The sequence below is a fragment of the Cheilinus undulatus genome, linkage group 13 (genome assembly GCF_018320785.1).
Source record: "Cheilinus undulatus linkage group 13, ASM1832078v1, whole genome shotgun sequence".
Classification (NCBI taxonomy): domain Eukaryota; kingdom Metazoa; phylum Chordata; class Actinopteri; order Labriformes; family Labridae; genus Cheilinus; species Cheilinus undulatus.
Window position 1 is genome coordinate 23866983 of NC_054877.1, and position 219494 is coordinate 24086476.

Below are 219494 nucleotides of genomic sequence, written 5' to 3' on the forward strand. Positions count from 1 at the left end.
AAAAGCAGTTTGCACATTACTTTATCTTGTCAATCAGATTCCTGGAATGGAAGAGGTGACTGATAACTTGAATTAATTATTTTCTTATTGCATGCATGTGTTAATTCATGTTAATTTATGTCCCTTACAGGCCCAAGCCAGAATATCCAGAGTAAAGCGCCACCTCTGGCACCCAGATCACCACACCACTCTCTTTGCATATATTTATATCAAATGAAAGACTTTTTTTTAATCCTGTTGGAACAAGGACTGACTGCCAAATTTGATTTTTAAATGTACTTTTAAGCTGTTCATGGTTTACGTTTGCTTTTTTTCTTAACAACTGAACAGCATGGAGCAGTATTTACGGCTATGATGGGATTTGAAAGTTACAGATTATTTTTTGTAAGTAAATCCTTCCCCTTAAAACATACCCCCTTTCTTAAAACCCAAGTTAAATATTGTAGCATAAGGTCAAGGCACATTCTCTCAATCCTCATATTGCATGTGCCTTTTTCATTTTGTTGTTCATCATCCAAAAGCAAGGTTTGCATTCAGAGATATAGCTTTTTAATCTGTTTTTATCAAAAACAAGAACAGCAGCTTTTGTGTAGAATGCACAAAGCATACTTTAAACAATTGCATTTCTCTAAACATCTTTAAACATTTTGACAAATTTAACTTCCCCTGAACACAGAGGATAAGAGGAAAAACATTTCTCTGATGAGAACAGAAACAGCAAGAAGTTCTAACAAGGAAAAGCCTGCCAGGTGGCGAACTGGCTGCACCAACAGAACGCACAATCTGTCTGCTTCTCCTTCCAAACCATTGACAGCTGCCATCACCAGCCTTGCACACTCGCACTCAGTGGCTCCTCAGCTCCCTGCCCATCCCTCTTTAGTGTTTCCTGCTAACCTCAGAGACAGGGTCACCTGGCCCCCTAGTTCCCCGTCTGTGGGGCCCTGCTGGCCCCCTGGAGACCTGCCTGCATGGGGATGCATGGCTAACAGAGGTCTAGCAAATCCTCTTTAATATGCAAACCAAGGGGCTATTCCTTTGACCTGAGACCATAGCTTTTCTAACAGTGAAATCCAAAAATTTCAAGTGATGTAGCACGATGAGATTTGATGAGCAGTTTTTGATCTGCCGGGTATTTGATACTGAATATTATGAGAAACAGACAGTACCATATTCAAGGATTTTCTTCAAACACATTATGTCAGTTTAATTAAAGTAATATGAAGCATGAGTGAATCAGGTTATGTTCTCCTCAGCCTATCTGAAAAAATAGAGCCTAAAGTTTGAACATTTCAGTTAATTTGGAACAGCATTTTCTCCTCTGAGTAAAACCTAAGCACACAGATGCACAGAGGCTAAACTGAAAGAGTGCTCCACAAAGCTAGCATTGCAACTGGGCTAAAAATAAAACCTGGCAAAGTTATTCTGATCCCTTATTGGTCCCATAGTTTGATTTCACATTTAGCATTTGCATTCCCCTCCGCATAAACATTTCATTCTTCCCCTCCTGCAGTACAATGAGACTTGAGTGACTTTGGCAGCAGATTTTGGATCGGTGCTCCTGAATCCACCAGTGTATGTTATCAGCAGGTAAACAAGCTTTCGAACAAAGCCATAATGGAACTGCAAGCGGCATAAAGAGGCTCATCTCAAAAGCTATACAACCCATCAAAGCTGGTGTCATTTCCTCAATACTGCACTGCAGCTGGAAAATGCATGGCTGTTAGTTACAGTTTAAATCACCCGTCTATTTTCAGACACTTCAGAACTATTTGTATTGATTATTTACTTGTCAGTAAGCAGCCAGATTACTAAAATAAAACAACAGATTTTAATGTTTACTGGATTCTTCTTCGCTTTGTCTTGTGGTAGGAAATCAAAAACTGTGTCATGCACTAAATTAATGGGATTTGCACTATAGGGTGTTTGAATAATTATTTTTCTCCTGAAAATGAAATAGTTCTGTCTATATTTGGAAGGATTACTGACGGCATTGAACTTAATGTGAAAATAATTTGCCCTTTAAATACGGAGTTAAGTGATATCCTACACTTTCTGCTCGGCAGATGCAATCTTGTTAACCACACGCCTGGATGCTTGTCACCAAACTTTCCACATATTTGCCTTTTGGGAAAAGCTCAGATGCACAAGTAAACCTACGCACTCTCCTCCCAGAGAGTGGAGAAGCCTCAAAGCTTTCCTTTCATATGCTGCATTATCTCTATGGCGGTAATTATCCATAAAACTATGCCATCAGATCGTGATGATTTCCAATATGAACCCAATAAATGTGTTTAAATTTTGAATTATCATATTTATGTGGATATGTGTTACTAATAGTGATTATGTTCGTCATGTGGGTAGAAAATCAAGCATCCTTATATTGCGCATCCTCACATATTTCTCAGACATTTCATCACACATTTAATCTGCCCCTGTCTAAGATTTTCTACTGAACCTGTACTCAAGGCAGAGAGAGGACAATGCGGGATGAGATTATGAAGCATGTCTGTTAAAGCATGTCTGTTTGATCATCATTCTGTTTAGGTGAAGTTCTCTTCTTGGTGTCTTCAGTGCCTGACAGCAGATATATAACCTAATCTCTTTCCCTAACCCTTTTCTTAGGCATGAATAGGGTGGAAATGTGATGGCATTAAGTCGATTTACTCCTTGGTTTGCAGTTTCAGCCTTAATGCCTCTTGGCTCTTCTTCAACACACTCGTTCCATTTAGATTTCGAAAATATAACTGTTATGTTAAGGCTTTCCTATTTATTTTCATTTATCCATCATTTGAAGTTCATGCATATATTTACTCTACAAATAATGCTTGTTTATTTGCAGCTCCGTCTATCTAGCACAGTGTCAGAGATATTGGAAAACCAAACACAACTTGTGTATTATCTTCAAATACAGAGGATATCATTGACAAAGGGCGAGATCTGAGACTGTGTGACATTCTTTGTGAGTTGTCTCTGACATCATTTTGATTTTTCACATTTACTCATCTAAATCTTAATTTAGTGCCTGCAGCATATGTTGACATGCAAAGAAAGGCTGTTATAATGTGTCTTTGAATTTCAGCTGATAGCATTTGAAAGCTGCATTAATAAACCTGTCCTCATACAATCACTGTGGTACGTTTGTGATGAATTTATGCATTTATGCGAATAGTTCTGGTTTCTTTGGGACTTTTAGTTTGATAGTGATAAAAGTGATGACTTTGAATTAACCTGTCTATGTCTGATGTTATAAACCCAGATTTGCAAAATAAGTAACCTCTTTTAAAATCATTTTCACCTATAAGCTTTTAAAATAGCTTTAAAAATGTTACTGTGTGAGTTTATGAAGATATGTACAAATGCATGGGTTTTCAACCACCCAGTTTTGTATAAAATATTTTTCTGAATTCTTTTTAAAGCACTTATAATCTCCACCTTAAAAAATATGTAAAAACTCTGTGAGAGTTTGTAATGCATTTCCTTAAAACTTAGATTTATTTTCAATAAATTCATAATTTCTGCTTAAATACATACTGCAACACAAAAAGACTAACTACATTCAGTCCCAAAACAGCCAATTCAGTGAGACAGTGCTGAGGATAAGTAGTCGGGTGTTATAGAAAGAAGTTTGATGCAAGTCAAAGGCAGTTTTAATAGAGGAACTAGCAGGAGACTACACATGGCAATGTTAAATCCCATTCAGCCTGATGAGAGTGACTCCCAGCAGCACTGAGCTCAGTGGGGGGTTGTAAACATTTACACTAAGAGCCTGTCCAGTGCACATGGTTGGTGCTTGCCAGCCACCTCGGTATCGAATGTTGTGTTGCATATTTTGTCATTCAGGCCTGTCCCGAAATTGTAGGAATCACACCATCAATTTATGAAGGAGCCATCCAAATGTGACAACAGGCTTATGCTAAATGGAGAAAATAGAGCTAAACATTGTTAAAACACCCCTAGACCCACATGGTAGAGAGTGCTCGGCGGAGAGCTGCTATGCTCCCCGCTGTGAACTGGGAAAGTGATGTTGGTGGGCTTCCTTCTCCATGAGGGCCGCATCGTTCTTGGGCCCCGATTTGAAGCCTTTTTGAAGTCTGTTTCCTGCAGCAGTGTGCCAACATTAATGTTTCCACAAAAGCAAAAATGCTAAATCAAATGAATACACTATACTGTGCTATTCCACATTGACTCCTGAATCCCCCTGAAAATTTTAAAAGCATCATTAGAAAAGCTATATATGTCCTAAAGGTACTCCTATTTATTTTTCATTATTTCATAAGTAAGCTTTAAATAAATTGTATCTAATTAGCTAATAGGAAGCTCTCAGCAGGTGAGGGAGTCTTTATAAAATGAGCTCTCTGCTGTTGTAAAACATTATATTTTTGTCCATGTACTCAGTAAACTTACAATAAATATCCTATCCTCTAATCTTATGGAATCATAAAGCTCAACATATATTCACAGTTTTAGAGCAAAATTAATCAACCATCAGAAAAGGCAGAATACATCTGGGATCAATCCTTTATTGTTTCAAAACTCTCTTTTACAATACAGTCATTTATTGTTACATGTGTGATTTGATGGGTAATGTACAATGTCCTCTGATAATGAAACACAGTCACAAATATTCCTTTCTACATATCAATAATCTATGATAGTGAGAAGTTTGTGCTGATATATTTACTTAGTTCTGACAGCTCAATTAACTTCCCTTTTCAAATCAACAAAAGCATTGTTTTTCAAAGTGCATTTCAAGGATTGCAAAGATGACTGTTTTTTCATCAGTCAGCCATAATGTACATTTCAGTATTGACAGAGGGCCACACTGCTTTGTGAGTAACAAACAGCATTAACTACATTTCCAACTACAACATTTATCTGGATAAGTAAATCAAAGAAAATATATCAATATGCATGCCATGAACATTCCTCCATAAACATTTATAATAAATGTATATTTTTATTTTATTATGTTGATAATGACACAGTTTTTTTCACAAAAGGACAAATGCTGATAATGAGAACTAATATTCAACATCCAAATTTTGCTCAATTGTACACACAGGTCAAGTGGCATCATGCCACGGTGTATAGGGCAGTGCCCTAATAAAGTTAATAGCATTTGGTCCACAATAACAAATCCGGGTTTAAAAGAAAAGAAAGATGTGGTGGTAGCAGGTGGGAGTTTTGAATTGAAACTAAAAAGAGCATGATGATGATGATCATAATTCTTTCCATTTTTAAGGTCTTTCAATTTTCAAGTTATGAAATATGATGTGAAGTTTCTGTTCAAAAATTAAGTAGTATAAATACACATTTAGCTCATTGCTTGGCTATTATACTTTTCTGTTCCATGGAACAGCTTTCACTCTGTAGAACTTGGTTCCTAAAGGAACCTTGAACCTGTTCTGGGCCTAGGGAAGAAAAAGAGAGAGAAGCTTTAAACTGTGCATCTAAAATCATACCAGTAAAAGAGACACTGACCAAATGAAGACATGAAAACAGAAATATAAAATAAAGAATGTATTTCATCATTTCAGTAATTTTTGAGGGCTCATAAGCTTAATTATAATCAGAATTTAAAAACACTTTCTTTACTTTTTATTGCAAGTAGAAAAACTTTAAATTCAAATACTGCTGGTTAGCCAGATACCTTTTTTGCTTGGCAATACTCCTTCTCCATCACCTTTCCAAGTACCCACGGCCGTCTTGAGGTCCCTGATGCTAAACAACAACACAGATAAACTTGTTAAATAAAAAATATTCTGTACACTTTCAACCACAAACGAATGCCTAAATACATTAAGTGTGAAAATCAAATGAAAGCAAAAATTTAGCATAGCCCCCCAATGTTTCAACAACACATACAACTCAGTACCCTTATTTTAAATATATTCCTGTCTGACAAAGGGAATCTAATAAACAGTAATCAGAGAAAAGTTAATTTCATTACTAAATAAAAAAAAAAAAAAGTAAAAGTAGTACTGTGATCATGGTCAGAAAAGGTGTCTGTGTGGGGCTGACCTGGTTTGAGGTCCAGTGCAGTGAGAGACTCTGAGTGGAGGAAGTAGAGGGTGGGACCAACTGTGAACAGCACGTAGTTGTCATGCCTTTCATCCAGGATGATTAGGACCAAATCGCCTACCTGGAAACTGCAGCACACAAAGATGAACAAAGAGATAAAGGCATAATGACACACAGGACTGATAAGTAATAACAAAAAGAGACAACACATTAATGGTAATTATACAATGATGTGTGTAATTATACTGCATTAAACTGTGGTCAGAGTTTTAGCTAAAAGCAAAAAAATTTTTAAAAATCACATCAACAAGCACACCATAAAGCCGTGTGTTATTTTGTCTTTTACTTACTCTCTGATGGCGATTTTGTCTGAATGCCGTGAAGACACAGACGACATGCTTTGAGACATCTACAAAGGAGAGGATTAGGGCAACGTTACACATGTTACACAGAAGGGGTTTACAAGCCTGGCTGAAATAATAAGGCATACATTTTTCACATTTCTATTATTGGGTAATTTTAAGAAAAAGCTATGTACAAGGTACATGCACCTTTACTCTACTTTAAAAATTACACCCTAAAAATTATCAGATGTATCAGATTTTTTATGAATGTGTAAAGGCTTTTTAAAATACATTTTTCCTAACCTTTCCTGCTTTAAGTATAAATGTATAATACTATTGTATACCGTTTTTACAGAATACGATTCCACTTTAATGTGTCCCTTCACATATTCTCATTACCCTCTTTCAACAAAACAAAACATGTTTCTTCACTCAGGTCTTTGGCCCGCTAGGTCAGGATTTTACTCTTTGATGCTACTGCCACCTAGTGGAGCAGGTGCTACACAGCCCACAGAGACATAAAGAAACTGACCAGTCTTTGACTGAGGCGTTTGTTTTCTTCTTCCTTCATGTGTAAAGTCTGAAAAATACAGTACATTTATTAAACAGATGTAGCCACCAATAAACACATCAAGTCAAGTTCAATGTGATGGATACACTGTGTGTACATTTACCCTCTCAAGAAGGAGTATCCGCTGTTTCTCCTCTGACATCAGGACATTATCACTAGAAGACAAACATTTAGATCATTAGTACAAATGTTTATGTGGAACTTGAAAATGATTCTGATTTCAGTCGTGTGACATCCAATAGTCCCTATATAAAAAAGGAAAAACTTACACTCTTTGCTCCTAGCCTGCCTTCCTTCTTTCCTTCCACTGTAAAGTGTCTTTTCTATCCATCAAGTTTTGGTTAATATAGCGATGAATTTTGACATTTTTCTTCAATACGTCCTCTCTGTTGCTGTCTTGTAACCATTTCCATGTCCTCATAAAAAAGTCATTCTGTAATTAGTATAAATGCAGTGCTTTTCCAGGGTTTCATTAAAAATGCTATGTCTATATATGAAAATGTGTCATGAATATTGTGTGACATATTGTTGTGACTGATGAGGGGAAAAAGTTAAAAGTCATTAAAAAAACAAAACAAAAACACTTTTAAGCTTATTGACTTTCTGCACACAACACCAGTGTCTGTCCTGATGAGTTCAGCTCCAACAAGGACAGTAAAAGGGACATTACTTACTCGATGCTGGTGCTAAATAATTACTTCTCCACAAATTCCCATGTTTATCTTTATAGTGCACATTCTATAGAAGGAAAGTTTTAAATGTCAGTATAAGAGAACTGTTTATCATTTTATAAAGGGGAAAATTTAGAGCAACATCTCATTTGTGACATAGAGTTAAAGAGCGAATGCTAGCAAACACTGATGGTAAAGATTAAAGCATAACCATGCGGGGCACTCAGATGGCCTTGTGGTTAGGCTGCACCCAATTTACGCAGGTGGCCCAGGTTCAGGTCTGGCCTGTGGCTCCTTTCCTGCATGTCTTTCCCCTTCTTTCTCACCCCTATTTCTGATTCTATCCAGTGTCCTCCTCTATAAATAAAGGCATGAAAAGCCCCCAAAATACATCTTAAAAAAATAAATAAATAATAGAAAAAACATGACCTTGTTTACTGGTGACATTCAACTGAATAAGATATTGAAAACAGAGTTCCAGTAAAGGCCTCTTTGTGTAGTCAAATGGGTTAGGATTTGATATTTTAATAGAAGTATTTTCACATTTAATGAAACACTTAACAAAGAGGAATTTGCGTGGCCAGCTACAAAGGCATCAATGTTTTAGTCTGCTTTAAGATCACTACCTGTACACTGAGAAATACCTTTTACAAACAACCTTGAATAAACACATTATCTCTAAGTTTAAATTTTCAAATCAATTATGCTTTTACTTCATTAAACATGAACAAAGTGGACGACAAAAGCTACAACAGCTGTTTGCCTTTGGTTGTACTAGATATACATCAAGTTTATGTATACTCACCCCATTTACTTCATTAAGAATCTGAGGCATCTGCTATGCATAAGCTACGTCTTAATATAACAAACATCACTAAACCAAGGCAAGTTGCAACTTCAGTTGTGTCATTGTTTGGCTGCACCACAGAGACCCAACGTTCATCTCAAATAGTAGTGCGTAGCATGCAAAATACCCAAAACACTGCAGCAGAAATGCATTTTTACTTACTTTGACCAATCAGTGAAAAGCAACTTTCAAATGCTGTTTTTTTTTTTTTTTTTTTTTTTTTTTAACAATGCTCCCTCTCATCCGGATTGTCTGTGAACAAACATCTGAGATCATTTCTGATAACTGCCTTTTATTGAAAAACAGCGGAAAAATGTCTGCAAAGTATCTCAAAGCATAGTGATTAGGCAAGTCTATACCCTTTTATCTTACAGTTTTAAATTATCATAGAAGAATGCCTCTTTTTCAAGAGTGTCCTGGCCAAGGCAAGCAGCAAATGCTGAATCTGCAGCAGGTGTAAAATACCACAAGCAGAAGCAAGTTGTCAAACATAATAACATGAGGTAATTTAACATTACTTGATAGTTGGATAGTAGAAATGATCAAAATCACGAAAAGCTCGAGTCCAAAGAGTCATGAAACATGTCTGAGAAATGTAATCCATACTGCTGACACTAAAGCAACAGTAAAATCCTCAGCTCCTCTTCATCTTCCAAGTTAAAACCATCAAAACAACTATATTTTACCATAGACTTTACACCGACTAGGAGTAGGTGTAAGATTTAGGTTTTAACTTAATCTCACGGTGAAACTACCGCTACACCTTAAATGTGAGTAAAAAATTAACTCTGCCATAATAAGAACTTACATTCAAACTACACTACATTTGAATTTGCATATTACTGGTGCACATGTAGGAGATCTCTATAACAAATTCACAAGACAAGGTTTCCTGTAAAAAGGAAAGAGATCCTGGTTCACCAGAACTACACTGCTGCGAAGAGAACCCGATCTATTTACTAAACATACAGTATGTACTCAACATTGTCTTCTGCCATGTTCACATAAGCCTGAATCTGATTTTTTTTTTTTTTTGGTCCAATGTGACTCTGATCTGTTTTTTTTAATGACAGTTTGAACAGCAACTGTCATAAGGAATCTGATCTTACAGATTAGATTTAGGTCATGCACATACTGCATATGGATCCAGATCAGATATATGTTGAATCTTTTGCAAAGCAACCTCAGTTTGAACTGTTAGGCCTGAATGCATGCAACTTCGATGACACTCTTCACTGCTGCTTCTGATGTGTAAAGCAAAACTAATACATGTTTATTTTAAATGAAAACTAATAACCATAAAGTGTTTGTCAGTCTCCCCTCTCACCATAAGACTGCAAATTGCACTTGAGCTCTTTCTTTTAATATTGTACCAATTATAACCTGCTCCAGAGAGAGTCAGCAGTCCAGCATGGTAACCATGTGTAAACATGCTGAACTCCTACCACGGTAATCTACTTTGGGAAAAAATGGACCAGTTTTGTAGTCCTGAAAAACCCTTAAAGGTACCTTAAGGCTGGCACTTTGTATCTCTGCAGGGTGTTGTAGATCATCATTTCAGACTATTATGAAATAATCTCTCTTCACACAGTAGTGTTTCTTTTTTGTTGTTCTTAAGAACATACAGGCTATTGAGGATTGTGACCAGTCCAACTTGAACTAATGATTTTATCAAAAAAAAAAAAAAAAAAAAAAAACTCATCACATCATGTGTCCCAAAAATGCAAAGTAATACTGAGATTTTCTCAGTGTACTATAATGGAAAAAAAATGGCACTATGTATTTCAAAGTTTTCTGCATCTAATTTTAAGCCACTGTAATGTGTTAAGTTGACTGCAAAATGGTGTGGAGGTGTGAAGTAAGAACAAATAGGTCATCAAAGGCCTCCATCAGGTTAAGAAAAGACAAATATATTGCCTTGATCCATTTTTTCCCCAAAAGCTTGTTTTTTGTTTTGCATTTTAACTTTACTGCATGAAACCAATACCATTACAATTCCTCTCAAACTGCCAAAAATATGTTTATTGAAGGAAAGCTGCTTACTGCACTGTCACCATGCTGGCCTCCACCGCTGAATCAACATGTTCGTCATCCCGAATGGCTGCCACAGAGGCCAGTCTGTCAGTTTCAGCCATGGGCTCACAGGAGCAAGCCCCAGCAACAGGCAGAGCTCTCGCTGCTGCTGCTGCTCCTCCAGCTTCTATGCCCTCCTGAGACGAGGGGTTAGATGTAAAGAAGGTGGAGGAGATCAGGGCAGTGCTGCGCAGGCGGTTAAGCTCCTCTTCCAAGTGTTTCTTCTCCTGCATGACACTTGCTCTGTCCTCAGAGAGAGTCTCTATGAGAGCTGCAGGGTAAAAACAAACAAGTAAAAAAACTACTTACAGACTTTAAGCTTCAAAGAATGGCTTTTTGAGAAACAGCATGCAAAAGAAAAGGATATTTGTTTATATAATATCAACTATATTGCTTTGGCACTCTGTGCGGCCAACATTGTTTATTCGACAAAACAACTACGAGGTTTTAGAAATTCATTTAAAAAAAACACAATTTACACCAACCCTCTTAACAAGACAAAGTTTGTGATTTTGTCAAATGTTTGGCGATTTACTGCTCTCACCTTTGTCCTTCTCCTGCTGTTGGGTCACTTTCTGCAACTTCTCAGTGAGCTCACTGATAATCTGTTCCTTTTTCAGCTTCTCTCGGGTTAGAACAGTGTTGAAATTGGTCTACAGAGTAAAAGGAAATTAGAGTATTAATACTGAATCATGTAAACCAAAGCACAAATGATTTGAGGGGGAATTCTATCAGTGCAGATCAGCTTGCTGTCATTTGAGTTACAGCTGCTGTTTTGGTTAGTCCAGTGAGCTGTCATCTGTAAGATTTTTCTCTCATATGCCCCTCTTTTCTTATCTATTTTAAAACTTATAAAACCCAGTTACAATTTACAAAAGCAACAGGTAAATTTGAAGGCTCAGTTGTTATTCAACAAAACAGCAAGTGTCTTAATTGTGTCAAATTTTACAGAAAAGGTCTTGTTAGACCAAATAAGGAAGATATAAAGGAAGATACGAAAAAATATCTTCGGGGGCACAAATATCCCCCTTGAACTGCCAATATGTTAGCCCCATTTGTCAGTAACTACTTACAGTAATAACAACATGATTCTCATGCTGTTTTAACTGTTGAGCTGTTTTACAATGTATGGTATGACTCAGTTTAAGGTTGACAGGGAAGTGCTTGACTTTAATCAGGGAACATTCACACAAAATGACCTGAAATCAGCTTGAAGTTTTAAGAAATTGAATAACATAATGAAATGCCTTTTGAATATTTTGTTCTACTGTAATTACAAAAGGGACACATCAAGTATTACTACCTTTTGAAACAAATACCTGTATCTGTTAAACTTACTTAACGTTAGCCAATTGATTGTTAAATGTGTTGCAAATAAATAAAATAAATCAGGACAATGTTCAAGCATTAGACACAGTACTTGCCCCCCCGCCCCCGCTTCATAACCAGGCCAAACAAACAAACCTGTTGCTCTGCGATTAGTGACGTCTTGAGGTTCTGTATCTCCTCATTCTTCTTCTTCTCCAGGAGCTCTATCTGAGACTGCAGGGAGGCCCTCTCCTGCTGCAGACGCTCTTGCAGTGCTGAGTCTAGTGACAGAGGTGTTCCAGCATCTGCATGGCCCTCAGCATGCAGCGGCAACCCTTCATCACTAAAAAAACAAACACTAACATTAATTCTGAGAACAAAATCAGACTATTTAAATGTACCAGCCCACACAAGACAAAGAATGGTAAACAGTTTATTCCTAACAGCCAGCATAACTTATTATTTACTTATCTAACCGCAGACAGTGCCCTTTCAAATATTAGCAGATTAAATCTGCATCGACGTGCAGGTTTTTCTACAGTCAAATATTTACCTTTTGAAAGATTGTCTCTCCTGAAGCTCATTCTCAAGTTGTCTAATTTTTTCTGACAGTCTCTTCTCCATCTCCTCTTTCTGCTGCTCTAACTCTCTAAAAGCATTTGATGATGCAACCTTAGAGGCCTCTTCTTTCTTCACAACTTTCTCAGCTGCTTGTCTCTCTCTGTCCTGCTCTAGTTTGTTTGAGAGCAAGTCATTTTCAGCCTGCAAATTACTGATAACAGTCCTCAACTCTTGCTCCAGTTCTTGGAAACTCCTCTGCTGCTTTTCTTTTTCCTCGCCAAGAGCGGCCACATGCTGGTCGAACTCCTGCTTAAAACTTTGTTGCTGCTCAGCGTGGTTCCTCTTAGCGTCATGGACTTGCTGCTGCAGGGAGGAAAGCTCAGTACGCAATAAAATAGTCTCCTCCTCATGTCTTTCCACCAACTCTGAGATGCAGTGGTCCTTCTCAATGCGCATGAGAGTCCTCAGCTCAGCCAGGTCAACTTCATACTCCTCATTCTTCACCTGAAGCTGTTTTCTAAGGTCCTCAAGCTCCTCACTGAGGACTTTGGTCTCAGACTCTACCTGGGACTTCAATGTTTCAGCCTGCTGTGTCTTAGCCTCCTCCAATAAGAGCTTCACTTCCTCTGTCTCTGACTCTTTCAGGGCTAGCTCCACCTCCAGCTTGCAGCGGAGTTCTGCAAGCTCTGTAATACGAGCCTCCATGTCTTTAATTTGGTTGTCTTTCTCCCGAAGTGCAGAGGCGTGATGATCAGCTGCTTCACTTAACTTTGCACTATTTTCAGAAGCTAGATGTTCAAGAGCTTCCTGGTTGTTCTTGGTAAAAGTCTCCAGTTCTGCCTGGTGTTCCTGCTTCATTCTGTACTCAAGCTCCTTTAAGTGCAACTGCTCCGCAACCTCCAGTTCCTGCCTGATCTTCTGCTGGCTGCGTTCAATCTCAAAGTGCAGATTTTCAAGCTGGCTGGTCAGAGAGTCTTTACAGGCTGAGAGTGTCTTGATCTCATTGGCTTGGTCGCTGATCATCTGGTCTAGCTCCTTGATCCGGTCAGTCTGTTTATTCTCTGTCTCAGCCCATCGCTCTTTTTCATGCTCCAGCTGAGTGAGTTCTTTCTCTTTGCGCTCCATCAGCCCCTCCAGCTCAAGCATTGCACGCTGGACATCTCTGACAATGTTCTGGTTTACTTGGTTTTCTTCGGTTAGTGTTTGAACTTGCTTCTCTAGCTCTTGTTGAAGAGCAAGAAGTTCATTTTGATGCTTTTCTTTTAATTCTACTTCCTGCGTCAAGACAATCTTGTCCACAATGTTTCGCACGTCTGTGCTCATACTCCTCAGGACAAAGCCAAAGTCATGTTGTTCTTTTAACACCAGGACTCGTAAGTGACAGAGGTCATCCTTAACACTCCGTAAGTTTGAATGGGACTCCTCTGCAGCTGATCGGTACTTGTCAACCACTTGTTTTAGGACAGCGATCCGTGAGTTCTCCCTCTCTAGTATTGTGGTGTCCTGCATACGCTTGTTGTCAATGGCATTGATGACTGAAGAGTACAGAGACTCTACCATCATCTCAGGGCTGGTGGGGTCACTGATGGGGTTTGGAGAGGTCAGGTTCTCTTCAATCACAAACTCATTAACAGCAGACATGAAGTCAGACTCAGGGCTCTCCGCCAGAGAATCCAAGTCCAGAGAGCCCTGCTGCATGACTGGGTCCATGTTTGGATGGCCAATTGTTTCAAAGTCAAATGTCTGTGCATCGATGCTGTCTGGAGACAAGTCCTCCAGAGGAGCTGGGACGGGAACATTGATGGGCTGGCAGCTGGGTCCTTGAAGGCTGAGAGAGGAAGGGGTCTTAGAGGACATCTGTGTTGAGGTCCCAGGTATGCTCTCAGACTGTGGGGTCAACACAGTGGATCTTTGAGCGCTCTGACTGCAGGATAACTGCAAGGACAGGAAAGGGAAAGAAAAAATACTTAATTACATTAAAAATAAAAAAGCAAATTCATGAAGTAAAAGTCAATATTTCAGACTTGACCCTACTCAAAAAAATTCATCTTGTTATTGATGTTAGCATTACCCTTTGTTCGGTGAGCAGGTCAGTTATGGTTTGAGACATCTCGTCTATACTCTGTGCAGCTTGGACCAGCTGCTGCAGCGTCTCTACATGTCGATTTAAGGGCTCAAAGTCACACATTGTGGGTACCCTACAGTAAAATAAAGGGCATAAGATTAAAGACAGAAGGTTAAAAACAACATTTAGAAATATTTTAAATAACAACAGTCTGAGTTTCACAGCGCAAGTTAAGGTATGCTGTAGCCAGGTTCAGAACCATAGGATACAGCTTCATAAAATTAACTCATTTATTTTAACTGCTAGCAGCACTTCCTTTAAACAGACTGTAAATATGTCTTATTGATTGTTTTCTGCACTTTTGTCCTTCAACCTCCTCCCTTGAAATAAAAATGTGACACTCTTGGACATTCAAGTGTTACAACCTAAACCTTATATTGAGTTCTTTTTTCTTTTTCCTGATATCATGATAAAAACATGCTCATAAAAGCAGACATTTTTGGCATGAAGCTAATATTCCAAAGGCAGCTGAATGTGTCCCACCAGATATATCTCATAATATGCCCTCAAAGCCCTTCATATTTTCTTCAGAATTAGGGCCTGTGTCCATACATAGCTGGCTTTTTTAGCCCTGGCAAAGCTTATTTTTTGATCCAAAACCAGTAAAAAGCAGTGTTCTGAGCACTCAGTGCTCTGGGTGGAAAAGCGCCCTCAGCGTCAGCTGTTTTTGTTGCCACACTTAAAGCACTCTCAGTTGAAACTGTTCAACTTTTGGAACAGCACTGCACTCATCAATGTCACTTCTCCCTCACTTGCCAATCAAAATCAAGAAGGGGCAGGACTTCTGACAATCGTGGAAGAGAAACCGATCTGACTGGTCTTTCTTTGTCTTTTTTTTGAGGATAGATATCAGGTTTGCAGCTGCTGCCTGTGTCAGGATAGGGGTTTGTCACATTGTCTTCATCTCTCCTGTGTGATATTTCCTTGAAATACCAAAATATGAAGAACATAGAGCTTATTTAAAACAATGTTACAGATTCTATTGGGGAAAGAGGGATTCATTTTTTGTAACCTGCCAACAATAAGCGCTGGCAAGAAATGCTCTGGAATTGAGGTCCATGAATGCTGCCGGCACCAAAAAAGCCGGCTATGGACATGAAGCCTTACTTTTTAAGTAATTTTAAAAGCAATGAAATCCCCTCTTCCACATCCTCCTTGTACACACACCAAAAAAAACGTTGTATTTGGAAATTCATGAAATACAAAAGTTCAAGGGAATGTAGTGGTGTGACAGGATCTCGTGCCACAAGATCAAAACGTAACAGGATATCTCGTCAAGGTGAAAACCATCTCGCAAGATCAATATTGAACAGACACCAGGAATAGCAGCTCTCCTGACAGAAATCAATACCAAACTAGAGGTTAAAAAAGATCAAAAAGATGCCCTGAAAACTTTAAAATAGTTGGTTTGACAGCTAATGAAGAAACTGAGCTGATGACCCTTTCAGATCACTCCCCCGTGTGCGCTACTCGGGCCGCACATGATCCACAAATGCATATTAAGTTCACCATAACGGTGTGAAATGATTAAATGCTGCCACTGGAGACCTGTGCAGTCTCCATGGGGAAAATATAGAATTTATCCAGTTTGTGTATGTGCATGGATTTGCTTATACTGTTGCTATTTGTGACATTGAAACTTTGATTCAATTGCTGCTTTGTCATTTATCGTTCTCATCTCACGTCTGTCAGTCACACATTCATCAGCTGTTGGTTGTGCGTCTCATCAAACAGAAGTTTAACATGTAGCGCAATGGGCCACTATAAACTGCAGTGGTTAACTTATCAAAACAAACTCTGTTTGAGCGCCATAGACTCCATTGTTAGCCCTAGTTTGACGTGCCTTGTTTGTTGTCTGACAGCAGGCAGAGTAGAGACACACTATCTCACCAACACACACACATTAACGTACACACTCATCTGTGTATCGTGTCCAACACTGTCAACGCTCTTATCAGAAAAAAAGACCACAAAACGATGAAATAATCCATTTCTGTAAATAACAGTAAACGTGTCACTGAAAGAAAGATTTCTTTTGAGTGTTTTAAATATGGATGAGAAATAGTTTCATTTTACTGATGCAGCTCTTTATATTTCAGTCTGTGTAAACAGTTAAGTACTACCAAAATAATAGAAATGCTTTTATTATGGTTGTAATTGTAGCAATGAGAGCATAGTGTAGAAAAATAAAGATGTGGTAGACTATTAAAATTAAAGGTTTGTTTTGAAGAGCATTAAAATGTACAGTTTGAGTCAGAGTAAAGCCGGGTTTACACTGTGCGATTTTCCTGTGATCCAGCCGCAAATTTAGAGTCACACGACTCACTCTGAAGTTGGGCCGACTTTCAGTCATATCAGGCATCGTTTGTCGTGCTCTGTACACAGGGGTATGACGGCCGACCACAGCACGACCTTACGACCTGCTCTCGACTGGTCGGGGGGGATTTCTGGCATGTTTGATATTTTGGTCGTACAACTCCAGACGCTTCATAGTGAGAGTAGAAATAAGAGCAGAATAAACAACATTGGGGGTTTGTTTTCCTTTTTAAACCATCAGACAACGTACTAAATTACCATGACAACGGCTGGGATCACTTTCTGACGCGACCCTTGTTATGATAAAAGACATAAACGAGCAGGAAATATTTCTACCTGCGGACCTGCAGCTGACACAGAGGTGATGCTGTTTGTCTATTTGGGATAGAGAAAGATAGCAAGAGAGAGAGAGAGAGACAGAGAGAGAAAGCGGGAGAGATAGAGGGGACAGAGAGAGAGAATATGATTGGAAACACTTCACCCTCAGACCCTGAGACTTTTTAAAAAGGAAACTACACGGGTTTCTGTCACAGTCCTTCCTATTTCCATCGCACAGTATGAGCACACAACTCGTGAGCGATGGTCGTGCGTCAAAAACGATTCGGCCGTACAGTATGAGATGACATTCTGCCACGACTGTCATATGGATAGGCTTGAAATCGCACACTGTCCACCCTGCTTTAGGGTGTCTGAATAGACCTGAATTACTTTGCAATTTTGGCTTTCAGCTGTATAAAGGACATATTTTCCACTCGTGTATTTTTTTCCAAAAAAGAAAGAAAAAAAAAAGTGTAAAATTTCATCTCTTTTCTCTCTCGTGAGCGTGAGATAAGAGTGTCGTCACACCCCTAATGGGATGGGTAGATAGGCAAGAAATTAGAGAAATTTGTAGTTATCTGTAGAGTTCACTTATTGTAGTTGAGTTGCTGGCATAGCTGATATCTTTTAATATTTTTCCAGTCTTATGCCGGCCACTCACTAGATGATTTTTTAATCTGAAATGATTTTAAAAACGTGGGAGACCAAAGACTTCAGGACAATTTCCAAAGATTTTTCACCGTTTATACTCTGAACCCACACACTAGACGACTCAGCCAGATTGTCAGATCACTGGAGACCCCACACCTGCTGACCTGCCTACCACCTCGCATGATCACGTGACTTCAGAAAAAAAACACGGACGTCTGTCGACACCGTCTTGCTGTCACTCCACAACAGGCTGTCCTGGCATGTGTTACAGGTGCAGCAAAAATCATAAAACAAGGAAAAGAGTCAGGACGAAATCCTGGCTGGAATTAAGGTACAGTTGTGTTTATGGTTGTGAGCGGTGAAAGTACGTATGGTCCATCTGGTGACACTACCCGGTGTGCTTGCTCTCATTGGTTGTTGTGGGTACTCTGTCAGCGACACTACGACCTAGAATGGTAAATATCAAACAGGTTTGATATTTACGATTCAGGGTTTGGGAGGCTACTACGCGATTTGGAGCAGTAAATTAACTGTGTTGACACAACACACATGCAAACTACTCAGACAAATAGTTGTTTGCGACGAGGCTCCAGTCGCTACATGCCCCCACAATCATCAGGGGAGTCAAATCTTGCCTAAAATCGGGCTTAAAATCCTGTAGTGTGTGGCCGGCCCTAGTGAGACAGAAAGACAGCTACAGCAATTGCCCATCAAGAGTTTGAAGTAAGCAAGGATCCTTTTTCTATCTTACAACTTAAGACATCTATCAGCAGCTTTATGCTCTTCCACATGGCTTTAAAGACCCTGTAAAGTGAAATCCGAATTTTTTTTACTAACACAGATATGTTAGAATTCGGTTGCTGTACACATGTGAAAACACTGAGATTTACATGCGAGTGAATTCTGTTTTTAGACTGCTAGAAAGTTTTTCACTTCTTTCCTGGCTGGGTTAAATTTGGGCTGGGCAAATATGTGAACTGTTACGAGCCCACAGTGGTACATGACCCTGCCCCTCTAACACTTCAAAATAAAATCACAGCGCAGCTCAGTACAGTCTGTTGTTAGCTAATGTCACTGTCTTATTGAAAGTTAACAGTCAGTTAAATGTTGTTTTTTTTGTTCATTGTGAGGTAAATTTGCCAAATCTATCAGCTACAGTGGCTTATGGATGTTTTCAAGCAGGGGTCTCAAACTCAATCACAGCAGGGGCCGGATTCTGAATTCAGGACTGACCTGAGGGCCTAACAGGGTCACCTTTTTATAAACTGTTAACCTTGTTTCACCAGTAATAGAATATGAAGAAAAAAAAAAACTTAGCACTGATGATAAACCATTTTGACATTTAAAAAGTTAAAAAGATAAGTTTAAAGGCTCACAATCTGAGAAAAGTACATTTATTATTTTAAAAAGGTCAAAACATGAAATTGAAAACATTTTTTTTTTTAAAGTTAGAAGTCAAAATCATGAGTTTAAAAGGTCAAAATATGAAATAAAATGTGTAATCATTAAATCAAATGTCAAAATATGATTCAAAACTAAATTGTGAGTCTAAAAGGTCCAACTATGGGATTATGAAGTCGAAGTTTGGAGTTGAAAACATGAGGTCAAATACAAAATAATGGGTTAAAAGTTCAAAATATCACTTAAAAACTAGAATTTTGAATCTTAAAGCTCAAAATATTATATAAGAAGTCAAAATTATGAGTTGATAACTCAAAGTATGAAATTAAAAGTCAAAATCCAAAGTTTGAGTCCTAATTGTGAGATGCTAAATTGAAAATGTGACATTAAAATTAAAACACAAATTAATTTCTTTTTCCACAATCCTGACTTCTTATCTAAATATTTTTACTCCTTACCTTTTCAGATTTTGTGACTCAAAGATATCTTTAATCATCAAGGATAAGTTCACATTTTTATACTTGAGGAAGTCTGCTAACCTCATACTGATGGGCCTCAGGGCGGCGCTACAGAGTACCTGGGCTCAAGAGCTCCAGAGCTCAGCGCTCATACATTCCCAAGGCCATCGCGGCTCGAAATAAACAATTATAGGTTTGCGTCTCTCCCCTTGAACCTGTAGTTTCATCAGCACCTTACTCTGTGTCTCTGTTATGCATTATTATCTCTGTTTCCGTAAATTATGCCGCTGTGCACTATCTGATTACTGGTAGGTGGTTTGTACTTGTATAGTTAAACTGTTGCCTCTAGATTTGTATTTGTCTTAATCTGTATTTGTATTTGTGCACTTTGTCTAGTGTGTATGTTTGGCTATGCTGCATCCAAATTGCCCCTCGGGGACAATAAAGACTTACAAACAAACAAACGAAATGTGAGATAATCTTGCGGGCTGGATTTTGCCACTGGGCCTTGAGGTTGACACCTGTGATTTAAAGAATCATAACAGAGATTTGAGCCAAAAAACAGACTTTGTCTCTTTTCTGACACAGGGCCAGGCAGCTGCATTCTGATCATCAGGTTAAAGGTACAATGTGTAAGATTTGGCTGCATTTCGCCGAACAGAAACGGTGTACATGGGATATAATGTTTATATATCTATGTGAAGTATGTTAAAATAAGTGCACAATCATCCCCTTTAAACTTTGGTTTTCTTTTCACAAAATTAGAAAAAAGCTTTTTAAATTTACATTACCGCGGGTCGCCCTCACGGAGGCTGACTTAACGAACCGTCATGTTGTCTACGGCAACGTTTTGGGGACAGAAAGAGCGAAACACGATTTTTAAATACGAACCTGCCCGCCGGTCCTGAAAGCTACCTGGAAGGCAGGTGGAGAAGAAGACTGACCTATAATCTATAAAAATAATGGTTACAAAAATGAATGAATAAACCCTCACCTCGTCACTGCTGTAATTGATGTCTGGCTCATGATCGTGATGTGACGTTTTGGTAACAGATCGGCTCATTCTAAAATCTGAACGCTAGATGTCGCTAAAATGCCAAATTTTAGTCATTGTACCTTTAACATTCAGATTGTAACTTTTTTTCTAAATCTGAGAGGATCATATTCTCTCTGAGTGGGCTTGGCTTCAGCTCATTCAACGGACAACCCACATCATCAAGGAGCAGATTTTACTGCCTCATTTGTCATGATTTTGTAGCTTAATTTTAACAACTTAGAGTTGTTTTATTTGACTGAAATTTGATTTAGGGGTTCATAACACAGTGATGTGCCATACAACAAATCTAAATACAGATTCATTTTCACTTTACAGGGTCTTTTAATTTATTTCATATCAAAATGTAATTAAATGAATCAATTAAATTGCTTAAAACTGCAACCAACTCTCGACAGTATTTTTTTATTGCTCACATCTTTGAACAACTCTTGCCTTAACACAAAACTGGCAACTACCAATTTAGTACCCAAGGGCAGTGACTTACATGAGGAAAGGCTGCACCTCTACAGGACAACACGATTTCAAGTACTGCAGGTCTTCAACTGAGATGTCTGGAAGTTCATCATCAAATCTCCGGGGCTTTCGTGTCTATTTTCAATAGCAAACAGAAAAGAAAACAGATGGGTTCAAATACACTACAAATACAAGCCAAAATACCAATAGTTCTAATACAATGTGAAACTTTTGCTTACACAAAAAGATGTTGGAGGCCATGAATCAAGTCCTCTAAACAAACGATTTCTGAGGAAAGACTTTCCTGAAAGGAAATAAGGACATTAATAAAAAGTCTGAACTTCAATGGGTTTTGTGTGTATTTTTCAAAGGGACATTGTGCTCAACAGGGACTACTGTAATGTCAGGGCTGAACATTTTCAACAGACACTTACTAAAGAGTTTCCCAAAGGATTCCCTTTTGAACTTCTCTGCCTCGTACAGTAGTTTCCCATCCTTTACAAGTGCATAAGCCCACTGAAAAGATTAAGAGTAAAACCATTAACACAACAATGCCATAAATATGTTTCTTGCAATGTCTATTTTAAAAATGGAGGCATTTCTAAGCAGGTTTGTAGTATATCATGGAAAGACTATTGGATAGCAATCTTCACTTTAAATGTAACAAATAAAATCTTTAGGGATGTTCCGATACCATTTTTTCCTTCCCGATACAATTCAGATACCAAGGTGTTGGGTATCGGCCGATACCGAGTACTGATCCGATACCAGTCTGAACTTTCTGAAATGACTGTTCAGACTAGCAAATTATTTTAGACCTATATTTGACTCAAAACGGCTCAACAAATAGAAAAATAATGTACAGCATCTCTGTGGCCATATGTTGTTTTCCTGCTGATTATTGAGTTTTGCTGCTAAATATTAAAATAACAATAATATTGGGGGCTGCAACACAGCCTCTCTCTATCTCCTTCTTTTTTTTAAATACAAACTTTATTGCACTTTTCCAAATACAATATAACACTTACAACTCGAAATTTAACAACTGTAGTATACAGATACGTACTGAATGTATACAGTTGTATAAATCATCAAGTGCATTGAAATCTATCCCTACTTTCTGCTATTTTGTAAAGCATCACGTGGTTACAGAACAGCCTGCTATTGGCTGACAGATACTCACAGAGAGAAACAATATGGCAGTTAGCATTCGAGCTAGCAGTAATAAATGATAAGTAATTTGATTAAAATGAATAAAAAGATGTCCAATGTCAGGTTTACTGGTGTGGATTTAATCGTTTAAGTCCCCAGAAGACACATGCTTTCCAGGCTCTCTGAAAATGCTGCCGCAAAGATTCAAAGGCATCAATAGCGTTTATGGGAAAACATAACGGCTAACTTGAAGAGGAAAAAAAGTAAGATGCAGTGGTTTATGGTTCAAAAGTTATTTAACTTTTTATAAACTGTGTCACTTCTTTTCTTGTATGACAGCGCGGGTCTGGAAGGTGTTTAAACGATCATATTCTGAGAAAAACTGTTGCAGCGGGTCCCTTGGTTGTTCTTTGCTGCAACTGCGCCAAAAATGGAAGCCCGTTCATACAGTGGCAGCAAAGAAGAATTGAGTTCGGGTTTATAGCGCTAACAGTTAGCATGGCTAAATGAAGCAAAAAATAAAGTTAAACCAAACAGTATCAGATCGGTGCATAAACATGTGTACTCACCAATATCGATACTTGCATTTTGAGCAGTATCGGTATCGGAACAAGCCTAAAAATCTTATCTATATCCAAATAAAAACTCTTATTAATGTTGTTTTAGTCTTATTTAAAAGAGAAAGATCAAGCCTTCCAGAGCAAACATTTTTTTATACAGAATTGATATAGTAAAACAACATAACTGACTTTCTTCAGTATGAATGACAGTGAGAAACACTACATTAACTCACTAAAAGAGCAGTCATGTCTGAGTAAAATCATATACTCTTTAAACTTTTTCCCACATAAATAAAGAGAAAGGTCAGTCATTAAAGGTTAAACTAAATGTATAGACAGGCACACTTAGTGAAGAATACAGCACTAATTGTGTTCTGGCCTTATGCTTATGCAACAGCAACAACCTCACACAGAATCTGTCAAACCACAAAGAGGTACACCCTTTGTCCTTCTAACTAAACAAGATGCCCAACATGAAAGCCTCAAGACCCATTATGTTTTTGGTGAAGAGACAGGTCGACAATGCAAACTCAGGTCACCATAATGGGCCTGAGTCAGAGAGCAACAGCACAGTAAGAAACTAATATGTAAACAATATTATACAGTCAGTCTGATAAAGACAGTGTTTATCACTCAATAAGATGCATCAATATCACACAACAGACTATTATTCCACTGGTTACATGATGAACTAAAAAACATGAATAAATGTACATTATTCAAAGTAGCTGGTAGTTAGTAACCATGGAAACAATAAATGTACCTAGAGTACAAGAGAATGTTTGGGTTGCTTGGCATTAACCCAGTTTCAGTTATGTCGTGGGACCATTTGTGTTAGTGGAGCAAAAAATAATATCTCATCCTTTTTACAAGTGTTTTGCCCCCAGTTAAACTGTTGCACAGAAGCAATGTCACACTTCAGGTTTTGTACTGAATGTCACCATTGCTGTGATTAAGCAGGAGCCGTAAGGCAGCAACATCACAGCCTCATGTGTGATATTGCTCCATTCTCAGCTCGCCCAAAAAATATTGACTCTGTTAAGAAATCCCTTCTTTGTATCGTGTGCTGAAAGGTGTGATCATTGTCAAGTAATGATGCTCAGAACTGACCTCCCTGTAGTGGCGCATAAACATTTTTCTTCTGACAACTTCCACCACCGCCAAACAGTACATCTGGGGCACCGTGCTCAGGGCCTCAACCACTCGAACTCTTTCAATCAGCTCTGTCAGGAGTCTGAGAAGAGCCTGAAGCTTCTCTCCATCCTGGTCTGCATGGAGCATCACGTAGCAGCACCATCTAATGTTGAATCATGGGCACAGATTTGGTTAACTTTGGGATATTTTTCTTCCTTAAGCTTAGAATTAATAAAACGATAAAAAAACAGGCAGCAGAACAGGCAATAAATATTCGAAGAAATGTGGATGTCAGCATTACTTTAGTCGGACTTGCAGGTTGTTTGCAAGTTCTTGTTTGGCAGTGGTGCACTTCTTTTTGATGTCTAGCAGCTTCCTGTGGTTGTTCAGCATGATCATCAGCTGGTTTGTGTGACTTAGACATAAATCAGGCAGAACAGATGTATCCTTCAGGTTTTCAGCTCGCTTCTGATTGGCCAGAAATCCCTGCAGGAGACAACATGTATGCAAAATTCATTAAACACAGAATACAGAGGAAGTCATTGGGTAATGTATCTCTGTTAGACTGCTTACCTGAGCAAGTTCTTTCTGTTCATTCACCAACTTCTTACAGCTTGCAATCATTTGGTCAAGAGCATACAACCTGTCCTCAAGCCCCTTAATGGCTTTCATGTTTTGATTATCTAGCTTGGAAATTGTGTCACGACAATCTGCCAAGAAGGGCTGAATGATCCGTGGGTCAAGCTGAAAAAAAAAAAAAAAAAAAACAACAATTAGTAATACTTTCATGAACCTCACCACAGTGATGACACTAAACACTGTTGGACATGTGAACTCATGCATCTATGACTCACCCTGTTGATAGAGTCAAAGCACTTCCTAACAACAGACTCCACATCGTTTGGTCTGTCTTGCACATTGATCCAGTCTAATAGTGTTACATTGAAGGTGGACGGGTTGGCTAACTCTGGAGTGTCATCATCTAAGAGCGCAGCTCTCAGACCACCACTGTCAGTCATCTCATTTGTTTCCTGGTCTCCAGTCTGCTCACAAGTGGGTGTCCCAGAAGCAGAGAGGGAGGCTGATAACTTGGAGGGCTTCTGCGTGTTAGCTGTGCAGAGCACAGAGTCAGTGGACTTTTCTTCTTCTGTCTCATCCGAATCCTTTCCTGGAGTTGAGCTGGACTTTTCCATGCTCTCTTTGTAACTGTGTCGTGTCAAACACTCCAGCAGAGGTATCCTGGCCATTACAGCAACTGCTGTCCCTAGCCTGCAAACACAATTTAATTTGCATCAAGACCTCAATGATCCCTCTGTTGTGCTTTAGGCAGAATATGTTAGTGCTTTGATTCATTTGATTGATTAAATAACTTAAAGCAGTTACATTATCAGCTACAAGAGTATATGCTGATAAATGTCACTTATAACATGAGAGTCAAAAACTATGTTCATTTTTTTCCATTACTTACTTTGTAAGTTTCAGCTTAATTTCTTCCAAATCATGTTGATAATTTGTGTATGAAGTTTCAAATTTCACCAGCAGCTTCTGATATGACAGAGTGCAGTCGTCCAAATTTGCCATAATTGCAGCCCAGCCTTGATGTTGAAGGTGTTCATCATGAACCAAACGTTCACAGAAAGAACTAAGTTTGTTGGCAACTTCAAACATTTCCTGGAGGGGGAAAATATAACAATGTCAAGATAAGTTAGTTAACAGTTTAACTACAAAGATATGTGTTATATTGGGATAAACCTCATTAAAACAATCTAATACACACAATAAACAAGGACATGCAAACATCCTAAAGAATCCATCACAACAGGCAGATTTAATAAAAGAAAAACAGGTATCAACCAGAGCAAGTTGCGTCCGCGAGGCAACAGTGTGAAAGACGGCTGGCATCAGTAGAGACTCCTCCACCTTAACCTGAATCTCACTCTCTATCGAGAACGTGGTTTTGGGGATTGTTGGATCCCGATCACACAAGATCATCTCTTTGTTGAACAGAAATATGGGGTTCGTTTCCTACAGATCAGCAGTGAGACATTGCAAGTCAGCCAGTGAATCATGAAAATTCATTCATCGCTTGAGTATTTCATTTCTATGCCTTTAAGGCAAATAAAATTCTCACTGAAGAATTAATATCACTCACAGTGCCAGCACTGTAGCTGCAGACCCGCCTCTCTGCAGCCATACATTCCCCTCCATTGACAACAAGGACTTGATGTTGAATCGCAATCTTGTATTTGGCTTGGATGGCATGTTTTAGCTCCAGCACACTGAAACAAAGAAAAACTTAGGTTATGATAGACAAGATGTACTGAGAAATGTTTCTGAATGAAATTGGTTAAATGTCTTACGTTTGGACAGCAAGATCTGTGTCAAAAGTCAATGTGCTGCCATTGTTGACCTGGAACACATACAACTTCATGTTGAATCTCCCAGAGTCCTTCACTCTTGCTGATCTTGCTCATTTAGTCATTCAAATCCACCCTGCAAAAAACACAAACATAAACATTAGATATCCATGAGACTCTTTCTTTGTACAATCTATGGATGCACTTTATTGGATTTTTGCCAATACGGACATTTATAACAATATTTAAATTTTACAGACCTAATGTATTCAGCCCTTTCAACACATTTTAAGGTTTGAGGATGAACAGAGAAACAAACTTAAGTCCTTAAAACACACTTTAAAGTTAAACGAATGAAAAGAAATACAGAAAATGACCTCATCTGACATAGATATGTTGGTTCAGTCTAAACTTTATTAATTTCTTAATTTATATGGTCAAAATTTAAAGCCAAGATATGCTGAGATCCCCAGCCAAAATAAAGGCAGAGTTTGGATATCTGCTGAAACCAACATTTGACTTTTTAAGCAAATATCTGCCTATAGTAATATCAGGCCATTAATACTGTGCATGCCTTGTATAGTCAGTATCATTTTTCGAGTCAAAGAGAGAGATGATTGTCCCCTTTATTCAAACCATAGCCTCAAAAAGCAATTTGACGACTATCATTGCAAGATGTTCAAGATGTAATGCAGTATACGCATTTCCATTATACATTATTTGATTTCTTTGTCAGAAGCTTCAATAAAAGTCTAAACAATCGACCAACATCTTCTCCCTTCCCGCCTACACTTGTGAACCCCGTGGAATTACTTGACTGCCGAATAACTCGCATATTAGCTGAGTCACCATGTCTTTGTTATTAAGCTACTTTTAAGTGTTTAATATGTACGAGGTCACATAATATGTTCCTCAACTACTCAAAGTCGAACTTCAAAATGGTATGAGACACATAGTTAACATTTGTTGATGTTTATCTGGTGAACGGTAAATCTTAAGGATGGTGAAATACCAAAGTAAAGAGACTTCAGAACAAGATTTAGAGCAAACTGAACACTATTAACTCTTAGCTGTTAGCGTGACAATAAAAACACCTTACCAGCCTCATTGCCCTGACTGACAAACTTGTGTTTGTAATCAGAAACTGATTGCCGTTTCTAACTGCTCGCCTGTGGGCCAACAATTACTCAGGATACAAGTACGTTGCTTAACTTGTTTTTCCACGAAAAAAAACACTGACATTTAACCGTTGATATAAACCTCGAGGCCTTTAGTTAGTCATGGTTACAGTGCCATAGAAGGGGCCACCAGCAGCTGCTGGCAAGCTAGCTAGTCAATAATAACCCGCTGACTGCGCTAACTGGCTATTAGCTTACACAGCTGTCAGGCTAACGCAGGATAGCAACATTTAACGTCGATGAATTTGACAAATGTACTAAGCTTGTCCGAAATAAGCCCCAACGTCTCTTAAATGCCTTTTGGAATAAATGCCACAATCAACAATGGATTCATAACACAGAATATAGGGCTGGTCTTACCTCACTTTGCTCGCATCTCCCTGTTCTTGGTCTCCACCTCGTCTAGGCGAGTTTGCTAGCTAACAAGCTAGCAACTAAGCTAGCTAGCTAACCTGTTTTAGCTTGGCATACATAGAGCTAACTTAGCAAACCCGTTAGCTAGCGTTAGCTAAGCTAAACTAGAGAAGAACAAGTGTCAACCATGATTAGTTAATCCAACAGAACATACTGTTTTTAGAATAATTGTCTTATTTGGCAAACTACAGCTGAAACCGTGATACACACGGATAAAAACCACCAGTTGTTTATCTCAGGTAGCTAACTACGCTAACATCCTCTCAGTTGCTCTGTCTGTTTTGTTGTTGTCATCTACGAGTGTGCAGTCCGTGGACGAACCGCTCCAAAGTGATCAGTGTAGTAGCTAACTTCATTTTTTTGTAATACGTTCAGATATACATCTGTTTTTTGACTTTATATAATCTGTATACATTTTACGTTTTTCATCAATAAAAAAAGGTCATGTTGTGAATTATCTGAGAATAATTTAATTAAGTTACAAGCTGCGTAAAAGAATAAGTACATTTGTATTATGAATTTAATAGCTGTATTTTTTCATTGTCTTGTTTTGTAATTTGTACAATTTGGGGGAAGCTGTTACAATTTCATATCTGCTTCCATTTGGTCCACATTGAAACATTATTCCCCTAATGTTTATTATTATTATCGTCATCATCATCATCATCATCATCATAAGTAGTTGTAATAGTTGTATTATTATTATTATTATTATTTAGCTACCATAAAGTTTATTTTCCCATTTTATATTTGTAAAATATGTATTATATATATATATATAAACTTTTTCAGCATTTGTGTTTGATATTACCCATTTTTGCTTTCTGTGTTAATGTATACATAATCTTAACCTTTAACCCTTAATCCTTTTTTCCCCAATATAACTGTGTATTGCCTTTATTTAAAACTATTTGATTTGGGGGCAGATAAAAATGTGGATACAAGTTCATATAGACCCAAAAGATTCGGCTCTTTCAACTGCGCCGCATTTCCCATCAGTATGTGCGTTCGTCACTGTACTTCTCCAGGTGTATTCTGGGAAAATAACAGAAAAAAAAAAAACGTTGTGGAGTGTTTTGCTGCAACATGAGAAGGGGTGTGGTTAATGTGAGGCTGCAGTGTGTGGATGATGACTGCAGAAAGGAAGTTGTTATGGGATTATCTTCATCTTGAGTGGTATTCTACACTTTTCATGCACTATATTCTCCATAAAATTATTAAAGAAATGAAAGAAAGGGTCTTGTTGTAGAATAGAACACACTTGCAGTAGCAGCATCTGGTTTTGTGTAAGGAAATCAGACGGTACTTAAACGTAGTTAAAATCTTTGACATCAACACAAATTTACCGGGTAAATTTAACCCTTGAGTTTTCTTTGTTTGGATTATACACGTTGTTGTCCTTGCGGGGGAAAGTTTTACACTTTTTTCCCCCTCAAATTTATGGCCATTGCTCCTCATTGACATGAGATTATTCCTCATTTTTAAGTTCTAGAATAATAAAATAAAATTTAAAAAAAATCTGTGAAGAGGAACATTTGAGGATTAGAGACAGGTAAATGTTTAATTGTAGTCATACATATATATTTTTAAATCCTAAATATATTTTTATCGGCAACAAATAATCATACTTGTCCCTTCTTTGCTCTAAAATGTCCCAGTTTGGTTTGTGTCATTATCAAGAGTTAAATTGTTTAGACTGTTTAGCCAACTATATTCCCAGTCATTCAAACGAATTTTAAACTTATTTTCATAATTTATATTTTCAAGTGTAATTAAGGATAACTGAGCCTCTAATCTTTGCAATGTAGTATATGCCAAATTCCTCTAGAGGTCACTGTATCCAACTTATTGACTTCACCCAAACATATAATGGAAACAAGTGTTACTTTCAATTTTCCTTCTCAGCTAATCACCTTTCATAACAAAGTATATTACTTCGGTCAAAATTAAATGTAAGAGTCTTAAATTTACTACCTGCAATGATCTCTTGTACAGTACACAAAGTCCCTGTACAAAAAGACCCCACAGTCCTTTGAAAATGCACTCTGTCATGTGTCATCTTCAACAGCAGTGTACAAAAGGGCAAAACTTTTTAGCTAGAGGTCTAGGGTTCAATTGCCTGCCCAGGGCTACCTCACACATTTACTGAGTTTAACAACTTAAGAAACTGCTAACAGATGAGAGCCATTAAACTGTCACAAACTCAGCTAGCAAATTATTCACTTAGTATTTTATTCATTTAACCAGGAAAACCTCACTGAGATCAGTAATCTAATTTACAAGAGTGACCAGGCCAAGACAGGCAGAAGCACATTTAACAGAGTTAATTAACAGACATGAAATATAGCAGTTACAAATGTACATCAACCATTCCTTAGTCACAGAGTCATTGTAACGTCTGTAGCCTGAAGCATCATCCTCCAATGCCTTCCATCTATGTTTAAAATATTTAAAGGGACTAGCTCCCCAAGATATAGAGTCATGTGCATAAGTTTAAGGCTTGCAGGGCACCAAGGATTCAACACAGGGCCTGACATGCCACATCTGACATCTGGAGAGGAAGGAGGGCAGCCAGAGGCAAGTTCAACACATGTCGACACAAGTGTGTATCACTCTGCAGCCAAGGTCAAGGTTGACAGCATCTCTTTTCTCTAGGCCTTTTTAATTTGGTAATATGCCTGGAGACCACCAGCAATTTTTGGGCCCTTGAGACATCCAAAGCACGACCAGGGGCTTCTGTCAGCCCTACTACCCACCCAGACAGTACCCTAGGCCATGCTTATTCGCCACATCCTACCACACCCTTACTCTGCCCTAAAGGTGTGGACTTGTTTATTTTTACCTGGTAATATGTCAGAACATCCAGAGGACAACTGGGTTTGTGTCAACCCTTCCCACTTGAAGGTGCCCTCAGAAGACTTACTCATCTCATCTACACCTTACCTCAGCCTCATTTTTTGCCCAAACATGCCTAAAAGTCCTTCTCTTTATTGTATACTTATCAATGTATGTCATGTTTCCTGCCTGTTTTTTTTTTTTAAATTAACTTGTTTTGTTTGTTTTTATATTTTTTTCTACTATCATTACAGGAAATAAAGTTTGAATTATACATAAAAAAAAAGGGTTTAATGCAGGATTTAAACATGTCGTGTTTTTAGATTGTTGTCATCTCTCAATACATGTGTTTTATTTGTATTTCCTCAAAGTAAGGGTATATTTCATTTTCAATTGGTTATGCAATATAAAAGATGTACATTGCATTTCATTTCATTGTTATTTGCACATTTCTATGTAAGGTCAGCAAAGACGAGGCTTCTTTCAGCTGTTTTATAAGTCCAGGTGCAGAAAACCAACCTGGTAGCAGACCTGATGCAAAGTTGTCTGCAGTGTATTCTCAAAATCATGTTAAAAGCAGACAAGTAAAAACAAATAAATGTGGTCAAGAAAAAGCCCATCATTGTTGATCAGTATCAGTTCTCTAGCTAAATGTGTTCACATATAAAGAATTCAAATTTTTTTTTTAAATGCCTTTCAATGATTTTACACAGATATCAACGTACTACTGCAGAAACCCTTATCAGAACATACATCCGTAAATTTTATTTCATTTGTCTTTTCTTCTGATAATGGGTACATTTCAGCAGCTCTTAAGGTCTTAAGAAAACAGATGAAATTCAGTTGTTATCAAAGAAAAATGGAGGGAAAGTGCCTGGGCTTTCAGCTGGAACATGTATCAAAGAGTAAAATGTATCTGTAATATTGGACATAGTCCCTAGACAAATTAAATTAAAAGCAAATTCTCTATTGGATTGAGGTCTGGGCTTTGATTTGGCCATTTCAGAATATTACCCTCATTGTCTTTAAACCATTTCACTATATGCTTCGGGTCATTGTCTTGCTGGACAAGTTGTAATTCTCTCGCAGACTTAATAATATGATAATACATAATATTGTTAACATAATATTTTGCCACACTCATTTTACCCTTAACCTTTACAGACCTTCCAGGGCTGGCTCCAGAGAAGCATCCCTACAGCATGATGTTGCCACCACCATGCTTCACAGTGGGGATGGTGTGTTTGTGGTGATGTGTAGTGTTTGGTGTCCACCAAACAAAGTGTCTTGTCTGATGGCCAAAAAGCACCATTTTGGTCTCAACAGACCAAAGAACTTTCTTCCACATGCCTTTTGGCAAACTCTTGTTGAGATTTGATTTGAGTTTTCTTCACCAGTGACTTTCTCTTTGCCACTCTCCCTTAAATCTTTGACTGTTAAAGGACCCGTGCAACAGTTGTTGTATGCAGAGTCTCTCCTATCTCAGTTGCTGAAGCTTGTAACTCCTGCAGAGTAGTCATAGGTGTCTTGTTGGCATCTCACACTAGTCTCGTTGCAGTCACTCAGTTTTAAGGGCTGCCTGATCAAGGAAGATTTACATATGTGACATATTCCTTTCATTTCTTGATGATCAGAACCCTGGGGGATGTTCAGAGCCTTGGAATGTTTTTTTTTTCTTTTTTTATCCATCCATTGACTTATACTTTTCAAAAACCTTTTCTCTGAGTTGCTTGGAGTGTTCTTTTGTTTTCATGGTGTAATGGTAGCCAGGAATACTGATCAACCAGTGACTGGACCTTCCAGACACAGCTGTCTTTATACTACAATCACCTGAGACACATTCACTGCACTAAGGTGATCCTCATTTCACTAAGTGTGAGACCACTAGCAGTTGGCTGGACCTCTGCTGAGTTAGATCAATCAATTTAGAGGGGGCGAATGTCTATGCAGTCACTTATGTTACTAAAGAGGCCGCCTGCTTCAAGGACAACAGCTTCATCATCAGGCTAATGGACATAACTATTAACACCACCAGCACCTCAAAGCAGCTGATTTTAAATCAGAAAAAAGTATTATCTAAACTGGCTTGACTGTTTTCTACTTGTCTGTATGTCAATTTTGTCAAACTTTGGCTACAGTCTTTCACAAACCTGCAAATGTATGAAGTATTTTGTCCTTGTTAGGGATCTCCAACATGGACAGCTTTTACAAAGATGCCTCATTCTGGTTTGTTTAATCTGCTTTGTTTGTGAGGCTGTGGTTGCATACAAAAAAGCATTCTAACTTAAATGATACCCACACAATGTTGTAGAATACCTTTCTGAATGTCAAGGCTAAGCTTGGAGCTGGGTGAGATCACTTAAAATCTTTTTCTCTTCAATGAAGACATTGCTGCACACAGCAGTGACCATTAGTGACTCATACGCTGAACAAAAACAAATCAAGTGATCCCGGAGGTGAAAAAAATCCCCTCACAAACACAGATGAAATATGCAATGAGTAGCCCTTTTCGAGCTGCCTGTAACCTCCATTAAAGTGCTTTTTAAAAAGAGAGACCTTGTTTCATTGGACTTTTGGTATAAAATGCTTTAATAACTTTAACCTGAGTTATAGAAGAGGAGACAGGAGTACAGAGCGAGGTCACTGCTCTGATCCAGGAGCAGCTGTCTGCGCTCAGCAGCTCTTTGTACTGCACAGCTTATATCTTTACCACCCTTAGATAGTAGTTTAGGCTGATGTATTTAGATGGCATGCTTCAGTGAAAGAGCATAAATAAAAATGCTCTGACACTATAACTCTCTATAAACATAGAATGGTTCTTTATGTGCATGCAAGAAAATAAGACGTTATCTTTCAAAATCTATCAGTTTTTTCCCTTTAGGCAGCAAACGTCCTTATAAATAATAAAAATGTCAATTATGTATTCAGCTAACTATCTTTTCTTTATTGAAACTTTTTTTTGGGTTAATCATTAAAAATCCTGTGGGAGAGGTCTTAGCATGTCTAGACACAAGGTACAAAAAGCCTATTCAGTATTTAGCTTGTGCAGATTTTAATGCTCATGGGAAACAAACCTTTTCACTGTGTATAACCACATTTGACTGGAGGAAGTGCCTGCTGTTCATGCCTTCTGTTAAACAGAAATTTAAAAAAAGAAATGAGCTAAGGCCATAAACACTGGAGTAGAAGACGTACTTCTTTAAATTTCAAGACCAAATTAGTTTCTAATTTTTTTTTTCTTTTTTATCCTGTTATTGCTAAAGCTGCATACACAGAGACCAGAAATACATTAACATACCGTATATCCATTATCTATATTGCTTGTCCCATCGCAGGGCCCTGAAGCCAGTCCCAGTTGTGAGTGAACTAGGGGCGGAGTACATCCTGGACTAGTCAACCACAAGATTGACATGTAGATACAAACAACCAGGCACAAACCCTTCCTGGACACCTGCAACAGGTGAACATGCAAACCCCTGACAGAAAGGCCATGTCTGATTGGGATTCAAACCAGGAACATTCTTGCTGTGAGGTCACAGCTCTAACAATTTCATCACCCACGAACAAGGCTGCCCATAAGGGGGGATAAAGGGGAAATCTTTATGGGGCCCTTCCAAATGGAGTCCCCATGGAGGTCAGCAAAATCATGATCCATTATAAAGTTAAGCTATGATAACCATGTTTTATCTTTAATCTTAATAATAATCACTCTTATCAAAGCAAATAATCACTCAAAGTAAAAAAAAACAAAAAACAAAAAAAGAAAACTTATTAATGCTGTTGTAAAATAGAACCTTTTTCAAGACGGAAACATCTCTTTTCTTTAAACACAATTACCTTTGTTTGGCAATCATAATGATATGGATAGGCACATTGAACTAAACCATTTGGAAAGTAATGTCAGACATCAGGGTGCCAGAAAATAAAGAAGATGAAACTAAGCGCAACTTTAGTGGGAAAAAATGATTTAATAATTACTTTAACAATTAAACTAACAATTAATTAATGATGGATGACAAGTAGCCAAAAATGGGTTAAAAGTGGACAAAAAAAGAAAGCAAATTTGCTTTAAAGTATCAAAGAAAAGCTGTGAAAATAGTTTAAAAGTGGCAAAAAAAAGAAGCAAAATGGGCTAAAAGTTGGAAAACGATTGGCAAAAAGAGGTCAAAAGTAAATGGATGTGGGAAAAGGTGTAAGGAGTGGCAAAATGGGCAAAAGAAGGTTTGAAGTGGCAAAATAGTAGTGAAAATTTGTAAAAGTAGGTTTAAAATGAAAGAAAATGTTTAAAACAAGTTACAAGTGGAAAACAGAGGTTAAAGTGGCAAAAATGGGCTAAATTTTGCAAAATAAGTGTAAAGAAGAGGATAAATTGAAAAGATGCTGTAAAGACAGGTTTAAACTGGCAATCAAGTTGTGAAACTTTTTTCAAAGTGGCAACAAAAAGAACTACAAATAGGTCAAAATTGGTAAAAACTGGGCTAAATGTTGCAAAATCAGTGGCAACTAGAAAAGCACTCAGAGAGCACAGACCTCTGCCATCAGCCCTTTCTCTGAATTGTGAAGAATCCTTTAAAAACATTCCTGGATCCAGACGGTGATCTGGATCACTCCCAAAATCTAATTTGACGATTACTCCCTCCCTGGTGGGATGGAGACACGGTGAGGCAAAGCATTGGCTTCACTACGTGTGGAGGTCATGGCAGAGGGTGAATATTCCTCTATTCCTCCCAGCATTGTGAGTATTCTCGCTACAATTTGCTGTCTTTCTCTCTGTTATGCTCTGACTCATCTCCTCAACCGGACGTGTGTCTTTCAAACTCTATAAACTTCAAAACTTTGAATGAGTTACTCATGTCCGCCATCTCCTGGTGTAAAGTGGTAACAGGGCAGACCTCTGCCATTAGCCCTATCTCCCAATAGCACAGAATTCTTTAAAAAATTCCTGGATACAGACGGTGATCCAGATCAGTCCCAAAATCTAATCAGTTCTTCCTTATGCCATTTCTGACAATTCCTGAAAATTTCCTGAAAATTCGTCCATGTCTTTTTGAGTTATGTTGCTAACAAACAAACAAACAGACAAACTAACAAACAACCCACCTGATCATATAACCTCCTTGATGGAGGTAATAAGAGGTTAAAAGTGAAAAGAAGGGGCAAAAGGTGTCAAGAGTGGCAAAAAGGAGTGAAATTTTGTTAAAGGTGGCAACAAAAGATGTTAAAATGGGTTAAAATGGTGAAAATGGGGGAAAAACATTTAAAGTGGATAAAGTAGATGTTAAAAGTGGCAAATATATGGTGAAAATGGATAAAATGAGAAATCCCATAAACCCATATTTTATTCACAAACAACATAAATAACATTTCAGATGCTGAAACTGAGACATTTTACTGTTTCATTAAAAATATTAAGTCATTTTGAATTTGATGGCAGCAATGCATCTATAAAGTAAGCAGAGGGCATCAAAAGGCTGGAAAAGTAAGTGGTACTAATGAAAAACAGCTTGAGGAGCATTTTGAAACTAAACAGGTTTATTGTCAAGAGGTCAGTAACATGACTGGGTATAAAAGGACCAGTTTAGCAAGGCAGATTCTCTCAGATGTAAACATGGGCAGAGGTTCACCAGTCTGTGAAATACCATCAAAAAATTGTGTAGATTTTTTCGGGAAATGTTCCTCAATGTAAATTTGCAACAACTTTATCCCACCATCTACAGTACATAATGTCTTGAAAAGATTCAGAGAATCTGGAGAAATCTTTGCACAGAATGCAAGGCTAAAGGTCCGTTTTGGATGTTCGTGATACTCGGCCCCCAGGTGGACTGAAAGTAACTGTATGGGCTCACACAGTTCATTTCACTGTATCTCTGATGGTATGGGGTTGCATTGGTGCCTATGGTGTGAGCAGCTGACACATCTGGAAAGGCACTATCAAAGCTGAAAGTATATAGAGATTTGATGATCCCACCCAGACACTGTCTCTTCCAGGGAAGGCCTGGGAAAGCTGTTAGAATCCTACATGAGGCAAAAATGGGACAGCATTCCTCTCCCAAAACTCCAGCTACTGGCCTCCTCATTTCCCAGATGTTTACAGACAGTTGTTGAAAGAAGAGGAAATGCTACATGATGGTAAACACAATCCTGTCCCTACTTTTTTAACATGTGTTGCTGCGATTAGATTCAAAATAAGCTAATATTTTTCATGACATGGTAAAGTGTCTCAATTTGAACATCTGATTTGTTGTTTATGTTCTATTGTGAATAACATAAAGGTTTATAAGCATTGCCAATCATTGCATGGGTTTTGATTGACATTTTATACAGCATCCCAACTTTTTTGAAATTGGAGTGGCAAAACTAAAAATGACAATAAGAGGTACATACTGCAGATATACAAAGGAGTCAAATGAACTATACAGTTGCACCGGCCTCTTGTTGCTGCTTGCTTAGGTCACGACTCCGTGGCGCCCAAAAGTACTGCCCGTCAACACTGATTGGTCCTGTCACTTTCTAACCGGGCCCAAACGGTTCAGACGGGAGCTTTGCAAGATGGATACGCCAGTGAGAAACACGGAAACGGGCGAATCCATCTGCTTTGCAAGGCTGGTAAGGAATGGTAATGGGATATACTGTAATACAATATAAGGTGCCATAAAAGTGACAACAGAAAACTAAACGTGGTATAAGTAGCCTATAACATATCATTTGTGATGCTTCACTATGAATATAAAGTAATAAATGTGAGGAAATGATAACTCACTTGGAGGGCATAAATTAGTACAAGAAATAACACATAAAGTGTAAAAAAAAATAAATCAGAACTATGCAAAAATGCTCACAATCATTAAACACATTTTTGCCAAAACACCTCCTTAAAATTTTCCATTGCTATTGTAAATGATAAATGGTACATTATTTGAAGGAGGCGTTTGGTGTTAGGGTCCTGTAGAATGAAAATACAGAAACTAACAAGGACAGAAAACTTAATTCATAAGCAATAACAAGAGCCCAGTGTGATACATGCAACAGTACATCATTGTTTGACTCACATGTGACTGCTGTTAGTGATGACACCCCCGTAATTACATAATGGTGTCAACTTTCTAGACTTTCATACTCAAACTGCACATTTATAGGGCTGTAAATGCATTAACTGGTCATATGACATGATATCATCTCCTGTTTTTGTAGTATTAATACAATGTATTAGTTTATCAGTTGATCAAGCTTTATTTGAAAGTATATGAAAGTGTCACTGCTTGACTCTGAATGAATGTTTGCACAGACATCTCTGAAAAGACTCTAATTTTTTGGTCAAAAGACCTTATTAAGCTGGGAGAAAAAAAGATTTGTATTGAGTATCCATCCCTGCAGCTGTGAATGAGAATTAATAATTCAAACATATTCCATGAATATTGCTCTCCAGCTTTTTTTTCTCCGGCTGTAAGTGAATCTTTGCTGCTTGGTATTCATGGCGTCCTCCAGTGTCCCGGGGGCAGCTCTCAGGGGCTCCACAGATCATTGGGAGGGAGATAGCAGACGAGTAAATTGGGAGATAAAATGTTCAGTTTGGTGGGTTCATAATGTAGTTCTGTGCAATAGACTTAAACTTTATATTAACTCATTTTAGATAATGAAATTTATTCAAACTAACAAAGATGACAGCATGAGTTAATGAAAAGTTTCTCTCTTTTCCTCCTCTGTCTCTTTTTAAAATTTATTCTTTTTACTCTAGAATGAAACTAGACTTTGTTATAATGACTGGTGTTAAATGATGTCTGAGATTAGAAGACAACTAAAATCTGGGTGTAGTGAAACTGGGTGTGTATATGTTCATACGCCTAAAAATATGATTTGTTCCTTATTGTTTTGAACAATCATAAAAATGTCACATTCAAATACTCAAAGTATGATGGGTTGGTCCTGTCATATAAAAACAGGCTACAGCAGGGATATCAGTTAGGTTGTTTTTACTGGCCTGTCCCTGCTGTGGGACCGCCTTGATTTGAAGATCCTGAAACATACGTGAAAACATGAAAAACCACAGCACCACCTCTCCAACACAAAATAAACAACCTAAGCACAAAATCCAAAAAAGGCAGGTCATTTAATCAGTCCAAAGGGGAAATATAAAAAACAGAGGACAAGGCAAAAGGCTGTGACAAAAACAGGCAGTAACCAATCACAAGAGAGCAAGCAAAGAGTCCCCAAGAACGAGGACCTCTAGGGAATCACTAAGAACTGGCAACAAGGAAGGACACGCAGGGGTAAAATAGGAGAAAAATGAAACAAAGGTAAGGGTACTTAAAGACAGGACAGACACAGGGGATGGAAAAATTGAAGAGTAGGACCAGGAATACAGAGAAAGGGGTGAGAGACAACAAAATAAAGCAGGGAACAGAAATGAAATTGTGCAAGAAAAACAAAAATATGACCTCATCAACTTGACAGATTGTGTCACTTCCTCATGAATGAGCAGAGTAATAACCACTAATGTATCTTTGAAATAAAAACTGAAATATCACATTGATTCAGGTATTCAGAGCCTTTACTACGCACCTTTTGCAGCTTTTAGTCTTTTTCAATATGATGCAACAAGCTTTTCATACCTGGAATGGGGGATTTTCTGATATTCTTCTTTGTAATATCTCTCAGGCTACAGTCAGGTCGGATAGGGGGCATCAGTAGACAGTTGTTTTCAGGTTCCTAAGAAATATTCAAGTCTAGGTCTCTCTGGGACATTCACAGAGTTGAGACACTCCTGTGGTGTCTTGGCTGTGTGCTCAGGGTCATCGTCATTTTGGAAGGTGAACCTTCGGCCCAGTCTGAGGTCCTAAGTACTGCGGAACAGGTTTTCAGTGAGGATTTCTCTGTACCTTGCTCCATTCAGCTGCTAAAAAAACACCCCCTCTGCATGATGCTGCCACCACCATGCTTCACTGTTGGGATTGGGATGACATTGGGCAGATGATGAACAGTGCCTAGTTTCCTCCAGAGATAACATTTGGAGTTGAGGCCAAACTGTTCAATCTTGGTTTCAACAGATGAGACAATCTTGTTTCTCTTCTTTTTTGTGGGCTTTCATGTGTTTTGCAGTGAGGAGAGGCCAATAAAGCCCAGATCAAGGGAAGCTGCAGCTATACTCATCCTATTGGAACTTTGTCCTATCTAAACACAGGCTTTCAAGCGCTTAGTCAGCATGGCCATCAGGTTCTCACCTCTCTTACTAAGGCCCGTCTCCCCCATTTGCTCAGAGAACCTGGGAACCTCAAGCACAGCAATCCTGTCTCTGAGCTCTGCAGGCAGCTCCTTTGACCTCATGGCTTGTTTTTTTCTCTGATATGCATTGTCAGCTGTGAGGCCTTGTGTAGAGAGTTGTGTGCCTTACAAATCATGTCCCATAAATTTAATTTATCATGGGTGGACTCCAATCAAGGTGTAGAAACATCTCAGCAACAATCAAGAAAAATGGGAGGCACCTAAGCTCAATTTCAAGTGTTTTTCCACAGGGTCTGAATACTCATGTCAATGTGATATTTCAGTTGTTTGTTTTTAATTAATTTGTAAAAAAATCTAAAGTTCTGTTTTCACATTGCCATAATGAGGTACTGGGTGTAGATTAATGGGAATAAAAAGGTTTTTTTTAACCATCTCAGGCTGCAACATAAGAAAAACAAAACGTGAAGGTGGTCTGAATACTTTCTGAATGTACTGCATACAAGAGTTCACAGACAATTTTAGGCAATTACACATACTAATTTTTTTGGACTAAAACATACACCAGTCATAAAAAATTACTATTAAAATGTTTTTATTATTGATGCTGTAATGCGTTTGGTCTTTGCACTGGCAACTAATTTGTAAATCCTTCATGGCAGATATGCCTGGTTTTCTTCATATTTACAATTTATTGATATTTGAATGTGATTTAGAAAAAAAAACAGCTGTCATGCAAAACGCCAGTGTCTCTTGTGTTGATGAATTTGTCTTGTAAAATGTGTTCATCACTTCCATTTGCAGTTTATAAATGTTAGTCCAATTTTACATTAATGATATCCTGCCTGACTACTTCTAAATTACCTCTATGGCATAAACAACATGTTATCTGCTAAGTGATTATATTTTATTGATTATTCTCAGTGTTTTTAATATTTCCCCACACCAAGAGTAACTAGGAGGTTATCAAAAAACAGATTGTGCAGTAAAAATGTAGACTATCTCCCACTGTAATGTGGTGGAGTTGGAGAACAAAGTAGACATTTGAAAGAGTAATGTTACGTAATTTTACACACAGAGCCTGAGTGAGCGTAGTGAGTAACTTTCCACCACAGGCTGCTTGCCAAAAAAGAAAAGTGCTGCAGTTATATCCGATATTACACAGGCTGGCTGTATAAAAGATTATATTCATAGCACTGGCAACGTTAAGTTTCAATCTGTAATAAATGAGCTGATTATTAAACTGCATCATTCATGAGACTCCACAAAAAGGGAAACCATGACTTAGGCCTGAATCTTGCAGATTATCTAAACGTAAAGCTATAGCAACGATGAAGAGGACGTCAAGTTCAATTTTGACTATTTGATTCATTCTGCATCTTCCTGCTCCTGAGCTGACAAAGCAAATGATGCAGTATCTGTGTATATCGGTGATAAATTTGGGATTGCTTTAGAAATAAACAAAACTTTGACAAAATCTTCAAAGCAGGATTGAACAACCACTGCTGCTTGGAAATGCTGTCTATTCTAAAATGGAGAGCAACAGGAGTATGGTAATGTGCTTGGGATGAAAAGTTCTACATTTGGCCAACAGATGGAGGCAGAGGGCTGAAGATAAGCAGAACCTGCATTGTGTTGCACAACAAATTCATAAACATATCCAAATAAATGCCTTTATGATGTCTTAAAGCTACTGTGAAGACTTCTTAACTAGGTTGAAATAGACTAGAACTATTACTGGTGCCTTTAAATGACCTTCAAAGGAGACCATCCAAATAAAAAGGCCTGTCATTGCTGAACAGATACACTATGCAGACAAAAGCATTCGCCCACCTGACCATAACATCAACAGGGACTGTGACTACATTGTTTTCAAACACATGTACATTAATACAGAGCTGGACCCCTTTTTGCAGCTATAACACCCCTCCACATCTTCTTGGAAGGCTTTCCACAAGATTTTGGAGTGTTTCTGTGGGAATCTGTACCCACACATTCTGTAGAGCATCTATGAGGTGAGGCACTGATGTTGGACAAGAAGGCCTGGCTTGCAATCTCTGATCCAGTTCATCCCAAGGGTGCTTGATGGGGTTGAGGTCAGGGCTCTGTCCAGGTCAGTCAAGTTCTTCAGCACCAGACTTATCAGACCATGTCTTTATAGTCCTTGCTTTGGGGCACAGTCATGTTGGAATAGAAAAGGGTCTTCACCTAACTTTTGCCACAAGTTGGAAGCATAGCAATGCTCCAAATGTCTTGGTATGCAGAAGGATTAAGATTGTTCTTAACTGGAGAAAAACAGCCCCATACCATTATCCCTCCTCCACCAAACTTCACATTTGGCATAAATGCAGTCAGGCAGGTAACGTTCTCTTGGCATCCTAAAAATCCAGACCTGCCCATCTGACCGCTAAACAAAGAAGCGAGATTTGTCAACCCATGGCGCACGTCTCCACTGCTCCACAGTCCAGTGTCATGTGCTTTACCACTCTATCCAACACTTGCAACTGGACATGGTGATGTGAGGCTGCTCAGCCATGGAGCTCCTGGTGCTCAGTTTTTGTTCCTACATTAATGCCAGTGTTCAGAAGTTCAGAACTCTCCAGCTATGGAATCAGCAGAGCTTTGTTGACTTTTATGCACCATACACCTGAGCAGTCATTGACCCTCTGCTTTGTGTTTTATGTGGTCCCCTGCTGTGTGGCAGAGTTGCTGTTGTTCCAAAATGCTTCCACTTTTTTTATAACATCCCTTACAGTTGACTGTGGAATATCCAGCAGGGGTGACATTTTGCAAACCATCTTATTGCAAAGGTGGCACCTAACACAGTGCTGCGCTTGGAGTCACTGAGCTCCTCAGAATGGCCCAATTTGCATCACAAATGTTTGCAAATGAAGACTGCATGTCTAGGTGCTTAATTTCATTCACCCGGGGCAATGGGTCTGATGGAAACACCTGAATCCAATAATTAACAGGAGTGGACAAATACTTTTGTCCATACAGCTGAGTGTGTTTTATGTACAGTGCTTAACAAATTTATTAGACCACCCTAACCCTAACCAAAGTAAGGTGTATGCCACAGCTGCCCTAAATTAACAGCACTGGTAATTACCAAAATCATTTGTATGTTTCTGCAATGGTTAATACACCAATATGTAGAAGCTCTTTAACCCAAATGATATTTTTAATGCTAAAATATCATTATTATTGTTATCCATGAATTTTCAAATTCACTGATTACAAAAAACTGAAAAAATAGTAAAGTACATTATTATTTCTTGATTAATATGTCAAATTATAGTTATTTACTTGCATTCCTGAACAGAAAAATGAGTTTTAGTGGTTGAATGTTATGCTTGATTAATTTCTGACTTCTCAGAGAAGCCCAGTGAGCCGGCTCAAATTTGGGTGAATTCAGTTTGAAATCCCTCATTCCTGTTCGAAATGGTAAAACGTGGAGAGCTCACTGAAAATGAAAGTGTCCGCATTAAAGCACTTCATGATGCTGGATGGTCTTTGAGACAAATATGACAGGTGGTCTAATACATTTGTTAAGCACTGTACCTGACATTCCTGCAACTGGGTAGGAGTAAGATTTCCAGTTTTATCATAAGTTGTAAGTTAGACATTCGAAATCTGTGAAAAAATAAATACAGGAAAGATAACTTTCTTTGTCAGAAAACACATCTTGACATAAGCACAAGTACTCTTTGTCCACCAAAATCAACACAAACTTAAAGATTCCTGAATATAGTGGCCAGTCAAGGTTCAAGTGTTGCATAAAAAGCTTTCAATTAATGTAACTAGATCCTCTGGAACCAAAGAAGCACAAAATCAAGACTCTGTCTTGCTGCAATTTGTATAATAAGCACCACTTGGTCACTTTATTGTATGTGGGATAATGGTCATATCCTTTCAAACAGCAGCTTCAGCATCTTCGTCTTTCTTTCCAATTTCTCTGGCACAATGCTGTGGTACAGAAGAATCAAAAGTTATGTGTCATAATGCAGCTGCTCAGAGAATGCTCATCTCCACTGTCACAACAGGTTTGATTACATAAGGAATTAGATAAGAATTATTACATAAATAATCTAAACAACAACACGCTTTCAAGCGTTAGATCAAGTAAAGACTGTGGCGCCCTTTCAAATCGTACAAAACTACTGGAACTTTCAGACTTTTTTTTTCCTGAGTCATCTACATTCATGTCCCTTAGAAATCCTTTGTGCTAAAACTAATATTAATCTCCAGGCTGAAGCTATGATTCATGCTGGGAAGAATAATAAAAAATGGTTATTGCTCTCTATATTATTAATGTGTGAGAAAGAAGCTTCAGAGCCGCAGGCTGCCAGGGAGTTCAAGAACTGTAGTGCTTTCATTTTTCCCCCATTATACAGAAATTACTTTTTTTTATATATCAAACTTTATCAGCTTAGCACAGCTCTCTTTTTCCCCTCCTTGAATATAAAAACGTCAAATCATTTGAGCTGAAAATGTCTAAGTACATTCATACCGTTTGGGTGCTCGTCTGTGTTTCATTAGTCTTTATTTGCACACCCACAATGCCACAAAACAGCACAACCTTGACTGACTGTGGCAGTCATCTGGCTTTGAGCAGCTGTTGTTGTAGTGCGCATTCAAACCGGGAGGTGGCACTGTTCCCTCTAATCAATAAACGACGATGTAATGTATCACGAATGTATAATGCATTGTTTCATAAAAACAGTGAGGTATTTAGCTTAAGAAAGGTTGGGTTATTTAATATAGGTTACTGTTTGAATAATAACAGTAATTAATATATGTTCTCAATGGAATACTTTTCGGTGCGATATTTTTAATTTGTTTAAATCCAAATGGACCTCAGAAGCTTAAGCGGAAATTCATTAGTATGTAGCCACTTTAAATCTGGCTTAAAGTTTTACTGACGTACTTAACATGGATTCTTTTTAAGTTGCGGAGGGTAAACATTAGGTGCAAAAAAGCTCCCAAAAGCCCATCTGTGCGCGTAGAAGCGCATTCGTGTGCACGTGCACGCACGTGTGAAAGTGTGAATGTTTAGGGTTGTGCATGGGGATCCTCGGCGCTGGCTAAACTGCTTCTTAACTTGAGACAAGAGCCCCCAATCAACTTCAATGTAATCTCCGCATCTGCTTGTATGCCTTGCAGATTTTTCGCGGTTGCATAACTGTCAGGTAGGTTATTACAATGATGTGCACGTTGCGATTTTCTCTCTCCCCTCTCCTGGCTCCAACAAATCCAATCACACCCTCCCCCATCTCAAGTACAATTACGTGATGGGTGACGTTGGAGCATGCGGAGGAGGAGGAGGGCGCTGGGCAGGGACCACTTGGACCAAAGAGGACTAAACGCTGTTTGGTTTTCAGCGCAGAAACAAACGCATTGAAGGCAGCGGCGGACAGACAGGGCGCCGTGCTGAAGCCGAGCCCATTGTCTGCTTCAAAACAGCAACAAGGGAAGAAGACGAAGAAGAAGAAGAGGGGTCTGACCATAACAGCGCTGTAGCCCAGAGAGGAGTGTCCCAGTGGTAGGCATTGCGGGTTTGTAAGGCACAGAAACAAAAGGGCCCTGGATAGATCTGGCCAATAACGGAAAATGAATCACAGTCAAGTAGTAATAATATGAACAAGAGCCGCGTTTTGTTGCAATTGGCGACCAACTATTAATGCTTCTGCGCCGATCGTTTTCCACACAATCAGTTCGCGCGGACTTCTTTTGTTCGCATCTCCTCAGACCTTAAATCTAGTCTGCAGATCTGTTACCGTTTCAAAAAAAGAGTCAAAATCTCCCGAAAGACCAGAAGAAAAGATGAATTTCCAGTCGAGCGTCCCATTGTCCGGTATTTCGCAGCAGTCTCAGCCGGCCATGCCCACTCCAGGCACGGTCCCTGTGGCAGTCCCAGTCCCGGTACCCCAGTCCATCCCGTCCCAGTTCGGATCCGGATCGTCCGCCAGCTCAGGGGCCGGGCAGTTCGGCTCGGGGACTGTTTCAGGCCAGGCTGCCCAGCCCGGCCAGGCGGGCTCGCAGTTTGTTTTGTCTAACTCTGCGGCCATCAGGGCAGAGATCCACCGGTTCGAGTCCGTCCACCCCAACATTTACGCCATCTACGACCTGATCGAGCGCATAGACGACCTGGCCCTGCAGAACCAGATCCGAGAGCATGTAATCTCCATTGAAGGTGAGTATAAGGGGAGGCTTTTCATTCATTGAGGGCTGTGGGGTGGAGGAGGAGGAGGAGGGGGTCTCCTTTCCTCTCCTTTCCTTTCCCTTCCTTTTATGCACACTTGCTAACATTGTCACAGTGTCAACAATCGCACTTTGAGGCTGGGGGCGTAGTCGATCTCATGGACCTGCTAAAGGCATGAATTGGCCCTTAAAATGCACTGCAGTGTTACAAGTATCCTGTTTCATCCAGCATTTAATGGTATTTTCTAAAGGGAACACCTTTTCGCATCTTGCACCAAATCAGACTCCAAATCAGTGCTGACTTATTTATTCTTCAAGTTGAATCCACATCTGTGCAGCACAATGTGGACTTAATGAGAGTTATTCCAGAGCATGCAGAAGAAACAATAATGCACCACTTTGTTTGGCATGATGGATGCAGTAGTGTTTGTTATGATGCCACTCAGCAGCCTCATTCTTGGAAAACAAGTCTATTTGTAATAATCTGACCAGAGAAGGATGACAGCGCCTGTAAAGCAGACCTCCTTCTATGTGGGAAGACTCTGGCATTGTGTCAGATTTAAAGTGAGGGTGATGCACTGTCATGGGAACGACATAAATGATGGTAGCAGTTTCGTATGTGTCTTTCCCAGCCGCTCACCCGGCCTGTGTATCCAGTGACACAGCAGTCAGTGAGCTGTCCATCAAAGTCAGCTGTCAGAGAGACTCCAAGAATATCATAGCATCTGTCTGGAAGTACATGTTTGCAGCTTCAGTTATACTGCCTTCTTTCGCAGCATTATATGGATTCCAATCTCTTTTGTATGAAGACTTAGGATGCAGTTGTCTTGAAAATACACAACCATTAAAATCTATCTCTGTGGGAAGAGGCGACTGGAGGATTTTATATTAATGGAGAATGGATTAAGCCAGCTATGCTGTGCTTTTGGCGCACATTATGAGCTGACAGTGAAAGAGTGTGCTTGTAAATATCAGATCATCTCTTAACAGTGTTATTGTTGACTATATTTGCAACTCATCACCCAAAATGTTCACTGAGATACTGCATTTTGAGCCTTTTCTAAAAAATACAGCAATGTTTTGGTCTGTTTTTTTTTTGTCTGCACTTAACACCTACTCTTCCTGTGAGGCATTGCAGTATGCCAATGGCAAAGGCTCATGGGAAATGTTGTTGAATAATAAGAAATAAATTCTGATTGAGAGAACAGAATTTGATCCTTTTTATGTAAAATGCAGCAATATTTTGGTCTGTTGGTTGTCTGCATTAACACCTACATGTGCTGTGAGGCTTTGCAGTAGAAGCCGATGGTAAAGGCTCATGGGAAATGTTGTTGAATGCTAAGAAATTAGCACTACTTCCTACATTTAGAGGAAGGTGTTTTAGTGTAATTTGTTGATTGTCTTATACAAAAATATACTATATTGACTCAGATTTGTCAGAGAAGATGTTGACAGTGTATTGCATAAAAATCTAGTATGAATTGCTTCAGGAATCTCACATTAAACACATACAGTCCAAACTGTCAAGAAGCATTGCAATTTTGAACAAAGCAAAACAAGTTCTGGATCAAAAATCATTACATATTCTTTATTGTTCACTGGTTTCACCCTACATTAGCTACTGTACAGAGGTCTGGGGAAATAACTACAAAACTACAATGCATCCACTAATTATACATCAAAAAAGAGCAATACGGATTATTCACAATGCTGGTTATCGTGATCACACCAACTTATTATTCCTACAATCAAAAATATTAAAACTTTCTGATATTGTTGAATTTCAAACTGCACAAATTATGTTTAGGGCTAAAAATGAGAAATTACCAGAAAATATACAGAATATGTTCTCTGAAAGAAAATGTAATTACAACACAGGGGGACCATATAAATTTGAATTTGTTTGCGTGCCCATTGTAACAAAAAGTTTTTGTGTTTCTATTTGTGGGGTGAAACTGTGGAATAGTCTGAGTATGGATCTCAAGCAATGTCCAGTAAATATGATCCAGTTTTAAAAAAGGTAGAAAGAGGTGATTTTCACAAAGTACAAAGTCAACAGACACTGGGAGTCTAATATATTTACTTTTTTGTTCATTATGGTGATGATAATAGTGGTAATGATTGTTGTTACTATGATTATCATCATGTTGAATTTCCTTTTTTGTATGTTTATATTTAAATGTAAAGTTTATGATGATAATATTGCAAGGATTAAATATTTAATATTTTAGATTCAATATTAAGAAAAAGCAATTCAGTTTGTATAGGTATGTGTATACAAGCATTAATTCATATAAACATATTTTTGATAAAAGAAATCAAATCTGTAATGAATTTATAATTTTGAAAATAGCAAATTAGCAAATTATGGAGTAGGGTGGGATTAAATGATTATAAATTAATTCTTATTTGTTTTTATATTATTTTGTCATTTTGTATGAGCATTATTTTCTTTCTTTGTATGACCACTTTGCACTCTGTTTCACATATTCAAAATAAATTTCTATCCATCTATCTATCTATCTATCTATCTATCTATCTATCTATCTATCTATCTATCTAATTTTTTTATTGACACAGTAGAACAGTGCCGGTTTTGTTGTTATGGTTTATCTAAACTACACTTGTCAAAATATAGGGTTTTAAACATATAGCCTATATGATTTAAAAAGTCAAGCTATTGACTTAAAATTATATAGAGCAGCGATGGGCAACTTTGGTTACTCGAGGTCCTCATTGTTACAAATTAGGGGTCGACTGACACTGTTTTATCAGGGTCAATACTGCTGCAGAGTATTAGTAGTTCTTGAGACTGATAACCAATATTTGGAACCAATACTACGATATGCAAAATGTACTCCAGGTGGCATAAGTCAAATTACATGTTCAGAAAATAAAGGGAAATAAACATATGTTTACTGTGTCAGTGGCATCCTAGGCCTCAGTGTTGATTGGCTAGTTCTCATCTGACATCTAGCCAATCAGATTGGACATTTGTTGAGACTGTGAACTTAAAGAAAGAGAGGAAGACACACTTTGCAGTGGAACCAAAGTAGTGCACTTTTTGACTAATTTACTGCAGGGTCCCCCAATTACTTTTACCAGGGGCCGAGGGCCGGACATGGATTTTTTTTCTTTATTTACACATACATATGTGGGTTAAATAGCTACTATAGATAGAGGATTGATTTGCAAGTAATGTAAACAGGTTAGACATATATATACTGTCCTTGTATCAGGTGGCATTTTTTCACATTTTTAATGTTTTTAAGACCCACTGATGCTAAATTTACAAGACTGGAGTATTCATTATAAATATACATTCAGCATGACTGTTTATGGATTTGAAACGGCAACCTATTGTCCACAATATCTGATCTGACCCCCAGATTATTTCACCTGACCTAGGATGAGTGCAGTCCAGAAAGAGAGAGGAGGATCCTGTAGAGATGTTTCCGTCTGCTGTGCTGTTACTGCTCAAAGAGCTATAAACCCTCATCTACTGAGTGAAAACTTGACATATAAGTACATGTCTGAGCCACAACAGTTGTTCTTCTGCATGTCCGTTCTCTCTGAATCCCCCTGACATCCCTGCGTGCGTCATGAAGTTGCGCATCTCCATGTGTAATTATGTCTGTGAGCACTGCACCAGGACCAAAAATGCCAATCTCTCATGTCATAGGACAGCCTGTGTCCAGGTTAGGATTACATTTTCAGTTATAAAGAATTTGTTCTATCATTATTAGAGTAATTTTTACAATTTAATGCGACCTGGAGTCAAATATGCCATAGGATTTATAAATGATGTCCTGTTTAAACGTTGTTGATCAAGACCATAATTGCATGTCTTGTTGACATAAAATTAAATTGTATGTAAATTTAGTTGATATTAGTTTGGCATCACAGATTCTTTATAATGAGGGATTAAATCAGGTTGACATTGAACTGAGTCACTCACCAGAACAGATACCATGTCTGCATTTGTGGCTGAAGGACTATTACGCAGGGAAAGTATTTGCTAACCTGAGAGCAGCTGTTTTAATCCCCGAAAGAGATAGAAGTTTGGTTTTACAAAGCAAAAACCTCTGATATTCTTAAAGGTCTGAGATGTAGAAAACTAGTAAGAGGTGCGGGCAGGGCTAGACTCTATGAGAGTCCATGCAGCTGCGCACAGTGGTTAAATTCTTGTATCAGCTGCTTTTTGGACAGTATTTTTGCGGAGCTGAGGTGACGCAGTTGCGCTGCTGTGCGCTCTGCCATGTGTCTTTTTACGACGTTCCTCCCTGCTCTGAAGAGAGTTCAACATACCATATCTAACTTGTTTATTACATAGTATTATGACCTTTCTTGCTGTAATTACAGAAAGATCATGATAAATGAGTGAAAATGGGTATTTTAAACACCTAAGAGGGTAAATATTGAAAATTAATATATATATATATATTTTTTTTTAATTTCCACCTTTTTCCCAAATGTCTTGCGGGCCAGATGACACCTGATGGTGGGCCAGAAGTGGCCCGTGGGCTGCCATTTGGGGATGGCTGATCTAGTGTTTTAAGACTCAAAGTTTGTATTTCACTTTACAGGGACTTTAAATAGCTCTCACTTTTATTTTTTAGCTTGGGAACGTTTAGATAGCATTAATTATGAAAATGGGATTGCGTCATGCTTTAACACATAGTATTAAAAAGTATCAAAGTATTAAACATTTTGACAACCCTGAGTAGAGCAATATTTAAACACTGCTCCTCATTTACCTGGATATATATCAGTAAATCACATTATCTCCCAGCAACATGAAAACTTAATGCAGATTTCAAGCACCATAGAACTGAGTATAGCCTAACGCTGATGTTCATGTTTAAAATCAACTGGTGGCCCTGTGGTGTTCCAGCTCAACATTTTAGCAAAGGAGGATTTTCCTGTTTTTTTCCTTTTGCCTCATCTTTGTTACGTAACGCCTCAGTTAAGACATGTCTTTATTCTGTGTCTTGATAGGACAACAGCGGAGCCTTTTGAGCCTTCTTTTAGAAGTACCCCTTTAAAAATAAAAAGGTTATCGCTTGCTTTATTTACAAATCTGTGTTGAAAACACTGGTTTGAGCCGTTATTTTCCTGGAAGTTGAGCAAAATTAAGTCCAGTTTGATTTTGTAGTGTTTGGTCAGACATTGACAAAGGAATCTTGTGTTCATGTGCAGCACTCATGAAGCCACTTTTGTAGAAGGGGAATTGTCTTCTTTTCTCCCTGTAAAATGACGCTCAACATGGAGCTTTTATATGTAGGATAACATTAAAATCCCCCTCTAGTTTGAAAAAAGTACACAATGGATATTCTGCATGTTATTTGTTCCAAAACAATACATATGAATACATTATGTAAGTTCAATAGTTTGTGACTTTCTGATTGCTAAATATTTTCATAATATTTGAAACAAGCAACTACTCTCTGAGAATAGTGTGCAATTTCTTAATTTAAAGGTGTACTGCTGATTGTGCATATGAGAGTTACACCAACTTCCTGTGAAAGTGGCGAAATACTAAAATGCTCACCATTGTTAGTGAGATGTCCATTGATGAACATGTGAGTGTTACGGACACATATTGGGGGCTTTAGTTCAGAATCTGAACTTAATAGGTTCAGCACAGTAAGAGGAATAAACAAGACAAGAAATGTCTCAGTAGGATATCACAATGTGTGTATTTGACCAAGTATCCTTGGGAATAAGAACAGAACTGTGGTGTTTGTGTCCACACCTGCAGGCTTATACAAAATGTTAAAGTGGGAGATATTTATCCCAAAAGCATAACAAAACAGGAATACAAAACATGCTCCTGTTAATGGTCTGTTTATTTGTCTTTTTTAAGCTTATTTTTAACATGTTTGTGTAAAATTGCAAAATGATATTTGTAGGCATACACAGAATGCAGAGAAATGAACTCATATTTGTGTCTTTCTCTCACAAACACGTCCTAGCTTTGATGTGAGCTTTTTACACGTTTTTAAAATGAGAAGCAGTCACCTTGATAAGTGCAACTCCAAGATGCTTTGAAGAGCTGCAACAGGAGACGCTGGCCGACTTGTCTCCACCTGCACTGTGTGGCTGCAGAGCCGTTCCTCTTCAATCTTGCATCATTGCAGAGTCTGTTGCTAAGGAACCGGTGGCTCGTGCATTTAGCTGAAAAACACTGAAGAAAAGAGTGAATAGAAATTACAGCCTAAAACCCTTTCAAAATGAATTCCCATCCTCGCTAAGGTTCCCCTGTTGTTTTGTTGATTAATAAGATGTTTATATGATGATGACGCTCCATGCTGGCTTTTTGTGATGGTTTTCTGTGCCTCACAGCAGTCCTTCATGCTCTGATTGATATTCAAGGTGCTGCTTGGGTGCAATTCCAAATAATATATATTTTCTCTTTTTTCATTTGTAAATCATGTTTGTGAATACAGATGATTAAAAGCAGACGAGTATGTAATTTATGCTAAGCTGGGAGAATGGCCAGGTCAGGAAACATGCAGGTAAAACAGCAGAGGTAAATTATAGAGGGTGGTGAGCCTTGAAAAGGTTTTGTTAGCCACACTAGACAGGGTATGTGTGGGGTCGAAAACAATTTTCCATCTATTTCTGCCTCAATATATTTTCATTTTGTAGTATTTCCTCACAAAATATCAGAAATTCAACCCTTAAAAGACCTGATTAAAGACCTATTAAACAAAACGAGACACATTTTTACCAAGCTACTGCTGACTTATGACCTGAAACACAATTGACCTACTGCTCAAATGACTCCACAATCCTCTGGATTAGATGGTGAGTTGCTAGCATGGTGACCAGGCACTTTATCAATCAGGCTTAACTGAAAAGTGCCATCTCCTGGATAGTGATTTGACCCTTAAATGTTTTTAGTGGCTTCGTCTGTAACATGTCTAGTCCAAGTCTCCACGTGGAAACCCAACTCACAGTCACCCTTTGTGACTGCATCACATGATGGAACATAATCAGTAGTTTTTGCAAATTGTGGGACACACTGACCAACAGATTGACTCATACAAGCTGCATGCTACTAAACAGTAGAGAGGGCAAGATGTGATCTGTAAACTTTTGTGAAGAATTTATGATTTGTGTTGGTTTTTGGACCCCCATGGACAAAGTGGCACATGAGGAGGGGCTTTTTGACTTTATTAGATAAGCTGAAGAGAAAGTAGAGGAAGACATGCACCAAACCATGCCAAGAGCAGGATTGGAACCTGCAACCAGAACATTGAAGTAGGGGTAGACTAATTATTGGCCTGGCTGATTAAAACAGTCCCAAACACAAATGGTATTGGAACAGTTTTATCAGAAATGACTCACTGTTTGATAAGATTTACACAAATCCTATCAGCCATTATTAAAGTGATTCATGATTAACACAATTGAAGCAGCTCTTCTTGATTAAAGCTGCACCAACATTACATGTCAGGGTCTTTGAGAGAGCAATATCCAAGCATAAGGACCAACACCAAAGATCTGTTTCCTGCACAGATTTTCCAACTATCGAAACACAGCATGTTAGCAGCAAACCTAATGAAGGGCAACACACTAGCCCCCAACAAATTTGGTTTATACAAAAAATGTTTGCCTTAGTTCCATTGAAAGACCCCAAATTGTCTGTCAAGAAAAAAGCTGGCCTTTGTGCAAATATAGTTGATGACTATACCTGCTTTACACCTACCTGAAGTCCTGCCCACAGCACTATCTGACTGGTTTGATGTCACACAACCACCAGCCAATCAACAGTGAAGCCTTGCTGGCAATGACAAAGGCAGTGTATGGCTGTTTCTCATGTTGATAAGATGAATGCTAAATGATTAATTTTCCTTAGCTTTCAAACCTGCGGTTTTAATTTTGTCACATTAAGTATATTTGCAGGTCATAACAAATGCATATCCAATATCAGTTATAGGTCTCATGCACTATTAATAAACGTCAGTAATCAGTTTCAGCCCTGAGTAAACAATATTGGTAGACCCTCACATTGAAGACTGTAGCCTGTATATAGAGGCCAGCTCTACCAACTGCACCAAACCGGAGAAAAGTATGGAAGTATGGCAATAATCACAATTACTGATACCTACCCCCCTCAGCGTTCCAAGACACTGCAAATAACAAAGAAATATTCAGTCTTTCTGCTGACGGCCTAGTTTGCTTTTGAAGCTTATCAAGAGGCATGGGTACGCCTGTGTTGCAACCAGATAAAAACTCATTACAGGAGCTTTAATGTCAATAATGTAATTCAACACTACAGTTATTGATTTACTTTGTAAATTAGAGGACGTAATATGTCAATGGATGCACACAACCCTCAGTATCACCTTTCACTGACAGCTAGACAAGTCCTTATTTAAACCATCGTCAACCCTTTCCATTGTTTGTTAGAAAGACAAAATAACAGTGTTCTTTTAACAGAGGTGTAGTGCTTGAGTTGAAGAGGTAAAAAGGTTATAATTCAATTTGTTATATGTACCTTGTATTTCTGAATCAACAAACACATTCCCCAGCTTCATAACTGTATTTATTTTAACTCCTTTTCCTAAAACAGAATTAAAAGGGTTAAAAGTGGCAAAAATGGAAGGAAATGGTGATGAATGGGATTTCAATAGTGGCATGAATGGGTTTAAAGTGGCTAAAATGCAGAAAATAAAAGAGGAAAATTAGCTTAAAAAAACGAAATTTGGTTAATGTTGGTAAAAATGGGCATTAAAACAGCAAAAAATGGGAACGTTTGACAACTGGACAGAAATGGTGGCAGAAAGAGATGGTATAAGAGGTGAAACTGCATTATAAAGAGGTTATACTGTTGCAAAGAAATGGTATAAAGTAGAATAAATGGGCAACAACTGGCAAAATTTTTGCAAATTGATGTAATAATGTGGAAGTAATAGTTGCATAAATGGGTGGAAAAAGAGGTTTAAAGGTTCAGAAGTAGCATAAAGACATTATTTGAACATCACACCCCAGAACAGTCTGACATCAGAACAATTTGACACACTTTTCTGCTCCAAAATGAGGCAGCTGTTCGCAAGGATGCTGTCAGTAATGCTACTGAGCCAACACACATGCAATGGTCATTAAATCACAACTAGGATGGGCCCATTCTCTGGCTTTTTGGGGGGCCGAGCCAAATCTGTGGGCAGGTCTGCACCTACCCCATGTCAACAGGCATCTGCATTAAATATTATCATAGAGAAAAGTCTGTCTTGTTGCTGATGGTCTTGATTGCTTTTGTAGGTCATGTTGAAGCAGCACTGTTAATTTCAGTCTGTTTTATAACCAGTTTAAAACTCTCTACAGGAGCTTTAATCTTCATCTGACTGCATCAAATGGCATGAAATCATGGAACTGATACTCAGATCTCCATCAAATTGGTAAAATGTGTAAATACTGATGAAGATGGCATTTTCTGTTCACATGAATATCTTTGGTGATGTGTTTAGTGCAAATGCTCATATCAAAAACGATGAAGTTGAGATTAATTGCGCAGCCCTGCTGTGAGGCAACATCAATGATGCAGCAGGAAATTACAGTCTGGTGCAGTACAAAGTTTGGTTGCTGTCAGCCAAGAAAAGCAAATGCAAGAAGGATGATTGCACCAGAGCAGCGATCAACAGATAGAGGATTACATGCCCTCATAAGTCCAGATACACATTGTCATGGGTAGGAAAAACAAAATTAAATACAACACTGATCATCATTGCCAATGTTAAACAACATGCACTGTGCCTGGTTCTGCAGCACTTTAGCTGATCTTAACTGTAAACCAGCCTTAAGCAGGACAGAACAGGACAGAAACCAGCCAGTTGGCAGGACACTGGACACTGCGTCCTTGCTGCATAATTGATTGTCAGATTCATTTATTCAAAGGAACAGACTAATATGATCTGGAAATGTTATTGAACCACATCAAACCAGATTATTTGGTAGTTCTGCTTTCACCCTGAACTCTTGAACTACAGCAGGAGCCCGGGTTAGGTCAGAGATTTGATCTGGGGGAATGAATGCATGAGAGTTTGCAGGGAGAATAAAAGGTGGATCGCTGAGATCTAGAGACAGCTGCAAGGATGGTATCAGCGATGTGATTTCAGTTATATTTTTAGATTTTCATCTCAATGTGGAGGAGTGTTCTATTAACAAGAGAAAGCCCTGGGAATACTTTCCTCCCTATTTGCAAAGGGAGTTGTGATTGCTACCCTAATTTATGAGCTTGTCAAAGCTGCGTAGTGTACTTTTATTTTCCAAGGATGTTCTGTTGGTAGTTTTAAGGTTATTTAGGTTTGTTAATATTTGTATACTAGTACATAGAAAAGCTCTTTAGATTGTTACTGGAGTTTAAAAGGTAAGAAATATTCAGGCCACCAATGGAGAGGGAAAAATCTGCTTTTTTTTTAGCTTAAAGAAGGCTCTGCACTTTCACTTCAGCTGGTCTTGGACACACCTGCGTGTATTTTCAGGGGATTTCCTCCAGCCTCGCTTCAGTTTTGCATTTTTGTAAAGTCATCTTGTATCTTGAACAACTGTGTTTCATAAAGCTGCACAAGCCCCCGCTGACATTCATATTTTCCAATCGACAGTCCAATGTCAGAGCAAGGGCAGTCGCCTAAATCCACTGCTGCTCAAGAGGGGTGCTCGGGATTTCAAGAAAGGACTAATAAGCCTGCACAATAGGACATTGTGCACTCGGATAGCAATAGGGACGACACAGAGGGTTACAAAAAGCCCACAGACTGAAGCCTCACAGCTCTCTGTTGGCATTGTGTGGCACCTATAAGCAGCTCCCTGGTACACACTGCGTCTCTCCTCTAGTCAATTGCCAGGGAGAACATGAGCATGAGAGCTCATCTGTGAATCACACGCAAGATGATGATAATGCATCTTTCCATTGCTGCAGGAGCGCAATTAATTTCCTCCTCTGAGATGGAAAGCACTGGAATATCTTAATTAACGTTATTTTTATTGACCTCATGCTGCCATACTGTAGCAATTGTTGAGCATAATGTAGCTTTTGTACCTAAGCCAAAGCCATGGTTGTTGTTTTCGTAACATTTATTGATCAAACATAAAAAAAAGGTTTAACAGAGATTTTTCACAATTGAAAGCATGAGACTTGTGTTGGTGTGGCTGTGTGGTTAAAAAGTGATTTTAGGAACTGGGCTTACAGTTGTCACTGTGGGCCATCTGTGTCAGGAAAAATGCCGCAGCTACTTCTGGCAAGGGAGATCTCCACAATGTGCTCATTATATTTCAAAAGCGTATCTGTGAATATGGATTAGAAACTGTTATAGAGTTGGGGATGTCAGTCAATACCACCAGCTGTGTCTCTTACACGGTATATCAATGTAAATTGCTGTTAATGTGGAATGCCGGTGTTTATAGAGCGGCTCAGTAACTATTTACTAGTTGTAGATCTCATGCCTAAATAAAGCCTTACATAAATACATCTGTGAGGCATGGAGTAGGACCAAACCTGGCCTCTCTTTATTTTCCCCTCTTCTGTGTACTCTCATAAAAGCACAGACTACTCCCTGCTCAAATCTCTATCCCTTGTTTTAAGATGCCAGTTATTTCCCCTGTGATCTAAAGCATTCATCTGTTAACAGCTCAGATTACTATGTAAAGGTAAAATAGCATCTCTCTAATGTTACAACCTCAAAACTAAATACAACATCTAAAATGACATTTTAATTAATTTACACACGTAAAAGCCTGTTTAATTAGCATTTAACCAACTAGTCTTAAGAGGAAAAAACACTTAGGAAACAGTGGAATCATCACAGGGTCATTGTCTTAGCTGATATGCTTTGTAGAGCCTGGCTAACATTAGCAAGTAGCTCTGCCAGCCTTTGTTCCTCTTAGCAGATTAATATTGTGCTGTGGTATGTGGCCCTCTACAACTTCCATACAACTTTATTTCCATTTGCTACTTTAAGAAACTGTAATACTGTGCTGTTCTGCTAAGCTTCTCATGTTTAAGTATGGTGACGTGCCAGGTAAAGCTCTAACAGGAAGGCAGCAATCAATAACGGAGGCTATAGCGGCTACTAGTGGTGGGAGGCCTCACTACAGTCTTTAAAGACTATTTGATTGGGATTTCAGGCCTGTGTAATAAAAAATGACAAGTAATTGGTTCATTGGTTAACTGCACATCCCTATTTTAATTAATCAGTGACAAGATTTGTCTTAAAACTAGGATGTTAAAGGGATATATTTATAGCTTCAAAAACTAATAAACATGCTAGGAAATACATGCTCCCTTTATTAGTGAAAGACATTGATACCCTTTTCATGTTTGTTGTTTAATAGTCTCTAAAGCTGGAGCCAGGTAGCTACTTTCCTAATTCAAGCTAACAAAAGCACAAGCTACTTTGACTTAAAAAACAATGTTTAAATTTCAGCAAGTATTCTTCTGGTCTCAAAAAGGAAAATAGTTTTAATTTTCTGTCACCAGCTGTGTTCGCTTTGATAATGGTAGGCTAGATGCTAGCTAGCCTGCACATAGCCAAAACTGTGTCTTACAGGTTAAAATCTGAAATTAGCAATATAATTTTTGTCTTTATTGAGTCTTCTTTGTGTCACCTTTTTTTGGTCCTAAGGCACCTGTTACCTGCATTTTTTTCTGGAAGATCTGTTGTAGATTTGGGTGAAACTTCTGGGTGATATATTGAGGTAGAAAAAATGCTTCTCCCTACAGAAGCTAACCACTTTTGGTGGTTGTTCTCAAAGGAAATACTGCTGCTTCATATCAAACTCAAACATCTAACTAAATGTTGTTAGAAGTTCTAAGTTAAAATATTGATATTTAGCTACTAAGTTAAGCTAAATGTACTTGGCAGTTTCTTTGTATTGTCCTCTCATTCCTCGATAGGAGATGGCATAGGAATGAGTACATCATCTGTTGAGGTGTAACAGATGATTTTTTTTTAAATCTCTGAATTGCCCTAATAATCAGGATTAGTATCTTATTATAATGGAAAATGTCCCTGAAGGCATGGGAAGTTACACCTTTAATTTATGCAGAACATCATGGAGGTTAGGAGTAAGGTGGATGTATAAAGACAGGTTAATCCTCTCAGTCTAGTTATGACTCAATACACAATATGACACATGTATTGTGTACGATGTGAGTTAATGGCTTTTTTGTTGTCTTGAGGCTAATTTGAGATCTCACACTTGTCTCCTTTTTCTTCAAGCTCAGATCCATGAATGAGACAACATTGGGACAATTTAAACTTCACCTCACGCTCTTTTCTCCTCTTTTTTTTATGCAAGCTGAGATTTTTGAGTGATACATTCAAAGAATTTGGACTGTGGACTGAGCCTTCTTTTTAAGACAAATCGGAGAAGTCACAGTAGTTATTTTTCTTTGAGATATAATCTTGTGTGAGACAACTGTAAGATATATAAGAGATATCGCTTAGGGCTCACCATGAACCATTGTAATGTCTCAGAATCGTCTTTGAGAAGAATGATTAATGGGAAAAGTACCTTTGGTCTTTCATAGTGCTCATAAATATCTAGCAGACATAGATAATACATATATAAGATCTTATCTTAAAGTCAACCTTGCAACGCTGTCAGTCTGTTTCCAAATCTTAGCTTGCATAAACTTCCTTGCTGTTGCTTTCTACTTTCTGCCACTGTTTTTCTCTAACTATAACTTCACTCAAAACATCAAATGATAATTTTTATAAGCATATTCATGTCCTGGTTGGAGACATTTCTTGGTGATGTAAGATTTAACCGTTGTCTGGCTGTATCTTTGAACTACTGACATGCTAAGCTTTGCTAGCTAGCATGCTTCCATTGCTAATCTTAGCTAACATTCTTCCCACTGTCTTCAACTCCACACTTCATAAATCAGCATTAACGTGGTATCAATTTTCTTTAACTCTTGAAAAGAGGTATATAAGGATTTTTGTAGACATTTAATCATTTGTTAAAAGATTTAGAAAATACAGTAAGAGACGAGCTTCAGAAGTATCCTACAACCCTGGAACTGAGCCAAGCCCTGTTGACTGCTTGGCATCTAGAAAATCCATATTTTTGTGAGCAGTGAGTACTACAGAAGTTTACTACAGAAGTAAGAGAGACCAAGATCATCTTAAACATATTTCTAACATTTTTTCATGAGAATGACCCTGTATCTCAAGGAGGGAAAATCTCCTTCATTGTATCTGGAGTCTCTGAGGTCCTAGCACCACTTTCAAGCTCTCAGTCGAGCCTTTTGATGTGATGTAAGACGGATTAATCCAAACACCTGAAACGTGAAACACCAACATATGAAATCATCCAAGAAGGCACTGATAAAAGTACATGCTTTTGATTTTCCCATGCACTTGAAGATGCTGTCTGATCCTCTGCAGCATTTGTAGCATGGACTCTTTGCTGAGTTAAGAAGGTGTCAGGTTTCAGCCATGTTCAATCCTCAACAGCAGGGGTGAAGAAACACTGCTCATCACGCTGGCGTCACAGGTTTACTCTAGAGAGAAGAGTAGTAACAGACTTTACCCCCCGACAGATGCACAGCAGATAACAGGGTTTGCACAGGCCTCGCTCCAAAAGCTCCCTGTTTTGGTGCACTGTTTGTATCATGTGTAGCTTCTGAATGCTCATTACACTCACTCTGAAATGCTTTTTGACACTGCACTCTGACTCTTGACCGTGGGTCAGCGGTGATGAGCTGTAAACAGAGGCTCGGCCCGAAACGCCCGGGAGGTCTGTGGGGTCAGGGTGTCATTTCTGCCTCAGCCCTGCTGTCCTCTCTGTGTGCTGCAGCACCTTAGCATTAGCTTATTGAATGTGACGCTATCCTCCCCAGCAGAATGTCTCCCATTGTGCCATTGAACAAAGACTCCCTCTCTCCCATTGATGGACAGCTCTTTTTTTTCTTGTCTTCTGAATGTAAAGGGGAGGGGATGAGCTGGTAGGACTTTTTTCCCTTTTAAAGGAAAATTTAGAGCATACTCATCCCAAGCTCTTAAGAGCTGAAAGTAGAGGGTTGTTTTTTTTTAAAGTCTGCCATTTTCTGTATTAATGGGTGATGTGGAGTAGTTCTGATCTAATATTTTATTGAAGGGGAAGCCACTGAATTTCTGAAAGAGGTTCACTTTGAATCACAGGGTTTTTACTTCTGGATAAGAGAATAAGAGATCTATGCATGTCTCGGCCATATATGAATCAATGGATGTAGGGCATTAAGTAGCTGTACTGGCTTAAAATGAAATGAAGGGGAGTGTAATCGTTTAAAGGGATATGAAGGGATGTTATATGGTTGATATTCTTTGTAAGGACATTATGTGGTATCACACAAGGATGAGACAGGATGGCAAACTAATGTACTACATATTTCTAAATACAAGTTGTCTGTGATGCCATCTTATCAGAACTGAACTCAGTGTCCCTGTTAACTGACTGACAAATCAACTTATGAAGTCCTTTAAACTAATCATCTAGTTTTCTAACAAAATGGTTGTATTTGTGAGATAGTAGGCTACAGTTAACCTGGCACGCCAGGTGGATGTGTTTCACACATCCATCTGGGAAAGCTTCAATAGAAAACGTTTGAGAAAAGGCAGAGGCTTTGAAAAAAACTCAGAGTGTGATTGGATGAACGTTCTGTCTGTTACATCTCTACGGGCCAATCAGAGCAACAAAACACGTAACATAGCCGCTATTGAGCTGTACATGCATAGCTACCGAGGAATAACGCGAAGCATGGCGACTGTAGACATGTAAGTACTCTACTTTTGTCGTTTTTGAAAAGAAAACAACTCACTGCTGTTCTTTGTTCTTCTTTTAATGACAAAATGTTGTGAAGTTCTGATAAAACTTATGCTTTAGCAGCATCCATGCTTAGCTCTTCCGCCATAATTGCACTAGCCTCTTCCCGCTGCTTGTCTACGTCACGACTCTGTCGTGCCTGAAAGTACTGCCCCTCGTCACTGATTGGTTCTGTCACTTTCTAACCGGGCTCACACGGTTCAGATGGGAGCTTTGCAAGATGGATTCGCCAGTGAAAAACAAGGAAATGGGCATATCCATCTGCTTTGCAGGGTTAGGCTACAGTAGGACTTTGAGTTCAAGCTGCTTGCTCTGCAGACTGTAGCCTTCATTCATGGAACAATCAAGCTGCTCGGCCTACTCCTCTTATGTGTAGTACCACCCACTACTAGATAAATGTGCTAATTTTAGGCTCAATTCCTTGCTCCTGACCAAATTCAGCAAAAGCACAAATATCTGTTGGTTATAAAGATTAGGTGTTTGACTTGGTGCGTAGAGATGCCCTCTGAAGGATCCCAGAGCTCAGCAGGATCCCATATTTTCGCACATCCAGTTCATGTCCACCCTATATTCTGGTACAGAGAGTGCTGTGAGGTGTGCTGGCTTCACCTCTCACTTCTTCCCAGTTGATTCTGAGTTGAGGCAGGGTTGTGTCTTAACCCCTGTGCTCTTCAGTACCAGTATGGACCGAATAAGGATGCTGGGAACACGGGGCAGCAAATTATTTGTTGATGTTGAGATCACTGATCTGGACTTTGCTAATGATGATGTTTGATGTCCTTGAAGGAACTCTTAACTTGCTGAGTGAAGAGACTAAAGTGTTGGAATGCACGTCTCCTGGGCCAAAACAAAGATCCAGGCATTTGGGGACGCCTTGGATGCTGCCACCAAATGTCTGTGAATGGTGAGATTGGAAGTTGGAGAGCCATTCACCTACCTTGGCAGCGTAATTCATCAGTCCATTGACTGCGAGGCTGAGATCAACCACAGACTTGGACTCGTGCATGGGATGATGGGCTCATCTAGCAAGACTGTGGCATTCCTAGTATCTGAGGGTGTGGGTGAAAGTCATAGTCTTTCATTCCTTGGTCCTCCTCTTACTCTTTTGAGGCCTAGATGTTGACTGATGGCCTGAGGAGCCAACTGAACCCTATGTGACAGCTTGTCTTCTGCACATTTTTGGGTATCTCTGGTGAGACCATTTGTCTAATGCAGACATCCTCAGGAGAGCAGGGATGGGCTTTAATGGGCATGTGGGCATGTGGTGCACTTTCCTGGGCCTGATCCAGCTCACTGCATACTGGGTGCTCCGGATCCAGTGGGGTGGAACAGATTCTGGGAAACTGCTTGCACCATGGTGGGGTCAGGTGGAAGAATACCTGGAGAGATGGGGCATGGGCCTGGAACAGGCCTGGACAATGGCCATCAGGAGGCCAGAGCAGCACAGGACCAAGGTTGACACCAGTGCCGAACCGGCATATGCCCCCATACCTGACCTGAACCAGCTCAGACAGATGGTTGGGGCCTTTCCAATTTGAAATCATAAATCTTAAACATGTTTAATATATATGATGTGAAACTCAGAGGACAGCTGAGCATGCACACTTCCGATTGTTACATGGGAATGGGACAGTAGCTGACTAAATATGGGGGAGCAACAAACACAGCCATGGTGACAATTTGCATGACAAAAAAAAGCAAAAATAACTATTCAGCTCTGGCTTTGTTGGCCCCAGATATGGCACAAAGTAGCATCAGGAATGCAGGAAGTAATCCCATTTGCCAGAGGTGTGGACTCGAGTCACGCGACTTGGACTCAAGTCAGACTCGAGTCACAATTTTGATGACTTTGGACTCGACTTGACAATATCATCAAAGACTTGCAACTCGACTTGGACTTTGACATCAATGACTCTGGACTTGACTCGGGCTTTAGTCCGATGACTTGAAAATACTTGAGATTTTCAGTGAGTGTGTTGAGTAAAATGTGCCCTCCATTCAAAGTATTCAACCAACGCAGTGATACTCAACCCACGGCTCTCGAGCCGCATGTGACTCTTTAGTAACCAGTTGCGGCTCTTTTAAGGCTTACTTTAAAAAATCCTCCTGAAATCCTCTATACATATAAGACCACACAAAGAAGACAGGTTAGCTTCATCATTCAAATGAAAACTTGTATATTATTACCATTGGATGTGCACTGGACGGAGGAACGTGCATGAAAGAGCGCAGAGAAAGTCCACTGGTGGCGCGTCTCTTAGTAAGTTAATTCATAGAGGTGTGCTGTCTTGTGTTCAAGGTGAAGCTTCTAATGCCCTCGTTTTAACAAATTTCTTCAGTCACTCCCTGCCAATGCTCTTCCATACTCATATTTGATGATGACTTTTACGATGTGCATCATCATCAACGAGCCAAACACACACGGATCACATTTTGAAATAATGTAAAATTGAGTAAAACTTGTCCAAGCGTGGGTGTTTTTTTTTTTTTTATCTTAAACGTACTAATGATAAATACTGTCAAAGGGGCAGAAACAGAAAAATGAAAGCAACAAACTGGCAGGAATAGAACGATTTGTGAGGGGGACTTGCAGGTGTGAGGAAGGGTTGGTTTAAGCTATTTGGAAGCCCAGGGCAAAGACCAATATAGGGACCCTCCCCCTTTAACTAAAAGCAATAATAATGAGAGGAAAAAAAATAGAAAGCATAACTTTAACAGAGTCACAGAACTACAGTAGCTAAATGTCAACATATGAAATATAAATACCCTGACACCCATGATTCATCAGTTCTTTTTTTTGTTTATTCACTAGGAGGCAGTCATTGTGTTCACATAACTTTAGGTCTTATAACTTAACACATAGTTTGAGGTTAAGAACTGGTTATAACACCTTAAACCTAATGTTGACCAGTTAAACATGTTCACTTACAAACACACACAAACCCTGTAAATCCACTCACACACCTATACATATACCCACACTCACCACACAGACACACACACACTCACATTAGATGAGTTAAAATGACTGTACAACATCTTCAGAAGTTCATTTGTTGTTGCACCGCTTAGCACTGATTATATCCTGAATGCTATGTCAGCACTCTTTTTCTGTGTGATTAAGTTCAGTCACACTGGTCTTATTTTATTTAAAAAATAAAACAATTCAAAATGCATTCATTGTATTTGTCAAATTTAATAGATTGTTACATTGTTAAAATGGCATTTTATGTGGTAAACAGTGCTCATGACTTGTAAGGACTCGAAAATTTCAAGCCTTTGACTTCAGACTTGACTCAACTTGTCTTTACTTGAGACTTGACTTGGACTTGGGATTAAAGACTTGAGACTTGCAAAACAATGACTTTCTCCCACCTCTGCCATTTGCTCATTTGTAACATTGTCACCCAAGTCTCGATGCTGATTGGCAAGTACTTGTGTAACATGTAGCCAATCAGATAATAATGTGGGTTGGACATTAAGTGACATCCTAGAGTGGAGTTAAAGCAGTTCTTAACTGATACATTTTATAGGCGATCTGTAAAATTAAAAAACTGAAACAGCTTATTAGCCAAATGCCAAATACCAGCCCTGATAACTGGCCAGGTCAATGATTAATCAGCCCATAATGGTGATGTCAGTAAAAAATGAAGCATAATGTTAGATGGACATTAGGAATAGAGGTCCAATTTGTTGATTTGTTGCAACAACACAAGAGTTAATACAGCGTGTCCTGAATCACAGTGGAACTAAGGAGGAAAGGGGTTGGACCAAAATTGCTACTGCATTCAATGTAGCAGAGAGCTAATGGCTAGACACGTTTAACTTGTTAGCTCTAAAGTCATGTTTGACCACGTGAGATCTCAAGCTGTGAGCATGGGGTGCTGGTATTTTTTATATTTTTTTCTGCTGTTCAAAGCACCAGGGTTTCAGGCTATATTACAGCCAATACAATAATCTTCCAGTTACTTAATTTGTCAAGAAAATCCCCAGTTAGAAGCTCTTATAGTCGCTCAAATGCTAGTATTATTCTGAATTTAAGTTAAAAGCCCAAAGATAAGCTTTACATTGATCTAAATGAATACAATTATTTTTTGCTGTAAGGTGCCTAAAATTATTATTTCAGAAGTCAGTAGGTGAAGATATCATGTCAGCTCCTCAATTAACTTATTAATAGAGAAATTAGATCAGAACTAAAGTATATTTTTTAGGTATAAAAGTGTTTTTGTTTTATTGATAGTCCCTCTTTCAACACCATCTTATTTTGTTTTGAGGCTGAGACAGTGGTCAATTAAATTTGCCATAGGCCTTTCTTCTTCTCTTTTTTTTTTTTCAAAATGTGCATGATCCGTATCCTATGGTGGAAGTGCTTATGTTTCCTGCCAGCAGGGCTGGAAGCAGATGGCTGCTGACAGAGGAAGGGGTTTGGAAAGCAGCGAGTGTGCAACAGATGGAAAGACGCATATGCCTCCAAGTCCCCTCAGCCTGCCAGCAGTCCCGTGACTAACTGTGGGAAGATTGTGGCCTCATCCAGGTTGGGGATGGATGGAGGATCATGGTGGAGGATGAAGTGTCCTTAGAGTAGAAAATGGTTTTCTGAGACCCGTTTGTCTCTGGATATTCCAATTTAGGAGGATTCAGATCTCATTTGATTTGGGATAAATGGGAACTAGGCTAAAGAATGAACCTGAGCTGCTTATGTATTCTTTAAAAGCATGTTAATATTGTTTGAGTTATCCGGGTTTTTACATAATAATCTCAGTTTGCCTTTTTCCTTGGAAGAGGAATCTCAAATGGGGACTTGGCTGGCCTGCAGGGAGCAAATTTTCTGCACTGAAGGGGAAAAATGCTGGATAAAGGAAGTATGGCTTTCAGTATGAGAGGCTTTAATGCTGCAGAGTATGACAGCACACACAGGGCAACTTAGAAGTCAGCCGCTCCTGCTCTTGAAAGGCCATGTAATTGAGCACACACTATTTAGAGGCCTCACAACTGTGGAAATTCAATGTAATTTCCCTGGATAGTTCAGGGACATGTCACAGTTTCTCCGCTTCAATCAGCCTTCAAGGACATGTTGGAGTTTGTTTGTCTGTATGAAAACAGTAAACCAGCATTGAATCCTATTGATAAGAGACTCTAATAAAAATTATTTAAAGCTCCTGTAAGGAGTTTATAGTGCGTTTTTATTTTGGCTTCCAATGTAGAAAAATTTCGATTTTCCAATTTCATCTGTAAGCTAGAGTTTTTGCAATGACACAATTTTTTTTATTACATTATGGTTGATGAAATCAACACAAATAGACAGTACAACAGCTAGTAATGTCAGACCCAAACAGCTCATATCAGCACCAAGGTGGAAGAACATGTAGCCTATTAGTTGCATTACAAAATTATGCCAAACATGGAGGCTTTCAGGGAGAAACATAAAATGCCTCATCATTTTTGAGATTGCACGTGACCTAAAATTCACAAAATCTGGAACAGCAAGTGTTTTCTTCTGTATCATTGTGTAGCCTATAACTCCCTCGAGCGCTATCCCCTTAAAGGAACAATGCAGACTGAAATGTCCTATAACTACCAATAGCAACTACCTCATATAACCCAACTTTAATCAAACCTGTTGAATAGAGTCATTGACATCTATCAGTCTGGAAAGGGTTACAAAGCCATATCTAAGGCTTCAGGACTCCAGCAAATCACGGTTAGAGCCATTATCCACAAATGGAGAAAACTTAGAACAGAGGTGAACCATCCCAGGGGTGACTGGCCTTCCAAAAATACTCCAAGAGTGCATCAAATATTCATCCAGGAGGTCACAAGAGAACCCAGAACAACATCTAAACACCTTGCAGGCCTCACTTAACTTAGTTAAGGTCAGTGTTTATGATTCAACAATAAGAAAGAGAATGCGAAAAATGGCATCCATGGGAGAGTTCCAAGGCAAAAACCACTGCTGACCAAAAGAACACAAAGGCTCAACCCATATTATCTAAAAAATATTTTAAAGATCCCCAAGACTTTGGGGAAAATATTCTGTGAACTGACAAGACAAACGTTGAAGTTTGGAGGGTGGGCATACTGTTACATCTGACGTAAAACTAACACAGTATTTCATAAAAAGACTGGCATACCAGCAGTCAAACATGGTTGTGGTAGTGTGATGGTCTGGGACTGCTTTGCTTCAGGATTTGCTGTAAATGATGGATCCATGACTTCTGCTTTCTACCAGAAAATCCTGAAGGAGGATGTTCAGAGAATGTTATGCAGCAGGACCATGATCCAAAACACACCAACATGTCCACCTCTGAATGGCTTAAAAACCCCAAAATGATGGTTTTGGAATGACGTTGTAAAGTCTGGACTTAAACCTGATTGAAATGCTACAGCATGACCTTAAACAAGACGGTCATACTTAGAAACCCTCTAATGTGACTGAATTTAAACATTTCTGCAAAGAAGAATGAGCCAATATTCCTCCACAGTAATGTGAAAGAGTCATTGCCAGTTATTGCAAACACTTTCTTGCAGTTGTTGCCGCCAAGGGTGTCACAACCAGTTACCAAGTTTAGGGGGCAATTCTTTCTCACGTAGGGTCAGGTAGGGTTTGATGGCTTTTAAAATACAAAACTGCATTTCTTATTTACTTGGGCTATTTTTTTTTTGTCTAATATCAAAATTTGTTTGATGATCTGAAACATTTAAGACTGACACCTATGCAAAACGATTTGCAAATTCCTGCACACTGCCTGTCCTTTTTAAAGCTTCATGCCTTTTTACACCTTCCTTGAAATAAAGTTTAAAACATGACATTGAAAAGTGATAAAATTATGGATGTGTAAAAAAGTCATAACCATTTAGTGCAGGTAATACTTAAGGAGTTAACTGACTGACACCTACCCTGTGGCAGCACCATCAGACATCAGAAATGACTCCATAGGATTAACTAACCTTGTCTGTAATGGTCTTATGTGCCTTTGTAGGTCATATAGAGTATTTATTTCAGCTCATTTGATTGCCAACTAAACATTCCTCACAGGAGCTTTAAAGTGATATTTTGAGGATAATCCGTTTTATTCAACTAAGCTCTCCCTTTTGTTAGTCATTGTGGCATGTAATTGTCATAAGGCCGTCTGTGTGTTCAGGAGTATAACATTTGTTCTCACACTTGGCTTTAAATAGCATTGTCTTACTTTCAATATCACCCCACTTCTCTGTGTTTTTATTGGAAGGAGAATTGTGTCAGTATAACAGAACTACTTTTTCGAGGTCAGCCTCCCTTTGTTGGTACATCTTGTTCGACATGTGCCAGCTGAGCGTTATCACATAGGTCCTACATTCCTTTTGGAGATGTCATTGTTTTGATGCTGTCCTGACACGTCCTCTGGCCTCGACGCTTGCAGCCTTCAAAGCACTTGCTCAGGCAATGTGCCAGCTGCTTGTTTTTCCAGTTTGCTTATTATTGTGGGAAATGGTTGTCATTGCTGCAGCTTTTAGGAAAATAACACGTCAGACAGGGGACAGTTGGTTTCAATAAAGTTTTTGAAGAAAAAGTTTGAGCATCTGTTCCTCAGCTTAAGTCTGGATCAGCAGCTGAGATATTTTGGTCACTTGTTCTGTGAATCACATCCAAACTCTTCGAAGATGTTTTATTCTGTGGGAAACGCTGGAGAGGAAGTGTAACGTGACCCCCATTTTACTGTTTATACCCTCGTTTCCTGCCCCCCCCCCGGCTGACTGGAATAACCTAAAGCTGTTCCATGGCTGAATCCCCCTGTGGCCGTGATCCAGGACCCATGTCATGCGGCGGGGTATGTGAACTGCATGTACAACAACCCCTTTAGGAACACAATCGCCGTTTCCCAATTTGGACTCAACATCTGAGGGGAGAATGACCTCCTTTAGCACCGGCCATTGGCTCAAAGCTATAAGGAGCTTACTTGTGTCATCTATGTGATCTTTCAGCCATTGCTTCAACATTCAGGTTTAAATGGACCCTTTTATAAGAGGTGCGTAGTGAACCAGATACGACCCATAAGTGATAAGTGCATTATTAATGAGGTAATACTTTAAAATCATGGAACATTTTAAACTTTGGAAACATTTTCTTTTCCTTTGCAGGCTAATAATGGCCTGTGGTGAGAACTAATCATAAGCTTAATGCATCATGCCCATGTGGTTTTAGGGGTCTTGGCTTATTGCACATTAAGCTTTTATTTTTTACTATTCCAGAGGCACAATTGTTAATATCTCTTTGTATGCAGGAAGCCTAATGACTTTTAGCTGCAAAGTTTGAGATCATGAAAACTAGTGGTTGTTAGAGTATGTTACAAAAGGTGCGGCCTCTGGAAAAAAGCAAGCAGATTTATCTTAAGGCTGTGACACAGGAGGCCAAACATCAAATGGCAAAAGTGAATAAAATCCAAAGAAGTTAATCTTTAGAGTCACACTTGTCACAGCTTGCCAGATAGAAGTGATGTTACTATGGTGATCTGGAAGGAAAAACACCAGAATGCGACAGTTTTCACCAGGCACCATTTGGTCATTTATATTTAGTTAAAATGCAGTGTTTGGGATTTGAAGGAGTGCTGCAAACTGTAGCATCTTCAGTGTGAACACTCACTCTGCAGTGCCTGTAAGCCGTTCAGTCTTGCTCAGGGCTGTGTCAGTGCGGCTCCTCCACAGCTCCGGTTTGGATGATGAGATTTTCCTCATTGAGGTGTCTGGCGTGAAAAGTGCACCATTCAGCAAGCTGACACTGTTCTCAGAAGATGAGCTCTCCCTCCATTTGGTGCTCCTGCGACGGAACAAACTGCCGGAGCTTCAAATAAATCACTGTAAACTTAAAACGGTGGGAATTATGACACTTGTGTTGCCACACAGTGCATCTCGGACCCCACTGTGCTCTTGGGTTCGTTCTGTTGCGAAATTGGACCAACTGGTGACTGGAGATGCACCCTGCTGCTGTGTTAAAGCATAGTAAGCCATTTGTAACCATTTTGTGGGTCATTTGCAGGACATTTATCTCCACAAGAAGTGGTTTTGTGGCAGCTCCTTGCTTTCATCTTGCATTGCTCTGTGTTATTTCCCCAGATTTGAGTTATCTAACACAAAAACATGCAGGCAGAGAGGGAGAATTCACATTTCTAATGGTTGTGGAGGGCCTTTTTGAAGCTGTTTTCACACATGCACCCTTGAACATTTTTGAGAAGGGTCTGTATGCAGACTGTCCATCTTACACAGCAGACTGTTTGTTTGAGACGCTATCTGTGTCAGAACAGAAATAGATGCTAAAACTTTCAAAATAAAAGGGTTAAGGTTAGGGTTAGTATACCAAAAGTTAAAAACTTGACCTGCAAAACATAATTATGAAACATTTAATAAAGCATAGTAAATAACCTGCTTACAGGAAAAAGCTCATCCTCCATGATAACATTCTACTTAGCTTAGCAAACTTAAATGAAACTTTTGTAGCTCCATTACCCAGCCAGCACATCCATGTGGGCCCCATATGGATATTGAGGAAGGTGCAATATGGGTCCCATGTGGGCTTGTCTATTGGTTCTATGCTGGCCCGACCTGTGATTGCCCATGTGAACTCCAAGTAATATCCCTAGAAATGGGGCCTCTATGGGTCTCATATTGGCTGATCCCACTTGCAGTTCACATGGGCAATCACAGGTGGGGCCGCCATGGAACCTAAGGACCTGATAGCTGGCTAGCTGCATAAGCTACCTTGGTAAAATAGCTACATAGCTAATGCAGCTATGTAGCTAACGTGGCTAAAGTTGAGCTCTCAAAGCAGCTACATTTGCTAAAGATCACATTGTTGTAGCTAACTTAGCGACATTAGTTTATTTTATAATATTAATTAAGTAGCTAGCATAGCTATGTTAGCTTCAACTTAATCCCAAAAAGCTAAAACGAGCCACCATTAGTGTATCTACTCTGGATTAGAACTTTTTCTCTGATTTTTTTCATTAAATAATGCTGAATCTGTAATGTTGGCCATCTGGATATTTCATAACTTCATAACGGGTTCAAATTTGAGCGAAATTTCGTATCAGTCCAAGTCGTTTAAATGGGTGATTGATGATTCAGAACAGTTCCCTCTGCTTCCTCCTTACTTGCTCAGCCCTGCCCGACCCGCCCCTCTCTCTCTCTCTCTCTCTCGCACGAAAACCTAAACACCAATGTTTGCTCATTTATAATGTGGATATAAACCATGGAAATATAACAGAGAGATGGGTGAATGAGGATTCAGATCTCTCCTTCTTACTAACCCCTGCCCAACCACTCCCCATCCCTCCCCCTCTCTCACACTGAAACCTCACTTTAAACACCGTAGTTTGCCCGTGTACTGTGTGGATATCAACCAGGTAAATATAACAGATAATGGCATATGTTTGTCGCCGACTCACAAGTCATAACAGAGACAGAATTAAAAAGTTGTTCTCCATCTCTCCAACTTGTCTCAGCGCTATGACATATGAGCGTCTGCTGTATGAAGCTCTCTGTCAGGATGGATCCAGCGGGATTTTAAAGAAGTGACAGAGACACAGGCTTGCAGTACCAAACTATTTGCCACATTCTACAAATTTTCGCAGAGAAGGCAAATACAAACGCACCTGACTCAGTGTGCAAGATCCGAGTGTGTGATGTTTTTTCAGGTTACGCCTCCTGTGGAGCAGAGAAGGGCTGAAACAGAGGGGTTTTTTAGACATGAAAAATCCTATACTAGAGTGTTTTTTTTTTAGCAACAAACTTCACATGCATGTTTTGGGGACCTCTGAGACCAATATAAACTTGTCTTAAAAGGGTAAAATATATCCCCTTTAAATGGCGCAGTTCATAGTTGCTTGTTTGAAGACAGGTTGTGTTCCACCGTCACTGCGTAAAAATGAGGCGGAGTAAACGCTGTGCTACTGTGTTCATCTTTCTCTCAATGCCATTAAAATGCATAACCTAAAATATTGTTCTTTAAATATAAGTTGGGAAAGGGTGCTTCATTAATTAAACACTGTTAATAAAGTTATTACATATTTATATTTCATATACATAAATAACATTACAGATATTAAAGAGAAAATTATAATGACGTATTGTAAAAATGGTATGACGGAATCTTTACAACCCTTTCCGTCAAAATGACGGACAACAAAAAAGTCCAACGCAACCTCTGGGTGTGTCTTATGCCATTTTTTAGATAAGTTAAGCTAATAAGTGAAAAAGTAATGATTTTACAGTCATATTAGCACTTAAAGCTGTGTTATAGTGCTCTGCAATGTTCTTAAATTTTGGTCTTAGCTGAGAACTGATCACAGTTAGGAAAACTTTGGTCAGAATCTTCTTAAAAACTGTGCAAATGGGTTTTAAGAACAGATTTCTGAAAACTGTTGGTGAATGAGGCTTCATTGTTACAGAATAAAAGTGCCATCTTCCCCTCCCACTTGCTTGCTGTGAGTTTTCCTGTCTATTTTTTTTTGCTGCATGCATCAACTCAACCTGACCTAATGTGGAAAATTTCAAAAGGGACTGCCTTAAAGATTCTTGGTAATGTCTGGTGAAAAATGCAACTTACCCTGAAAATTTCAGGAAGTTTTCAGGACTTATGGTTGTCAAACTTTCTTGCACTTCCATAATTTATCCCCTTGCAGTGTGCATATTTGTGAATAGGGCTGGAACTATTCACACTATTAATTGTAGCTTTTCACACATTTGGCTTCAAGAGACCTTCAACTAGCAGAAAAAAGGTAGCTTTTGTTGTATCAGAATCTGGCATAAAACCTGACGCTGGCCAAAGAAAAACTGGCACCAAATTTAGGCCCAAGCTAATTCAAAGCTACATTTTGTCTGTTTAGACAATAAAACAAATCTTCCTGTGGTCTCTGCATGCCAAATAGGCTTTTCAGTGAATAGGAGCCTACATTTAGTGGGCTGGCGAGAGAGTTTGGACACGACTAGTAGTCCACTTTAGAAAACAGATCCACGCTCGTACTCATGGATATTTTTTTAGATGTCATGTTTGGGAAAAGTCCATCTGAGTGAAATCTGAGTTTACACCGTCAGCACAGACAAAGGTCGTTTAGCATCAGCAGCCCAGAGGAACTGTGCTCGTGTCTGAAATGAGAAACTGGGATGTAGACTGTCATACTTTTACAGTTTAGATGCTTCAGTGTTGGCTGAGTGTGGAGCAGATCTGCTGGTGGACGGGTAGGCAGTGTGCTTGTGTTATGTAACAAGAGTAGGTGGCTGGAGTAGCTTTTGCGTGAGTGTGTGTTTTGTTGTGTGCATGCAGTGCTCTCTGGATGTGTGAATTTCCCCACACACAGGCCTTTGCCTCCAGCGTGAATGGTGGAGTGAGCTACCCTCTGAGTAGGTGGATATAATGGGAGTTTTGGGGGGTGGGAGCAAGGTGCTGCAGCAGTGTCATGTTGTGATGCAGGGTGAGGAATCGAGGTAGTCTGCCCTCTAGGAAGCCTCTTAACTCTACTTGTCTGGCTGAATCAATCTAAACCATTTTCTAGGATTATAGCCAGCTTTATTTTTCACTCTGACCTCTTGATATCTCTATAGCCTCCATGCTGATAATTGGCCCTGTATATACCACCCTGACTGCTTCCTCAGACCCTTTTGTTTGCAGCTGCTCCAGCACTAGACATCCTTATTTTTGACAAAGAAGGGATCAGATCTCATTAGATAGAGTCCCTAGAGGACGGGTCGACCTGAGATTGTCTGAGCCAGAGTTGCTCCTCTGCTGTATTTGGATTAATGGGATATTTCAGCACGTTTGTTTCTCTCTTTAACATTTTCACTGATTTTTTTGCAGCAGTGAACTTTTTTGCAACCACACTGAGGAGAGATTTTAACCTCTATGTCATTCTTTAACATTTACCATTTGGTTCAGCTTAAGGTCACAGGGGGTTGGGACACATCCCAGCATGCTCAGCGGGAAATGCACTGAAAGGTAACCTATCATTTGAGGAACACATAATGTAGATAAACACTCTCAGCGTGACTGCAGGTAATTTCCACTCAGCCTGATCAGCATGTTCTCTGACTTGGAAGCAGGATTGAGCTTAAACATTTAGTTGATTAAATCATGAATCAGTCATCACAATGATTTATTAACAGCAGCCATGTGGAGGATTAACTTGTCATTTTTTCATGCAAATATACAGCACAGGTGTTCATCCAAACTTCATTGATATGGGTATTAGCTGCTTTCTGTTCTCTAGTCAAATGCACTGTCAATAATAAATTGTCTTAAGCTTGTAAAGTGCTTGTCTGACTACTCAAAGTGCTCTTAACACTGCAGATGGCATCAATGTAAAGTGACCATTCACACGCCATTGATGCAGCAGTAGCTAGTTAGGGTGTAAGTGTCTCAGCCAAAGATGCATCAGAATGTGGCTTCAGAACCACTAACCTTCCAGTTGAAAGACAGTCACCATTATGATCCACAGCTGCCCCATTGATAGACTTGGCACAAAAAGTAAGGATATTTGTGTTCGGTATATTATTTTCTCATTTTAACAATTTTTTTTTTGCAATAAATTTTATACAGTTTGAAAGCCTGGTTATTTCCCTTTTAAATGGTGCCACATTTGTAAGGAACACGCATTTGTGGGATGAGCAGCAGAGCTGAGTTTGTGGGTTGCGCCCATGAAAAATTTGTCAGATCATCTCTGCCAATGCCAAACAGCTGGACACTTCAATTAACTCTTTTCTTATTTGCATAACTGCTCAAGCTCTGTCAGGCTTCACAGGGATTGGGCATGAACAGTTCTTTTCAAGTCCAGCCACAAATGTTTTATGCTATGCTGTATGCTTCAGCTCATTGTCTTAATAGAACATTAATCCTCTCCCAAGCAGTGGGGATTTTGCCCTTTACCTCTACAAGCCTTCCAGCTAAAAAGCACCATTCTGGTCTCATCAGACTGAAGAACTTTCTTCCACTTGACCATGGAGTCTCCCACGTGTCTTTTTGTGAACTCTAGTTAATTTTTAATCTGAGTTTTCTTCAACAGTAGCTTTCCCTCTGCCTCTCTCCTATAACGCTTTGACTGGTGAAGATCCTGGTTGTTAAATTCAGAGTCTCTCTCATTTCAGCTGCTGAAGCTTGAATAGTAGGTGTCAGAATAGCCATAGGTGTCTTGATGGCCTCTCTCACTAGTCTCCTTCTTGCATGGTCACTCAGTTAGTGAGGATGGTCTGATCTAGGCAGATTTACATGCCATATTCCTTCCATTTCTTGATAATGGATATGACTGTTTTTTTTTTTTTTTGTATCCATCCATAAACCTTTCTCTGGGTTGCTTGGAGACAGTGTTCTTTTGTCTGCATGGTGTAATGGTTGCCAGGAACACTGATTAACAAGAGACTCGACCTTCCAGAAACAGGTGTTTTTACTTTACTTACTGCACTCAGGTGATTCCCATTTCACTAATTGCTAGACGACTTGCACCAACTGGCTGGACCTCTGTTGAATTAGGTCACTTTAAATGGGGTGAATATTTATGCAGTCACTATTTTACATGACATGCTGCCATTAAATTGCCATTACTTTGTAGAAATCTATTTTCACCTCGACATGAAGGATTTTTTTGTATTTCTTGGGGGGGTCAAAAAGCCAAATTTTATTGACCGTTAATAATTTATAAAATCATTAAAAGGGTACCAACATCCAAGGGGTGAACACTTTGTATAGGCACTGTATCCACTGCTTGCCAAAACTCTACCTTTAAAACATAGAGCTACATTATTGTAGCAATTGCATGTGTAGTTTATACTTTCAAAGATAGTGCACAGAATACCTGAGCTTGGCGTTGTATGTGTGAGATTTCTATACTATCAGCACATGAGTAGTTAAGTGAATCTGCATGGGAATGAACACTCTGTTTGTGTTTCCTTTACTTTTATTCCATGTGTTGTTACTTTAATTTTCCAGCACACGTGTCCAGTTGGTCACCATGTTTCAAACACAGCTATTTACTTGATTGCAGGGAGAACTGAGCAAGCTATAATATGATGCACTGTGTGAATTAAGTGGTATGCTGCTGATGACTCACTGCAAATTCTTCTGGTTGCATATGACCCGTGCTGAGCAATGCAACACCTCAGCCTGCACAGACTCAAGGACAGGGAAGATAGCTGCTGCAAAACCAAACATGGAGTGCTTTTTGATGACTCTGGCTTACTGGACATAGAGTCCTTCTCAGTAAAAGAACTACACACATAAATTTTTCCCTTACATGACAGCAGTTAGGTTTGTTTGGTCGTTTCTACAGAGCCTTACTAGGATAATTTGTCCTCCTGTGTCCATCTGGAGAAAATTACACCCACTCTATCTCTTACATTTTGTTGGAAGGCTTTCTTCTAAAGGCCTTTATGCAGAGATTTCAAATGTTCTGTGTTTAGAATCATAAGAAATTGGCAAAACAGTTACCAAACACCAACCATATTCTGCAATTTCATACAGCAGATGAAGCCTGTGTGAGAGAGCTGAGCTTCTGATGTGATTATTTAGATAAAGGTCACAATGAACTTGTGCTGCATTAGTCTGTCAGACCTTAATGGCTGTAGATGGATAGAAAATGACTGTAAATGCAGGGAAGTGACAGAAAAAAGTGCCTTTCAACATCAGTGTGATTTCTCTTTCTGTTTGGCCTTTTCCTACCAGGTCAGATAGAAGCAGAAGAGAGAGGAGCTTGGATAGATGGGATAAAAAGAGTCAACTAACTCAATTAAGCACTGGGACATTAGCAGGTTTTGTGGAGCAGCACAGCCCGAGATAATCTAAACTCAATAAGGATCACTCTGATACCTGTGATGACTTTGATGTGATGTCACAGAACAGGGATGCCATCTGCAATCTCGAGTTTTGTCAGAAAACGACATGTTGGTTTGCCATTTTCATTTAATGCTGCTGTTCAGATCCAACACACAAAGCCTCCGCCATGAAAAAGTTCAATCTGTCACCAAGCTTTGACATCTGACGCTTGATTTTGACATCGCACAGGAATGAGGAAATGTCAGCCTTATGGGGACTTGTAACTTGACAAAGCCAAACCTGACAAGTTGTGCTTCTTTGCCTTGACTTTATAAATTATTCATTCAATAGTTTGGGATACATTATTCAACTCCTTTATTGAGTTACCTCAGACAGATTGCAGTGTCATAAACAAGGATAAACAAAGTGTCAGAAACACAAGCAGGCAATTGTACTCTATGATTATAACACTAATGAAGCACAACTTATTTGAGAGATCGTAAAATTTATTCTGAAAGGTGTCAAATTTGGGAATGCATTAGCTTGAAGAAAAGCAAATGGCCGTGAATAAAAAAAGATGCAAATACAAATATTTGTCGACAGCATGCCCTTAAGAAGTAAATCTCTAAATCTTGCTGAAACAGGATATTCTTATAGCATGCGCATAAATAAACAGACTTTTTTTTACATCTTCTTAGATGTGTATACTTGCCATGTGTAGTCTCAAGGGTCATGTACGACAAGATTAGGTTATACATAAAGGCAAACAGATATAATGGATTCATAATAGAGGACAAGGCCTTATTGAGTAACCCTCTGAGATCTAACCAACTGATTTATTTTCAACTTAGCATCTATTGAACCTCTCATTGATTTCCTTTGTTTCCTCTTCCCCATGCCCTTGCTGCCTCGGCCCACCTTGATGGATTCCAAACATCATGCAACTCTGCAGGTAAGTCTTCAAATGCACACCATTATGCACACAACAAAGCACTGTTAAGATATCAGGAATTATGGTTTGTTTATCAAAGGCTCCTTCATAATTTGAGTGTGAACAAAACTGCTCTTCTTTGCCGACTCCCTCCGTCTGCTCAGATGATCCTTAAGGCCAGACAAAGCCTGACTCCTCACCCTCTGTAGATTTACAAGCCAGCTGTCAGGCTCAGTGTAACAGTACCTCTGTATCAGTGAGGCCGTGCTTTGTGGCCGTGGCCATCTGGATGTTGTGAGTAACAGCAGGTAAACTGAGGGTCAGCGGACTTAATAAGAAGCACCAAAACGCGCTCTTTTAATGAGCTTCAGTGCCCAGAGTTTCACTTTATGGGTAGACATGAGGCTTTTTTTTCTCTCTATGCGCAGGCAGCCAATTTAACCATAAGCCTCTTACAGCCCCCCCTCAAATGAAATTCAAGTTTTTAACCTTGTTAACATGACCATGTGGTGTTTTCATATGCTACAAGACATATCAAGAGTGGGACAGGCACTCAACAGTCATGGCTGAGGATTTCTGCTTTGAAACAAGTAATGGACTGAAAAAAATTAATTCAGTCAGGCATGGGGATGTACGCGAAGGATTCAGTTAGGTCATCTAACGGGGCAGAGCTACTGCATAAAAGAGTGTGAGTCCAATTTGCATTTTTGTCTCAAAAAGATGCTGACAATATGTATGGCCACCACCTGAAATGATAAAACCAGTTTCAAAGTACAGTTTTATTAGTTATTTTAAGACACTGATTAAATGTATGTTTAAACCTAATTTAACATCTGCTCCTGTTACAAGATTCCTAACACATACAGTTCCTTTAAAAGCATTCCCCCCTTGGATGTTTAACCATTTTTCTTGATTTTATAGCTCAGTTATGGTCTATATATATATATGTATATATATATATACATATATATATATATATACATATATATATATGTGTATATATATATATATATATTTTTTTTTTTTACATAAAAATAAAATAAAAACCTCTTTAATGTCAAAGTGAAATCAGGCGAAGAACCCAGACAGTAGTTGTATGCAGTGTCTCTCCTATCTCTGCTGCTAAAGCTTCAGTGTAGTCATAATTATCTTGGTGTCCTCTCTCTCACTAGTCTCCTTCTTGCACAATCACTCAGTTTGTGAGGACGGCCTGATCTAGGCCGATTTACTCAAGTGCCATGTCCCCTCCATTTCTTGGTGATGGATTTAACTGAACTTGGGGGGATGTTCAGTGCGTTGGAAATGAGTTACATCCATCCACTGACTTGTCCTTCCTCTTTTCTCAAAATTACCAGGAGTGTTCTTTTGTCTTCATAGTGTAATGGTAGCCAGGAATACTGGTAAACAAGAGACTGGACCTTCCATACACAGGTGTCTTTTTACTACAGTCACTTGAGACACATTCACTACACTTCACTTCACTAATTGTGAGACCACTTGCACCAATCAGTTGGACCTTTGTTGAATTAGGTCAGTCACTTTAAAGGGGGTGAATATTTATGCAGTTACTCTTTTACATGACATATTGCTATTAAGTTCCATTACTTGGCAGAAATCTGTTTTAAATTGACATTAAAGATGTTTTTAATCCGTTTTTATGTGAAAAAATATACTGAGCATAATTGATTGAATATTTAGTTGCATGTCCCATGTATTGCAGCTGAAATGATGGATTTCTGATCAGTTCATCACAGTCAAAAAAGAGAGGGAGAGCTGGAATCAATCTTACAATGCTGCATTTCAAGTATTGATCAATTACAGCAGCATTTAGGGGACTTTCTGCCTCAAAGTCCAAGCTTCAAAGCTAGAGTTCCTGTCTTATTTTCTTCTGCTTTTGAGGGAATTTGAGGAAACCTCTCCTTTTACAGTTTCGCTGAACCTTTGCTTTATCATTACACAGCCGAAATCACATCTTGTCATATATATGAAGCATAAAAGATGTTGAAATGCAGACATCTTCATCAAATTTGGGATGTCACTAACCACTGTTATAGCTTGCTAAATGAAACAATATATTTTCAATCTTCCTGTAACCCTTGAATGAACAAGTTATTAACATTTATAAAAAAAACTATGCTTTATGAGACACGTTCTTGCTGTAATTTTTTTTTGCTGGTTGAAAAATAGTTGGAAAGACTTCTTGGCTGGATTTCATCCGACAATTTTGCCCTGTTTTAATCCAGAGTTAGAGTCTGACTTAAAATGTTTGTCAATGCACTTTTTTGCATGAAACTTGACTTAAATTGGCTAAAAACTGATTTTTGATGAATAAAACTCTGACAAAAAGTGGGTTTAGTTTCTGGCAAGGAGACAAAAAGAAGACTAGATTTGATTTTGTTTTTTTTTTTGGACATTCAAAATTCATGATATTTCTCAACAGTGCGAAAATCTATAAAAGCACAACATATCTAACTTTCAACTCTGAAATCACAGTTAGTTAGTTAGTGCTCACTGGGAGGGGATAAGGTAGATGTTTGTATTAAAGTCTGTCTCTTTAATTTCTCAAGGCCGAGATTTATCTATCATTAGCATTATTTGCTTTTTTAAATTATCAAGAGGAAGGTGTTATTCAGAGCAATGCATAAAATACTTAAACATTCTGATATGTTAACCCACCACATCCAGCTCGCCTGCAGCTTTAGTCAAGTTAAGATTTTGAGGCAGGGGTTATTTGCATACTTAATGAAAGCAGAGTTGAAGAGGTACATCCAAGCTTTGGATGAAGGATTTTTGAAAAAGCTTTTGCATATGTAGTTTTGATAAGTGGATATGAGTTATTTAAGGGTTTTGTCAGGAATACGTTTGATAACTTGACTCATATTTGGTAGTTTTAAGTGCAGGAAAGGGGAACATTTTACCCTTTTTTCCTTACTGACTAGACATCCAGTGTTATTATATTTGACTGAAATGAAAAGAAAGGAGCAATATAGCCCAAGGCAGGTAATAAGCAGGACAGTGCTGATGATGTATTAAGAGGTCTAAGGACCACGAGGATGTCTTCTTCCTCTTAAGGAGTACAGGAATTGCACATAGAGATAACCACCAAGGATTTCAGATGGGGATGCCATCCTCAGATGGCCTACTTCCTTTCGACTCCTTAACACTTTGCAATTTGTCCAATCTGCTTGTGCCTCTTCTCTTGCTAAGCCAGTCATCTAATTATGGTGTGCATTTTGGCCTTGCTGAACTGGAAGACGCTCATCTCACACAGAGGTTTTTCCTACAGTCAGGAAACCCCACAATGCTCCGTGAGCTGCTGCGGTCAAAGGCTGGCATGGCAGGAGTGGCAGGAATGTGATGCTAATATCGACTCTGCTTACAGAGGAGCAAAAAGAAGCACTAAAGGCTGAGTAATGTGTGACTAAAAGTTGGAGAATTCTCTCTTTTCACCTGCATGACAACACATACTAACCATCAATTCAGCTCAATAACATCTTTTTTTGGCACAGCAGCTGTCTCAAGTAGGAATACAATGCTGAGGGCAAGCTTGGGTGTCCCCAGCTGTGATGATGCTACTGAGGTGCATGTGATCAAAGGCAGCATGGCGAGTTGAATCAAGCCTGTGAATGTGAAGCACAAGTCAGTAACAGTCACTTAAAACTTAAAAGGGAACCCCACTGTATCAGAAAAGTACTGCAAGCTAGAAATCTGACCTATCTTTGGAGTGGTTGAGTCATCCATCATACCTGATTCAACTTAAAACTCTCCAGAACATAGTCCATTCATATTTCTTTGTCTCTTTTGTTAGAGTGGCAATAATCTTAAGAAAATAAATACAAAGTAAACTTTGGAATAGTTTACTTTTTGTATTCATACTAATAAGGTTTGAGTGTCCACGCTTTGTTGATTGTTTGCGCTGGTCTAAGTATGAGTTTGATCATGCACACTGACTCATGTGATGTGTCAGTCGAGTACAACACCTACACCCCTTCAGCTTTGTGTTTTACACATTGATCATGTTGCAGTCAGAGGTGGCAGTTTGTGGTGTGGGCCTGTTTAAAGCTCTGTTTGGCACCTGCAGAATGATTTGGACTTTGTTTACATCTCTTAATTGCTTGCTGTCATCATATTGACATGGGCAGAGTGGACTTGGCAAAAGGTGGTCACACAAACAACATTCAAAAAGGTGTGAATGTAAAAAAACATCCGACACGATGCATGACTGGCAAATTGGCCTGTGCACACATCAAGTGATAATCAAAGCATAAAAGCGGATCTATGAAGAATGGCTGACTAATTTTCTAAAGAAACAGAAATGTACTGATGATTATTTTTTAAAAGTTGAATCTAGTTGCTTTAATCTTGTGCATTAGACTTTTGCAAACAGAATTAAAATCTAAAGCTTTCTGGTGTTTTTAGTATTTGTCATTTAGTTTTTCTTAATTCACCACTCATTTAACGATTCAGTCTGTAGATCTGCAAACAAGTCTCTGTTCAGTGGTTTTAATTGTGAATAGTTTTAGGAGGAAGCTACTAATAGAATGAAACTAAAGCACATGCACATTTGTGCGAAGTAATGTACCAACTGTAACAGAAATTTCTGTGGTGAAATGCCTCACCTCACATACACGTGTGCACTCATAGATTATACAAACTGTAATGTAAAGTACTGTGGTAAAATGCTGCATGTCATATGCATGTGTGCACCAAGTAACCTATTACCATACTAATCGGAAATGTAATGTATGTGCTGTACTGAGATGTTGAAGTAATGGATGTTATCATTGTAACTGAGATACTGTGAGAAGGCTCATATGCACATTTAGCAACAACAAAATGAATGAATGTTATGTCATGTAAAGCTGCGCACAGCCTTCCATATTATATACTTAGGGTCATGTATAGTCAGCAGTGGTGGACAAAGTATTCAACCCCAGTACTTTAGTCAGAGTATTGATACTTGTGGTCAAATCTTACTCAAGTACAAATAAAAGTTGCTCGGTGAAATTTTACTCAAGTTAAAGTACTAAAGTACTTTAAAAAGTACTTAAGTATTCAAAAGTACATGCATTTAAAAATACTTGAGTATTCAAATGTACATTTTCTAATATCAGTACACTGCTGTATTGTTTTCTCAGTGCTTTTACAGAACCTTGAAACTCTCTGAAACCATATGTACTGACTTACATGTAGAACCACTCTGCTACAAAAAGTCTATAAAAACACCTGTAAAAACTTCACCATAAAAATGCAATCAAACACAATAAGGACAACTATTGTCATTTAAAAAGTAATTTCAACAGCCAGCGGGAAAGACAATTTTTTACTTTTCCTGGGAGTTGCGTTAACAGCCACTGAATGTAAGTGAAGTACGTCTAGTTTAAGACTTGTCTATTGCTTTCTTTACTTGCCCAGTGCTTGATAAGCTAACGGTTGTCGCAAATTCTGATGTCAAAATAAAACTGCCTCTCACTGTAGCAAGCCGTTTTAACATTTAAAAGTTAAGTTTGAATATCCGGAATTAAAATTGTAGATATCTACAATGTCTTTCTGACTAGTCGGAATTACATTTCGACTAGTCGGAATTTTAATTCAAGATATCTGTAATTCAGTTTTGACTAGGCGAAATAACAGATAGAGATATCTGTAAATCAATTTTGGCTAGGCGAAATTGAAGTACAGATATCTGCAATGACGTCACCGAAAACGTCATTCAACTTGTCACACATCTCAAATGACAATTACAGATATCTGTAATTCAATTTTGGCCTAGGCAGAATGTGAATTAAAGATAACTCAAATGTCATTAATGACGTCATTAATGACGTTGCTCTATTCTGGATATCCAGAAATACTTCATTTCCCCTCCCCGCTATAATCAAACAAGATGTGGGTTTATTTCCTTATTTTTATGAATGGAAGAAGAAAGAAGCAGTCATGGCGTTGGCTTACACAGGTAGGTCTACAATGTGACATGTATGGCGAGCAGATTTCCATAGATTTGATGATTTGAACAACAACCTGCTCCGCTCCCACCTAAAGTGGGAGGTGGGCATAAATTTGTCATAATTACAGAAATCGCAATGTCATTTCGTCTAGTCAAAATTATAATTCAAGATATCTCTAATTACATTTTGACTAGACAGTTAAATTTACGGATATCTACAATTTAATTTCGCCTGGTCAAAATTCATTTACAGATATCCATAATTCAACTGTAGATAACTACAGTTCCATTTCGCCTAGTCAGAATTCCATTTACAGATATCTACAATTTAATTTCGCCTAGTCAAAATTTAATTTCAGATATCCAAAAAAGGGACATGTAGATATCTTGAATTTTATAGAATTGAGGTGAATTAAAGATATCTGTAATTCTAATTCTGCCTAGTCAAAATGTAATTAGAGATATCTTGAATTAGAATTACAGATATCTACAATTTATTTGCAGATATCTGTAATTCACATTTTGGATATCCGGAATGACAAACCCCATACACATGAATGGCAAAAGTGACGTCATTTCGCCTAGTCAAAATGACGTTGTAGATATCTGAAATGACAATTTTGGATAGGCAGAATGTATTTTTGGATATCTGAAATGGTTTTTTTTTTGACTAGGCGAAATTGAATTACAGATATCTACAATGTTAATTCTGGATTGTCAAACTTAACTTTTAAATGCTAAAACGGCTTGCCATATCTCACAGTCAGGTGAAAGTAATCAACGGTTGGTAAGTTAGTTGATTTAATCGCGTGAAAACGATACCTTATTTTGTTGTTGAAAGCAAGGATGCTAAATGGCACGGTTAATATGCATTAAAGTCTGAGGAGAAAATGAAAAACGTGTTTCTATGTTTATGCTAGCTACCCTGTACGGCCGTATTGATGTACGCTATGTGTAATGGCATGCTACGCCGACATGCTAACAACTCATTGCAATGCTAATATGCGTATATGTTCGTCACGTGCAAAAAACAGCTAAGCTTGTAAGCGATTTGACATTTGCTGATTAACAAAAAACACATTAAGCTGTGAAAAAGGACGAAAGTATCTCTGGAGCCTCCAAGGTATGCCCATGATTAAAGACTTTGGCCTGATTATGGTACAGTTAGTACAAATAAATCAATTCAAAGGGACCTTAATTTGTACCTAAAATGCAAAGTAGATCCATCCAGTTATTGGTTTGCTTATATAGATATGTTACAATGAAAATTATATATATGTTGTATGGTCACATCAGAAATAATAATTCTGAGGTGATTCTCATATTTTTAAGACCTTCCCCAGACAAATCACATTGAGCAAAAATAACATCTTAAGAATATAAAACATAAAATACATAAAAATAGTCCCACATTGGACAGTGAATGATTTAAATAATAATAATACTTAGAATTCATTTAAACTAACCTTTACATTTAACATAGGTAGTATAAAGTATGTGTTGGCTGCAAAATAGATTAAAATAAAATTAAATAGTGCAGTGACTTATCTTATTAGTGCAGCAGTGCATTTAAGTGTTTTAAAATCAGTTTTACAAGAGCTTTTGTATGTGAGAGGTTTCAAGTTCTTACTGGTTTGTTTCACAGGTGAGGGAAGTAGAAACTAAAAGCTGCATCACCCTGCTTGGCCCCAGTTTTAGGAACAGTGAGTTAATCTGCCTTAGAGGACCTGAGGGGTTCGAGGGTTTTTTTTTTATAATGGGCTAAAAATGTAATTGGTGTTTTCGGCCAAGCCCATTTAGTACTTTTTAAACCAGGTCCAGGATTTTGAAATCTATCCTGTAGAGATCTGTTGAGTGGTGTAATGTGCTGTACCGTTTTGGTGTTGGTGTTGACTCTGGTAGCAGCATGTTGGATGTGCTGCAGCTGTTTGATAGATTTTTTTGTCAAACCTGTGAAAACACTGTTACAATAATGTAGCCTTCTAGAAATAAAAGCATGAGCTTTTATATTGGAATGTGTTAAAAATACTATATCTGACCAAATCTGCTGACTTGTGCACAGTCACTCAGTCTTACCGTGCTGCATAAAAAGTAGCATATTTGTACTGTTTGATTCCAGATTTGGGAGACTTTTCTATAACCACATTTCTGTACCACATTGTTTATAATGTCAAGCCTCTTGTAATTGTGTTGTCAGTGCTCTAAGTACAATTTGTGAAAATGACCTAACTGAACATCATGGTACTTTGTTGTCTCAGATCAAAGGAGAAAATCCCTTTGGGTATGCATTTGTGTGATTTTTATGTCTTTGTAAAATCAGATGCTGTGGTGCTTTAATTGACTCGAGGGTAAACAGCAGCCTTTGGTGATGGGAGGCTTTTGTGGTCCGGGAGATTTTTACTTTTCTGCCCTGTTATTGCACTAACTATAAGATCAAGATGTGACAAAAGAACAGTGGCACAAGCAGTGCAAGAATCTTTCATTGCCACCCTGTGGAGTGGCTCATGGCTTCCCCAGTTGAATTGTGTTACGTAAGACCTGCAACCTCTCACTTAAACAGCCAGGAGAGTCATAAATCAACCTGCAGTCGCAACAACACAGCAACTTTTTCCCTGAGTTGTTCTGAGTGCTTCTCATCTTGTCTTTCTCTTTGTCCTCCACTTACCTCTCCCCAGTACTTTCCTTTATGTAACCTAAAGGAGATAGAAAAGACTGGGAGAGAGATGATGGAAGCATTTTTATAGCATGACCAGTTTTGATGATTTATAACTGCTCTATAGTTGGTACTCTGGGAGTATGAGTATGTTAATTATAGCAATTTGGCTGAAAATAACAAAGTATGCTTTGTCTTTTTCTTTGTCATATCCTTTCTTCTCTTGACATTTACTCACTGGTGGCAACTTTTGCCCATAATCTGTAGGCACAGAATCTTGTTTGCAAGTGTTACCACTTTTTCCTTGCCTTGTCAACTTTTCCGAACAAAGGGGAAAGTTTCCGATTCTTTGTTTCCACTGTTTTCTAGCATTCCTCCAGCGTCACATAGAGGAATTTTGGAGGGGGGCATCTCTTGAAAGTGTTTTCAAAAGTTTGAGACAAAAAAGCTGACACAACTCTTTCCACACTAGTTGGGTTTAGCTTTTTGTGCCCTGATGATTTGCTTCGCTATGCCTTTAAGTGTGAAATTTGCTGTGACGCTCTTGTTTTCTTATTGTCTTTCCCCTTCTGTGTGTAAAATTAATGGGTGACAGAAATTATACACCATCATTTATTATCATCTTTGTCTTTATTTTGCTCTTGTATGCACGGCTTTACTTGGCCTATTTAAAATTTCACTTTCCACTTTGGTTTCTATATGATTATCCACAATAAAGCTTAATTTAAATATGTTTCACCTTTTTTATGTGGGGATAGTTTTGAAAAAACACGATTTTCATGCCTTTAGCCACGACTGTTTATCTCCTGCTCTAATAGAATTAATTCTTAATTCAAGTTGTTCAAGTTCAACACCTTGTTTTCTTAGCATATAAACAAAACAGTGTCTGCACTTAAGTAAACAAATCTGAATTCTGCAGTACTACCTCCACAAGCTTTTTGCCTCTTGCTTGTAGTGCAATGATTCTGCAGCAGTATCAAAGCATCATGTCATGTTATGTTACTAATAAACAGCTTAACACATTGCTGAGGCACAGTGACAAGGGAGCATCCGGTCTCTCTGGCCATGCCTGGCATATGACAGGGGGAGGAAGAGCAGGAGAAGGAAGAGGAGGAGGTGAATGGGACTCAGCAGCCGGATGTGTAGTCAGGAACCAGTCATCGCACTCTTCCTAATCTCCCTGTTCACCCCCCTGTTCACCACCATCTGGAGAGGATGCCAGGGACTGGCCTGGTGGCAGAATTAGACTCACAGGCTGAGCACTCTGCCAGGCTCGAGAGGAAAATCCTGGAGGGAAAAGGCCCTTTTTGCAGTTCACGCTTGTCTGTCCTGCGTCCTCGCTCTGTGGTGTTGGACAGCAGCCTGTAGTGCTGACGTAGGCTGCCCTGCCTCTCAACAAGACAACATCTAGCTCATCTGGCATCCAAAAACATGCCAGTAAAGAGCAAATGCCAGGATTGTAAATTAGTCACAAGCCGTGGAGAGGCATCTCTTTAGGGCAGTCAAGCTGTACCCAAGATCAATGCAGCTATTCTGTGATCCATTCCTTTTAGATTCTTTCCTGTGCCGGTTTGAATTGATAGTTTAAATGACCTAAATAAAGCAGTTAGGGTCAAATTTGTGGGAAGGTTGCCTGGTCTCACTAAGCTTTATTCCCCCAGAGAGCACTGAACTGCAGAGAGCTATCTTTCTTCAAGTAATGAGAATGTTATCTACCTACAACAATAAAGGAGCAGAAGAAGCACTGGGCATGTGTTCATACTGTGTGTGGTACTTTATATTAACTGCCATGTGCTAGTCTCCTTTATTAATAATGCTGCACTTGCTGCTGCTAATGGAGAGTGCATCAGATATCTTTTAGTGCTGACCCCCTTATCATTTGATTTAATACAGGTTGACTAATTGGTGATGTGAGCAAAGGTGGAGAGTGAAGTAGAGTGAGGTAATCCCCTCTCCGTTAATAAACTAGTTCAATGCTTATAGCTAGATACAGTGAAAAACTTTTTTTCTCCCTCAGCATGGTTGGTAACCCAATTGGGATTCTGTTTGCATGGAGAAAATTCTCATTCATCCTCTGTAGAGCTGATTATTTTTTACACCTCTGTTTTTCATAACCACCTGTCAGGCTAGTTGTAATGAACTAGTGGCCACAGCTTCAATTTCACCTTTCATATTCTGACAGTTCATCGGTCTGCTGGGAAACGAGATGATGATAGGAAGTCATAATAGGCCGCCCAAGAGAGGGCGATGTTTGTGTACATGCACAAATGAACGTTTTTTTCAGTATGAGCCACAAGACTCATCTCAGCAAAGAAGCTCATCCCTACTGATTAACACTCCCCCCTTCTGTCGCAGTAATATGGGTCAGTCATGGGATCTTTAGATCCTAACATGCCAGACAAGTCCAACATGGTTACAATTCCTCTCTGATGCTATTTGGTTTTGAACTTCCAGACAGGAATTTAGAAAGCCTGCACAACTCCTCCAAATCCAGAAAAGGTCATTAAGAAATGTTTTTATGTTACTGTTTTTTTGGCTTTTTATTTTTTGTTAAACTTTTTTCATCATTCTGCTCTTTTTCTTATGGCTAACAGAATGATTTGTAATTTATATTACACACAATCAGGACACAAGATTATGCTAACTAAACATGCCAGATGTAAAGTTTCATATATCCATGGCATGGGATATATGTCAAATCTAGGGCTGAACGGTTCTGGAAAATAATCTAATTGTGATTTTTTTCCCCCAATATTGTGATTGCGATTTGATACACAATGATTCCTTAACTTTCTTTTAATCCTAAACTAGGGCAAAACAATTCTTTAAAAATATTGCATTCTGATGATTTTGACTCGCATTGCCAAATGGATATGAATTGTTGCATTTAGGGGTTTTGTCATTCTCATATTTAATAAGAAAAAATAAAAATTAAGAAGGTAGGATTTTTTTGTTGACAATTCTAAAAAATGGCACTTGAATGATTGCATGATATGTCATGCATAACGTCTCATCAGCAAAAAAAAGTTTAAAACTGGTATTTTAACACAAATTTCAGGTCAAAGAAATATTGCACCTTTTGAGATTTGTAAAATTGCAGCAGGCCATATTGCGATTTCACCTAATTTTCGATTAATTGCCCAGCCCTAGTCAAATCCATCAGGGCAACATCCCATACAGAGTGTGTGGATAGGGCAGAACCTTTCAAAGAAAAAACTTAGAGGTGTACTAACACTTCTGCACAGCTATGAAGTGAGATTTAGGTTTTTGTTGGACTGATGAAGACGTGCCTCTTTTTGACCGCTGCGTGCCTTTCTGCTTCACTCCCATCACAACCTCTAACCTGGCTGTTGAATTCACCAGTAGGCAGATATATTCTATTAAGTCTTTATAGCCTTAATCTTAAAGATGTACATGTTAATGTTTGAATATTTGTTTTTAGGTATGCCCTTTGTGTTTTGTTTGGTAAAATCTTTTCTTCTTTGCCTTTTATTACAATAAATAATGTGTACAATTTTGGCATGTGGCATGTTTGCTGTTTAGCACACATGTCTTTGGTGCAGGTTGGAAATTAAAAAGATAACCAACTTCAACAGTTTGGGTGTTCAGAACTAGTACTATATCAAAATTTAAGACTCAACTTGACTAGAGGCTACTGCACCCCCTTTCCTCAAATGACACTGACTAGTGTGGTCACTCTCTGACCCAGAACAAAGGTTTAAGATTAGAGCTTTGCAAGATGGATCTATCTTATGATAGGCATAAAGAACGAGTCATTAGCATTTTTAATGATTGTAAAGGAATTAAATTTGTTATAATTCCTACAAAAAGACTTATTTGTTAAATGTTGGGTCATGGCTTATAGGCATATATCCAGTCTTTGAGTTATGTGGCAATAAATGTTATACATGTGGGACGATGTCATGGGAACTTTATAAGCCGATCCCCACTGCAAGAGTAAAATTTCTGTTGGAAAAAGGCTAAAGCCTGCATTTTGTGGGCTGAAAAGTTGTTGCATTTTAATATTTTTCATGAGAACTTTTTTAAAAAGTAGTAATCAGTTCTCAAAATACGCCCCCCATGAATGTTTGTAATTAGGGCAGCTTCTCCAAAGCTGCAAACGCCTTTAACTTAACAAAGCTAGAGAGGACATGACCTCAGTGGTTGCTACAGTCCTGTTTAGTTTGCATCCACTTCTACCGTACCATTCTCATACCATTAGGTCTAAGAATTTATTTGTCTTACATAACAAGCCTGCATTTGTTGTCTTTGTTCAGCTTCTTAATTATGAGAGCTGTATTTCAGAAACAGAGGTTCCTATTTATGCTACAGTATTCAGGATTTCGATCTTGTCTAGACCGAAAAACCAGAGGATCCAGTTCGTCATACAGTTAGAAAAACATAAAAGGAGCCAGAGTAACATCTACCCATCAAAATCAATCTTGCTCTGACCTCAGGGATAAACAGTGCTTGAAACTTTGGAAAAGGCTTTACAAATAATACAAGGATTTTCTATTTGAATTAATGTACCAGGAAATTGCTGAAGTGTATGGAAGGTAAACATGTTTCCATTTATGTAAAGAACATAAACACAGGCTATTTGTGCACAGATCTAGATTTCCTTTCAGCTCTGTTTAGCCATGAATCCAGGGCTCTAGTGATCCAGGCCTTGGCATGCCGCCTTGGGTTTTCTACAATATGTGCGCTTATTGTTTGGTCATGTAGTGGTTTGTAAGAAAAACAGCATGGAGCAATATGGTTTGTCCTTCCATAAATGTATCGTCGGTCTCTTGCTGTGAAAGCAAGGTTTTTCTCTTCTACCTCCCTCCCACTCTCTCCCTCTCCGTCTCTTCCCCCTCTCTTTCTTTTCTCTCGCACTCTGCAAGGGTGAACGTGGGCGGCTGTGCAGAGCATGACAGCACTGCTCTGTTGAATGTAGACTAGAAATGAGGAATAAAGAAATACAACACCCATGGCTTAACTAAGCCAGTCTAGATAAAGGTGCTTGTTTGTATTTACGGCTGTGGATGTGAAATTGTTTGGTTTTTAGTTCTGCTGCACCTCCATTTTCGAGTTGTTTTTGTGCAAGACTTGATTGCGAGAGTTTTTTAATTGGAAGCGAAAGTCTTCTGCTGGATGATTTTGAATACTAATCTCTAGGTTTGCAGTGATTTCTAAAATTGTGTTTGTTTTCCTTTCTGTCTTTGTCTCCATTTTCTCAGTGTTTATGCTTGGAGACGCTTGCATCCTATCAAGGCTTTGTTGCTGTATTTTGCTTTATGTAATCAGCCTCTTCCATCCATCGTCTGCACTCCTGCTGTGATTTGTGCAGCAAGGGGCTTGGCAACAGTGACACTGATGAGCACAGCATCAGCCTCCAGCCGAGTATGCGCATGTGTGGCGTGTGTGTGAGTGAGTGGCTGCGTGCGCATGTGCCTTATAACCAATTTCCTTGTGTGTCACGCCCCTCTTGACAGAGCGTTGGCATCGATGAATGCAACAGCATCTGGGCTAAACTGAATGTAACTTGTTTCTTGCTTTCATATTTTGTCCTTACTTTTCTGTTTGCCACAAACCAAACAGCAGATAGACTTTTCCCAGTTTCTCAACCAGTGTTAGTCTCTGATAGAAGGGAAAAATGAGGTTGGGTAGCTAGATGAGTCTGCAGCAGTCAAAAAGGGTGGGGAGTGGATGCTACTGGGGTTTCTGGGTGATAGTTGACTGTGCAAAAATGTCTGTAGGCTGGAATAATAAACAATGAAGAAATCCTGCTAAAATGAGCTGTGACTACATCCTCCTCCCTTTATTCTCAGCAGGTCATTGCTTATAAAAACACTAAACTCAGTCAGTTTAGGTAATTCAAACTTCATATCCTCAGTCATTAAATGTGTGAGTTTAAGCTAAAGTGTTACAATCTACCCAGGGCACTTTATTTCAGTGTGTTTATTACCGTTACTTAACAGGTGGGTTGCACAACAGGACAGTTTCCTGATCCTGTTATGTAACTGAGATGATTTTCATTTTTTATTTGCGAGATGATGCTCACTTAGTTGTGTACATGTGATAATTATTTCTGTGATAATTTCGAACATAACAGTGGCTGTGTATAATTTGAGCTTTATTTCTACTCATAAATTGCTTTGGTGGAAATAGCACACAGTAGTTTGAAATTAAACATTCTCTTCTTTCGTAACTATTTGAAGATTGTCATTTTTTTTCTGCTCATGGCCTAATATATGAACATGGAGTCTGAGGCCGTTTTAACTGTTGGTGACATCTGTTTAACAAAAAAATATGTCTCTTTCTCTATTTTGCATGTGATAGTACAGTTTTTTTGGAGGCTTTAGAGTAAAAATTGAAGGGTTAGGTTTGCACACAGAAAGAGACAGGCAGATGTGGGGATAAATTCATGAATGGCTGGATGAATGAAAAACAAAAGTTTGTTGCAAGTAGAATGTAAAACAGAATTTGTTCTGACACTTTTAAACAGGCGCGAGAGCTTTGGGGTTGCCTAGGCAACTGGTTGCCTGTGCAATGGATGGGCAAGTGGGCGTGGAGTCAACAGGGGTTTGTGGGCCGGTGAGAGCGGAGGCAGGCGATTGGCACACAGCAGCACACGCCGCATGGACGGGGGCTCAATGCTGATGATCTGACAGCGGTGGTGTTGACCCACGTCCATCTGCTGGGAATTGAGGAGGGTCACAACAATGTGACATGTTGGGAGTACACACACACACCTGCTGCAGCTGGGAGCTGACAGCAGTCTGTGAAAATACCCCATTGAGGGCTTGAAGAGGATTTGTCCTTTGTTTAACTGCTGTTTATTTTGCAGATTACTCTCTTTTGTTTTTGAAATATAAAGATCATATGCCACATCAGGTTTGCCTGTCATGAGCTGAGATTTGCAACTGCAAAATAACATAACAATAATAATATCTCACTAAATAAGGAGAGATTACTGACAAATGTATGTCTAGTTCCTCCAAAATGAAAAGGCTTGCTGCATTTATTGTTCTTTTTTCATGGCAGAAACTGAGTACTTAATATTACTTATCTGAATAGATGTAGACTTAAATCTGCTAATTATTTAGTCAGTTATGCTTTTTATTTCTAAAAAATGAAGGAGAATTTCTGGTATGTTTCCGTAAGTCAAGAGGAAGGACATGAGATGCTATCTTTCTCTAACTGCGGTCAAAAAAATATTCAAATGTGACCAAAAACACTGTTTCATCACATCACCGTTTAGCTTTAAACACTAGTTGTGTTGTAATTATAATGAGCTCATCATCAAAATAGTTGCACATCATAACCTGTTGATCATGGGTAAAAATCGATTTACCCTACTGCAAATGGCATTTGCAAACAAGCTGCCAGTCTTTGAGTAAATAATCAACAGAATTGTTGGTTATGAAAACAATCACCAGTTGCAGCCCTGCTCATTTCCCTCTCAAAATGTTCTGCAGAATAATTCAGCAGAGGTATTATCTTCCAAGCAAATTTATCAGCTTTCCCTGGTCCTCATTGACTTGGTTCACAAGGTGTAAATGCTCTAACCCTTAAAAACACTGTATTCTCAGGCTTTTATTTAAGGTGGAAGATGATGTGGTTTGTACATTAGTACTTTGTCTAACCACAGTGAAAACCTCTCTGACCTGCTGTGCATGTTTACAGTTATATAGAGCAGTGAAATGACTTCCTTCACACAGTAGACTTTAGTAAACATTGAAAGACCAATTGTTTCCATAGGTGCTTATATTAATGCAATGCATGAATAATGTTTGTTATGCACTTTGAGTCTAATTAGCATTTGCATCATGTAGCTATTCATCTAGTGTGTAAATATGTTGAGCGGATGGGGACGTCTGTTGCCATTTCTACTAACTCAAATATTCGCCTGCGTCGTTTGCACTGAGTGGTGCCTCTTTAATGTCTAATTATTCACATAAATTTGCATCCTTTGTGCTGCATTTTCCCCCTCAGCCAGTCACCTCAGCCATTTTGTTCTTACTTTGAGTGAGAGGACGATCAACAGCAAGAGAGATTCCACAGAGGATGCGGAGTGCGTGGGCCACTACCCCACTGATGAGCCTCTTATGTAATATCCGTCTTCCAACCTCTCAGTGCATGCTGGTGCTGGATTGTCCACAGTGAGCACAAGCTGGCAGATTGTACTCTTGTTGTGCCTTTGGGTTTAATTTAGAATTCATCATTTTTATTCTCAAAGTTTTAATACTGCACATGAATCATAAATGTTGAATGTCTTTTTAAATTTTTTACAGAATTACTGAGAGAATAAGAAAGAGATATCTTTGGATGGCTTATCCTAAAATATGCATAAAACGAAGATGCTGTGTTGGTTCATCTTTGACAATTTCCAGATTGTCCTCCTAAAAGAAGCTTGAAGCTGCGAATGATTAAATGATCGATTATCTACATGTAGTTAGCATTTTCATACAGCAACAGTGACTCCCTGTGGTGATGCTCTGCAACTGCACACCCTCTAGGGGAGTTTTCTTCTTGACCTCGTATGAGAAACTGCAAGAGAAAACAAAGTAGCTGCGCCACATCAAATTGAAGCGAGACTCCAAGAGAGTGCCTGCAACAAATGCTATTACCCATGAGCACCCGGGGAAACAGAAATAGAGGGTGTCTGTTGTTTTATGCCCATCTCTGCACAGTACGTGGGCAGAGCTTATGTTGGGATTTGGACAGATCTCCTCCGTTTATTGTGTCAAGGCAGTGCTCAGTTGTCGGCTAAAGTCAGATTAGGTTTTTGTTTACTCTCTGCAGCTGTCCTTTCTCCAGGGCCTCCACACAGATGTTACTATGCTTGGTTATTACCTGTGACTATCTTTTAAAGGTCAGTGTGTCAAAGTTACTCTGTCCTTATCACTCCACTGACTTTATTTCTAAGTTATTTTGTGTCTTCGGTTGAATGTATTGGGACATTTGCGGCACTTTTCCTGACTGACCTGTATATGTAATTGAAGATGTCCTTTTCTTGCAGTCTTGCAGCTCAGTTTTTCTTTACGGCTGTGTTATTTCAGTCATTTTCTGGGAGGATGAGTTTGTGATCACTGGAGAAGTCGTGGCTTTATAGAGTATGACTTTGCCTTAAGCTGCTGCGTGCTTCATGACACTGATGCTCTTGTTGAGAAGTGGGAAAACCTTGCAGACCTTACATTTAAACTGTACCTCTAATGGCATTTGCATAAGCTATATTTGCTTTAAAATATGAAGTGTTGTTCCCTTCAACAAGAAGAAATTTTTGACTTCATAGTGCTAATATTAACGACAGCGTCTAGTGACTTTACTCGTGTGTAAGATTTGCCTCGTGAATACCTTGATGGATGGATTCATGCTTCACCCTGCCTTAGATCTCTCGCAGCATGAGTCATCATCAGATCATTAGGAGATATAGAGACACCAACTGCAATACAGCAAGCCGAGCAGCTATTTACATGTGAAGAGTATAATTAGCCATCCTTCTCCCACATATTTGTATTATTAGAATAGACATTAGAACAGTCTGGACAACCTATTCATGGTCAGCACCCTGCAGGATCCCTGCAAGCATGGCCTGGGTGTGAGCTACAATGCATTCTCAGTGTTGTTTGTTCCAAAGTGAATGTGCATGTGTCATGACTTTTCTCTGAGTGCTCTCAAAGCAAAGTATACTTAGCTCTGAGGAAGTCAAAGCCAGCGCAAATCAAGCAGAATCCCAAGAGCAGCTGCTTATCTGTCAAGTATTTCATGAGCAAACATGTATTTACATCCTTACACAGTTTACACAGAAAGTTAATTTGCTTTTGGATGAACAGGAAATTACCATAGAGATTGACACTGTATACAATCACTTGTTTCCTCTAGATATTTTCTCTGTTTATGCCTCTCTTGCAGACTCTCTCAGCTGGGGTTTTATATGTGATAACTCGTCTCAGCATAGTTTGAAACTTTAGAAGTTTGACACTCATTAACTGCTCGAATTGAATTGAATTACTTTTATATGCGACTGGTGTGGACTGTAAAAGAACATTTCCATTACTAACCGACTCCCCGGCTCCAGCATTATGAATTCATATCTGACAGTTTGAGAACTTTGAGCCCAGAAGCTCATCACTCTTTTAATTTATGCATTAGAATAAAATTTAGACCTAATCTGATCACCTCTGTGCTGTGATACATCAGGTGGAGCTGATGAGCTTTTAAGACAATCACTCATTGTGGCAGACACCTCCATGGGCTTTGCCTTCCAGCACACATCAGATGAGAGATTATCTCTTGATGTCAGTACAAGATTAAAGCCATGATGTCACTTGAATACATGCATGCAGCAGTTTCGGTGCTGCTTAGCTGATAATGAAACATGCTGTAGTCAGAATGAAAAGGCATCATGTAATCGAGAGATGGTATCAATTTTCTCCTTTACTTACCATAATTGTTTGGAAAAGACCTTGCTACGGCTCTTTCTTCATTTAAACTGCAGTGGTTATATTGGCTTTTAAGGCATTTCATCATGTGTTTGATTCTGTTCAGAGATACCTGCTCCATTAGGAAGTCTGCCGTGATTCAGAATGTAATATGGCATCAAAAGACAGGGACTTTCTTGTTACACAGTCCTTAGGAAATCTGTGTTGCCTCTGCTTATGACGATTTCAGTGGGGCCCATTCAGTTTTATATCATGTTTATTTCATATTGCATCATTTCTCCAAAATGTGCCAAAACCAAAGACGGCATGCTTTTTATTTTGAGCGATGGAATTTATAAAAATGGCCATTTGAATTAAATTAAATAAGACACATCAGACCTGCTTTGAGGTTATTTATCAGGGTCATTCGAGTTTGTTTATCCATTAAGAGTGTGCTTAATGTCCCAAAACAACTAAAGCAACAAGAGTTTCAAGGTAAATCTCAGGGGTCTGAATGCATAAACAAAGAAAAATGGTTAAGGCTTCATGAAAAGGAAAATTTCCTTTAATCTTAGGTGATTTTACTTGGGATTTGCTGGAGATTTTCAACTACATGGCCACCTTCAGGGATGAAAAATGCCAAAGTGCACGTGCACATCCTCTAATGACTTTTTGAGGCTTCAGATAACAGTAAGTCAAACATCTAAGGCCCTGTTTTTAAAATGCTCCCATAAAAAGCAAAAAAACAAACATGCAAGCATTGTTTTACAAAATGTTATTTGGTATCTGTGATATATTTCTCATTCAGACGGCTGTACAGCTATGTAGTTTTGATTAACTTAATCTTGAATATACTAAAGGTTATGGGGCGTGGGTGGCCTGGTGGTTTGGGGCACGTCGTGTGTGTGTGCTCGGCCTGGGTTCAGGTCTGGCCAGTGACACTTTCCTGCTTGTCTCTCCCCAGCTTTCTTCCCCCTGTTTCCGATTCTGTCCACTGCCAAACCCTTGAATAAAGTCCAAAAGGCTTTATTAGTCTTTGATTATGGAAGTCTGTTGGTTCCCCTTGAATTGTGCTCTTGTGATGAAACTCTCCCTTTGTGCCTCAAAATACAGCATCCCTGAGTGGGTAGGATCATGTCTCAAAACGTAGTGGTATTTATTTAGCAAGAGAAGATTTGATATGTGCTATATTAATGTTCAAAATATTGCTTTTACTTTTAATGCATAAACTGAAGCTGAGTTACCTGCTTTGTGGCCTTGAGTAACAGCTTACCGAAGTCCTGAACTCTTAGACATCCGATAATCAAGTAATATGGTCACAGCCACGTAGCTATGCCCATGTTTTTACAAGACTTATTACATTAAGAGTTCACAGCTACAATTGTTTCCATAATGAGTCCAAACATTAGGAATGAACCTCTCCAAAAACAACACAACTTGCTCACGTCCTCTTTTTCAAAATGTGTGTTTTCTTCAGAAACATTCTTATTTTATTCAGAGAGAGAGAGAGTGCAGCAGTGGGCAACCAAGAGAAAGAGGATGCTGGTTATGATGAAATGGGAATAAACTAAATGGTTTTTTTTCTTTTTTTTTTCATCCTCTAAAGAACCATGAAACAAAAGCACCAGAAAAAGTATCAGCATTTTTTAAAGAATCTGAAAATTTGAGGTGTTCTGTTGATTCATACATTTTGAGTAAAATATTGGTGTAGACAAAGAACACAGATTTTAGTATGCAGTAACAGCACCTACGAAGACATTATACATTATATAAGTATACATTTTGTCTGAAATATTTTGCTTGTCTTGTTTATTCTTGAGCTTCTTAACCTTTATTGTTAAGTTGTTTTATAATGGTTTTAATGTAGTATTCTGGTGTCAGAGTTGTTCTGAATAGTGTACTTGGTCAGTTATTTATTTCTGTGTGAGTCACTTTACTATGATATTGGTGGCTATAATCACGACTCCTCTAGTGTGTGTCATTAGTTGAAGTTTTGATTCTGTCTCTGTCTCATGCTTCGAAGTAACTATTACCTGGATAGAATTGATATGAGTGGAGTAGGTGATGAAAAGTACGGTACTTTCAGCACCACAGACAGGGCTGTTTTCATGAATTTATAAAGGCCTACAGAATTTTACAGCTCCAAATATATATGCTTGGATATGTCCAATCTCTTCTGTGAGAGCGTGTGCACTTGCATGAGTGTGAAGGGCCCTATGAAATCTTTTTTTTTTTTTTTTTTTTTTTTTTTTGCCAAATTCCGTTTTTTCTGTTTAAATCTTTTGGAACTCTGTTTTTTTTTTACCTTTCCACTAACTTTACCATGAAAAATGTGTCCTGTTTATGTAAATAAATAGAATGTTCACTGATTAAGTAGAAATAACCTTAAATTTATTGAAAAGGGGCCACAGTTGGCCAAGGAGCCATTTTTTGGATAACCCTGATATAAAATAATTCTAACCAGTGTAACAGTCAGATATTTCCAACATTTTAAGACACAAGCACATGTATAATCACATCCTAACTGGTGCTCATAATGTGAATGAAGAAATCATTCTGCTCTCTCAAACAGAGAGAGATAGTAACTTAATAAGAAAGTAACATTAAAGTTAAATGGTTAAAGTAAACCTGTTCCTAACCTGACATGCCAGTTGTATTTGTTTCACACATGCATCTGGAAAACCTTCAATACTAAGCGTTTGGGAAAGGGCAGAGGCTTTGAAAAAAACTGGGAGTGCGATTGGATGAATGTTCTGTCTGTTGCATCTTTACGGGGCCAATCAGAGCAACATAACACGTGACGTTTTTGCGACCAAGGTGCGCGTGCGCAGCTACCGAGGAATAACCATGGTGACGGACTTTTGTCGCTTTTGAAAAGAAAACAACTCACTGCTGTTCTCTGTTCTTCTTTTAACAAAGAAATGTCGTCAAGTTCTGATAAAACTGGCGCTTTAGCAGCATCCACGCTGAACTCTTCCGCCACAATCGCACTGGCCTCTTGTTGCTGCTCTCTTACGTCATGACTCCGCCGTGCTTGAAAGTACCGCCCCTTGTTGCTGATTGGTCCTGTCACTTTCTAACCGGGCCCAAACGGTCCAGACGGAAGCTTTGCAAGCAAGCGGCAACCTCCGGTCCTTAGGAGGGGGCAGGGTGAGTGTTTGTGAAGTGAGGCACAAGTTGTGTCACGGTGTAGTATTCCCCGGAACACATTCCTCAGCTATAAGGTCCTCTTTCTAAAAAAACACAGCATTTCAGTCAAATTCATTCAAGCTCCGCAATTTCCGTGTTAAATAGTAGATTCCGTTTTATTGGCCAATTCTGCATTTCCTGCCGTGATTCCCTTAACGCAGAAATCATAGGTCCCTCAGTGTGTTCATGTCAGTCACTGTTAAACTTGACTTTTTGAAATTGACGTGTTTCACTGCTTTACCAAAAAAAAACAAAAAGTCATATTAGGTATTGAGCTCCCACTAACATTAACATAAATTGTGCTTATGGGCAGTACAAAAGTTGATTTTGATCCCCCCATTTTTGCCAATCCCTTTGTCTTATTCACTTGAATTCCTCTAATCATTCTGGTTTAAAGCATCTTTGAAATAATCATGGAGCATTACGAGACGGAGATGCTTTAAAGCTAAATGCAAAGCCGGAACTAGACTCCAGACATGGCTGCTGCGCTGTCACTCCGCCCAGTGGTTTACTCAAGAAAAAGTTCTGAGTATTTGCTTCATGTGTCATAATGTTACATAATTATACGTTATTATTTAATAGCGTGGTGAATGTGCAGGTCACAACTTGTCCACGAGAGCGTTTTGGAGTTGTTGGATTGTGTATTTGATGAGTTTGATGAGGGAAAGCCGGAATACCATCTGCTTACATTGAGTTGGCCCAGCAGTTCCGAACTCGGCAGCGGCGATCTAAAAATAGCCTGCACCGACTATAGGAATTATGGCAATGGGCAAATTTGCCAAAATGTTGAAGTATCCCTTTAAACTGGTATGAACGCGGGCTGGTTCACCAGAGAGCACCAAGGTTCTGAGACATATAAACATGTTGCTGCATGTTTTTCGTTTTAACAGTAGAGGCTAAACCTTGTAGCTGTTTTGTTTGTATTTAAGATTTCTTGGCAACATGTCTTTTTGGTATCACAGTATCTTTGATATCTTTATCTGCAGGACAGTTACACATGATACTGGCCAAAGCTGGTAGGTAGTGGCTAACAACCTTTGTTTTGTACTGTTTTGGCTTTCAGTCAACAAAAGCTGAGACTCTACCTTTTTTGTTAAGCAAAAACACTAAAAGATGTCATTTTTGATATCCATCATCATAAAAGGTCTACCCAGATGCTCACTACTGTCTGGTTTCTTGAATTGTCATTCATAAAGTCCTCTCAGCCCTCTGAAGGTAGCAGTCCTATGTTTCAGTAGATAGCTTGTGTTATGAGAGGGGGAGACTGATGTCAACATAATGCTGACCATCCTGCAGCTGTCAAAATGATAAGGTGCAAAACCGACACTGCTTTGCTTGTCTCATTGGCATGCAGCAGCAGCAACCGTGCAGCCGGTTCAGACTCAATTCAGACAAAAGGGCCTGTCAGTCAAAAATAACAGCAGGCTGCAGCAGCTTTTACCTTCTGATCCTCGGAATCTGACCTTGACTCTTTGAACTGTTTGAACTGCCTCTGCCACACCAGAGGTAAAACAAGGAGAGGGGTGAGATCCTGGTTATTTTTGCACCTTGTGGTATCTTTCCACCTTCAGCCCTGAAGCAGGGGAGTGTTATAGCACCTTTCAGCAGGTTTCTCCTTCCACAAGAGCTCACACCTGCCTTCCTGCCAGGAGCCCAGAAATAGTGCACTGCAGCATTGTGCCTCCACGAGGGGCGGGCCACCATGTGACCTCAGAAACTAGTACCTGTGGAGAAGCCTGAGTAAAAATAGCAGCACTGTAGAGCACATCATGGTGGGGAGTGGGCTTCCCCTGAATTTCATTAATCCTGGAGTGTCTGCAGTTATTCATCATGCAGGATTACGTAACGGAGAATCATGTTATAGAAGTGCATCCTCCCCGAAGGTGTGGGTGCAAATACAGCTAGTGCATCTTGGCTGTTTTGGAAGTGCAAGTTATTTGTTATGGTCTAGTTAAAGAACAGGTCTCCCTTTTCCTGGGGCTAGTGCTGATGCAGTCTTCAGCAAGCACTGGGAGGGTGGAGAGTTGTGGGCGGATTATAGGATGGAGTTATAGATGAAGAGATGCAGAAGAAAGGAGGGGAAGAGAGGGAGGGAGGAGGAGACAAACCTGGAGGTTCTTATGTCATTTTTGCTGCTGAGAAGTGCTTTCATGTTGCCCAAACCAAATTTTCAGCTCATTAGGTGGCTTATTTCACTCTGGATTACACAAAGGAAGATATGGGATGCATAGTAAGACTGTGTGCAGGATTTGTGCTTCGTAGTCAAACAGTACCAACCTCAGAAGTAAAGGAAAAAAATCAATTGCTGAAAAGTTGGCATGGATTGGAAGTATAAAGGGTTGTTACACTTCAAAACTCAATAAGGCAGTAGTGCTGAATATTAATGCACTCTGTGCATGCTCTGCATACAAGATTCTTTTTGTAAATTGTGTTTAAGAGGCCTCAAGTGTTGCATATTTCACTCTTGCTCATTAAATGCTTATTTATTGCAATTGAGATGTAATTTTCTTTGCTGCTGAAGATTAATTTCAGGTGGAAAGGTGCTGAGATGTTTGGCATATTTCCCACTTATTGAAATTAGAGCACTAAAAGCTTAACATCAGCATTTTTTCTGCCTCTGTAATGCATAGAAAAATTACCCCTTACCACTTAAAATGCAGACATTATGACTGCATCATCCCCCTGTATGTTGGCATCAAGGTCTTAACTGCACTTGTTTGACAGCTTACAATTTGGACAGTTTCCATGGAGCTGCACAAGTTATTAAATACATCTCTTTGGTACAGCAGATATGTGCCTCCATTAAATCGACTCAGTTCTGACACTTCCCCAGAAGGAGAACTCCCTCTGGTGTAATAAAGATGGCTTGTCAGCATTTGGAAGAATTCAATCTCTAGGCTGCATGTAACTCTGAACAAGTAGAGTTTATCTTTTGTTGTTACTCTGAGCAAAAGTCAAGATAGATATCAGGTAATGTGAAATCCAAGTGTATTCCATACTTTCTGTTTTCCCTTTAGGCTGCTGTACAGATCAAACTTTTTTCCTCACAATATCTCTCAGACTTTTAGCCTCTCATCTCCCTTTTAACCAACTTCAATTGAGCAGTATATATTTTTCTACATCTTGCATTAAGGTGCAGCTATTTTAGCAAGGATTTGTTAAAATAGCTGCACTTATAGCTGCTAATTATTCTGTTTCATGCTTCAAATCTTACACTTTTCAGTGTCAAAACCTGCTAAACACTTTGGTAAAGCAAAGATGGCTTATTCAGCAAATTGTTGTGCCCTGTGGAAATTAAAAACGCTTGATCATCAAGTTTTAAATACTTTAAATTCACTGTAACCATGACAAAAAAGCAGAAAACTAAGAACCTTGGTGTACTTGTCTATTATTTGTGCGTATTTCAGTGTTTCCGAAATCCCAGCCATCTAAACGCTTCTATTTTTCAGTCTTTATTGACTTTCTATCAAAACAGCCCTCTGACAGTCCAAATTTCTCAACAGCCAGATTGCAGAAAATAATAGCAAAGAACTATCCATCCCTCAGTGTCTCCACATCCAGTTTAATCACTCACAGGTATTCAGGTTCACCTCGACCTGCTGCTCATGCCCACGAAAGACCGAGCCGAAGCAATAATGAAGTAGTTTCTCCCCTGATACACCTGGCAGAGACGGGATGATTTGTCATTATGTTAAGGGCACCTAAAAATGTCACAAGGAGCATAGTAATATAAATGCTCCATACTGACTTTGACAAATAGAGCTGTCTTGAAACCTAACCAATTAGGATACAGATGTTTGGCCTCTGCGGCTTCTACGTCTCTGTCATTCAGATGCTGCAGAGGGTTACTGAGCTGGAACTAAGCCTTTGTGTCTGGCTGTCTGTGAGGACTATTCTCATCCAGAATACTGATGACATGTCATTTCTGATAGTGATTCAAGGCGTTTAATATATATGAATTCAAAGTTATTCAATTTCATGCTAAATCCTAGGATTTGAAACAGCAGGGTGATTTGAGGTTTCATGGATGGAATCTGTATCTGCCAATTTGGTGTTTTTTGATATTGAGCTATTAAAAATATATCAATTTTCAGCACAGATATTTTGTTTACCTTCCTTTCTTTCTCTTTGTGCCCTTCATTCTCTATTCCAAAAGTTATTAACCAAGAGTTAGGACGATGCCCGTTTTACTAGGTGCCATTTACCTTGAAGCAGTGGAGTGATGGGTAATTTTCAGACACCTGTGGAACTAAATCTCCTCAAGCTATTTCCCTGCGGCTAAGGATTTGAGATTTTCATCAGTCACAGATAAGCTAGTTAAATGAACACAACAACAATTAATCCCACACTGAATACAGAATCGATGATGCGTCACTATCCTGGAGCCATTATCTGTTGCAAACTGATTGCATAACTGTTTGCAGAAGCAAATGGCTGTGTATCAAGGGAGGAACACTGCTTCTTCTCACACAGAGTTTTTGTAATATTGTAAACCTGTGGTTTGTGAACTGTAGCAGCTTGATAGAAACAAATAAATACTCCTGCGTTATATCAGTCAGCGGCTGCTTAATGTGTTTGCATGTAATTAGCACTTGTTGGTAGGAGGAGCATATGATGGGTTTCCTCCTGACTTCTTTGTAAAATGGTGTTGTCAGCCTCATAACGAAGCTCCCAGCTTATTGTCTCAGCATGCATGGGCGGCACAAGAACGGAGACAAAAGGCGTGGGAAATTACATGGGAGCTTGTGCCTAAATGTGCTGCTATTCTTGGCACTCCTTTTGGAACAGCACGAGAAGAGAAAGCCTTGACAGGAGTGAAAAGTAAAAGACTGAGCAGAATTAGACAATGCAAGGTCGATTTATTCCTTCTTAAGATGTACAGTAGGAAGATCATGTATGATTATGTCTCAGGTTATGGCTTGCATCTCAGGAGAGTCAAACACTGAATGATATTTACACATCAGAATGAAAAAGTGAGCTCCATAGTCTCAGAAATGTTATAAGATTGCGCCAGTATGCAGTCGACTGATGATGTGATTGGCAGTTCCATTTATTTTAACAACCGCAGGATTGTCAGGAGGATGGCGGTGACATACATAAAGCAGCTTGAAGGCCAGATGGTGCATGACAGATTACATGTTTCTATAAGAGGGAGGAAATTGGAGGAAGAGAAGGATGATCAAGGGAGGATGATTGCTTGAAGGATATAGATCTTAGTCCGCAGTGTCATATGTCAAGCTCCCACCCATAATACAAGCTTTAGTTGAAACTGCTTAAAGTATTTCTTTGGGTAAAATTTTGCCTTCACTCTGATCGCTCTGAAGTAAACAGTATTTTGATGCTTTCCAGAAATTTCAATAAATTCAGCGCATATTTATTATATGTATTGTATTTTTATTTAAATGTCATGTACCTCATCCCTGCTCCCAAATTGTGATCTTTTAGAGCATCTCTCTGTGTTCCTGTGTGATATTAGCACAAATAACTGATATTATTTCTACTACTACTACTCCTACATTATGATACGGATTACATAATACAACACCACATCAAAGCTATTGCATAAACGTGAGTTTGGAGGCAAGTTTTGAAAGATGACACCAGAAACAAGCGGGGGTTTGCAAACTAATGTGTAGAAGAGGAGGAGGAGGACTGGGAGCTTTCAGCCCACACAAATCTGCCAGTGAAAAACTGTGCATCCTCCTCTTACGCTTTCTTACCGGTCATTTTGTCATCTTTTGCAAACCAGGATATGCTGTACCTCTGTGTTTACCTGCAAATCTCCAGTTTGTACCAGAACTGCATTCTGATCTTTTTGTGTCAAGTTCTTGTAGCCCTCTGTCCAAAATAGCTAATTTCATCCACTTTTTTGTAAATTTCTAAATTTGTATTCTTACAGTGGTTGGCAGTGTTTTGATGGCTGCAGTAAAAAATAGTCAAAAAGTCAAGACTGCCGCCTATTCATCCACCCATGCATGTGCAGTACATTTGCAGGTACAAACACACAGAGCAGTCAGACACCAATTTTTGTCAATTTGATATTAGTTTCTGTCAAAAAAATGAGCAGGAAGCATCTTGGATGTCAAACATGTTAACAAAGAGGCTTCATACTGCTGATACATCCTAGGTTATGCAACTACAACACACTCTGTGCCTGTCTGTCTCCCATTCAGTCTCTTACATTCTCTGTCTCTCTTTCCATCGCACATGCTATACAACTGCACAAACTCTCTCTCTCTCAAAACCTGAATTTTTAGAGACAGAAGCGTCTGGAATTTTTTTTCACAGCCTCCCACAGACGTCCTCGAACCTATCATTTTCTCTGCAGTGGAGCAATGGTGACGTATGCTAGTCGCTAGTGCAGCTGAATTTTAAAAAGCTCTACACCCACGCTGAATACCACTACTGCAAGCATAATTATCATAAACTTTCCCTGCCGTCTGAAGCCCTTCTGTCTCTGTTTATGATTCTCCTGACTTATTTAGTTGCAGATATTAATTCAGTGCGGTGAAAAGGAGGAGGGAGAGAGGGGTCTGGTAAATTTATGTGCTCTGTAAATTGGTGGTTCATTGCCTAAGCTCTGCTGCTTTGTTAACACCTCTGTGTGGGAAACTAAGGTAACATAGTTAGAGATTTGCACTGTGTGTTTTTGCCTACATCTTCATGCACAGATTGGCAAATTTTGCACAAAATGTGCTACTTGTTTGCATTGTGTCCATCAAGTCTTCTCATATTGAATACAGATGTGCACATGGGATGCCCTGATCTAGTGTTTTGCTGATGCCACCCATCATTGATCACCTATGTATAAGTAACAGCAGCTGATATACCAGTTAGTTGTATTTTGATTTGGCAGCTGGTTTAGCCTTGTGCTGTACTGTGACATACCTGATAAAAAAGACCATCTAATACAACAGCGAGCCTTTACTTACTTGAAAAGAGAAAAATAGAAACCTCCCAAGTAGCAATGCAACAAGTATCCTGCATTAAGGACACTTTAAACAGAATTTAATAATGAATGATTGATTACATCTGTTAATCTAATAGTGTTAATTAATCAGCACCATTATAAACAGAAAGGAAAAAAACTGATAGGATAAACAGTACAAATAGTAAAATGAATAAGAGGCATCAAGTCTCAGAACATTTTCCTACTTGCATTATGCAGCTGAGGCAGTAATTGTATATTGTGAAAATGAAAACACATTTCCCCTACAAACTGCATTTATTAGTTATTCTCAACAAAATCGTTTTTTTCTCATCTTGAGGTTACATTTCAACACATGTTTATATTCAATTAACCATTATCTAATAAGTCACCTACTCAAACCAATTTAAAACATGCTATAATGTAGATTTTTGTGTAGATTTTGTCCTTCTGATTTCAACATGGATTGCAACACAGATCTAAACATAGGGTTATTTATAACTAACAGGACTAAAGACAATGTATGGATGATTTTTCCATACATTTAGGGAACAAACATCCTATTTCAGTTCCTGTCATTTTGCAATGCATGTTTTTTTATCAGTTTATAATTCAAGTCTTTCAAGGGAATAGCTCTGCTAGTTTGTTTTGAAGTGTTCCTCATCAATATTTAATTGTGTCACAGGGTGCTGAATAGCCACACCCAGGGAAAACAATAGAGGAACTCCCTTGACTACCAACACTTCATAATTAACAGCAATAATTTATTCCTCCTTTTTTATGTCTAGTGCATAGTGACAGGTTTCAATTGATGTCTCTATTTTTCTCATTTATTTACAAGGGAGTACCTGGTGGTTATCAATGTCTTCACAATGTAGCATCTATTTTAATAAACAACTGCAGCATACACCTAAGATACCCTACTATTACCAGTGTTTCCCCTACCATTATAGTAAGTATCCCAGCTGCATGTTTTTGGTGTCTTTCTATTCAAAGTTTTGGAGTTTATAGAGTTTGAAAGACGCACACTTGCACATTTAAGAGATGAGGGATTAATCGGTGAATTAGATTTTGGGAGTGATCCGGATCACCGTCTGGATCCAGGAATGTTTTTAAAGGATTCTTCACTATTGGGAGATGGAGCTAATGGTGGAGGTCTGCCCTCTCTGAGTGCTTTTCTAGTTTAGTTATTTGTTAAATCTTTTACATGTCAGACTCATTTGCATGTGGGGAGGCCTGTTTGACAGCATAGGCAAAGTTTACACTTAATGCTGGTATGAGATTTGGTCCAAAAGTTACTTCTCTCGGCAAAAAAGGAAATTTCCAACCCTGTCATACATGCACATGCCCTTTCAAGGCGAAGGCTCAAGGCCTGTCATTTTCACAAACATTTTCATTCAGAACAAAGTAACTTTCAGCATAAGTGGCTATGCTAGTACTTTTACCAGCATATTTGAAACTGAATTTAAATGTAGTTAAATTTAGCTAGCTTTGGTGCTAGTTAAAATGCAATATATTAGACTTTCTCATGTTAGATTTGCTTATCTTGATTTGAGGTCACATGGTTTTGATCTATGATTAAACTTTTTTTGAAACACTTCGGAAAAATCATCATCTCTCCTTCCCAGTATTTATTTCTGGTATTCTGATCACATCTAGTTGTGTCTTGTACTGGCATTAAGCTTAAAAGAAGATTCAAAACTTGGCATCAGGAGTAGTTTGCTGTGGTTGAAGCCTCGGGCAAAATCTGGTAAGGGCTTGATTAGCAATTCAGAGCTCATGTGTCTGCTCTGAGATGATGCTAATCACCGTTTCTGACTGTCCTTGGAGGTCAGATGTCTTTTTAGTCGAGGACTCTTTCAGATAGCCGTGAATGAGCTGTGAATGATCTCCTGTAATGTCTTCTCCATGTTGGGCTCCACGTGCAGTGTGTCTATTTACTTTCACATTTCCATGAGAGGCTTTATTTAACACATTTTGTGAACACATATAAAATGTCAAGTGTATTTTTGCTCTCATCAAACCTTGTGAGTCACTGTTGCAAGCTTTTACACTGATTCGTCATGCAAAACTGTCATCAAACACTTTTAAAAGGCGGACCCACGTGTGTGCTTTTAGGAGGTAGATAACACCAGAGTTCGTGTTTTTCTGCTGCTGTCTAAGTGTGAATGAGTTCAGCAATGCTTCATTGACAAAAAAAATGTGAGGCTGTGTTCCACTGCAACCACCTACCAGCTGTACGCTGCTTATCCTAAATCAAGGAGCCACCTTCACCGACTGTTCTTGTTCCCCTGTTTGCCAGAGGATGCAAACTATCTCCACAGAAAGAGTGCACATGTGCACACAACCGTCTTCCTAACACTGACTCATGGTCGAATATGGACGAGGGTTTAGTAGGCTTTGCTCATATGGCTGGGATGCATCACGCTATCTGCTAGACAACACCACTGTTTGTCGTGCATAGTGTCTGCATCCTTATATAAACACACCAGGCCTGCACATTTGTCAAGTCTGCAGAATCCAATTGTAGAATGCCAAATACCGTATGTCTTCTATGGTTTTGTGCTAATAGATATTCAGAAGGTATCACAACCTCTAAAATTGCTGAAGCCCTGTAGGTAATTGATGATGCAGTGAAAAAAATCACCCATTCAGCCTCTCTCTATCTCCAAACTCAGACTTAATAAGTGGGTCATGGAGACATTTGAGTTATTACATTTCAAAAGTTGGCTCAAACCTTGACTTCTAATTAGGCTGTTTTGCTTTGAATAATACTTTAAAACGCATTCTTAAGTAGTTTGCAGTTCCTTAGTAATGTGACTGCCCCCCACTGGAAGGAAGGCGTACCTTGGCTCAAAGTATCTTTTAGTGCAGTTAAATAACAAAATGCCTAATTTAATTTCAATGTGAAGATGAAGCAAAAATACAGACATTCTTAGGAGACACTTTAACAACTCTTTTCACTGAACTACATGATAAAAAAGCTGATTTGAATAGCATGTAAGTGATATTCCAGTTAGAGAATTAAAATTAAATTACTCTCTTTTATTTTAATTAACTGTAAATATGTATGGGTGCAGGGTTGTCTAAATGTATGATTCTGTGATACTTTAAGATACCAGGTGGATTATTTCAGTGGAGAGGAGGATGAATGAGCCCATCAGATATTACAGGTCATATCCTGCACACTGTTAGCAATACATTTTTGCAGTTTAGACAGCGTGATTACCAATATTTTTATGCAATATTTGTATAAACTACAAATGTGTTTGCATGCAATTTAGACAGTGTTTGCCTGCAATCAATTTAAAACAGTACATTACCCAATATTGGGTACTGGGACTTATATTTCTGTATTGGCAACATAATGATAAATGTCTGAAATGCAGAAAATTTTGAAAGAGCTTTATTTTTATTTATGAGCTATCTTGGTTATAAATGATACTGATTTTGGTTTTAAGGATTGGAAAACTTTATTTGTGTATGTAGGACTTTGATATAGATGGAGAATGAAGGAAAATGTCAAATCAGAGCCATGTTGGTATAAAAACAAGAGCACATTGTTTTTAAGAGTGACAAACACAGATGAGCTGATAAAGAGCCAACTATCACAGTTTGACATCTGTTCACAACCGGGCAGATGTGTACACACAAACAGAGAAAAATGGAGGCGGAGGGTAATCCAAGAACCTCAAAACATGCAAATCCAGTTTCTCTGAAAAACCCTCCCAGCTTCCATCAAGATACGGTTACAAGCGGGAGAAACATTTGTCTGTCGTACTGAGGAGGAAAGCGGGGAACACAAGAGAAGCTCTGTTACCTTGTCAGCACTTTGAAACCTAAGGGTTTTACCACACAGTGCAACGCAGGTTTCCTCTGGATCAGACCGCGACAAAGACAACGGGACAGTGGCTTGACTTTAATCCTATCAGTGTTTCTTATGTAAGAAGGACCCTATTAAACCAACACCTGGATTACGAATCACCGGCAGGAAATGACTCCAAGTGAACCATGACACCTCTCGAGGCTGGTAACCGCATTATCAGGTTGGCTGGGACAGAACATCATGACCACATCATGATACAAATGACAAAGGAGGATTTTGGGCTAATTCAATTTAGCACACATTTTCCAAGCCTAAAGACAGCATGAAGAGATTCACAACAATGTATAATAGAAGCAGATCAAGACTTTACACAAGAGAAGAGAAAATAAGAATAGCAGCGTCAGTTTGGACCAACCAGTGATATTTCCGGCAACTGGATGTTTTCTTCTGTATTTGTGAATTCACATATTAAGAGTCCTTCTGAGTGACAGGAAGACTATGTTGATGTGCTTTGGGGGTCGCAGGCGAACTCGACACCACCAAATCCAATGGAATGAAAAAGAATGTTTGCTCTGTGATGAACCTGAAATCATTCCAAACCCCTGCTTCCAAGATTCAGGTAAAGGGCGGCACAATGAGCTTTCAAGGCATGATATGAGACTAAGTGATATTTTGATGGTGATACTTTACACTGTACAAATGGCATGCCCTTTTGTGGTTGCGGTGCATGCCAAGAAGTCATGGTTTCCTGGAACCATACCTAAAATACTTAAGGTTGTTTTCATTCTAACACCACTTGATAAGAACACAAAAGAAATATGTGACAAGAGACGCCTCAAATATCGATGTTAACAAAACAGATGAATTAAGACAGAAAAGGCCTTACATTGAATAAGCCCAAGATAGCATCACACTGCAGCATATTTTTGTTTTAGTCAAGGTAATCATCTGAATTTCATCCATATGTACAGTATGTATTCTTCCTTATGAAAGACTTTGAGCTTTACACTGATATCCCGTAGTGTTGGATTCAGAGAAAAGGCATCAAGAGTTGCAATTTTCTTTTCTTTGCCACTAGACCTTTTTGGGCTGCATTGCTGAATTTGGATCACGCAGTTTATCATACAGGTCTTAATTGTATAAAAGGTTTAACTTTCCCAATTTTGAAACCAAACTTTTTGCATATTTTGACCACAAGGTGGCAGCGTTCTAGCTAATACACCACTACTACTGGAGTGCTGTGGAATTGGGCTGGTAAAATCTGCCTACTTAGATGATTATCTCTATAGTACATGGCCCCCATTTTTGAAGACTCCATGAAGGTTCACTAAAGCAAGGGAGTGCACCAAGCCTCTGAAACGAGGAAATGGAACAGGAAAATGTAAAAGCTGTTCGGCCCATTAAACTCATTCTCTCCCACTGTGTGTAGGCTGTGTTGTGGGTGCCTGGCAGCTACTGGAAGCATGTGTAGTTGTGTGGATACTACCAACACTGCTTGCATTTGCATTTCTCCTAACTCCTGTCTTTAAATGGCTGTAAGCCTACAACCTAAGCTGTGCAGGAATGTTTGATCCTTTAATAGAAGTTTGGGGAGTTTAAAATGTAAATTGATAACTGAAACACTGTTGAACGTTAGACTGTTTTCTCTTCTCATCCAATACTACAGAAAGGTAACCCCCACCCCCCTTTTGTGTTTGCCATCGGTCAGAGGAACACAAAGTGTCCATTCATAGCCATTAGTCATGTTTGATTACAGCCATGTGTAATCAGCTAAGTGTTCTATCTTGTGTTCACTTTTGTCTGTTTATGTCTGTGAGCTATGCACAGCTCTGCAGAAATCAGGAGGGTGTGTTTAATGCTTGTGGGATCCACTCCTTGTTTTCCATGTGTCCCGGGGGTTGGAAGGCAGCTGAAAGTTCAAACAGAGACTCACTCCCTCATGCTCTGCATGGTAAGAGCTCAGAGATTAAGGGGTTTGTCTGCACCGCCAACAACAGGGATTGCTCACAGTTCATAACTTGCCAAGGAGGAAGGATGATTCAGTGGTTTTTAAGTTGCAGTTTTGCAGCTATAACAGATATTGCTTTGTTTTCAAACAAGAAGTGGACAGCCTATTTTTCTTTTGTTCTTCTGCCTGTGCAGAACAGGTAAAACAGAGTTTGGAAAGAAGGCAGCTACCATCTAAATGCCTTTGTGAGCAAAGGAGCCAGAGGATGCAGGTGGCAGCGAGGCTTTGCTCTAACTTGTTTGAAGTTTTTTTCCCATGTCAAAGGTGAAGGATTATGCCTGGCATAGGAATTTAGTCCTCAAATGGCGGACTTTATTAGCTGGATCCTAACACCTCCTGGGCAGAATGTGAACTTTTGTTTGTGTTACAGACTTGTATTGGTGTTCAAGTGAAGTGCCATGCTTTTCCTAAGTAGTGGGACTGTGGATGCTACCTCAAGGAGTACATGTATTGGTGAACAGCAGCAGGGAAAAACGGTTTACCACATCTCTGTTATCCTGAAAGAAACACAGGGAGATGCACAGGTGTCAGGGCCAGGAGTGGGCCAGGTCACCCACACCCTGGTGGAAAATTGCCAGCCGGGAGTGAAGATGATTAGTATAGTGCCAATGGAGAAGAGCCCCAGGCTGGGCAGGGCACGGCAGGAGCTCAACAGGTGGCCTTCCCTGAGCCGCACAGGTAGAGCTGGGAGGCAAAGACAGGAGGTGGTTCTCGAGGAGAATGAGGAGGAGCTGGAGGAGGTGGAGGGAAAAATGAAGACAGACAGGTTTTGGAATCACCTCTGTAAGAACCCAGGTAACTCCTCACAGCAAGACAGAGACGTGGCAGAGTCAGTTGCTCAAAGAGACATCAGGGAGCAACACATTCAAAGCTCAACATTACCTTGTCTCAGCGCCCAAAGCAAAGGCCTTTTCTCCTGGGATCATGGCACTGTTGCTGGACACAGCTCTCTGCCCCGGGCTGTGTTGCGAAGGCCACGTCCCAGTGAAGCCCCACAGGGTAGGAAGACGGTGAGCATGTATGGAGACTCAATCAAGCAGCAAACAGATTCTCAGCCTGAACAAGAAAGACGGCTGCGGAGGCCCAGGAGTGTGTGCATGCTGGCAGGCCCAGGCTCAGTCCTGTCAGAACCACGGACCCAGCAACCCTTCAAGAGGGCTGGCATTTTAGAAAACCCGCAGTACAAGAGCAGGAAGGCAGAGTTGAGAGCTGTGGATGGCCTTAATCCTGTTGTGGCACAGCGACCTTGGGTCCCTGCAGAAGTGACCCTAAGAAATCACCAGAGGAGCCTGAAGCCCAGGCCTGTCAGTATGACAGTACTGGAGCTTAGAAAGAGAGGCTCTGATGATGAGATCGACAGCCAGAGAAGCAGCCACACTGGCTACGATGGAGGAGGCTTTCTCAAAGGGGGCTTCAGATGGAGGCTTTTTGGCAAAGCCACTCAAGATAAGAACAAGGACAGGGAAGGTGAAAAAGACACCAAATCTGCTCCAAAATCAAACAAATCTGATTCTCCAAAAAGTACACTGAGTTCACTAAAACGGAGTCTCAGTTTGCGCATCAGAAGGACTCGACCTCGGGAAAAAGTTACTTTGGCATCTGAGTTGGATTTAAAGGATTGCTCTCGGACTAAAAGTACTGTGGAGGAAACATCAGTGCAAACCCAGCCTTTCTCATACCTTACAGGAAGGACGCTTTCAACTTCCAGTGAGCATATTGAGGATGGGGGTGTGCAGTATATACAGTACCACAGCAGGGGGAAGTTAAAAGTTATGGAGGTACCCCTCTGCCCAACAAAACTGACAACTAAATCAGTTCAAGAAGAACCAAGCATATGGCAGCTTATAGCTAACCGTTTCAGGAGGAAAGAGCAGCCACACAGTGGCAAAAGTGAACCCCAGCAGCCCCAGAGCAAAGACACCAGCCAGTTTACTTTGGACAGGAATAATAAGTCACAGCCGGTCGCTATAGTGACTCTGGCAGGCACTGACTCCCACAAAGGTCAAGGTAAGACCTGCAAGATTGCTGAATTTATTTTTCGGCTCTGTTCTCCATTTGTAGCCTTTTCTGAACTGCACAAAAAGTTCCAGCTCAAGACAAATAAGGAAGTGATCTTTTTTTAGACCAACAAGCAAATGAAAAACACATGGGGAGCCATGAGTTTGGATGGCATTCAGAAAAGTCTAGTTTCGGAGAGTCTGTTTGGAATTTCTATTTCTGGTCCCCTATTTCTCCAGTGATTCCCATGCATGAACTGGCTGTGTGTACAGTATATGCTTTTTAACAAGCAGTAAGTTTGCCTTACATAATATTTTTAAAGTTTAGTAAATGAGTAGGTAAGTACCGTAAAAGGAAACCACAGGTCCCTGATAAGAACAGACCATAATAGCTTGTTTTACAGTGGTTTAACTGTGGTATAACAAAGTCCCAGTACTGTCTCTGTGTTACCTCACCACAGGACATGAGAGCCTTCATAATGCTTACTGTTGGCTGCACAGACACAGAGCTTAAAGTAGTTGCATTAGGAGCTGTTGGTGGCTGTAATGGGGATGTGTTTGGCAGCCTAGTGGGGCTAAATTAAGAGGGCTTACATTGTATAATGATTGAGAGAAAGGAAGGTGACTGAAGGTTAACTCTGACACTGGAGAGTGTTTTTCCTGTTGGAGGCAAGAGATGCAAATATTTTTAGCTTTAAGAATTCATAGCTGTGATTTCTCTCACTTTTGTTAAGCTCTGATCTCACACCTTTGCTTTAAGACCTGATAAGTTCTCCATGACAGCTTAATGACCACTTCTAATGCCAGGTCACACATTTTCTGAGTTTACTCTCATTAAGCTAACCTTTGAACAGAAAGGAAAGCAGAGATTTCTCTCTTAGGTTAGCATTACACTCATGGCCCTTGAGGCCAACTTTGTTTATTTGTATTGTCACAGCATGTTACCAAGGATACCTATCCCTGTGCTGGAGTGTCAAGTGCTGAATGTCCATTTACTCAACTGAAGAGTCAGTAAGTCAGGCATCAGGAATGTAGGTGTGCCGATCAGCCTGAGTAAAGTTAGGTGTTCAATGCCCTGGGCGGGACTCTGCGCCTGTAGCTACCTGCCTAAGTGTTTGCTTCTAAATTAGATCCACCAGATCAACACTCACGCACATTCACTCACTCTCCTCAAGTGTTTCCTGATGATAACCTCTGAATCTTGTGTGTGAGGGAGAATTTTGGGGGAAGGGGAAGTGCAGAGTGAGGTGTGTGAGGTGCGCAGACAGCATCCCCACCCCCACCTGTGGATGAACAAAGCCACTCTGTCATGCTAGCGGAGGCATGAGAGATCAGTGAACCATGCGTTAAGATGGGGGCTCTCTGGGGGGTTTTGGCTGGTGGAAGGGTGGCTGGTCATGAGGCCTAGGTGGTCTGCAGAGACTTGTCCTTTGAATGTTGAATACTTGGAAATAGAGCTATAGAAAGAACTCTGTGATAAGCTGTGGCATAAATCAGGGATCCAGTAGAGTGCTCAGTGATGCGTACTTATTCTCACCTGTCGTGGCTTGCCAAAACTCAGAAATAATGTCAGAAAATCCCCCGTGTGTGATCCATCTTGCCTCATCTTAAATCTGACATAAAATGTTTTTATGAGGATTGAGTTCCCTTTACTACTTTCCTTTGCTGTATCTTGTTTAGTGCAGCTTCTGGTGAATTCTTGCCAACTGTATTTCCTCTATCATGCTTACTCTTAGCTGGAAATAGTCAATCTGTGTGAAAGTCTGCAGATTGAAAATTGATCCAAAAGACACATTTTATACTAGCAGGGGTGGATGAGCGAAACGCCCAGCAGGTAATTACAACACGTTACTTCCAAGGAAATTGGTACGAACAGTAACACCGTGATAAGGCACTCTCACCTGCTGCAGGGGAAATAGGGAGACAGCAAGATGTCTGGATGCCTGAGTGATACAGTCTGTGTGTGAGCAGAGGGAAAGCTGTTAATAACTAAACATTACTCAAATTTAAGCATCTGCCACAGAAAATCTCAACCTGGGTACACATTCTTCTTCACATTTGTAGTTCAGTAGGCAAGCCTGCATCCTGCTGTTCTAGAAAAAGTAAATGTTTCAAGAGCAAGTCTGCAAACTCTTGTTAAAAATCTGCAAATTTTTAGATCTTCCATCATTAGAAACATTTCTATCTAACTCACAGTTGGTTGTTTCCATTTGTTTGTTCATTTTTACTTTTTTAGCATTAGCAAAACAGATCAACTCCATATGACCCACTTTTCTGTTAACTCTGCAAATTCATTCAGTTAGCCTTGGCAAATTATATGCAAGTAATCACAAACTTCACTTACAAATGGTCATGCCTAATGAGGATCCTCTTCTAATAAGGGTATCCAGTTCAGTTTCTTATATGTGATCAAGGGCTGCTACTATATCTGCAAGGTTTTAAAAGTCTTTAGCAAGGCAGATCATTTAAAAAGCTTCTCATTTGAATGTCATTAAGAGTGTAACCTTATTTCAACTGACGTTGCTGCTTTTTGGGTTGTCATGATACTAGAAACCTAAACTTTGTAAAAATCAAACAATATAGACTTAACCCAAAAAGTAAGGGAATTTGTGCTTTCTTTGTTGTAAAAATGCTTCTTTGCACTAAATCTTATACTGGTGGAAAGCCTGTTTATGTCTCTGTTTATTTTAAATGGTGCCACATTTGTAAGGAACATGAATTTGTGGGATGAGCAGCAGAGCTGAGTATGTGGGTTGTGCCCATGAAACATTTGTCAAATCTTCTCTGCCAATGCCAAACAGCTTAATCAGCAATTGACTGTTGTTTGGTGTTGTCTGGCGGATTGGATGATTGAACTCTGAAGAAACAAGGCATCTGGCAATTTAACAATGTATTTATTTATCAAATAGGCGCTCAGAGGCTGTGGAAGAACTATTCTCAGCCACAACAGCCTGGCACCTCCTTCTCATGCTGTCGGTCTTCTCACAACCTTCCAACTGTGAGACGACCAACTCTACCTACTGACCCACAGTCGCCCCAGTAGCTATGGAATAATTGACCAAACACAAATTTCTTTACTTTTTGTCTAAGTTTGTATACCTGCTGGTACTAAAATATAAGTCCTAGGCATTCAACTTTGGGAACTTTCTTGGTTATCATGACCAAAAAAAGCAGATAAAGTCTTGAAACCATCTGGGACCATCGCTGCTCTGTCTTTCTCTCACTCTACCAGCTTTGGGTTAAAGTATGCTGGAAGATCTGCGCTTTTTTAAAGGTTTCTTTACTTTTCAATATCATGAGTCATTATAAAACTGCAGGTTGGTTGTTCTAAAATGGTGTGTAGCATATGTAACAGTAGTAGCATTGAAAAGTATCAAAGTATAAATCATTTTGTGAAACTTTGACCTTGTATCTACTTTGATAGATGAAAGATTATTGTGTTTGAGAGCTCCACAGAATAGAAATAAGTACTAGCACTTGGCTGATGGATAAATAAATGGGTCTGCAGAGCTGGCAACAAACATGAGATTATAAGGAAACATTTTTTAAAGCATGATAAAAGTAGTCCAAGTAGGAGGGGTGGTTGGTCATGAGGTTGGCAAGTAGGGGAAGTAGAAATACTAATTGCTAGCTAAGATCTCACTCTGTAATTTATGACAGTGGGAAAGTATGGTGGGAGAGCCAGTTGGAGCTGGAGTGGAAATTTTGACCCCAAGGTTGTCCTCTCTCATTCTCAAAACCACTTCAGATTCACTGCACTTAGAACTGCTCACATGTATACATGTGCATGCACAAGCCAACCACTATATGAGCACGGTTTTTGCTCTGTTTGCATTTCCTTTTTCTCATGAAATGGAAGAAGTGGGGGAAGGATGATTGTGCCCTTCTACCCACAGTCTGAATGGTCATTTTTATTTGAGTAGACATGACCACTGAAGTGAAAAACCTAACAAACAAGCTGGCAGCACATTTTCCCCCTAGCAGAGACAAAGAAGCTGGTGTCCCACTAAGCAACAGAAACACCAGGGCTTCTCTGTTGTCCATAGGCATTCTGGGACACAGTAATGTGGGGATGCTCATTTTTAAACAGTGACGTCATACTGAGCACATGGACTCAATTATGGCTTTCTTTCTGGCAGGATACCACACTGTTTGAACTGTATTAGGTCAAAGGATGGCAATAGTAGGGCTTCATATATGTGTTACAGTTTTTAAGGGTGGGAAATGTACCAGATGACTCCCTCAAAAACTTTTTAACGTGATTGCTGTTGGGGAATGCATTTTTACCTGTCTTGTTTTCAGGATTTTTATGCCCCTTGAAAGTTTAAATTGTGTCTGGGTCAGTGATACAAGTGTGCTTTCCCAGTAATGACACTTGTCAGTAGCCAGATTGTCCATTTCTATATTGGCCTTTGATGACATGTAATTTTCCTGGTCTCTTATCTGTGGATTGGCCTCTGTTTGAAAAGTTCCACCTCTGAGCAAAGTGGGGAGATCCACATTTATTTAACCTACTTTTTCTGAATATTTCTTCAATTTTACACTCTGCTGTTTTGTTTTATTCCTCTCATCACTTGCTCCTTTTCAATTTTGGGGAAAACTGGCACCTTTCAGTTTGACTTTCTTATAACTGTGTCTGCACAGAATGACAGGAAATTAAAGAAAAACAGAGACAAAACAACATCTTTATCTGTTGTAACAGAGAGCTGTAACATGTGCTCAGTTTCTGACACAAAAAAAAAAAAAAACAACACCCTGAATCTGATGGGCGTCTTAGCTCATGTCCTGACTTGTCAAACCCACACGGAGAAGGGCTTAACATGAGGCGTGCTGTTTAAAGATTGGTCTGCTGCTCACACAATACTCAATGAAAGGCCCATTCTGTTAGGGATGCACTTTTCTCTTCTCCCACAACAAGCGAGACACCCAAAGCAGCACCAGGCTCTTTGTAAATGGAGGTCAAAAAATAAGCAAACATTTTAGTAGCGGGTTATTTTGAATCTAATTGTTGTGGGTAAAGGCATTTTTGGCTCCAGTCTCCTCGGCTATGAGTCATGAATGCTTTTAGAAAACATTTTGGAGAGAAAATAGAGTCACATCTTGTAGCGACAGTGGTTACCTTTCTGTTTATGCCATTATTTTATCATTTTAAAATTGCCCCTGGCACAAAGTAAAACATCTACTGATACTATAAACAGGCTAACTGTATTAATGGCTCCGTGTTTGCTGTGTGAACTCTTTAATTGTTAAGGTTTAGACATGGAGAATGAGTATAAGGGGGAGTGTTTGACATCTTGTTGCCTGGAGACAGGGAGTCCTCTATTAGAGATGGTATCTGCTTCTATGGGGGGTAATACTGTGAGGAAGCCATGATCCAAAGCAGGAAGGTGGTCTTTGTTGTAATTGCTGTTATGACACTCAGATGTGTACTCCATCTCTGTGGGAAACACACACAGCTTGCTGAATTATTTGTGTTTTTAGTTCCAAGAGTCTAAATCGTTCTTCAAAGTGCTCTTTCCCACTGCCATGTTTCAAAGCCTGATCATCACGTCAAAGACTCCAAATGTCATTGGAAAGATGGGCAAGTTGATTCAAGCCTGATAATGTCTGTCTCTCCAAATGGATTAGCTTAATCCTCATCGTGTATAGCACTGTGCTGAAACCATAGATTTAAAGCCTGCGAAGGAGTTCCTTAGAATAGGTGTGTTTTATAGTTCCACCCCTTTTAATGAGAAGTACACAAAGAAAAGTGGACATGATCATGAGCTAATTAGTCTGAAACTAATGGTTGGGTTCAAGTCTAAAACATTCATTTTCATTTTACCCACAGCTTACTTTCTGTATTGATTGTTTGATGGATAAAACTGAAAAATTGGGCTTAACCAAAGTTCAGGTTGGCTTACTTAAAGGGGTGTAACGGTTCACAGAGGTCAAGGTTAAGTTCATACCTCAATTTTTTTGTTTGTTTGTTTGTTTGTTTTCAGCCTAGAGTGGAATTTTCTTCTCCTGGCTACTTGCTCCTCTTTATTGGTGGTTTAATATCGGTTTGCAAACACTTACTAGCATAACTGCCATGTAGATTGGTGGTAAATACTGTTGTATTTGCATTATTTGCCTCCCTGTTTTTAATTTGGGGACTACGTGAACGGATCCATGACTCAGGACAAATACAAGAAGTGTTTCAGCCTTACTTACTAAGATCATTTATGTTAACAGATCCACCCATAACCCTCCAAAAAGTTGAATTTACTATCACAGGCCATATTTGCATTTTAATGACAAAGGGAGGATTTTTTTTGTCCTGATTTTCACCCAAAATGACAAGTCATATATTGATGACTTGTAGCAATTTTTTGTCGTCATGACTAAATTATCTTGTTTTTGCAAGTTTTCAGATCTTCATTAATGTGGCATGCTATTAAAAATATGAAAATAAGAGTGTACACCTTCATAGGATAATACATAAATACGATATGATACAATGCGATAAGATACACTTTATTGTTCTGTTGGGGAGCAATTGTTAATCAGGGAACTCCAATCGTCATTTTGCTGGAAAACTTGGTACAATATGACCTTATAATTCCACACTTTATTTTATAATTGTTTGACATAAGTTGTCAAAGTATTCAATACTTAGGGAAGTTTCTATAGCTTTCCACAGCTTTTAATGTCTTATTGTAGAAGATGCTGTATATGTTTTTTTAATGTAGACATACTCCTGCAAATTATTAGCAAAATTTCCTCAGAGAAAAGAAAACATATAACAACTTAAAACAAGACCTCCCACTCTTTAACCCATAGTAGGTTGACACAAGATTATCAAAGTTTCTGCTGCAAAAACTTTCTGATGTTTGTTGATACCATGTGTTTGATGACACTATAATCTCCATTATTTTAGTGATGATAGTATTGAAAAGATCATTAGCTTGAAACAGCAAAAATAATAATAATAATAATAATAATATGGCAGGTGTGTAGGGCAGGAACAAGTCCATCAAAAATTGTTGGAAAACTCCTGCACACTCCGTTTACCTGCACAGTTAAATTGAGTCACAGTTATAGCCTGATTAGACAGTTTAACTGGACTGCTGTCCTTGTCCCAGTATATATTCACAACAGGAGAAATGGAACGTGCCTGCATCGGCTATTGGGCAGATTTATGTTCCCTTTAAGCTGGTTACTATGGCCCCTTTTTCTGTTTAACTTAAGGTGAACTGGTTGTATGTCAAATGGTAAAAACATTCATTTTAAAACATTCTACATTTTTGCACTCTGTGTTTTACTTTTGGCACGAAAGTTATGCATGCTATCCTTCAAGCTTATGATATCCAACAGCAGACATCAGTGCAGCCTCTGCTATGGTTATGCATTCATGCAACTGTGGGGAAACTGTGGGAGGCATGTGCAGAACACCTGGTCCAGTTTGAGTCTGATTAAGGTGTATACATGCAGACTAAATTAATCTCCAACTACATCTTTTGGTGTCTTACTTTTACTTTGACAATTTTGATTCAGCACAGATTCAGTCAGGCTAAGTTGTTTAGCATTTTGAAAGTCCAGCATTATAATATTATCAAAACATTATCATAATAAGTAGAAAAAAAAGAAATTATCCAATATATGATGCCTGAAACTTCTGTTTTTGTTGCCATGTTATCAAAAAAAGGTATGAATTTTACTTGATTTTTACGGAAATTCTATCAATGTTTCACACTCTCGTAATTTTGACATTATCACTAGTCTGAAAACATCCCACTGGTCAACTTTACATTATGTAATACAGAATGTTCTAATTTTCTATATGCATTATGTAATACATAAAGAGAAGATGCCAGGGGAAATTACACTAAAAATTCTTTTAAATGCTATTTTGAAAACCAGCAGTTCCAATACCTGAACAACTGGAAAGGATTTGTCACATCAGGTGTGACAGCTGAGTAACCGCTCATAAAACTTGTTGTACACACTTCAGGAAGTTGGTAAACTTGTTCTGTAACGTTGCCATCATCCAATGGGAAATTCTGTTAGAGTGATAATATCTGCAGCTGGGGTCAAATGGGACACAAACATTGATCTCAGTGCTGCTTGACTTAAAATTTCTTTTTCTTCTTTTCAGACTCTTTTGTCAACAGCCAGGAATGGACATTGAGTCGATCAGTGCCAGAGCTGAAAGTGGTGAGTAACATTTGAAATATCTCTAACAGCTCCTGCGTGGATTCGTCCTCAGAGGTTTCATCCCACTGATAGATTTAAATGTCACTGGAAAAAAAAAAAACATATTCTGTCCATGTGATACTGGTTTTGCATCAGTTGAAATATCGGCTGGACTTTTCCCGAGCTCTTAGTGGGTGATTTTTAATGAGATGCGTTGGCATGGAGATGTCGGGTGGCTTGCAGAAGACATGAGATGAGTGACAGTTTTGGGCTAGGCTGGTGACACATCCTGGGTCTGATCCCACCCCACCAGTAAAGCATAACCACAGCCACTGCCAAGTGCACAAGTAAACTCCTCACATGCTTTAATGCCTTGCACCCATAAAGAAAAACTGCACTCCACTATTCTGACAGTTGATATAATGCTCTGTGTTAGGTGAATCCATTGATGTAGGGCTTTGCAAAATAGAAAACTTCAATAGGAAAAAGAGAATAGGGAAAACTCACAGGGAGCTCAAAGACAAACTTGCTTTCTTGGCTTCAAACACTTTAAATGCATCTGTTTCCTTTTAATGTTTCTAAGGTGTTAATTGGCAGCTAGCTTCCACACGGGGCTTTGTTAAACAGACTTAGAAAGACTGAATTAAATGTCTGAAAATATCTATCATTCCTTTTAAAAGCTCAAAGAATAGCTGTTTAGCAACAAGGTCACACCAGAAGAGTTCTGTCATATGGCTCATATGCCTTTTTTGATTGAACAGTTTTAACTTTTTTGGGATCTAAACACTTCTGCTGATTTTTTTAAAAGTGAAGATAAAGCATAAAGAAACTTCTGCTTCACAGTAAGGAGTACTCTGCTATTGTAGTTTCAAAACTGGAGCTAAAAAGCTTATCTTATTGGCATCTTTTGATAATCTTATCCACATGCTTTGATATTTCTAGATGAAGCTCAAACATGTACAAAAAGGAGTGAAAGTTTTGTACTGTAATAGTGCTGATACAGCTTTCTGTTTTCATGAGGCCTATATACCAGCAGGTCACGAAGCCTAACAGTTAAAACAGCAGGCGCACTGGTTCAGTGGTGCTTTCAAAGTCGATTTTCGTTGACTCACAGCTTTTCCTGCACACAACCTACAACTTTTGCTAACTTGGAGCTTATTCATAGTTTATTCTAGTGGGGGTTCCTCTTCTTTTATATATACTTCACTTATGGAGAGAGTAGGCTGGGAAAGGCCTTCAAGAGATCTTCTCTCCAGTCCTGCAAACGTTCCTATAATTAGAACCATACCTGGCTTTAACACCCACTAATGATCTGAAGGAGTAGAGGGCGATGGTGGGAGGAGGAGGAGAAGAGGGAGGAGATGGAGTATGTTACAGCCTTTGTTCTTCCCAGACATGCTGGCATCATCAGCCCACCCTCCACCATGCATCACCCTAAAGGCACAGTTCCTAGGTCTGGTCTAGACAGCAGGGAGAGGAAGCGAGGGGAAAGATTGCAACCAAAGTGGTATTGCTCTTGTGTTGGAAGATTTTCCTCATAATGGTTCAGCACCACACAGCCTCAATGCATGATATATTCACTTTCACATTACTGCTCACCATTTTGTAAGCAAAGCAGATTTTTTTTCTTGATCTTCTTCAAGGCATCAGTTTGTTCCAATTAATGCACTTTTAGAGTAAATCTGCTAAAAAAGACGCAATCCTTCACAGCAAAACATCTTTATAATGTTTCCACAAAGTTTACATTTGTAGTTAAACAACATGAGAGGATATTTATTATTTATACAAGACACACTATTTACCAAATACAGTTGCACAATTTAGAAAGCAGGGCTTTTAAAAAGATACCTTTTTTTGAAAGGAGCCACAGGCAGGAGTTGAACCTGGGCTGCACATGGGGCACAACCTACCTTCTAGACCATGTGTGCCCCAAGTAGGACATTTGAAAGCTAAAGAGACCTATACATGATAATCATTTTTTGCTTTCTTTCCTGGCAATTTTAGGTTTTACACACACATTCTTAGATACACGTACGTACATGTGTATATGTATGCATCTCTATGTAAAATAAAACCTCCCAGTATGTAATGTTTTTAACAGGCCACACCGGTGATACCGCTGTGAACAGGAACAGATCTGAAACTTTTTCCTTGTCGTTTAAGACCAGTTATAAAAACAAAGATTTGAGAACACCCCACAACTTTCATTCATTATTTTTTGTTATCCATTCCTTTATTAGTCCAATTGATTTGATAATGATGTTGTAATTAATTGTCACATTCCACGTATCATCCTCATTTTTGAGCTGCTGCAGCTAAGATTGTAAAATACTTAGGTACTTAAGTACTGTTCAATTCCACAGATTTTAAAATGATACAGTCTCCATTATTGTGATAATGATCAGTTGTATTGATGAGTAACAAAATTTTAAAGTCAGATCTTCAGTCATTTTTTGGCTCTCACAAGTGAGAGAGAGAGAGAGGGATGTCTTAATTGCACAAAACAAGGGACCATGTTTCATTACTGAAATTTTGCCAATGTTTGGTGTCCAATGCAAACAGCAGAAGCTTGCTTGCATTTTTTGCATATCAGAAACAAGAAATGAAGTGCCTAGGAGTTTGTGACTGTGGTATGCAAAGAGGTATTGACCAGAACAGACAGCCTAGTAGTTAGGTCAAACCCCATGTACAGGGCTGGCCTAAGTTCAAGTCCAGCCTGTGGCTTCTGTATGTCGAGTGAATCATTTCCCACTCTCTCATCCCTGTGTCCCATTATATCCACTGTTTTCTTCTAAATATAGGCACATAAAGCCCAAAATAATCATAGAAAATAGGTATTGACATAGATTGATTTTTGCTACTGTTGTCCATCTGAGACAAACAAGAATGGCCGCCTGAGGCGGCAGACCCACGCTCCCATTGATTACTATGGTGTTCAAAATTTCGAAGTCTGAGAAAAACCGAATGGTTGCGCTAATCATCACCAAAATCGAATCGATCCTTCCCTGTCACCATCCAAATATTCCCTGAAAGTTTGGTGAAGATCCGACTTTCCATTCTCGAGTTATCTTGTACACATACAAACAAAGAAACAAACAAAGATACAGAACCCTTTACATAACACCCCTGCTGATTTCATCGACGTAGGTAACAATTAAGGGGCACTAGTAAGCCTCTCAACAGAAAGGCCCTGTCCAGCTGGGATTCAAACTAGGAACCTCCTTGCTGTGAGGCAACAGTGCTAGCTACTTAACCATCGTGCAGCCCACTACTTCTGTTTCTTGAATTTTTAATACCTCTGTTGCAATGATTCTACTTCCAAATTGAGGTTTAATGAAGTGTGTCTCAGTTTGTTCTTAATTTTGTATTTAGTGGTTATTTTATGTTATAGTCCTTTAAAATGGTGAACACAATACAGAGACAACCTTATACCAACAATAAGCACAGCCTATCCTTGGGGTTTATTTTTAACCCTGGAAACAGCTGCTGACCAAAAAAAAAAACAAAAAACAAACAAACAAAAAAAATCATCACAGGGTCAACTACCCTTGTATTTCCCCCAGCTTTGATCCCCATTTTGTTGCCTAACTCAGCGTATGCAGTTATTGAGTGTGGTTGTAGCAATCAGAAGCACACAGTAAAGGCACCTTGTGCTGAGAATTACTAGTCAGGTCCCCATTATGGTACTTTGAGTCTACATATGCTTGTGGTTTGTACCTGTCATGTTACGCCTGTCAGAAATAATCACTGTGTTTTGCTCTTGACCTTGCAGGGCATTGTGGGAAATTTGTCCAGTGGGAAGTCTGCCTTGGTCCACCGGTACTTGACAGGCACATATGTGCAGGAGGAGTCTCCTGAAGGTAAGAGTCTGCTGCAGGGAGGTGTGGGTCAAGAGGTGGTTATAAACAACACAGATTTATTTATTTATTTATAATTTACTTGTTAGGAACAGATACAGAAAATGGACAACTGAGAACAGCGGTCCCGTGCAAGTATCATTGTGTTTATAGCGAAGGCTAATTTTCAACACCTGTCCGTAGAAGGGCTTTTATAAGAAAAAAAAAGGTAAAACAGTTCATTGAAAAATGAAAAAGGTGAACAACACACAACACAAGACAATAAAAACATGTTTAGCAGTGACAGTGTTACAGAAGAGAGTTCCAGTATTTAACTCCTTTTACACAGAAAGTAGTCAGAGTGAATGATGTTTTACGAAATGAAATGATACAATTTACATTTAAAGCTGCTCCACTGAGTCTCCTGCAGCTCTGTAGTCTCCTATGGCTGTGCAAAAAGGTGGAGTATCAAGTCCACTGTGCATAGTGGAAATTTTTAACAATGACTTAAACTTAAAATCTTGTATTTACTTAAAATGTGGCAGTGATGATGTCTAATGTTTTGACACTCAATTGGGATTAATGTAGCATGTTTACACTTTTTTAACCTTATGTCTAGCTGCTACTTTACCTCACATCTTGTCAAAATGGGTTTATTGAGGAGGAAAACTAATATCAGCCATACACTGAGTAAGATGAGCCTTGTTATGATTGGCTTGATGTGTTTGAAGAAAGTACTAGTGTCCATAAACCTGATGATTATTCCGTTTGTTTGTAACAAGATATTGAAGTACACTAGCACCAAGTTAGACACTTTAACCATACTCTGGGGATCTTACAGCTACTTGAAATCCTTAAAAACACTTGAATTTTAATGCTGTTTTCAAAGTTTGAAAAGTGCATGGATTTTAAATAAAGTGCTTGAAGTGCCCCAGGTTTTAATTGTGGCCTCTCATGGTAAAATAGATATCTGACTGAACAGTTCTCTGTTTAGATAGAGAAATAAAAGTGGTAAGAAGGTCTTTCTAAAAAAAAAGTCTTAGTTTAAAAGATATGGGAAAAAAAAAAATTCTATTAAAGGTAATGTCTGGCAATACACAGGTTTTCAGGGTCAAAACATTCACATTTTCATAAAGAATTTGTTGCGAAGGATTTAATTTTGTGGGCAAATTCTTTATGTTTTCCTTCAATATGTCACCCAGCCTATAAAGTCTGTACAGTGCTATTACCCACATAATTTGGTCATTTAAAGGTTCTCATCATGAGGGTCAGGAGCCCTTGGGGAGTTGTCAGACATTGAAAGGGGGGTGCCAGATGCCTTCCAGAAAATAAAGAAAATTTTTAGATAATTTCAAATTGTATTGTATTGTATGTATTGTATACATTTTTAAAGATGTTGAAAGATATATGCATACAATTAGTTGAATGTGAAATTAAATACACTTTTAAAATATCTTTAAAATGTTAGTCTTCACACTGCAGAAACAACTGTTCTTGAATGTGTATATCTGTGTTCAAAGATACTTCAGCCACCTTCAGGTATGATGAAGGTCCCCAGTGACTGGCACATTTATTTTGGGGTCATGGGCTGAAGAGTTTGAAACTCCTGGTTTAAAGCATTATATCTGTTTTTAAATTAGAACAAAGTAAACCAGTATTTATAATAACTATGCTGTAACTACAGCTGTAAGGTGCTGGGAAAGCTTGAAAAATCACCTTAAAAGTGCCTGAAAAGGGCTTGAATTTGATCCAGGAAAAGATTTATAAACCCTGATATTATTATGGGTGTTTTAACATCAAACACTGGGTTGGTTCAAATTGTACAACTATCTAAGTTATTGTTTATCTGAGGATATCAGGTTGAACGTGTGAAAATCAAGCATCCCAGGCTTTCATTATATAAATTTATCTTCTCCTCCTTTACTGGAACTGGTGAGATGATGACTTACTCTTTTACTTCATGTATATAGTGACTGTTAGGATTATTATTTGTTAAAACATAAGCTTTAAATTTAACCCCCTAATTTCTCAGGAGTGAAAATTGAAGGTTTTGACTGTAGTCATAATTTAACCACCCCCTGCATGCCCCAGTGAAGGAAAAAAAGTGCATTTGTTCAGGAGTGTCTGTCTCAGAGCAGAAAGACACACCTTTAATTTCAATTCCCTCTCTGAGGTTTTACAATAAGATATTCTTCAATATATCAGAAGAATCATAATGAAAATGCCCCCTTCTGGTCAGAGAGGTAAGTCCTCCTCTCAGAAATCTACAAAGATGTTGGCAAACCCAGAGTTAACTGATAATCTTTGAGGGCTTTGCAGTATTTCATTTTAGTGTAATTATAGTGAGGATGAGACATGAAGCGCATAATTAGTTTCTGGCATTTTGCAGCACCCAGGGAGAAAAAAGTCCTCATAGCTTAATTAGTCCTTGAGAAATCAATGGTGGAAATGCTGGAAAAACACAACCAGTGTTGTTGTAATCAAGGAAACATGTCAGCTCAGATATGTGCGTGTGTCCCTTCTGTCATTGCTGTGTGCTGCCATGACACAACATACCTGTCTCATGATTAGCAGCTGCTCAGGCTCTCTTTGTCTTACGTGCTTCGCTCCACATCAGGTATTTAAATTGCAGCGGCGTTGCTCAGCAGAGGAAGGTTCAGCGATGGCTGTTTCTTCAGTGTTTTGTTCCTGGGCTTTTGCTATGATATCTGGAAAAAAAGGTACTGGGGTGTGTTGCCATGGCAACACCGGATGGAGCTCTGTTGGATTGTGGCTCTGTGTCAAGGTCTAAGCCTCCGTGTAAGCAGAGTATGCTTACTGCGTGTTAACCGTGCCTACCAACTTACCGTCTCACTGCAAGGTTATTAGTCGCCTCTTTCTATGTGAGGTAGAGCCCAAACATTCAGATTATTCATAATCACTTTTAATCATGAAGAAGGAATGTGTTGAATGCCGAAGAGGATGGCAGTCTGTCTTGCTTATCCACAGCACAGGCTTTTTTCTCCTTTGGATGCATTGTATTGGCTCATCTCTAAATAAAGACAAGCGTCCTGATGATTATGTAACAGAAATGTTTACTTCAGATTCCATCCATGTTTTTCACCCGAGCTGTGTGCCTTTATTACTGATACTGATTTCAGAAAGACTTCCCCTAATCTGCTCTGGCATATATGCATGCCTGCCAAGCTCTGTGCAAACTACTCTGATGAATCTTTGGTTTCCTGCTTCGTTTTGATCCTGTCTCTATGCACTATGTTATGAGATCTTCCTCATGTTTTTTTTCCTCTTTTAAACAGGATTCAGAGACACATAGTTTCTCGGTGCTTTGTCTGAATCTCCAAAAGCTGTGTGACTTTAGTTTTTAAAAAAAATGGCTGGCTGGAGGTATGTGAATCTCTTTCTCTGTGTTACACAACCAGCATCCAGCAGGGCTCAAGAGCCTGCACTAAAGGCTGGGAGAATCCCCTATTTGCCAAGCGGACTGAAGTGGACTTAACAGGGTGGAAGTATGGCTCAAGTGGATATGTATTGCTTGCTGAGACAGGAATACTGTCCGCCCATAAAAATTACAGGGCCCGTTTTCTGTATGGCCCTTACAGCTCCTCTGTGATGTGAGATTTGTAGTTCCTATTATGCCGGTAGAACAGTGTGATCTCTGACTCTTAACTATCTAATCATTTGAAAATCTAAGCCATCGTGTCTGCTTATGAACCTCACAGAAACCTGTGAAGAGTAACAGGTGTACTTTTACTCTACATGAGCATCTGCTGTCTGCAGCAGCATCATTCATTACTTGTTACATTTCATGATCATTCCTTGACCTTCTCAAATTTGTGCAGTATTCAGTTTTGTCCATTAGTTTTTAGCATATATTCGTATTCATAAGGCACCGCTTTCACTCCCAGGGACGTCTCTACCCTCACAACTTTCTCATTTGAATGTTTTTAATCTCCACAGGATCACAAACCATCCAAATGATATGCAGAATCTAATTTACTGCACAGTTCCACCATGGACCTCTTTCTTTTGAAAAAAATCTGCAGCCAGCTTCGCTTGTGGCAAGGAATATGGATATGTATCACAAAGGAAATTAAGAAAAGGGGAGAGAAAGTCAAGGCTGCACAGGGGTTAAGTGTTATCGCCTTGTTGCTGCTGTTCTTTGGATTTTGGGGTGACCTAAGGCAAATCAGTTTAGAATAAAAACGAGTTTTTTTTCTGCTTCTGATTTATCTCTCACAGCATTCTTTTCATTCATTGTTATCCTTGCTTTTTTCATTACAATTTGCAATAAGTTGTGTTGTTAATTCTGTAAAGTCATATCTTCAATCCCACATATACAGTCTGATAATATTTTTGAAATGGAATTTGGGGCTCTCCAGGATGGGTGGCAGTGGCACTGAACCTGTTCCCTCAGCAGCTGTGAATTAGACACGCTAAATGGCAATTTCTCGCCCACGTAATTGGCTCCAGAGAGACCTGGTTTCCTGTTGGCATATGATCCTAACAGCAACACATTCAGGAGGTCTAATTTGAGAACTGCACTCAAAAACTTACACATATCTCACCAAACTTTAATGTCAAGCTGTGTTTTGATATTAAATGGGGTTTCTTTTGTACTTCAACATTGTTATTACAATTAATGAGAGCTGAATGCCTGCAGGCATGTTCTCCTTAGGGAACCACTGATATCCACTTCTTATATGCAGAAGAAAGTGAAATATCCTCTTGCACCAACTTTAAACCAGACTTAAATGTCATAACCTTGATATAAATCACATATGAATGTCTCCTCCTTAGGTGGACGGTTCAAGAAAGAAATAGTGGTGGATGGACAGAGCTACCTTCTTCTGATCAGAGATGAAGGAGGGCCTCCAGAACTGCAGGTAAGACTCTCGATCCAGATTAAAATGTCCCTTTTCTCCATGTTGAACAAAGATTAATCTGCAAACTGTAATGCAGACAGGAATTGTTTATAGATGGACCATTGCCTCTCTGCAGGACTGTGAGGAGCCCAGTGACAGCACTCTTTACTCATTCTACCAAAAGCGTTTACGGTGTAGCAACAGATCAAAGTGTGAGCTTGTTCAGAACATTTTTGTGGTCAAAGGGACAATACAGCATATAACCACTCTATTAGTGAATGAAAGATGGAGAAAAATGGAGGTGCTGCTCTTTACCAAGTGAGTTTATACGAGAACACACATCTTCTACTCCAAAACACAGTCACTATTTCACGCTTTTTCTTAAGGAGGTAAATTGAGGAAATGCTGCCTGGTAATCCAGCCTTGTGCTATGACAGAGCAGATATCAGGCTCTTATCCTCAGTTACTTTTGAGCCATGTTTTACCAGACAGTTTTGGGTTTGTGCCTCCCATTTGCAGCTTTTACAGGACTTAAATTTACTAAAGAAAAGGAATCAGTGATTAATACCACTTCATCTGGCTGTGGTTGTCTAAAGACAAGCATTCAAGGATTCCGCGTGCTTAATGTCTACATTGTCCTGTTTTAATGCAGAGTAAAAAAATACAGTGTATTATCGTGATATGCCCAAGGCTATTTTAAGTCCAGAACAGCTGATTCATTTTCTTTGATGATCATGTTTTGTAACCAAAGTATAAGTTTGCAACTGACTAGGAACTTTCAAACATTTCACTTACTGTGAAAACCAGGGCCAAGACCAATGCCAGTGGTTAAATAACAATTAATCCAATTGCAGATTCCAGTGCCACTGCTTGGAATTCCCTCTTGTAAATCAAGGTGTTTGTTTTTGTTTAAATGTGCCATTTGATTGGATTTAGTCACTAGCCCCACCTCTTGCTGGAGAACTTCTTATAACTGCGTGTTGCTGTCTTAGAGACAGTGTAAGACTCCCACACTGACAACATTTCCTTTCACATTTGACTGTTAAAACAAATCAGAGTCTGTGCAATTTGTGACTTTTCAGCTCAATAACAGAAACTTATTTACTAGCGACTTACATCAGTGCATGAAACATTGTATGTCAATTTGCCCATGTTCTGATGTTTGCCATCAGGGCCAATATAGGCTGATGCATTGATGCATCCCTAATGAAAATATAGCATGCGAACTGGATCTTGTGGCTGTGTAACAAATTGCTTGTCCAGATTCAGCAGACAGATGGGTTTTCGCTAAAAGTCTGTGATAAACCTGCGCCACACTTCCTGTCCGGCACTAAACACCAGTCAGGCAAAGTTAGCAGAAAGCTGTTTAACATGTGTCTGCTAGAGAGACAGATTTTCCCACAGGGAAAGGCAAGGAAGAGCTTGTAGAGAGAACAGCTCAAAGAAGAGTGGATGTTGGTATTATTTTTTTCCTCTGGTCAGAAACACAAGAAGTTGATGCTAATGTTACCCTGTGTCTGTTGGAGAAATAAATGGGCAGCTGTCTACTAGAACATTCTCCAAATCACACTTAACAGACAAAAATGACCAAAATAAACACCAATTTAGCTAACAAGCAATATCAAGGATAGTTAATTTTGACTTGACTGTGTGTCCTCAGAGTTAGCTTTGTCGGTCAAGTTTTTGTAAACATACAAGGAATTTGATGCTTGTTTCCAAGGCTCTTGTTGTCCAGTCACAAATGCGTTAAAAGTCAGTTGTAGTGATTGAAGTGTTTAAGTAGTGACCAGATTACCTGTATGCACACTGGGAATAATGTATGATGGTTAGGTAGTCTATTAAAATATACAGAGTAAATACAAATGTAAAGCTTGCTCCTGATTAAATTAAAAAGTCCATTTTATGTAAACTTTGTCTCAAAAAATTGAAAAAAAATCACACTGAAGATTACAAACAGGCTAATTTGTGACTTCATTCACAAGATTGAGTGTGTCTAGTCGCCTGTAATCTCAGTGTGAATGAACCATGTTTCTATTAGCAGCTTTTGATACCTGGCCTGGCTGAGCCACCGATTTACACTTGCATTAAGCTCAGTGAGGTTAGGGAATGGAACAGAGTTCAGCTCGGTTGTCAGCTGCCTGTATAATTAGCGACATAATTAAAGGCCTCCATTATGTTCACACTCACAGGAGGCTGAGCAGAGCTGTGGCTTTGAGGCATGATTTGCCATTCATTCCCTTTGAGGGTCTGTGCATCACTTGAAAGCTGAATGAAGAAGAGGGCAATACAGGAGGACAGTTATCCCCTGATTGTCAGAGATGTTAGTGCTATCATTGGCTCTGCAAAGCTTCTTTCTTACAATGGATAGTGATTAAGATTGATTTCCTGCACTTGAGGGAAACATCTTTTGTTCGTAAAAACCCGGCAGAGATTATGGATGTATATGATGCAGAAAATACAATGATTCTTAGATTAGGATAACACTGGAATATAGAAAACAAATAAAGTGGCTATGGTAGTATTTTATCATTCACTGTCCCTCCACCGGCTGGTGCTACACATGAAAACAAGGCACTCAGCACTATGCATGTAACTACACTGCCCTCTTCTGTACAAATATGGGAACTACAGTCAAAAGACCTGACAATAGTATTGTGTACATGTTAGCAAAAATAAGCTCAATTTAAAAAGAAAACTTAATATTTGAAAAACAATTAAAGAAATAAAAGTATTTATAATAAATAAAAAAATATAAATATATATAAAAATAAATCCTATGTCTTTTAAATCTATTCAAAAAAGATAAATACCGAGGCATTCCAGTTTATCTTGGGACCTAGATGTTCCTTGATACCAGTTGGATATGTCATCTTGAATGTCCCCTGAAGGTGAAAGTCATACTTGTAAACTTGGAGGGACTTCAGTCCCCCAAGTTACCATCTCATAGTAACTGGAATGCAGTCAACTCAGGTGTGATGTCATTCTCAGCTCCACCATCTGACTTCTGAGGTAAATGGAGTGCAGCATAAGATAATACTCAAAGTGGCAGCAAGTGGCATAAAGATTCAAATCATGCCAATGAAATATAGTCAACCACTGCAATAGCAACCTGCCTGAAGCCCAAACATACTCAAAAAGTTGCTGAGTATGCCCCATTTAAAAGGTTGCAGCCCATGTGCACATTGAAGGTTATCATGTTCAGGAGGCTCCTCTAAATGTGCTCTTTTTATTCCACTGGACAGAGGATCCATATGGTGACTCCTCTGTGTCCCAGCATTTCCCAAGTTCCCCTCAGAGATTAAGAAAGTATGTCTTCTTCTTCCTCTAAATTCATTGCATTATTTTTTTCCCTTTTTCTTTTGTAAACCTTTATTTATAATCATAATCAGGCATGAAACACACCAACAATTACAGACTAAGCATAAGTTGATAAGGGACACAAAAATGAAGTAAAAAGTCATAAAAATGTATCCAGGAATAAATGTATTTACTTTATATCTTTGTAAATAGCAAAGGCTTGTATAGTTTGAACAAATTTAAATATTTTTTGTAGTTTGTCAGCTCCTTAAAAAATGTTGAGAACAGGTGTCTGCTCATCATAAATTTATACCTGGGGATAGATTTTTTGGAGATAATGATCAGGGTAATAAATGAACTAGTTAAGGTGAAGCTGTTGAGGTTCCTGGCTGACATAGGTGGCCCTTAGAAATGTTACAGTACAAGGGTGTGGCCAGCTCATAATGGAAACATACATTGCTTCTATAAAGTATTTAGACCTCAAACTGATGGAAACGCTTCATTTAGAAAAAATGTGAGTCATTCTTAAAGACAAACTTGATATAGTTGAGGAGATTTGGCACCCATCGATCTCCTTTTTGTAGAGCTAAATAAACAATTTGACTTTGCACATATAGGTTCAGGTGACACTCCATGGGTGGGTTGAGGTTGGGGTTGGGATGGGAACTGTTATTGTTCTGTTGTTCACTCTGTACTTAGATGGGAAGACATTTTTGCCTGCTAATAAGGATTAGTTGACTTACGTTTCTGATAACATGGACTATGATGTCAGACCTTGACAGTTTTTGTTTTTGTAAAGGAAAAAAACTTTAAATGTTTTTGTGGATGATGTGAGGATCCTGTTTTCTTTAATAAATATATTTGAAACAGAAAGTATTTAGACCCCCTTCACTTTTTCAATTTTGTTATTTTGCAGCCTGATGCTTCAGCCAGAAAAAAAATCATTCTCATAAATCTACACTAAGTGGCCCATCATGACAAAGTGAATACAGAGCACTGAGGATAGGCTTCTGTCTTGCCACTTTGCCATAAAGCCCAGATCAGTGGAGGGCTGCAGGGATGGTTGTCCTTCTGGAACTTTGTCCCTTACTAAGACCCCTATCCCCTGACTGCTCAGTTGGCTGGGCGACCAGTTATTGAAGGAGTCCTGGTGGTGTCAAACTTCTTCCATCGAAAAATTATGGAGGCCACTGTGCTCTTGGGAACTTTCAGTGCAGCTGCATTTTTTGTAGCCTTCCTCAGATCAGTACCTTGCAGCAATGCTGTCTCTGAGCTCTGCAGGCAGTTAATTTGACCTCATGGCTTTGTTTTTTGCTCTGATTTGCATTGTCAGCTGTGAGGCCTTCAAAAGAGAGGTGTGTGCCTTTCCATCGTGTCCAGTCAATTTAATTTACCACAGGTGGACTCCAGTCATAATGCAGAAACATCTCAGCAAAGATTGAGAGAAATGGGAGGAACCTGATCTAAATTTTAAGTGTTTTTGCATAATGGCTGTAATACTTCTGTCAATGTGATAATTTAATTTCAATTTCTAAAACATTTGCAAGAAAATTTTAAAATTCTGTTTTCACTTTGTAATGAAAAGGTACTGAGTGCAGATTGATGAGAAAAAAACATTTGTTTTTGTCGACTGTAGCATCAGGCTGCATCATAAGAAATATTTTAAAAAGTGAAGGGGGCCTAAATGCTTTCTGTATCCACTGTAGTCCAGACTGTCTTGTGTCCATTCAATGTGAATGGTTTATGCAGATTATGGAAGCTGGACCCTGCATAGACTGTAGCCTTCTAATTGAGACACACTTGATGTGATTGGCCAGTGATATAAAAACTAACTGTTGATGGCTGATTGATTTGTACAGCCAAAGTTTAAAAAACAAACAAACAAACAAAAAAAAAAAACAACAACAATATAAAACAGTGCACTCTCAGACACAGCAGATACAAATATATTCTAAGGAAGAAACCATTAAATGTAATTGTAGTGATGTGCAGTAATCAAAATCGTCTACATTTCAATGACTGAAGCTCAGACATTTGTAGAGCACTTTTCAACACAAACTCAAAGACAGGTTTTAAAAAAAGAACAAATGGAAGAAAAAGACAAAATCTAGTAAATCATCGTGAAGGCCTATGGAATAAAACTGATGAAGAATGTATGGATAGTAGGTAACCAACAAATACACTTTAAAACACCTCTGTAAAAGGAAGTATTAAAGACTGACTTCAAGGAATTACGCAGACTTTATTCATTTAAGTAATAAATTAGAATTTTTTATTTTGAAAGTGTTGATCCAGACAGAAAAAGTCCTACTTTATAGAAAGGGCTCATTTTAGTGTGTGTACCATTTATTTTTCATATCACACCAGTGTACACTGAAAAACTTTACCATTTTAGTATGTACATGTGCAATTGTCCCTGGCTTTGAATTCTACATGTACAACATTCTCCTCTGTCATAAAGGTAAAGTTACAATGAATGAAAAAGGAGTAAAAAAAAGTTGCAGGTGAACAGTATAACAGTGGCTCAGAGACAAAAAGAAGAAATCCGTTGTATGAGAGTTGTTGTGCATTCGTGAGGCAGCTCATTTTTCACAGTGCCTCAACACTCCACCTCTGCTCTGTCCTCAGTTTGCTGCCTGGGTGGATGCGGTGGTTTTCGTCTTCAGCCTGGAGGATGAGATCAGCTTCCAGACGGTCTACAATTACTTCTTGCGCCTATCCAGCTACAGGAACACAGCTGAGGTCCCCATGGTCCTTGTGGGAACACAAGGTGCTGCCCTGCCTCTGATACATGTGTCTTGACAGGATATTACTTCCCTCATAGTGGAAGATCACACTCCTCTACAACACACTGGGAGTACTACATGTTCTTACACTGTTTTTACACAAAGAAGACATGATAAAGTTAGGAATGGCAAAGCTTTTGTAATATCAAGTGTATTGCTAAACCTGTTATAAAGCAGACTTTTCTGCATGAGAAATACTTAATATTTTTCTTTTAAAGCAATAGAAAACACATCATTGAACTTCACACTGGGTGACATCTTTCATGAATGTTTGAAGATTTTATCAAGTCCCTTCCACTTGCACGATCCTACTGCTAGAAATACTTAACAACACTTCAGATGTGTTTCAGTACACTGCTGAAAATATTTCCAAACAATTTGCTTTTTCCTCTTTAAACACATGATTAAAATACTGCTCTGCTCATATGTCTAATATACCCTCAGTGCATGAAAACGTGGAATGTCACCATCTGCGTTACTTAGATTCATATTTGCCAATGTTTTCTAACTTTCTTATTTCAGATGCAATCAGTGCTGCAAACCCCAGAGTGATCGATGACTCACGAGCCAGAAAGCTGTCAAATGACCTGAAGCGCTGCACATATTATGAGACCTGCTCCACCTATGGCCTGAATGTGGAGAGAGTCTTCCAGGATGGTGAGAGAGCTGTCCAAAACAAGGACTACTGAATATTGACAGAAAGTACAAGATGTAGCTTGAACACAAAAAAGTTGATGCTGACTGATAGAATACAAATTATCTTAGTTTGAGATGGTTAATCATCAGATACCAACTCTTAAAATCTTTGACCTATCACTTTGCTGCTTTGTAGCTTTAAAGGCCAGTATAGTGCCTTTGTCTAAAGATGCTTCATATTTTCAAAGACCATGAGCAAAATCACTTGTCAAAATTTAAAAAGTAACAGTTGCAAGGAAAAACTTTTTAACAAGCAGAAACCCTGAGTAGAACCAGACTTCTGAACAACCATCTGCTGAGACTGTGTCTGGGTTGGAAAGAGGGATGGGAGAAGACAAACAGAAACAACAAGAGCAACAATAAAACAAAATTTATAGCTACAATGCCAGCAGTAGTAGCAAAAGTATGTGTGTTATTAGAAGTAGCAGTCAAGTATGATAATTGATTGATCAGTCTAAAGCCTGGTACACACCAAAATACTTGTAAATCTCAACAGATTTTAAAAAATATGAGAGCCCTCACACGTTGTGACAAATCATGACAGATTTACCCTTTTTTTCTTGTTCTGTGTGGTGTTAAACAAGATGACCAGCGCAGCACTACCACACACAAACAAATTAATTCTTCATGCTCACAACTTGACCTCTCTTGCAGTCAAACACAGCTTTAGAGTAAACAAGCAGCTGTTAGCTACCTGCTACATCCACTGGGGTAGCAATTTCAGTCCAGCTCCTCTCCTTATTAGTTCCTTTGTGATATGGTTCACAGGACACTCATGTTTGTTGTCCTCTTTTTCTGATGTCCATCTACATTTGCTTCCCATTCACTATCATTGTCATGTCTTTGCTTTAATTTTCAGTCAGCTTGCTTTCTGATTGCTATTATTATGGTCTTTGTGATGATCTACAAAGTATGTCCTCAGGTTTTCTTGCCCTTTTTCTAGATTTTCTGATAGTAAATATTAAACACATTTAATATTTATGATTCCAAATTGGCTCTGATAGTCCTTCAAGCAGATCAAGGAGGGTATAATAGCTAAATACACCTTTCACCACAGGATAATTTAATAAGGTGGTCTTTTAAACCGTCAGATAATTGAGCCTTTGTGACTTTTGTTGGAAGGGATAATTGGGTCCAACTTGGTAGATGAACTTGAGCTTGTACAGTGCTTTTCTAGTTGTCTGACTACTCAACTTCTACTTCTTACACATAATTCACATTTACTCACTTTCAAACATTCACTCACTAAAGTATGTCAAAAACTACAGCCTAGCCTAGTAGCATTTGGGTAACAAACTTGGTAAAAATGGAACATCATATGCATCAATAAGCCTATCTAAATGTGTTTCTAATCCCCTGAATATACTTTTTTTTTTTTTTCGTTTTTGTTAACTTAGAATAGACCTATTCATTCATCTTCATACATAGGGAGAGTCCCCTCCACAGAGTGTGCTATCTGGATTTTTGCATTTGGCATGTTTCTACAATACCACAGAAGGGAGAAAATAACAGATATTCTTTTTTTTTTTAACAAATTCAACAGGTTGCCATGATTACCACCTGACATGTGCATTGTAATCTAGAATATGACTGTTTGATGCTGCAAATATTCCCCACATTTCATAGACCGCATCTTTAATAAAAATGTAGAGGTGTAATCCAAAGATCAGTTGAAACTGAGTTGTGAATAAATGGTAAAACACCGTCTTTATGTCGTGTAGCGATATCTCAGAGTTTCTCCCTGCATTTGGAAACTGTCATATGGAACAAGCTGCTTCATCCCTGGCACATTATCCCCCAAGGCTGCAGCTCCTTTGAAGGCCTGTCATCCCTTCACCAAACATCTGAATATGTAACACACACTCCCTTTGCATTTCATTGACTTGATGCACAGGCACGTTGTCTCCCCTCCCTGCCTTAATTGCTTCCTGAAGCTCAATTTGAACTAATTGAAAGAGATGAAGGAGTGTTTGCTGTCCTCACAAGTCACCCTGTATCACTCTGGCATTCTTCTTTATTCGCTATGCTGCTGCAGCAAGTGGGCATTGTGGTCCCAGCTGTCATCACAACTTCAAATCATCTCTTTGCCTCAGTGCTAATTCACATCACGCAGCCATGAACATCACCTTCCTCCCCTCCCTACCTCTCACTCCACACAGTTCCCCACTTCAGTGTGCCAGGAATTAGATGACAGGTTGCATCCATTGCATTGTAAATTAGTTTGTGGAAAATCTGGCAATAGTCTCATCACCCCTTTGAAAAGGACAGTGACTAACTGAAAAAGCTACAAGTATTATTTTGCATGATTATTTTTCTTGGAATTAAGGAAGGTTTTCCCACAGGAGTACATGGTGCAGTATGTTGTTTACTACCTGACTGGAAAAACAAACAGCCTGAGGTGGTTGTGATAATTTGCTCTATACCTGGAATAAGCTTTCCTTACTTGTTGAAGCTTTGTGGGATTAACTTGATGTTTTGTTTAAAAAGAAACAAAAGCTTTTTATTCTTAGTGGGTTAACCAATTCACACAAAAATATTGTCCTGTCTTTACAAGTCATGTTACGGCGGTGTATTGCATTCACTTAAAAAATAAAAAAAACCCTCCTGTTTTTATGAGATAACTATCTCATAAAAACAGGATTTTTTTAAATTTATTTTTGAGTTTCCTGTTTAAAGATACTATATCGTAAAAACAAGATTCCCCCTGACGCTCTCCTGCATGACTGGTTGCTGCATTTATCATTCAGTAATTTGAGCTGCGGGGTCAATACAGGTAAGGTAGGCTTTTTAATGTGTTTTAGGTGACAGTTACATGTTTCACGCCAAATTGTGTCAGCTAACTGTTCGCTTGACCTGTTCTCTTTATGCTTGATGGTAACAGAGTAGGTAGTATCTCGTTAAAACAGGAAACTCCAAAATAAATAAATTCCTGTTTTAAGAGATAGTATCTCGTAAAAACAGGAGGATTTTTTTTCAGTACACTACCATATGATGTTCCTAGGCTTATAATTTCCCATCCAAATAAACATAAGAATGTAATTGTGTTTAGATAAGTGCACATAAGTCAAATGAATACATTCTGTCAACCAACTTCACACCGCACCGTAACGGTGCCAAGATGGTTTGCAGAATTTAGCTAACGTTTGCAGTGCTACTGTCGCCGGCTTTCGATCCTTTTTGTAGGTTAACATCCAAATTCCTGTGCTGAATTGGTGCTTGGGTTATGTGTGGGTAACTTGAAGCAACATACGGTAAACTTTTTCCCAATCCTGTATCTTAAAGTGAAGCTAAACCGCGCTGTTTCTGCTAGAGGCTGATACATTTAAAGGACTTAACAGACGGAGGAGCACCGTGGTAGAAAAGCGGTCGTCACTGCGAACAGCTACAGCGGAGACTAGTGGCGGGCGGCTGCGTTATTCTGGACAGAGCGTTTGACCAGGGTTGTTAGCCTGAACTGATTAAAAAAAAAGAACCGTTAATGATCAGTCGAACCAACTCATAATTCTGGTAGTTGAAAAGGGATCTATAACCATTAATCTACTTGTGCGCATCCCTCGTTTTACAGTTTACATTTGTCAGGTGCAGGGTTTCCCATCAATAAAAGAGACTACTGTGCACCGCTGTGATCTTGTTTGGTCACAGGCGCAATAGTCCCTATACCCTCTTTTCCGTAGACGGCCTATTTTCCTCCGCCAATGTTATTTTCTTAAAGCCGACGTAGGCCTGCTCAGCAGCGAACCCAGTATTGCAAGTGAGCCATGCGGCGCAGACCGAAGAGCTCTGCATTGTGTGACTAAAGCTTCTGACACTCAAGCTTCCTTAAGGCAACATTTCAGGTGAAACATGAATTCTGCTCTGCCTTATATCCATGTAGGATCTGCATATCTATAAATTCGCACACTCTCTCTCGCCCACGAGCTAGTGCCTAATTTATTAATACTGTAATATTCTCATCTTAAGTTACAAACCCCTTGCGTGCAAGCTTGTGATTGAAAAGACTTGGCAGACGTTTCCCTAAACAGGATTTTGTTAAAGTTTTTATAGCGGATGTAGAACATGCAGCTCAGTTCTAGCTGAGTAAAACAGCCTCCAGTTTTAGGTGTTTGTTGGACCGTTCATAATTCCCTCAGGAGTTAGAGAGAATACAGCTAACTTAAAATTCTCTGTTTTTTATTATTTGATTAATTTCGGAGTTACATTAACAAAGAGGGATGGACAGAGTGTAAATAATAACAAATTATTGCTCTGTCGAATGTAAAGTTAACACAGAAATTCACTTCCGGTATTATTTAGATTTTTTTTTTTTTACTTTGGTTAACAAATATGAAATATCAGCTTCACCAAAAAATAAGGGGTAAAAGTAAACACTAATATAGGACATCATTTTCGGTAGAGATTAGTTTTAGTAAAAAACAACAAAAAACTTTATCCTCAGGTCAGACAAGGAATAAACTGAAGACTGTAATTGGCCAATCAAATTATAATCCCTCCTAAGAGAAAATTGTAGAAAGAAAACTAGGTTTCCAAAGATAAAGCATCTTTATTTTGCTCTAAAAATTCACAAGATTGGTGAATTTAAGCTGAAAATTTCAAAGTTATCCCTGGAGGGCATGCCACTGTACCCCCTTAGGAAGTTTGTGGTCCTTCCACAATAGTTCCCCAAAATCCTGTAGAAAACACTGACTTGTTGTCAACACCAGCCCTGAATTTTGTGTTGTAGTCGTCATGTTGGTTTGATTCCCATCCATCCTTGTTAAACAGAGTCAACAGTGAAAGCACTTGCTAGTCATTTTTTTATTGTTGACAGGCAGAACATTAACACAAGCCCAAGCCAACATTTCTCATCGCCTGTGTAACACAGAACTTTAACAACGCAAGCAGGAACACCAGTACCAATAATTTGTTTTTATGCTATTTTGTTGAAATTGCATTATCATATCTTTAAAGTAAAATTCTTTACTTCCAGCATTTCTCTTAAACATAGTAATCAATATTTTTCTTAAAGTCTCAGAATAAATTACGGTATTAAGTTTAATAAACTCAAAACAGTCTACCAGGACAACACAGGTAGGATAAAAAACTTATTGTTAAAATGTTTACAGTAATGTTAAACTCTGTTAGCTTGTGAAATAGCTTATACCAAAGATATGTTTACTTCTCAACTAGTGCTGGATTGGGACCCAAATGTGAGTTGCAGAGCCAATTTCAGTGAGTTGTAAATTTGTTCCAAGAAGAAAATATGGTGAACATAGGTTATCCCTCGATATTGTGTTCATTTCTCAAGTTCTCTTGAAAACTACCAAAGTTGATATGTTTTCATGAGAAATCAAGTGAAATCTGTATTAAAAACATCATAGTTTTCCATCTCAGACCAAACAGCAACATTGTTATTAGATAAATCTGAGTGGCTGTTACTGTTTTTGGAAGTTTGGGTCACAATATCTCATCTAGGGGCAGGTGTTGGGTCCTGAGGCTAGACCAGTTGAGAACCACTGATCTAGAGTCATGTTTATGTTCACTAATAAGGATCAATCGGCAAAAAGGCCAGAAATTTTTTGTCTATTGTGTATTGACAGAACAAGCAATTAACTAATCTTGATGGCTATTCATAGAAAAAGTGAATGTTTTAAACAATTTTCTTTACATTTTTTAAACTTGGTGTAATAAGTACTAAAGAGCGACTTTAGTTTTTTTTGTGCATTACTATGAACCTTGTCTGATAATAGCTGTTGATTTTGTTAATGCTAGTTTTTGAATGGTTTACAGCATAAAATAGTACTAATTTATATTAAAAAAAAGTTTACATCATTTTCTGTCACAAAAGGCACTCAAGTTCTACAATATTTGCTGACCTGAATGTCCAGTAGTAGGTTGCAGTGAGTCTGAGCATTAGTTTCATGTTGTGTTTATACTGTTTTAGTAATTTTATGCTTCATTTTACCTGTTAAGATGGTTTAATTTTAATTTTTGTTTTGGTTACACAAACTCAGGCTTGACAGGGCAGGGATCAAATCCGATGTTTTCTTAAAAGGAGAAGATAGATTTATGCCGTGGTGCATTTGTGCATGTGAGGAGACAAGACATTTTTTCTGGATCTCTGTAAGCAGGATTGAAAATTAGCAGCCAACAAGCATCAAAAGCTGGCATTTTTGTGCTGTTTCGAGTGAATTTTTCAGCTTTTTAGCCAACCAGATCTGTTCAGACCTTTGCTGTTTTTTGTGACTGTGTTTGTGACTTTTTCCTACTCTGGTTTGGCCTTTGAATGGAACATCTTAAGATACAATTTCAGCCTTTAGAGGTGCATTTATGAATCACTGCTTGGAGCAGTGGGCATCAGGACCCACCACCACCTCCTCGTGAGAAATCAAGACCCAAATTTAAAATCTTAAATCAATAATAAAATATGTTGCAATTTAGAGCTTAGATGTGACAAAACATGACTTAACAAAGTACCAGGACATAAAAAAGTTTGAAAATGCATTGTTACAGATCAACATGCATCAACAGGATTTTTTTAGTAATTTTACAAGGAATTACCAAATTATCTCAGGAAAATGATCTTTGATATCCTGAGAGAAGGAGATAAGTAGGTTGCATAGTGAGTAAATTGTTGTGAAAACAACAACAATTTACTCACTATGCCAGGAAAACTAAGAACACTAAAATGTATGGTTGTATGTTCGCTTAGTGCTGCCTTACATCACACATCCATGACCCACTGGGAACAGCTCCAAGATCCACTTTTGGGTCCTGACCCACCAGTTGAGAACATCTGGCTTAAGTTACATGACCTCTGAAACTGTCTGGATTATTTTTTTGCAGGGTTGTATTCATATCATGGATAATATGACAGGATTAACAAAGACTGGGTTTCTGTGCTTTTGCCCCTCTCTTCTCCAGTTGCCCAGAAGGTTGTGGCCATGAGGAAAAAGCAGCAGCTCTCGATTGGTCCATGCAAATCTCTCCCAAACTCCCCCAGCCACTCATCAGTCCCTGCTGCATCCATCCCTTCAGTTCACATTAATCAGGTAATATGTGAATATTATTGTGGTGTTACATAAAGAAGTCTTCATCACGCTCTCTTTATGTAATTCCTCTCATAGTCATGTCTTCTGTTCACTCATTGTTGGGAAAAACAATAAAATCTCCCTTGTAAAATATTCTGTCCTAAATTTACCTGCTTGTTTATTGTTTTTATTCCCTCTCCTCCTCTGACTCCCTGACTTTCTTCCTCCCTCTTCCTCCTTCCTCTCTCCTGTTAATCTCTCTATTTCCCCAGGCGGCCAATGGTGGGGGTGCGTTCAGCGACTACTCCTCCTCGGTTCCCTCCACCCCCAGCATAAGTCAGCGGGAGATGCGCATTGAGACCATTGCTGCCTCCAACACGCCCACGCCCATCCGCAAGCAGTCAAAGCGCCGCTCCAACATTTTCACAGTAAGTATGCGACAGCTGATGCAAAGCAACACCCACTCACATTACTAGAAGGCATGTTGCCAAGCACACTTTGTCCACCAGAGGGAGACAGGTAGCTCGAAATGCATCATCTCCTGCCTCCCATGCAGAAAAAGGAAGCGACTTGTTCACACCGCACAATGGGCAAAGGAGAAAAGAGAATTATTTTAAATCCCCCAAATTCTTAAATAAAATCTTTAAAAGCAAATATCAAAGATAAGCACTGTGGAAAAAAACTCTTCTTATGTCCTTTTTCTTTTCTAATTGGACGCATGGATTAAGTTTCTCATCTCACCCACGACAAACTAGGCCCTTTGCACTGTCTAAATCTTTGACCTCCCTCCCCCCCTCCCTCTTATTTTCACTAGATCCTTTCTTTGCAGTGATTTCCCTTTTGGGGAGAGACGGCAGCGACAAACCGCCAATGCCACCCCTCCTGCCCTGCCCTGCCCTGCCCTGTCGACCGAGCTAAACTAAAAGTGCGAGCCAGCCAATGCCCTGTTTACACGCTGCTAATAACAACATCCCCTGCTTCAGATAGAAGCGCTCGTCCAGCTTCTATCCATCGCTGAGTCTTAATAACTCTCCCCAGTTCTGCCCAAATCTGACCTTGACCACCAAGATTCACTACCAAACCTGAACCCCCCAAACCCTTGTCTGCCTGTTTTCTACCCCCATGTCCTGTCGTATTTTCTCTAACCAATAGCATATGTGTGCACTAACCACTCTAATTTCCGTAGATGTCTTAAGCTTGTCTTTTTTACTTGTAGCCTCTGCCCTCTTCTTCTACCCAGCCTGCTCCCCCCTTTCCTCCTCTCTCCTCCTTCTCCCTCCTAAACCAGCCTTCTTCTCTGCTGCTGAGCCTCCTAATCTCACTGAGCCAGACCTCTGCCTCCTCTGGCTCAGAAAGGTCTGTGGAAATTTGACCGGAAATGGCATTTTTAGTCCTCAAACCAGTAAAATATCATAAAGGTGGAGCCTGCATATAACCTCTGAAAAGATCCAATGTGTGTTTTAAACTAAAATCAAATTGAACTACTCAAAACCTTGTTCCAAAGGTTATGTTACCCAAAATTTTCCCAGGTTTTCTTCTTTGCAAGAAGAAACTTTATGAGACAGATTTCAGGGCTCTTTGAGATTACCCCCCACCTCCTTCTCCTGTCCCCCTTCCTCTTTTTCTTCTTTTTCCCTCAGCCCCCTGTCTCCTACCTCCTCTTTTCTCCTTTTAACTTTCTCTCTACGACCTGTCCCCCTTCTCTGTTTCTCCTACTTGCCTCCACCCTGTTACCCCCCAGCTGCTGTGGAAGCCGCAGCCCTTGTGGCGTCCGAGCAGTACAGGCTGTGTGCTAGCTCCCCTTGTTGTCTCCCTTCCCCCCTGCTAGGTAGTGACTAACCATGTCCACCAGAGAAATGATCCTCTCCCCATCCGCGTCATGGAGATACCGAAGCACGCCACCTACCCAGTGTGGGTGCCCGAGTGGCAAGCCGAGCGGGAGTTTCAGCTCATGACCTTCTGAGGAGCGGCCAGGCCTAGGGAGGGAGGAGGGAGGGTAAAGGGAGGAGAGGAAGAGAAGGAGGAGGAGAAGGAAAAGAAGGAAGCAGAGGAGATGGAAAGTAATCGGGAGTGATGTCGACATTTCTTCAGTGACACTTGAAGAGTACGTTTGGCTCAGGAGAGGAAGACTCGCAGTGCCGACCTTTTTCGCCATTTCCCACAAAACCCACTGAAAAATATTTCATTCACACAACACAAGGATGTCTCTTTCCTAGCTTTTTTCCATTTTTCAAAAAAATGATCTGTGTTAGTTCTCTTGAAGTCCTGCTGCTCTCTCAGAAAGCATGCGGCCATTCAGAAAGCCTGTCATTTTTTCTATCCACACATCTGTAAGTACTCCCCTTTATGTTGATTTTTGGAAGATTTGAGAGAAGAGAGAAATATGCCTTAATGTCATCAGTTGACAAGCTTTGACAGACTCTTTGATCTTTACACAGTAGATATTTCATTTAGTAGTACAAAGGAGGAAATTGCTGCAAGACTTAAATCCAGTTGTAATCACAAAAGTAATTTGTCACAGTTGTGGCGCTGGCATTGGGACTCTTTTAATTAAGAAATATCCATTTGCAATGGGCAGTATAATGAGTCAGAAGTGTTTTATTTCTATTTTTGTGCTCTAAATCTGATTGCAAAAACACAAGCCCCTTAGAAGAGATGACTTGTTTTTATACAACATCAGTTTGGCATTTTTTTAAGTAAGCAAAAATCAAAGCTTTACTACAAAGGATCTTATCACTCTCCGTCTTCTCACCGCCCTCACAAATCAATTTTCACCAACCACGACCATTTCAAGCCAGTTTTTGCCATAATCGTCTTTGGCCACTAGGTGTCAGCACAGTACACATTATTCTTTCCTAGTGCTTCCATGTCAATAACTAAACAATCTGTTTTGTAAATCTGTCTGTGGTTCCTGATGTATTCAGGTTGTCTGTCCCTTTTTGTGTTGAAAAGCACATTGTTTAGGAGTTTAAATGAATAATAATGGCATTTTTTTATACCTATACCCACCACCATCCGATCATTCATCCTCATTTAACCCATTTATTAATGTCTGCCATTTGGTGTTGCCATCTCCTGTTTTCAGTCCCTTGACTAGTTGCTGGTTCGTATGAAAACGTATGACACACCAAAAAAACAAAAAAAAAGACAAACAAACAAAAAATAACCATTTGACACTGTTTTTCAATATTTGCAGATTTGTGCTTCTGTTTCCAACCTTTCTTCAATAAAAAGGGCTTTCCAACTCCTTCCGAATTAGAAGAGCATGATGGTTTTAAAAAATAAAGAGTCCCCCTGCTTTGCCAATCCTGATAGAGAAGAGATAATTTATTGAGGACTTACAGCTTGTCACTGTGTTACCCTCAGTGCTTTCTCGCGTTGAAGGTAATGCATAGAACTTGCACTAAGTGGAAACTTTGCATCTTACGCAGCTTAAAGCGGAGTCCATTTGAGTGTTTGAGCACACTCAGAGTAGACTGTCAAATATCACCAAGTGAGACAGACTGTAGGGACTCTTCTGGAAATGCCCCATCCACACCTGTCCCCCACAACCCAACCCCTACCCCTCAAAACTCTCATTCAAACACCCCACAAAGAAACAACCTGTACAGTCAAGTCACTCTTGGAACTGTTATCCAACCACCCAAAGGACACAAACTTTCCTAACATGACATCACACTGCCTTTTTGCCATAAATGAGGACTCAAGGACTAGAGGTGCCAAGTTGTTTTTTGTTCTTCCTTTTAGATTTTTCCTACATTCATTTGGGTCAGTTTTTTATTTGATTCCTTCTTATTTTCCAGGGAGTTTTGAAGTATTGAATGAATTTTAAATTGCCGTTCAAATGTATTATTATAGAGGTATTTTAGGTGAGAGTTAAAAGGGATAATTTTATGAAGGCCTTCATAAAAATCAGGATAGTCAAGGTATTCAGAGAGATTTTACTCTGAAAGATGCTAACAAACGAAACTGGGTTGCACCGACTTGTATGAATGTAGTTAAACTTAATGTTTATTTCCTTTCATTTATTTTCAGTTATTTATTTTTGCACATTCATTTTTAACATTTATTTATTTGTTTATTTTTCCCTTAATTTAGGTTTGGTACAGAGATTATGAACTCTTGCATAATCGCTTTTCTATCATGAACGGATTGACGAAAACTATAGACTGCTGTATATCTTGTATTGTATTTTATTTACAATGGTACTCTATAAAAAGTACATACATATAAGGAGTATATGAAATAATGCCTTTATTGTCCATCCTATATTTTGTGGGAACTGCAATGTTTGGCTCAATCTGTTGAATATTTTGAAGTGAATTTGTGACTTGCTTTGTATGGTGTCTGTATAGAAGCTAAACAAGTCATCATTAAAAAAATAAAATGTTGGAAAAAATATGAAGATCAGAGTTGGTTTACTTGAACTCAGACTCTACCTCTTCTCCATTGGTGACTGGACATTTCCCATGTTCTGAATGAGACCATACACACTCGTGTCTGTCCCTTCCTGTACCTCATCTCTTTATTTTCTTTGGGGTGGGAATGTTACTTTTTTATGATTTATTTACATTTAATCTTTACTCTCTAACATGTTTTTCCCCAAAACAGGCATGACCAGAAACATGAAATGTTGATGTTTTTGATTTTTTTTGTCACTTAAATTGCTCGATATGTTTCACTAGGTTTTGCAGGTTTGCAGGTTGGAGGAATGCTTAGAAAGGTCTCCTGTAAAATAACCATTTTCCCTTCTCTCCCTTTAACCTTTTATGAACTGTAACATGTGTATTATGCTATAATAGCCCTTACCAGTGCTACTATGCTAAAGGCAAAGCTGAAGCTACAATGGTATAGCAGCAGTTGCTCTGCAGGTCCACTAAGGGCCCGCTGTGGGTCTCAAACAGAGGAAAAGGATCCCCCCCAAAGGGTTTCAGGGCTGAGTCATGACTCAATGTGTGGTCGTCCTTTGGTCTCCTCTGTGTTGAGATGTGTCTAGTGTGGTCTTGGTTTGGTCTCTTTTTTGATTTGTTTCTTTTAAACTTGCACGTCGGTGTTACTGCTGTTTGTTACGCTGGTCTGCTTGTCTGTTCATTTCGAGCTTCTTTTTGGAACTTTTTCTTTTGCTGCGTCAAGTTTCTCCACCAATACTGCAAATGCTCAGTGCACACACGCAAACCCTTACCTCCACCTCTGACCCCCAGTCTCTCTCTCTCCCTCACCCCCACACACCCCAGCACACACAACTACGCCCAAAAACTCACCTCACGCCCAACGGCTCCCTCTCTGCTGTGTCGTCAGTGTGTCGCTGCTGTTGCTGACTGATTTTCTTGTTTTCTTGCAGTCACGGAAAGCCAGTGAACAATCAAAGAGCGTTGACAGTAAAACAGACAGCATAGGCAGTGGAAGGGCCATACCTATCAAACAGGCAAGTACTCTTTCTCATTCTTAACCTACATTTCTTATAGTTTCATTGGTAAGTATACTTTTATTTGGTAATATCTATATGACTCTTTTTAAGGTGATATGCTGCATCTTACAGATTTTGGATGAACTAGCCGTACAGTCTTGAGTGAATTGAATGAGTTCATGTGTAACTGTAGCCACTAGATGGCGTCATAATACAAGTTAGCAAATCATTATCAGTGCAAGTGAGCAGAGGTGTAAGGGAGAAGGATGCTGGGGGGGTCAGACAAAATTTCATTTGTGTTATCAGCAAATAAAACACAACTTTAGCAAATGAAACATATGTATTGTTTTACAGTCTAAAAGCAGAGTCAGTTAATGTGTATCATGACATGTTGCAGGCAAAGTCATGGGTAATTCAAGAGCTTTCAAGGACTTTACAATTTTTCTAGAAATATGTTATGTAAGTAACCATAGCTGAAAATGCAAAAAACAGCCAAACATATCCAAACCAGTTGGCAAAAAGCGACTGAAAACTCAGTAGTTTGTTTTTGTTTTTTTTGTGAAAATTTCTTATTTGAGGCTTCTGTGTTGCACAGCAAATCAGTAGATTTTTGAGATACGACTCCAGTCATGTGACAATTTTGTTAAAAATCAATCTTGCATTCGGATTGCTTGGTCACACCTTTACAACACTCCCTTCCTTTGACAATGTTTTTATTGCTCATTACATGCGTCAGATTTTTTTTTTTTTTTTTTTTTTTTTTTTTTTTTTGCTGCAGAAAATTGTATACATGCAGATCCAGAATATCACCTTTAACTGCAAAAATTACCCTAAAACTATATTTATTTGAACTAAATTAAAATTGTATTTAACCTATAATGTTTATTTTATCTAGTTTTCAAACTCTATACATATAGCACATACACTATAATTTTGTTTAATCTAAAAATACTACATTCTTGCCTGAATCATAATAATTCCTTATTAAAGTCTTTCTTTTTTTGTTTTGCATCTAAAAGAAATGCGGCTGCAATTTTCAAACCTATTCTGTGTATTTTTTCTATGCTGTATCTTTTGCATTGCATTAAGAGGCAGAGCACTGAATTTCATCCGAGCATGGATCATTTCTAAAGGTCCCAACTGTTACCGAAAGAAGAGTAATTGACACATTGATAAGCAATCACTCATGATTATGTGAGGGCTTTTGAAAATGGGTCAGCATCCTTATATTATCCTCTTTACCTGTAAATTAAACAAGATAAATCCCTTTTATTATTAAAAGATGAACCAGACCTTCTCGTTCCCTTTGGAAGAAAATTGCCAAGGTTTCAGTCCAGTCGGAATAATGACAGGGTGATGCTCACAAGTCCCCTTGCTCAATCAGAAATAACGCTTTGAGGAAACCGCTGTACAGGCACTGCATTTTTCAGGTGATCCATTATTGATTGTGTATGCTCACGAAACAGAAGATAAGATGCTAGAAAAGGAATAGAAATAGCTATCTATGTATTTCTATTAATTTTACTCAGCCTTATTTTTACAGTAGGACTTTTTATAATGGATTATTTGTACTCAACACTTTAGAAAATGGTTCTAGAGCTACCTAAACAATCCCCTAATAATTTTAAGTGTTTTTCATTAGAGATTGTAAACACCTTATTTTTATTTTATTTCTATGAAGCTCATTGATTTTATTCCATTTAGTGTAATTCCCCGCAGAAGCTGGCAGATCTGATGAGTGCAGGTGAGCAGGAGGTTCACAGATTAGAAAGAATCTCCTTCAAGCAAACTTTACTGTAAACTCCTCCATTCTTATCCAACACTCTCTGAGAAGCTCCTTTTCTTAAGTCAGGGACCAGCTTCCCTGAGTATCATGGCAACTCTTGACAAGATACACCCCCCTTTCACCTCTTTTTTCTATCTACAAAGGCTTTAATTTTGGAGGGGGGCTGGAGTTTGGCTTTAAAAATGTGTGACGGGGGGTTTGTGGTGTCACTAGCTGATCTGCAGGCCAGTCAAATGAACAATCAAGAAGATCAAAGTGTCAATGTGTGCTTTATTACCACTCCCCCCCGTCACCCCATAGGGCCAAATTACACATGACCCCCTCCCCTCCACCTTCTTCTCTCTTTCCCCCCTCCCGTCTATAAAAATAGTGAGGCTAACAATGCAGTCACTGCTGAGGAGCTGCCAACAGCTTCTCAGTGGTGAGTGCATTCTAGTTCCATCATCAAACCCCCCAAACCCAACACACAGACACCAACACGCACTCTTCTCCCCTCCACGGCCAGCCACAAAAGGCCACCCTATCAGTCAGCCACAGTGGCAGGATGCAGCTTTTCAGCTGGTCCACTGACAAAAGAAGAGAAAGACACTATCTCCTCAGTGGAGATATCACAATTGTGTGGACACAGAGAGCACGTCTGCCCAGCAGCCTGTTTCCTTGTGTTGCACATTCTGAACATCTCTTTTTACGTGTGTGTGTATGTGGCAGTGTTAAAGGGCTCAACACATGCTGCCTTTTGACGTCACACAATCTCACAAAGAGGACAATCAAAAGCTGGAAATGATTGAACAATTATGATGAATTATCTCAAATCACTTACCAGGCTTCCAGTTACTGAAAGTGACATGATATATCACAGCCATAATGAGCAACTGATCAAATAAAACAACATGAAAATTAGTCTCCACATGTAAAGATTTACACATTATTGTCCAAGCATCTTTATTGATCTGCTTCACGGCTCTGATGAATTTATGACGCTTGGCACTGATTGCGTGTATAGATTTATTTCTGCTTCAGTAAGGCCACGAGATGAGCAACATATTTGCTTGTAAAACATGCATTATAAAGTTGCCGGAGGCCCCTGTGACTGGATCATTTACTTTGTATGATTAGAGACTCATTTAAAAAGTGTTTACAGTTCTTTTATTGACTAAATTGAGAGGAGTCCAGGCAGTCAGCAAGTTATTGATCGAAGGACACAGTGTTTCTTCCTGAAAAATTATCACAAGTAACAGCAGTTGTGATGCTTGACTTTCTGCTATAAAAATAACAGATGTATTTTCTTAAAATGAGTGATTTATTAAAAGCTCTTGTGAGGAGTTTATGGTTAGTTAAGTAACGGATTGAAATTGTGTAATTAAATCTCTTTTGACCCACAAAAGCAGATAAGACCATGAACACTGACTATATGTATGCATTTTATGACTGAAACTGATGCTGCAGGATAAGTGAGGTACCGCATGCTACCAAAACAGATGTTATCTTTTTCTATTATAAATACATCAAATAAAATTTGACTATTAAGATAGAGATGGGGCTTTATTTGTATCACACTAACTCTAACTATCACACTACTAACTATAACCAGTGTCATTTCAAGACAGTTTAGGACAGGTTTACACTGTACCTTTTGTTATGTCAGATTTATTCGCAGGGTGTGGTTAACAGTTGCAGTGTTGACACCCTCATTCACCATTTACCAGTTCAAAATTATGCCTAACTGTCTTCACTACAAAATAATATCCATCAACTGTGCCTGTTTACATCAGTGCAGTGGAGCTTGGAAAGAAAGCAGAGCAACAGCCAGTCAAGGGGTACAGCCCTGGCTTGTTAGGGGTGCCTATATCAAAATTAGAGGACATTATTTGAGTGGCATTGAGAGCCAACATGTAAAAAGTTATTTATATATGTAACAGACTAGTGGTTCTTGCACCAACTAGTTAGGGATGACATTTAACAAATTGCGGACATCCATCGTTAAATAAGGCAGGATGAGATTTTGTCAAATTTAGGGCTGTCAAGATTAATCACATTAATCGTGATTAACTGTGATCCACAATCTGTGCACTTGTTTTTGTTGTTTTTTATTACGGTTAATCACATGCTTTAATGTCCCTTTTATCACACTTTGATTAAGCCACTGTAACATTTCCCTACAGCCCCAGTGATGTAAATTAGCAGGTCTGTATCTAAATAGGAATTCAGTTGTTCTTAGTTTACAACAGTGGGAAAAAATGACTCAAGAGCAGAGTTTTACATTAAATTAGTGGAATTTAAAAATGCAGTGTGAACAGTGTGATTAATCACGATTAACTACAGAAGACCAGAGATTAATTACAATTAAAGATTTTAATCATTTGACAGCTTTAGTTAAATTAGTTACACATGCTCATGACAGTTTTTAAATCATTATTTCATGGTCAAGAGGAGTTTGTAGTAACATAAAGTTGCATAGCATGTCATTGTGTTCAAATAAGAAAATTAAGATGGTTAGGCATAAATTATAACTGATTATATCCTTTAAAAGAAAGTGGAAGAAGAATTCATCATGTTTTTCCATGCTAATACAGATACGTCTTCAAATACAGTTTCATGTTTCCAACAAGAGACTACATGAATATGAGGGAAGTTTAAGCCTTATACACAAAATATTTGGGGTGTGATGAGACTCTTATCTAATGAGACGAGACAAGATTTTACACTTTTTTTTATTTTGGAAAAAACTTAACAGCAGAAAATATGTCCTTAAAGCTGAATAAAGCTTAAAGTCATGATTGCAAAGCAATTTAAGTCTATTCTGAAATGTTTAAACTAATCCTCTTATACTGAATAGGTTATCAATGCTTATGCACAGTTTGTCTTGTCTAACTCTGACTCAAACTGTACATTTCAATACTCTTCAAATCAGACCTTTCATTTTAATAGTCCACCACATCTTTAAATTCTGCACTCATGTTACAATTACAACCATAATAAAAGCAGTTAGATTATTTTGAAAGTACTTCTCGAACTGTTTTCAACAGACTGAAACAAAGAGCTGCATCAGTAAAATTAATATATTTCTCATCCTCTTTAAGGACATCCATATTTAAAACCCTCAAAAGAAATATTTCTGTCAATAACATGTTTACTGTAATTTAGAGAAATAGATTATTTGTATCGTTTTGTGGCCTTTTTTCTCTCAAATAAGCTCTGGCAGTTTTGGACATGACGCACAGATGAGCGTGTATGTTAATGTGTGTGCGTTGGTGAGTGAGTGTGTGTGTCTGCTCTGCCTGCTGTCAGACAGAAAACAGGGCTAGAACTTTGGTTTTTGGAGCTAACAATGGCTCTCAAACAGAGCTTGTTTTGCCAAGTTTACCGCTGCAGAATACAACAGCCCGTTATGCTACATAAGTTGAGCCTCTTACTGATGATACACATGGCCAACAGTTGATTGATGAGTGACTGATAGACGGTGAGATGAGAACGATGAATGACAAAGCAGCAATTTAATCAAATTTGCAAAGTAACAAATAGCAACACAGTGAGTGAATCTGCGCACGTACATGATGCAAATAAACACTATTTTCTCTTTGAGACTGCACAGATTTCCAGTGGCAGCATTTAATAATTTTGCACCCTAATGACCACTTTGTTACGCATTTGTGGATCATGTGTGGCCCTAAGTAGTGCACACAGAGGAGGGGGTGGTGGTTGGACAGTGATCTGAATGGGTCACAGATCAGCTCTGTTTCTTCCTTAGCTGTCAAACCAAAAATTTTAAAGTTTCCAGGGCATCTTTGTGATCTTTTTTAACTTTCAGTTTAGTATTGCATTCTGTCAGATGTGTTGCTCCTGGTGTCCACGCAATATTGATCTTGCAAGATGGTTTTCACCTCGACGAGAAATCTCGTGACATTTTGATCTTGTCACACCACTACAAAATATGCAAATTAAGTTGTCTGCGAAGAGTTAGTGATGGCCAACCTATGTACCATTTAATACAGTGTAGAATGCGCCAGAGTTGGTTATAAATAATGAAGCACTATGATACACTGAGTCTAAAAGGTGAAGAACAGAAGAGTAGCCATGCATATACATCACATCTCCACACTTAGAAAAGTGGCCTGCACAGGTTTTAAGGGGATTTGTTTCTGAAATAAAAATTTAGCTTTTATCTCAGCTTCTTCACTAGATTTTCTATATGTACTCTGAAGGAGTGCTTTTCGTTCAACCTAATGCCTAAATGCTTGTATGATAAAACTTTGTGGTCCCCATTCAGAGTGCAGAGATTTGTGTTGTCTGGGGAATCAGAATGTGCCCTCGACAATGGACTAAGTTTCTCCCATAATTGTAATATTTTAGTGTACCAAAACCTGTCAAAAAACAATTTAAATTGTCATCTGTGTAAAACACTTAGACATCATAAAGCGAGAGAGGAAGATGGGTTTGAGAGTAAAACAAACAGAAAGAATAAATGAATGAATTTCATTGGAAGAGGAATAAATTAAGTTAGACATTTCTTCTAAAATCAGTACTGCTTCAAAAGTTTGAAACCAGGACTTCTGATTAATGTTATCTGTAACCTTCCAGTTTACGTCAGTTGTTTTTTGTAGCACCCAAACAACTGACAGGCGCAATCGGTTTTGAAGTTGAAGTTTGGCCTGCTTATATCGTTCATGCAGTTAAGGGAATTTAAATGTGGGTCTAAAGGGAAGGCTCACTTGAATTATATGGAGTTTGATATTCTATGTATTTCTGCTGTATCAATGACCAAATATTAGGATCTACATAAGCTCATAACTAAACACTTCACCCAGATCTTTTCCGGGAAGTATTAGTAAAGAACAACATTAGGGTAGGATAATGTACTACACTTTGTCTAAAGGGGCCAAAAACATCACAAATGAAAAGTTCCTCTTAAGCGCTTCAAGTTTTAATTTAGAATAATTGCTTTTATAGAGAAAAGGTAGAATATATTGATACATTAAAACTGATATTTCACATTTTTGTCACTTGTTGCTTGACTTGCTGCAGCTTGAGGAAAGGTTTTATTAATTTAATAAATTTATTGAAGTACCACAAAATATAAAAACAAAAAAAAAAAACTTTATTTAACCAGGAAGATCTTTTTGTGAAGAGTTTCCTGGCTAATAACAGCAGCAGTACAGTTAACCAAGTTTCTGACAATCTGTCAACGTTTATTTGTATAACACCAATTCATAACCAAAGTTATCTAAAGACATTTTTTAAATAAATTACCTGGTAAATATTTTAAAACTCACTGTTCAACAAGATTTATAATTTTCAGCAACACAACAACAACCATGATGCAGATGTGGCCTCAGAAAGACTTGATTTGATCTTTAGATGTAATTGCACCATTCTCCTATTAATAACTATTGACTGGCAGGTATACTGTTTAGATACCAAGAAAACCAAAGTCTTGAGTCCCAGCATGCACTACTCACCCTCTCCAGATGAAACAGGGCTCGGATTAGAATGATTGTCGGCAAACAGCCTGGTGCCCGGGTCAGCAAGGGTCAGCTCTTCCTGATGTGTTAATCAGGATTAAAGCCTGCAGGATGGGCCTGGCTAGCAGAAATACTACCCCTTTAACCCCCCACCCCTTTTGTCAGCTCACACACACACAAACACACCCCCACACACACACACACACACTGGCCCTGGCTGTAAAAGCACAAACATTGCCCTGTCTTAATCCCCTAATTAAGCGGGCCCCTCCTCACTATTTAACCCCAGAGAGCCTCCTGGCCCTTGCATTCAGCAGCGTTTGGTCACCTCCAGCAGAGGAACTGCATTGTTTACTAGTGGATTTACTCAGCAGATAAGGAAACCATCTGAGGCCTTAAAAGGCCCCAGAAGATAAAGTAGAGAAGAATAAGAGCTGAGTGGACTTTGAAGAGGGGAGATCACACTCTCTAATCCCCAGATTTAGAGGTCTTCTAGAGTTCAGCATGTTATGTGTATGAATGCAGGGAGGAGGTCTGGGCAAATTGGATTGTTTCTTTCTTTCTGAAGGGTCCCTGTGACAGAGGAACTTGGCCAATTTTGGAGTTTAAAACGTAACAATAGAAAGCAAACATATTAAAAACCTTTCAGCATATAAATAATTCTAAAAAAAAAGTTTCATTGCACATAATCACCTCTACATTGGTTTATAATTGTCTCCTAAAATTACTGTTTGCTTTATTACTCACCACAAAGTAAATGCTCATTGTAGCTGCTGAAACAAATCAGTAATAACAATAACAACACTGTTTTATGGTAGTTAACATCCATTATGGCTCATATCCTCCACCATGCTGCTCTGAGAGGAGCAGATGCTCACCGTGATGTCTCGTCTTTTACAGGGAATCCTTCTGAAGCGGAGTGGCAAATCCCTCAACAAGGAGTGGAAAAAGAAATATGTCACACTGTGCGATAACGGCGTGCTTACTTACCACCCAAGTTTACATGTAAGTCCGAACCCCCCTCCTTTTATTTCCACTCTCATTTCTTTTTCCAATCATCTTTATGTGTTTGTTACACTACTGTTTGTACTTGAGGGTTTAATGCATGTTTCTCTTGATGCGATTACATTTACCACCACTGCTGCAGCAAGTCGGATTACAACCATATAGGCTCAAGATTTCTCCTGAGACGTATGCCTGCATATAATAGCCATATTATCTAACCCTAGCTTTAAGCTTAGTATTAAGAAACAGGATGTCCTAGTGGTCATCTCTGCTCTCCCTGTGGTGCACATCACCAGCGCTGGCTAATGGAGACATGGCTGCGCTGCTGCATGCCCGCCGCGCCCAGACTCCACGCTGGCTTGTATTTATAATGGTTCTCACTGCACGGCAGCAGAGCCTGACCAGCCTCCCACATCCATCTTTGTCAGAATCCCGCTGGGCCGCTAATACCTCTTAAACACTCGGCTGGCTGGCAGCAGACAGCTCAGGAGCCCCGTGCCACTGTCAGAAACGCCCGTCTCTCCCAGAAAATCCTCCCATCATACTCTGATTCTTCCAGTTCTATGTTTGAGAATTTGAGTGAGCAAAAATTAAAGGTGTTAGCAACGACAGGTCTCAAAGTTTGAGCACAAGCCCAACAGTTAGACCTGAACCTTGCGTGTGTGGCTGGGTTGAACTGACAGTGTGTTAGTGGTTTAATTTACAAGCGGTTATTAGCAGAGCAGCGCTGAGCTACAGTGATGTATGTAATTGACTGAACGGGCTATCTCTTGATCATTACAGCTATTACAGGTCATCGGGGCAATCTATGAATCTATGAATCTGTTGACTTACGGAGAGGGGTGAAATAAGGAAGACAGTTGCATTAGCCCGGGAACAGCTCAAGCTCATTTTGGGCGGCGGAGCAGAGAAGGAGTAAGAAAGGAAAAAAGAGGGGAGAAGAGAGAGATTGAGGGAGAAAGAAAGAGGGAGGGAGGCAGACTGAGAGTGGAAGAGGGGAACCTTTAATTTCGCAGTCAGCCAAGCCATCCACACAATCACCTTCTGTTAATTCTATCTGCTACATCAATTAAATTGTTTGTAGAAACTAATTGAATGTGGCTTAATCACACATCTTAATAGCTTTGCACGCTTCGATCTGGCTGTTAATTCCAGCAATAAAATGAAATGAGAGCGCTCACTGGGTAATTAGCGAGGAGGCTTGGGAAAGAAATGAGTGCTTTATGACACGGTAATAAAGCAGAGGAGCCGGTGGGGGACGGCAAAGGCCGAGCTCGCCTCTATCTGGGTCTTTTTCTGCTGAGCCCAATGATTTTCACCTTGGCTTCCCACATTTGGGCAGTTGTCGCTATAAACCAAATCAAATGCCCAAATTGAAAGTGAATGAGACTGTTTGCATTCATTAAGCCTTACATCTCGCTATTACCAGAGACAGTGTGGGCACAGGTGATGTATAATGGCTTTACAATCAATTTCCCACTATCACACACCCCTAGTGGAAGGTCTGAGATGGGTTGTGACTAATGGGGATGGAAATTGAATAGTCTTTTAATTTGTTTTTCTTTCATAACTCCTGGAATCTTGTTGGTGTGCTGTGGATAATCAGTCCCTGATTCCAGGGAAATATTTGGGCAAATACAAATGAGGACAAAATGATTAGCCCCCTATGAAAACTTCATTGATTTAAACATATTTCTCAAGTGCTGTTATACAAAGTAAAGAATTGTTAACAAAATTTTTTCAAACATCCTAGTTTTATTTTGGATGCTGAAATTATTTTACGTTGCACACAGAAATAAAAATATTCCACAAAACCCAAAGCTACCAGGGTCTAAATTTTTACCCGCCCGGCACTAATAGTCAGTTGTATCTCCTTTTTGCTAGATAACAGCCTGCAGTCATTTGATGTAGTTTTCAACAAGTCTCTGACACGTCTTCTGAGGAATCCCAGCCCTTTCTACTTTGGCAAATCTCTCAAGCTCTTCCAGATTTGATAGCCTTCTGGCATGGACCTTCATCTTCAGTTCAGCCCATAGATTTTTAATGGGATTTAAGTCAGGGCTTTGTGCAGGCCACTCAGTAAAGCTCACTTTGGTCTTCTGAGAAGCGACATATTTGGAAGACAAAGCTGAGTGCTTCAGATTTTCTTTCAAAATCTCCACATATCCTTCTTTCTTCATGGTTCCTTCCACCTTGACAAGGTTTCCAGTTCCAGATACACTGAAGCATCCCCACATCATAATCCTCCCACCACCATGTCTCACTGTGGGGGTGGTGTTCTTTGGGTGACATGCCTCTCCCTTCTTTCTCCAAACATAAGCAACATCTCTATGGCCAAAGAGCTCTAGTTTAGTTTCATCTGACCAAGGGACACGCTTCCAGTATTCTTAATCCTTCTCTAGGTTGTCCTTAGCAAACTTCGTCTGGCTTGAAGGGGTCTCTTCTGCAGAAGTGGAGTTTTTCTACATCTGCAACCTCGCAGTCCATTCCTGCAGGGCTCTAGTGATGGTCTTCTTTGAGACTACAATTCCTGACTTGACTGAGTCATTCACTAGTGTATTGGCAGTTGTTCTGGGGTCTTTAGACACATCTCTCACTAGTTTTCTTTCCACTCTTCGAAATTCTTTTTCTTCCTACCTCTGCCAAGCTTGTTCTGGGCTGTGTGGCTCTCATTGAATTTCTGATTATCCCTCCCACTCCAGTTCAGTTCAGTTCAGGCACTTGAAAACACTGTGATAACTTTGCATATCCCTCTGCTTTGTGAGCATCAACAATTCTTTTTCTGAAGTCTAAACTGACTTCTTTTGTTTTAGGCATGGTGCCCTCTCAACTGACAGCTCAAACCCTTTCTGAGGCTTTAATACTGTGTGTAAACTGGGAAATAACCCTTGGTTTTACTTTGATTTTACAAGCTTTGAGCATTGCAAAGTTAAGGCACATCATTGACCAACAGTGGTTTTTGCTATGGCTCAACTAAAAGATCAGTTCTTAAGGGGGCTAATATTTTTGAACCCGGTAGTTTTTGGTTTTAGTGAAATAATTTAATTTCTGTCTGCAAAGTAAAATAATGTGAGCATCTAAAATAAAACTAGGATGTTTTAAAAGCTGTGTTTAAAACTCTTCACTCTGTTTAACAGAACTTGGGAAATACTTGAGAAAACTGACACTTTCATGGGGGGGCTAATAATTGCATCCTCAACTGTACTTCAACATAGTGAACTAAAGACCAATCAGTACTATTCAGGGCTATACAGTGCGACATATATGTCCCAAATGCTACGAGAAAATTGGTCTGTGCTAAGAGATTTTCACTCCTCATCGCACAGGTGCCATGACAAAGTGAGAGAGGCGTGTGCATGCCAGATGTGCAGATAAGACTTTAGGTTTGACTTGTTGCCCCAGAAACTTCACTCCACTTTGATTTGAGATTTGAGCTTACTTAGCCTCGTCCTTTCCAAATATACTCTGACGATCGCAGTGAGTTGGCTGTCAGTGAGAGGACAGAGCTCTTAGTCTGCGCTAACTTCTCATTAAAGATTCATGTATAAAACAATGCATTTTTTCCTCCACTAATATCGTAGCTGCTGCTGTTTGGTTAACAAGACAATACGCATATGAATTTAGCATACAGGTCCGATATGACATGGACAGACAGACAGCAGTGTATGAGGGAGAGATGAGGGAGAGAAACAGAGAGGAGCACAGAGGAGAAGATCAATAAAGCCCCACACTGCAAAAACTTTGTGTTTATTGTTAGGGTAAAGATGCGATTTAGAGATAGTTTTTTTTTTTTAATTACCTTTGAACTCAAATAGTACTGATGTTATGATTACACTGTTAGAGAGAAAAGAGCATCTGTTCATTTAAATTAGCTCTATTAACATCAGATCCCAGTGTGATACTACAAAATGGACCAAACTCTAACAATGTTTAATTAATTCCTACTAATGTTAGGAATATTTTCCTGTTACTTTGAGTATCAGTAAATATATAAGGGGTGTCCAAACTATGGGCTGTGGGCCAACTGTGGCCTTTGGTCCTTTTGAATTGGCCTGCAAGAAATCCATTAAAAAAGGCCCACATAAGAACACAAAACTTTACTATATGTCTTAGTTTATCTATGAATGCACAATATTGGGGTTTATACAATATGGGGATATTTACAAATTAAATTTAGCTGATGTCAATACAATATATAATGTAATTTAGAGCTAACACTTCAGTCCTTGAAACACAGTTTAAGGATAATAATAATAATAATAATAATAATACATCACACTTATATAGCGCTTTTTGGACACTCAAAGACGCTTCACAAACAAAACGGATGAGCAAAGAAACATCAGTCTCTTGAACACACTAAAGTTTAAGTAATAAGGATGAACACAGAAAAAGACTTCAGCTATCTGTTGGTCCTGCCAAAAGAAAAAAAAAAAGATGAATACAAACAAAAGGATTCCAGCAGCAAATAGCAGCACAAACTGAGCTCATTTGCTCCTCTGTCTGATCTCAGAGACTGATTTCTAAATCATACTGCTCTTATCATCTTCAAGCACCACACTTCTGTAAAGTTAGTCAGCTTCCAGCAGTTTGCTCTTGTTTTGTGTCTGAATGTGGAGATGAACCATCAGCGTCTCTCTTCTCTGTGCTTGGCTGTTTGCTTTGGTAGACATTAATGAGTTCTGTAATTTAGGCTGTTTTGGTTGTGTTTTTTAAGCACATTCACTTACTAAGCGTATATTTTGGTTACATGTTGGTTTTAGAGCTGTAACAAACATTTTATATATTGTGCTACAGGTTTTTGTTCTGTGCTACAAGATTGTCAACCTCTGTTGCACCAGCGCTATGGGCAAAAAAAGTTAACGTACAGCCCTGCTATTATAATTGTCTTTTTGCATTTTCTATAGGACTACATGCAGAATGTGCATGGGAAGGAGATTGACCTCCTGAGGACAACAGTCAAGATTCCTGGGAAGCGACCTCCCAGAGCTGTAGCCACTGTCGCCCCCACAGCAAGTCCCAAAACTAATGGGTTAACCAAGGACCGCAGCACTTTGCAGCTGGGCATAGGAAACACAGGTATGATCTCCTGTCATTAGTATATCACAACAGACCTGAGAAATTAATGTAAACTCTTTTTAGGACAAGTTCTAAATTTAGAATACAAATTATTGTAATATTAAAAACAAATTGTAAAAGTACTTTTTTTACTTACTGTTTCTACTGTAATATACATACATGTATATGCTTGGTTTAATAGACTCCTACACACAGGTAGATCCAAAGAGAGACTGGAGCAAACAAGTCACTTTTTGCAATTTTGAATATTTTGTTTTACTTTATTTAATCTTTATTTAGGTCAGGCTAGTCCAATTCAGATAAGACATCTCTTCTTAAACAAAAACCTGCCCAAGAATAGCAACTACACCAACATCAACAACTCTCATCCACTCATACAGTACACATAATTAGAAATGTACAATATTCAATTTTTTTATTTTTAAGAGTTATTTTTTGGCCTTTTTATGTCTTTATTAGATAGAGGAGGACAGTAGATAGACTCGGAAACAGGGAAGAGAGTGGGGAGAGACATGCGGGAAATGGTGCCAGAGGCCAGACTTGAACCCAGGCCGCCCGCGTACATGGTGCGCGCCTTAACCACTTGACTCACCCTCACCTTGCGCACCCACAATATTCAATTTTTACCAATATTGGATATGAAGCTACTTCCAAGCTCATTGTAGCCCATCCTCATACTAATACAAATATATGGACACCTTCTTATTGCGACAACATGAAGTGTCTCCTGTGCAAAGAGTCTGAGTCAAGCGTGGCTGAGAAAGGAGTGTAAAAAGTAAACATTCTTGAGTTGTTTTGGCGCTTCATTAGAAATGTACAGGGCTTACAGTTAGCCCCCTTTTAACCTAAAAAAACACCTTTACCTAATGGTGCATTTTGCTGATAATTAATTCTGATATGTGTGATATACTGCTGATATGTATGGTTGATATATCGACTGTAAATAATGGCAGAAACTTTAATGTCTGCCAATATTGACATTTGACTGTTTAAGCTGTATGTGCCAATATTGATATCATGCTGATAATAATGTGAATCCCCTAATTATGAAAATGAAAATGTTAATAGTCAGTAAAACAGCTCCACAAAGAAAAAATGGATTCAAGGCCTTTCATCAAGGATTTGAGAACATTAAGGTTAACCAAGTTTTGCAGCTTAAAATCAGTCTGCAAATTGATAAAATGCAAAGGACTATTGTTTGATGTGTCTTCATCAGAGTCAAACTCCAGTTTCTTCTTCAGATTTGCCTTGTAAGAAAGACTCAACAGAATCAACCTTTAAATGTCCAAGGTAATTTTCTGAGGGCGCTGGCACTATCTGTGGAGGGGCTAAAGTGCAAGAGATTCCGACTTTGATATGATCAATTATATTTAAACTCAAGCAAGAGCAATACATTTGCTAATGATTCATGAAGCTCACTGCAATATAAAATGGACTGAAACTTGTTGTTAAAATATGTAAAAACAAAAGTTTTTGTACACATTTAAGATGCACATTTGAATAAGATTGGCGTGGCTCTGTTTAATTTAAAGTCACTTATATAAAGTGGGATAGTGCAAGGTAAACACAGGTATACAGAGTATAACCACTTATTTTTGAGATTCATGCAGTATTCCCACTTCCAAATCCCTTCAGATACACATTATAGGATGGAGGAGGAAGTTACCTGTCTTTGTCTCTAATTGACTGGGACCTTTTGTTGACTTCATTGGTTGGATGGTTGTTGCAAATGGAGCTGGTGGCACTGCATTCTGTCAGCTTGCTTTCGTCATCATAATTTCAGAATAATCCTTACTACCTCAAGTCAAGCAAAATAATTTTGGTGTCAGTGCCCAAATACAAAAGCCCTGTTTAAATATCCATGCAAGATCAGTCTATAACAAAGGCCATTTATTCTGTGGTGGATGGGTTGCTGAAAAACATTTGGGGCAGAAATTAAGAGTTTACCCAGTTCTGTAGGCACCACTATGCCAGTGCTTGTGTCAGATAAAAAGAGAGTCTGGGGTGCTCAAAAGTTCAAACAAAGCATATGTTGCATGTGAAGGTGCTCTTTGGAGAAGTTTTAAACAAAGTACCCTCCTGGAAAAAGTGAGAACAGCTTTGTTCAGTTTGCTACTTCACTGTAGAAAATGTTAATTACATATACAGGTCATGTTCAAAAACATGGTGAGAAACAACCACATAGTAACACAAACAAGCCTCCAGGTGGTCAGCCGGGCTGAAAAGAGTTTATTTTTACTTTATTTTTCTATAACAGGGTTGGTTTCTTCACCTTTCTGAATCACATGTAGAAGTATGATCTAAAATAAGATATTTCTGGAGCCCTGTGAAAGTGAAAGTCACACTTGTCCTCAGTTTGTGAATAATGTTACAAATGAGTCCCGACAGGTTAATTTTCTACTTATGGTATGTTTCTTTCATGCAAATTAGCCTCCTCATAGTATATTCAATGATGACTTAATGAGCATGACCAAAGAGGGAAGATGAATAATGATATACCCTGCCAAAACTTGTTTTCTAACTTATTTAACCCTCCTTTAGTCAACCCTTCTTCCTGTTGTGCGCAAAACTCCACTTTTTTCTGATCATGAACGATAACCCCACATTGTAATGATAATAAGATTCACTTATGTCTGAAAATTAGAAATGACGGACAGGAGAGTGTAGGGGGGTTTCTCATATTTCATTTAAGCCCTATAAGATGAAACAAATTACATGTATGATATGTAATGGTTACTCAATGAGTCTTTTATTACTGTACTCATTTTCTACGTACTCAATTTGTGATTAATCTTACAAGTGAGCCCCAACAGGTTAATTATCTGCTTACAGTATGTTTTTTTCATGCAAATTAGCCTCCTCATAGTACACACAATGTTGACTTAATGAGCATCTATGAAAAATCTATTAATTCTCTAAATTACTAAAGACGGAATAAATAATGTTGTTTAGATATTATACCCATTACAGCGATAAATTGTCAATAAATTGAAAAGGTTTGCTATGTATTTGCCGCTGTAACACTGACCCAGTTATTTGTCATCCTCTGTGGTAGCAGGAGGGTCACAACAACAAAAACACTTTGGTCCTGATTATCAAGCCCATGTTTCTCAGGCTTAAAAATAGAGCTCCTCTTACAGCGATCTGTGCCACCGGAGGCTGCAGAGAGTCTGGCAGGCTTATAGAGGGGTGATTGGATTTAGGGGCTGGGATTAAGAGTAATTAATACTAATTAGCAAAGCTATCCCCAGAGGAAGACGGGCCTGTGAAATGGGCAGAGTGTTTCCATCACACCGCTAAGGCTAACTGGCTCAGAGCGGGTTCAGAGCCAAAGACGGGTCAGTGGGGACCATTAGCACTGTCCAGGCAGGTTACTGTTAAACCTGGCCAAAGTGCTGCCACAGCTGAACAGGTTAATCAGTCAAAAGCAGGAAGATGTAGGAGTTTACAGAGTAGAGGACATTGCATAGAGGTTTTTAAACTCCAAACTGTTAACCTTGATTGTAAGGTTGAGGGAAGGACAAAGGGGCATAGAAATCAGGCCAGATTGGGTTTAAAAATCTGAAGCATCAACTGGTTTGCTTTCTCTTTTACTCTTTTTTTTTTTTTTTTTTTACCTAATTATGTCGTTTCCATCTGTTTGCTGGGAAAAGACTCCTCACTGAAAAATTCCCAAAGATTTGCAGTTGCCATCCATTTGTGCATCAGGGAACAATGTGAGAGAGATTTGCCTTAATCTCCACTTAGGAAAAGAAAGGTTACAAATCACATCAGGTCTTTCTCTGGGTGGAGGACCCTCTTCTGATTATGTGATCGGGATTTTGATTTCATTAGACGTGCAATTGATGAAGGGAACAAAGGGGTAATTTTTCATTCACGGCGTCCAAATCACAAGCCTTGTCTGTGCCTTTGGTAATTCATTCATTCCTTAGATCTAAAGACCTTTATAATCACTGGGAGTAGAGGGATAGGGACGGAGAGGAGGAGGGGGCGGAGTGGATGAGGGGAGAGACGGGAAGATGAAGAGCCGAGTCTGAGGAGACAGAGAGTAAATGAGAGAACGCATGCGCCTACCAGTTTGCCAAGCGGCCAGGTTTAATTCCTTTGCTGGGTGCTGAGCGGAACCGTTTTAAATATGATCCTCCGTGTTAACACGCATCCTGCCGTGTCACTGGCGACAGATACATTGTATCAAAGTATTAATGGGCTCAGTCACTTTGAATCAATCCTGTGGGGGAGAGAGATGCATGAGGAAGAAGTGGAAGTGTTTAGCTCATTCCTTCCTCGTAATGTATGACAATTTGTCTTCAGTTCTAATCCAAAGCGATGTAGAGTCAGTACTCTCTGACCAGTATAACCATCCTGTTTCAAACACTGATGCAGTTATACTTTTATATAGTCATATTCCCAATTTTATCATCTGAGTAACATCCTTAATAGTATGAAATGAAACCTAGTGCTCCATAAAGGATATACAGTACCTATTTCTAATTAGAAATGTTTTAAAAAAGCTTTTTTACACTTTTCATCATACAGTTGCATTCTTATATTTGTGTTAATTTGATTTGAACAAATATTCAACTACTTACAGCGGTCAGAATTTTATCATTTCCTTCTCACAATTCTTAATACTAATTCACCCTCTTTCCATAAGCCCCATTGAACTGTGGAGTAAACCATGGAGTTAACATACCCTTGATGTCGATCTATTTCATGTGTAAGAAAAAAAGTTTTTTTTTTCCCAGTATGAAACTTAATTGGCACTATACTAAACAAACAATTTCATAGAATCAGCTATAAAAGTTTAACATAACAGCATGGATATGTATTTACTTATCCCCTGATATGACAAAACCTTATTAATTGTTTAAATTGAGATAAAAGAAGACGTTACGTATGGTCTGAAAACAGAGATCATGAACTAAAGAAGTGAAGAAAACATTTAGGAAATTCCCTACATAAAGTGTAATAAGAAGTTGATTTAATCCATACAGTTTTTTCTAAGTGAAATATGTAATGCACGTTTTCAATATGAGAGTCTGAGTGACTTGTGCGAGCACTGACAGCAGCGGTATCAGAGGTGGAGAGGGACGTCTGTCGGGGCGTCGGTCAGGATGATGATGGTGGATCACACACAGCCGCAGATGATGTTCTGCCCAGCCCACATTACCATGAATGCTTCATTATCCCACTACTTGTACATAATGGCAACAACTCCACAGAGGGGTCAGGCCTTGTCACGGCTCATCAACCCACTGACGGCCCCGGCCTAAAGAGAAATGAGAAGCAAGGCAGCGCTGCTCCCTGCTAATCCATCGCCTCTACTTAACACCAGGGCCCCAGATAGCCTGCAGAAGACATGATATGACTTTTTTTTTTATCTCTGTACACAGTCAGGGAGAAATATCAATAATGGTACTTTTTACTTGAAAGTTTCTGTTAATTTAAGTAGAAATAGAATGTTTTGTTCTAGAAGTATGTGTGCAGAAGAAAAAATCTTTGAATCTTTTAATGTGAACTTTCTGTCTTTGCTAACGGTATTGCCATATCATAATGTAAAACCACACTAGTCAAAGTGTAATATCTCCATCAAAGTTGTACTGAAGTGTATGGTTGTGTTATCATGGTAATGTGCTGTCAATATAAAAAAATAGATTATTATTTTTGCTGTAGAATTGCTGCAGTGAAATAGTCAAATATTATTTAATCATTACTGATGCATTAACATGTCAATATACAGCTGGTCAAAAGTTTGCAAACACTTTATATTTCATTCTGTTAGGGATTTAATGTAGAAATCTAAATCATAAAAATAGATGATATTCAACAAAAAGAACAGTCTGTACAGTCTATACAGTCATTATGAATCATAACCAAGTCATAGAAAATTGAGATGTGTACTTTTTAAAAAAAAAAAAATTACACCCATTCATTTTTAAACACAAAATTAAGTTTTGATATATTCAGGGGTGCTGGTAGCCCAGTAGTTTTGTCCTCCTGCCCTATATGTTGAGGCTGTTGTCTTCCAAGCCAGTGGCCCCAGTTCAAATCCAGACTGTGGCTTCTTTTCCGCATGTAATTCCCCAATCCCTCTATCTGTCACTAGTTTCCGACTGGCCTAACAGAATTTAGGCCAGAAGCTCATAAAAAAAATTTTAAAAGGAGGAAGTTTGAATATATTCAGCCAAAGTCATAAAATCTCTGAAATAATGTTTCTTTTGAAGCAGCCTTTATGAACACACTGTTACATAACATGTTTGTATCGTTCTGTAAATGGTCCAGATGCATCATACTTTTTAAATAATCCAAAGCTTTGTTCTATACAATGTGCCTGTATTTGAAATCTAAAATAGGCCCTGTTCTATATCAAATATTATTTTTGGCAATTGTCAGTCCACCATAGTGCCCCTGCTGACGCAGTTAAACGCACCAGAGTCAGGCCTGGCTGGAGCTGCCGGTACAGTGCTCTTTTAATGCCACAAGCTGATTATCTCTCCACTGTAATTACATTATCCTCCCCTTTATGCAGGAGTGGTCTCTGGGGACTAATGGATACAGCCATGTATAATTCATTCATCATTAGCATCCAATTTGACAATTAGACCTGATTGTTGAATTTTAAATATCAATCCAAGTTGTGGTATAGTTATCTAACAGTTTTTTCCTTACTTCTTTTAAAGACATTCAAGAGTCAAACTTTGGAATAGAGGGAAGCTGATAATTCAAGGAAAAATTCAGGAATTACTTAAAAAAGTTTGGATATTTGATACTTGGGCATTGCTACACCCGAGATTTGCTATTGATTTGCTATCCATCTGTTTTCAAAGGAAAATACACTCTGAAACTTTTTTTTAAATTCAATGTAGAAGATACAGATAATAACAATATATTCATGATTCTAAGTTAAGTATCATTTATACATCACTCCATGAAAAACAAAAAGTTTTACATTTTCTTTTCAGTATCCCTTTTCCTCTCTTCTGGCTCCCCCTCCTCCCCCTCCTCCTCCTCCTCCTCTTCTTCTCTGATTTCAGCATGCTAATTTAGTCGGTGCTCCTCAGCATGATTCCCTCGCTCTCTCTCCCATTCTTGCTGCGATTCTGCTCCCTCCCCTCTGGGACCTGAAGATTAATATTCCTGGGCCCAACAAGATAATTACTGATACTAATTAGACATGATTATGTGAATTTGATACACTTATTACTCTAGATAATGAGTAGGACATATTATCCTAACAAGCACCCGTGCCGCTTAGTTTACTTTACACACGACCCACACTCTATATTTTCTGTTATTGTCACCTCAATCAGAAACTGATATTCTTGTGTAATTATTGAATAAAAGGCCTTGATGTGTGATACCTGGAAGAAGAGAAAGCATTGTTTAGAAAGTCAAAGATAAGGCTTGTTAATAAAAACAAAGCCTATGAAAATGTAACTTCTGAGTATTAGATGATCTCTGTCATTTAAATGTGTTGTTTTAATTAAGCAATTATAAAGCCTGTGAAGACATCATTGTGTTAGCTTTCAGAGGAAAAATAAAGTTTATTTTGACTTTCTGATGGAAAATTACATTTTTGAACTATTTTTTTCCTTCTAAGTCATCCAAAAATGTTTTCCAAAAAATTCCATGTGTCATTTTAAATTAAGTTAATTGATTTTTCTCAGACCATGTCATCCAATTTTGTAAACAAGTTCTAAGACAGAGATTTCCACTTTGATGCATTTTAAAACTTGAGCAGGTAAATGGATTCTCTTCACTTGCCTTGAAGTGGATCCATGAGTTTTTCAGAGTAGTTAGGATGTGTTGTAGCGACCGATCACGAACAGTTGGGAAGGACCCCACATGGCGCAGCCTAACCCATGAATTAGTAAAGAGTGCCAGGCGTCCGTGGCTCGCCTGATTGGAAGTGAGGGAGAGAACGCCTGCTGACGCCAGTGGAGATCGATGTGGCAGTCAGAGGGATGAGGCGAGATAATTAGCGTTCAGAGTGTATCTTGTTAATTAAGGGCTAATTAGAGGCAGAGGCGGAGGGAAAGGGGTTGTCGTGTTGTGTGTGTGACTGTGTGAGGGAGGATGTTTGATAGTTGGATGTGCACAAATAAGGTGGCAGCAGCATTGCAGTTCTGCAGAAACTATGAAAACTGTTAACTCGATTACCAACTTTATCACTTCTGCACTGAATTATTTTGGTTTAAAGCAAACAGGCCTTCCAGATCATGTTTAGTTAAGAAAATATGGGGATAAAGGTTTAATTTTCTTGTCAATGTCTCATGTTTTCCAGGTGCTCCTCACTCCAACAGCAGCACATCCCTCCAGACAGGTGGGTCGGTGTTTGGCAGCAGTAAAGATGGCATGCACCAACGCTCCTTCTCTGTGTCCAGCGCTGACCAGTGGAATGAAGCCATCAACACCAGTACAAGCAGCGGAGCTCGTAAGACCTTTACATTAATATCCACTAAATCTTTATCAAAGTTCTGCCAGTGCACAGCCAATGAAAATCAAATAGAAGCACCAAAAGACATGAGTAAATTTACACAAAATAAAGAAGGTGACGTACAGGTGTCGTGTGATGGAGATGTTTTTTCTCCACTTGTGCATACAGGTGTAGGAAGCCTCATTTTCATAATTAGGTGATCAGAGTTGTGATCGCTGTGACCTTTTTGGCTGCTACTCTCTGATAGAAGCAGCACCGCTTTTACATAAGAAGAGCAAGGAATGTTAACTTTCTGCCATCCATGCATCCCAGCTCACTGCTTCTGTGTCACATTGCACCCTGTCACTGTACTTGACTGAAGTAAGATAATATATTCACCATGCATGTCACCCCCCGCACCCCGCCCCCCCTCATTCTGTCTTTACCTTCCATCCCTCCTCCTCCTCCTCCTCCTCCTCTGTTTTCCTCTCTTTTCTTCCGAGGAGGAAAATGAATGCTTTTTGGGGGTACCATTCATCACCAGTTATTTCCCTCTCTTTGTGGTTGGCAGTAAAAAAGCACTTAAATGCACATCAACAGAATAACAGTCATTTCCATGCATGTTTGCACTCTGGTAGTTCTCATTAGCGCGGCGGCGGCTCCCCCCCTCCCCATGGGCTCCCAGGGGCCCCGGCAGTTTAAAGAGCGCACTTTACGAGCGCTGCTGGAGTCCAACTGCACGGCCCTCGTGGTTCCGCAGACAAGCCTGTCTCTCATTTGGAGCTGCCAAACGATCAATTCTGCCTGGACGCAGGCACTTCCATCACCCCCTACCCCCATCTCCCATCAGCAGCATGCCCAAAGCAGAATTACTTAGATTCGTGGGGTCCTCAAATAAATGAGCGCTAGTCTTTGTTGTGTATGTGTGTGTGTGTGTTCTTGCTGATTTTCTTTTTTGTGTTTGTATGTGTTTTTTTTCTGCGAATTGTATTTGCATCTGTATGAAAATGTGTATGTAGGATAAAAAAGGCTTCATACTGGATGTTTGTGAATCTGCATAGGAAGGCTGGTCTACAGAGAACTAATATGGATTCCTAAATGCTTTATTTTGAAAATAAGGCCTAGAAGTTGCCATTTTCATGTTTGGTAAACTGAAAAGCCCTCCATTTAAACATAGCTCATTAACCAGCATCCAGTCTTCAACTAAATCAGATCCACAATTTGCTCCATTATTCTATTTTCTTCAATTATTTTCATGCTACTCTTAAGGTAACCACAAATGAGCTTCAGTGAGGCAAATGAGGTGAAAATAATGGTCGAAACATTGCATCAAATGATAAGTTGCATGCCTTTCGGAAGGAGTTTCTCTGTAACCAGTGCAAAGTCAGTGCAGACAGTTTAAGTCTTTTTGTGGCATAAAATCTTCTCTGAACACCTTGCTGTGATATCTCTTTAAAATTTAAAAAACTTAGCTGTCAGATAAGAATATGTGTGTAGTGTATAGTGTGACTCCACTATCCAAAAACATCAACCTGATTTAAATGCAACGCTCACATCTTCCATCCTAATGTGCCTTCAATAATCAATAGAGGGTGTTCCACAGTGAAGGGTGCTCTTGTTTTGCCATTTGAATTGACTTGAACCAAGCCCAATCACTCCATTATCCTTGGTGAAGGTTGCAGGTTATCATAAAATGTGATTCTGAGATGCAAAAACAGCAGATTGATGATTCAGTGGTGAATGAATGCATCTTAGCCAGGTAACCATTTCCATATTATTTAAAGAATGTCCTCATTTGTAAACCTATTGAGCAAAGGCAGAAGCAGGAGCAGTAACGTCTCTTGAATATTGAGTGCAGATTTTTGATTAAATCCCGGTCCAATTTTTCTATTGCTTGCATTCATAAAGACACCCATTCTTAATGCATTGGGTGCTTGTTTAGATCGCACTCTCCTTGGTACACACCTCAATCTCTGAACCTGAATTAAAAGCAAGTGGATCAAACAGATGTCTGAGCAATGTGACAGGCTCACTGATGACAAAAACTTAGTAAGAGTGTGAGTAATGTCACATTCCTAAAGACTAAAGAGTACTTTATGTCAATGTTACCAGTTGATTTATTAATATAATCGGCATTAAACCTGTTTTAAGAGAAGACTGATATGTCTCAGGTCATTGTTCTCAAATATAAGGCTAAAATACTGATTAATTATTTTTTGTTGCCTTTAAGTTTTCACCTGAAAAAACAAGCACTTAGAAATAATTACATCAGGCTTAAGAAAACCAAAGTGGGCCTTTTTTATGGTCTTTATGACATTCTTTTTGAAGCATAAAATAAAATGCACAATATTGGATATTTGCTGATATCTGATATGCTGATGTTTCCGAGCTCATTTTAGCTTATGCCTGTACCAATATGTACACACCTTTTTTTAATTCAGTCAGGGCCACTTTGTCAAGAAACACACCTGATTTGCAGCTATAAATATTTCTTTATTAGCAGTTATTTATAACCACTTTTGCTGTTTGGTGGTGTGGCTGTTCTGGGACCCCCCTACCCTTCCACCAGCTTTTGTGGAAAGCATAAAGCAGGAACAGCTCACATTCCTGCTCTTCCTATGCAGATAAGGACAGCCTGAGGCAGTGAGAGTATCATCAAAACCCAGAGCAGAGCAGGTATCAGTGACAACAGAATGACATTGATTAAGTCAAAAACAGAATAAAGGAGGAGCTGGGGTGGAGGAGTGTTACAAGAGTAGTTTGCAGAGAGAGTGGCGGAGCATAGCCAGGCAAGAGCAGTTTAAATAAGGCTGCATGGGAGCAATTAGCCAATAACATGCTTAGAAGCCAACAGCTGGCTGTCAGTCAATGAGGGCTTGCATGAGATCAGCTGATCTCAATTATGGCAGCGCTTGACTCCGTGGCCTAACTGAACCAACACTATTTGCCCGATTTGTGAAGAACACCAAGTGGCTCCAGTGCAGAGAGAGGCCAAGTCAGAAATGTTTATCTCAGCCAATACCAGTATTTAACTTCAAAGCTATTATCCGTCAATATCAATGTATGGCAATATTGTGCATCCCTACAAGAGACCATAAAGCAACTGAAAGTGACTACTAAATGAAATGACTGTGGCAGCAGCAACATTCAAATTTATAACATGATGAGTTTTAATTCTTAAGATTATTACATATGTTTTTCTCTGCACTTATAAGCACTTAATTATTTAACCCATCATAGCCTGCTATAAAGAAACTGTATTATAATCTTGTTTCTTTACAGTCTGAACTCGTAGTTACACTGCCACTCCTTTCTGTTATGTGAAGTTTTTTTCTCTTCAAAGTTTGCATATCAGGATGCGTGTATTAATGCACAGATAGCCTTTTCCTGTGGCACTGTGTTTTATACCTTGGCCTCCCAATGTGAGGGTGATAGCATGTGGGGCGTTTGATTTCTACGCCAGGCCGTAATGAAGTTTGACATTTAGTTTGGAGAGAGCAGCAGAGCGCGATCAGGCCTTGATTAGTACGCTCTAATTGAGGATAATAAGGGGGAGGCGGTGATTGTTTCTAATTTTTGCCATTAATTGCAGCCGTTGGCTTTGATTGAGGACAGGCAGGGCTGCCATGTCAAGGGGCCTGGCGGAATCATAGTGCTCCTCACCCGGAGCCTCTTGAATAACAATGAAATGACTCCCCTTCTCTTCATCACCCCCCTCTGCCTCTCTCTCTCCCTTTCTCTCTCACCCTTTTCATTCTCATTCATTCTCAGTGTGACATTGGTAAAAGCAGGAAGCTGTTAGCAGCCCCCTCTTTGTCTCACCCATAGTCTTCATCCTGAAGCATGTTTAAACTGTCATCCCCGTGGTGGGAGTGTAATACCCAGTAATCACTGGTTAGGTTGATACCTATTCTGCAGCCCAGGTGATGGTGGCTGAGTGGGAAAGAGACTTCTGATCCCTGGTGTGCTTCATTATCCAGCCTGGTCCTGATGGCCCTCATACACACTAACAGCTCACTAATAACCACAGTGAACTCAGAATCAGACCAATTCTGACTTCATTATTCTCTATCCAAGAAATATAATCTTGCACAGTTCAGCACTAAGAACCACTTAAAGGCAAGAAATTCTAAGTTGTATAAAACCAATAGTGTTCAGGCACTGTTGTATTATTTCTCAGTTGTGCATAGTGTCATCTCATTCGTTCCCTGCAGCCATACCTTCACGTTAGAGAATTTTTAAAGCCTAACCTGTGCAAAGTAAAGGAGGTGTATCTACTGGTATATGTTTCAGATGCAGGATGAGCAGAGCCAGGGTCATTTTCCACAACATTAGGGGCAGAAATTGATAATTAGAGGTGTTTATGACACGGTTGGGGCCCCGAGGGGCAGCCCTCCCCTTTAACCTCAAGCGACATTAAACAAATGCTGGCTGTCACATCGGAGGCAGGTTGGAGCTCGAGTCTTCCACCCGCCATACGGAGCCGTGCTGGCGGGACAGACGCTAGGATGAAGAGGGAGGAGGAAGCAGAGGGTGGGGGTTGTGGGGGGGCACAGGGAGGACCCCTGTGCCCCCAGCTGTCTGAGCCAGCTAATGACTCGTCTCAGGGGGGCTGTTGTAAGAGAGCAGGGAAATTGAAACAGACGCCTTGACTAGGAGCTGCTACATGTGTGGCTGCGTGCTGCCATTCAAAACACCAGAGAGCTTAATGCATGTTGGCCGAAAGCACCAGTGTTATGTTTATTAATTTCTATTATTATTTTCCAAGTAACACTTTACTGTTTATGATAAAATCCTTCTAGTGTTTATCATCTAGTCCCTTTATAGTCATTTATCCACCTACAGTTTAACGATAAGTAGTTTTAATTATTTTCTATTATGGCATTCTTCATTTTACACTTCCCCTCTCATTAAGATAAATCACTTAGTTGAGTACAAACACAACACTGTGTGTCTCAGGTAATGTCTTCTATATTTTGTCCACACTTAAACATGCATCCCGGGGCCCTCTGCTGCCTCTCTCCCCCCACATAAGCATCTTCAGTCCCCTGCTGAGCCCATCTTACTCCTCCAAGACAGCCCCATCTCCCTAAAGGTAATGACCGAATTAGGCCTAATGTTGTACACTGGCTAATGGCACAGTGCCGCACATTATAGCATGTGCAACTGGCAACGACAACAGCAATAATCCCTGAGCCCCTTGTCCTCCTGCACTCCACCCCTGGGGCTGGGACGGTGCACGGGGAAATGAATGGAGTTTGCCACACTACAATGAGCTTTTGATGGGAGACAATGGAGGAGGCTGCCAGCACCACACAGGGTGGTAAGAGGAGAGCAATATGGGGCCCATCTACCGGCCCTCCCTCCCCTGCTTCCCCCAGGCCCCTGGCCCCCGCTCCCAGATTCATAATGGCATCCAGAGGGGGAAAGAAGGGAAAGTGATGTCAAATGTCAGGAAATCAGAAAGATGGCAAGCTGACATCCCCCTCCTATCGTCCCATCCCTCCCATCCCTTTGCCCAACGGTAGCACAGGTTAATATCACATTTATAAAATCACTTACAAGAAACAAAGCCGGCTCTTAGCCCCCTGTCACTCTCAGACAGTCATATAGAGAGCTCTGCCGCGGGCTAACGTAGGTATCCATTTGTTCACTGATAGCCTCATACCTGTCCTTCACTCTATCTAAAGCTGGAGCCATGCAGTTACTTTTGGAGCACTCAAAGCCATTTCCAACTCTGATAGACACGTTTAACAACAACACTACCTCTTCTATACATGACTCTTTCAATAAAGACCAATAAATCATTTATCATTAATTGCTCATTGTAAGTTCTCTATGAATCATTTGGTTTGATAGGATTGTGAGTCTTCTAAATCTGTCTCAGTTCAACTCAACACATGTAGCAAAGATTTTTTGTGTTTTTGATGTAAAATTTATTTCAGTCTTTAGACTGGACACATCTTCACTGACAGGACTTTACTTAATTGGTAGCTGACCTATGAAAAGTCAAATAAAGCAAGATAAAATCCGACATTATGTTGTAAGTGCTAAATCAATTTTAAAAAGATTTTTATTATGTCAATGTTTCCCTTATTTTCCTTTTTTTATGGCTGTACAATTGGAAAAATAAAACAATTCTGCCTGTATTCCGTACTAATCACATGAGTAGTTACCCCACAAAAACTGACATAAACTTCAGTATCTATGTACTGTATACTGTATTTATATGACCTGAAAAGTTTTAATTGTTTTCCTTGTCTGTTTGTTTTCCAGCGAATGGAATGAGTGATCCTGCGAATTCCAGTGTGGGCAGCGCCACAAGTCCAAAACTTGAGCCACCTCCTTCACCACATGCCAACCGCAAGAAACACAGACGGAAAAAGAGTACAGGCATCACCAAACCAGATGGCTTGTCTGCAGGCAATGAAGGTACTACAATGTCAAGCCTTTATGGTTTAGGAATAACTAAAACCTTTGAGTAAACACGCTTAATGTCCATTGGGTTAAGGTGCCTAAAGCTTTCCACACACATAGTTTTTTAAAATCTTATCTTTTTTTTTTAATGTGAGAGATTCCACACATGGTGACAAAACAGACCAACACAGCACACCACACGTTAACAGATTCTGTCCACTAATGACCAGAGTCTCAGCTTGGTCTCTTCTCCTAAAACACCAATCTTGTGTGTTAAGATTTGATTTTAGAGTGAAACAGAGTGAACAATTTAGTTGTATTTATGCAATGGCAATAAAGGTTTCTATCTTTCTATCTAAACTGCTAATGTGGTTAGCTGTTAGATAACCACAACACCACAGGATAATCTGGAAAGATAATCTTCAGAACCATCCGATAATCTGGCCTTTGTTGACTTTGGTTGGAAGGACGGATTCGGCGCAACCATCAGCATAATTGTTGTGTAGTCTGTGGCTTGCTTAATTTGCAAAATAGTCATCGACCAAAAGTTGTGAATTTTTTTACTATCTCTTGAGGGAATTTGAACATACAAACATTTGAACATACATGCTCTCTTGAAGGGGATAAAAATAGCATCAGCTAAACAAAATATTAATTTTGAACACTCTAACAGACTTCAAATAGGGAACTGAAATGCAATACATCTACCAACCTTTCTACAGCGTTTTTTTTTTTTTTTTTAAGTTTGACAGGTAGTGGTTTTAATGGCAAGACTGATGAGTTGTTGTTTGTATTAATGAAATTAGGACTAATATGCAGAGACAGTAGTAGATGGAAATATGTTAAATATGAATTTATGTTTACAGCCTCCCTTTTTGCAAATTTTAATATTATTATTATTATTTAATTTAGATGGTAAAGGGCTTAATAATGTGTAATTTTTATTTATTCCCTTGTGGTGCTAATATTTAAGTTAATTTATCTGTAAGTTTGATGAAACCTATGGTTATGAACAATATTGGTTGTTTTAACAACAGTTACCGCTTTTTGCTGTTTGTAAGCAAGGGTTGTATGACCTCCAGGTTGTATGAGTAACTTTCATTGTTAAATTTGCAGTAAATAGAAAACTTAATCATTTTGCCAAATTTTGCAAGATGAAAGAAGGTGGTTAATGATACATTTGCATCCAACAGGAAGAAAGTGGAGATTTTGTGACAGAAGGATGTGCAGGGCCGTGAAAAAGTATTTGCCCTCTTTCAGATTCCTGATTTTTTTTCATATTTATCACATTTAAGTGTTTTAGATCATCAAACAAATTTTAATACCTCACAAAGACAACCCAAGCAAGTACAAAATGCAGTTTCTAAAGGATGATGTTATTTATCAACAAAAACATTCAAACCCATCTGGCCCTACATGAAAAAGTAATTGCCCCTGAACTTAATAAATGGTTGCGCCACCCTTGGCGGCAATAACTGAAATCAAGCTTTTGTGATATCTGGTGATGAGTCTTTCCCATCACTGCAGAGGAATTTGGCCCACTCTTCTACACAGAATTATTTTAACTCAGCCATATTGGAGGGTTTTCAAGCATGAACTGCCCATTTCAGGTCACACCACATTATCTCAATTGGATTTAAGTCTGGACTTTGACTTTGCCTCTCCAAAACATTAATTTTGTGTTTTTGAGCCATTCAGAGGTGGACTTGCAGGTATGTTTCAGGTCGTTGTCCTGCTGCATGACCTAAGAGCGCTTGAGTTTGAGGGCACAAACTGATGGCCTGACAAAGCAGCAAAGCAGCCCCAGACCATCACACTGCCACCACCATGTTTGACTGTTGGCATGATGTTCTTTATATCAAATGCTGTGTTGTTTTTACTCTAGATGTAACAGACCGCACACCTTCCAAGAAGTTCAACTTTTGTCTTGTCAGTCTACAGAATATTTCTCCAAATGTCTTGGGAATCATCAAGATGTTTCTTGGCAAATGTGAGACGAGCCTTTGTGTTCTTTTTTGTCAGCAGTGGTTTTGGCCTTGGAACTCTCCCATGGATGCCATTTTTGCCCAGTGTCTTTCTTATGGTTGAGTCATAAACTCTAACCTTAACTGAGGCCAGTGAGACCTGCAGGTCTTTGGATGTGGTTTTTTTGTGACCTCCTGGATGAGTCCTTGTTTCACTCTTGGAGTAATTTTTGTTGGCTGACCTCTTCAGGAAGGTTCACCATCGTTCCCAGTTTTCTCCATTTGTGGATAATGACTCTGACCGTGGTTCGATGGAGTCCCGAAGTCTTGGAACTGGCTTTGTAACCTTTTCCAGACTGATAGATGTCAATCACTTTGTTTCTCATTTGTTCTTGAATTTCTTTGGATCGTGGCATGATGCCTTTCTTTTTGAAATCTTGTAGCCTACTTCACTTTGTCTGACAGCTTTTATTTAAGTGATTTCTTGATTCAACAAATCTGGTGGTGATCAGCCCTGGGTGTGGCCAGTGAAATTGAACTCAACTTTCCAAAAACTGTGGTTAATCACAGTTGACTCATGATTTAACAAGGGGGGGGGGCAATTACTTTTTCACACAGGACCATATGGGTTTGGATTTTTTTTTCCCTCAATAAATAAAATCATCATTTAGAAACTGCATTTTGTATTTACTTGGGTTTTCTTTGTGAGACATTGAAATTGGTTTGATGATCTGAAACATTTAAGTGTGATAAATATGAAAAACATCAGGAATCAAAAAGGGGGCAAATACTTTTTTCACGGCACTGTGTAATGATTGAACAATACTAAATTAGATTAACCTAACAGAAACAGGTGATAAATAATATACACCGAGAAACTCTTCATATCCAAGTTCGGTTCTCATGTAGCTTTTTCAGTCTTGATGAAAAAGGACCATAAAAAAGCCTCCTTATATGTTGTGAAGTACATGAATGTGTGCAGTTTTGTGACCCCCACCCCCATTTCTTTCACCATCATCTGAATGGCCTGATCTTCAGAAGCCGTGGCCCTCCTCAGCAGGGGAGTGGCAGTCGGCTCTCCACCCAATTAATAATGATTCTGCAGCCCAATGATGAATGGAGGACCCTAATTGGATGGCATTGTGAAAACACTGGGACGCATTTCAGAGGCCATAAAACTGATGTCACAAGAGCGGGATGATCAATCAACAAGATTGATACGCTGGATAACAACAACAATGGCATTGACGCCTCCTAAATGGGGCTAAGCATTAATAATCATTATACTTTTTTATCATGGTCTCTGACAGCTTCTCCTTAAAGTTTGAATGGGTCTGTTGACCACATTGTTCAGAGGGAACATCAGCACCATCTCAGAGATAAGTGCTAGAGATCAGTGTTGCTGGATTATAGTGTGGTCATTTTGAAATACTGGTAGAAGTAAATCTCAGATCTGATCATTTTCAGGTCTGACCTAAGGCATTCAGGGACAGAAGCAGTCAGCAGCTCCCAGCACAGTTTTTAAGTATTGAATCCATCATTTGAGTTTTATTTGACATTACTTAGCTCTTAATGGGGCTTCCCTGGCAGAGTAACACACTCACATTAAAGCTAAGAGTGAGTGATGGCTGGCATTATCAAACTGCATCAGATCTCATCAATAAATACCCTGCACTTGAGTAATTGAAACCGGGTTGCTCCTGGACTTGATGAGGAGAAAATCTGAGGATAATCATGACCAGAAGAGGCTGATTCTGAATGTTTCTGAAGTCATCAAACACGCACATTGTTTTCTATATCTCTTGTGCCCCTCTGCGAGCTTTTCTATTAGCATCACCTTGTCTGTTCTGCTGAATGCTCAGGAATACAGACGTATCGCCGCTTAAATATTGGATTCAGCCAAGTCTGGGAGGTGAGTAGTGTCTCCTGTTGAAAGAGCAGAAGAGAGGAGAAGAAAGGAAAGAGGGGAGGTGGGATCCTTGAATAAATTGGTATCAGTTTATCTCATTTACGGGGCAATCAGACGCGTGCAATGCAGGCTGAAATTGAATTTTAGTAGTTGTGAAGCATCATAAATCAAAACAGCATGCGCGTCTTAAGGTGAGAAATCATTTTGGTCAATGTAAGATGTGTAGGAAACTGTGCTGTAGCATCATTTACAAAAAGGGTAGCAACGCACTTACTCTAAACGGTAGCTGGAGCAGAGGAAAATCTGGGACATAAGTTATTACTTTACCTTCATTATTTGTTTATAAGGAACTGTTTTAAACAGAGTTATTGCAAGAAAAAAACAAACTTTCAGCAAGGCTTTAGCTAAATTCAGGTACTTTGATTGATTGTGTTATTTCTAATCATTTTAAAACAATATTTGGATACAGCATGGATTTCTTCTATCTACAGCTACACTTCTACCAAGAATATGCACAATGGACACAGTCTCTAATATGGTATGCACTGTCAGAGCTGTGCAGTGTAATGAACTTCTCATGTGCTTAAAGAATGATGCAGGATGCATGGCGAGACAACTGACAGCCCCGTAATGTGTTTCCCAGCAGCCGCCCGGCGACGAGCTTTCTCGGTGTGTCGCTCGCCATAAACCCACTGGAAAATCGATGGCCGATAAAGAGTTGTGTTCAGGGGGAGCCCCCTCTGATTAATGCAGACTGTCAGGGGGCATCATTAATGTATTTCTCTTTTAAAGAAAGTGTATCAAACACTCATTGTTTTGGGGGTTTAGCCCAGGAAGTTCCAAGAATGGAGAGAAATAGCAATGAGTGGCTCCTTCCTGATTCTTCCAGGTTTATGGATGAAGGTGTTTACTTGTGCTAAGGTCACAGAAGTCAGGATGAGTACAAGAGGCAAGCATTTACTTAGGATTCCTTGAATTTGATTCTACTTAAGCAACTTAATGAACAGAAATGAAGTCAAACCTTTCCTGTATTTTTGCACATTTTAAGCATGATTGCAACTCTGTAAGGTATGATAAACTCAAATGTGCTCCAATGAGCACTGCAAAGAAGTGTGAACAATTCCCTCTATTTTTAATTATCACTTTTCACAAAATGTAATATCTATCTTAAATTGCTCTGTAATCCACTTACTATAATGAAAGATTTAATAACAGATTTTAATCAAATGTTTTTTGAGAATGAAAAAAAAAATTTTTTTCTCATTTTAAATTATATAATTTAAAGTGGATTAAATGACTCCTCTACTGGATTGTAATAGCAGTTAGAGGAGGATTGGGAAATTAATTGTTACCTTATTGTCACAGTTGCTGTAATATGCACTTAGGACATCACTGGGAGTAAAAAAGAACTAATTTGCTCACTTAAAAAGTGGCACTAATTTGCTCAATGACAACAAAACATTGACTACAATGTATATGTAGTGTTTGCGACACTGGTGCAATGCAGCCATTTAAATCCAATACAACATCTTCGACTTAAAATACATGTATGACAAACGTAAATGTTTAATACATGCACAGACAGCTTTTAACGGACACAATAGGATAAATCAGATCACGAAACTTGCAACTATCTTTACTTCATACATTTACACAAACACATTGATGCACGGTATATATTTACATATTTGCTGGCAACGTTTTTTAATGAATGATATATTTTAAAGAAAGCTGGATGAAGTATTTTAAGAGACACTAGCAAATGTAAAGGACAAGATTAGCTAAAAGCTAAGACAGCCTTCCCCAAACTTCAGTATGCTGCAGTACAAATTTAGACCCGTAATTTTCATGGGGCCCACCAAAAGAAACCTCATACAACCTTAATGAGGCCAAAAATATGCTTTTCTATTGATCATATTTTTTTTTTCATAACCAGATGAGAGCTTTGCTTTTAGAGACATTAACATTACTTGCAAAATGCTTGTGGAGTCACAAAGTAGAATTAGTGAGCCACTGCCATTTTTTAATGTGGCATCTAATTTATAAAGTCTGTTTAAGTTTTTTTATTGTAATATTTATTTCTATAAATGTACCATGTGGCCCAGCTAACTTTTCCAAGTAGCATAAATGTTTTCAAAGACACTGATAAATTCTAAAAATCATTTTTTGTTTGTTTTATCACCAGTTAGTCCAGTTAAACTTTGATACTGGTTGTATACATCATACATAAATGATAAAAGGTGACATAAGTGAAACTTCTGCATGTGTTTTATTACTTTTAGTCTGACATAGTAAGATGTTATCTGTATTTTATGACCATTTGAAATGCAAATTAATTTTTATTTTAAGATGTCAATGATTTTAGTTATTGTAAATTACCTCCACTTACAGCACCTCTGGTGCCCACACTTTGGGAAGCATTGAGCCAAGATATATCGCATTGTCCAGAGGGGGTGCCAAAGTCAACCCAAACAGAAAGTTTGTCCAAGGAGCTTTACAGAGAGGGATTGTTTTCCTTTATTTTTTGTTCTTTTTCCTAGTTTTTTGGCAGCCTGATTCCCTTAATCACCTTTGACTTAGTCAGACTGAATTCTTCAGCTTCAAATCATAATATAACATCACTGACTTATATTCAGACAGTTTGAAATTAGAAACTGTGGCGTTTTTGTGCTCTCACAACATGTTAACCTGCTCTGACTGCTGATGAAAAAGCTTGTCTGGTTATGTACACCCTCAGTCCAACTTAATCTAGAACCTTTTGTCCAGCACCTTTGTAAACGAAGGGTTAACATCCTCTGGAGTCCAGCTGAGGATTAGGAAATGGAGGTTTAACTGCCTGTGCTAATGGTGGGTGTTTATCTCAATACTTTGTTTTGTCACTCCCCAACTCGCTCTCATTTCCGAAAGCTGTCCCTGGAGCCTCTGCTGTTGTAATGGCTTAGCTTTCTGAGCGCCACAGTACGCAGGGAAAGGAATAACAAGATTCTCATTTGGGCTCCATACACACTGCCCACAGATACATGTATAATTGGCCCTGTTTTCATTCTGCTCTGTTGTTAAATGCACTAGCTATTAGTGTAGCCATATTGGCGCTGATTTCATGTGTTTGTTTATTGTTGGAAGGTGTGTCGTGCTCCCTGTTTTGTTCGTGCGTGTGCATGTGGAAGTGCGTAGAGGTGTGTACAGGAGCGTGTGTTTTTCTATGTGCGTGTCAGATAGATAAAGAGTGCGCTCTATCTCTCTCCCTCCCTGCTCTCTTCTTTCTGAGTTTGGTCGTGGTTCCCCTGGGGCCCCTGTCGCAGTAATGGCCTGCTCCTGATTGCTCTGATACAGGTTAGGAATATTGGCTTTAATGATGTGTAAAATGAGCAAGCAGTGCCTGTGACATTTACAGATGGCACCGCCTTGGCCTGTTCTTCCCAACTGCTCGTTAATTCACGGGAACGGCGAGCACTTCTTTAAGTGACTGCCTGATGCATGCATACGACACAAACACAACGCGTCCTACACACCAAAGCAATAGCTCACCTCTGCACCTCGTCATCATTTCAAGTGTTCACACAAATGGATAAAAAAGGGAATCCTTAGGGCTGAAGGCTGCTGTAAGTCCCTTCTGAGGGTTTGTCAAAGAATTCTCCAGAGGTCTATGAGAGGCTTACACAGAATAGATGCTGCTCGTTGTACAGACAGCACAGCTGGGCACCAGCATTAAACCCCTGAGGTGCTAATCTGGTCCACAGGTCCTCAGCGGTGCATCAGCTGCTCACGCACAGCAATAGAGGAATCACTGTCCTCAGGTCACCCTCTTCTCTGTCATGTTCCACTTTGATTTTTTAGGTCAAGCTAACACCTTTGAGACATATTAGGATGACGTGCGCTTCTTGAAAAGAGTGAAATTAGAAAACGTCATAATTTTGTCATATAGTGAAAGTGAAATTTCTTGGATCATTTGCTCTTAGTAATAACACGAAAACAGCAATGTAAAAAAAAAAAAATCTAACGTGGGTGAAAGTATAGCTTTTTAAAGCTACGTCAATTGGTTGATATATTACCAGCTAAATGTTGCTTAAGTATCACACTACAAATAAAGATATGGATTGCTTTTACTGATGCATAAAGTGTTTTTTTTTGTTGTATCAAGCCAAGATTGCATCAGCACCAAATTCGTAGTGTAGCATTAAAGTCAGGAGACAAACTTGAGGGTACTTAAGAAGGTTGAGATAGTATTAAAGGGCTGCCCCACAAATTTACTTTTTTTTTTTTTTTTTTTTTTGCTAAATCTTCTTTTTTTGAGGAATTACGTTATCTGTTTCTTTGTATTTTTAATTTAGTCATGTAAATAAGATTGAGACTTTAAAAGATAACTCAAAAGTAGGACTTGATGGGGCACAGATGGCCTAGTGGATAATGGCTTTTTCACTGCATGTCATTCCCCACTCTTTCATCCCTGTCTCTGACTCTATCCACTGTCTTTTCTCTCTAATAAAAGCATTAAAGCCACAAAATAGATCCTAAAAAGAAGTAGGGCTTGATCGTTTTTCTAATTCAAAAACCATAAAACCTACATGGAATGTCTTATTTTAGCCAGTAAAAGACAAAAGGTTAGACACCATTGGTGTCCATCTTTGGGATGATTAGTGTGATTAAAGCTTATCAAATTATGTTGTAAAATGTAAAAACTTGTAACTATATCTGTCTTTTGAAATTAAAGGTGCAGTGTTTTCTGTGCGATGAAGAGATCAGGACGGGGGAAGAAGGAATGCACTGCAAAAAAACAATCACATCTTAGCAAGTGTGTTTGTGTAATTTCTATTCAGAATATCTTATTTCACTTAATTTAAGCCAAATTCACCTGACAAATCCAGTAAAAATATCTAAGAGTAAGAAGGGATAAGTTGCTTATAATGAGTAAAAATAGCTGCCAGGGCAACAAACAAACTGTTCCTTATTTTTCTTTATATTAGACCCTTATTTTGATTTGAGAATCAAGCAATATTTTTCCAGTTTTATATTACTCATGCCTTGTTTTTACTCTTGATATAATGTAACAAGATGTATTTTCAAATTGTATGAAATTCAATATTTTGACCAAACAATACATAAACCTGCTTTCTTTATTTTTTTTTATCATTAACCTATCATTGTACTTTTTTGCTGGTGAAAACTATCATACATCTGATAAATAACATTTTAACTGAGCTGATCCAAAGACGTGTATGATCCATGTAAATGCCTGACAAAGATTTGTATCTCTGTCTGTTTCTTCCTCTTGGTACCAGTTTGGCCATTATGCTCTAATTTCCTTTTTATTATACCATGTTAATTAAGGAAAATCATATTTAGCTCATTCCTCACACTTCTCTCCTACGTTAGCTTTAAATTGTGTTCTTCTCTGTCCGCCCACCGGCAGAGCTGTGTTAATTTATTTCTAATTGGCGTGTACTTGTACTAGTTGATTGTGGGCTCGCAGATAGATTTGGTCAGGAGGTTAATGCTCATGTTAATGTGACAAGGTGATCGCTCCTCTGCTCTGCTGTGCACAGGCTGCAGCCATTGAGTAATAACAGACACACTAATGGCCCTTTTACAAGCTCATCATGGCAGGTGCCTGTTAGGTAGCAGCAGCACCTTTGACACATTGTTCCTGTTCAGATTTACTATCCCTGAAGAGACCACTTTGACCCCAAGCATCATGCTTACATGGAGCAGAATTACTGTGGCTCACAGACCTAGATTGCCACACTGTTGTTGGCATTAAAAAGTAATGTGAAGGCACTTTGGCTGCATGTGATGACAATACCTGGGTAACACATAAAGGTTCCTGCAGCACACAGCCCTCTCTCTGCCTCTTTAGTGGCTACAGTACGTCTCCTGTGTGCACTACTATGCATGGAGAATTAGATTTGTTTTCCCTTGTATGCTCATCAGTTTAAGAAAGCAGCCATCCGTTGCTTTTTTAATCTCCATAATGAAAGTGTTTTAATGCCTCCAATTTATTGCCTGGGCAGCCAACAGAATAATTAGCTTTGTTCAGGTTTTTTAAAAAGATGAAAACACAAGTAGAACAGCTTTCGAGACTAGGAACCACATATTATCAAATGCATTACTTATTGTACCTGAAGTTATATTGGGAAAGAAATATTGATTTCTGCTGCATGTTGTCCAATAAATCCATCTTTTCTGTTTTTCTTCCCCGTTTTTTCTTCTACACTTTTAGGTCCCTTTAAGCCTTAAAAGAGTTTTTTTAGGATTTATTTGCCACCAGTGCTTTTAAATGTCACATGTAGACTTTTTCTCTGAGTCTTAATAAAGAGGGTTTTAAGCCTTTATTGATTCTCTCTGACCTGTAGTCGATTCCACAAACTAAATCAGATAATTGAAGTTGGTGTCGAGCTAATTGGATTATTGCTTTCACCCTGAAGAGATGATCCTCCACCGCAGCTTAGGGAGCGCTACATTAGAGGCGTCCGTCAGAAATCTGTCATTTAATAGACAGTGCTGTGTCTCACAAAGACAGAGATTTAATGTAGAAATAAAGTGTAGAAATATCTTTGACTAGATGATATTTTTGAGGGTTGTATTAGCATCAGATTGCCATCATTTCATAACCCATACCGAGTTAATTCAATTTAAAGTATCTCCTCATGCATCAAAAGTCAGACATTAGAATTATAAACATATTTTGGACATTAAACATTTTGATCTTTTAATGTTTCTTCTATTATAAATTAATGACAAAGCTATGCAGGAAAAAAACATTTCCCTTGTGTCTACTTGCCTCCAGTCCTCCAAACATGGTTTATGCAAATGAGCTGACTATTTGCATAGACATAATTAGGTAATTACAAATCATTTGGCTATGAGCTCAAGCATGTGCACAGACCAGAGATGTTACATTGTACAGTACACTCTTAATGGATTGCTTCTGAGCAGCAGAGGCATTACAGCATGTGTTGGAACATATGTTGTGTCAGACCTCTTGTTTGAGAACGACAGGTGACATTTTCATAAATCTTAGTTAAACACAAAGAGGCGGGAAAAGCATCACTGGTTCACAACAAAGAAGTCATTTAAAAGTGATAATCAGTTTCTCATATAAATGTCTTCTTAGCATGAAGGTTGCCCTCATTCAGTATAAAAGATCAAAAAGATGCAATGGAAAAATGCGAACTAGATACTTGAGTTCAGTCAGGAAAGAAATAATACTAGTTTAACAATAGTTTATTCTACAATTTTAATGAATGAGAAATATGCAACGTCTTTGGAGGATAGATTCCTTTGTGATGACTTGAAGGGGCTGAGGCAAAGGGCAGGAACAGGATATCCTTCTATGGAGTTTAGACACTGGTGGTTGTGCTAATGAGGGATGCTGGATCAGATGAGTAGTAGAAGGTGGACCAGGAAACCAATGAGTTGGCTTGGAGGAGGAGACTGAGGTATGCTGGATAAGATGAGCAGAAGACCTATGAAGGATCTGGACTAGATGCTGATGAGCTGAATGGAGGTGGCTGGGGTGGAGCAGGGTTGCAGCATCCACAGTGAAACAGTTGGCTGGTTTCTCTTAGATGGATATGAGCTAACATTTCAAAACCAAGCAGCAACTTCTGTCATTGACAATTGAAGCCAAAGCTTAAGTGCAAAAAACTGCTGTTCCTCAAGTGCATCAAAACTGGTTTAGGGACTTTTCTGATACAACTTCTGTACCTGTTTGTCAGGAGGTTTACCCATCTCATCTCCTCCTCTTTGTCTGTTTCTCTATTGACCTTAAGTTGTTTTGAGACAGTGTTTTCAATACATCAACCTCCCCAGATTGGCCTCAAAAGAGCTCCTTTGGTAAACTAATTGTAGGCGTCACTCAGACCCTACCCTAATGTTTTCTTCAGTCTGTGCTAAGAGCTAATATGCACTCTCCACTCTTTTCCCATTTTTGAATACATAAAACATCAAAAGATTAACACAAGAAATTTATATTTAAGAACCATGTTATGGAGTCGAAGGATCCTGTCCGTATTTTAATAAGCTAATCATGTCAACAAAATGTTGTAATTCTACTGTTATGTTCAGCTTCTATCGCCTAAAATCTTCAAACAAGATGTATGAGGAATAAACACTTATCACAGCTTAGCCTGATTTTTAAACAACACTTTGATCTGACATGATGCTAACATATCAAAAAAGTGAACAGATTATGTAGCCAATGATGAATAAGCTATAAAGAGGACTTTTGCAGGTTGTGTATGCATAATATCCCTTTTTTCCCCAACTGATTTAAGGTTGGTTTCACATTAGAGATCTTAGCCTGATTCTGAGTACACTTGACACTTAAAGCTGACTTCATCTGATCCATGTAAACACAAGTGTACTCAACATCTGCTACGTGACCACACAGTGAAAACTGGATTGTTGATATCTTTGTGTTAAACATTTCTGAGTTGATTTTAACTCTGAAAGTGTAATTTTAAGTCCATTCTGAGTTAAATGGCCTTGAGTGTTGGAGATATTTGACAGTGTTGATCCATTAAGTGTTAGTCCTCTGTGAAGAGTCGATATTGATCTAAGCTCTGCCCGCTGCCATAAAACAGGGGGGTGGACCTTTCCGATCATGCTCTCGAACAGAGTGTGTGTTTTGGACGTTGTTAGATGTATTTATGTGTTTGGACATTTCCTGGTGTACAGTCATCACTTCTGGGATTCTTTGGCTCGTGTTTCTGGTGGATTATTGTTGTTTTTGGTGTTAGACACTTTTACACAATAAGTGAAATTGTCCACGGAGTTAGTCACTTCCCGCCTGTGGCAAGGGGGTGATCTATAATAAAGGGTGGTGTGCTGATTTTCAGACACCTGACTTTGCCATAGGAGTTGAAAACAAGAAGGCAGCCCTAAGTATGAAACGTGCATTGCAGTGTGTCAATGATTAGAATTGTGAATTCTTTAAATTTACTCCCAACGTGAAAGGAAATAACACAATGTTGAGTTAAAAGTACACATAAAAGTTTAAAAAAGCAATAACAGTGTGATCTTTAAAAATTAACACTACAAGAAAATTAAAATTTTCACACTTTCCAAACTGTAAATTTAACACTGTGGGAGTTGAATTGACACTGATGATTTTGCTAAGCTCATACTTAAAGAGGTGTTTTTGGACACAACTCGTGCACTTGACAATGGTTCGCTGGGGAAAAAAGAAACAGTGTATCTGCATAGCAAGGACTGGGAGCATTGTTGGCATCTGTTTTCAATTATCAAAACATCCATGGTAGTGGAGTAGACTCCACTGTCTTCATGGAGCATAAACTAATGCCATCTATGTGATGATGGAAGTATTTCCATGCTTGCTGCTTCTTCTTTCTTCTCAGAAGATTTGCAAACCAACTACATGCACACTGCTTCCCACTGTATTCTGTGCACGTATACAAGTGTGCTTTAGCCCAAAACTATGTTATTAATGAGGGGGCAGACCAGAGGGGGGCAGGGAAGGGGGGAGCAATTGTGGTCAGGCACTGTACAAAGCAATATCATGCCTATTGTGACCCTTTCAGTGACTTAGAGTTCTTTCTAGTGTATACAGCCCAAAGAGTTCTGTTAAATCTGTGACATTTGAACAACAATGGCAGTCTTATATCATTTTCAGGTACAAGATTGTGTACGTAAAATTTCTGAGGTTAACATTAACTCCAAAGGTGCATCTTAGCATAAACATTCAGTCACAGTGCTAGGAATTCTGTGAAGAAAAAAAAGTCAACACTATGAATTTTTGGTTTTAAATCACACATTCTGAGAAATGTGGGATTTTATCCATCAATTCTGGCAGAGTATTTTGTTCACATTTTGAATGTGCTGTCACTCTGATTGCTTTCTTCACTCTGGCTACAGAAACTGATGCTCTTAGGCTGTGTAGTAAAAAGAACACAAGACATAATTTCTCAGAAAAGATGTTGAAATCATTATAACTTAACTGCCTTTAGTCAGCTCCCCTCTTTTGAGTTCATGCTTCATGATAAATGACACAACTCTAGGGTAACTGCAGAAATTAAACGGCTGGTACATCAAATTACGTTGAATGTTGAAAGACAAAAATATTGATTTTAAAGTGGGATGTTGTGTATTGCTGCTAATTCAGGTTTTAAGATAGTTTGATAACGGGAAATTCAGGTGTCAAAAGAAACACAGGAGGTGCATAAACCTTTTTCTATTATTATTTTGTGAAAAAAATCCCATCATGCATTAACACACCATTAGACCAATCACAGAGATGTGCTACTGGTTATAACCTGTCATTTATATGTGTTTTGCAGAGCAAGAAGACTCCTTTGAGTTCATCATTGTGTCGCTGACAGGTCAGACGTGGAACTTTGAAGCATCCACGTATGAGGAGAGGGAGCTGTGGGTCCAAGCCATAGAGAGTCAGATCTTTGCCAGCCTGCAGTCCTGTGAGAGCATCAAGAACAAGGTACAGCCAGCTCTAAAAAAATATCAGAACAACTGAGTAGCCCCGACGGTCATGATCTAACTACAATATCATCATCATCCCACAATTCTGCAGCCTCAATTACATTATATTCATCTCCTTCTCTTCCTTTCTTTCTAACCTGTGTTTTGCCCCCCTGCCCCCCCCCCCCCCCCACTTGAAGCTGTCACATGTTGGAGGCTGTCAGACAGGTGCACCGCAGTGTGGGGGATCTCTTATTAGAACTGACAGACATCAGAGATAGAACACGGCTTGTGTCAGCATACTGTGGAGACACAGCCTCATTTTCATATTCATATTTTCCCTGCCTCAGTCTTCCCCTAGTACTGTGGAAAACCACTTCCCACTCCCTACATACCTCCCTCCTGCTGGTTAGGGGTCAGTGATTTGAGTCCATCTGTAATTGTTTACCTCCTCTAACTATTACGATTATTTATTTCTGATGACGTGTTCTCTTTCGCGTTTCTTACAGTCTCGGTTAGGAAGCCAAAGTGATGCCATGGCCATTCAGTCCATACGAAACGTGAGGGGAAACAGCTTCTGTGTGGACTGTGATGCTCCCAGTGAGTAAAATTTTTCACCTCAATAGCTTCTCTCAGATAAATGCTTTGTATTAAAAGAAGAGTTCTGTCTTAAGGCATTTACAGTATATGACTCCAAGTGGTTGGATTGAAAGTCCAGCGTTGTGGATGTAAAGTCAGTAGGAATGAAAGCATTTCTTTCAATCAGGCTTGGTTATGTTGCAACATTTTAAAGACCCTGTAAAGTGAAATCCAAAGTTTTTGTCTTAAAACACTAGACGTGTTGGAATATGCTGGCTGTAAACATGTGAAAACACTGAGATCTATATATGACTGAATTCTTGATTTGGACTGTTAGAAAGTTTTTCACCTGTTTCTGGGCTTGGTTTCATGTGGGCGGGGCCAATGTGTGGGCTCATGATGTCAAGAGCCTACATTGGGAATGACCCCGCCCCTCTAACACAACAATATAAAATCACAGAGCAGCTCATCTCTGTTGTTAGCTGATGTCACTGCCTTTATTGAAAGTTAACAGTCAGTTAAATGCTGTTTTTTGTTCATTGTGAGGTAAATTTGCCAAATCTATCAGCCACAGTGGTCCACGGATCATTTAAAGCAGTGATACTCAACCTGCATCTCTTTAAGTTTAAGTCTCATTAAGTTCATTTATAGAGGTGTACTGTCTTGTGTACAAAGTGAAGCTTCTAATGCCCTCGTGTTAACACATTTCTTCAGTCACTTCCTGCCAGTGCTCTCCCGTACTTGTATTTGATGATGATTTTTGAGATGCGCATTATCATAAATGAGCCAAACACACACGTATCACATTTTTAAATAATGTAAAATTGAGTAAAACCTGTCCAAGGGGTGGTTTATTTGATCTTAAATGTACTAATGATAAATACTGTCAAAGGGGCAGAAACAGAAACAGAAAAATGAGAGCAACAAACTGGCAGGGCAGAAAGATTTGTGAGGGGGAGCTGCAGGTGTGAGGCAGGGCCGTTTTTAGCCATTTGGAGGCCCAGGGCAAAGACTAATATGGGGACCCTCCCTCCTTTAGCTAAAAGCAATAATAATGAAAGGGAAAAAAATAGAAAGCAGCCCTTTTAAGTTAACAGAGTCACAGAACTACAGCAAATGTCCAAAATATGAAATATAAATACCCAAACATACACCCATAATACATCAGCTCTTTGAAAAGCTTCTCATAGCTCTAAGACAGCATATTCTGATATTTTAAAAAGACTTCAGTCTAGATGGAACTTAAGTAAATAAAAACATGCTTATTATTGGTAAAATATCCTTTCTTCTGACACTATACAGACATTTTTTATGTCTGTATAGTGTACCACTGATTTAAAGTATCATAGGCAGCTGCATTTTGATCAAAAGGTCAACGCGTGGTTAAAGGGCAGGCTAATGGCTTGCGTGTTTTTTTTTCCCATTCAGATTGTGACATTTTTTAAATTTGAGAGGATTGTAGTTCCCCTGAGTGGGCGTGGCTTCATCTCATTCAACAGACACATCCAATCCTCCTCATTTTTCATGATTTTGAAGATTAATTTCATAAAGTTAGAGATGTTTAATTTGACTAAGATTTGATTGATTTGATAGAGAGAGAGAGAGAGAGAGAGAGAGAGAGAGAGAGAGAGATTCATAGTGGAGAATTATCACTCACAGCATATAATCTTGAGCCTGATCAGAGTTCCAAGCACTTCTGATAAATAAAACCTCGACTTTTTTAACTCGTATGAGCCCCTACAGTCATTCCTCTGCGTGTCCATGTACTATCTGAACCCCCCTGGAATTATTTTATGACTCAGGAATTGTGCATCTCTCTGCGTTTGGATGCCATTTAGTGCTTCACCAAACAAGCTCTCATGTCACAGGATAGCCTGTGTCCAGAGCAGGATTAAATGTTCAGTTAAAAGATTTTTTTAATGGTGACACGAGCAATTTTAACCATCTGATGAGAGCTGGAAGTGAAAACGCCACAGGATTAATAAAAGATGTTCCGTCCAAACGTCAGCGCTCCAGATCACAATTTCACTTCCTGATAACATGAAACAGAATTAGAGGTAAATTAATCCAGTGGATGATAGTTTGGCATTATAATTTCATAATGAGAGGTTAAATCAGCTATGTGATTAACCCTGACACACACTTGTCCGCGTAATTGGCATTCTCCTTTACGCACGGAGGATGAAAGGTGTTTGTTGTCCTGTGAGCTGCTGTTTGTGACTCAATCAAGGGAAGAAGTTTTATTCCATGAACCAAAAAAAAAAAACTCTCACACTGGTTAAAGCCTGACTTTGCTAGACACTGGTCAGAAATGTTGGCTGGATTGTGATCCATTAGAATGAGATTGTAGAGCTGCGGGAATTTAAATTCTTCAGCTCTTATAAAATCTTTGTGACTTATTGAAATACAATGAGGCAAACTATATATTTCTCTCTCTCTCTTGAAAAATCCTGCTGTCTCCAGTGTGCAGCTGCTACCTCTGCTCTGGGGCGGGTCCTTTTGTTGTTACTTCACGCTACGTCACATTCCCGCGCTTGTGCGGATGTGTGCCGCGCCGAAGCATGGAACGATTGCACTAACACTGGCCAAACGTACCAGACTTTAGGCTGAAACGGGCCCAGGCACGGTACGGATGGCCTAGTGTGAGTGCGCCCTAAGATGTGATTTAGAGCATTAAGATAATTGTGCTAACACCACACACTTGGAGATTATTTAAACAAATAATTGTTTGTGACAAGTCTCCACCCAGGATATGCCCCCACACTCATCAGGGAGGCAAATCTGTCCTCAGATCTGGCTTAAAATTGTGTAGTGTGTGACCAGCCTTAGTCATGTAATTTAATTTTTTTGTTGGAGTCAATAAAGGAGGGACAGCAGTGAAGCAATTTGGTTGGTTTACTGTTCGTAACAGTGGCCATTAAGCTGCCTCAACATGTAAAATTTTGCCGTGGTGTTACTCGAGTGGTTATGAAAAATTTTTTAGAAACATAAGAGCAATGCAGAAGAATAGAGAGATACACTTGACTTGTAACTTTTTACAATAATACTTTTACCCCATGCTGTGGCTCGCAGACCCAGTCCCCAGTTTGAGAACCACTGCTCTATAACATATAGCGCCACTATCAAACAACCTTTACCTTTGTTTAACTGTCAGATATAAATAATACTGTTTTTCTATATATTTTTCTAATAATATGAGATACTCTAATCTCTTTTAGAGTTTTATTTTTATAAAATTTGTTATCATCATATTTCATACAGATCCGGACTGGGCCAGTCTGAACCTGGGTGCCTTGATGTGCATCGAGTGCTCTGGGATCCACAGAAACTTGGGCACCCACTTATCTCGTGTGCGCTCCCTGGACCTGGACGACTGGCCGGTGGAGCTGAGCATGGTGATGACGGCCATCGGTAACTCCATGGCCAACAGCGTTTGGGAAGGTGCTTTGGAGAACTACAACAAGCCAGGAAGCGACAGCACCAGGTAAGATTCTCTCTACAAATAAAGGTGCTGCTTAATGAAGCGAGCAGAGATTATAAAATGAGAAGAGGATGCGGTTTTCTCTCCATTTGCTGCTGGTTGTTAGATACATACATTTCAGAGCGGGCGCCTCCCTGTAGAAAATGCTCCAAAAGAAACACCGGGGGTCCATAAATGCCAGACTGCAGAGCCAGAACACAGTATTTTATGTCTAAGCCTACCCTGCACACACCAATCATAATTTTTCTGTGTTTTTTTAAAGTCTGTACCTCTTAGCATTTTATCCCTCTGTTTCCTCATTTGCATTATAATGCCCACTCTTACAGCAAAGTGTTTGTCTTACACATCTATACCTCTCTTGAAATTTTACTAGGCTTCTGTGTGACATAAATTAGCACTTACCTGATAAATGCCCTGCAAATCTTTTAGGTTTATCACCTAACATGTAAATGCTAATCAGTAGTTTCTTTTAGGACCTCAAAAGTATATTTCTGTAAAATCTATTGCTTACATTACACTTTGCTACTTACCCTGGACTGCCCCGCCCACACATACCCCAACAACTATCTGCTCCTTTTCCTCTGAGGTTCCCAGATCTAGTAGGAGGATTGTTTATCTCTCTGTGACAGGTGAGACCTAGCGTCCCAGTCTGACTAATGACCTGCTGTGTGGCTGTGCAGGTAATTAAGCACACCATTATGGCTAAACCCCACCCCAAGAGCAAGGCCCTAGGGCCCCAAGCTGCCGTGTCACATATCCATCACACAGGGCCAGGTCATCACTCTGTCTGTCACAGCAAAGACTGTCTGAGGGCTCTCGCTGGTGGCATTAGACTGTTTATACATCACAGCTTTGTAACTTTGTTAAAAAGTGACACAAACAGAGAAACAATGATGGTTACTTTGTCCAACTACTGCTGCAACATCCACCATAGTTTAACAGATATGATGTCAATTTGATTTGGCTTTCTTAAACCTGATGCAGTTCTATTGTTGACATATTTACATATATGACATATTACACATTATTGATTAAGGAGGAGTATCGAAATCCAGTACTGACATGGTACTGGTACCAACACATCCGATACCTACCAGACTGAATAACAACACAGATTTTGATTCTTCATTTCAATACACCTGCTACTCCAAATGAAAGGCAGGAAACATTTAATGGAATTTGTACAATTTATGTGCATTCACTTTATTTCAGCTGAGCATGAATGTTTTTAAACTGCTTTGCTGTCTAGAGTAATTTCTCTGTTCTGCTTGCATTTTCCTACCAAGAAAATAATCACACTGGCTGATACATTTACTTTGTCTCTGATGCAACGCCAGTAAATTAATTTTTCTTGAGCCTTTTACACAAAAAGTTAAACCAGTTTCCTTTTTTAACCCTTGTTCTACTGGCATCTTTTAAGGATATTTGTGCAAGTCAGGATACCTAGACAGCTTTTATTTTCCCGTGACTTTCAACACATAAAAAACCATACTCAACCCTATTATTGATACACACACACACACACACATTTGCACACAATATTTTCTTTATAAATCACAATCCACTTAAAAATGTGTGGTATAGTATATATTAGCCTCGAGCTTCTCCTTTTACCCACCCACATTCAACCATAAATGGTCAATACAAGCACTTTTTTTCTTTATTTTAAGATTTATTTTGGGGCTTCTTCGCCTTTATTAGGGAGAGATAGGACAGTGGATAAAGTTAGAAACAGGGATGACAGAGTCGGGAATGACGTGCAGGGAATGAGCCACAGGCCGGACTTATTACCTCGGCCAGTTATATACATGGGGCACGACCTACAAGGCTCTCTAGGCTGTCTCTGCCCCACAAAGCACTTCTTAAATAAAAATGCATAAGAAGGAAGCGGCAGATTTACGGTTTTAAGCGTTGAATTACAGCAATAACCAGATTAATGATCCTGAGTGTTGTCCTCAAGCATTTCCTGTATAGATGACATCTTCATCTATAGATGTGTTATTCATAAACCATGAAGTTTTCACAAGTAATAATCGCAGTTGATAATAGGCATTTCAAGAACAAACAGTAAAGAAAGCACAATTGTCAATAACATTTTTAAGAAGAAAAAGAAATATTAGTCATTGTTGTAAATAAACATAACATATACAAGACAAGATCAGAAAGGGAATAAAATGACCACTATGTCCTCATGCTACCAAAAACTACCAAATCAGACTCCCTCTCAGTTAGGATGACTTGGGTAAAGAGATTGTGGAGGAGCACTGTGTGACAGCACAGACTCATAGCTCTTCAGTGTGTGACATGACCTCTTTTAGATTTAAGATAAAACACGGGTTGCTTTGGTCTAGAGAAAAGCTCTGTTATATTTCCAGTTATGTGAAAGCTGTGGATCAGCACCAGCGTCATTGTTGAATACATTCTGGATTTGCCCAATGATAATGATGTATTTTAACAACATTTGTCAGGCTTTGACCAGAATTTTACTTGAACCTATTTTCTCAGGCCCCTAGATGGCAGTTTTGAAAATTATTGACTCCAAAATAGCAAAAAAAAATAGCTTAGAAAGTAATCTGGTCCATTTGCCATCCTACGCAAAGACTGGTTCCTCAAAGTTGTGTCAACGAGTCACATATTTACTTAGAGTTAAAAGTGTTCCAGTCCTAATATCAGCCTTAAAATGACACAATGGTAGAGGTGTAGGTTTTCAGGATAGATTTTTTTTTTTTGCTCTGAAGCTGCTTCTGTTTTTTATCACTTCTGATGTTGTTATGCAAAAACATGTAAGTTTGGTTATTCTCATGAGAACGGAAACCCTAACACAGAATGATAAGAAGTACAACGAGAAGAAAGCCCTCAGAGTTGCACACTGCCCTGATGCAGTTTAAGAATGAGGATTTGTATTTCTTTACGGTGTGTATACCACCTTTTAAACTTAATTAATGTTCAGCTGTAAAGGGAAATGTTCTTTTGTAAGATAAGACACTGCAACATCTGAACTGACTGTTTGATTGAAGGAAAATGATAATGCACAGTTAAGCAAAAGTATGAAATGACTTAAATGTATTATTTTATAAAATGTAGCCTTTTTAAAGTAAGAATTAATTGTTTTTAGTGCAGGCTGAGGAAATGACCATATCTGAAGTTATTATCCAACTCTCCAAGGATGGTATTGGCAAAATCTTAGAGAAATAACTACAGTTTAACATGTAAAGCAGTTTATGTATACAAATGACTACATATATGCGAGGAGTAATTCTCAAGTTTTTCACATTTTTTTGGTTGTTTTCCTCATTCTTCTTGTTGTCTCATGCCTTCTCCACCTGAATCTATCCTGCGCTCTCCGGCCAGTTCAGACCTGAATGATGGCCTACAGTTATTTATTGAATGGTATCCGTGCTAAAGTGCTCCACTGTGGACTTGATGAAAGATTATTGATGTTGATTCCTCTCTCTACCACTGTCAGTCCCACGTCGCCTCAGGCAGGAAGGTTCTTCATTGTCTAAAAATCCGATCTTTTCCCGCAGCAGCACCTCCATTAGTTTTCACTGTCAAACCATAAATCTCATTTGCAGCATAACTAATCTCCAGACAAAAAAACAGCAGTTGTAAGTATCATATATGGCCACTGGTTATTGAGATGCTGATTATTTGTTGCTGATAGAACAATGTACCCTTGTGGGGTAAACGTTGCTATCAGATTATTTTACTTCAGATGAATTATGTCCTCTTTAATGGGATGTGTATCTTTGATTGATCTCCTTTTAAGCTATAACTCCTGGCTCGACTCTCTGTCTGTGTATTCTCCTCTTAACATGAGCAGAGCCCATATAAGAGGACTTTTTTTAATTATGTCACATCTGTGACATGCAGCAGCTTTATGATGGCACCCAGGCAGGCAGTGTGTGGCTCCGGAGTCCCACTAAACATTAGTGACACCTAATCTAAACGATTCAGTAACTACCTGAATATCAACTCACTGTCTGATTGAATGTCTCCTGCAAGACTAGTTTTACCCCTTTTGCATTTTTGAGATTTAACTTAAAGGCATTCATCCACAAGATTGGTTTAGCTTATGATATTCTGGAGTGAAAGAATACAATATATGGATTTGTTGCACACGGTGCCACGCAGAAATGCTAAAAATTATCTGTTCATATCAGACTGATTACAGGCAACATAATGGGAAACAGGTTTTTATCCATGCATATATGCATGTATAATACATGGATATGTATCTCAACTGATAGTTGAAAAATGCATGCTACTATGACACATTTTATAAAGTTAAGATGTAACTAATGGTTATAAATGATTTGATACTTTTCTTTAAAAGAGTTCAGAGACATTAATTGGAGCAAATTAAGGATTTGGAAGTGGTTTGAAAGTTATTTTGGGTTGTCAAAAATGTTGATACTTATTTTCAAGTCGTCATGGTTTTAAAATAATGCAGTCCGTTTTTTAATGATTGGTAGTAATGGAAACTATTGAGGGTTTTTTTTCTAAGTAGAGATCTTCTGTTGTACTGTATTTCTAACTTATAACTGCTTTTAGCAAGGGAGAGGTTTCGAGTGGTCAGTTCATATGTTCAAGTCTGCAAACTCTCACACACTGACACTTCTTAAGTCCTTTTGGTGTCCCTTAAAGATGCAGAAGTTGTGTAGATGCCAACAGCAAGAAAGAGGATGTGACAGCAACTATATTGTGCAAATACATTGGCAACACTTCATTTCAAAGAACACAGGATTTCCAAGCAACACAGACTTAAATAACAGACAAATCTAACACTGACAGGTAGGACTTCACAATTAGTAATGGGCAACAATGACAGCAATAAATTATTATCTATGAATAGATCCAATGAAATGTCTTATCTTATCTTTAGATTGTACATTTAGCTTGGTACATTTACTATAACTTAACATAATCCATAAAGGGTTTCACCATGTTCTATGATTCATCAGAGGAGTCATGAAATGTTAGAGTTTTTTAGCTGCTACATCAAATCTCTCAGCCAATAAGTCCAGCTAAGAGTAATGTACTTATGCAATTTAGATGGTGTTCAGGAGTTTCCATGCAGTTTTTAGTCATCCAGAAGCTTCAAGTCCTTCACATCCAATAATCATTTGATGTGTAGGATATCTTTTTGTTGCTTTGGCACCAAAAAGGCAACAATACTCATACTGCAAATTCAGTATGGGTTGTGTTTATGAAAGGGAATGATTATATTTTATGTCATTTTAATTTTGATTAAGTAAAACATAGAAAGAAATGAGGAAAGTAGGATTTTTTTCTTGATTAAAGTAACTTGAACAGTTGCATAGCGCATAGAGCACATCTCTGCTGCAAAAAAGTGTCATAAAATGGTATTTTGAGACATTTCAGGTTTAATAAATATCGTACCTTCTCAATTTGAAAATTGCAGTAGGCCACATTGAGATTTGATCTAAATTTTGATAGTCTATCAAAACTTCAAATTTTGATATTGTGGCAACCCTAGCTGAGCATCTACTTTGCATCGGTATAGTAATGAATATTAATATTTCATTTGTAGTGACTTTAGTGAACAAAAAAGCTGCCAAGAGGTCGAAGCCTGGCCTTGTCCCCAAAACACATTTGTAGCTTTTTGTTTACAAAAAAGATAATCATTTGGTGATTATTCGTACAAACTCATATTGAAGCACCTACAATGATCAAACACAATAGTGGTCTAGAGTAAATACAATGACCCAGCTCACTTTCTCTGTCCCAGTGATTACAATCAATAATCAAGTGGTCACCACCCATGAGACCTGCTCCCTCACCAATAAACAAAAGCACACAATAAATGATACTGTACAAAAACCGTCAACATCAAAACTCTAAGTAATTATACAGTTTCATCTTAGAAATAATCTCTGTCACTTCACTCCTAGCTGCTGTTGGGTGTATAAATGCAGACAAATCTGTAGCCATTTTCCAAGGTCTGAAAAAGACAAATATTACACCAACAACCTCAGTTTTTTCACAACTTAGCAACCAAAAACTGTTTTTTTATTGAAGACTAACAACTGATATGGAGAGTTGAAAACAGAAATTACTAGGTCCTTAATAAAGCCATCAGTAACAGTCTTATAAAGGATAATTAGTTCAAAAGCAGCAGAAAATATATTAAAAGCAGCTTTTAGACCTAGTTGTACGACAGTTAGACATGTCATAATAAATTAGTCCAAGCCGTACACTGTGGCTGATCTCTGCAGTCAGCATGTTAGAGGGCAGTTGTTCTTTTAATTAGCACCTGGGAGTCGTCGTGTTTTGCACGTCCACTCTAATTGCTTGGCATGTCCGTGATAGAAAACACCACAGACTATTTTGACGGATTATGTGGGGGAGGTCCAACAGCTAACTTTACCCTTATCTTTTACTGGCATCCACACAAACACACTCATGCACACACTCCAGTTCTCATTTGGGGGAGATGTCCTGGAGCGTGGACGGATGTGGACGGCTATCCCTCACTGACGCGGGCCTCTCACTGTCACCCTCTGTAGGCTCCGCGCCGCCCTCGGCCACAGGCAGGTAATAGCTCTGATGAGAGCCCTCCACTTTGTTTCAGAAATAATTTGCCACTCCTGCCGCCTGCAGGGGCTGCGTGGTAATAAAAATGAATCACACCGCTAACCTCTCCAAACCTGGCCCCTGCTGCCTCTTTTAACCCCTTATGCTCCAGCTCTGGTACTTGGCTTGGTCTCGTGAGTTGTTTTGTTACATTTGCAACATCATTGCTGCGACCATTAGATTCCAGTTGTTCAAAGTGGCTCCTGCCCTCGATGGTAGTCTCACAGCGTAAAGCTTTAGGGCTACTCACAGGTTAGGAGGGCTGAAACGCCAACTCTCAAAAGAGCTTTTAGAATAGCTGGCCTTGCCAGGAGCCCTTGTGGAGGAAGAGTAATTAATTAAGACAAATGAATGACTGGGTCTTCCCATGTCCTGCCCCTCTCTCTCCTTCTCTCCCTCTCTCTCATTCTAAATGAAACCCACAGGTCAGTAATTAGCCCTGTGTGGGAGAAGTGGTACCACAGTTGCTAATTGCCCACATGCTACCAGGTTTCAGCGCCAGGTAGATGAGGGACTGATTGGTTATTGCTCAGTCCACTTAACAGAGCAGTTCAGTTTCAACACTGTTAACACAAAATCATAACCCAGAGTTTTTGTCTTTAAAAGTAAAAGGGTCCAAAACAGTCTTTTTATGTGCCTAAGATTTCATACAAATGTAGAAGGCTGCATGCATAAGCAGGGCATGTGTTGTCGTCCCCTCAGCTTTGTCTGTGAGGCAAGGGGTTCAGCAGGGGTTAACAGCATGAGAATTTAAGGGTGTTAGTCTTGCTGGCACAAAAACACAGCCACTCCATCACTAGGAGTCTGACAACCTCATTAATGTCACAATATATTCAACTCATCCCTCTGCCTGCCTACGGCACCCAGATGCTCTCCTATTGGCCCCTCTTTAGAGCTCCACACAACAACCTTTTCAGTTCTGGTCATCTGTTCGGACCATGCTCTTAAAGCCTTAAAAAGTGGCATCTTTTCTTCTTGTAAAAATGTTTGTCTTCATTCTTTTGCAGCTGTTATTCTCAGAGCGGAGCATACCATGTCTACACTGTACCCGCTGAACCAGAGGGGGCATTATTTAGCACTTTTTGCGGCAGCGTTTACTGTGTTCCTCCTTCATTTCTGGCCCTTAGCAACCTTTGATGCTCTGGGGCCCAGCTCTCTCTCCCTGTTGTGTTCGCTTTTTTCATCTCTGCCGTTTCCCCTCGGAGCACCCCTCTTCTTTCTTTCTGCCACTGTCCCTCTTCCTCGCTCTCTGTCTCTTCCCTCCCCTCGGTTTGTGGAAGTGAAGCTGCTGGCTGCATGGGAATCGCTCCCATACAAGCCGCCCACCCCCACTGTGAGGTCTGTTCAGGCTGTACCCCCACATCCAAACCCTCCCAACGCCATTTCTCCCCTTCACTGCGTCTATTTGATGTGTCCGCGGTGAATTTGGATCCTCAAGGAAGAGAAGGAGGAGCCGGAGAAGCTTTGATTGTTTAGGAGGACTCCGTCTGAAAGATGGGCAAGTGGTGGGACGGACATCCTCCTCTTCCTGTGGACCGATGCACCTTTATTGCATGCAGTCAGATTGGTCATTCTGGAGCTCCACCATTGCTGGCTCCGCCCCTGCCGTCTCAGTTTCCCTTCCCCATCTTATAAATTCCCATTCGCCTTTGTCTTTCAGGCTTGACTAATTATCCTTGTTTGTCCCTCTTTATTTGAATTCAGTCATGTGTTCTTGACTCCGTGGGCTGGGTTTAGGAGAATCATTCCGCCATTTGCCACTTAATTAAGTCAGGGTCAGGATCCATTGCTCAACGGAGAGCTGAAAGGACAGAGCTCTAATAGAATTATAAAAGAGGCCTTTCTTTACTGTTAAGGCCGCCTTTATCGAGGTGGGATCTGCGTGGGCAAATGAAAGGGGACACCAGCTCTGGACGGGAGCCCATTTCCACTTTAAACTCAGTTAGCATTTTGATGTTTGCCCACAGTTTCTTTGAACATGTGGAGGTAAAACAAGCATTATCAGCTGCAGGATTACTTGAAAGAAAATAGTGGCAATGCAAACCTGGCTTGCTTTTTAGTTAAAAGAGACATAGGCATTTTTATTGGTAACCTTGAGCTCCCCACTGTCCCCTGAGCAACAGAGAAATTTCGAACAAGTATGTGCTCAGAGCAGGGTGGAGAAATTAGAGTTTGTTTGGCCCTTACATGTGTGTGTCTAAGAGTAACCACCACTTCAATTTCCTAAATATCCCCACATGCTGAGAAAATGTAACCCCCCCCACCACCACCACCACCACCACCACCACCTCACTCTGTCCTAGCGCTTTGACATGCTAAATCTGCTGATTTTATTTTTCTTCCTCCTGCGGTGAGGAAGTGTCCTTTTCAAGGATCTCAGTTTTCCACTCATGACTGTCTAACCTCTGTTTGGATTGTTTTTCTTTCAGACAAAAGAGAAGAGGCGGGATTTAACTTCCTTTCAGGCTTTCAAGTATTAGAGATCTTTAAAAATCCACCACCTGTTTTTTTATTATTATTATTATAAAAGTTGGCCGTATTAAAAGAAGTGTGGTCGAGTGTAAAGCGAGTGGGGCCTTTTCCTGCCGTTTTCTTGGGGGCTGATTTGGTAGTGGAGGATAACAAAGTGTCCTCAGGGCTCCTTTCTAAGATGTTGACGTCTTCTTAATGGCTCTCCTCCTCAGCAGCCTTTTTGTTTCACGTCTTGGTGCTAACTTTCTGCCTCATTTAGCTCATATCAATTCACTGGGCTCCACAGAATCAGCATCTCATTCATGGTCCGGATTTCTCAAAGTAACTTTGGACAACAGCTTTTTAACCACGCTTGGGTTTTGTTTTGTTTTGTTTTGTCGTAAAGACTGATGATTTTTGCCTAGAGGATTACAGCTGGTTTTATAGTTTTTAGACATACTTAATCCTCTTTAGCAGTTAGAAAAACTTGCTTTCAAAAGTCCACCGGAAATAAGAGGGGAGGGCAGGACAGCACCTTCCTGTTTTGAGTGGTCCTCTGCTTCTAAGGCCAATTGATTTGCTAACAGGCTTGTCCACACATAATGACTGAGTAGGGATTGATGGAGGTCTTACACCATAAAACTCTAGGCCACTGCAATTGCCTGCCATTAGGGCTGTATTGTGTCTCACATAATACCCTCATCCTTAAGAAAAGCTTCTCTTATGGTTTAGCCGGGTAAAAGACTCTTTCCGCTACAGTTTCTTTGAGGTCATAACACAAATGTACCCATATGCTTATCAACACAATTGCCTGAAGACTATTCTAAAATAAGGGTAAAATTACTTAATGAGGTTCTGGTGGTGTTTTGCAGTTAATCAATTTGTGCTCAAGCACTGATAAAGACCTGCTCGTTTTCCATCACATCTTTAACTCCTCCTGTAGTTTGGTCCGCTGCCAGCCTCCTCTGTGTAAGACAGACTGCTCTGTGGAGTGAGCCTGGCAGCTGACATATGAGTCTGAAAATGGCTGCTGTCTGTGGTGAGTTGGCTGCCTTCACACCTAGCCGTGAAGGTCGTAATAAAAGAGAGTGACTAATGTTGAACTGGTTTCTATTGTTAAAACTGCTGCTGTAATTGGAAATGTGCTACTTGGGGGTAGGCTCGGGGTCAGCTCACACAAATTATAAAAGAACATCCTTTCTTGTCAATCTCAAATAGTTTTTTTCACAGATATATTTATATATATTGTTTTTTTCTGGAATGTGTTGTTATCATGCTAATATACCCAGAGAACCAAATATTGTTCGATGAAGTAGAATTAGATTCCATTAAAATGGCCAGGCAAGTTTATTAACACAGCTCCATAGTACATAAAACAATTTATAACATCACATCATGAACATTAGAAGACATTACATTGACTAGAAAGGAGACATTAAGACACAATGCCAGCAAACATGTTTTAACTGATTTATAACTCACTGATTGAATCCATTCTCACCTTCAACATCTCATCCTAGTACAACTCTCTCACCTTCAAACTTAAAACAAAACTGTCCCGCTTAGTTAATCAGGCCAGCAAAATCATAGGTTCACCCCAAACTCCTCTCTCTGACCTGTACAACTGCTCTGTAATCAGGAAAGCCACCATAATCACAGAGGACCCCTCTCACCCCCTCCACCACTGCTTCCAGTTACTGGCATCAGGCAGACAACTCCTCCCTCCTCTGCAATCACTGCCCTGAACAATATATAACAGACACTACACAACACTTATTTTTATCAGATGACACAATACTTTTTTTTTATTAGCTGATGCTTTTTATACCACCCTCCCCCATTATTATTGCTGTTATCTTGGTTTTAATGTGTGTTCTAAATGTGTTTTATGCAATTTTTTTATATGTTCTTTGAGCCTTTTTAAAAACTTCTGTTATTTCTTAGACAGAAACTGAAGTTTAGGGGAAAAAAGCAACTAAAACTTCTAATATCAAAAACATGCGTCTGCTCTGCATGCCTTGATACTTTACAGTGCTCTGTAAAGCCCCTGACTACAAAGCCTTACCTTCTCAATAGACACAGATTCATCTTATCAAAACAGATCCTGTTTGACGGTCCACCCAAAATCCCAAGATTTAGAATCATTGTTTTTTGTCAGGCATAACCCTAAACAAGCCTGAAGAACCCTCGCATAAGTGCTGTGATGAACCACAACCAGTAGGTTTCGTTCCGAAAAGAAACTGATGTTTCTGGTGCAGCTAAACCTTGATTTCCATTGTTGTGCAGCATGCCAACTTGCAGTTGTTGTGTCTAAGTCACGTGTGGTAAATGTTATAAACAGTATTGTTATATGTTGTTCATGAGAGTACATCACCACTACCCAGAAAAAAACGTGTATTTTTTATGTATTATAATACTGTATTGCTTGTTTTTTTTTAAGTGTTCAGAGTGTCAAAGTGTCAAGAGTGTTTGAGTTCAATAAAAGTATGTGATGGCAGATTTTGTAAAAAAAAAAAAACAGCTGGCTATCTTTTTAATAATAATGACCTCTGCATCAATCAGAGTAGTCCTAATAATGATTTTACCATAGAGGGAGCTTATGGCTAATCATTTTTCCATTGGTGTTTAAAGTTTTAAAAAAATGAGAGACGAAACAGCAAAAGACCTCCCACCTCTTCCGGTAGGCTGGCTTTATGACATGGATACAATATTCCTTTAAGTAAACCTGCCTGTAGGGGGCCAAAAATCGAATTATTAGTGTACCAAATGTATATGCATTGGTAGCTGAAAGACAAATGCACTTCTTACTCATGCTTTAGCTATGTTAGTAAAAACTACATTCCCCAGATGTTTTTGAGACCTTACTGAAGTGAAGATTGGAGATAAAATGGACATTTCTGGTTGTTCCTGCTGTAAAAGTTGACTGTTAAAAAGCTTTGGAATTTGATAAAAAAAAAATTCTGACTATACCTCTTTGAAATGAGGTAATTCAAAGATACCAAAATCTCAAACACAAACTTAATTTTGTGTAGTTGTGTTATTTCCAGTGCCCATCATTAAAAGTTAATATAGTTGCCCTGTTTCCTTTTTCACTGTGATTATGATGAAATAGAATTTGATTGAATCAGTTGGGGTGTATCTTCTCTTGAGCCTTGGTCCGTTGATAGTGAGACCCATGGGAGCCTTGTCACTCCAGTCTGCGTCCCCACTTTAACTTATCCATACGAACCTTCTCCCCTCTGTCACTCACCCACAAACCCAAACAACAGCTTCTTTCTGCTCCTCTTATCACACCGGCTGACAGGGTCACAGGGTTACTGCAACACTGGGCATGCTCAGTCATTCACATATTGATATTGATTTTTCTTCTTCTTTCTTATTTGGACAGTTTGTGTGTTGGCCAAGAATAAAACGTGGGGTCAAGATGAAGAGCAATAGATATAATTCTACTCAGCTTTCCCTTGGTTTCTATTCTCTGCTGTAGACTGAAGTGACGGAGCCCCACATCCCAGCATCCCTCTCTGGCTGCCATTCAGCCCCATCGATCGGATACAGGGCCCAGCCACCCCAAGGGAAACCAGGGCTCAGAGACACAGTGGCTCTTTTGTGGAGGGGATCCACCAGTTCAGACTGACAGCCGACAGCACTGATAAAAATACGTTCCCCTCCTTCCTGTATTGTCCACGGCAGACATGCTGTTCAAGATGTGTAACCTTTAGAAAGCCGGCCAGGCTCTAACCGTCCTTTCTGTTGACGGTAATCACTAAAAAGTGGATTACTGTCCAAAGCGTCACAGCCTTTGGCATTCTCTTATCTCTGCAGCCAATCTCACTGTATTATTTCCCTCTGTGATAGTGGAGGATAGTGGTTTTCCTTTGCTCTAATCATGTATAAATGTCACTTTAAACCAGTGTGTCTCTTAGGCCAATTACTCTAATACTTCCCTGGTGTGTCTTCAGTGTATCTTTGACATAGTGCTCTCTATTCAGTAACCATAAAGGCATGGAAAGTTTGTCAACTTGGATGCTAAACCACTAATAGTTTATTCAACATGTAAACCATGCCTCTTTCTTTTCTTCAGGGAGGAAAAGGAGCGCTGGATCCGAGCCAAGTATGAGCAGAAGCTGTTCCTTGTGGGACTGCCCCAGTCTGATGTGCCCCTGGGGCAGCAGCTGCTCCGGGCCGTGGTGGAGGACGACCTGAGGTTGGTGGTGGTGCTGCTGGCCCACGGCACCAAAGAGGAGGTTAACGAGACTTATGGGGACGGAGACGGCCGCACTGCTCTGCACCTCTCTTGTGCTATGGCCAATGTGGTCATCACACAGCTTCTTATCTGGGTGAGTTTGCTCAGTCAGAGGAGGATGAATGTTCTTGTAGACATGTAGTGTAGGGCACAACAGTGAGGGAAAGATTTCCTAATTACTAGTTTTCAAAAACTTTTACCTTGACAGATGTGGAGGTTTATTTTATATTAACCTCATTTTTTTCTTTTTTTTTTTTTACATTTTTACTTTTCAAGGTTTATTATCGTTGTTGATTCCATGAACTGAATGTTTTCTTATTGGCATTTTAAGATGTTACAGGTCTTTACAGTACATAAAGAAGCCAAAAAAGTAACAATTAAACATACATAGAAACAAACGAACAGGGCAATATAAGCAAATGAACAAACAAAACAAAAAAAAAGCTGAAGATATAGTTGGTAATTGGGTTGATTTCAAAGTTCATAGAGTCTACAGTGTCAGTGCAATGTTGTCATCCTAGTTTTTACTTCTTTCCAAAGGATCAATTGAAGTATAATGCATTGTCCATCGCTGCTATTTTCTCCCATCTCTCTTCAAAACTACGAAGTTGGTTTCTGATTCTCCATAGATTCCAATTTTTAAAAAAGTATAATTTGAGGAAACTCAGAAACTAAAACAAGTAGGGATGCATAATAATGGATTTGTGCAGATATCCTATATGCCAATATCTACAAATTAGTTTCAGTCAATACTGGCATCGGTACCGATGTAGTTCAGACCTAAAACTTTAACCCTTAAAACACATCTGGAAGTTTGAAGATGAACAAATATCAAATTTCAGTCCTTAAAAGACACATGAAAGTGTAAGGAATGATGATAAATAAAGAAAAGACTGTAGTTGAGGTAGGTCTGTTTGTTGAACCTAAATCTCCACCAGCTTGTTTGATCATACAGCCAATATGTACAGCTGATACAAGCAGATTTTTGTGGTGTTTTTTTTAAATAAATTTTTTGGGGCCTTTCACGCCTCCATTTAGACAGAGGAGGACAGTGCATAGAGCTGGAAATGGAGAGAGAGCAGGGAGAGACTTGTGGCAGAGGGCCACAGGCCCGATCCCAACCCAGGCTGCTCGCACACTGCCAGGTCATCTGCGCACCCCAGATACAGGCATATTTTTATAGCCAAAATACTGGTTGTAAATATCCTTAGAAAATTTCATACCTGCGATATAATAACTCAATTTTTATGCTAATATTTGTCGATACTGATATCATGCCTATATATATATATATATATGCAAACATGAATAAGGCTTAAGAGAAAGTGGAGGGAGAAATAGGACAAAAATTTAAAAAAGGCTATTTAAAAATGTAAATAACGAATTAAAGCAACTGTTGATGCTTTGCATTTTTTATTTTGAATTGAATATAATAATTTTGCACATATGAACCTTTTTTAGTTTTGAAATATTATTTTAACAATTGCACTGAAAACTCAAATTCCTCAGGTCTTTAATCTAACCCTCGTAATCACCCATCACTTTTCCCCTCACAGTATGGCGTGGACGTGAAGAGCCGGGATGCTCGTGGTCAGACTCCGCTGTCCTACGCTCGACGAGCTGGTAGCCAGGAGTGTGCTGACATCTTACTTCAGCATGGCTGTCCCAACGATACCAGCAGCCTGACTTCTGTGCCCACACCCAACATGAGCCGCCGCAACCCCAACCCCAACCCCAACATCAACAACAACAACGCCCAGTGTGAGCTCAACCGCAGCATCAGCATCATGTAGGAGATGGAAAGCAGCTGCAGATGAACAAAATAAATCCCCTAGAACCTTTCCATGTCTATACCCAGTACTTCCTCCTCTGTTTCACACTGTGTTACCCAGAATCAGCACCAATTCAGAGGTTCAGGAGTGATGGACACATTGTTTTTATTTCACTATGCCTAAAAAAGGTGCCGTTTGGAGTTCGGACATTGTACATTTTTTGTTTTGTATTATTTTGTATGTGTTTTGTGTGTAAAATTCATTCACTCTTGATCTGAAATGATCATGATCAGCTTTAAGCTTTTTTTCTTTTTTTAAGCATCAACCAAACAAATGACTCACTCTGGCATTCATACCTACCCCACAAAAGCATTTCCTTAATGCATTCAACATTTCCTTTTATGTCTTCCCTGTCTGCAACATGAACCGACTTTATAATGAGTGTGAATGAAAAACTTCTTTTAAATTTCTAAGCCAGAGCATAATAACATAAAACTGTGAGGAATAGTTTTACAAGTGACAAAACAATGATGTGGGAAAGAAAGTAAATCTTCCATGATATCAGTGGCTGTTACAGCTTTAGTAATGATGCATGTCTTCAACACAGCCATCAAACTCTTGACATACTATCCGTATACAAAGGCAAAGCAATTATACTTGAAGAGTCCAAATGATTTAGATACTTAATTCACGGGAAAATGGGTTCAGATCATCATAAAGGAGTTGATTGAAGAATTCCTGTCTGGCAAAAGTGAGTCATTTCCTTATCGTGATTCTCCAGCAAAAGTGTCCGTGTCTGTAAAGGAATTAAGAGGCCTAATGTTTTATGACCATTGAGTCACAGGGCTTTGTAATGGCGCCTCTTCAATCAGAATTCATTCAAATTCAGACGTTTGATTGAAACTGTGAAATTGTACCATTATGATGTCTTTGTTGGAGTAATTTTCCGATTGACTAGATTGTCTTGATAATTGTTGTGTATTCACACAGTTTCAAACCATAAGCCTAGTGAAACATCCCTTTTTTAAATGGTACTCCTGGGAGCATTTCCTCTTTTGTTGCTGTGAATTACATATATGGTGCTGTGTGTGTGCATTCATACATAACTGTATGATAGTGTGTGCTTACTTCATGGCCTGTAACTGTGCAACAGAGAGAAACTGGGCATTTGTGTTCATAAACATTGGAGAAAGGACACTGGAGAGATGACACCTACAGTGAATATTGGGGACATAACTGTTTTAATGTACAGACCTGTGTAAAAAGTAGTTCTTGTTCCATCACCTTATTCCTTATTAGAAAAGTACGGACTAACTCTGATGTTTAGGGTAAAACAACCTTTTCCTTAAACCTACGTGCCCTCCCCTTTCCTAAGAACATGGTCAGCCTAAAAGCAGGGAGCTAACAAAATACATGCAAGTGACTGAAGAAAAAGCAACATAAAGGGATTACAATAAGCAAGGATGGTTAAAGAGGGAAGTATATTACGTTTAACTCTCTTTACTAATGTACAGTATTCAACAGACAAGATAAGCCAATACATTTGTATAGTAAATAGGACTTTAGCAGGTAATGAATTCAGGTGGACTTGGCGCTATGTCTGCAATGTATTTTCCCTTTTGTTCAACTGCCATTATTAAGCTTTTAAATGTCATGATTTTATGGGTTTACAAAGGCAGGATGTATGTTTACAGAGCAAGTTTTTTGCTTGGTACCTTAATTTGATGTTTCTTTACAGTATTTTTGTTTTTCAGAGCCAACAATGGATGAATTTGTGGTTAAAAACATGAAGCCAGGGGTGGCAATACACTTGAAGAACTCAAATCTATACATCTAAGCAGGTGTATTCAGCTCTTCAGAACTGTCAGATGTCTTGTTTTGGCATGCTGATGACTTGGTGTTATGGTTGCACCCAGGGTTGGAAATAGTCACAAACATTTTTGGCAGCCACTCTTTTTTAACGAGCAGCATTAACTAGTAAGGTATAATATAAAGGCTTATAGTATATAGCTTATAGTATGAAGGCTTATAGTTCTCAAGATATGGACTATTTAACAAGAGGGAGTTGGTGCATAAATGATCCAAACTGTAACTTATCTTAAACCTCTCTTTCAACCAATTTGTCCTGTATCTGACAATGCAAATGTTTGCTGTGCTTCCTGCGGGAGCACTGTACATTCATCTGCATTTTCCTGCATTATGAGTGACAGACTTGAAGAATTTGATATCTTGTGTGTGATTTCTGCAGTCTCAAGCCAAGATTCAGGCTTTGTTTTCCTACCATAGACTTGGAACAAGCAAGACACTGGTTCAAACACACCTTTAACCGATACAGTAGCTGCAGTGGAGAACTACTCTCATATGATACTGAGCCAAACCATCCCAGCACTCAGCCGCCTGTAAGCATTTGACAGCAGCTCTGACACAGGGAGGAGGAGGTGGGGTTGTGGGGTTGTGTGTTCAAGTCTGCTCAGCTTTGCTCATAAAGTCAGGAAGAAGCAGAAAAAAAGGGTTTTATTTATGTTTTTAATTGTAACAAAATCACTGATTGATTAGGGCGACTTTAATTTACCTGTCGAGCATATTCATCTGACACTGTTCAAAAGTACCTGCATTTGGCTGGTGGCGGATGCTAATTTCCCATCCTGGTTGCATCCCAGGAGAAGGCAGCCTAGGTTAGAAATCTAGTCTGTAGCTCCTTTCCCACTCTCTTTGTCCCTGATTTCCTGCTTGCTCCTGTCCTGTCTCTAGTGAAGGCAAAAAATTGAGAGCTATCAGGCTGCCGACCTCTATGGTGAGGCGTTTTGGGCTCATTTGTTGCAGACCTCCACGATGGAGTGACCTTGACCACAGAGCGGGAAGTGACGTACTAACCTTTGTTAGGTTTTCCCTTAGTTTGTGGTGTGTTTTTTTTTTAATGTTATCAACGTTACCCTAACCCTAAACTTTAGGGTTCTTGTGCCTAACCCTAAACCTCTTTAGGTTTTCCTTAGTTTGTGGTGTGTTAAAATTAAATTTATCCCCTTCAGCAAATTTTCAAGTTTTCTTCATAAAATTCTGCTGTCGTGAAAAGTAGCTGCCTACTGTAACCTCTGACAGCAAGTGGAAAACATACATCATTCAGTCTGTCATTCTGGTTCCAGCTTGGGTAATGAACGTCACTTTCTGCTCCATTGTAGAGGTCTGCCACAGATGATCCCAAAACGCCCCACTGTAAGCCCCACTATAAGCCTTATTTGCCAAAAATCCCAGATAAACATCTTATTGAAGAAGCAAAAAGTCTGATTTGCTTGCGTTACGTAAAAATAATCAGCCAGTGGGGGAAGCAAATTTACTTAAGTGCCTTGAAACAGGATGTGCTAACAAATGTTGAACACGCGCATCATTTCAAGACACTTAACCTTTTTTATTTTGCATTATATTTTGGTAAAAATAAGTTTATTGGATTGATTGTTGCTAAAGTAAGTGCAATAAGATATTTTGAACTAAAATTATGCAAAAGATTTGAGATTTTCAAGTGTATTGTTAAAGGAGCTATTGAAATTTTCAAGAAATATGCTTCCTTAATGGAGGCCATTCTTGTATATTTATGTTACAGATGGAGAGCAGGTGATTAGACTAGCCTAGCAAACTGTTAGTAAAATATTATATATGTAACTCCCTCTAAGAACACATATTTTATTTACTCTTTACACTAAATTCAGAGAAGATATATGGATTATTTAGACTTGTAAGTATAAGTGGGTTTTAAGCCCTACTCCCATAAATAACGTGCGGCAGTGATAGTGGTTTCGATCTTCTCTAACTATGAAAATGAAAGCTGACAAGTATCTTCCCCCACATCTGTCCTTTTTAGCTACAAATTCATCCCTGTTATTAAAATCATGTTTACTTGTACTGTACAATGGTACTGGCCTTATTTCTGACTTCTACTTGACCAACAACATTTCAGTGTCCGATGGGATCACTGAGAGGACTTTGATGCGTATAGTAATTACCTGAACCCTAATTTACATTCTGTAGATGCTGAAAAAAAAACACTAGAACCTGCCTGTTTCCCCCTTATTGAAACATGAAGTGTACATATTAGCGTAATGCTTTTATCTGAAGACGAGCTCCTCCTAGAGAATAAATGGTTTTAGGTCAGCAGTCCTTTTGACCCCATGAACCATATTTAGATTTTTTGTTTCTCTTCAGGCATATTTTTAAGGTACTTTTGGTTTGGTCTCGACTTGAGCTTGACCATCTTTGGTACTTGTGTAAAATGATGTACATTTGACATATTTATAATGCAGTATGTAAATATATTTTTGTTCTCTGTTTTGTTTTTATTTTTTGTCCAAGTTAATTTCTATTGTAACTCCTTTTACGTTCAGAACGTGAAACAAAGCAAAAGCTAAAGAGTAACTTGATGTATGCTTGGATGCTTGGCTGACTGTTGACCTATTAATAAACACTCCAATAAAATGATGTAGCCTTTCCCTGCATTTAGGGAAATCAACACATTTGTCTTGTCCACGTCTTGTTAAATCATCTATCTCGCTCTTGTTGCTTCTGCTAATGCCAAGCGCACAAGGTGAGACTCTCCTTCAAAGTAAAAGTCTTGCTTTCACTGCAACATTTGTCATTTCATGCTTTTTTCCCTTTTTTCATGTTCCCTTATCAAACATCATCAGTGGAAGAAACTCACTCCTGTTAATCCAAAAATAACTCAACCAAGCCACTCTAGAGGTAAGTAAAGCAACCACTTCCTGCTTGTGGGGACCCCCACACCCCCCTAAACAGCTGCTGAAAGAGGATTAAGATAAAGAGCTGGGCTTAGTGTCAGGCAGCACAACACGATGAGGAAAAGTGAAAGGTCTCAGTGTTCAGAGGAGTCAAGCCCTCACTAATCCACTTCTTATTTCCTGCTAATCTTGTCTCAGCATATCTTCATCCCCTTCCTCTCTCTGTTGGCCGTCATTGTTTGGGCTTTATCACCTGGTTTATCTGCAGTGTTTCCTCTTCCTCCCTCCGCGCTGGTTGGACATGGAGCCACAATAAACGGAGTCACGCTTAAAGACCCTGAAAACTTATTTCACCTACCCACTTCCCTACTGATAGCAGTGGAGTTCTACATAAGCAAGCTGCTGTCAACTTAAGTTTGCCACAATCCTAGCAACATTATTTCTATTTGATCAACTTTTCTATTTAGAAAAAGTCACATATCCCTGCACCAATCTGGGTTTGGAAGTATTTTAACTAGATAAGAGGTGGTTGGGTTATGTGATGACGAATAAAAAATCTGTTTGAGTCACATATGAGACCAGACATCAACACTTTTTTTTTTATTGTTTGTCTATGACTATAAATGGACTTTATGACCATAAACCCTAATATCAGCAAATTTTGATGTTAATATTGAATTTTACAGGGATAAATAAATCCACATTAGCTGACTAGTAGGGCATTTTCTAGCAGTAGACTCCAACTGAACATTTAACGTCATAATTGAAGCTAATATGGACAAGCCTTTTTTTAAAATTCAAGCTTTATTTAAGAGTTCATTCTAGTTTAAAGGTATTATAAACTAACAAATTGCTCTTGTTTAAGGCAATCCTTGTAAATTTAAATGTTTAATAGGGTAGTCCATTTAAGCGTCCTTACTGCAGCAGTGTAACCCTGCAAAGCAAGCCAGTGCTAGTTTCTCACTGGCGAATCCATCTTGCAAAGCTCCCGTCTGAACCATTTGGGCCCGGTTAGAAAGTGACAGGATCAATCAGCGACGAGGGGCAGTACCTTTAGGAATGGCGTGACATGAGCAAGCAGCAATTATGGTGGAAGAGATTAGCGTGGATGCTGCTAAAGCGCCAGTTTTATCAAAACTTGACAACATTTCTTCATTTAAAGACCAAAGAACAGCAGTGAGTTGTTTTCTCTTCAAAAATGACAAAAGTCATGTACTGACACGTCTATAGTCGCCATGGTTCACCTTATTCCTCGGTAGCTACCCATGCGCAGCTCGGTCATGGCTACTTTGCGTGTTTTGTTGCTCTGATTGGCCTGTAAAGATGTGATAAACAGAACGTTCATCTATTCACACTGAATTTTTTTTAATCCTCTGCTCTTTGCCCAACGCTTAGTATTTAAGGTTTTCTAGAATCTGTCAGGTTAGCAGCAGTG

General features: G+C 39.1%; 2 protein-coding genes across 3 annotated transcripts; one reads left to right on the forward strand and one right to left on the reverse strand.

Annotated features, from left to right (window-relative positions):
- Nucleotides 1-4500: 4500 nt before the first annotated feature.
- Nucleotides 4501-28270, reverse strand: rb1cc1 (RB1-inducible coiled-coil 1). Its single transcript, XM_041803037.1, has 23 exons — nt 27917-28270; nt 26382-26514; nt 26174-26300; nt 25876-26046; nt 25490-25692; nt 24876-25290; nt 24595-24765; nt 24323-24507; nt 23998-24184; nt 21610-21691; nt 21415-21479; nt 21207-21310; nt 14468-14594; nt 12389-14331; nt 11992-12178; nt 11072-11180; nt 10498-10798; nt 7040-7091; nt 6898-6945; nt 6372-6430; nt 6022-6149; nt 5651-5721; nt 4501-5411 (listed from the first exon to the last, which is right to left on the reverse strand). The coding sequence occupies exons 2-23, from the start codon at nt 26450-26452 to the stop codon at nt 5334-5336; spliced, it is 4884 nt and encodes a 1627-aa protein (XP_041658971.1). The 5' UTR covers nt 26453-26514; nt 27917-28270; the 3' UTR covers nt 4501-5333.
- Nucleotides 28271-45234: 16964 nt separating this feature from the next.
- Nucleotides 45235-217833, forward strand: agap3 (ArfGAP with GTPase domain, ankyrin repeat and PH domain 3). 2 transcript variants are annotated; one of them, XM_041802299.1, is made up of 18 exons: nt 45235-46214; nt 123815-123873; nt 127625-127712; nt 132486-132571; nt 138476-138617; nt 139156-139290; nt 146230-146357; nt 146609-146764; nt 151678-151761; nt 159889-159993; nt 164901-165072; nt 173357-173506; nt 179765-179920; nt 194074-194228; nt 194719-194809; nt 198050-198272; nt 211399-211654; nt 213117-217833. In XM_041802299.1, the coding sequence occupies exons 1-18, from the start codon at nt 45845-45847 to the stop codon at nt 213351-213353; spliced, it is 2793 nt and encodes a 930-aa protein (XP_041658233.1). In that variant the 5' UTR covers nt 45235-45844; the 3' UTR covers nt 213354-217833. The 2 variants fall into 2 exon arrangements, with proteins under 2 accessions (XP_041658233.1, XP_041658232.1); XM_041802298.1 differs by lacking the exon at nt 45235-46214 and adding an exon at nt 113678-115705.
- Nucleotides 217834-219494: the final 1661 nt, after the last annotated feature.

What these genes read in the sequence shown, in the direction of transcription:
- agap3 (XM_041802298.1), top strand. Translation starts at nt 114,097, where the DNA reads ATGCTTTTCCTAAGTAGTGGGACTGTGGATGCTACCTCAAGGAGTACA. An exon ending in GCTGGGCATAGGAAACACAG is followed by an intron (nt 165,073 to 173,356) that starts GTATGATCTCCT and finishes CATGTTTTCCAG; the next exon opens with GTGCTCCTCACTCCAACAGC. An exon ending in CAGTACAAGCAGCGGAGCTC is followed by an intron (nt 173,507 to 179,764) that starts GTAAGACCTTTA and finishes TTTGTTTTCCAG; the next exon opens with CGAATGGAATGAGTGATCCT.
- rb1cc1 (XM_041803037.1), bottom strand. Translation starts at nt 26,452, where the DNA reads ATGAAGTTGTATGTGTTCCAGGTCAACAATGGCAGCACATTGACTTTT. An exon ending in ATTAAGCTGAAACTTACAAA is followed by an intron (nt 25,291 to 25,489) that starts GTAAGTAATGGA and finishes TTGTGTTTGCAG; the next exon opens with GCTAGGGACAGCAGTTGCTG. An exon ending in GCTTTGACTCTATCAACAGG is followed by an intron (nt 24,766 to 24,875) that starts GTGAGTCATAGA and finishes TTTTTTTTTCAG; the next exon opens with CTTGACCCACGGATCATTCA.